This window comes from Pongo pygmaeus, chromosome 13, assembly GCF_028885625.2.
Source record: "Pongo pygmaeus isolate AG05252 chromosome 13, NHGRI_mPonPyg2-v2.0_pri, whole genome shotgun sequence".
In the NCBI taxonomy this organism is placed as follows: Eukaryota; Metazoa; Chordata; class Mammalia; order Primates; family Hominidae; genus Pongo; species Pongo pygmaeus.
In genome coordinates, this window is record NC_072386.2 from 86,878,616 (window position 1) to 87,166,973 (window position 288,358).

The window sequence follows — 288,358 nt, forward strand, 5'->3', positions numbered from 1 at the left end:
TTTACATGCACGCTTGTTGGTGGGTAATCTGGGCATGCACAGAAAAGATATACCACAGCTGAAAGGGACCGGGAGGGTCTTTTTTTTCTGTTGGGGATGCTGAATAAACCATGTTGTGCAACTGCATTTTGACTGCAACCTATCACATGAGGTCAGGTGTGGAATGTTCCATTTCTGGCATCATGTGAGCACTCAAAACGTTTCAGATTTTGGAGCATTTTCAAGTTTGGATTTTCAGGTTAGGGATGCTCAACCTGTCATTGATTTCTGTCATCTAATCATAGTAGTTAATACCTCCAATACAATGTTGAAAAGTAGTGGATAGTGAACATCCTTGCCTTATTTTCAATGCTAGAATTCCCTATAGTGTATCCCCATTAAATAAGAAACTAATTTTCAGAATAAGGCATATACATTCAATTATGTTAAGAACATATTTTTTAATTCCTATCTTCCTGAGTGCTTTATGACAAATGTATGTGGATTTTTTTCCAAAGGCTTTCTCTCCTTTTAAGGAGGTAATAATATGATCTTTTTTCTTTTTTCTTTTTTCAAGATGGAGTCTCGCTCTGTCGCCCAGGCTGGAGTGCAGTGGCTCAATCTCGGCTCACTGCCCACTCTGCCTCCCGGGTTCATGCCATTCTCCTGCCTCAGCCTCCCAAGTAGCTGGGACTATAGGCGCCCACAACCAGGCCTGGCTAATTTTTTGTATTTTTAGTAGAGACGGGGTTTCACTGTGTTAGCAGGATGGTCTTGATCATGATCCTCCTGTCTTGGCCTCCAAAAGTGCTGGGATTACAGTTGTGAGGCACCGCGCCCGGCTTTTTTTTTTTTTTTTTTTTTTGAGAGGAGTCTTGCTGTGTCTCCCAGGCTGGACTGCACAGGCGCAATCTCCGCTTACTGCAAGCTCTGCCTCCTGGATTCACACCATTCTCTTGCCTCAGCCTCCCGGGTAGCTGGGACTACAGGTGCCCACCACCACACCTGGCTAAATTTTTGTATTTTTAGTAGAAACGGGGTTTTTGTAGTTTTAGTAGAGACGGGGTTTCACTGTGTTAGCCAGGATGTTCTCGATCTCCTGACCTCGTGATCTGCCCGCCTCGGCCTCCCAAAGTTCTGGGATTACAGGCTTGAGCCACAGCACCTGGCCTATATAATTTTTGAAAAGCAAGATGGACAAAAGAATAAGACCCAGAGGGGATACACACACATACACACAAAAAAGGGTAGTCTCTAATTGGTAGGTGTCTAGTACATAGGGTCTATGGTTCAATCTGTCCCTTTTGGTATAAATTAGCATGCCAAGATACAGTTTGAGTCAGCCAGTTCTCAAGAATTACATTTTTATCTGAGGTACATTTTAGAATCTAATGTAGCGTCATTAGATACATGTGCAAATTTTTTTTTTTTTTTGAGATGGAGTCTTGCTCTGTCACCCAAGCTGAAGTGCAAGGCATGAACTTGGCTCACTGCAACCTCTGCCTCCTGGATTCAAGCCATTCTCCTGCCTCAGCCTCCTGAGTAGCTGGGATTACAGGTGTGCGCCACCACATCCAGCTAATATTTTGTATTTTTAGTAGAGACGGGGCTTCACAATGTTAGCCAGGCTGGTCTCGAACTCCTGACCTCAAGAGATCTGTCTACCTTGGCCTCCAAAAGTGCTGGGATTACAGGCGTGAGCCACTGTGCCGGGCCAAGATGTGCATGTATTTTATGTGCATACTGTTCACCATTCCCCCCAACTACATGGAAAGCTTGTCTGGGAGTTTAGATAAAGATGGCTCCAGAGCTCTTGCCGAATTCCCTGGCTATATCAGGTGCTCAAAAGTTGATGACTTACTATTATTTTGATATAATCATAACCCTTCATGATGCTTTTCAGGTGTTGAAAGCACTTCTGTGTATTTTCTTATTCGACCCTCACAACATCTCTTATCAGGCTGACTTAGCAGAGTATCTGCATTTTATAGCTAAAGAGAAAAATATCAAAGAGATTTAAGTGGCTTTGCTAAGGCCATATGGCTCACATGGGGTAGGGCTAGGACTGGCACAAGTCCACTCTTCTTTGCTTTATGCCATAGTGCTCATCAGAGCCTGAATTTCTCTTAAGACGTGTTTTAATGATATGTCCCATCACAGTGTTTGATAAATGATAACATCAATAGCAGAGATATCATGTAGGCAAAAACAATTTAGGAATTGCATTTTTAAGTGCTCACTCAGCCTTAAGAGGGTAATTATATAATGAATTTAGAAAACCCAGCCACTTTTAAAGACTTACTGTAATGACAGAAATGATCTTGGATGCTAAGCAAAAGAATCAAGTACACTGTATTGCTCAGCATTTCTATTTAGTTGGAAGCAAGAGTTTTCAGATATTTCACCCCCTATTCATTCAACAAATATTTATTAAGTGTCAGTTGCATGTCAGCTCTGTTCTCCTCACTGGAAATACAGCAGTGAGCAAAACAGTCCTGCTCTCAGGAAGCTCAAACTCTTGTGGCAGGGACCAGGAAACAAACAAATGCATATACACAGTGGACAATGCGATGGAGGAAGAAAAGGTGGAAAATGGGGCAGAGAGGCTGGTCAGAAGCTGGGTGTGGTGGGGCGTGCCTGTGGTCCCAGCTACTAGGGAGGCTGAGGCAGGAAGATTCCTTGAGCCCTGGAGTTTGGGGCTGCAGATTGTGCCGCTCCACTCCAGGCTGGGCAACAGAGCAAGAACCCATCTTTTTTTTTTTTTTTTTGAGATGGAGTCTCGCTCTGTTGCCCAGGCTGGAGCGCAGTGGTGAGATCTTGGCTCACTGCAACCTCCGTCTCCCAGGTTTAAGCAGTTCTCTGCCTCAACCTCCCAAGTAGCTGGGATTACAGGCGAGTGCCACCACACCCAGCTAATTTTTGTATTTTTAGTAGAGACGGAGTTTCAAACATCTTGACCAGGCTGGTCTTGAACTCCTGACCTCATGATCCACCCGCCTCGGCCTCCCAAAGTGCTGGGATTACAGGCGTGAGCCACTGCGCCCAACCGAACCCATCTCTTAAAAAAAGAAAGAAAGAAAGAAAAGAAAAGCTAGTCAGGGAAGTTCTCTTTGATTAGGTGACATCTGAGCAGGGACTTAAAAGAATTTAGAGAGTGAGCCATCTTAGGGAAACTTGGCTCTGAGCAGAGCAAACAGCAGGTAGAAACATCCTTTAACAGTAGAAAGGCCCTGGGGTAGGAGAAAAAATGCTCTCATTCTCTCTCTCTCCCTTTCTCTCTTTTTTTAAAGAGGCAGAGTTTCGCTCAGAGTGTCGCCCAGGTTGGAGAGGAGTGGCATGATCACAGCTCACTGTAACCTTGAACTAGGCTCAGGCAATCCTCCCACCTCAGCCTCCCGAGTAGCTAGAACTACAGGCATGCCCCACCACACCTGGCTAATTTTTACTTTTTTGTAGAGATAGGGTCTCACTGTGTTGCCCAGGCTGGTCTCGAACTCCTGGCCTCAAGCAATCCACGTACCTCAGCCTCCCAAAGTGCTGGAATTACGGGTGTGAGTTTCATTCTTAAAAGTGTAGAAAACAGCTGGGCATGGTGGTGGGCACCTGTAATCCCAACTTGGGAGGCTGAGACAGGAGAATCGCCTGAACCCGGGAGGCGGAGGTTGTAGTGAGCGGAGATTGTGTCATTGCACTGCAGCTTGGACATCAACAGCGAAACTCCGCCTCAAAACAAAAGTGTAGAAGACAAATTCTCTCATTCCCAAGTGATCCAGAGGAGGGCCAATAACTTTCAACTTTTCCCCCAATATTAAAGGTAGTGAGAAGAATGTCTTATATTTACGTGATTACTTTTATTTAAAATAATATTTCTAATAAATAGTAAAAGCTACTATGCCTCTGTTACCTAAAGAATGTCAAATATTTTTAAGAATAAAATATTGATCATTTTATTTATTCATTCTACTTACTATTATGTCTTCACCATGCAGACAACTTTGTCTTTCTTCTTTAATAAATTGAAGTTTTACCTAAAGGGCTTACTTAAGCTACACATCATGAAGCGCTTGAAAAATTTAGTTGGCCAGGGAAGAACAACCAGAAGAGATGGCTTTCTAGCTGGACATTTGTTGAACTGAACTGCCTTCTGTGTCACAGCAAGCACACTTCTCGCTCAGGATGTTCATCTCCTGTCCTCTTGGATTTTTGCCTATGCTGTGGAAATATCCAGGATATTGGGTATCTTCGTGTTACTGACTTCCCAGCTTAATGATCTGTAAGGCCAAAACTTAGTGACTTAAAACAACCACCATTTCATTTTCTTATAATTCCATGGGTTGACTGAGCTCAACTAGGCAGTTCTGCTGGTCTTGTTTTGTATGTCTCTGGCAGTTGCAGTCAGATGGCAAATGGGGCTAAAGTGATCTGGAAGTTTGCCAGTAATAAAGGAATGGCTGAGTCTTTCTCCTTCCCCATATAGTTTTAGGGCTTCTCCTCTCCAAGTGGCCTTTCCACGTGGCTGCTTGGGCTTCCTTACAGAATGGCAGCTGGGTCCAAGGGGAATCCCAAGAAAAAGAAAGCAGAAGCTGCCATTTCTTTTAAATGCTAGGTCCGGAATTGGCACAGCATCATTCCCACTACATTCTATTAGGTAACACAAGTCACAGCCAGTCCAGATTCAATGAGGGAGGTGACTGCACAAACACACGAGAACTGCGAGGTGTACCTCATTGTGAGCCATCTCTGCAGAACAGTCCTAACACCTTCTCATTTGCATTATCTTTATGTATATTTACTTTTGTTGGATAATCAAACAGAAAGCCCACAGGACATGCTGGTAAAAAGTATGAGGCAGAGTAAAAGGAAGGACTAACACTTTCTGGTGGGGGAACGAACAACCTTGAAGTAAAGGTGGCTTCCAAGCTTCCTCTGGAATGGTGAATAGTCTCCCTGAGGAGCTCAGGGAGGGTAAGTCAAGCAGAGGAAACAGCATATGTGAGGTCACTGAGGCATGAAGGAGCCAGGGATGTTTGCAGAACATAGTCCTGTAAGGATCATACGAGAGAGTGGAGAAGGTGGTGGAAAAAACTGGAGAGGAAAGCTGGCATATGATTAAGAAAGTATAGCTAGGCATGGTGATACATGCCCGTGGTCCCAGGTACTTGAGAAGCTGAGATTACTTGAGCCTAGGAGTTTAAGACCAGTCTGGTCAACATAGCAAGACTCTGTGTGAAAAAATAAAATAAAATAAAGAGAGAGAGAGAGAGAGAAAATGAATGAATGAAAACAAGGAAAAAAACAAAAGAGAAAAAAATAAAGAAAAGGTTCTATCTGAAAATGAGTTAGCCAAGCTCGAGGTGAAGGGCACAGTCCTTCAGACTGCCAAGTCTGCCTAAGACTGCAGACAACAGCCACGATGAGTCAGAGCAGATAGGTGCCACAAGAGTGTCCTCAAGTCAGACACCAGCCTCAAGTTTGGGGGCTCCCTGGGCCACCCTCATTCAGACCAGCTAGCTGCAAATTAGGGTTCCCATGACCACCCTCAGGTCTGATAATTCACTAGAATGACTCACAGAACTCTGGAAAGTGTTATATTTATGGTTATAGCTTTGTTATAGTGGAAGGCTACAACTCAGAACCAGCCAAAGGAAGAGACATCTCAAGCGAAAACCATAGTGGATCCCCATGTGCAGCGCTCCTGTCTTCAGGAATGGTTACTGGCCTGGTGTCCACGTGTGGCAATGCACTGGAGGACTGCCAGCCCAGGAAGCTCAGCTGAGCCTCTGGTGTCCTCGTTCTTACTGGGGCTTGATCACACACTGTTTTCATGGCTGACCTTTTTAGTCTCCGCCCCTCCGGAAGTCGCAACTGATAGGGCATGTCCCAAAGCCCCCACCAGAAATCACATGATTACGGTTGTCTGATCACAAAAGCACTCCAGACAAATAAATAAATATAAGGCAGGATATTCCAGGGACCCCCAAGTCACCTCCCAGTAGCCACACGCACAAAGGCCAGGCCTCTCTTCAGAGGAAGTGAATTCTGCATCGCACAGCACCCTGCTGTATTGTGAATACAGGTTAGGAGTGCAGGCTTTGGAGTGTGTCTGGGTTTGCCTGCCGTGTGTGGTCGCCAGTCGCTGTGAGGCCTGGTTCTCCTCTCCTTCAGCACACTTGTGGGACTGTGCTTCCGTGCACCCTTTGAAGACAGGTGTGGTCTCGTGACATGCCTCAGCTGAGCAGCAGAGCTTCAGGAGTCAATGCCAGATTCACCACAGGCCCTTTCCTCTACCTCAGGGAGCGGAGAGGGTGTTGAGATGAAAGCTCCATCAGCCTGGACCCCTGAGTAACCAGGGGGAACATGTGTCCACCCCAACCCTTGCCAGACTTGCTGCGTGCGTGAGAAATAAACCTTTGTTGTGTGAAACTGCTGAGATGTCAGATGTTCTTTGCCACAGAATATCTTTTTTTTTTTCAGATGGAGTCTCACTCTGTCACCAGGCTGCAGTGCAGTGGCGCGATCTTGGCTCACTGCAACCTCCATCTCCTAGGTTCAAGCCGTTCTCCTGCCTCAGCCTCCCGAGTAGCTGGGATTACAGGTGTGCGCCACCACGCCCAGCTAATTTTTGTATTTTTAGTAGAGATGGGGTTTCACCACGGTGGCCAGGATGGTCTCGATGTCTTGACTTCGTGATCCGCCTGCCTCGGCCTCCCAGAGTGCTGGGATAACAGGCGTGAGCCACTCCGCCTGCCCGGCCCACAGAATATCTTACTCTAGCCTGATGTTACATCGCCGGTGACCTTGGGCAAGTTCTTCAGCTCCCCTGCTCCTCAGTTTTCTCACCTGTAAAATGGGGACAATAATGCCAACCTCTCAAGACTCTGGTGAGAAGAACTGAGTTACACACTGTGTCAGTTTGCTCCGGCTGCCATAACAAAGGCCCATAGGCTGGGGGGCTTAACCATGGGAAATTTACTTCCTCACAGTTCTGGAGGCTGGAAGTCCCAGATCAAGGTGTTGGCAGGGCTGGATTCTTCTGAGGCCTCTTTCCTGGGCTTGCTGCTGGCTGTCTTCTCCCTCTGTCTTCACAGAACCTTTGCTTTATGCATGTCTGTGCCCTACTCTCTTCTTATAAGGACAACAGCCATATAGGATTAGGGTTCACCCTGATGACCTCATTTTAACTTAATTTCCTCGAAAGACCCCATCTCCACATATAGTCACATCTCAAGGTACTGGGGGTCAGGATTTCAACATATGAATTTTAGGGGGTCAAATTCAGCCCATAACACACATGGAAAACATTTACAGTGGAACAGCATGTGGTACATAGTGAATGTTCAATCATATTAGCTATTATTATTACTATCATTATATTTTATATACACTGACAAGAAAATATAGCCGATAGTTTTACCTGAAGAAGGTTGCTGAACAATATATTTGCCATTATCTCTATTTAATTAATAATAAGCAAACAAAGAATCATGTATACTTAAGGACAAAAAATTATTTAAAATATGCCAATCTGGGTTAGGCGTGGTGGCTCACACCTGTAATCCCAGCACTTTGGAAGGCCAAGGCTGGTGGATCACCTGAGGTCAGGAGTTCAAGACCAGCCTGGCCAACATGGTGAAACCCCGTCTCTACTAAAAATATAAAAATTGGCTGGCTCCTGTGTAGCTGGGATTACAGGTGCATGCCACCACGCCCAGCTAATTTTTGTATTTTTAGTACAGCCTGATGTTTAGTGTAGCCTGATGTTACATCATGGGTGACCTTGGGCAAGTTCTTCAGCTCCCCAATCTGAAAAGGCTACATACTGTACTAGCCAACTCTATGACATTCTGGAAGGATATGTCCAGAGGTAAAACTATGGAGACAGTAAAAAGATCAGTGTTTGCCAGGGGTTGATGGGGGAGGGTGGGATGAAGAAGCAGAGCCCAGAGGTTACTTAGGGCAGCAGCCCTGCTCTGTGTGATACTATAATGGTAGATACATGTCATTATACATTTGTCCAAACACACAGAATGTGCATCCCCACGACTGAGCCCTAGTGCCAACTACGCACTCTGGGTGATAACAATGCATGGATGTGGGCTCAGTGATTGTAACACGTGTGCATTATGGCGGAGAATGTTGGCAGTGGGGAGGCTGTGAGTGGAAGCAGGGGGCTTATGGGGCTCTGTACTTTCTGGTCAATGTTGCTGTGCATATGAAACCACTCTAAAAGTAGTCTATTACAGTTTTTTAAAATGCAAAACAAATAATATGCTAAACTGTTAATAATGATGGGGGAGGGGTATATTACAAGGATATTTGGTCATATATTTTGATAATATTTGAATTTCTTTTTTACCTGTGTGTGTGTCTATGTAAATTTGTAATCAGAAAAAAAAATGTGTAAGAAAACAAAAGGGTGGCCAGCTCCTGGGGATCAATAATCAAAAACAAGGGCGGTTGGTCCACATCCTGTACTTCTGCCCATGCAAGGCCTAACTCTCAGCTGATGCTCCATAAAGGTTGGCAACATCCTCACTGCTTGCTAATCTCTCAGCTGGGTCATAGCTCCAAAGATGCTGGGAAGGAAGGGCTCATCCCCTCAGAAGTAACTTCTGTCCCCTCTCTAGTAAGACCTGGCTAGGATTGAGAACTCCAAAGGACAGAGGGGCAAAGGCTTAGGAGGGGGCTCTGTATGTGTGAAGAGGTGTTCAGATGTCTGTGGGAAGGGACCCTGAAGGAAGGACCACCAGGACCAGAACAGACAGGGAGGGGCTTTCATAGGCGACTTCAGTGACCATAGCGCAGCCTTTTAAGCCAATGTAGAAGACAGCAAGTCTACTGGGTCTTTGCCCCATAGACTATTTATATATGGTGGGGTTTTTTGTTTGTTTGTTTTTTCGAGACAGAGTCTCACTCTGTCGCCCAGGCTGGAGTGCAGTGGTGCAATTTCAGCTCACTGCAACCTCCACTTTCTGGGTTCAAGCGATTCTTGTGTCTCAGCCTCTAGAGTAGCTGGGATTACAGGCGCACGCCACCACGCCCGGCTAATTTTTTGTATTTTTAGTAGAGACGGGGTTTCACCATGTTGGCCAAGATGGTCTTGAACTCCTGACCTCAGGCAATCCATCCACCTCGGCCTCCCAAAGGGCTGGGATTATAGGCTTTAGCCACCGTTCCCAGCCTATATATGTTTTAAAACATGGCAGTGGCTTTGGCTTAGACTTAGAAAATCTGAGGTCAAATTCCAGCTTTACTAATTGCTACTGCTGTGACCTCAGACAAATCATTTAGGTGTCTGACCATACGTTTCCTTGTGTATAAAATGATGATCATGATGCCAGTTTTCCAGGATCTTTGTAAAGATTTCCTGGCATAATGTGGGTGCTCACTTGATTAATGGATTTTGAGATATGTCTTCAAGAAGTGAACACCAATAGGCTGAACTGAGGAATTTCTAGGTAGGAACTGGGTGGGGGTGAGCAGGAAAAAGAAGCCTTTCATGCAGAAAATGGGGCCTTCTACACTTTTGTGTGTGTGTGTGTGAAATGTAGTTGTTGCCCAGGTTGGAGTGTAATGGCATAATCTCGGCTCACTGCAACCTCCATCTCCTGGGTTCAAGCAACTCTCCTGCCTCAGCCTCCTGAGTAGCTGGTATTACAGGTGCCTGGACCATGCCTGGGTTATTTTTGTATTTTTAGTAGAGATGGGCTTTCACCATATTGCCCAGTCTCGTCTTGAACTCCTATCTCAGGTGATCCGCCTGCCTCGGCCTCCCAAAGTGCTGAGATTATAGGCATGAGCCACCATGCCTGGCCAACAGCTTTTAATTCTGTTTACAAACATCTATAAATGTTATGTGTAATATGATAATACAATTTTAAAAATATTCCCAAGAGGAATAAATTAATCTCCTAAGAGTAAAAATTTGGCTCCTCAGGTATTAAATAAACCTGAAGGAGTTGAAAGAGTTCTGATGGTCCTGGGTGTGGCTGGGTAGGGGTGTGTTACACTGGGAGAGGCTCAACTGGTTAAGAGCTTGGACTTAGATGACCATTCAGAGATGGGAAGTGAATCCTTGAGCCTATAATGACTTCTTTTTATTTTGTTTTGAGACAAAGTCTCACTCTGTCCCTGGGCCGGAGTGCAGTGGTGCAATCATGACTCACTGCGGCCTCAATCTCCTGGGCTCAAGTGATCCTCCCACCTCAGCCTCCTGAGTAGCTGAGACTATAGGTATGACCCACAATGCCCTGCTAATTTTTTTTTTTTTTTTTGAGACAGTTTCACTCTTGTTGCCCAGGCTGCAGTGCAATGGCACAATCGGCTCACTGCAACCTCCGCCTCCCGGGTTCAAGCGATTCTCCTGCCTCAGCCTCCCAAGTAGCTGGGATTACAGGCATGCGCCACCACATCCAGCTAATTTTGTATTTTTAGTAGAGACGGGGTTTCTCCATGTTGATCAGGCTGGTCTCGAACTCCCGACCTCAGGTGATCTGCCCACCTCAGCCTCCCAAAGTGTTGGGATTACAGACATGAGCCACCGTGGCCAGCCTCCCTGCTAATTTTTTAATTTTTTATTTTATTTGTAGACACAAAGTCTCCCAATGTTGCCCAAGCGGGTCTCAAACTCCTAGGCTCAAGTGATCCTCTTGCCTTAGCTTCCCAAAGTGTTGGGATTACAGGCATGAGCCACTGTGCCTGGCCTAAAGACTTCTTAAACAGACATTTTTTTCCTAGCAGCCACGGTGATTGTTAAGAAAGCAACTGTGGCCAACTCTAAACAAAGCCCTTGGATATCTCTAAGTAATACAGGCCGCTGCTGATTTCCACATTTTCTCTGGCCAAATTTATCCCAGGACCTACTTTGATTGATTAACCCAAGAATGGGATGCAAATCTCTTCATGTCCCTCTCCTCAATTTAAAATTTTTGTGTAATAATCATTCAAGTGTGAGAATATGTATGTCTACAGTCAGTCAACATTGTTGAGAATGGTGAAAAATGGGACACACTAAAATGTCCACTATTAGGGAACTGGTTAAGTACATTATAGTATGCAAGTTATTAAGGTATTGCCTGGCAGCACCAAACTCACCCTTTATTGCCTGCACTGTGAAAAATGCATCTGGCTGGACCTTTTAAATTGTTTTCCTTTGCCAGAAGTTGGATGTTAAGCCCTGTCAGTAGAGGGAGCTAGAGGGACACTGGAGGAGAAAGAATACTTCTTTTCTTAGATCTGGGGTAGCTTGCTTGCCAGGCTCCTGCAGAGCACACTTTTTTCCTCACCACTTGGCCCCAAGTGGTTTTTTTCTCTACGGCCTGCTAGTCTTCTACTTTTTCCAGCTTTCAATTTAAGCAGTAGTGGCAGGATAGCCAGGAGCCCCAGAACACATGGGGCCTGTGCTCCAGCCAAGGGACCTCTGTCCCTATGCGGTAGTCAGGCTATCTTTTTCAATGATGTGCCTAGGTCCCAGGCTGAACACATTAAATGTACCAGCTGCTGGATAAGGCTAAACTGCCTCAGCCACAAAGGACGATTGGGTATCTATCCAGATGATACTGACAGATCTAATTTCTGACTGTGTATCTTTACTTTAGCTCCATGCTTCTAAAATTTTACTGTATACAGGAATCTCCTACAGATGTTGTAAAGTGTAAATTCTAATTCAGTAGCTCTGGGATAGGCCTAAAATTCTGCATTTCTAAAAAGTTCTCAGATGTGGAAGCTACTGGTCCACAGACCATCCTTAAAGAAGTGAGGTGTTAGCTTATTTTTGAACACACTTCTGAAGTGTAGTCTAAATAGGAGAACAGCCCTATTTCAACATCTTAGCCCAATGTTAGCACAGACACAGTATAACTTTCACTCTGCAAAATGATATTTTGTGGGAGGTCTGTGTATACCAGTTGCCCCCACTAGGGCCTCAGTAAGCATGTCCTCACATCATTTCTTTTTTTTTTTTTTTTTTTGAGACAGAGTCTTGCTCTGTCACCCAGGTGGGAGTGCAGTGGCGCCATCTCAGCTCACTGCAAGCTCTGCCTCCTGGGTTCATGCCATTCTCCTGCCTCAGCTTCCCGAGTAGCTGGGACTACAGGCGCCCGCCACCACACCCGGCTAATTTTTTGTATTTTTAGTAGAGATGGGGTCTCACCGTGTTAGCCAGGATGGTCTCGATCTCCTGACCTCATGATCCGCCCACCTCGGCCTCCCAAAGTGCTGGGATTATACGTGTGAGCCACTGCGTCCAGCCCATCATTTCTTTTTCTTTCTTTCTTTTCTTTTCTTTTCTTTTTTTTTTAATTGAGACAGGGTCTCACTCTGTCACCCAGGCTGGAGTGCAGTGGTGTGAACATGGTTCACTGCTGCCTCTACCTCCTGGGTCCAGGTGATCCTCTCATCTCTCAGTCTCCCAAGTAGCTGGGACCACAGGAGCATGCCACCATGCCTGGCTAATTTTTAAATTTTTTGTAGGGACAGGGTCCCCCTGTGTTGCTCAGGCTGGTCTTGAAATCATTTCTATTAGTGATCTAGCTGTGGGTTTACACACAATTCCCCTTTACAGCAATTTTTTTTTTTAGATGGAGTTTCACTCTTGTCACCCAGGCTGGAGTGCAATGACGAAATCTTGGCTCACTGCAACCTCTGCCTCCCGGGTTCAAGCAATCCTCTTGTCTCAGCATCTCGAGTAGCTGGGATTACAGGAGTGTACCACCACGACTGGCTAATTTTTGTATTTTTAGTAGAGACGGGGTTTCACCATGTTGGCCAGGCTGGTCTTGAACTTCTGACCTCAAATGATCCACCTGCCTCAGCCTCCCAAAGTGCTGAGATTACAGGTGTGAGCCACTGAGCCTGGTTCCCTTTAGAGTGATTCTAAGAACTAGTGCTTTATATACACAGTGATGTCTGCCTCCTGCTTGCATAGGTCTTTAAGGAGAGAGACTATGTCCTACTAACACCCGATGTTTTAGCTCAATGCTTTAGCAGTAGAGCATGACACTTAGACGTGTTCATGAGCCTGACTCTTCCACTTGCTGAGGCATTCATCTCAGCATACCATGGGACTGCAAAAGCATCTACCTCATCAGGTTCATCAGAATTAAATGAACAGGCCAGGCGTGGTGGCTCATGCCTGTAATCCCAGCACTTTTGGAGGCCGAGGCAGGCGGATCACCTGAGGTCGGGAGTTTGAGACCAGCCTGACCAACATGGAGAAACCCCATCTCTACTAAAAATACAAAATTAGCCGGGCATGGTGGCACATGCCTGTAATCTCAGCTACTAGGGAGGCTGAGGCAGGAGAATCGCTTGAACCTGGGAGGCGGAGGTTGCGATGAGCCGAGATCGCGCCATTGCACTCCAGCCTGGCAACAAAAGCGAAACTCCATCTAAAAAAAAAAAAGAATTAAATGAACAGATACAAAATGCTTAGAAATGATTAGAAATTATTACTGGTACCCAGTAAGCACTATATAAGATTCAGCTTACGATTATCTGCAAATGTGTAAAATAATAAATCTTTCAGAAAAAGAAACAGTATCACATCTGTTTGTCTTATAATATGCATTTATCAGCTTCTCATCTATTAATTAATTTGCTGCATTTTTACTTTTTTTTTTTTGAGACAGGGTCTCACTGTGTTGCCCAGGCTAGAGTATAGTGGCATGATAATGGCTCACTGCAGTCACAACCTCCCTGGCTCAAGTGATCCTCCGACCTCAACCTCCCAAGTAACTGGGACCGCAGGTGTACACCACCACAGCTGGCTAATTTTTAAATTTTTTTGTAGAGATGGGGTCTCATGGTGTTACCCAGGCTGGTCTTAAACTCCTGGGCTCATGTGATCCTCATGCCTTGGCCTCCAAGAGTGCTGAGATTAAAGTAAAAATGTGGCCACCACACTCAGCCACATTTTTACTTTGTTTTTAACACATGTAAAATTACTTGTCATAAGTACATGTATATAAACAAGAAATTCATTCACCAAACAACAAATATTTCCTGAATAAAAGGCACTGAAGATGAAACCAGAGAGAAGGGAAGGAAGGGATTCAGAAATGAATTAGACACTATTTCTAATTTTAGGGAGGAGAAATAAGGACAAAGAACTATAATGCAGGCCAATAATCCAGTGTGACAAGAGGCACAGCAATACCACATTCATGCTCATCATCACATGTGAGGAATTCTGTTTGCTACCTGCCCAGCATCTATTCCTACCTGCTGGTTTAGAAACCTTATTTTCCTCAGGGAACCACCCCATCAACTCTCAGTTCCAGTGGTTCAGGGGGTGATGACTTCAATCAGACTCCAGCTTGGGCTGGTAATCAAGCCTGGATGATCAGAGAATTAAATGATCTTCAGTACAGCAACTGGGTTCAATGTGTATGTGTGACCCAAGACATAGGCCTGTGATTCAATTCTGGGACTTCTGTGCATGCACTAAAGTCAAGTCGGCCAGGCATGGTGGCTCACGCCTGTAATCTCAGCACTTTGGGAGGCTGAGGCAGGTGGATCACCTGAGGTCAGGAGTTCGAGACCAGCCTGACCAACATGGTGAAACCCTGTCTCTACTAAAAATACAAAAATTAGCTGGGTGTGGTGGTGCACACCTGTAATCCCAGCTACTGGGGAGGCTGAGGCAGGAGAATCACTTGAACCTGGAAGGTGGAGGTTAAAGTGAGCCAAGATTGCGCCACTGCACTCCAGCTGTGGCAATAGAGTGAGACTCCATCTCAATAAATGAATAAATAAAGTCAAGTTGGCCAGGCATGGTGGATCATGGCTGTAATCCCAACTCCTGAGCAAATTGCCTGAGCTCAGGAGTTCCAGGCTGGTCTGGAATTTCTGGAGCGAATCACTGTTCCTGGTGGATTTTTTTTTTTTTATTGAGCCAACAAAGTCCTTGGTTTTACTTATTCCAGATGGGTTTTCTGTTGCTCACAACTTAAAGAGGGTTTTCTGTTGCTCACAACTTGAAGGATCTAGAATAAATGAGGAAATAAAAAGTTCTAAATCCCCAATTATTTATTTGGCCTTGATTAAAGTTACAACTAGAGATCAAACTTTTAATAGTAGAAACGAGAGAGAATAAAAATTTCTATTGGCACAATTGCTTTGAGTATACAAAGCACTAAGCTATCCAGTAACATTTTATCATAAGAAAGCAAGTTGGAAAGACCCTCGATGACACCAAGAACACAAATATTATTAGCAGGTTGGGGAAATTATTTCCTGCTTTAAACATTGTGTATCTGATCATCATGAATGGATTTCCGCTTGCTAGAAGTTCTTCTGGTGCATCCTGATTGTTAACTAATTGTTTATGGTTCTACAACTCCTGACTTTGAGCCTACATACTTGCTACTTGCTTTATTCATTTGTTGTGGGAAACTGAATTTGAACTCACTTATCACCCTTGGAATAGTGAAACCAGGAACTATCATGTAACTTCATTGATCCTGTCATAATTGACTCAACTGGCATAAAAGATCAGATCCTCTTAGAGTTAGGAAAAATACTTTTGTTCTTGCATATATTATGCAAGTAGAAACAATTATAAAATAGTGAGATTTATTTTTACCTTTTTCAATTGACTTCTTTGGTCTTGTCTTCCATTCAACTATATGAGGAATGCAAGACAGGTTATAATCATCCTAACTTTAGGGACAAGAAAAAGGTAAGGAGAGAGAGAGCAGGAATTCAGTGGCAAAACAGAGCAGATTGAATGCAGTGCTTTGGTAATTAACAAGAACTCACATCCTCGCCAGCCTGACCTGGCCTCTCCTCCTTGGCTCTCACCCAGGTGTTGCTCCCTGCATGTAATTGAAAGTAATGAAGCTACATGTGTCTAAACTTCTAAACTCTCAATTAATGGTTCTGTGAATTCCAAGTCAATCTGGAAGATGTTAGTGTATTTTATTATTCCTAATGGGACTCCTCTATTAAGTAATTCAAGGTAATTTACATCTTGTATACAGTTAAGTTACACTGCATTTCCATTGGTGGTAATAAATAACCACTGGAATATACATAATAACCATGGAAGGGCTGGTTATTCAGCATCCACACTTCACTTCATTTTTGATGTGCTTTGTTTTTCCATGCTATACGATGTGTGTTATTGTTTGGTATTATGATTACTAAAAGCTGTTTTCATATATCAGATTATGAGAAAGATCAGTCTATTAAACTGACCACATTAAACACAATGTGTGAATAACTTATGCTAATGTGGTAGAGTTGTATTTTAGGAATGCATTTAAGGATGCAATCTCCCAGCAGAAAAAACAATCAGTAAAAAATATGAGGCTGCTTAATGTTACTCTCAGTAAATTGTGCAGTAGTCAATAGCCCCGTAAGAAACTCATGGCCATGGACGGGCATGGTGGCTCACACCTGTAATCCCAGCACTGTGGGAGGCCGAGGTGGACAGATCACTTGAGTTTGAGAGCAGCCTGACCAACATAGTGAAACCCTGTCTCTGCTAAACACACAAACACACACACACACACACACACACACAGAAAAAAAAAAAAAGAAAAAAAAAAAGAAAGAAACTTGTGGCCATCTAATACCAGGTAAGGATTACTCATCTCTATTTCAGTGGTTCTAAAGATGTTCTGAATCCTGAAGCAACGAGAGTTGATTCTCTTACAACCATTTGGGGCATTTGTGACTTGGAAATGAGGCGGCAGTGCTCACAAGGCATGCTTTAAGAACTTACAGTGGCTGGTTATGCTGTAAGGAAGATAAGAAGAAAACATGGGAGCAGGCTAACTCCAGATGCCCAGTGGGAAGACGACAGGCCCTTCTCTCACATGGTCATGATTCCTTGGTGGTGTGGTTTGGTGATGAGCAGTTTAAAGATACCAAAGATAACTTTAGCTTGAAGCAGTGCTTCTCAAAGTGTGGTCTCTGATGCATGTAGTGATTCTGGTTCACTGAGATAAATTTACTATTTTTACTCTGGCTCATTAAGATAAATTTACTATTTTTACAAAAAAATTACTATTTTTACTAAATTTTACACAAAATTTACTATTTTTACAATTTTAAAGTGTACAACTCAGTGACATTTACTAAATTTACAATTTTGTGCAACCATCTCCCCTATCTCGTTCCAGAATATTTCATCACCCCACAAGAAACTCCCATGCCCATTAAGCAGTTACTTTCCAACACTCCCAACCCCCACGCCTGGCAACCACCAATCTGCTTTCTGTCTCTATAGATTCTGGACATTTCATATAAATGGAATCATACAACGTGTGGCCCTTTTTGTCCGTCTTTCACTTAGGACAATGTTTTCAAGGTTCATCCATGTTGTAACAAGTATCAATACTTCCTTTTTGACCAAACAATATTTTTTTGTACCACATTTTATTTATCCATTCATCGGGTGACATGTATATTTGTTGTTTCTGTCTTTTGGCTATTGTGAATAGTGCTGCTATGAATATTCATATACAAGTTTTGGTTTGAACACTTGCTTTTAATTCTTTTGGGTAGAAAGTATAGGCATTAATCTTTGCTCACTCAAAAGGAGATGACCAAGTATCTTAAATTCTTCAATCATTCAACAAATATTTACTGAAAACCTACTCTATAGCTGCTTAGAACGCCAAGCACTGGGAATACATACTGCAATGAATAAGACAGGCATCATCCCTGTCCTCCTTGGGAACAACACAAAATTCAATAAGTGAGTAAAACACAGACTTTGCAGCATTTAGGATTAGGAATTCCTTTTCTATTTGCTATTAAAGGAAAGTAAAAGCTGGTCACAGAGCACCTGGCAAGATGCTCTAACTGGATGCTTTCGGATGAAACAAGCAAATACAACTAAGCGCAATCACATCTGTCACCTTACATCATAAGCCTCAAGTAGGGAGGTTCCCAAGTGGATCCAGTCGGCAGCTCAACATCATCAAGGATCTAGGCTTTCTCCATCGTGCTCTGCCATCCTCATGGCCACACTAAGGAACAGCCACCCCAGGCATCATGTCTTCTCATGGAACAAGGACCAGGGAACAGAAGAGGGGGAGATCCCTTCTCAATCCCTTGTTAGGTGCAAGAAAAACTTTCCCAGAATACTTCTCCTCAGATCTGTTCTGCCCGATTTGCCCCACAGCCTATTCCTAAGCCAATTACTGGCAAGGAATTGGAATCAGGTGCAATGAATAATGTACGATTAATCAAGTTTGAGGCTGGAAGGGGCCCGCTTCCCTCGGGGAATATGATGCCTGAACAAAATACAGTCTCTGGAAAAATGTAAGAGGGAAAGAACGGCTGTAGTATAGGCAGCCAAGCGTGTCTCCACCGCTGCCTATGCAAAGATTTCCTGAAGGAAGTCCAGTCCAGCGTTCTCTAAGCTCCAGGCCTCAACTGAATATCTCAAAAGAAAACAAATATCCAAACCTCAACGTGTCCAAGACTGAATTCATGATTCTCGTTAAAGTAGTGTCTTCCAGTGGTGACTAATACTATCATTCAGATGCTGGAGCCAGGAAAATAAGAGTCACCATATCTTCTTCTTCCTCATCACCACCTCTAGCGCATCACCAAGTATTTGAATCCATCTACTCTCTTCACCTCCACCGCCACCATCCTAATCCCAGTCACTATCAACTCTTCCCTGGAGCTTTGCAACAATCATATTTGGCTTCCCAGCATCCATTTGTATTTCCCTCCAAACTAGTAGTTCACAGTGCAGGTAGGGTGGCCTTTTCAAACCCAAATCTGCTCATGCTCAAAACTTGCTTCCCACTGCTCTTAGAATAGAGACCACTTTCAGCTTGAAGAGGCTGTGCACATCCCATCTCAAGACTGCTGCACTTGCTGTTCCTCCTCCAACCCCTTGTCACCCCTCTCCCTCGGCTTAACTGTCACTTCCCAATTAGGTCAGATCCCTTTGCTGCAACCCGTAGAGAGCTCTGCGCCTGTCCTTCAGGGCACTTTTTCTCCATCTATAGACTCAGATCTGTGACAACACGGAGCTAGTATTTCCTACAACATAATGCCTGGCACACGGTAAGTGCGCAATATGTAGCTGTTGCACGGCTAAATGTATACATAAGCTTCAAAGCAGAGTGGCCGATAGCAAATACGGTCGCAGTCCCGGGAGAAAGCACACACGGCCGAGACCCCACCGCCCCGTCCGCGCCGCCTGGACCAGCTAGTAGCTCCGCCCCTGGGCCCCGCCCCTCCCTGCTGAGGGGACGGGGCAGGGCCCAGAGGTCGCGTGACGTGGCAGCAGCCGGTCGGTGATTGGGTCTCCAGGCGCGCCGTCTCGGAAAGGGGGCGTACCCGCACGCGCTGATTGGCTGTCTGGCGCGGCTGGGCGGACGGCGGCGGCGCCGCGGGGGCGGGCGCCGGTAGGGGCCGGACAGGGTAGGGCCCGGAGGGCGGTGGCGGCGGAGAGGGCGGCATGGGTCCTGGCCGCCGGCTTCGCTGAGACGCGCTCGCGTGGGCTGCCCTCCCGGGCCCGCAGTGGTGGCGGCGGCATGAAGGGCGCTCTGGGGAGCCCCGTGGCTGCCGCCGGTGCCGCGATGCAGGAGAGTTTCGGCTGCGTGGTGGCCAACCGCTTCCATCAGCTGCTGGACGACGAGTCGGACCCGTTCGACATCCTGCGCGAGGCCGAGCGCCGGCGCCAGCAGCAGCTGCAGCGCAAGAGGCGCGACGAGGCGGCGGCGGCGGCGGCCGGGGCCGGTCCCCGCGGCGGCAGGAGCCCAGCCGGGGCCTCAGGCCACAGAGCCGGCGCGGGCGGCAGGAGGGAGTCGCAGAAGGAGCGCAAGAGCCTCCCGGCGCCCGTCGCTCAGCGGCCGGATAGCCCCGGGGGCGGCCTGCAGGCGCCGGGTACGCGGGGACGGCGCGGGTAGCGGACCACGGCTCGGCCCGCTGTGAGACTGGGGTCCCGGGGGCCGGTTTCAGGAGGAGGGGCCCGGAAAGAGCAGGGAGAGTTGAGGGTCCTGGTGGCCGCCGAAGGTAGGAGGAGAGGGGCAGGGGTCACACCCCTTCCAGCCCTCGCCAGCCCCTTGCGGGGCTCCGGGGGAAACGCTGGCTTGGGGTGGGGTGGGGCCCTCAAACCCTGGCGCTGAGGCTCTACGGCAAGTTGGACGAAGTTGAGGGAGGTTGCTGGGGTGGCGTGTGGGGGCGAACGCCGAGGTCGCTACCCCGGGGCTCCCACATCCAGACCTGGCGGGGACCTTCATCCTCCAGCCCAGCCTCTGCAAGATTGAGGTCGGAGCCACCCGAGAGCGCGGTGGGGAGGAGGAGGGCGCCCAGTCCCGGGGCTGGGGGCCTCTGTGATGCCGGAGGCCTGGGCGACCGCGGGACGGCCTGTGACGTCGGGGCCCGGGCGGGGGTACCCGGCGCGGTCCGGCCTGGCGCCTTCGCCCCTTCCCCGTCCGGTAGCTTCCAGGAGGCAGCGGGCATCGTATTTCAGTACTTTGTGTGGTGTTGATGGGATGTGCAACTTATAAATAGCTCAAGGCTAATTTAAGAAAAGCGTTTTTAACCTTTCCAGCAAGAATATTCGGAGTTCCCGACTCCCTATTTAGCAAGAAAAACCGGTGCGCAGCGTGGTGTCTTGCTGGCTGCGGACGGGGAGGGTGCTTCAGAGTTCATTCTCTCACCTGAACTGCGTCAGTGGCAGAGCCAGCAACACTCCACCTGTGTTTCCTGTTTTCTTGAAATAAGGCAGCGGTCCCAAGGTTTGCAGAGTGTTACGATTAAGATGTGTAGGTTGACCATTCCTGCCAACGTTTGCCAGTGTGTTCAACTTGGCTTTATTGGTTTGTTCCTTGCTTGATAAAAATTGTGCATCACAGCCCTGAGGAAACGTCTCAGGTTTAAGTATTAGGGCTTTGATGTGCAGCTGGGTAATGTTTACCTTTATTTGTGTAAAGTTAAATCCAGAGTCATCACTTGAAAATCAAGTCACTACAATAAAGATGTTGAAAATGATTTAAAAAAAATGTTATTGACTATCTCACGACACTTTGGTAGGTCAGTAAATTTCTGAGCCTATCTAAACAGTGAGACTGGAGATACATTGTGCATTTTATATCCTGTTTTTTATGTTTTTCTCTTAAACTTATTTACATCAATATAATAAAGGAATTGAGGAAGGCTAAGCTTTTCTTCACCCTTTATTTTTTAACAAATGCCGGGTGTGGTGGCTCACGCCTGTAATCCCAGCACTTTGGGAGTCCGAGGCGGGCGGATCACGAGGTCAGGAGATCGAGACCATCCTGGCTAACACGGTGAAATCCCGTCTCTACTAGAAATACAAAAAATTAGTCGGGCGTGGTGGCGGGCACCTGTAGTCCCAGCTACTCGGGAGGCTGAGGCAGGAGAATGTCGTGAACCCCGGAGGTGGAGCTTGCAGTGAGCCGAGATCGAGCCACTGCACTCCAATCTGGGCGAAAGAGCGAGACTCCGTCTCAAAAAAAAAAAAAAACAACAACAACAATTCTGTTCTTCAGAAAAACGTGAGACGAGTTAGTGCTGTTAATACATTGATTTTTAGCCTTTTTAAAATTGTCATGCATTTTTCTGTTAAAAATTTTAAGCAATTCCAAAATGTATGAGGTTAAGTGAAAATCCTCTTATTTTTCCTACTGTTGACACTTTGCATTTATATACGTAAATGCACAGAGCTATTTCTTTTCTTTCTAAACTTAAATGATATAAACTGGGTTGCAACCCGTTTCCTGCACTTGATGTTGTCATGTAGTACACTCATAACTTTTTTTTTCTGTCAGTAGTTAGGTCTAAGTGATCTGGCTTTTGAAATCAACTAAAGGTATTTAGTTGATTTTGTAGTTAGAACGGAAATTTTATCATTCAAGTTCTTTTTCAAGTATGTGTTATTTCAGGAGCAAACAGCTCATTAATTTCCATTTATGTAGTTACTGTACTAAATTTATCTGTAATGGGTGTCAGAGCTATTCTCTCAAGGTTTTGTAACCCTAGTTGATATGAAGCACTGTACTTTTCTAACATTCAAAATTTTTAATTTAGTTAGAATGTTGTAAGTGAATGCTTAGCGTAGACAAAAATAAAACATGTTTGACATATCATAGAAATGTTAATCCTGAAAGAATGTGGAAGTCACAAGCTTTTCCTGTGGAAAACGGTTTTTTGGGTTTTTTTTTGAGACAGAGTCTTGCTCTGTCACCCAGGCTGGAGTGCAGTGGTATGATCTCGGCTCACTGCAACCTCCACCTCCTGGGTTAAAGCGATTCTCCTGCCTCAGCCTCCTGAGTAGCTGGCATTACAGGCATCTGCCACCATGCCCGGCTAATTTTTTTTCTTTTTTGAGACGGAGTGCAGTGGCGGGATCTCGACTCACTGCAGCCTCTGCCTCCCCGGTTCAAGTGATTCTCCTGCCTCAGCCTCCTGAGTAGCTGGGACTACAGGCGCACGCCACCATGCCCAGCTAATTTTTGTATATTTTTTAGTAGAGGCATGGGTTCACTATGTTTATGTTGGCCAGGATGGTGTCGATCTCTTGACCTCATGATCTGCCTGCCTTGGCCTCCCAAAGTGCTGGGATTACAGGTGTGAGCCACCGTGCCTAGCCTAATTTTTTATATTTTTAGTAGAGATGGGGTTTCACCATGTTGTCCAGGCTGGTCTTGAACTCCTGACCTCAGGTGATCCGCCTGTCTCAGCCTCCCAAAGTGCTGGGATTACAGGCGTGAGCCATGATGCCTGGCCAAAAATGTAGGTTTTTAATGTCTGACTATCTGTCTAGAAATATATATATAAACCCTTGGGTGAGCCTTGCTCAATAAGTTCATTCTTAAAGTCATGAGAGGCCGTTTCAGTTTTGGTTTTCCTAGCCTTTCAGAATTATGTTCTTTGAAACAAAGCTCAATTTTATTTTGTGGAAAATCTTACTGTAAATTTTATTGTATTCTGTTTCTTTACCTGGGCTTGGTTTAGATGATGATGAATGCATGTGCCAGCCTTTTCTTGGGGAGGTTAGTGAAATGCAGTGCTTGCATTCTCCACTTGGAGCTGCTGATCCAGCACAGAAAAACAAGCCCAATTCATGGCAGTGTTGATCTCTTAGTACTAAATAGTGGGGAAAAAATTGGATGCTGATTATCTTTGTTTTGGGAGGGTTGTGAAGGAGAACGAGATGTTTGCCCAAAACTGATAATTATTCTAATTATCTTTGTTTTGGGGGGTTTGGGAGGGAAAATCAAATGTTTGCTTGATATTGATAATTATTCTAATAAGTAGCCAATTGTATTTAACAGTTTTCAGTTTTATACTGTTGGAAAAGGCTTTAATATGGTGTACAGTAAATGTCCTATTTTAAGTTTGATGAATTCCAAATTTGACGCAATTAAAAAATAACTTGGAGGAAGCAGAGAGGTGGGATAAGCACCTATAAGTAATTCTGTAGTTGAGTGGAGATAATAAAAGATGTTTTTAAAACTATGGGTTGGAAATAGGAAATCTGAAACTGTGTTAAAATAACTCTTTTTGCGCTGAGGTAAAAGTATGGAAAAGTATTGTTACTGTTGACAAATTTTCTGATGACTGTTATGTCATGATCTGTTATAATTTTCAACTTGTTGGGTAATTAACTTTCTTAGTGGCTTTTTCTACCTTACATTTTGAATGCCTTTTCCAGTTCTGAACTCTTTTTTTTTTTTTTTTTTTTTTTTGTGACAGAGTCTCGCTCTGTCGCCCAGGCTGGAGTGCAGTGGCACGATCTTGGCTCACTGCAAGCTCCACCTCCCGAGTTCAGCCATTCTCCTGCCTCAGCCTCCCCAGTAGCTGGGACTACAGATGCCCACCACCACGCCCGGCTAATTTTTTGTATTTTTAGTAGAGACAGGGTTTCACCACGTCAGCCAGGATGGTCTCAATCTCCTGACCTTGTGATCTGCCCGCCTCGAACTCCCAAAGTGTTGGGATTACAGGCGTGAGCCACTGCACCCGGCCCCAGTTCTGAACTCTTAATAAAGCACGTGCCCCCAGATCTGATGTTGCACACTCCTAGGCAACTGGGCACAAGTGTCAGTCACAGTGGGGGCTGCATGGTGGCTCACGCCTGTGATCCCAGCACTGGGAGGCTAGGCGGGAGGATCACTCGAGCTCTGGGGTTCAAGACCAGCCTGGGCAACAAAATGAGACCTGTCTCTACCAAAAAAAAAATTTTTTTTTAATTAGCTGGGTGTGATGGTGCAGCCTGTAGTCCTGGCTATTTGAGAGGCTGAGGTGGGAGGATCACTTGAGCCCCCGAAGTCAAGGCTGCAGTAAACTATGATCACACCACTGCAGTCCAGCCTGGGTGACAGAGACCCTGTCGAAAAAAAAGAAAAGTGTCATTATCTTGATATGTCTGCAGTCAAAGCATAATACTCTGCCAGGTGCAGTGGCTTATGTGTGTAATCCCAGCACTTTGGCAGGTCGAGGCAGGTGGGTCACCTGAGGTCAGGAGTTCAAGACCATCCTGGCCAACATGGTGAAACCCTGTCTGTAGTAAAAATACAGAAAATTACCTGAGCGTGGTGGCACAGGCCTGTAATCCCGGCTACCTGGGAGGCTGAGATGAGAATCGCTTGAACCCGGGTAACAGAGGTTGCAGTGAGCTGAGATTGTGCCACTGTACTCCAGCCTGGCAGTCTGGGTGACGGAGTGAGACTGTCTCAAAAAAGAAAAAAAAAAAAGGTGGCCGGGCACAGTGACTCACACCTGTAATCCCAGTACTTTGGGAGGCTGAGGCGGGTGGATCACCTGAGGTCTGGAGTTCGAGACCAGCCTGGCCAACATGGTGAATCCCCATCTCTACTAAAAATACAAAAAAATTAGCTGGATGTGGTGGCAGTCACCTGTAATCCTAGCTACTCAGGAGGCCGAGGCAGTAGAATCACTTGAACCAGGGAGGTGGAGGTAGCAGTGAGCCGAGATGGTGCCATGGCACTCCAGCCTGGGTGATAGAGTGAGACTCGGTCTAAAAAAAAAAAAAAAGCCAGGCGCAGTGGCTCATGCCTGTAATCCCAGCATTTTGGGAGGCCGAGGCAGGTGGATCACTTGAGGTCAGGAGTTCGAGACCAGCCTGGCCAACATGGTGAAACCCTAGCTCTACTAAAAACACAAAACTTAGCCTGGTATGGTGGCACATGCCTGTTATCCCAGCTGCTCAGGAGGCTGAGGCAGGAGAATTGCTTTAACCTGGGAGGCGGAGGTTGCAGTGAGCCGAGATCACACCATTGTACTCCAGCCTGGGTGACAGAGCAAGACTCTGCCTCAAAAAATAAATAAGTAAATAAAACATTATGCTCCACTTATGATAACATCTTTCCCATATCCTAAACATATCACAAGCCTCAGATTATGACCTCACTACAGGATATGAATTGAATTTAAATATTTCTAGGTTATGGGACATTAAAATTATAGTAGGTTGAATTTAGATCTGTTGTGCAACTTTCACACTTGAAAAAAATACTTTAACAAGGAATAAATTATATAATTTTATGTTAGTGATGTCATAAACATCATTTTTGCTTTAAAATGAGACCGGTTAAGATTTACCTGTACCCAGATGATAAAATTTTGGTAGAAAATATTAAATGGGAAAATAGAAAAGTATGTATATACATATATTCCTTAAGGTCTTATGTGTATCTAAGTGGGAGGGAAGTCTAATAGTTAAAAAATATATCCGTGGCCGGGCGCAATGGCTCACGCCTGTAATCCCAGCACTTTGGGAGGCCGAGGAGAGTGGATCACGAGGTCAGGAGATCGAGACCATCCTGGCTAACATGGTGAAACCCCGTCTCTACTAAAAATACAAAAAATTAGCCGGGCGTGGTGGCGGGCGCCTATAGTCCCAGCTACTGGGGAAGCTGAGGTAGGAGAATGGCATGAACCTGGGAGGCGGAGTTTGCAGTGAGCCAAGATGGCGCCACTGCACTCCAGCCTGGGTAACAGAGCAAGACTCCATCTCAAAAAAAGAAAAAAAAAATATATATATATCCATTAACTTGAATAAATGTCATATTTTATAGCTATACAACTAATGTGGAGAGTAATTTGTACCAAGAAAAATTGAAGCCACTATAGTAAAAATTGCACATAGTGAGAGATCTTTTAAATGTATATAAAAAAAGATAGACTTTTTTTGAAGATTAAAGATGTGACAAAGTTCTCCACAATGTATTTACCAAGTATTAGATGGCTTCAAACATAGACTTTGCTTAAGATGTTTAAAGCGTTAAAACTAAAGGGGAGTAAAGCAAGGTGACAGGACAGAGGAAAAGACCAGAGTCTTGGCCAGGCGCGGTGGCTCATGCCTGTAATCCTGGCACTTTGGGAGGCCGAGGAGACCAGCCTGACCAGCATAGAGAAACCTCGTCTCTACTGAAAATACAACATTAGCCAGGCGTGGTGGCGCAGGACTGTGATCCCAGCTAATCTCTACCTGGGAGGCGGAAGTTGCGGTGAGCCGAGATCGGGCCATTGCACTCCAGCCTGGGCAACAAGAGCGAAACTCAGTCTCAAGAAAGAACACAAGAACAAAACCAGAGTCTGTGGTCCCAGCACAGTGTCCAAGTGCTGGACTGTGTGGACAAAAAGAGATGCCCTCAAGTACTGGCTGACTCTTGGGCACGTTGCCAAATAGCAGTGTTTGGTTCATATTCAGGAAGTTATAATTCCAAGTCTATATATCTCATAGAATAGCAGGAAAATCTGTTTTCAAAGTAAAAATGTAAGTACTACAAACTTTAAAAACAAAAACCTTGGCCAGGCGCTGAGGCTCATGCCTGTAATCCCAGCCCTTCAGGAGGCTGAGGTGGGTGAACTGCTTGAAGCTGGGAGTTCGAGACCAGCCTGGCCAACATGGTGAAACCTGTCTCTACTAAAAATACAAAAATTAGCTGGGCATGGTGGCACATGCTTGTAATCCCAGCATCTTGGGAGGCTGAGGCATGAGAATTGCTTGAGCCCAGGAGGCAGAGATTGCAGTGAGCCAAGATTGCACAGTGCACTGCACTTCGGGCTGGGTAACAGAGCAAGACTCTGTCTCAAGTAATTAAGTAAGTAAATAAACAAAATACAAAATAAAAACAAAAACCTTAGTAGCCAGTGATAAGCCATAGTTGCTGTGTAATGGGCAGTTGGGATTCTAAAAGTATAGTCTGAAATATAGGATATTCTTTCATTTTCTAGGTACGGCTTACACACTGTGTTTTTGTAAGACTGCTTTTGTGAACTGTAGCTTATTTAGTAAAATGTACCCATGGCTGTCACAGTTATTGGGAGGTGCCTGTAATTATAGGTGAGCTTAGTTTGTCATATACTTTCTAGGATATAGGGAAAGCATGATTTAATAGTAGCATTCTATTAAAAAGTAGTAGACTGTGGGCAGTTGTAATATCAGCAACTTTTTTCTTTGAAGTTTTCTAAACTTCCTGAATTCTCCTATGATGTTGATTTCTAGAAAAATGAAATTTACAAGTACCTGTAAAGTTTAATACTGTGCTGTTGCAGACGTTGTGTTCCAGCTCTCTGCTTTGATTTTCTGTTGGTAGGCCAGAAGCGGACTCCTAGAAGAGGGGAGCAGCAAGGATGGAATGACAGCCGTGGGCCGGAGGGGATGCTTGGAAGAGCTGAGCGGAGATCCTACAGGGAATACCGACCCTATGAGACAGAGAGGCAGGCGGACTTCACAGCTGAGAAGTTTCCAGATGAAAAGTATGTGCTGCAGTCCTCGGCAGGCCGGATGGGGAACCAGAAAGGTTTTGAGAAAATGCTACTTTCTTTTTCTTTTCTTTCTTTTTTTTTTTTTTTGAGACAGTTTCGCTCTTGTCGCCCAGGCTGGAGTGCAATGGTGCGATCTGGGCTCACTGCAACCTCCGCTCCCGGGTTCAAGCAATTCTCCTGCCTCAGCCTCCCAAGTAGCTGGGATTACAGGCATGTGCCACCACGCCCGGCTAATTTTGTGTTTTTAGTAGAGACGGGGTTTCTCCATGTTGGTCAGGCTAGTCTTGAACTCCCAACCTCAGGTGATCCTCCTGCCTTGGCCTGCCAAAGTGCTGGGATTACAGGAGTGAGCCACCATGCCCGGCCCAGAAAATACAACTTTCTGCTGGCTACTGGTTTTTGTGGTACCAGTCCTAGGAATGTTTTACTAATTTATGTGCAATTCATGTTACCTTAGATGATGGGAAGGATCTTCCTTTTTCCTCATAGATGCCTTTACGTCTTGGTTCAGGAAATGATTGTATAATTAAAAATGAATTGCTTGTTGGTAACTGAAGAACACTCTTAAAAAGAAATTACACAGGATTGTGTTGAACTGGTTAAGTTTTCTTTTGAAGTTCTAAATTAGAGATATAATTTTGGACTAGGGATATAATTATGGTTTTTGATTTCACATTACCAATTTAGACTGCTCAATGGATTGAAATAAATTCCTAGCTCTACGGTCAGGTCAGTAGGCTGCCATGATGAAATTTGAAGAAGAGTCTGTTATGATGTGTAATACCAATTTCTGGAGGGCATGGCTGCTCTCGGAAGTACTCTAACATGGACAGAAGTCGTGGGCTGGTGGAGTGTTGCGTCGCTGCTTAGTGATGTGGCAGCATGGTGGCCACCGCACTCCACCTCAACATGGGGAAGGGTTGTGTCTTATGCTTGGTACTTGCTGCTTAAAGCCTTTGTTTAATTATTAAACCTGTTTATGTTAAACAGAAACAACTAGTGAATCACATTTCAAGGAAAATAAAGTTAAACAAGCTAAGGAAGACTAGAATAGTGAACAGTTATATGTCAAGGGAGCCATTTTTCCAAACTCTTTCTGCTTCTTGACTGCTAATTCCATTCCATTTAGGATTCTGGCAACAAGTTTTAACCAAAAAATGTGGCTTTGTAAAACTATACTATAGAGCCTATTAAAAACGAAACAAAACAAAAGTCCAGCAGAGAGTAACTTAGCCTGGGTGGGCTGAGCAGGTGATGACTCGTGCAGAACTATTCACCTAGAAGTTACACATTCAAGACATTGAGATAGTCTATCTGCAACCATGTTGGAGGGAGAAACTTATAGAAAGGCTTAATTTTGCACCTTTTTTGGTGATTACTTCAAATCTGCTGTGTAGTAAGCACAGTCTACTTGTTTCTGCAAAGCTTCTTGGAGCAGAGCTGCTTATTTTTGGAAGCATTTGGGTATTTATTTTCCCCTCACTTTAGGGATTCTGTGGAAACGAGGAAATTATAGTTCACTTGCACAAACCCATGTTTCCCCCCTTTTTTAGTAGCAAGACTGTGTAGTCTTTAAAAAGGATAAAATAGATGTTTATATGTGACATGAAAAAATAGCTGTTAAGTGAAATAATACATATATGGAAGAGTAAGGTGGGATATGGAATTATGGAGGGTTTTTTTTATTTAAATAAGTTCAGAATTACAGAAAAGTTTTAAGAATTATACAAAGAATTTCCATCTGCCCTTCGAGACTCCCACACACTAACTTTTTACCACATTTGCTTTATCATCCATCCCCCACCACACCACACAACCTTTTTTTGTTATTCAAGAATAAGGTGTAGGAATGTCCCCTTACTCCTAAATACTTCAAATGCATTTCCTAAAAACATGATACAATTTTCAAAGTCATTAAAACGAATACAATACTGTTGTTATCTAATTCTCTAAATTACGTAGTCTACAGACTTTACTCAGATTTCACCAATTGTCCCAGTGATGTCTTTTCACGAAAGAGAAAACATTTCTGGTTCAGGATCCACTCCAGGCAAATGCATTGTATTTAGTCATCTTTAATTAGGAACAGCTCCTTAGCCTTCCTTTGTCTATGAATTTGACATGTTGAAGAGTATGAGCCAGTTATTTTATAACATGTCCCAGATTTTGAGTTTTTCTGATGTTTCCTCGTGGAACAAGGTCACGCACTTTTGGCAGGAATGCCACAGAAGTAATGTGTTCTCAGCGCATCATAGTAAAGATATGTAGGGGATTTTCACTTTCAAGGAAATCTGAATCTTGATATCAGAAAACATTTTCTTAGTTTCTTAAAAAATACTCTCAAATAATACTCTTAACTAATAATAAAAACACTCTTAATAAATAAAATGTAGAAAGTTTTATTTATGACAAACTCACAAGCAAAAGGAAGGAAAATAACATTTGAGCCAAGCATCCTGCTTTATAGACCTGTGATTCACTGTCTTACAACAGTCGTAGCAAGTAGACATGACGCCTGTTTCACAAGTGGGAAGCCTGGAGCCCATGGAGGTATGAATGAGGAGTTCAGTGTGGATACCAAGTTTCAGTTTGAAAACATAAAAAGTTCTGGAGAAGGATGGTGATGATAGTTACACAACAGTGTGAATGTACTTAATGCCACAGAACTGAACACTTAAAAATGATTAAAATGGTAAATGTTATGGTATGTATATTTTACCACAATTTGCTTAAAGCTCGTTAATAATGGGGGGAGGGTAAACATCTGAGGGATTTTTTTTCAGAACAGGAATTGATTTTAAATGACCGGTAAACTACAGAAAGGAAGAGCCAAAATTCATCTAGACAGAGGCAGACTAATCTCCTAATAGTCTATGTTCTAAGAGTTCAGTTAAGTTTGTTTGGAGCCTAAGGAAAAATTCCTACTGCATTAAAAACAGTAGTTTATTCCCAGAATATGTGCACCAAATGATATAGCAGATCTCGGGGACGGAGACATGCCCATTAATCCCAGCGCCGTTTATGACATTGCTTCCATGGGAAAACACGTGCTCTGCCTGGGTAGAATAGAAATCCATGGCAGCTGGCTGTGACAAGACTACTACACATATTGCTGAAACTCTGGGTCTGTTTCCTCATTGAAAAATGGAGAGGGCTGAATTTAGATAATCTTTCCAGATTATGAAGATTCTATAATTCTGTCCAATAAACATGTATAGGTATCAAAGAAACTCAAGGTGACACCCTTTTTCACTATCAGATGAGCAAAGATCAAATTTTATCATATTCAAGCTTGGGGAAAGTGCTATAAGAAATGCTCTTGGCGGCACAATGGCTCACGCCTGTAATCCCAGCACTTTGGGGAGGCTGAGGCAGACAGATCACCTGAGGTCAGGAGTTCAAGACCAGCCTGGCCAACATAGTGAATCCCCGCCTTATTAAAAATGCAAAAATTAGTGGGGTGTGCCTGTAATCCCAGCTACTTGGGAGGCTGAGGCAGGAGAATCGCTTGAACCCAGGAGGCAGAGGTTGCAGTGAGCCGAGATCATGCCACTGCAGTCTATCCTGTGTGACAAAGCGAGATTCTGTCTCAAAAAAAAAAAAAAAAAAAAAAAGAATTTGTAGGTTGGGCACAGTGGCTCACACCTGAAATCCCAGCACTTTGGGAGGCAGAGGCAGGCAGATCACCTGAGCTCAGGAATTCGATTCCAGCCTGGCCAACATGGTGAAACCACATCTGTACTGAAGATACAAAATTAGCTGGGTGTGGTGGCACACGCCTGTAATCCCAGCTAGTCTGGAGGCTGAGGCAGGATAATCGCTTGAACCTGGGAAGTGGAGGTTGCAGTGAGCCAAGATTGCGCCACGTCACTCCAGCCTGTGTGACAGGCGAGACTCTGTCTCTAAAAAAAAAAAAAAAATTTGCCAGGCATGGTGGCACACGGCTGTGATCTCAATCACTGAGGAGGCTGAAGCATGAGAATCACTTGATCTGGGAGGCAGAGGCTGCAGTGAGCTGAGATTGCACCACTTCACTCCAGCCTGGGAGACAGAACAAGACTCTGTCTCAAAAAAAAAAAAAAAAGAGAGAGAGTTTACTGTTGGCTGGGCACAGTGGCTTATACCCGTAGTCCTAGCACTTTGGGAGGCCTAGGTAGGCGGATCTCTTGAGCCCAGTAATTTGAGACCAACCTGGGCGACATGGTGAAACCTGCATCTCTACAAAAGGTAATTAGCCGAGTGTGGTGGCACATGCCTGTAGTCTCAGCTGCTTGGGGGACTGACATGGGAAGATTGTTTGAGCTTGGGAGATCCAGGCTGCAGTGAGCAGTGATTGGGCCATTGCACTCCAGCTTGGGCAACAGAGTGAGATACTGTCTGAAAAAAAAAATTACTGTTACTTTTCTTTTGTTTTAGAACTGTACTTTAGATTTCTTTTTTTGAGGCAGGGTCTTGCTCTGTCTCCCAGGCTGGAGTGCAGTGGCAGGATCTCGGCTCACTGCACTCCTGGGCTCAAGTAATCCTCCCACCTCAGCCTCCTGAGTAGCTGAGATTACCAGGCATGCACCACTATGCCTGGCTAATTTTTATATTTTTTAGTAGAGGTGGAGTTTTGCCATGTTGCCCAAACTAGTCTCGAACTCCTGGGCCCAAGCGATCCAACTGTGTTGGCCTCCCAAAGTGCTGGAATTACAGGCGTGAGCCACCACTCCTAGCCTGCTTTAGTTTTTGTTTTTGTTTTTGTTTTTAAGACAAGGTCTCACTTTGTTGCCCGGGCTGGAGTGCAGTGGTGCCATCTCGGCTCACTGCAACCTCTGCCTCCTGGGTTCAAGCGATTCTCCTGCTGCAGTCCCCCAGGTAGCTGAGATTACAGGCATCCGCCACAACGGCCGGCTAATTTTTGTATTTTTAGTAGAGATGGGGTCTCACCATATTGGCCAGGCTGGTCTCAAACTCCTGACCTCGAGTGGTCTGCCCGTCTCGGCTTCCCAAAGTGCTGGGATTACAGGCGTGAGCCACCGAGCCCAGCCTGCTTTAGATATTTGCTGTAGTTTAGAATCAGGTTTTGCTTTAGATATTTGCTATAGTTTAGAATCAGGTTTTGGTTACAGGAGGTGGGAGACAGAAAAGCCAACTTGGAGAATTTATTTAGGTTGGTGTTTCTTATAAGAGACTGGCATAACGTTAATGATCAGTACTTCTGTATTTATTTTTTGAGTAAGGAAGATTGCGAGTTTTGTATACTTTTACCCACTGTTGTATAGCGGCTTCTTAATGTAACACTTTTAGCCATAAAAGTAGATTGTAACATACCTCTAGTGCTGGTGTTTGAGCTACTAATGCCACTAGGTTTCTTGATGCCAGGACCTCTATTAAATAAGTAATTTCTTGTGATTTTAAATGTTTTTAAAAGCCTTGCCAAATTAGAAAACATTTCTCTTATTAAACTATTGTTACAATGGTGAAAAAGAGCTTAGAGCTTAGTGAAGGAGAGACAAGTCCTCAGAAAGAGTGATGGTGCCCAGCAACGGTGCAGGGAGGAGTGGGTGGGCAATCAGGTCCTGGGTCCAGGCTCTGATGTGGCAGAGGAAGAAGAGGGAGGAGTGGCTTGGGCTCTCGCTCGTATTGTGAGTTGGGGATCACAGGAGGAATAAGGGCTCCGCATTGGGCATGTATGTGCCTGACTTGGGGATGTCCGGGTGGAGATGTCTAGGAAGTAACTGGCTTCATGTCCTGCAATCAGATGAGAGACACAGGGCCAGTTAGCATTAGCATGGGTGCCAGGTGGATGTGGCATGAGCCGAGATCCTGCCACTGAACTCCAGCCTGGGCAACAGAGCAAGGCTCTGCCTCAAAAAAAGAAATCTAAAGTAAGCTTCTAATAAAACAAACAAAAGAAAAGTGAGAGTGCCCACAAGGATAAGGACAGATGGGTATCCGTGTAGAGCACCAAGACAAATGTTTAGGCATGAGAGGCAGGCGGAGAACTTTCCCCTTCTCTGAATCTTGAATTGGCTGCCTCTGAGAAGTGGAATTGCGTGGCTGAGGAACAATGTGAGTTTTGTACCATGTTTGGGTATTATCTATTCCAAAAATAATTTTCTAAGGGCAGGCAGAAAAAGAGAAGCCAGAAAGTCAGGAAGATTAGTGGGCAGCAGTGTCATATGACACTGGGGTCAAATGACATGAAGACAAAAGTTGCTATTGGGCTTAACAAAGAGGTCTTCAGCTGCCCTTGGCCGTTTATGTGGAGTAATGGGGTAGAAGGCAGGTTAAGGTGTTCACAGTTCCAAATGTTACCGGCTGGTTGTGTGTTTAGGAGGGAGATTTGGGAAGGGGCATAATTTGAAGTTTAACCATTTTTCTTATACAAAACATTCCAAATTTAAAGATTTGGTATTAGAACAGGAATGAACCTTAGAATTTATTTATCTAACATTCTCATTTTTTGAGTAAGGAAACTAGCTCCAGAGAGAGGAAGGCCCCATTCAGATTAGTACTATGCCTGTCTAGCATCTGCTTCTCCTGGACTGGCCCCACCACTTAGCCTCTGCTTCCGTTTCTTCATCTATAGGCAATAATTGTATATTAAAGATCTGTTTGTGAGAATCCAATTACTATATGTAAAGTGCTCAGAACAATGCCAGGTATGTAGTCTATAGTATGCGCTCACTAAAGGTTAACTATTAATTTATGATTCAAGCCACCATTCTTTCCAGTATACTATAACCATGATTTTCTTTTAGAATTTTTTTCTGGAGAGACCTTAGACCTTTAATTTACCAGTTTTTATTATATCCACTCCTTCCTAGACCAGGTGATAGGTTTGATCGAGACAGACCGTTGAGAGGACGTGGAGGCCCGAGAGGGGGTATGCGCGGCAGAGGCAGAGGTGGCCCCGGGAACAGAGTTTTTGACGCTTTTGACCAGAGAGGAAAGCGAGAATTTGAAAGATATGGTGGGAATGACAAAATGTAAGTTTCTTTGTAAATGCTATTTTCACTTTAAGATGGTGGCAGCACATGGTATGAATCTATTATGTGTTAATATTTAGTTAACTTTATAGTACTGTGCTGTTAGTCTTGTGAGAAGCTGATCCTGGGACTTTTATGAACCACTCTTTCTGATTTGGAGATTGACTGGAGACTAGCTTCTGGTTTAAGGGACTGTTTTTTCTTTCCGTAGAGCAGTCAGAACTGAAGACAACATGGGTGGATGTGGAGTTCGGACCTGGGGATCGGGTAAAGATACCAGGTACGGTGTAAGTGTGTGCCCTCTGAGAACCTGCAATTAAGTGGAAATCTCTGGATCTTTGCTCTTCTTGAAAATGATGTCTTCTGTGTTGTGCTTTATACTTGTGTGCCCCTAAGTAGAGATTGATTTTAGTCTTTTGTTTCGTGAGATAAGTTTTTAAAACAGGTTTGCTATGTTGCAGTTAGATTTAAACTGCTTTTAAAATTCTATTACTTTAGCCAAACAAATTTGTGACAGATGACCATGTATTTGCTGATGCCTCAAACATATGGCACTGTACATTTGCACATACCTCAAAATGCTTTTTGTTGGCTGCACACGGTGACTCACGCCTGTAATCCCAGTACTTTGGAAGCCAAGGTGGACGTATCACTTGAGGTTAGGAGTTTGAGACCAGCCTGGCCAACATGGTGAAACCCCGTTTCTACTAAAAATAAAAAACCTAGCAGAGCATGGTGGCAGGCACCTGTAGTCCCAGCTACCCAGGAGGCTGAGGCAGAAGAATTGTGTGAACCTGGGAGGCAGAGGTTGCAGTGAGCCGAGATGGTGCCACTGCTGTCCAGTCCAAGTGACAGAGCAAGACACAGCATCTCAAAAAAAACAAAAAAAGCTTTTTGTTTTGTTTGTTATTTTTTAAAATGGAGACAAGATCTCACTATGTTGCCCACACTGGTCTCGAACTCCTCTTGCCTCAGCCTCCCAAAGTGCTAGGATTACAGGCATGAGCTACCACATCTGGCCTAAAATGCTTTTTAAATTCCTGGATATTCTATATGTTTATACCTTTCAAAGTTCGTGTGGATCCTTGACACATCTTTATTTCATAAAATCATTTGTAGATTGAAGCTTAGTGACAGGTTTCACCTGAGGCTCAAGTTGGACATTTCTCTGAGGCTGCATGGTGCCTTAGATCTGTGCCAATTCTTCTGCTAGTTAGAGTGGATACATGGTTCTGCTCTGTTTTATTTCACAGCTGGAGGGATGATGCCTTCCTGGTGTCTGCAGAAGAAGAGGTAGGGCGTGCTGCAGGCAGTGCAACGTGAGCAGTGCTACAGGGCAGGCTTCCCGCTAGTGCAGAGGCTTGACGGGATCCAGGCTTCCACTTTTCTTCTTTTGAAGAATATAAGCTTTTTTTTTTTTTTTGAGACGGAGTCTTGCTCTGTCACCCAGGCTGGAGTGCAATGGCACGATCTCGGCTCACTGCAACCTCCACCGCCCAGGTTCAAGCGATTCTCCTGCCTCAGCCTCTCAGGTAGGTGGGACTACAGGTGCACGCCACCATGCCTGGCTAATTTTTGTAATTTTAGTAAAGACGGGGTTTCACCACATTGGTCAGGCTGGTCTCGAACTCCTGACCTCAGGTAATCCACCTGCCTTGGCCTCCCAAAGTGCTGCGATTATAGGCATGAGCCACTGTGCCTGGCCAGAATATAAGCTTTTTATATGGACTTATTTTTCTTAAATTGTTGTCCTTAAAGACAAATGTACAAACTAATATCAAATGTAACAATGTTAGATTTACTACCATTGCTCGTTTGTGTTCTCCTTGAAAAGAAGAGAAACTTGTTGAGTGTTTCTCTATCTGAGGTTGCATAGGATCTTGATGACAGATCTTTTAATTTTGTTTTATTTTACTTTGATAATATATTTTAAAAAGTAATATAGGCACTTTCTTTCCTTTTTTTTTCTTTCTCTTTCTCTTTTTCTTTTTCTTTCTTTCTTTCTTTCTTTTTTTTTTTTTTTTTTTTTTGAGACAGAGTCTCACTCTGTCACCCAGGCTGGAGTGCAGTGGTGCGATCTCGGCTCACTGCAACTTCCACCTCCCAGGTTCAAGCAATTCTCTTGCCTTAGCTTTCTGAATAGCTGGGATTACAGGTGCCCGCCACCACGCCTGGTTAATTTTTGTATTTTTAGTAGAGATGGGGTTTCAGCATGTTGGCCAGGCTGGTCTCAAACTCCTGACCTCAGGTGATCCACCTGCCTTGGCCTCCCAAAGTGCTGGAATTACAGGCGTGAGCTACCGTGCCCAGCTTGGGCACCTTCTTTCTTAATCATCTGATTTACCACCTTATCTAATACTACCACTTCATTTCAGTTTGCCTTTGAACTTAAAATCATTTTGGCTCTAAGTGGTTACTTTTCCTGGAGGGCCAGCCTTGGCCTTGTAATGTTAAGAGGTGACCACTTGTGGCCCTGGTAGGCTGGCATGTCTCAGTGTTAAAATGACATGTGCCCCATGGCACTCATTTTGGATTGGTTTGTGAGTTACAAAGTCAAAGCTCTTTTTTTTTTCTTCTCTCTCTGTCTAAGACAGGGTCTGACTCTGTTGCCCACGCTGGAGTATGGTGGCTCAATCTTGGCTTACCATAACCTTGAAACCCTGGGCTCAGTTGATCCTTCCACCTCAGCTTCCCGAGTAGCTAGGACTACAGGCGCATGCCACCACACCCACCACACCCAGCATTTTTTTTTTTTTTTGAGACAGAGTCTCACTCTGTTGCCCAGGCTGGAGTGCAGTGGCATGATCTCTGCTCACTGCAACCTCTCCCTCCCGGGTTCAAGCGATCCTCCTGCCTCAGCTTCCCCTGTAGCTGGGACTACAGGCGCATGCAACCACGCCCAGCTAATTTTTTTTGTATATTTAGTAGAGATGGGTTTTCACCCTGTTAGCCAGGATGATGTCAATCTCCTGACCTCATGATCCGCTCGCCTCGGCCTCCCAAAGTGCTGGGATAACAGACGTGAGCCACTGTGCCTGGCCTTTTTTGTATTTTTAGTAGAGATGCAGGTCTGCCATGTTTCGCAGGCTGGTGTCAAACTTCTGGGCTCAAGCAGTTCACCTGCCTTGGCTCCCAAAGAGCTAAGACTGCAGGCGTGAGCCACCACACCCAGCTAGTCAAAGCTCTTAGGTGGTTATAATTTGTAGTGGAAAGCTTTTCTTAGAGTAAGACTAATTTCTTAATTAATAAATAGAGATAAATTTTATTTATGCATACATATACTTCATACATTTCTTAATAAAGTAAGAAATTTATTTCTTAGTAAATCGGTTTGAGGTCATGAAAATGATGTATGCGAAGGAGTTATGTGCTACTTTTGATTAGTGGGAAGAAAGTGGAGGTGAGCCTAACACAGTAAGTAATGTGTTTGTGGCTGGCAAAGCCCAAGTGCTTCCCAGTGTGTTAAAGGTGTAAGGGCTTTGCTGTAGTTGAGTATTCCTATTTGAAGACGCTGACAGCAATAACTGGATTTAAGGACAAAGTGCCTTCAAACTGGTATGACTGAGCCATTTAAGTAATACTGCTTTTCTTCAACAGTTTGACAGCAGTAAAATAGAATTTTTTCTATTCATCTGTGCTGAAATAGAATTTTTCCATTTGCAATAATTTAAAAAATGTATCAGATATTATTTTCTTATTAAAATTGGAGTAGACACCCATGAACGCAGTTTTCAATAATGCTGCCTTTCAACTTTTATTGTGAAGAGCAAGACAGTTTTATTTGTTCTCAAAGCAAAATGTGATGAAAATCTGTTGTTGTCAGAGATTTGATTAAGTGTGAGGTCTGATTAAATTTGAACTAGGTAACAAAGCCTTGAAGTGTGTAACATCATTTTATGGAACATATGTGCACAAATAGGCATTTTCTGCACTAGTACTACTGAAGTCAAAATATAGACATGGACCCTGGGGTTATATCTTTCTTCTGATAAAGCCAACATTGATTATTTACCTTTTTTTCTTTTTTTTTTAGACAGAGTCTCCAGGCTGGAGTGCAGTGGCATGATCTTCGCTCACTGCAACCTCCGCCTCCCGGGTTCAAGTGATTGTCCCGCCTCAGCCTCCCAAGTAGCTGGGACTACAGGCACCCGCCACCACGCTCACCTAATTTTTGTATTTTTGGTAGAGACGGTGTTTCACCATATTGGCCAGGGTGGTCTCAATCTGACCTCGTGATCCACCTGCCTCGGCCTCCCAAAGTGCTGAGATTACAGGCGTGAGCCACCGTGCCCGGATGATTTACTTTCAACAAAATAGCAGAACCTGCCAAATTAATTGCTGCTAATTTTGAAACTTAATTGTCTTTCAGTTTTGATCATACAGTTCTATGATAGCTGTAGGCACAATATTTTATATTCATTTATAAAATAATTTAGGTCAACATAGGAGGACAACTATGATTTTTCTTTTCTGTAAAATCAGCTAATTGCTGAAGTTTAAGAAATACTCAGTTTTTTGTGATTCATGCCTATTATCCTAGCACTTAGGGAGGCTGAGGCAGGTGGATCATTTGAGCCCAGGAGTTCAAGACCAGCCTGAGGAACAAAGTGAAATCCCATCTCTACAAAAAATACAAAATATTAGCCGGGCATGGTGGTGTGCGCCTGTAGTCCCAGCTACTCCAGAGGCTGAGGTGGGAAGTTCTCTTGAGCCCGGGAGGTCGAGACTACAGTGAGCTGTGATAGTGCCACCACACTCCAGCCACCACGCCCAGCTAATTTTTGTATTTTTAGTAGAGACAGGGTTTCACCATGTTGGCCAGTCTGGTCTCAAACTCCTGGCCTCAAGTGATCCACTCTCCTTGGCCTCCCAGAGTGCTAGGATCACAGGCGTGAGCCACCCCACCGGCCTGGAACCTTCATTTTAAAAAACAAAAGTTAATTATTCAAGTTTTGTTTTAGAAAGAGTGAGTTTTTAAAGAATTGATTACAGTAGGTTGGAGTTGAGAATTTAATAATTATTTAAATTGAAAAAGTCTTTTCTGTTATTGTAGTTCAATTTGTGGTTACTTTTTTAAAAAAATGCACTTTAAAACCCTCAATAGGCCAGGCACGGCGGCTCATAACTGTAACCCCAGCACTTTGGGAAGTCAGGGTGGGAGGTCAGGAGTTCAAAACCAGCCTGACCAACATGGTGAAACCCTGTCTCTACCAAAAATACAAAAAAAATTAGCTGGGCGTGGTGGTGGATGCCAGTTACTCAGGAGGCTGAGGGAGGAGAATCACTTAAACCTGGGAGGGAGGTTGCAGTGATCCGAGATTGCACCACTGCGACAGAGTGAGACTCAGTCTCAAAAAAAAAAAAAAACACCAGAAAACCAAAAAAACAATGTTTTCTCCATCTTAAACATACGAAGGCATTGGTGTGAACGTATTTGTATGACTAGAGAGGGTCTTGCTGTTTTTCAGTGATGTGGAGCCGACTGCACCGATGGAGGAACCCACAGTGGTGGAGGAGTCCCAGGGCGCCCCGGAAGAGGAGTCTCCAGCCAAGTAGGGCATTTCGTTCATTCCCCATTGTGGTGGTGGTTCTCTTCTTAATTATTTCTTTTTTCTTTTTTTTTTTTTTTTTTTTTTTTTTTGAGATGGAACTTGCTTTGTCACCCAGGCTGGAGTGCAATGGCATGATCTTGGCTCACTGCAACCTCTACTTCTGGGTTCAAGCGATTCTCCTGTCTCAGTCTCCTGAGTAGTTGGGACAATAGGCATGTGCCACCACACCCAGCTAATTTTTGCATTTTTAGTAGAGATGGCATTTCACTATGTCGGCCAGGCTGGTCTCGAACTCCTGACCTCAAGTGATCCATCCGCTTCAGCCTCCCAAAGTGCTGGGATTACAGGTAAGCCACCGCACCTGGCCTTTCTTGATGATTTCTAAGAGCTCTTCACAGACTGGGAATCTCAACCCCTTATCCTATCACAGAGGGCTGACCTTAATGTATGAATGACTGGTGATCAAATTAATTAATAATTAGTTCAAACAACCTAATGAATATCAATGATAATTAATGGGTGAAAGTTGGGCATTCTGTCCTCTGCTCACAAGGGACTGCTTTCCCAGTCCTCCCTCCCTCTCTTTTCATTATGTAGCTTAGATCCTGGCTCCGTCTCCAGCACCCTTCCAAGTTCTGTTTTTCTGGGGTTTTTTTTTGAGACAGAGTTTCGCTCTTATTGCCCAGGCTGGAGTGCAATGGCGCGATCTTGGCTCACTGCAACCTCCACCTCCCAGATTCAAGCAATTCTCCTCCTCAGCCTCCTGAGTAGCTGGGATTACAGGCATGTGCTACCATGCCTGGCTAATTTTGTATTTTTAGCAGAGACGGGGTTTCTCCATGTTGATCAGGCTGGTCTCGAACTCCCAACCTCAGGTGATCCGCCCGTCTCAGCCTCCCAAAGTGCTGGGATTACAGGTGTGAGCTACTGTGCCCGGCCTCCAAGTTCTTAAATACCCATGCGCCTTCAACTCTCTGGCCCTTTGGACCTGCTGCTGTAACTTGCTAGCAAAACCCCTCCTGGGTGACTCCACTATCTGCCTTCTCTCTGCCTGTTCCCACAAGCTGAGCACTACAAGTCACATCGTGGGCCTGGTTGGAACCCCAGTAAATTCCCGGTCACCGATATTCTGAAACCAGGCCTTGGCGATCCCCGGTTCTTGGGTTCACTCTTTCTCCCACCTTCTCTAATGACTGTTTTAATTTCTCCTCAAAACCCTGGCACTGCCTCCCACTGTACCCTTCCCCCATCGTCCTCTTTCATTTTCTGGATGCAACATTTCCTTCTATATCACAGAGTAATTATGATCCATTAGGTGGCAACTTCATCATCCTCCCACTGCCAAAGATACAAGACTGCTACACCTGCACGCCTCCTGGGCTCCTTCCCTCGTGCTAACCATCGGGGTGCCATCCCCCCTCTGACCTCTTCACGCTTCGGATCTTTCCTACTGACTTCATGAAAACTTCATACTGTTAGTTAGCTCCTTCCTTTTTTGGTATATTCATCTCCTTCCTCCCAACCCTAGTCTTCCAGTCAGCATTTAAACATGCTCAGTCTCTCCTGCGTAAGTGTCCTCTGGACCCCACATTCTCCGTCAGCCGCCTCTTTCAGAGTTGTGTGTGGCCTTCTTCTTCACTTCCTCCCCTCCACTTATTCCTCCCTTTAGCCCAGGCCTGGCTTCTGTCCTCACTGTCCTTCTGAAACAGTCACCATGTCTCCAGATCTAATGGATGCTGCAGTCTGCGTCTTTCTTGACCTCTCAGAAGCATTTGACTTTATTGATTTCTTCGTAAACGTGCTCTCCTGTTGGTTTCTGTGATCACTCTACTCTTCTTTTCCTTCTGCCTCTCAGCATCTCCTTTGCAGGCTCATCCTTGTCTTTCGGGTCTTTTAAAATGTTAAGTTCTTCAGGGCCTGCCTTAGGCCTTCTGTTTCTATAGAGTTTCTTTATAGGATCTTATGCACTTCTGTGGCTTACACACTAACTCTGGAATATGTATGTCTGGCTCTAACCTTCAATGTGGGCTCCAGGCCTGTGGTTCCATCTGCCTACTGGACACTTTCCCTGGGACATCCCAGATGCTCCTGTGCCCAGCCTGACCGAGACTGAGCTGACTCCTCCCCACACCTCTGGTCCTCACTCGGTGTTTCCATCCAACTGTACAAACCAGAAACCTACGAGTCATCCTTGGAACTTCTGTCTTCTTGACCCTCTTCTTTCCAAAACCCAGTCCTTCCCTCTGCTCTGGTGATTGTACCCCTAAATACCGAGCATCACCACTCACCAGCATCGTCTAAGCCATTGTTACCTGGACCACCGCTGGAGCCCCTCACAGGGCTCCCTGCATCCTCACCTTGTATGCCAAGGTGGTGTTCACACCGCATTCTGATTGTCATGCCCCCACCCCTTGCTTAAGACTGTCCAATGTCTTCCTGTCCTTTTCCTGTCCCCTGTTCTGACCTGCAGAGTCCTGTGTGGTCTGGCCCCTGCAAAACCCTCAAGTTCAGACATTCCTGTGCCTTCTCTGGGTTCACTATGAGGCCTTTATTTCATGTTCTCAAACGTACTTTTATCCCGCCCCTGCCCTCACACTTGCCATACAGCTTTCACAGGTGTTTCTTTGTTTTCCCAAACCCCCTTTACTCTTCGCCTATCTGTCTCTTACTCATCCTTCAGCTGCCAAAAGGCAGGTGTCTAGTGGTTAAGAGCACAGACATTGAACCAGTGTGATGAGTTGAAATCCCAGCTCTGCCACTTACTAGTTGGGCAAGTTATTTAATTTCTTTTTCAGTGGCTCAGTTTTGTTCACCTGTAAAATGGGAATAATAACATACCTACATTATAGGGTTCTTGTAAAGATTTTGTGTGTGTGTGTGCGTTCGTGTCGGTGTCCTAGAGTGGTGCCTGGCATGTAGCTAGTGCTTTATCGGTATCTGCTCTTATTATTGTTACTTACTTCAAGAGTGAAAGGCCACAGTGATTGATGATTGTGAAAGCTGTATTCAAAACAATTTCAATGTATTATTCAAAACAAGAAATGTGTTTCATTAAATAAATAGGATTAACAGTTAATATGAATATTTAGACAGTGAGCTAACTAAGGAACTAGATTAACAGTTTATATGAATGTTGAGAAAGTTAACTGGATACCTCCAGGAGAACATTATATCCTTTTTGAGCCAATAAACATTTATACAAATTCAGGTAATATAAGGCAGAATAATAGAGAGTAAATTATAGTATTGTTCTAATCTATAGAATTGATTGAGATACTCTAGCATTCATAATATTAGACAAAAATATTTAGTCACTGTGAAAGAAAAGAAAGCTTGTTGAATGTCTGTCTGCAATATCCCAGGAGAGCTAGCTGGAAAATCTCTCTCTCTTTTCTGCTGACCTGGGGGGAAAGTGAGCATCTATTTGGAATTGCAAGTGCAATGCAGGTATTGAGTGACCGTGCTGAGAGATTCTTTTTTCTGCACTGCCTTGTCAAATTTTAACATTATTACTAAAATTTCTAATAATACAATTATAATTTTTTGATACTCTAAAAGTTGGGCTGGTATCCGAGAAATATGTTGAGTGATAGCCATGCTCTCTGGTCTCAGCCGTGTTTGAATGTTGATTTTGCACTCTGGCTTCTGGCATTTAGCCTGAATGTACATTCAGTGTACCTCTCAGTTCTACAATGTCTTGATAGATGAATCTAATGTACTCTCACTTATGTTCAAACACACAACCCAAAGTGCACTTCCATTTTCCTCAAATAGGACAAATTTTACTGATAATTATATGTGCAATGCCCTTCCATCCTTCCATCTTCTTCCTTTCATTACAGAAGTATAAACTGTTCCTTGTTGCATGGTGTTCTAGTGTCCAACGATACCTGTGACGACTCCTTGTATTTTGTTTTAAGAATAACTCTAACATTGGCCAGGCGCGGTGGCTCACACCTGTAATCCCAGCACTTTGGGAGGCCAAGGCGGGCGGATCACAAGGTCAGGAGATCAAGACCATCCTGGCTAACACGGTGAAACCCAGTCTTTACTGAAAATACAAAAAATTAGCTGGGCATGGTAGCGGGCACCTGTAGTCCCAGCTATTCAGGAGGCTGAAGCAGGAGAATGGTGTGAACCCAGGAGGTGGAGCTTGCAGTGAGCCGAGATTGTGCCACTGCACTCCAGCCTGGGCAACAGAGCGAGACTCTGTCTCAACAAAAAAAAAAAAAAGAAGAAGAAGAAAAAGAATAACTCTAACATTTTTAGAGCATTTGCTGTGTGCCAAGAACTGCTGTAAATGCTACCATGTCTTAATGCATTCAGTTCTTTGCCACTCCATGAAGGAGGAGCTACTGCTATTCTCACACTGGGACAGAGGTTCAATACCTGCCTAAGGTCACCTGGCTCATGTGCAGAGCCAGAATTTGAACCAGGCAGATGCATAGGCATTCATGCTCCTCTAGTGAGTGGTAGGAATAGCAAAAGTGCTGTTCAGAACACCTGCTGGTAACTCAGGAGAGGGGAAAAGATGTTGGCCCTGGAAGGTAAGAGCTACTGGGATCTCTTGAGCGTTTCCCTACTCAGGAATATGGAGCATCAACTTGCATTCTTCCTGAAAAATACTTTATTAAAAGAAACTGTGAGGAAGCAGTAATACAAACTATCTGCAATAAATTATTTTTATTGTAATTGGTTTCCTAGTGTATTTGCTTAAACAATGAAGATTTTCTTATGTTTTAGGTTAAATTCACTTGTCCCGGTTAAATATCGGATTAGTAAAGCTTTATTTCTGGAACCTACTTTCTTTGATTCACTGCACTCTTTCATATATTCAGGTGAAAAGGTATTGCATGAATGGAAATGTGGACATTTGAATTGATGTTTTGTATCTTTCCTCTGCGCATATCATGACGGTTTTCCATCTAGGTATATTTCTCTGCCCCCTTATTCCCTGAATCTCAGTGGAGCACAGAGCTTGAGTGTGGGCTTTGGAAACGCAATGACAGGATTGGAACTTGCCTCTTCTATTTATTTGCTCGCTATGTGACCTCTCTCTGCCTCGATATTCTTATCTGTAAAATGGGATATTAATTATATCTAACTGTCGATATCACAAAATAATATAAAGCATTTTGAATAGCATCTGGCACATGGTAAGCATACAGTGTTAGCTAGTCTCATTCATTTCTAAATAAAGGGAACTGTGGTTAAAGTAGTATGATTTCTATAATTTCACATGTTTAGAAACAAATATATAACTATCAAATTTGTATATAGCATTATTCACATTACCATAGATTTGACCACCTTATATCCATAAGTCATTTTGATGGAAAATTCCCTCCCAAAAGTTTTTTATAATAAACCAAGGATTGTGAAGGTCTTTGAATTACTCAAAAATGGGGGTGTTAAAGCAATAGCAGTTATGAGGCTCTCAGTTGTTAGAAATATACTTGCATGAGTCCTTCCTAGAATCGAAGGATACATCTCTTCATGTTGAATATTTAGTCATTGCTAAAACTGCCGGTTAAACTGTACTCAGAACCAATCAAATGGGAAATGGGGTATGTGTCACAGGATTGTCATGGTGTGTGTTGGCTAATAACTTTTAGTGGGTAGGGAATAAGGTTAAGGAGCCTGTCCTTGGTGATACTATGCTGCTTTCAGCGTGGCTTGTTGAAACTGCAGCTGATAAGCAGGGAGGGATATGGGGCATCCGTGCCTCTATTCTTGAATGAGGTGCATTCCAGTCAACAGCTTCAGGCTGATACTGCTGAAGGAGGCTGTAACTTGTAACTAATCTGAATTACACTATATGCTTTACTTTATGTATCTATACACAGTTTCAAGCTTGCATTTCATATATACCTCGTCCTTTTTTGATCTAGTTCTTTGTATAGATATGATGTCCTTTAAGCAAACAAACAAACTCTGTTAATAACAAGTACTTCTGTGGCCTTAATGTAAAATCTATTCTTTCTAGAATTGAATTTTCTGGAATTTATAAACTTGTATTAGGTCGTCTTAAGTATGAAAGAATTACCAAATTTATAGCATTCAGTTCTGTTGATTTTTAAAATTCTGTCACAAATAGGCTAAAGAAAATTTATGATTCCTTAATATTTCTTTATTTTTAGCTTGTATTAAAATTTTATATTATGGAAAATTATACAAATTAAGTAGTATAAAGAACTTGTAAGTAAGTTGTTCAGCTTAAAACTGTTACCAAATCACGGCCATTCCTGTTTCTTGCATATTTCTACCAACTTCTGCCTCCCCCAGGGTATCATATGCCACTCATAAATGTTTCACAGTTTTACACCTGCTACTCTTTTTTAATAACATAACTGGCATACCATTACTCCATTAAAAATTTTTTAATATCCTTGATATCATTAATACCAAGACACTTCTTCAGTTTCCCTGATTGTCTCAAAACTTTTTAAAAAGATAATTATTTGTTTGAAATAATATTGAAATATACATGTCAATTGGTTAGACTCATGTCTGTTTTTAAAACAGCTTTGAGATATAATTCATACCCAATAAATGGCACATATTTAGCATGTACAGTTTTACAAGCTTTGATATATTTGTACACTTGTGAAACTATCACCATGAGCAAAATCATGAATGAGCATAGCCATCGCCCCACAAAGTTTCCTAGCGTTCCTTTGTAGGCCCTCTCTCTTGCCCCATTTCCCCCCGGCAGCCAGTGATCTACTTTCTGTCACTACAGATTAGTTTGCAGTTGCTATAATTTTATGTGAATGGAATCGTGCAGCTTGTATTCTTCTTTAGTCTGTGTTCTTTCTCCGAGCATACTTACTGTGTGATTTGTATCCATTCATTCCTTTTCATTGCAGAGTAGTAGTCTGTTATACAGGTGGACCACCATTTATCTGTTTACCTGGTGGTGATCACTGGGTGGTTTCCAGTTTTTGCTATAAAGCTGCTGTGAACATTTTTTTTTTCTTTGAGACAGAGTCTCACTCTGTCACCCAGGCTAGCGTGCAGTGGTACAATCTCGGCTCACTGCAACCTCCGCCTCCCAGGTTCAAGCGATTCTCTTGCCTCAGCCTCCCTAGTAGCTGGGATTACAGGCGCCCACCACTACACCCAGCTAATTTTTGTATTTTTAGTAGAGACGGGGTTTCACCATGTTGGCCAGGCTGGTCTCGAACTCCTGACCTTGTGATTTGCCCTCCTCGGCCTCCCAAAGTGCTGGGATTACAGGCGTGAGCCACTGTGCCCGGCCTGAACATTTTAATATACAAGTGTTTATATGGATATACACTTTCATTTCTCCTGGGTAAATACCTAGGAGTGGAATGGTTGGACCAAATGGTATGCATATATTTCACTTTGTAAGAAGCAGCTGAACTCTTTTCCAACAGGGTTGTGCCGTTGTTATTTTCTCACCAACAGTAAGTGAGAGTTTACTTCTCCTACATCCTTGCCAGAACTTGCTATGGTCAGTTTTTACAACTTTCAGTCATTTTAATAGGTACATATCTCATTATGGGTTTCTGTTGTCATCGTTTTTTTCTTTTTTTAGAGACAAGATCTTGCTCTGTCACCCAGGCTAGAGTACAGTGGTGTGATCATAGCTCACTATAACTTCGAACTCCTGGTCTCAAATGATCCTCCCACCTCAGCCTCCTGATGCCCAGCTTGTTTTTTACTTTTTTGTAGAGATGGGGTCTCGCTTTGGTACCCAGGCTGGTCTCCAACTCTTGGCCTCAAGTGCCGCCTCGGCCTCCTGGAGTGCTGAAATTACAGATGTGGGCCACCGTGTCTAGCTTCATTGTGGTTTTAATTTGCATTTCCCTAATGACTAATAACGTTGAGCCTTTTTTGCGTGGTATTTCCCATCTGTATTCTTTAGTAAAGCTGCTTTGATAAAGAACCACTGCCACCAGGGACTTGATTGTTTCCAGGGCATTTGGGTGGACAGAGATGGGAAATAGACACACACACACATTATAAGATAAAATATGAGTTCATTCAATATTTCCAATTCAAAATTACGATAACGGGATTTTTACCTAGACTGCTTATTTCTCCTTTTCTTACATACTGAAAATTCTAGTTCTGAGTAACATTGTGCTTTTAATCATTTGTTGCACATAGAACAGTCACAGCATTACCAACATTACCTTCAGTAACACAGTTACTGAAAAGTTATGTCGAGGAGGGAGATGAGTAATCAAATTTGTATTTCAAAATCATTTGAAATAGTTTCTCTTGATGGTTATATCACCAGTTTCATAAACATTTAGGTTACTTTGATTCATTTTACTTTCAAATTTTAGAGATTGAATTTTAATTTAAATCTGTTTTATAATTATGTAAAATATTTACATGTTTCCAAAGTTCAGTCTGAAAAACATGATTTTTTTTTTTTCTTTTTGAGATGGAGTTTCACTCTTGCCCAGGCTGGAGTGCAGTGATGCGATCTCAGTTCACTGCAACCTCCGCCTCCCGGTTTCAAAGCGATTCTCCTGCCTCAGCCTCCCGAGTAGCTGGGATTACAGGTGGCTGCCACCATGCCCAGCTAATTTTTGTATTTTTAGGAGAGACGGGATTTCACCATGTTGGCCAGGCCTGTGTCGAACTCCTGACCTCAGGTGATCAGCTGGCCTCAGCCTCCCAAAGTGCTGGGTTTACAGATATGAGCCACCGTGCCCAGCCAAAACATGGTCTTTTCAAATAGCTTTTATCCTTGTTCTTTTCCTGGCTTATATTCCAATTTTAAAAAAATGCTGGCCGGGTGCGGTGGCTCATGCCTGTAATCCCAGCACTGTGGGAGGCCAAGGTGGGTGGATTGCTTGAGCCTAGGAGTTTGAGACCAGCCTAGGCAACAAGTGAGACCCTCCCCCACCCAGTCTCTACAAAAAATACAAAAATTAGCCGGGTATGGTGGTGCATGCCTGTAGTCCCAGCTACTCTGGAGGCTGAAGTGAGAGGATCCCTTGAGCCCAGGAGGTGGAGGTTGCAGTGAGCAGAGATCATACCACCACACTCCAGCCTGGGTAACAGAGTGAGACCCTGTCTCAAAACAAAACAAAAAAACTATCTATCTCTGTCTGTGCTATGCATATGTATTTGTGTGGCTCTCCAAGGTACTGTACACCCCTCCTTGCTTTTTTCTCATTCACTCTGGAAGGTGCTTCATAGCAGTATATACAGATAGTCCTCATTCCTTTTTTAGCTGCTATACTATAGTTTTTTCACCAAGTTCTTTTCTAGATAGGTTTGGGTTATTTCCATTAATTTGCTGTTCCAATGTCTTACTATCTTTTAATATTTTTGCCAATATATATTTGAGATCTATATTTTGATATTGGTATTTTTCCAGCATTTTATTGTGAAAATTTCAAAACACAGCAAAGTTTAAAGAATTTTATAGCGAACATCTATACTTACCACTACCTAAATGCTACCATTTATATCTTATATATTCATTTTACGTAAGTATTCATCATTAAATCCATGTTTTTTGACACATTTCATAATAAATTGTAGACATCTATACACTTCCCCCTAAATAGTTCAACATGCATATCACTAAATAGAATTAATATTTTACAGTTTTTTCTTCTGATATAAAATGTATATACTGTGAAACGTATAAATCTTAAGTGTACATTCACTGTTTTGACAAATGCATGTACTTGTGGAATCCAAACTCCTGTCGATATACAGAACATTACCAATCACGCCAGAAAGTTCCTTCATATTCCTTCATGTTACCTTTGCTTTGATGTTTTTTCTACCATCAGCTTGGTATTGTACAGTCACTGCAAATTTGTCTATTTTGGATGCTCTGTGTTTAGGTTTCTCTACTGATTTTGCTTGTATTTTTCATAACATTGATCTGTGTATTTCTATAATAGAACCTTAAATTACATCAGCTCTTGTGAAGATACAGATTTGATTCCCCACTCCCCACCTACTTTTTTGTTTTGTTTTGTTTTGTTTTGTTTTGGAGACAGAGTCTCATTCTGTCGCCCAGGCTGGAGTGCAGTGGTGCCATCTTGGCTCACTGCAACCTCCGCCTCCCGGGTTCAATCAATTCTCCTGCCTCAGCCTCCTGAGTAGCTGGGATTACAGGGATTACAGGCGTGTGCCACCACACCCAGCTAATTTTTGTATTTTTAGTAGAGACGGAGTTTCACCATGTTGGTCAGGCTGGTCTTGAACACCTGACCTCATGATCCACCTGCCTCGGCCTCCCAAAGTGCTGGGATTATAGGCGGGAGCCACCGTGCCCGGCCTGTTTTTTCCCTTTAAACACTTTTGAGATATAATTCTCGTACTATAGCACTCAAATCTCTTAAGTATATAGGCCAGGTGCGGTGGTTCAGACCTGTAATCCCAACACTTTGGGATGCAGAGGCAGGAGGATAGCTTGAGGCCAGGAGTTCAAGACCAGCATGGGCTACATGGAGAGACCCCGTCTCTACAAAATTGTTGTAAAAATTAGCTGGGCCTAATGGCTCATGCCTGTAGTGCCAGCTACTCTCAGGAAGCTGAGGTGGGAGGATCCTTGGGCTCAGGAGGTTGAAGGTATGGTGAGCCATCATCATGCCTGGCCAACAGAGTGAAACCCAGCCTGTATCAAACAAATAAATGAGTAAACGACTGAATGCATGGATGGATGGTTTGGGGTATGTTACATTATTAATTTTTTTAAATTGCAGTAAACATAACATAAAAATTGCCATTTTTACCATTTTAATATATACAATTTAGTGGCATCAGTAACATTCGCATTGTGTGTAACCATCACCACCATCCATCTCTAGAACTTTTTTTTTTTTTTTTTTGAGACGGAATCTCTGTTGTCCAGGCTGGAGTGCAGTGGTGTGATCTCGGCTCACTGCAACCTCCGCCTCCCGGGTTCAAGCGATTCTCCTGCCTCAGCCTCCTGAGTAGCTGGGACTACAGGCACGTGCCACCACGCCCGGCTAATTTTTTTGGTATTTTTTAGTAGAGACGGGGGTTTCAGCATATTGGCCAGGCTGGTCTCGAACTCCTGACCTCATGATCCGCCTGCCTTAGCCTCCCAAAGTGCTAGGATTACAGGCTTGAGCCACTGTGCCCGGCCTTGTAGAACTTTTTCATCACAAACAGAAACTCTATATCTATTTAACACTAACTCCCCATTTCCCCTCAGTATGTAGTTAATCTCTGTTTTACTCGTGCTTATGAATTTGCCTATTCTAGGTGCCTCATCTAAGTGGAATCGTTCAATGTTCCTTTTGCACCTGGCTTATTTTAACTATTAGCATCAAGTTTTCAGCTTCATTCATGTTGTAGCATGTGCCAGTCTTCATTTCTTTTTTTCTTTTTTTGTGTGTATTTTTGTGATGATTTTCAAATCTACAATTTTAATCCTTTTAAAGTGTACAATTCAGTGGCATTTAGTACATCCAGAGTGTTATGCAACCATCACCATGATCTGGCTCCAGAAGGTTGTTATCATCCCAAAAGGAAACCTCATGCCCATTCAGCAGTCACTCCCTATCCTCCCTCCCTGCAGCCCTGGCCACCACTGATCTGCTTCCTGTCTGTGTGAATCTGGCTCCTCTGAATATTTCATGTAAATGGAATCATACACAGAAGTCTTTTCTGCCTGGTTTATTTCACTTGCATCATTTTTTCAAGGTTTGTTCATGTCGTAATGTGTATTAAATACTTTGTTTCTTTTTATTGCCAGATAATATTCCAAAAAATGTGCCATATTTGGTTTATCCACTCATTAGTTAATAGACATTTAGGTTGTGTCCACTTTTTGGCTATTATGAATAGCGCTGCAGTGAACACTTGGGTTTAAGTTTTCATGTGGATGTATGTTTTCATTTCTCTTGGGTATAAACCCAGGAGTGAAATTTCTGGGTCAGAGGCTAACTCAGCTTAGATTTTTGAGGAACCGCCAGACTGCTTTCCAAAGTGGCTACACCATTTCACATTCCCACTGGCAGTGTATGTGGGTTCCAGTTTCTCCACATCCTCCCCAGCGCTTGTCAAATGTCTTTTTGATTCTAACCATCCCACTGGGTGTGGACTGGTGCAGCTCTGTGGTTTTGACTTGTCTTTCTCTAATAGCTAATGATGTGCAACATCTTACTGCCTATTTGTATATCTTCTCTGGAAAAATGTTTACTCAGATCCTTGCCTTTTTTGTGGGGAGGGTGGTCATTTGTCTCAACTAAAGAGGACTTGCATCTAGAATTCATAAAGCATTCTTTTTTTTTTTTAAAGAGACAGTGTCTCACTCTGTTGCCCAAGGTGGAACACAGTGGCCATTCACACGTGTGATCATAGCTCACTGCAGCCTCAGATGCCTGGCCTCAAGCGATCCTCCCACCTCAGCCCCCTGAGTAGCTAGGACCATCGGCATGAGCCACCACGCTTGACTGTTCATAAAGAATTCTTTTTTTTTTTTTTTTTTTTTTTTTTTTTGAGACGGAGTCTTGCCCTGTCGCCCAGGCTGGAGTGCAGTGGCGCGATTTCGGCTCACTGCAAGCTCCGCCTCCCGGGTTCACGCCATTCTCCTGTCTCAGCCTCCCGAGTAGCTGGGACTACAGGCGCCCGCCACGACGCCCAGCTAATTTTGTTTTGTATTTTTAGTAGAGACGGGGTTTCACCGTGTTAGCCAGGATGGTCTCGATCTCCTGATATCGTGATCCACCCGCCTCGGCCTCCCAAAGTGCTGGGATTACAGGCGTGAGCCACCGCGCCCGGCCTTTTTTTTTTTTTTAAGAATTCTTTAGGTATTCTAGATACAAGTCCCTTATGAGATATATTATTTGTAAATATTTTATCCCATTTTGTGGACTGTCTTTTTACTTTCTTGATGGTGTCCTTTGTAGTATAAAAGTGTCTAATGATGTTCAATGTATGTACTTTTGTTGCTTGTTTTTTTTGGTGTCATGTGGAAGAAACCATTGCCCAATCCAGGGTTAAGAAGGTTTCTGCCTAGGTTTTCTGCTAAGAGTTTTATATTTTAGCTCTTGTATTTATGGTGTGAGGTAGGTCTAACTTCATTCTTTCTTTTGGTGTGTGTGGATATCCAGTTGTCCAAGCACCATTTGTTGAAAATACTTTTCATTCTCCATTGAATTATCTTTGGCACCATAGTTGGAAAAAAAAAAATTAATTGACCGTAAATGTGAGGGTTTATTTCTGGACTCTGAATTCTTTGCACTCGATCTATATTTCTGTCTTTTGTTTTCTTTTTAAAACTCATTAAAGAGGATATTTACAAAAGTATGCATTCATGAGCCACTGCTTTAAAACTTGTTTATGGTTTCCTGTATTTTATTTCAACCCATTTTCCATAATTACCTCATTTTGTCTGTCATGCTGTCTGGAAGGGAGTGCCAGTGGTGAAGTGTGATGTTAATGTCCTCAGGATGGTGATGTTCCCATTTTTCAAAGATTGCTTTGAACACAGATAGGAAGTATCTTCTGTTGGCAGTGATGACATAAAATGTTGAAAATGAAATATGGAAGCTTGTGAGTCAAAGATTTCCTTACCTTATTTGCATTTGAAATGCAGTACCACAAAAATATGTTGAATTAATGGTTATAACTTTTTATTTAATAAAGTAGACATTTTAGTACCATCAAAAAGTATTCTTTATGATTACATATCTCTTTATAGAGTTCCTGAGTTGGAGGTAGAAGAAGAAACCCAAGTTCAAGAGATGACTTTAGATGAGTGGAAAAATCTTCAAGAACAGACCAGACCAAAGCCTGAGTTTAACATCCGGAAACCAGAATCCACTGTTCCTTCCAAAGCTGTGGTGATTCACAAGTCAAAATACAGAGATGATGTAAGCATTGCATTTCGTATGTAGAGGTAATCTTTACTTTTACCTTACTGGAAGTGAAATGTACCTTTCCACTTCTGTCTTGAAAATGGAACATTAGTAGTTGGCACTCTTGTTTGTAATCAGAGATGATGCATGCCTAATTTTACTGTATCTTTATTATTCATTAAGAAAAGGAATTGAAACTTGAGGTATTGACAGATGCACAGAGCAGTTAGAGTGACAGTGCATCTTCTGCTCACCCTGGGACTATGCGGGGACTGTACACATACTGTGTATTAACTGTATTTCATTTTTCTCAAGGGAGAGTTACAGATTGTGTCTTGTACAATTCAGAGTTATTCAAAGGAGAACTACACTCTGTATTCCCTGAGTAGGTTACTTTCAACTCTGATTCTTGATAAGAGCATTTCACTGAGTAGTTGATGACTTTTTTTTTTTTTGAGATGGAGTTTCGCTCTTGTTGCCCAGGCTGGAGTGCAGTGGCGCAATCTTGGCTCACCGCAACCTCTGCCTCCCGGGTTCAAGCGATTCTCGTGCCTCAGCCTCCCGAGTAGCTGGGATTACAGGCATGCGCCACCACCCCGGCTAATTTTGTATTTTTAGTAGAGACAGGGCTTTTCCATGTTGGTCAGGCTGGTCTTGAACTCCCGACCTCAGGTGATTCACCAGCCTCGGCCTTCCAAAGTGCTGGGATTACAGGCGTGAGCCACTGCGCCCGGCCGAGTAGTTGATGACTTTTTAAACTGTGGTTGAGGTTCCATGCGCTTCTGATGCTGTTCCTATGTTGGTTCAGCAGCTTTGCGCCTCCTGCCTAACTGCAGACGTGGCGGGACATGAGTCCCCGAACGCTTGGCTGCTTGGTCAGGCACTGCCACAGTGGCCAGCGTGCTGCAGGGGTTGCTCAGGGAGCTCCTCCGTGTTGTGAGGCCTTATTGCTGACGGCTTACATCCAGCTCTTCTCAGAAGCTTCAGTTTTGCAGGGAGAGGTTTCGGGGAAACATCTAGCAGCATATGTTGATAGGGATGCCATGGGGTCATCGAGTCCCCGACTTAAGTTACTGAACTTAAGGCTAGGTCCACTGAAGCATTCTCGTTATGGGAGTTAGAATCTGTCTCATTTCGTTTACAGCTTGATACCAGTTGCTATGTCGAGGTGGGAGTGAGTAGGTAGCAGGTTCTTCCTCTCTGTGGGGTATTAGTCATTGATTTTCATTTGGAATCTCAGGAATGTTATACTGTTGTTGCTCAGGGAGCTCCTCCGTGTTGTGAGGCCTTATTGCTGACGGCTTACATCCAGCTCTTCTCAGAAGCTTCAGTTTTGCAGGGAGAGGTTTCGGGGAAACATCTAGCAGCATATGTTGATAGGGATGCCATGGGGTCATCGAGTCCCCGACTTAAGTTACTGAACTTAAGGCTAGGTCCACTGAAGCATTCTCGTTATGGGAGTTAGAATCTGTCTCATTTCGTTTACAGCTTGATACCAGTTGCTATGTCGAGGTGGGAGTGAGTAGGTAGCAGGTTCTTCCTCTCTGTGGGGTATTAGTCATTGATTTTCATTTGGAATCTCAGGAATGTTATACTGTTGTAGAGTTGTCATTTACACTTTGGTTAGTTTCATTTTATGAGTGAGTACTTTGATTAGGCGTCATTTAAGATACAGGGTTCTTGGGAGGCCAAGACAGGTGGATCACCTGAGGTCAGGAGTTCGAGACCAGCCTAGCCAACATAGTGAAACCCTGTCTCTACTAAAAATACAAAAACTAGACAGGCAGGTGGCGGGCGCCTATAATCCCAGCTACTCAGGAGGCTGAGGCAGGAGAATCGCTTGAACCTGGGAGGCAGAGGTTGCAGCGAGCCAAGATCATGCCATTGCACTCCAGCCTGGGCAACAAGAGTGAGATTTTGTCTCAAAACTAAACAAAAAAAAAAGATACAGGATTCTCTCCCACCCTCTTGTTTTGGTCAGTCCAAGCTGTAGGAGGCCTTACTGAGTTTTGAGCTGTTCCACAAGAAATGGCTTTTTGTAGACATAGGCGGCCAGAGCTTTATTTCCCTGGCAATCTCTGGGAGGTGTTTTCTAACTCCATTAGCTACCTGGGTTGGTTCTTAACCTGTCCACTTCCTTTGTTCTTTTTTGTTCTAGGCATTGTAAATAAAAATTTCTCTAAAACAAATGTGCTGTCAGGATTGAAATATGCAGCTGACATGTTAGGTAAAAATAGAAGCTGCTCTTTCTTAATCCACACCAGATTTGTCCTCCCGGGCTCCAGAGGTCTCCCAGAATATTTGAAGCAAGTGGGTTAGCTGAGTCATCGAGCCTGGTCTCAGTGAAGCATACATCTTGGTCCTTGTTAATCTTGGAGGATTGAAGATTTTAGCTAGGAATTGTTCTTAAAGCAACACAAACCAGATCTTGGGTTCATCAGTTTACTTTGTTCTGGACACCTGAGGAGGCAGAAGCACTAGAATACCTAGCAAAGTTCAGACCTAGTAACAACCCCCCGTAAGGCACTGGGTGGTGAAAGCACTTGGGCCAGGGCCAGCTGGAGCTGCAAGTGGAGCCCAAGCCTTAGACTGTGTCCACTCCCTGCTCCACTGCCCCGAGGCCCTTCCTGCCCCTTCCTGCAGTGGGAGGCCACTCAGAGCAGGGCCCCCAGGGAGACTTTACCAGCGCTTCCCTGCTGAGTGCCAAACAAGGCAAGGGTTGAGTATTTTGCCTGTTACTATTTTTTGTGTGTGTATCTTTTTACAGAGTGCCAGTGCTCCTGGACTGTTTTTCTTCACCTTTTTAGCATTAAGCATCCAACTACCTAAAGCCTCTGCTTTATTTTAACCTGAGACCTCAAAGGGGACACAAATGTTAAACATGAAGGCTGTCATGAGCATATGACCTAAAGGTGTTGATGTACTCATGGAAACTTTGTTCCATTTCCTGGTTGTAGGAATGTTTAATGTTGTAGCACTTTGGAGATTCTCATCTGAGATCACTGACATATTTTCCTTTCTGTAGGTTTTTACTTTACTTAAAGTGGGGGTGTGTGTGTGTGTGTGTGTTATCCATTATTATGAGTTGAAGCCAAATCAAATTTGGATCAGATTTAATTAATTTATTTAATATAGCTGTCACAAGAGATAGAATTTTAACGAAAGCAGTTCTTAAAAAGCAGATTGACTTCTTTGTGCAGTGTTGGTAGAACACTCAGGTAACCATACTCTGTTGTTTTTATAAAATTTCTCTATATTTTGAGTCAGAATTGTTTATTATAAATCATGTGATTTTTAGCACATGGTATTATAGTCAGCACCCATGCTGAAAGGAATTTCTCTGTTAAGTTCTGTTCTGGGAAGGGGATATTTCCTTATTTATCAAAGCATTTGTGAACACATAAGACAGAAAATAAGCAGAAATGAAAACTTTTTTATCTCAGCAAAATACACTTAGATATAAAACATGTATATTGTTTGCTATTATTAGTCATGCCAAATCTTATATCTTAACCTGCTCAGCTGATAGAAATTTGGTCCCACTTGAAATCATAAGTTCAAAGATGTTTGGATTAAGATTGTAATTGCAAGAATGCGGGACTGTAAAACATACAGAACTCACTGTCTTAGAATCGGAACAGCGGTGCTGACTTCCTTTGTCCAGCTCTGCAGCCCAGGGCCAGAGAGACATCCAGAGAGTGGCTCTGACTAGCCCCTGATGGTGTTTTAGCTGCTGTGTAGCACATTGCAGCCACTAAGCCAGATGAGTGTGGGGATGGCTGTGGACTTGTGCGTGTTTGATGCTGTAATTGTGTTTCAGATGGTAAAAGATGACTATGAGGATGATTCCCATGTTTTCCGGAAACCCGCCAATGACATCACATCCCAGCTGGAGATTAATTTTGGAAACCTCCCTCGTCCTGGGCGTGGAGCCAGAGGAGGCACCCGGGGAGGCCGGGGAAGGATCAGGAGGGCAGAGAACTATGGACCCAGAGCAGAAGTGGTGGTAGGTGTCTGTATTATAAATCCCGGATGGTTTGGTGAAAGAAGTAAATAAGGACAGTGCCCTGGGCCCAGGATGGTCTAATTTCAGAGGGTCATCAGTTTCTGCAGTCACTTCTTTCTGTAGCTAGTGTGGGACTGATGTTGGGGCATTTGGACGGTGTTGTAGCATCATGGACATCTTGCCTAGAGACCATTCTGTAGCCCTGGCTTCCAGGGTCTGCTGTGAAGGCACTCCCAGGATTGGAGAGAAACTCACTGTCATCCGCATTAGACAAGATCCCCAGGCCTGGGATTGAACTGGAGCACCTGATGTTTTGCTTACTGTGGCCTGATTGTGTGCCTTGGGCTCAGGTGATGGTGTCAGAGTGGACAGAATCCTCCCTAAGATCTCAAGCCCTTTGTGAGGGGACCTTCCTCAACCCCTCCCCAGCTCACCTGCCTCACACCATCCTCAGCCAAGGCTGCCTGCTTCTAGCTCTCACACAGCACGCTCCTTACCCTTGGCCTCTGCCTGCTGGCCTCCGTTCATCCTTCCAACCTCACTTCCTCACAGGTTTCTTTGATCACATCTCCTAGACCGGTCAAGGTCTCGGAGCAAAGGAGTTTCTTTTCATTGAAGCCTGATCTCCGTGTGCGACTGTATTCCCACTGGTGTGGCTATCGGTCAGCGGCTGCTTTTGCTCATTATCGGTTTACGCAGTGCCACACAGTGCCTGCCATGTAGTAGGTGCTTCCTAATGTGGTATGGACAGTTATTCATTGGAAATCAGCCCTGAGGCCCCGTGGCACAGACCCCTTCTCTGTGGTTGGTCTTGGCAGTGCTCTTCCTGCTGCCCGGTTCCCTCGCTCTAGGGAGCAGCCCCTGGAAGCAGTGTCTATGGTTTGTTTTTGCTTAAGCAGGAGCAAAAATACAATTTTTTGGGCGGGGGGGCAGGGAGGGGTATATTTGGGGCCAGGTTGGAAATAGGGTCTATTCTGAGATAGGAAACACATCCTCATTCCTTTCCTATAGGGGAGCTCTGGCCCCTGCAGCACTCCAGGGAGTGTGTTGGGAAACCGCTCTGAGATCCAGTGCCACCCACCTCTTCACTGGCATCTGTCCCCACCTCCACAGCCTGTGCACCCCCCCACCTCAGAACCGCCCTTAGGGCCCGCCCCTGCCCCCATCAGGTCACACTGTTTCCCAGTCCAAGTCCTTGTTCCCTTTGCTCATCCGTTGAGGTTCATCCCAGGGAGAACCTTCTCTTCCCACATAACCTTGCCTGACCTTGGTGTCCACTTTGCCACCAAATTGCACTGGATGGCCCTCCTGTGGCCCTTCCTTCCCAGGATGTGTTAGTGAAGCTCCTGACTTGATGGTCAGTTTCTCCAGCACCGTGAGCTCCCCGAGGATAGGCACTGTCTGTGCTCCTCCAGTGCCTGGCACGCAGTAACCATTCTATTTACTCGATAAAGGACGTGCCCATGCAGAACCCCCCAGTAAGAGCTTGCAGGATGTAGGAAGGGAGGCAGCTCCTTTTTCGAGGAGGCTGGAGGCCTGCGTGGGAGGGGAGCTGTACTTTCCTGGGTTAGCAGTGACCTGTGACTCTCCCCTTCCCACTGTGGGTCCTGCCTGTAATGCAGGCCTCTCAGCGTTGGTGCCAGGCCCTTGTTATCCCATTGGGATATTGGGAATGGATGAAGGGGCAGTGGATTTCAAAGTATTTCTTTTCTTCTTTAGATGCAAGATGTTGCCCCCAACCCGGATGACCCGGAAGACTTCCCTGCTCTATCTTGAAAGAGCCCTGTTTCCTAGCACCGCGGAGCTGCACTGCACACCTGTGGGGAGACTTTTCCGGCTGGGCCAAGAGTCAGACTCTAAGAACAATAGATATTGCTTTTCCCGTGTCGTGTAAATTTGTTGCAGTTTTTCGGGCTGGGCTGTTAGAGGGGCTTCTCCAGAGGCTCGAGAGCAGGCCGTTTCCCAAGAAGGTGAAGAATGGTGACTGTGTTTTTATTGAAGGAATTTCAAATGAAGAACAGGAATAATGTTTAAAATGTGTACATAGAGATAGTATAGACTCCTCCACGGAAGCATGGAGGGAAAGGAGGTTGTAAAATAGACTCCATGGAGACTCTTAGGAAGCAGTAGATTCCCGGAGGCTGTGCCTTTAGCATTAGAGGAAACACATAGAGCTGGAACTGTTAATGGAAAGCAGTCACAGCTGAGTTTTCAGAGACCAAGAAATTAAAATACAATTGCACTTACTGTTTACTTGTAAATGTTATCTACTCTCCTGGAATATTTTGAGTTCTGGTTTTCACTTAATCAGTCATTTAAAAATCGCTATTGTGTAGCCACTGGCCACCACTCTGTGACACAGAATCAGAGAAAGCGTTGATTTTTAATGGTGATTTAAACTACCTCGTGGTTTCTGTGTGTGTGCACACACACATCTAGTGTTTGGGTGGTTTTTAGGAAAAATATTAAGTATATGACTTCAAAACCCATGTTATTTAACCTGCCAATCAAATGGAAAGGGATCATGGCAAAAGCGAATACCGCATCCTTTTCTTCCACAGAACTAGAGTCAAGAGTTTGGCAGCTGTGTACAAAGGCCTCTGCCCTCGGCTCGGGCAAAAGTTGTAAATAACTAGTATTTATTAAGCACTTATAAGCAGTTTTTCTCACTTAGTCCTGGCTCCAGTTCTGGAGTTCCTCTTTATTGCTTTTGGTGAAAGTTTGGGTTGGGGGTACACCTCAGAGGTTCAGTAATTCACCTGGAGTCCCACCCTGAACAGAGCTGGACCCAGAGCCACACACGCCTGGGAACACACACTGTGCTGGGGAGGAAGTGGGCCTAGGAGGGCCTGCAGGTCCAGGCAGCTGTAGAGCTGCTAGAAGCTGGGGTGTTGCTCTCCCCGCTTTCTCATAGACACAGAGGTACTGTCTGCCTGTTGTCACACAGTTCATATGCTCACTTGAGATGGAATCTGAACCTTGGTCCCAGGATCTGTGCTTTTCCCACTTTGCCACACTGTCTAAGGTGGCTTTGAACTGGAACCCAAGTGCAAATAAAGGTTGGTATTCGCTCCTGACTTTGTAGAGAAAACAGTCCGTTGGTTACTCCCAGGCCACAGCAGTCGGTCATGATTTTGTTGAATAATCAAAGTTGAACACGTACACGTTAGGGTCAGTTAAGGATGTTTGCTTTGGGTGATAGCCTACTTTTGGTCTCTTATTAAATTATTATCTGAGTACTAAGGTTTATCAACTGAGTGTTTTCTTCCCTTTCCTGGAAAAGGCAATGGATGCAAGTGCCCTGATTTCTGAAATCTGAACCTAGCTGGTACAACATCAGGGCTGTGTCATGACTCAGTGGCTTTGAAGCTGTCACACTGTCATTTTGCCTAACCGCGGCTTTGAAGATTAGCCAGAGAGCCCTTTGAAGAAACTTTCCTTTAGTGTTGTGAATAATACTTGAAAAGCCCACAGCACTTGGTTTAATGTTGCAGTTGCAAAAACACTGACAGTTCCTATCCTATAGAGCTGATGAGTCATGTGGTTGAAGACAGTTTTGGGGAACCCGGTGCACGTTCTGAACCTGTAATGGGCTATGTTTGCTTACCAGGGCTAGCTCTCGCTGACTTGGTCGTGTGCCTGGATGTAGGCGTTTTGTTTGCACCCTTTCTGGATCGTGCCAGGTTGTACATAGCCCCAAGTGCCCCAGAGAAGCCAGGGAGGACAGAAGCAAAGGGCAGGGGGGGTGTCACCAGCATGCCGTAGGGACAGTCAGATGCGGAGGCGGCAGGACCTTTTGGACCACACTGCCCCGGCCAGACTTCTCAGAGGTGCTTGTGACGTGGGTGTGGACATGTCCTGAGGCAGGGCAACCTGGGCACCACGTTTCTGGCTGGCGACTTAGACTCAAGCAGATTAACCAGAGGGCTGTCGTCCCCAAGTCTCCTGAAAAGTGGAGGTCAAGCAAGATTGAGTTGGTTATAGCCAAGCCCAGGTTGGACTGGATCATGTCTGAACCAGGAGTTGACTGCTAGGCCTCAGGGGTGTCTGAGTTGTGCCGCCAGGGCAGCTCCTGAAGACTCAGCTCAGGGTGAGGTCCTGGGGCTGCTGCGCACAGCCTGTCACCAGGCGGGGAAAGCTGCCCTGCAGTAACTGGGCTGGGGCGCCAGATCCTCTAGAGATAGGGGTGCTTGGCCGGGCGCGGTGGCTCATGCCTGTAATCCCAGCACTTTGGGAGGCCAAGGCAGACAGATCACTTGAGGTCAAGAGTTCGAGACCATCCTGGCCAACATGGTGAAACCCTGTCTCTACTAAAAATATAGAAATGAGCCAGGTGTGGTGGCAGACGCCTATAATCCCAGCTACTCAGGAGGCTGAGGCAGGAGAGTCGCTTGAACCTGGGAGATGGAGGTTGCAGTGAGCCGAGATCGCACCACTACCCTCCAGCCTGGGCAACAAGAGCAAGACTCTCTTTGGAAGAAAAAAAAAATTTAAAAGGGAGGTGCTGCCCGAGAGGGAGGGATCAGTACCCGACTTGGGATGAAAGCTTAAGCTGCATGTCAGACCAGCCTTGGAAGAGGCGGGCTGGACACACTGCTGCCGGCTGGGAATGCCTCCGAAGTCAGAGTTGGATGCTTTGAACAAGACCCCTCTAGCCTAATGTTGCTCATGAGCCTTTGGCGTTTTCATTCCACGCAAGGTGGGCCCCTCTGAGCCAGCCAGCCTCCTTCCTTGTGCTGGTCAGACTTCAAACCATTTCCTTCTGTTGATCAACAAGTCCATGCCATTCTGGCACACTGGAGCTTCACGGGAAGGAGATTGCTGTCCTCTGAAACTGTACTGTGCAGTGCTGGCAGGTGCTTCGGAGCAGCTGAGCCTGCGTCTCCGAAGCTGGGAAAGGCAGAAGCGGAGCTGCCCATGCCTGCCCTGTTCTCAGCAGCAGTGGGCCTGCCTGCCCTCTCCACATGGCAGCCTCCGCTGTAGACACAGAAGACAGATTTGCTCATTTTCTTTGGCTGCTGCTGTCTCCTCTCAGCCTTCTGCAAGGACCATGGCCCATGTGAACAGCCTTCCCCGAACCCTCCTGACACTCATGCCTGCTTCAGACAACCTGGGGTGGGCTGCGGGCGTGAGAGGCTTTGGCCTGGCTGTGTCCCACAGGGGCCTGTGTTGTGGATGGAGAATGAGGTGTGGAAAAGGGAATGAGGAAGGAAAAATGCAGGGATATTTTAAAACCTTTTTATTATCAAATAAGATACAGATAAAAGTTCAAAACTAGACTGGGCATGGTGGCCCACGCCTGTAATACTTTGGGAGGCTGAGGTGGGAGGATTGCTTGAGGCCAGGAGCTCAAGACCAGCCTGAGCAACACAGTAAGACCATGTCTCTACAATAAATTTTAAAATTAGGTGGGTGGCACACACCTGTAGTCATAGCTACTTGGGAGGCTGAGGCAGGAGGCTGAGGCAGGAGGATGGCTTGAGCCCAGGAGTTTGAGGTTACAGTGAGCTATGATCATGCCACTGCACTCCAGCCTGGGTGACAGAGAAAAACTTCATCTCTTAAAAAAAGTGTAGAACTGCCTTGTAACCACGTTTTCCTCCAAAGCCTGGCCACATGGACCATGCTGATCACCACCTCATTCCCACTCCCAGGACTCGCTGCCCCCAGGTGCTCCCCTCCACGCCAGCGCTGCCTTTTCAAAGAAGTCTTTCGGACTTTAAGTCCGAAGGATGCCCCTCCACCTACCCGCTTTCCCCCTGCACGTATGGCAGAGCCTGGTTACTGAAGGAGCAGAGCGTTTGCTTGAGAGCCTGGGAGCCCTGTCTTGTCATGCCTTGTCATTTTACAGTCAGGCAAGGACGCTGTCTTTCTTGCTGCCTGGCTACTATTAGGGCAGGTAGAAGCTGAAACCAGATTCAGTCCCTGAGCCCCACATCCTTTCTACACACTCCTGAAATTTCCAGTGAAAGGACTAGTCCCTTGGGCAAAGCTGTTAGGAGAGGGGACAGGAAAAGGGACGCCTGTACCTCAGCAGGGGATGAAAGGAGACACGGAGTGTTTGCCTCTGTGCTCAGCCACTCTGAGCCATGTGGAGATGGCCATGGTGCCTAGCAGGGTACTGCACACTGCAGCAGTGCAGAGGGCCCACGCTCAGGTATTCTCTGTGCAAACCGGATGGGACTAAAACTTGGCTCCCTAGGCCTAAGGGCCTAGTGGCTCCTGCCTGCTTTGCCCAGCCCAGCTTTTCTACACATCTCCTGTTGCTCCTGGAAAGCCTCAGCCTGGCCACAAAGTTTCCTTGGACCCTAGATGACAGGAATTTCCCAAACCAGATTGCGAAGGCTGTCACACCCCTCACAGCTACGCCTTGGGCCAATCAGGCCTCTGTGGAGAAAATCACGGAACCACCACCATCTGAGCACTCTCTTTCTTTCTTCCTTTCCTTTCCTTTCTTTCCCTTCCTTTTCTTTCTCTCCTTCTTCCCTTCCCTTCTTCCCTTCCCTCCCCTCCCCTCTCCTTCCTTTCCTTTCCTTCCCTTCCTTCTCCCCTCTCCCCCCTTTCTTTTTTGTCAGAGTCTCGCTCTGTTGCCCAGGCTGGAGTGCAGTGGTGCGATCTCGGCTCACTGCAAGCTCTGTCTCCCGGGTTCATGCCATTCTCCTGCCTCAGCCTCCCAAGTAGCTGGGACTACAGGCGCCTGCCACCATGCCCAGCTAATTTTTTCTATTTTTAGTAGAGACGGGGTTTCACCGTGTTAGCCAGGATGGGCTCCATCTCCTGACCTCATGATCCACCTGCCTCAGCCTCCCAAAGTGCTGGGATTACAGGCGTGAGCCACCGCGCCCGGCCTGAGCACTGTTTCTTTACAAAACTGTGCCCAATCCCAGAGGGCTGCATTACATAACTTTGGGAGCTCAAAGCCATTTGTAAGGTAAGGAGTGCCTGTCATGTGGCATCAACTTGTACATAAACCCCACAGGAGGCTTCTGAGAGTCTCAAATGTTCTCAGACACTGAGGCAGGGTAAGACATTTCTCCTCAAGAACCACCACCCTGCAAAGGGACTGAGGGTGCCTCCAGCAAGGCTGCCCTATCTGGGCACCCATGTATGCTGGCCCCCACCCCCACCCCTCGCCCAGGAACTTGGCTCACATTGACTTCAGTGTGCCTGGCACTCCCCGGAGTTGTGCGATGAACAACCTGCACAACTGTACTGGCGGCCCACATGGATACTGGCCACTGGTCTTGCGTCAGAGCAACAGTGAGGAAAACGTTTCAAGTATCCGAGACAAGTTCTAAGCGAACTGACCACAACTTGCATATTTTGCTGGTGAGAGAATAGAGCTGGAGCCAGCGGTGATGCTGGGGAAGTTTTCAGGAAGAGGGAAGGTGGATAGAAAGAAAGCAGGAGAAATGCAAACGCCATGTGGCCTATGAGGGACATGCTTGGGGAAGCGGGTTGCTGTGATTAAGGTAGAAAGATGCCCTGGGAATTTTTACTGAGGCTCCCCGGCAGGCCCAGGCAGGGTGAGGCTGCATGGGTGTTGTTGATTGATGAATAGACCCTGCCATCACTGCACACCTCCGGAGGTGCCCTCCACACAGCATCTGTACAAACAGAACGCCTGGGGTGTGTGGCCACAGCCAGCAAGTCACTAAGTTGACCCGTCGATGCAGCCTTCAAAAATTTGGTGCGAACTTTTCTGGGGAGATGGAGGGGCCTCAGCTTCCATTAGATCATCTCACAGGGGCTCCTAGCCTAAGAAAGCGTCAGCAGCACTGCCCTGCTGCGCCTGGAATGGGCCTGCTACCATCCCAGGGCGGGTGTCAGCCCCGCCATTCCCAACCCAGTCAGGCCCAGGCCCACCTAAAGGAAGGCCCTGGGCTGATGGCTCAATACCCAGTGGAAGAATGAGGCAGACACACCTGCTGAGAGGCTTCAATTGCACCTGGAGAGAACTTGCCATGGGCAACCGGCGTGTCCAGGAGAGACCTTCCCCGCAGGTCTAGTCTTTGTGGATCCCGAGCCAGATCAGAAGCCGGTCTAGAAAGGTGACAGCCTGGGACAGCCAACCATCGCTGGAAAAGGGAGGAGATGGACAACGCTGTACTTACCACCACCACAGGGCCTGTCTCAGGGCGTGAGTTTGTGTGGACGGCAAGGACTAGTTTCCTGGGCCGCTAACTCTCAACGCAAGGCAAACTTGGGTTGGGGCCCAGAACGGCCATCAGCCGTCACCCTCCAGCCTGGCCAGTGAGCGCTGAGTGGACACTGCGCGGCTACTTGAGGACACGCCAACCGCGGTCCTGCCAGGGCGCTCCGTGCGTCTCCCTCCGGCTGGGTCCCGGCTGACCCCGCAATCCAGGCGCAGGCACGGGGGACCCCGCTGGCTCCACCGCCCAGGCCACCCTGAAGTCCCCGCTGGAGGAGGCGCAGCGGACCCGCTCCCGGGGAGCCCGTCCCGCACCCTCCCTCCGAGAAGCCCCTTCCTCCAGCTCCTTCCTCTGCCCGCCGGCCCGAGAGCACCGTGGCGGCTTCTCTGTCTCGTGTACTGCCCAGGACAAGCGGCATTGGAAGCGAGTGAGCCGTTCCCAGCTGGGGGCAGCAACAGCCCGGGGCCAGGGAAACGCGTGGGGGCCTGGACCGTCCGGTGGCACCGAGTAGGCGAGTGCCGGGACGCCAGACACGCTGAATTCCCCGGAGTCCCACGCCAGGGAGAACGGCCCCGCCTGAAAAGACGTCTTGTTTAACACAGAGAAACACACCCAGGGCCGGGAGAAACCATTGTCCTCCCCGAGTCCCACAACGCACAAAGCACACGGTGGCCCTCCCACGCCGAGTCGTCTCCCCCTTTAGAAACAGACTTGGCCCGGTAGAGCCTCCGCGGCCGGGCCGGGGCCTCCTTACCTGGGGATTTCGGTGTGAACCGAGCACGCGTCGTCCAGAAGCGTGTCAAAACCATGCAGACTTGCTGCCAAAGAGTCAGGCGGGGTTAGACGCGGGGAGGCGGAGGCGGGAGGCCCCCCACTCCCACACAGGCCAGGGACCCCCGAGGCGCTGGGGAGGAATCCGGAAGGCTTTGCTCAGGGGGATCCACTTCTCCCCCAGTAAATGGATAGACACAGGGAGGCTAGGACGTAAGGGCAGGCTGCGCCAACCGCTTCGAAGACAAAATGCCCAAAATCAATGCGGAAAAGCTAAAGCTAGGACGACATACAGCAGGATAGTGAGCGTGACCCACTACCCACGGCGCTGAGGCCAGCGTCCTGCTATTAACTGAGCAGCTCACCAGTGTCACAACAGCTGCTAACGGGAGAGGAGCGGGCAGCGGCGACTGTGCATTTTTACACTTCTCCTGGACAGCATTAATTTTATTTTTTTTACTAGGCACAATATATATGGCTCTTAGCGTGTGCCAGAGGCTTGTTCTCAGCTATGAAAAATATTAACTACTCATTTCATCCTCACACAGCCCTATAAGATGGATACTGCCATCCCCATTTCAGAGAAGAAATGGGTTTAGGGAGCCTAAGTCACTCAGCCCAAATCTAAGCTAAGTGACAGCACTTAGGTTTGCAAACAGCCTGGGCCCAGAATGCAGTTCTCAACAATTCTACCAAGCTGCTTTTTCACACAGCGTACAGCAAAAGCTTTAACATCTTACAAATTTTTGACCCAGAAATCCCTTTTGTAAGAATTTATCCTAAGGAAATAGCCAGCACCTCCCAGGAAGAATTTCTGCAGAACACGGATGCGGTGCTCTGACAGTAAGAGGTCAACCGGGAGAGCGTGGCAGCTAGTCAGGGTGTGCTACAGAGGAGCTAAAGCTCGTGTTCTTGGAGAATTCCTGCCTAGACGCTCCTTTCCAGTGCACCCATGGCTGCACTTAGACACACAGGAGGGGGAGACAGCAAAGTGGATGTCACACTCCCCCCAGCTAAGGCACGGCCATGTCCTTCTGTTAAACCAAACGCTAGGCACTCACTAGTCCAATTGTACCACTGAACAAAGTGAGGCTCGGCCAGCAGATCAAGGGTCCCCAAGGCCACAGAAGTGGCGGAGCTGGGGCAGGATACGCCCAGTGGGACTTGCACTTTCCACGGCAACTTGCATTTCAGTCCACTGAGGGGCCGCGGGAAGGGTCCCTTGCAGCTCCTCTCCCATGGCCCAAGCTTGCCTCTGAACAGCCACTCTCGAGACTTACCTTCAGCGTGTGGGTCCCCACTTCAAGGCAAAATAGTTTACGTGACCTCTTTTTAAATGTTTACACCATTACTTGTGCATAAAATTATGCTGCAGGTACCAAAAATATCAGAAACTAAGGGACTGTAATCTGCTATCAGTCATTCTTTCCCCAATTATCTAGAGAAAATGACCTAAAATATATGACAAAGTAGTGAATTGAAAGATATGCCCCGATACTGTTTTAGGCACTTTCCATGTGTTATTTTAACTCTCATACTAACTGCTAAGGTAGGGATTCTTTTCATTTCCATTTCACTTAAGAAATGGAAGCAGAGGGGATGAGCAAATCCCGCACATAGTGGATGGGCCCTGGGCAGAGTGGCTCTAGATGACAGGGAAGGAGACAAGTCTCTAAGGACCAGGGGTCCCCACAGCCTGCTGCCTCCCCGCCACAGGCCTAGAAGGCCCAGCCTCCCGGGAGGAACAGACATGCCTCATGGTTTCATCTCAAGCAATGCCTCCAAGCCGGCCCCTTCGCAGCACTCAGGGACTTCACGGAGCTGCGTGGTGGCGCCAGCTGCCTGAGCTCTAGTGGGTCAGGAGAGAGAGAGCCCTCGTGGGTCAGGAGAGAGAGAGCCCTCGTGGGTCAGGAGAGAGAGAGCCCTCGTGGGTGAGGAGAGAGAGAGCCCTCATGGGTGAGGAGAGAGAGAGCTCTGGTGGGTGAGGAGAGAGAGAGCTCTGGTGGGTGAGGAGAGAGAGAGCTCTGGTGGGTGAGGAGAGAGAGAGCTCTGGTGGGTGAGGAGAGAGAGAACTCTGGTGGGTGAGGAGAGAGAGAGCTCTGGTGGGTGAGGAGAGAGCTCTCGTGGGTGAGGAGAGAGAGCGCTCTGGTGGGTGAGGAGACAGACAGCTCTGGTGGGTGAGGAGAGAGAGAGCTCTCGTGGGTGAGGAGAGAGAGCGCTCTGGTGGGTGAGGAGACAGACAGCTCTGGTGGGTGAGGAGAGAGAGAGCTCTGGTGGGTGAGGAGAGAGAGAGCTCTGGTGGGTGAGGAGAGAGAGAGCTCTGGTGGGTGAGGAGAGAGAGAGCTCTCGTGGGTGAGGAGAGAGAGAGCTCTCGTGGGTGAGGAGAGAGAGAGCTCTCGTGGGTCAGGAGCGAGAGCTCTCGTGGGTCAGGAGAGAGCTCTGGTGGGTGAGGAGAGAGAGAGCTCTCGTGGGTGAGGAGAGAGAGAGCTCTGGTGGGTGAGGAGAGAGAGAGCTCTGGTGGGTGAGGAGAGAGAGAGCTCTGGTGGGTGAGGAGAGAGAGAGCTCTGGTGGGTGAGGAGAGAGAGAGCTCTCGTGGGTGAGGAGAGAGAGAGCTCTCGTGGGTGAGGAGAGAGCTCTCGTGGGTCAGGAGAGAGAGCTCTCGTGGGTCAGGAGAGAGCTCTCGTGGGTGAGGAGAGAGAGAGCTCTGGTGGGTGAGGAGAGAGAGAGCTCTGGTGGGTGAGGAGAGAGAGAGCTCTGGTGGGTGAGGAGAGAGCGAGCTCTGGTGAGTGAGGAGAGAGAGAGCTCTGGTGGGTGAGGAGACAGCTCTGGTGGGTGAGGAGAGACAGAGCTCTGGTGGGTGAGGAGAGAGACAGCTCTGGTGGGTCAGGAGAGAGACAGCTCTCGTGGGTGAGGAGAGAGAGAGCTCTCGTGGGTGAGGAGAGAGAGAGCTCTGGTGGGTGAGGAGAGAGACAGCTCTGGTGGGTCAGGAGAGAGACAGCTCTCGTGGGTGAGGAGAGAGAGAGAGCTCTCGTGGGTGAGGAGAGAGAGAGCTCTGGTGGGTCAGGAGAGAGACAGCTCTCGTGGGTGAGGAGAGAGAGAGCTCTCGTGGGTGAGGAGAGAGAGAGCTCTCGTGGGTGAGGAGAGAGAGAGCTCTCGTGGGTGAGGAGAGAGAGAGCTCTTGTGGGTGAGGAGAGAGAGAGCTCTGGTAGGTGAGGAGAGAGAGAGCTCTCGTGGGTCAGGAGAGAGCTCTCGTGGCCTCAGGGGAAGCCATGGAAGGGCAGGGAGAGGCCGCAGCTCCCACAGAGCCAGGGTCTGCAAATACACACTCTGGGGGGTCATGTGTGGTGGGGAGTCGGGAGAGGGGCGAGAAGGCAGGTCTCTTGTTTTTACACTTGTATCCCAGTGTGAATCCAAGCACAGCTCCTTGGGGGAATTGGGTAGAACTCGACAGAACACAGGGTCTTGAGTCTCAGCAGTAAGCTGTGTGTGAGGTGTGGACACTGGGCCCTTGGGGTCCTGCCTGGCACCAGAGGCAGGGCAGGTGGAAAGCATGGGGCTGGCGTCCAGGGTTGGACCACAAGCTGGGGAGGGTGCTGGGGCGAGTGCCGCCCGACATTGGCAGGCAAAATGCCCTGCAGGATCCCAAGGGCCTGACTGACTTAAGTCCTATCTTTAGAGGTCTCCAGAAAGTCAAAACTTTGTGTTGTGTGAGCTGGTGCTGGGGTGTGAGGAATGGCCTGGCAGCAGGGGCCCCCTGTCACTCACCACCTTACCCTACAGAAGGGGGCTGGACTAACTTCCAGATTCAAACACTAAAGCCCTAACCCCCAGCCCCTTGAGATGTGGCTCTATGTGGACATGGGGCCTTTAACGAGGTGGTGAAGTTAAAATGAGGCCATCGGGGTAGGCCCCAATCCAATCTGACCGGTGTCCTCTTGAGAGGGGAGTAGAGGGGAAGAGAGGCACCAGGGCCACGCAGGCACCAAAGAGAGGCCCCGCGAGGAGGCAGCGCCTCCAAGCCCAGGAGAGAGGCCTTGGGAGAAACCAAGCCCGCCCACTGCTTGGTCGTGGACTTGCAGCCTCCAGAACTGTGAGGAAATGAACTTCTGTGTCAGCCACCCAGTCTGGGGTATTCCATTATGGCTGTCCTAGAAGACTTATACAGATTCCGGGTTACCTCTGCTTTATGTTCTAACCCACTGCCTACCAGAATTCAAAATGCTTGGTAAGTAACGCAATAAACAAAAAGGCTGTTGGATTAATACTTTTAATTACGTGATTGTAATTGTACAATTTCCACTATTCGATATTTTGTATAAAACCAGTTACAACCCACAAGATTTTCAAATGTGACAATATGTATCAAACTACATACATATGCAAAGTTTACAGGCCATTAGGAAGCTTTATCTTAAAAATACCTTCAGGAAAATAAACATTCATTCAACCAGTTCCCTTGGCTTTAAAAAATATGATTAGAAATATACGCTGTAAAAAAAAATCAAGACAATGATTGATCAATACTGATCAGTTACATTTTAAAACTTTTAATAATCTGTACATGAGTGCAGGTTAGATAAAGTCTGCAAATTATTAATAGAAAACTGCAGTACTATCATCGGATGAACATGTCTGCTGACAATTCTACCAGGTAATTAAGGAGGTAATTTCCTACACAGTATAGGTGAATTGTCCAGTCTTTAAACACATCTGGAGTCATCTCCACTGAGTGACATGGAGAATACCCTGATGTGGGGAAATGGAAGAACAGCAGCTAGCCTCTCCAGGGCAGTTTCAGCAGGAGAGAACATTTAAAGGAACAATAAAATAGGTTTTAAAAGTTGCTTTTGATGAGCACTGCTTTCCAAAATGCAATAATGATTTTTTTTTAATGTAGAAAGAGAAGCTATGTTAAGAACAGACATCCAATGAGTGCACTGCTCCTGTGGCTCCAAGGGTGACTGGGAAAAGAGAAGGCCCCAGGAGAGCCCTCGGGCCATACACAAGCCCAGGCCATCCTGCCCAGCGAGCACACTGGCCTCGAGCACACTGGCCTCATAACAATGCTTGGGAACTCCTCTAAAACTTGCCTAGGCCCGAGAAAAGAGAGAGGTAGCAATCACCCCTGTGAGAGGGCTAGAGAGGAGGGGAGGAAGTAGGTAGGGGACAGGCTAGGGGCATCAAGCTCAGAACAGGGGAATTCTGGAGGCCGGCAGAGCCGCGTGCTGCCGGGAAGCACTGGCCATGCCAGGCCATTCTGCTCTCACGAGGTGTTGCTCCCCACCAAGTTTTACAAAAAGCTACGTTCGTCTGTACTTCTAGGAATCCAGTTTTGCAGATGCTCTTCCTCTGGACTGTCCCTAACTCTTGATAATTTTGAGTCCCCAGAAAGCTTCAAGGGCACCTAAAAATATTCACTTCCAATTTTAATTCCATTGCAAACTGTCCCGGTGTACTTTCAGGGCTATTTAAGGCTCTTAGGTTAAGGGGATCTCTCCATCTGACACACAGTTTCATGTTCCATAGCAACAAGGTCTTCTATAACAACGACTCTAAGTCAGAATTCCAGAAGATTCTGGTTGTTTGTGGTTTCAGTTGGGGGTGAGGGGAAGAGTCCACTCTCATTCATAGCAGGAAGAACTTTCCATCCCTCAGACCCAGAGACTTCCTGGATTCTAGAGACAGTCCTCATAAGTGTAACACTGTTGCTATGCACACCATCCCAAGTCATTTGGTTATTACAAGGAGTGCCTCTTCACCAAATCACAAGTTTTCTATGACTAACTTCAGTGAACCAGTTAAATAGAAAGATTTTTAGAAAGAGCCATAGTGACAGCAATTCTAGGTGGAAACTTGAGCAGGCAACATGAAGAGGCAGTTTATAAAATGAAAAAGGACTGTGGTTCCACTGACATCCTTTCTTTTCTTGGATGAAACACCAGGAGGCTCGTTCACCATGAGGGAGACGGTACTCACAAGAGCTGTGGCGCCTACATTTACTTGTTCTGATGGGATGAAAAGCCAAACTAAGAAGGGATCAGATGGAAGCACGATTTTCACAACTACCTGGATTATTATTGATGGAGGGGATGGCCTTAAAAGGGGTAAGGGGAAGAAGAGGTGCCCTGAGAATTCAATGCTTTATGCATGGCACAGTTTGAATATTTATATTGTCTCAGCTCAAAATAGCAAAAGGAATGTTCCTCCTCCCACCCAAATCTTATTGAAGAGTGGTCTGCCCACAGCCAAGTGGGTCTTTGTGCCTATTTATTTCCAGGGACAGAAAACCACTGTTTTTCTGTGATCCAGTCCCCAGTGTTTAAAAGCTGGCCTGACCCCACCCGACAGTGCCTGGTGGGGAAAGAGTTGCTTGTTTGGCTGAGAACACGGCATCTTCCGTCTCTCATGATGCCGGTCAATTTCATACTTTCTTCCAAGAAAGTACACCAAAATGGAGGCACTGCCTTTCAATTACTTTTTGCATTAAAGACTTTTAACTTGTTTATTCCAACCGCTTTTATTTCTTGCAGTTTTGTGAAAAAGGCAGCTTCTTAAAATGGAGTTGCCTACTGATCTGGCGCACGCCTTGTGGCTTAGGAGGGCATTTGTTTCCCACTGCCTGTCGACATCTCAGCCCTCCATGCTCCCGGCACAGGCAAAAATGGCTTAACAATCATTAAACCACCCACTTCTTACGGAAGGAACTGAGGTGAGTACTATATATTCTTTTATTTCGGGCCCCATTTTTTTTTTTTTTTTTTTTTTTTAGCAGCAAATCAATTCTGTTTCTGTAATTGCTTCATGGCACAGACTCTGCTGTGTTCCAGTAGGGCTGCGGGAGAAGGCACTCTGCAGAGTTACTAGTTGTGTTCCCTAACCAAAGGCAACAGTGAGATCCAGAAGCAGATCATTGTCACTGAGATCGCAGGCCACGTCAATGGCCTTAGGCGGATCTCATAAGGGAAAAAAAAAATCCAATGTTACAGAGAAGGACTCTAAAAAAGCGGTAACTTTTTTTTTTGTAAGCCGACATTATTTGGGATTGCTGTTTCCAGGGGAAAACCCAATAGTGTGTTTCTTCCATGCATGGAAGGAAATATGATTTTAATTTGTATGACTGGCAACCAAACAATGGGCAGCCTCCCAGTTCTTCAGTCCCTGAAGGACAGAAAAATGAACGACTTGCAACATCTTCCAACTCTGAAGTCAGTTTCTCCTCCTGAGTCTTCTAAAGCTACCACTAATATTCTCTTGCAAGTTTTAGGTTACTAAGGTACCACCTGGTCTTACAACATGCAACAGTGTTTAAATGTGATTTTCACAGATTCTTGTTAATAAAGCACTCTTTGGTGGAAGACAAGCAGCTTGGGTACTTAACAGAGTTAACATTACAACAGTATTACAAATAGTCAAGTGAAGATGATTAAGCCAAATAGTATCAAATTACAGAAAGTACCATTTCAGTAATGCCTTTTGTATCTTTATAAATTTTGACACAGGGTCACAAGGTGAACAGAAAATAAATACATAAAAAACCTCCATCAGATCCTCAATTCTTCTGAAGGCCAGCAACTACAATGATTGCCATCACAGGGACACACATGCACCACAGACCAGCCAGCTCCCTGGGTACCAGAGGGCTTGGGTATTTACACCTGAGACTAAATTTACAACAGCATGTTTGTCGTTCAGCTTGAGAGCTGGGCCCTTCTCTGAGTCATTTGCTTGCACCCAAACTCAAAGTTCATTATTCAAACTCCAGTGGACATTTTCTCCATTGATCAACTTCTTAGGTGGAAAAAGCAACTAAGGCTTTTGCAATTTTGTTTTGTTTTCAAATTGTGCTAATTTCTGTTGCAGTTTTCAGTTCCTAGAGTCTTCCTTGAGCTCTGGTCACAGGTTTTTACTTAACGCAAGACTGTTTTAGTCCTTGAAATGGAGAGACTACAGGGGGAAAAAAAAAGGATTTTTACCAGAAAGTTTACACAGCGTCCACAGGCAGTTATCAAAGACAAGGAGGGCAACATAATAAAAATACTGACATGCTAAAAAGTATACGCTTGCTGTAAGTTTCTAATGACAAATACTTTGGAGAAGACAACACAATATCAACCACAAAGGAAAGACAAACAGGAGAAAGGCAGGGCAGAAAAAGGCTCAGTTCTGCAAAAAATAGAAATTTAAAAAAACCAATACAAGTAAATAAAAATCATAAAAGATGGACGGGCAGGGGCAGCAGGGCCAGGAAAGTACCATGACGCCGCCAGGGGCACGTGCTGCAAAGCACTCCTTGTCCTTCCTTTCCTCTGAGGGACCAGGCTGTGGGAGGAGCGGGCAGAATGAAAAGATAGAGAACTGTTACTGGGTTATTTCAAAAGCCAGAATTTGGTCACAGAAAAAGCTCTGGCACCTAAGTGGCTTCCAGCTCCACCGAGCACAGGAGGCACCCCACGGGCTACCTGCCTCCGCACTCCACGATTCTCATCCTGCCTCTCTTCTCTCCTTCCCCAGTTCACGATGCTACACTTTCAGGTCAGTAACAACTTTCAGAAAGCAAACAAAATCAAAATAAGAGTCAGAAAAACCACTTCCAATCTGGAGGGCTCCTCGTCCGATGCTGCTGCTGCGCTCTTCAAGGAGGAGCATTTGACTCGATCATTTCGTTTTCAGAGATCCCAACAGAGCACTGAGTCAAAGATCCAGGTCAGCTAGTGAGACAAGTGGGAAAATATCTGGAATTTCAAAGGATCATTAATATTTTAAAACACTGGAGAGAAACAGCATTTTACAAAGAAACATTTGGAGACAACCTTCTGGGACTCCTCTCCTGATGGACTTTGGAGATAATGGCAGTAGCCAAAAATTAACACCCAGAGGCAACGGAACAGGCGCCCAGATCTGAGGCTCTGAGGGTCAAGAGGCAGTGGCAGGTGTGACACCGGCAAAGCCACCCGAGAACACTGAAGAAGTCAGAGGTCCTAGATGCAGCTGCTCCCAACTGAAGGGCTCCTGAAAACACTCGTGGTTTTAGAAGCTAAGGAAAGAGGCCGGGCGCGGTGGCTCACACCTGTAATCCCGGCACTTTGAGAGGCCGAGGCAGGCAGATCACCTGAGGTTAGGAGTCAAGACCAGCCTGGCCAACATGGTGAAACCTCATCTCTACTAAAAATACAGAAGAAAATTTTTAGCCAGGTGTGGTGATGCACGCCTGTATTCCCAGCTATGCAGGAGGCTGAGGCAGAAGAATTGCTTCAACCCGGGATGTGGAGGTTGTAGTGAGCCAAGATCGCACCACAGCACTCCAGCCTGGGCAACAGAGTGAGACTCTGTCTCATTTAAAAAAAAAAAAAAGAGGCTAAGGAAAGAACCTGAGCATTTCTCTCCTCAACCCCCGCAATATGAAGAATTAGGTACAAAGCACCCCAGAGCCCCGGACCTTAGGTTTGGTTTGGCAGCTGCAGCAGAAAGTGATGGTTCCTAGTGATACAACTCAGAATTAAAGTAACTTGTACATGACAGTTTCTTAGAAAATGAATGAAGTTATCATTTTAAAAAAAGAAGAGCCTGCCCAAAAGACACAGCATAAGCTAACAAACACGCACCAGTGGAAGGGCTGCGTGAAGACGTGAGTGAATGCGAGCAAATGAGGTGGCTGCAGGCTCTCACTCGGAGCATGATGAAATTTCCAAGACTTCTAAGAGAGCTCTTCAGAGAGGTCATGTGAGAACACTGAAAACAGGCCAATTCAACGGAGCCAATTATTCACTGGATTTATTAATTCTTAAAAGAGAAAGGTTAGCATGGATTTATAGCTCTAACAGGAAGTGGGAGGTGGAGAAGCCCACTCACCTCCCTCTCCAGACTCGGGGAAGGGAATGAGAAGGTGCCACACAGAGCCCTGGCAGGACTGAGGGCCACATAGGCTGCCTGGCCGCTGTCCCAGACCTGTGGCCACATGAGATTTAGGTTTCGATGTGCCACAGCTTCAAATGGATACACGAGGGGATAGTCATCTTCTGTGAGAAACAGTGGCACCTTTTCCCAAAGACAAATAGTTAAGACATCACTCCTATTTTTTCAGCTGCCCCAAGTAATTGCTCTTTTGACGTTTTTGAAAAAGTTCTCCAAAGTTGAAGAGCCTCTCAGTAAACCCAAAAATCAAAAGCACCAATTAAGCACAAAGTGAGTTTGGGTGGAGTCTTCATCCTGGATGCCAAGGAACATGAAAATGGAAGGTCAAGTTCCTATGTGCCGCAGAGATGAAGACAAACCAGTAGGAACTGGCAACTCTAGTGCCTTGCAGGTGGGGATGAAAGGACCCCAAAAGGGTGCTCTATTTTTTTTTTCTACTTCTGTATAAAGATTTCAACTCAATACTTTAAATTTACTCAGCAATCTTAGCTCATACTATTTTGCCCAGAATCAGACCATGCAACAATATACTAATTCCCTCATTACCCTCCAAACAGAAATGAATACTATTTAGTAGAATATTATGAATAATATTCAGTAGGATAAAAGCTCCAGGCTACAGCTTGGCTAACTCCAATTCTTAAAAACTATACATAATTTGCCTTTCTTTTGTAAGCTGTAGGTGGATAACAGGTAGGGTGATGTGAGCACAGGACAAAGCCCCAAAAGAGGCACAAAGAAAGAACCCACTTAGAGGAAGGTGGGGAAATAAACTGTGAGCCCCAGTTAATCCTCACTGTTAGACTCTTTTTGCTCTCCACATCATCTCTGAAAGTCCATTTTGGAATTTAAAAGAAGTCTTTTTGGTTTTCAGAACTATCCCAAATTCCTGGAAGCTGCTTTGGGTCATTTCAACATTCAGTCCAGATTACTGACTCTGAAATCTACCTTAGCACCCTCAAAGCATCCCCGCCAGGAACCTGAGGCAGATGCTTGCTGCAACCAGGAACCACTTCTCCAGAGAGGCAGGAGTTCAGGTCACTAGAGTGACATGAAAACGCAATGAGACCTAGATAGAAAAACAGAGGCAAGGCCAGCCCTTCCTTCCTCAAAGGAAGAAAGTATGACCTGGCAAGTGCCAGCCAGGCTCCCGGACTCTACTCTTCTGTAACCTAAAAAGCATAATCTAAAAAAGCAAACAGCAGAATTAAATGTGCAAGACACACTACGCTGTAATAAAAGCCTGAGCAGCTGGGCGCCATGGCTCACGTCTGTAATCCCAGCACTTTGGGAGGCTGAGGCAGGTGGATCACTTGAGGTCAGGAGTTCGAGATCAGCCTGGCCAAAATGGTGAAACCCCGTCTCTACTAAAAATACAAAAATTAGCCAGGTGTGGTGGCACATGCCACCCACAAGTAGTAATCCCAGCTACTTGGGAGGATGAGGCAGGAGAATGGTTTGAACCTGGAAGACAAAGTTTGCAGTGAGCCGAGAAAACACTACTGCTCTCCAGCCTGGGCAACTCCATGTCAAAGGAAAAAAAAAAAAAAAAAAAAAAAAAGCCTGAGCACTCATACCTAAAAAGAATATGCCCCTTCAAGACATGTCAAAATTAACAATTAACTGTCATCAACAACAGGCTTTTTATTTGATTTTTTTTTCTTTGAGACAGAGTCTTGCTCTGTTGCCCAGGCTAGAGTGCAATGGCGCAATCTCAGCTCACTGCAACCTCCGCCTCCAAAGTTCAAGTGATTCTCCAGCCTCAGCCTCCCAAATAGCTGGGATTACAGGCACCCGCCACTGCGCCCAGCTAATTTTTGTATTTTTTAGTAGAGACACAGTTTCACCATCTTGGCCAGGCTGGTCTTGAACTCCTGACCTCATAATCTACCTGCCTCGGCCTCCCAAAGTCCTGGGATTACATGCATGAGCCACCGCGCCCGGCCTGAATTTTTAATAGTTTGGCTCACCAAAAAGTGTCAGTTAAAACACTCCCATTTCCCTTCATTTATTGTAGAAAAATTGGAAAATAAGATGATAAAAAAGAAAAAAAAACCCCAACTGTCCCACCAACCAGAACTTTTATTAGTATCATAGCATATTTTTCCTTTGTCTTATTTCTATGCATATATAGAAACTTACTCATCTATAAATACAGATGTATTGTAGGTATATAAATATTTACACATCTCTATATTTCTATACATATATAGTATACTTACACTTACAAAATTAGAGTCATACTTCAGAATTTTTTTTTTTCTTTTTTGAGACAGAGTCTCGCTCTGTCACCCAGGCTGGAGTACAGTGGTGCGATCGTGACTCACTGCAACCTCCGCCTCCCATGTTTAAGCGATTCTCCTGCCTCAGCCTCCCGTGTAGCTGGGACCACAGGTGCCTGCCACCACACCTGGCTAATTTTTGTCTTTTTAGTAGAGACGGGGTTTCACTATGTTGGCCAGGCTGGTCTCAAACTCCTGACCTCAAGTGGTCCACCCGCCTTGGCCTCCCAAAGTGCTGGGATTATAGGCGCGAGCCACCGCGCCCAGCCCATACTTCAGAATTGTTATGTGTGGCTCTTTTCACTTACTGCTTCGTGTACTAAACTGTATGACTCCCAATTCATTTGGCATAATGTAACAATCTTGAGCCCATTTCCTGTTTCTCACTGTTATAAATAACACTCTGCTATTGTTCCAATGTACCTAAATCTTTGACCTTTGGTCAGTATTTCTCTAATATTCTTCTCAAGAAGAATCAAACAGTAAAGAAATAGGAATATTTGGTACATTTCTAATGAAAAATTTTAAATCCTGGAATCATGAGTCAGTGCCTGACAGTCCTCCAATCCTCATGCCGGGGCACTGCTGTGTCCCCATGCGAGTGTTAGGTGTGCAGTAAGGTTGTACAAAACAAACAGTGAAGAGGAGACACGGCAGAGCTGAACGAGTCTTCAAAAGGCAAAGCACACAGAGCTCCCAGCTCTGCCAAGGTCTCTCGGGAGACTGGCTGCTTTGCACTGGGGACTAATTTCACACTGATAAGGCCCATAGGCCCAAAGCCTCAGATATACACAGCAGAGAAGCTGAAAAGAAGCAGGGCACACGTGCAGGACATTTTAAAGTCTGGTTCTGATTATCTTCAGGTCGCTCATGTCTATTAGAAGAGATCGTTTTTACCAGAAGGACAAAAACAGGACTGCATGGGCTGCCAACACCAGGCAACGATGAAAAGGTGCCCCCTTCTACTCCTGAGCCATCTATCCCCACTTCCACTCCTGGGCTATTTATTCTCTCTTCAAATGGGATCTGTTTTTAGAATACTTTAAAAATGACATGTCCACTTCATGAGAAATATCCAAAGACAACAGAGTCACCGACGTGGCCACAAAACACATTGGTTTCCTTGTGAAATTCTGCCTACACTTACTGAAGACAGTGATGACAGTGAAACAACTAGTGCCTCGGGTGTGGGCTGTGGCCAAGAGGACAAAGAGTCACTAGGTAGAGAAGGATCCTCAAACTCTCTAGTTATCTCATTTCTACCATCACATTCATTTGCAGCTAATTGTCCAGCAATGATGCTGTATCTGATATACACCTAGAAAAATGTCCTCCAAGTCCTGACAGCCAGCTTTGGAAATTCTTAATTTAAAACTTTCCCATATCATGACCCAGAGACCATACTTCCAGTGTTGAGAATTACTTCTAAAAAACAAAACAAAAGCCTACATTAAAATGGTCCAGATTTTCTTAGATAATGAACAAGGAATACACATTTGATGAATTTCCCATCACAGAGACTCTACTTTCTCCTAATTTCATGTCAATCTCCAGAGGTAGGGTCCAAATATTAAACTGGAAAACAAACGCTTGCAACCCCTTTTCAGAAGAGTAGGATTCTTTTCTCACCTTTTAACACTGCTTTTCCTTGAAGCAGATCTGGTGGTTCTTTTAGTAATGCCTGCACTGCCAGAAATGTTAGGTTCAGATGTTTTACAGCTCTGAACACTGGATTGAAGAATTACTCTGAAAATAGTTGGAAAAAAATAAGATTATGTTCACTGAAACCATTTGCAAATACTTGACAGAGGAAAGTATTTTTGCACTTTAGTGCAAATTATCTTGAGAATTGACAGGATTTTCCATCAACACATTTACCAAAAAAATCTGAAACACATTTTCACATCAAGGCCTTTTAAAATGAAGCATCTCGTTTCTCTTTGAAGGTTACACAAAGACAACCAGAGGGCTTTGCTCCTGGAAGGCGAATGACTTGGCATTTTAAGCAATTCCCACACCAAAGAAATCCACCAGCCAAAGAAATCTTTGTGCCCAACAAAAGTAAAAGTAGCTTCTCAGACTTTCAGTCATGAAACAAGACACCATTAAGAAGCTCAAATTCTAAAGAATAGGAACATAAATTTAGGAAATAACTATACAATATTCACTCTTCAAAGCTGTAAGTATGGGTAATAATCCACTAAATCAATACTAATTTTATATAACATTTCAAAATTTTAGAAAGTGTTTAAGCAAAATATGAGTTTTGCCTGGATTATAACACTTAATCTCCAAGTGCCACTAAAATGAAAGTGAAAACACTTAAATTTTGTAAAGCTTGCCTTAATTAAACTCTAAAAAGCTTGAGAAACTGGTGCGTATGAGAGTAGGCTGCCCAGGAGGAAGTACACGATGAATCAGAAAAGAACATCCTGAGATAAAGGCCACACGGAATGTCCTTTAAGAGGCAGATGGTCCTTTGTTTTTTTTTTTTTTTTATTTCCTCTTTAAATTGTCATAGGGAAAACAGCAGAAGACATCAAAAGATTTTATATGCAATTCTTTTTTTTTTTTTTGAGATGGAGTCTTGCTTTGTCGCCCAGGCTGGAGTGCAGTGGCGTGATCTCGACTCACTGCAACCTCTGCCTCCCAAGTTCAAGCAATCCTCCTGCCTCAGCCTCCTGAGTAGCTGGGACCACAGGCGCCCACCACCTCACCTGGCTAATTTTTGTATTTTTAGTAGAAATGAGGCTTTGCCATGTTGGCCAAGCTGGTCTCGAACTCCTGATCTCAGGTGATCCGCCCACCTCAGCCTCCCAAAGTGCTGGGATTATAGGTGTGAGCCACCACACCCGGCCCATATGCAATTCTTTTCTTCAAGAGATAATCAATGACAAACTAAACACATATACACACATTTATAGATATCAACTTTTAATTCTCTGAAAAACACTGACTTAACAAGCTTTCTTCTCTCCTATTCAAACATAAAGGTGAGAAAGCCAATAATAACTTATGAGAACCCAGCTCAAAAGAGTAAAAAGTTGAACCATTACAATTAGTGAGCATCCCACCTCACGGGCCTCAGCTACCACCATGCTGGCTAATATACCAAAGACAGGGCCTTAAAATAGGCTACAATTAATAAATTTCTACAACTTTAGCATGACCCAAACCAAAGCATATCCAACATTTAGTAAAATGCTAAACGTCTCATCACTAAAAAAGCAACAAGAGGCTGGGCGCGGTGGCTCACACCTGTAATCCCAGCACTTTGAGAGGCCGAGGCAGTTGGATCACGAGGTCAGGAGTTCAAGAGCAGCCTGGCCAAGATGGTGAAACCCCGTCTCTACTAAAAATACAAAAATTAGCTGGGTGTGGTGGCAGGTGCCTATAATCCCAGCTACTCAGGTGGCTGAGGCAGGAGAACTGCTTGAACCCGGGCGGCAGAGGTTGTAGTGAGCCGAGATCGTGCCACTGCACTCCAGCCTGGGCCAAAGAGCGAGACTCCATCTCAAAAAAAAAAAAAGCAACCACAGCATAACCTGGAGCTTGTCTGGGCCAGTGGTCCCAAGCCTTCTGGGGAGAAGGGGAGGGGCAGCTTTCCCCACTATTTCACTTTACTCATGCAGGATTTCAGAGGGCCCCATGAAACTAGCTTTCTGTCTCACAGAGGGACATGAATCCTGGATAAATCAGCCAATGTTTGGTTCAGAAATTCTCCTAGAGTGTGATCATCTGATATGTTGAATGTTCTAACAAAATAGAAAAAGGAGGTGGGTGCGGTGGCTTACACCTGTAATTCCAGCACTTTGGGAGACCAAGGCAGGAGGATCACTTGAGGCCAAAAGTTTGAGACCAGCCTGGGCATTTTAAGCAATTCCCACACCAAAGAAATCCACCAGCCAAACAAATCTTTGTGCCCAAAAGTAAAAGTAGCTTCTCAGATTTTCAGTCATGAAACAAGACACCATTAAGAAGCCCAAATTCTAAAATATAGTGAGATGTCCTCTCTATAAAATAATAATAATAATTAGCTGGGCGTTGTGGGGCGTGCCTTGGTTCCAGCTACTTGGGAGGTTGAGGTAGGAGGATCACTTGAGCCTGGGAGGTCAAGACTGCAGTGAGCCATGTTTGTGTCACCGATCTCCAGCCGGGTGATAGAGACTCTGTATTTAAAAAAAAAAAAAAGAAGAGTGTATATGCAACTTAATTGTATGATTAAAGGCAACTATTACCCTGGCTTGTGAATTCTACTTCTAAAAACAAAGAATTCTTTTTAAATTCTTTTTTTTCTTTTTTTTTTTTTAAGAGACAGGGTCTCACTCTGTTGCCCAGGCTGGAGTGCAGTGGCGCAATCATAGCAGCCTCAAATCCTAGGCTCAATTGATCCTCCTACCTCAGCCTCCAGAGTAGTTGGGACCACAGGTACATGCCACCACACCCAGCTAATTTTTTCATTTTTTATTTTGTAGAGATGGGGTCTCGCTATGTTGCCCAGGCTATTCTCAAAATTCTGGCCTCAGTGATTCTCTTGCCTCGACCTTCCAAAGTGTTGGGATTTATAGGCATGAGCCAGTCTGCCCATCCCTAAAAATTATTTGTTTATATAAAGTGAAAGGGAAATATTTATTCATCTCTGCTAAGAATTTGAATATAGAATTTTGCATAAAACCAAACCAAACAAAACAAACTGCTGCTGCTTCACTGCTACTTCTGAAGCCCAGGCCAGGGCACTCGTGCTGCCACTGTTCTCATCCGCTCCCCTCGGCCACTCCCTTACACACGGAGAAAACAAGACTCCTGTTGGCTTTTTTTTTGAAATACAACACCTAATTCTCAAATAATTTGAGGCCACGGTTGGCCAAAAGCACAGACAACAATCACACTGCAAAATAATTAATCTGAGAAAAAAATAAGAGCTGATACACTGCCTGCTTAGGAAATCTGAATCCTGATTTCTCAAATTAAAACTATGACTGAAGTGTTTAAATGCCATTCAAAACAAGACACTATTGCTAAATCCTGCAGTCATTCTCAGGCTGCTGGAAAACATCTTTTTAAAAGTATTTATTTCTCTATAAAATTAGTGTAAATTAAAGTGAACTAATATAATAATAATATTAAATAGCTAGTAATTTCTGTGGAACTTTAAAACCAAGAGAATGATAGAACTTGAGTGTATTTATCATACCAGGGAAGATTCCAGTTATTTGCACTGATAACACGGTATTTATCCTAACTGCAGGTTATGCACTGATGAAGTCCGGGTTGGGGGAGAACTCCACTGAGCTATCATGAGTGACAGTGCACACCACCTGACAGGCACCAGAGGGTGATGTGTTGCCTCTGTCACAGGGAACCCGGGCACTCGCGGCCTTCTGCCTTCCAACCCAGGCCAAGCATGGCTTTGCAGAGCAGTGCGCAGCAGATGTATTTTCTTCCTTCCCATCTCCCCTGACAAAATCCTCCGTCCTACCTACCTCTTGCCTATACTCTAGTTCACCTACTTCTCTGCAGCATCCTTGGAGCCTCGGTACTCTGGGTACTATATTCAGATATAGTAAAATCTGCAACCCAAGGAACAAGGCAAAGCCAAACACTAAAAAGCCAGGTCTCGAACATAAACGTCCAATTCTAAGAAAAAAATCCATCAGGGCAACTATGCACTATGTATACTGGCTGTCCACTCTGGACACCACAAGAGCGTGCACAAAGGTGACCCTGAGGCCCTGCAGGCTCCAGAGAAGACTTTCCCACTATCTCAGAGTCTGACTCAGAAGCCTGAAGTGTTGTTATGGCCTAATTCTCCAAGCATGCCGCATAACAAGAGCTTTTCACTGGAAACAATTTATCAGACGATGCCATGCCACCTGCGTCCACTGCCAGCAGAGGTGGGTGGTGATGACAGAGGATGGTGGAGCTCAGGAGTCACCGCCTTACAAATAAAACCCTTTTGAGAGAAAGACATGGGGGTGCTATAAAGATGATACTGATTAACACCACTGTAACTGTCACAAGCTTTTTGCTTCTGAAAATTCCAAATAATTAGTCAGGCTGAACTGAATACTCTGCTTGGGTCTAGATATACGATGGCAAACGTCATTACCAATAACAACAAAAGGTATAGTTTACATGGAATACTGAAAAGAAAAGAGCCTGATAGAGACCATGTTTAAACTTACCCTGGGAATGATCATTCAACCACAAAGTGCCTAAGTATTTTTTGCAACTGCTCCACCCATTCAGAACATCTTTGCCACTTGGAACAGTTTGAGAAGAATAACTCTATGTAGTGCATGATGCTCTTGAGTCAGAATATGTGGCAATCGTAGTTGACTAAGAGAAGTAAAGAAGAAAACACCCAAAAGGTTAATCTATCTCAGAAATACAGCAGGTCTGAATGCGCGACAATAAGCTTTTATTTGTAAGATATTCAAGAAAATGCCATAAATAGGAGCAAGTTAAGCAGGTTTTGCCTAATTCTGAAGAATGAAATCAGCTTGATTTTTAAATCTTTCTCAGCTATGTGAAAATACTCAATGAAACCACAAAGTACCAGAGTTGGTTGCAATGGAATTTTTCTTTGGAAGAGATCTTGCAAGGAACTTTTGCATTCTTTCATAACTTCCAAGTCCAAGAGGAGACAAGAGAAGAAATTCTTAAAATATGAGTTAAGGAAAAAGCTTCAGAGAAGGAAGAACGCAGCTCAGACACAGGAGGGTGGTGGTGGACCCCGTGACACGGACACACCCGCCTTCTGGGGGTCTTCAACATGCTGTTCCACAAGTGGGCCTCTTGCACATTCTTCTGCAGAAATAAAGCCTCTTCGCTGTTAAGGTCTTCATTTCAAAGATGAAAGATCTCAAGAGAATACAAATTTGCTGCTATTAGCCTATTAAAGGCATTCTGGCTATGTCCGGGCAAGGAGAAAAGCGGGAACAATGACCATCATATGGAAATGCACTAACTTAAACAGGCGACCTCCTACTTTCATTTAGCATCAAGTGCTACACACTGTACTTACTGTATTCCCTAAAGGGGAGGAGGAAAATGAGACAGAGCAGGAAATTCTGCACACTAAAGAGAGAAGACTTATGAGAGAGCTGCTGTATAATGGCAGATTTCGAGGCTACAAAATCACATATTTAATGAAAGTAGATCAGTGGGAAAAATGCTTCTTTGCTAGATTGGGAAGGACATACTCAAGATACAGAAAACTAGAGGGAAATTGTATAGCCAACTGACGAAAATAAAACCACCCCAATTATCCTAAGCTAACTACTTTTGATAGGGAAGAAAAACTGTTTCAGTAAAGAAAAACTGTTTCAGTGTCTTTATTTATCAACTGCTATTTTGAAATATCTGTTAAGGATAAGCATAACTTTAAAACAACATATGTTACTTTCAATATCCTTTCTATGAGAGGAACAGTGAAGCCCACCTTCCCTCCCCACCACCATCCCATTAATTGAAAAGATTCAGAAAAAGAACCTTTGAAAACAGGCAAACCAACAAAGCTAGGAGCTGACAAGGAGAAAAACATGCATTGTGGGAACCACACTAGGCACCAGAAGTAAGCAACGGCAGAGAAACAGAACGGGACACTTACAGCAGCTATCTGTCAGGGGGTCCTGATGGCTACTGTGTTCTGAAACCATCGAGACAGAATAGCAGGATGGGAAGAATGTAGTCACAAACAATCCACCAGATGACAACACTACACAGTGCAGAGGTCAGCACAGCTAGGGGACATCTGGAAAGGGGTGAAGGGGAAAGAACAGATGTTCAAATTGGGAAGCCAAAATAAATTACGCAATCATCAATCAATCAAGCCATATGTGAATTTTAGACACCCTAAAAGCCCAGCCAACAGCAACAGGGATACAAAGGGGCGGTCAACAAGGATGGAGTTTTGCCATTTTATGTTGAAGAAAAAAATGCTGTGTTTAAACAGGTTTCATACTTTGGGACTCAGTCACTAGTTAGATAACTACCCCATATTAATTTAACTTTATGATACTGAAATCAGTCACAGATAAATGATTGAGGTTCTTCAAAAAGCAGAAGATGTGCACACACAGAAAACTAAACCAAACCACAAGGGGCAAAGGAGGCAAAACCAGATAACCAAAAACAAACAAACAAACAAACAAACAAACAAAAACACAAAACCCCAGACTAGTTAACAAAATCACAGGAGGCACAATTAAAAATGAACGTAACACAGCAGAACTGATCTCACTTCAAGGGAGTTACTAACTCCTGAGCCATCCCAGGAAGCTAAGGGAATGGCACATTTTTATAATATGGTTCACATTTAACCCAGGGCAACACAAAATTAGCAAAATTTCACTTAGGTATGCATACTATAGACTTTTCTTAGTTGTTTTCCACACTCATTTTCCTCATACTAGTTGGCTTTCAGCTTGGTGTTTCTTTCTTATTTTTTATTTTTTAATTATTATAATTTTTTGAGATGGAGTCTTGCTCTGTCACACAGCCCAGAGTGCAATGGCGTGATTTTGGCTCACTGCAACCTCTGCCTCCCAGGTTCAAGCAATTCTCCCACTGCAGCCTCCTGAGTAGTTGGGATTAGAGGCGCACATCACCACACCCGGCTAAGTACTGTATTTTTAATACAGGGTTTCACCACGTTGGCCAGGCTGGTCTCAAACTCCTGATCTCAGGTGATCCGCCTGCCTCAGCATCCCAAAATGCTGGGATTACAGGCGTGAGCCACCGCACCTGAGCTCTATTTTATTATTTATTTATTTAATTTTTTTTGAGATGGAGTTTTACTCTTGTCGCCCAGGCTGGAGTGCAGTGGTGTGATCTTGGCTCACTGCAACCTCCGCCTCCCGGGTTCAAGCAATTCTCCTGCCTCAGCCTCCCAAGCAACTGGGATTACAGGCATGTGCCACCATGCCCAGTTGATTTTGCATTTTTAGTACAGACGGGGTTTCTCCATGTTGGTTAGGCTGGTCTCAGACTCCCGACCTCACCCTGCCTTTTTTTCATTTTTAAGAAACGGGTTGGCCGGGTGCAGTGGCTCATGCCTGTAATCCCAGCACTTTGGGAGGCTGAGGCAGGTGGATCACCTGAGGTCAGGAGTTCGAGACCAGCCTGGCCAACATGGTGAAACTCTGTCTCTACTAAAAAAACACAAAAATTAGCTGGACGTGGTGGCATATGCCTGTAATCCCAGCTACTCGGGAAGCTGGGGCAGGGAGAATTGCTTGAGCTCGGGAGGCGGAGGTTGCAGTGAGCCGAGATCATGCCACTGCACTCCAGCCTGGCCGACAGAGCGAGACTCTGTCTCGAAAAATAAAAAATAAAAAAAAAAAAAAAAAGGCCGGGCGCGGTGGCTCACACCTGTAATCCCAGCACTTTGGGAGGCCGAGGCGGGCGGATCACGAGGTCAGGAGATCAAGACCATCCTGGCTAACATGGTGAAACCCCGTCTCTACTAAAAATACAAAAAATTAGCCGGGTATGGTGGCAGGCGCCTGTAGTCCCAGCTACTCGGGAGGCTGAGGCAGGAGAATGGCGTGAACCCGGGAGGCGGAGCTTGCAGTGAGCTGAGATTGCACCACTGCACTCTAGCCTGGGCGACAGAGCAAGACTCCATCTCAAAAAAAAAAGAAGAAAGAAAAACAGGGGTCTTGCTCTGTCGCCCAGGCTGGAGTGCAGTGGTGTTATCATAGTTCACTGTAACCTCCAACTCCTAGGCACAAGCAATCCTCCCACATCAGCCTCCTGAGTAGCAGCTGAGACTACCTGTCCATGCCACCATGCCCAGTTTTTTTTTTTTTTTTTAATTTTTTTTGTAGAGACAGAATCTCACTATGTTGGCCAGGCTGGTCTCGAACTCTTGGGCTCAAGTGATCCTGCTGCCTTGAACTCCCAAAGCACTGGGATTACAGGCATGAGCCACTGTGTCCAGCCTCAGCTTGGTGTTTCTTAATCCATTGGTCTGGGTTCTAGCAGCAAGGAAGGAAACCTCCTCCCATTTGGAAGGGCAGAAGCTCCTTCCAATGACTACACTTCCAAATGGTCACTTGGATAAATCTGTGACCAAATATTAAAGCCTCTACTGAGCATCTGCTGTGTGCAGAGTACTGCTGATCAATTTGGAAATGACTGATTTGGCTTATCATGTCATTTTTATTGTTGATCTCATCACTGTCATCATTAAAAATTACATGTCAGGCCGGGCGCAGTGGCTCACATCTGTAATCCCAGCACTTTAGGAGGCTGAGGCGGGCAGAACACGAGGTCAACGTTCGAGACCAGCCTGGCCAACATGGTGAAACCCCATCTCTACTAAAAATACAAAAATTAGCGAGGCGTGGTGGCGTGTGCCTGTATTCCCAGCTACTCAGGAGGCTGAGGCAGGAGAATCACTTGAACCCAGAAGGTGGAGGTTGCAGTGAGCCAAGATTACGCCACCATACTCCAGCCTGGGTGACAAAGCAAGACTGTCTCGGGGAAAAAAAAAATTACATGCCAGGCATCCTATATTGTGGAAAGGGATTAGACTAAAGGGTGAACTTGAAATACAGCCTAACCTTACCCCACAAGTTATACCCACACCATCTTATTTAATCTTCCCACAAAAAAACAAGCTACTAATATATATAAAGATCACAGGGGTGAATATTTACATGGAATGAATAAATGGCCTGGGAGCCCTAGAGAACTCTCTACCGATCCCAGCCTTCACTTTCAGTTCCTTAAAGGCAGAATGGCCTGAATGTCCAAGTGTCAGCGTTATAGACGGTTACTTTTTCCTCTAGTAAACCTCATGGCTTAAGAATTATTTTCCGGCCGGGCGCAGTGGTTCACACCTGTAATCCCAGCACTTTGGGAGGCCAAGGTGGACAGATCATGAGGTCAGGAGATCGAGACCATCCTGGCTAACACAGTGAAACCCTGTCTCTACTAAAAATAGAAAAATTTAGCTGGGAGTGGTTGTGGGCGCCTGTATTCCCAGCTACTCGGGAGGCTGAGGCAGGAGAATGGCATGATCCCAGGAGGCAGAGCTTGCAGTGAGCCGAGATCGCGCCACTTTACTCCAGCCTGGGCGACAGAGCAAGACTCTGTCTCAAAATAAAAAATAAAAAATAAAAAAAGAATTATTTTCCATTGCTAACAGATACACCCATCTCCAAACCTACCAAAACCATCAGTATGCAGAACGACAGGCCTCATGGCTCAAGTTATGAAATCTACCAAATCCATTTTAGCACAGACAATATACTTGTCATCACGTCCTGAAGATCAGCTCAATGTCATGGTGCCACATGGTTTACTGTCATCATTGTAGTCAGGATCAGACAGGCTGAGCAAATGGCCATTTTATAATCAATAAAAACTTAAACTCTCCCCCAAAACTGACCATTTATAAGAGAAACCGGCCAGGCGCCGGTGGCTCATGCCTGTAATCCTAGCACTTTGGGAGGCTGAGACGGGTGTACCACTTGAGGTCAGGATTTCGAGACCAGCCTGGTCAACATGGTGAAACCTTGTCTCTACTAAAAATACAAAAAATTAGCTCGGTGTGGTGCTGCGTAATCTCAGATACTCTGGAGGCTCAGGCAGCAGAATCACTTGAACCCGGGAGGCGGAGGTTGCAGTGAGCCGAGGGCACACCACTGCACTCCAGCCTGGCCAACAGAGCAAGACTCTTGTCTTAAAAAAAAAAAAAAGAGAAACCAATCATTGGAATAATATTTTATGTACTATAACTTTCTCCTAAGAATCACTAGTACTTGTGTATTTCTCACTAACTTTCCTTCTTGCATGTACTGTATTTTCATAACGCTAAGTGCCAATGCTAAAGCAAAATAACTTGCTCACAGAAATTAATGAGTCAAACTGGGATGAAGAAATTGATTTTGTAGTTTTCAACCCAAGCCATTGCTGAGAACAGTCCCTCAGGGACTTCTATTCCTAAAATAACAACAAAGACACAAGAGGGAAAGAAAGAAAACCTTCAATTGATCTTTTCTAGGGCCAAAAAACTGCAAATAATAGCAGAGAGGGTTTGAAAAAGCAGAGACGGGGATAAGCAAAATGTTGTAAGGGAGGAGGAAGATTTGCTGAGACTCATCAAAAATCCCCTGGGGTCTATACACATAACTCAGAGCTTAGAAAAACTAGCATTTCACTTTCTTCTTTAAAAGTGTGGCCTAAAACTTTGTTATTTGTGTTATGTGGGGCTACTTATATATATTGTTTTTGGGATATTACCCAAAGGAATCCTGAGCTACCTCTTTGTTTTTTAACTTTTACCATTGTACTTGATTTTACTTATTTATTTAGACAGGGTCTCACTCTGTCACCCAGGCTGGATGCAGTGATCGTGGCTCAACGCAGCCTCAGACTCGGGCTCAAGTGGTTCTCTCGCCTCAGCCTCCCGCATAGCCTGGTCTACAGGTGTGCACAACCACACCCAGCTAGATTTGAACTCATGTTAATGAGAGTAGCAGATTCAGAGGGTGACTAAAGGAAATTTCCTATTTAACAAAAACTTTTGACTAAGCAGGATTTGTATCCCCCGACTCTCAACTTGACTTTTGAATAACAGGCAACAAAATATTAAAACATAAACTGATGATGCTGATTTTGAAAAACAAAACAAAAAAATCCCAGACACAGCTAAAATCAACCCACAAAAGCATCAGTTTCCTAGGGCTTGCAATTCAATGTGTGGTCCCTGGACCAGCAGCCTCGGCTAGAAATGTGAAATCTTGGGCCCTACCCCCACCCCACCAATCATAACCCATATTTCAACAAGCGCCCGGGTGCCTCCTGCACACTGAAGTCTGAGAAGCACTGCTCGAGGGTGCTGCCTGCCTCCTCCACCACATCCAGAATTAGTATCTGGATGATTACCTGGAGCCACCATAATACTTCCAAAGAAAAACCATTAAGGCCTTAGGTGAAGATTTTTAATAAGGAAATTAAAAACAAAATGGCATTTGGAGTTAAGTAAATTATACAAAGGCACTATTTTTGTTTGTTTGTTTGTTTGTTTTGAGATAGAGTCTCATTCTGTCACCCAGGCTGGAGTGCAATGGTGCGATCTCGGCTCAATGCAATCTCCACTTCCTGGGTTCAAGCGATCCTCCTGCCTCAGCCTCCCGAGTAGCTGGGATCCTATAATGCCTACAGCACCCACCATCATGCCCGGCTAATTTTTGTATTTTTGTAGAGACGGAGTTTCACCATGTTGGCCAGGCTGGTCTTGAACTCCTGACCTCAGGTGATCTGCCCACCTTGGCCTCCCAAAGTGCTGGGATTACAGGCATGAGCCACCACGCCTGGCCAAAAGGCACCATTTTTAAAGCAGTATAGTTGACTGAAGTACCACTAAGCTGCAAAAGAAATGCTTAATAAACGCCTATAATCAAAATGGATGCCCTACATTCATTCACATAACACTGCATATTGTAAAACTCAATTCTTTGCCCTGAGTCTTTTAAGAAGAACCTCCCAGGGGAGCAACCCATAATGACACATGCCTCAGGTGTAATTCTACTTCAGAATTTTTATGACGAGGTACTAGTGAGGAATTACTTTTAATTAAAAAGAAAACCTGTTCTCTACCAATATAAATGGTTTATTATATCATACTTCCTTACCATATTACAAGATGCTTACTGAATAAATGATCTATGTCCATCACACTCCCTCCCCGCAAAAAAGAAGGTTGGAAATCTGGTGCCCCACAATGAAAAAGGAAGTAACTAGAAGGAAGAAATCCAATGGCAACAAGTGGGAGCATTTACTAAAGAACAGCCTACAAAAAATACCATGGTCATGTACTTTGCTTCTGCATATTTTTCTAACAATCTTGGATGCTCCATCAGGTTGAATCCCAACTAACACACATTCACAAGAATGTACACATGGACATACATACACTCAGTAACTACAACATTTCCTATTCTCAGGCTAAATCTTCCTCTGTAATTAGAAAATCATTCCCCAAAGAAACAAACTTCCTCTATAATTAGAAAATCATTCTCCAAAGAAACAAACAAAAAACCCAAAATATAGTTTAGACCAGTTCATTGTTGCACCAAAACAACATAATGTCATTAAGCCATCATGTCATGCTTATCAAAACAAATGACCTGCAACATGGAGAATGTAAAGAAATACACCACTTTAGTAACTATGGACAAGTCTGGCATCCTGGGCTTTACATCTGGTGTCGCACTCCTGAGGATGCCCCATGCTGACTATTCATGGAGAAAAAGTATCCCTGATGTCGCCTTCCCACCCATAAAGGCTCATGAGGACCAAGGTAAACAAGGAGCGGCTGAGAGCTTCCAAGGCCAGCACCCCTAGGTTTTAAATAACATAGGCAAGCATTTCAAAGTGGCATCATGGGCTTGCAACTATAGAGAAAAATGTACAGGAAAAACCCTCAACAAGGACCCCACACCCATATGAAGAAACATCAACCACAACAAAGGAACCCAGACTCACGTGAGAGGAATAGCGTTTGTTTTGGATTGTCTTCTGCTTTTCAAGGCCCGAAGTCTATCACCTTGTGTCACTCCATTGATTTCGTCATCATCACTGTACTGTGTAAGTAAAAAAACTGAGCTAATGATTTAAGTTGCACTTATTAATGCAGTACAGCAGAGCAGCAATTTATCCACATGAACATAGACAGTCCAAGTTTCTGCGAGCTCTAAAATATTTTTCCCTTTCACAATCAAGCTTCAGGTGACATTTTAAGACAGCCAAAGTTGACTTTCAGAGACAACCCAGCAGCACTCTTGTTAGAAAACACATCAACAGTGAAAAGGGTTAATGGGCTTTCAAGTTTGAAAACGCTCTTTTTAAAATCTCTCAGTGTACTTACTACCACTTAATGTAGTACTGCTACCCCCTAAGCCTTTGATTTGTTAAAAGCTCTCCATTTGAGAATGATTGCTTTCCTAAATCAGCTGTTGTGAAATGGCAAAAAGGGGTGAGGGGCAGGGGTAGATCTGGCTGAAGAGCTCACTTCACAGCCTTTTATGCACCTGCTGAGTGAGTAAAACATAGTTTTATGGACACACAACCTTGTTTCCACTATTTTGGGTAAAAAGTGCCTAGAGAGGGTTATAAATATAAAAAACTGACAATCATCCAAGAGCTGCTTTATTATTTTACCTACGGTTTTCTCCATACCCTGACAGGGTCTCAATAGCAGTTAAAGCAGTAACAACATCGCAACAAAAATGGCTTGATTACCGGTTCGGGTTCTTGCTGATCTTGATTCTCGACCCCATTTATGGAAATGTCATCAACGCCAGAGAGAAGTTTGGAGAAGGCTGCTCTGTGTTGTCCATTCTCCTGACCCTTTAACTTCTGACGAAAATAGTCTCCTTCCAGCCAGAGGTTTGTTTGCTTCCTAGAGCATTTAAATAAAATCAAAAGAGCTTTCCAGAAAGATACATGAACAACTTCTTCCTACCAGACTATCTGTTGTTATTGGAAACTAAAGGAAATTCCACTCCCAATCAGATTCCAACCGCACGTGTTCCCTGGGAACTACAGACGTAGGCTACTACTTACATCACCAAAAACTGCTGCTGAGGCCCAATCACCGAGCCAGGTCTGCAGATCCTGACCCACGCAATGGTCTCGGCTGCTGTCATCCTGTAATGCTTCATGATGTAGCAGGCTATCAGAGTGCCCGTGCGACCAAGGCCAGCTAGGAAAAGAAAGAAGCACAGAAATGAAACTTGGGCTGATGTACTCCAGGATTTTGTTGGGCAGGCAGAATTTTTTTAAAAGGCTTCTCATGACTCTGCTTCTTTCAATAGTGGTTCTCAAGGCTGGTTACACTCTGGAATCACCTAGAGAGGTTTTTAAATACTGATGCCCGGTCTCACATCCAGAATGTATTTATTATTTGTTTCATTTATTTATTTATTTTTGAGACGGAGTCTCGCTCTGTCGCCCAGCAGGGTGGAGTGCAATGATGCGATCTCAGCTCACTGCAACCTTCACCTCCCAGGCTCAAGCAATTCTCCTACCTCAGCCTCCCGAGTAGCTGGGATTTACAGCCATGTGCCACCACTCCCGGCTAATGTCTGTATTTTCAGTAGAGACGGGGCTTCACCATGTTGGCGAAGCTGGTCTCAAACTCACCTCACCTCAGGTGATCCGCCTGCCTTGGCCTCCTAAAATGCTGGTATTATATACTTGGGCCACCATGCCTGGCCTTATGCCAAGAATTTAGATTTAACTGGTATGCAGCATAGCTTGGACACAGAGATTCCTAAAATCTTCCAGATGATTCTATGTGTAGCCGAGGTGGAGAATCACTTTCTGAGCAATGATTCTCAGTAAGTGCAGTATCTTCTGCCCTGGGCATTTTAGAAAAATGGTACCACCATCTTTGCAAAAACAAAGGCTTGTAATTTTGCACTTACTCCCACATCCAGTTATATTTTCTGGTCTGTTATACCCGTTTTCACTCAGATTTTTTTAAACCTCTATTGGTGCTGGCCTGTCTTATCTAGACTATTATCATTACCTCCAGTGATGGTTAATTTTATGTGTCAATCTGGAATGAATCTTTGGAGATTAACATTTAAGTTGGTGAGCTTTCAGTAAGCACAGTTCCCTCCATAATGTGGATGGGCCCCATCCAATTAGCTGAAAACCTGGGCAGAACAAAAACCCTGACTTTCCTGAGCAAGAGACTGCCTTTGGCTTTCATCTGCACCATCAGCTCTCCCATGTTTCCAGGCTGCTGGCCCACACTGCATATTTTGGACTCACCAGAATCCATACTTGCCTGAGCCAATTCCTTTTAATAAATCTCCTACATATAAAAAAAATCCTACTGGTTGTTTTTCTGGAGAACCCTCAATACAGATTTGGATCATGAGATGGGGGTCACTGTAACAACTACATAGAAATGGAGAAGTGGCTTTGTGAGAGACAACCTTGGATATTTAGCAGAGGAAATTTGTAAGGAAAGTGTTGAAGATACAACCTGGTTTCTCCTTACTGGTTACTGTAAAATGCAAAAGGAAAAAGACGAATTAAAGAAGAAATTGTTAAGCAACAGGGAATCAGGAACTAGAGTCAGAAAATTCTCAGGCTATCCATATTGCAAAAATAAGAGTGTTACAGAGAGAAAAATCAAGGGTGTGGCTGGGCACTCCCCCTCTAAAGAGATTACCTAGACTTAATCAGCCATCTCAGCAGAAGCAAGGACAAGAGATGGGATTATACCAGCAGAGACATTGCAGCTTGCACTAAAGGGGATGGACATGGAATAAAATAAAGTAAGGCTTTTGGACTTCTGACAGCAGAGCTACCTGGATGCAAACATTCTTTGTCCTTCAAGAAAAGGAAGGATGATCCCAAGGGCAATTTAGAGACCCCCAGTGCTGCCACTGCCACCAAGACACAGAGTATATAAGCTCAGGGCAGGCCTGCCTACTCCTTGATTTCACAGGGTAGGGCCACCTCTATTAGTTACAGCAAACCCAACTGCCTCTGACCACAGCCCTCAGGGGCAAAGCCACCACCCTAGAGGGCCTGGAGGGCAGAGCATGGAGCCAAAGAGGATGATTCTCTAGCCTTAAGATGTAATGGGATTTGCCTGGCTAGGTTTTGGACTTGCTTAGAAGCTCTTTCTTCTGGTTTCTCCCTTTTGGAATGGGAATGTCTATCTCGTGCCTGTACCATCCCATCACAGCTGGGAGGAATTATGCCTCAGGATGGATCATACCTCAAGTCTCCCCTATACTTGAGTTGGATGCCATTTAGATGAGACTCTGAACTTGGAGTTGATGCCGGAATGAATTGAGATGTTCAGAGCTGTTGAGATGGGGTGAATGTATTTTTGAAGTGAAGGGACATAAATTTGAGGGGGCCCAGAGGGCAGAATATAATGAACTGAATTGTGTCCCCTCTAACCCAAATCCATATATTGTTCTAACTCCCAATACAACTGTATTTGCAGATAAGGCCTTTACGGAAATAAATAAGGTCACAGAGTGTGGCCCTAATCCAATAGGACTGATGTACTTCTAAGAAAAGAAAGAGATAGGCTGAGTGCAGCGGCTCATGCCTGTAATCCCAGCACTTTGGGAGGCCGAGGCAGGCAGATCATGACGTCAGGAAATTGAGACCATCCTGTCTAACACAGTGAAACCCTGTCTCTACTAAAAAATACAAAAAATTAGCCGGGTGTGGTGGCAGGCACCTGTAGTCCCAGCTACTCGGGAGGCTGAGGCAGGAGAATGGCGTGAACCCAGGAGGCTGAGCTTGCAGTGAGCTGAGATCGCACCAGTTTACTCCAGCCTGGGAGACAGAGCGAGACTCCGTCTCAAAAAAATAAAAGAAAGACGGCAGGAGTTAAGTGCAAACCATGAGAAGACTCAGAGATGACAGCCATCTGCACTGCAAGCCGAGGAGAGAGGCCTCCCCAGAAAACAGCCCTGCCAGTGCCTTGACCTTGGACTTCTAGCCTCCAGAACTGTGAGAGAATTAACTTCTGTTGTTTAAGCCACCCAGTTGGTGATATGCCCCAGCAGATTAACATACCTCTTAATGAATCTCAATTTTCACTGTACAGCCCAATTTTCATACTGTCATCATTTTTCTTCCCTAAACAAAGATGCAATCAAATAAGATCCTCTCTAGGCTTTTAATTGGTCATCATTCTATTTCAGGGTATCTCAACCTCAGCAGTACTAACATTTGAGGCTGGATGATTATTTATAGTGAGGAGCTGTCCTGTGCGCTGTAGGATGTTTAGCAGCATCCCTGATCTCTACCCACCAGATGCCTGTAGTACCCAACCCCCAAAAAAGGTCTCTGCAGGTTGCCAAATGTCGGGTGTGTGATGGGGTTGGGGTGCAAAAGGACCTTGCTGAAGAATTACTTCAACTGCTTTTTATAATTAAAAAATGAAATAAGCGATGCTGGCTTTTGTTTTAATTATGTTTAAAAATTGGAGTAAAATATACATAAAATTTACCATTTTTCTTCATGCATCATTTTCCTGATTTCATTTAGTTGTCTGAATTCTCTTTTAGCTCACTGAACATGTTTAAGACAGTTATTTTAAATTCTGTATTGGGGCCGGGTGCGGTGGCTCACGCCTGTAATCCCAGCACTTTGGGAGGCCGAGGCGGGTGGATCACGAGAGATCGAGACCATCCTGGCTAACACAGTGAAACCCCATCTCTACTAAAAATACAAAAAATTAGCCGGGCATGGTGGCGGGCGCCTGTAGTCCCAGCTACTGGGGAGGCTGAGGCAGGAGAATGGCGTGAACCTGGGAGGCAGAGGTTGCAGTGAGCCGAGATCGCGCCACTGCACTCCAGCCTGGGCGACAGAGCAAGACTCCGTCTCAAAAACAAAAATAAAAACAAAAAAATTCGGTATTGGTTAATTCAGAAACTTATATTTCCTTAGTGTCAGTTTCTGAATATCATTTTAACCACTTTTCATGTGTACAGCTCAGTAGCATTAAGTACATTAACATTGTTGTACAAACATTACCACCATCCATCTTCAGAACATATTTCATCTTGCAAAACAGAAACTCTGGACCCATTTTTTTCTTTTTTTTTTTTGAGACGGAGTCTTGCTCTGTCGCCCAGGCTGGAGTGCAATGCGCAATCTCGGCTCACTGCAAGCTCCACCTCCCAGGTTCACGCCATTCTCCTGCCTCAGACTCCCGAGTAACTGGGACTACAGGCGCCCACCACCACGCCCGGCTAATTTTTTGTATTTTTAGTAGAGATGGGGTTTCACCGTGTTAGCCAGGATGGTCTTGATCTCCTGACCTCGTAATCCACCCACCTCGGCCTCCCAAAGCGCTGGGATTACAGGCGTGAGCCACCGTGCCCGGCCAACTCTGGACCCATTAAACAATAATTACCAATCCCTGCCTCCCCTCAAGCCCTGGCAACCACCAATCTACTTTCTCTTACCCCAAGTATCTCATACAACTGGATTCATACACTATCTGTCCTTTTCTGACTGGCAAACCTAAATTTGTCTAATATCTTTAAGGTTCATCCATGCGGCAGTACATGTGTCAGAATTTTCTTCATTTCTAAAGATGCATAATATTCTGTTGTATGATATAGTACATTTTCTTTAGCTATTTCTTTAGCCTTCCTCTGATGGAAACGTGGATTGCTTCCACCTTTTGGCTATTCAGAGTAATGCTGCTGGCCGGGCGTGGTGGCTCACATCTGTAATCTCAGAACTTTGGGAGGCCAAGGCGGGCGGACTACTTGAAGCCAACAGTTCAAGACCAGCCTGGCCAACATGGCGAAACCCTGTTTCTACTAAAAATACAAAAATTAGCTGGATGTCATGGAGCGTGCCTGTCATCCCAGCTACTCTGGAGGCTGAGGCAGGAGAATCACTTGAACCCAGGCGGCAGAGGTTGCAGTGAGCTGAGATTGCACCACTGCACTCTAGTCTGGGAAGCAGAGTGAAAGCCATCTCAAAAAAAAAAAAAAGAAGAAGAAGAAAAAGAAGAATGCTGCTGCTATAACATGGGTGTAAAAATATCTGTTCATATCCCTGCTGTCAATTGTTTCTCAGCACATAACCAGAGATGGAACTGCTGAATGACATTAATTTTTTCAGGAACTGCCACACCATTTTCCATAGCAGCTGCATTGTTTTATATTCCCACTAGCAGTACACAAGGCTTCTAATTTCTCCACAACTCCACACTTGTAATTTTCTGGTGGTGATGTTTTTGTTCTTTTAGATAACAGCCATCCCAATGGGTATAAAGTGGTATTTCGCTGTGGTTGTGATTTGACTTTCCCTATAAGTCAAAAATGCTGAGAACTTTGCATGTGCTTACTGGCCATTTTTTATCTTTGGAGAAAGGTGTATTCAAGTCCTTTTCCCATTTATGAACTGGGTTTTGTTGTTGTTTTTAGGAGTTTTCTCTATATCTTCTGGATGTTAATCCCTTAGGTCCTTGATCCATTTTAATTTTTGTATATGGTGTTATGTAAGGGCCCGATTTCATTCTTTTACATGTGGATATCAGGTTTTCCCAGCACCATTTGTTGAAAAGACTGTCCTTTCCCCATTGAGTGGTTTCTGTATCCTTCTTGAACGTCATTTGACCATATACACAAGGATTTATTTCTGAGCTCTCTATTCTATCACTGGTATATATATCTGTCTTTATGCCAGTACCACACAATCTTGATTGATGTAGCTTTGTAGTAAGCCTTTTTTTTTTTTTTGAGACAGGGTCTCACTATGTCACCCAGGCTGAAATGCAATGGCACAATCATGGCTCACTGCCGCCTCAACCTCGCAGGTTCAAGGGATCCTCCTATCTAAGCTTCCCGAGTAGCTGGGACTACGGGTAAACACCACCACACCCAGTTAATTTTTGTATTTTTTAGTAGAGATGGGGTTTTGCCATGTTGTCCAGGGTGGTCTTAAACTCCTGGGCTCAAGCAATCCTTCTGTCTCAGCCTCCCAAAGTACTGGGATTACAGGTGTTAAGCTACCATGCCCAGCCTGTATGAAGTTTTGAAACCAGGAAGTGAGTCCTCCAACCTTTTTATTCTTTTTCAAGATTGTTTTGGCTATTTGGCATCCCTTGAGATTCCAAATGAATTTCAGAATCATTTTTCTATTTTTGCAAGAAATGTTGGAATTTTGACAGGCTTGCATTGAATCTGTATATCCCTTTGGGCAATACTGACATGTTAACAATATTAAGTCACCCAGTGCACAAATGTGATGTCATTACATTTAATTACATCTTCTTTAATTTTTCTCAAAAATGTTTTATACAAATCTTTCATCTCCTTGGTTAATTCCCCAATATTTGATTCTTCTTGATGCTATTATAAATGAAACTGTATTCTTAGTTTCTTTTTTATATTTTTATTGTCAGGGCTTAGAAACAAGGGATTTTTGCCTGTTGATTGTATATGCTGCTACTTCTTTGCTGAACTCATTTATTAATTCTAGCAGGGGCTCTGTGTGTGTGTGTGTGTGTGTGTGTGTGTGTGTAATCTTGAGGGCTCTCTTTTTTTTTTTTGGAGACAGAGTCTTGCTCTGTCCCCCAGGCTGGAGTGCGGTGGCACGATCTCAGCTCACTGCAACCTCCACCTCCCAGATTCAAGCAATTCTCCTGCCTTAGCATGCGCCATGCCCGGCTAATTTTTTTTTTTTTTTTTTTTTTTTTTGGTATTTTAGTAGAGGCGAGGTTTCATCGTGTTGCCCAGGCTGGTCTTGAACTTCTGAGCTCAGGCAATCCACCCACCTTGGCCTCCCAAAGTGCTAGGATTACAGCCATGAGCCATTGCACCTGGCCCAGGGTTTTCTATAATACATATGTCATATCATCTGAAGAAGATAATTTTACTTCCTCCTGTCCAATTTCGATTTTTTTTTTTTTTTTTTTGCTTACTTCCTTTGGCTAGAACTTCCATTACCATGTTAAATAGAAGCCACAAAACCAAGCATCCTTGTCTTCTTCATGAGCTTAGAGGAAAAGCTTTCAGTCTTTCACCACTGAGTATGATGTTAGCTGTGGGCTTTTCACATACGGTTCTTATGTTGAGGTAATCTCCTTCTATACCTAGTTTGTACAGCGTTTTTATCACAAAACTTTTGTCAGACACTTTTTGTGCATTGAGATGATCGTATGGTTTTTGTCCTTAATGTGGTATATCACACTGATTGATTTTCATATGTTGAACCACTCTTGTAATCATGGGATAAATCCTACTTGGTCATGGCACACAATCCTTTTAAATATGCTGCTGAATTCCATTGGCTAGTATTTGGTTCAAAGTTTTCACATCGATGTTTGTAAGGGATACTGGCCTATAGTTATCTTATAGTGTCTTTTTGTTTTTGATATCAGGGTAATGCTGACCTTATTGAGTTAGAAAGTGTTCCTTTTTCCTCAAATTTTTGGAAGAGTTTGAGAAGGACTGGTTTTAGTCTTTTAAGTGTTTGGTAGAATTTACTGGTGATGCTATCATGGCCAGGGTTTTGCTTTCTCAGGAGGTTTTGGATTACTTAATCTCCTTATTAGTTAGGGGTCTGTTCAGATTTTCTATTTCTTTATGATTTAGTTCTGGTGTTTTGTTTTTCTAGGAATTTGTCCATTTCATGTAGACTATCCAATTTGTTGTCCTACAATACTGATCATTTTTACAATACTGATCATTTTTACAGTACTGATCAGTTTTATTTCTGTAGTATCAGTGGTAATGCCATTTTCATTTCTAATTTTAGTAATTTGAGTCTTCTTCCTTTTATACTTCATCATTCTAGCTAAAGGTTTATCATTTTTGTTATTCTTCTTAAAGAACCAACCCTTGGTTTTGTTCCTTTTCTCTATTGGTTTTCTACTCTCTATTTTATAAATTACAATAATATACTACTTGCAATTTTTGTATATAATAATATACAAAAATTATACTACTTGCAAACTACAAATTATTTTACAAATTACAATAATAATTTACATATTATAATATTTGCAAGTTACAATAACAAGTTACAGTAATAATATTATACAAATCATCTTAACTTACAATAAAACTAGCTTTTATAGTGGTCCCTGTATTTGCCTTTATCAGAAATCTTTATTTCTTCTTCTCAAATGGCTGTGTGTTACTGTCTAGTGTGCTTTCATTTCAACCTAAAAGACTCCCCCTTTAGAGTTTCTTGCAGGTCAGATCCAGTGATTAAAAACTCCCTTTTAAGTGTTTGGTAGAATTTACTGGCGATGTTATTATGTCCAAGGTTTTGCTTTGTCAGGAGGCTCTGGATTACTTAATCTCCTTACTAGTTAGGGATCTATTCAGATTTTCTATTTGTTTTTTGCAAGTTACAATATTTACAAGTTACAGTAATAATATTTTACAAATTATCTCATTACGATAATACTAGCTTTTATAATGGTCCATGTATTTGCCTTTATCAGAAAGGCAAATTGATTGCCTGGGCAAAGTCTTAATTTTTCCATTATTTTTGAAGGAGTTTTGCCAGATGTATAATTAACAGGTTTTCCCTCACTTATGCATTTTGAATATATCAACCCACTGCCTTCTGGCCTGCAATTTTTCTGATGAGAGATCTGCTGACAATCTCAGTGGTATCCCCTGTATGTGGTAGGTCACTTCTCTCTTGCTGCTTTCAAGACTGTCTGTGGCATTATAGCTTGATTATAATGCATGTCCATGTGGGCCTCTGAGTTTATCCTGCTTGGAGTTTGTTGAGCTTCTTGGATATTCTTGCATACATCAAATTTGGGGAGTTTTCAGCCAAATCATCTGTCTGCTCCTTTATTTCTCTTCTCCTTCTGAAACTCCCACAATCTGTATCTTGGTCTACTTGGGTGTGTCTCAGGGATCCCAAAATTCTGTTCATTTATGTTATGCTCTTTATTCTTTCTGTTCCTCAGACTTGCTAATTCTTTAATGATTCTAGCTTCACACGCACTGATTCTTCTGCCTGCTCAAATATGCTTTTGAATCCCTCCAGTGAATTTTTCATCTCAGTTATAGTACATTTCATTTCCAGAATTTCCTTTTGGTTCCCTTTTATGTGTTCTTTTTATAACTGATATTAGCATTTTGTTCATAAATCGTTTCCTTGACTTTTCCCACATTTTCTTTTAACTCTTGGGTATCTTTAAGATGGTTATTTAAAATTTTTTGCCTACTAAGTCCACAATTTGATCTTTCTCAGGGACAGCTTCTGTGGATTTATTTCTTCTTCTTTTTTCTGTTCTATCAGCCAGGCTGGAGTGCAGTGGCATGATCTCAGCTCATTGCAACCTCTGCCTTCCGGGTTCAAGTGATTTTTGTGCCTCAGCCTCCAAAGTAGCTGGGATTACAGGTATCCGTCACCACACCCAGCTAATTTTGTTGTATTTTTAGTAGAGACAGGGTTTCACTATTTTGGCTAGGCTGGTCTCAAACTCCTGAGCTCAGACAATCTGCCCGCCGTGGCCTCCCAAAGTGCTGGGATTATAGGTGTGAGCCACCATGCCCGGCCTGGATTTATTTCTTCCCTTTGAATAGGCTATACTTTCCTGTTTCTTTGTATGCCTTGTAATTTTTCAATAAAAACTTAAATGTGATGTTTTGCCATTATATTTAAAACTACAAATACAGCAGTAATTCTAGAGATCAGTCTCCCCCTTTCCCCAAGGCTTGCTGAGCTTTTTTTCCAATATTCGATTTTTGTAACAAAACTATATTCCTTGTTTCTTAATTAACTAACAAAATAAGAGAGTTAAATAAATCCTACTACCTTCATACCATGTATTATTGTATAGTCATTCATTTATTCAAAAAATATCTATTAAGTGCCAGGCACTGTTATAATTGCTGAAAACAGAGCAACTTGTTAAGAATATAGTTTCCATAAAGACAGGCTCTTACAGTCTACGCTACTCATTGATGTATCCTAGAACTATATAGTATGCACCCAATAAATATTTGATGAATAAATAAATGCATTTCAATGTGATGTATTTGTAGAATTACTTATGAAAATAAGTTACTATACTTTTCATCTGAAATCAAAGGTTTAACTGCACTCTAAAAATAAAGGCAGTTTCGTGTTCTGACACATAAACTAAATGAATATGATCTGTTTCTACATATTCATATACTCATACTGTATACTATTCTTTAACCACCCCTAGAAACATACCTTTACAATGTACTGCAATGGCACCCTCAGCATTTTCACAGATATCCAGGAATTCTTTGACAATGGCATCAGTAGGGGTGCTGCCATCCGCAAAGAAAAGATCATGGTGATCGAAGCCAGCATCCGTAAAGCGTTTGGCATCATACATCCTTTTATTCAGACGAATAATGGTAGTAACATTGTGATTCTTAAAATATTGAATATAAGTCTCAGGAGAATGTTGGTGGTAGCCTACATAAAGAAATGCACCAGATCTTGTAAAACACATAAAGAAAACAATAGCTAATAGTTTCACCTGTAACTGAACGGAAACAGTATCTGGACTGGGAATTAAATACCAATTTGATTATAACTGTAAAAAACAAAATGAAAAGAAAGTTAAAATCCAGTCAGAATGATGTACTGAAGTGACCAAGTATGCTTAAATAATTAACACTTGGTCAAGCTTGGTGTAACTCTTTCAAGAGAAAATATAGGATAGATATTTTCAATAACAAAATGAGATTGATGCCATAATTTCACATACCACTTTCAAGTCTGGCTCTTGAATGAGGTCCACAGAAGGCAATAAATCGGTCTGGTATTATCCAATTTAAATCTCCATTTTCTGCTTTCTGCAAGGGGAAGACCAGCACAATTCGTTTTTAAATGTATTCTCCCCACAACCTCTCTACTCAAGACTGAGTCTCTGAAGGACTTCAAACTCATTTGCTTTAGCGGAAAAGCTGTTTACAAATTGCCATGAGACAGGAATCTCAATTTGCCCTGCTATCAGTATATCCAGGGAATGGACGTATATCCTGTTCCTAATCATCTTCTTTTAACAGTGTTTCATTGCTAGGGTATCAGCCCTTGGAATACAGAGCTGACTGCTGCCATACAAATATACTATTTGGTTATTTTATCTGAATCAATTCTCATTATAGTTGTGCTAATTAATAAGAAAGCAAGCAAGCTTTTCCAGTATAAGGAATCTGGGAACTTCCCTGTTTTCCTGAATGACTAACTGGCTTCCAACATGAGCAATCTTGACTCCACGAATAAACGGGGAAAAACTACCTACTTAGGTTTCTGGCTTCCCAACATTTACTTACTTACCTACTTACAGAGATATATCTTTCCACTATCTTCCTAACTATTTAATAAGGCAACCAATTTAAAAAGTTCATTTGTTCGTGATCAGTCTGACCAACATGGAGAAATCCTGCCTCTACTAAAAACTACAAAATTAGCCAGGCATGGTGGCGCATGCCTGTAATCCCAGCTACTCGGGAGGCTGAGGCAGGATAATTGCTTGAACCCAGGAGGTGGAAGTTGTGGTGAGCCGAGATTGTGCCATTGCACTCCAGCCTGGGCAACAAGAGTGAAACTCTGTCTCAAAAAACAAAAATTAAAAAATAATAATAATAAATTCACTGAACCCACCAGGAAACTCAAAATTACAAGTATACCAAGATCACAGTATGTCCCTACAAAAAAACAAATATAAACTGATATGTAAGACATGTTACTTCCTATTATTAAGTCCTTTGGATTGAGTTACCATTACTATTATAACATAGATACAGTCCAAATTTAACAATAATAGAAACTTCTGCCTTAATGAAATGGACAACAGAGACTTAAGTAGGAAGTAGAAGATACTTGATAGTGGAGAAGGAGAGAACTCGTGATTAAAAACAACAGATAAATTAGCTTTGAAATTGGGGTGTTTCTATGTGTACCTAAAAATGAGTAAGAAATAACAGAGTTTCTTGAATATCTACAGGGACCAGGCAGGTAACCCCAAACCAGTTTACTGGACTTAATGATCAACATGGGGAATCAGTCAGCCCATGTTCCATAATACAAAGGTCTAAACAGCCGGGTGCAATGGCATGCACCTGTAGTCCTAGCTACTTGGGAGGCTGAGGCAGAAGGATCATTTAAGCCCAGGAATTTGAGTCCAGCCCGGGCAACATAGTGAGACCCTCTCTCTTTAAAAAAAAAAGAAAAGGAAAGGTCAAAGCAGGAACGAGGGCAGCTGTTGCCAGATATTCTGATTTTAAAGTGAAATCAGAAATCTGGACTTTTAAATAACAAACCTGTGATCAGTTGTTGGCAACAACTAGATTTCACTGAATTGCTGATGCCACTAATTAAGATACACCCTGAATTCGGAGAAGGTGAAATAGGAAAAAATGGGCATTGTAGAATCAATGAATGACACTATCCCCAAATTTCTAAATACACTATAATAACTGAACTGGTGTGTGGGAACCTAAACAGTTCCCTGTGTCACCACACAGCTTTATGGAGGTGAAGACGTTTGTGGTGTGCCCCTGCTACCCCCCAGCCCAGACCCTCCAATCTCTATAGTAGTAACAGGGGAGTTACTTAGCGCCTATATTATTCATTAATAGCACACAAAGGCATCACTACAAAAGGAACAAATACCAACTAGTGTTTTTAGCAGTTTTGCTTACATAGACAAAGTAACTTGTTTCAAATGTTTAATGTTTTAAGGACAAGCACAAAAAAGGTCTTAATAACTTAGCTATATTCTGTAAGTTTAAGGTGCTAGTTAAAGGTATGCTGTACTTTAGAAATGGACTGCTATCAGAGAAGTAAAGACAGGGTTGGCCCTAATGAATCCTACAATGTATTCTTACATCTTTGGTATATCACAGAAACAACTGAGTGTCATTATTAACTGAAATTGAAAAAACAGTTCAGTTAAACGTAAGAGTTTGAAATATTTACTTTGGACATTGTGAAAAAGAATTCTCTGAGGATTCAAGATGCTGCCACATGAAGTGCTGCTGTTTGAGGAATCACCTCCCCAGTGCTGGGGAGCAAGTCTGCTCAAGGTAACTACAGCAGGGTAAGAAGACAGGAGGCTACAACTACTCTGGGCTGAAAAGGGCTTTAGCACAGTATCTTACTCATTCCCTATTTGGAGGATGAAGTGGTAGAATCAAATTATTTATTCTTTTTAAAAAATATATACTATGTTAAAATACATAGAACATACCTGTGGTTTTGCCTGGTTTATCTCTCCCTGGCCCTGTCCTATCTTTTTAAGAAATTTTGTGTGGTTGGGCGCTGTGGCTTACATCTGTAATCCCAGCACTTTGGGAGACCGAGGCAGGTAGATCCCTTGAGTGCACGAGTTTGTGACCAGCCTGGGAAACATGGCGAAATCCCATCTCTCCAAAAAATTTAAAAATTAGCTGGGCGTGGTGGCGCATGCCTGTAGTCCCCGTTACTGGGAGGCTGAGGTGGGAGGATCACTTGAACCCGGGAGGTCGAGAATGCAGTGAGCCAAGATTGCACCACTGCATTCCAGCCTGGGCAGCAGAGTGAGACCCTGTCTCTAAAAAAGAAAGAAAGAAAAATAAAATAAAATAAAATTGTTAGAAAATAAATTTTTTTTGGTCCGGCTGGTTTGATGGGGCTGACCCTGTGCCCCAGGCTCCTGGGATGGCCAGAGAACTAAGGCTGGCCAGAGTATTCCTTAGCCCTGCCCTGCCAAAGAACACAGGCTGGTGCAGAGATGGGCACATGATGTAAGTCACACCAGTGAGAGGCATTCCTGGGCCTTCTGATAGAGCTAAGATTACACTTTTCTGATCATTTTGCCAAACTGGCAGATCAAAGTTGCTGGTGGCCATCTGTATCACCACTGGAGAAGGCTGGCCTGAGAATAAAACTAACTTTAAGTCCAATTTCTGATTAAGTGTCTGAGCACCTGAAGGGGCATGCTAGAAGCCAATCCTATTCCTGGACTTTTAATTTATGTAATCCAGTAAATTTTTCCCTTTTTTTTTTAGACAGAATCTTGCTCTGTCGCCCAGGCTGGAGTGCAGTGGTGTGATCTTGGCTCACGGCAACCTCTGCCTCCCAGGTTCAAGTGATTCTCCTGCCTCAGCCTCCTGAGTAGCTGGGACTACAGGCGCCCACCACCAGGCCTGGCTAACTTTTTGTATTTTAGAGATGGGGTTTCACCATGTTGCCCAGGCTGGTCTCAAACTCCTGAGCTCAGGCAATCCGACCACCTAGGCCTCCCTAAGTGCTAGGATTACAGGCATGAGCCACTGCGCCTGGCAAATTTTTCCTTTTTTATTTAAGCTATTTGTGTTTACTTTCTGTAACTTGCAACAAGAAGTGTCCTGACAAACAGAAGGGTATGGCAAGAACAAAGATATTTTCCAGAGATAATTAGGTGTATAATGACTATTCATCTCATCTTATTCTATGCTAAGGGTTTTAAAAGCATCTCAATCACTGTGCGACAGCCATCAATACTAAAATACATTTAAACTAAACAGTATAAAGAACACACGGGGCACACTCATTCACTCTGGAATTGTGCATCAAAGGCAGAAATTCCCACTGAGAACTGGGACTGGAGAAATAGGGATAAGAAGATGAAGACTTGACTTTTTTTCACTCTATACACGTCTAAAACAAAACAAGAATATTGCTTCTATAAGTGAAATGGGTGATTAAGAAAGCTAAAAACAGGGCCGTGCACAGTGGCACACGTCTGTAATCCTAGCACTTTGGGAGGCCAAGGTGGGAGAAGTGCTTGAGGCCAGGAGTTCAACTCTAGCCTGGGCAACAAAGTGAAACCCCATCTCTACAAAAATAAAAATAAAAAAATTAGCCTGGCATGGTGGTACGTACCTGTGATTCCAGCTACTTGGGAGGCTGAAGAGAGAGGATAATTTAAGCCCAGACGTTCAAGGCTGCAGTGAGCCATGTATACCACTGCACTTCAGACTAGGTAACAGAGCGAGACTTGGTCTCTCTCTCTCTTTTTTTTTCAATTTAAAAAAAGAAAAATTAAAAACAGGCAGAGAAATTTTGGTCAGAGTACAAACCATCAGAGGATAAGTAAATTCTGGAGATCTAATGTGTGTACTGTATGCTTGAAATCTGCTAGAGTACATCTCAGGTATTCTCATCACACACACCAAAAGACTAAATTATGTGAGGTGATGAATATGTTAATTAGCTTGATTAGGTAATCATTTCATGGTGTATACATATATCAAAACATTACTTTGTACGTCTTAAGTATATATAAGTTTTATTTGTCAGTTATTCCCCTCAATAAAGCTGGGCGGGGGGAGGAAGAGCTGAAAACATGATCCTTGAAGACTTACTTCATAGTGTTCATATTCATCAAGGTTAAATGAGTTGAAATTAAGGAAGCCATACTGCATTGCCTAAAATCCAAAAGAAAGCTTTTAAGAACAAGGATGCAAATAAGAAGACAGTTTCCTACCCAATTTCAGAATACTAAATATCAGGGCCCCCCCCAAGAAAGTATTGTCATAATCAGATTACTTTCCATTGAACAGCTTTCAAAGGAAGTGGGCGGTGTCTTCTAAGTGCTTCTTTTATATGGAAATTAGTTATAACTATATGTAATAAGTTTGTTGTATTTTGTTTGGGTTTTGTTTGTGAGATGTGCTTTTTTATTTTCATTCACCAATCATCCTATCCATGTATTGTTAAATAATCATGCCTTGAAAGTAATCCTCTTCTCTTACCAGATCACCACCACCCCTGGTTGAAAATTCAGAAGTTTAGGATTCCAATATAATGCACAACCCAATGGTCTCTACATCGATAAGAAAGAGGAGAGAATCCATGGGCTAATTTATCCCAAACAAAACCCTCATACTTCATCCATATCTTCATTTTCAAATTCTTCCGAACAGTCTTTAATCAATGTTCCCTAAAGTAAACACAGCTCTGACATCAACACTAAATCAAAACTTTTGAGGAAAAAAAAGTTATTCTTTCCATAGGAATAAAACAAAAAATTTTCTGTCCTATCCTATAGCCTCACTCTGTGTGACAGCAGGCAGAGTATGATAACCAAAATAAGCAGAGTGTCTATTTTCTGAGACAAGGACAAACAGAGCTAGCAGCCTCTGAGAAATATCCTCCTGGCTGCTGATCCCTGAGCCAAACAGGAGGGAAGCAAGAATTCTTGATCCACAAGGTATTCTTGGTTCAAAGAGGGGGCTTTTGTACACCCAGTTTTCAAAAGTAAACTACCAAAATACAAATGTAAAATAAGAAGGCTAGAATACCAACTAAAAAGGTCTTCATTTTATATAGTTATTTAAACACTAATCCCAAGACTAAGTCAATCACAAAATTTATTTCCTTGACTGTAATATATTTCATGATTTTGGACTACAGCTATTCCTAATAGAATGAAACAATAAAAAAAAGTAGTTTATAAGGAATTCCTATTTTCCTTTGAATTTCATGAGGTGATCTTATTGGAAGTGGATCACACTGAAAACATAATTACATTGATGCATGTTTCTTCATATATGCAATATTCAAAATCAGTCACAAATAAAAAATGCTTACACTGAAAATCAGAAGCTAGTGACCCTTAAATAAAACTAAATATAGTGGCTGGGTGCGGTGGTGCACGCCTGTAATCCCAGCACTTTGGGAGGCCAAGGTGAGTGGATCGCTTGAGCTCAGGAGTTTGACACCAGCCTACGCAACATAGTGAGACCTCATCTCCACAAAAAATATAAAAATTAGCTGAGCATCGCAGAACAAATGAAAATTTAATTTAAAAAAACCCAAAATACGAAAAGGGAAATCTTTGACCTATCATACCAGCTAATTGACTTCGGGTACAATACCCAATTAAAAAAAAAAGCCAAAAAATAACAATAGAAGCTGGCATATGGTGTTATAATAGATCATTTCCAAACCCCTCAAAGCTTTACTTTTCTCTTTTTAAAGGTGAGTGTGCCTGCCTGCATGAGCCCACCTGGCAGGGGCTGCAACTGCAACCAGAAGGTACCATTTACACCTGTTGCCCTTTGGTCTCCTGATTTCCACCAGTGCCCTATACCTGCTCACACTGAGGGCCCATGGAGCCGCCTCAGAGCCCATGGCAACTACCCCAATCAGCTCCATATCCCACAGTCACTGGGCTCAAATCCAAACAAACTATGTGCCCATACCTCATTGATTGATACAGGGAAAAATGTATATCAATTAGTCTCTGAATTTGTATGCTGATTAGTTCTCTCGTTTTAAGACATGTCTGTCACAATTCCCAGCAAGCCATCATGTTTCATTATACAAGAAAGTAAACCTGGGTTCCTTTTGGCTCTAAAAGCACAAGTTACAGAAAGATGCTGTCAAAGGCTTATTTGATCCATGGGCTACTGATTTACCATTCTAGTTTCTCGTGCTGTCCTGACATTAATACCAGGACTTGCTGCACTGTGTAACCCCAGGGGACCCTGTTCACGTAGAACGTGATAGGGAGGGTGTCCCCTGTAATCAACACAGCAGCCCTGGTTATGACCCAAGGAATCACTTGGAAATAGTTTGACAAAGCAGCAGTGACCCACTTAGTTTCACATAAAACTGTATAACAAACTAATTGAGGCATTCAAATTCTGTTGAACTAGAAATTGAACGCCTGACAAAACAAAAATGAAGTGTTTGACAGTGACTGTTTTACGTCTGTTGTAATGGTATTGGCAGGAATCAGGTATATAGAATATACAAATCAAAGAGAACTTACCAGTAAACCAGTCATCTTTACTTTTGTTCTTTTAGATCATAATATACTCAAAACCAATTCTGGATCTAGAACCTAATTGTATAACTCTTATTTTCCCTGTTTCTTAAGTGACTTTTCCCCCAACTCATACATAGAAGCACTCAGAAATTCAGAATAAACTGTTTCCTGGTTTGGTCTCATTCTGACATTAGTTGGGAAATGGAGCACCTCTGTCACCATATACATCTTGGAAGAAACACTAACAAAAAGATCTTGGGAAGAAGGCCTAGTCTTCTTGGACCACATGTTAGTTCCTCAACACAACACTGGGTGCATCCTACATGTCACTTACCTTCTTTACTGCATGAAAACAGTCAAGAAGTGTAATGTAGAAATTGCAACTTCCATAGGCAGCATCTCTGAAACCCAAGAGTAATAAAATATAGATCAGTTAATTTTCTGCAATTACACTCACCTAAGACAAAGCTGACTAGAATTTAAAATCAAATGTATACTCTGAACCATTATCAAGAAGAAAAAAATCTTGCCTTTTGACTTTTAAATAAAAGATAAATCAATTACAAATTTCACTGCAGTTTCTACCTATTCCAATAGGTACTGTTTTATGGGCCTGGATCAATAATGACCACTTCCTAAATTTCAAATGTTCTCTCTGGATTATTTTTGGCTTTAATAGCTGAGCTACCTTCTTGAATTCAACAAATCAATACCTATCTCTCCTTCTAAAGGGGCAAAGCATTCGAATTTTTTCTTTAAACTGGAAAATACCATATGAAAGTCTTACTGGGAAAGACTGCTTTTTGATCCTGTAATAAATATATGTGTGTATGTGTGTCTAATTATACGTGTGTGTCTGTGTGTGTGTGTCTCCAACCAAGTATGACAGAAATATTGAGAAATCAAGGTCATATTTAAAATACTAGGTAGAAGGTCATAAGCATTTTGTTCCTATCATTATGCTAAAGACTTTTACCCATTTAACTGGGTAACTTCTGGGTTTTTTAAAAACTTTTTTATAGAGATAATGTCTTGCCCTGTTGCCCATGTTGGGGTGCAGTGGTGTAATCATAGCTCACTGCAGCCTCAAACTCCTGGGTTTAAGTGATCCTCCCACCTCAGCGTCCCCAGTAGCAAGGACCACAGGCATGTATCACCGCATCTAGTTAACTTTTTTTTTCTTTTTTTTTTTTTTTAAGCTAGAGATGGAGTCTCATTATGATACCAAGGCCGGTCTTAAACTCCTGGCCTCTGCCGGGTGCGGTGGCTCACGCCTGTAATCCCAGCACTTAGGGAGGCCGAGGCAGGTGGATCACGAGGTCAGGAGTTCAAGACCAGCCTGGCCAAGATGATGAAACCCTGTCTCTACTAAAAATACAAAAACTAGCCAGGCACGGTGGCGGGTGCCTGTAATCCCAGCTACTCGGGAGGCTAAGGCAGAGAACTGCTTGAACTCGAGAGATGGAGGTTGCAGTGAGCCGAGATCATGCCACTGCACTCCAGCCTGGGTGACAGAGTGAGACTCTATCTCAAAAAAAAAAAACAAAAAAACAACTTCCAAAAAACCCAAAAAACCCACACAACTGGCTGGGCGCAGTGGCTAATGCCTGTAATCCCACCACTTTGCAAGGCCGAGGCAGGTGGATCACAATGTGAGGAGATCGAGATCATCCTGGCTAACATGGTGAAACCCCGTCTCTACTAAAAATACAAAAAATGAGCCGGGCGTGGTGGTGGGCACCTGTAGTCCCAGCTACTCGGAGGCTGAGGCAGGAGAATGGCGTGAACCCGGAGACAGAGCTTGCAGTGAGCGGAGCTTGCATCATTGCACTCCAGCCTGGGTGACAGAGTGAGACTCATCTCAAAAAAAAAAAAAAACAAAAACATCTAGCCTCAAGCAGTCTTCTCACCTTTTTGGCCTCCCGAGTGTTGAGATTACAGGTGTAAACAGCCGTGCCCTACCTTCTTTCTGATTTTTAAAGGACAATAATACCAATAAAACCACAGGAACTAACAAGTCAACTACCTTCCACAGGATCACTCTAGTTTTGGGAAAGTGCTTATATTACTTTACAGACAACTCCAGCCAAACACTGCATCAATACATACCAGTAATCTTCCTATACAAATCTCTTAATATCAAGTAAGGTTTTACCCAGAGAAATAAGGCACCCCTGACCCCTACCCTGCTTCTCCTTTTTGGCTACCTTGAGCCATTACAAGATGAAATTTTCTGGAATTAGGCAACATAAAAATTAATTTAATTATGATTAAGCTAGGCATGCAGAAAAACTGTGCCTATCTGAATGGTACTCATTTGCTCCTGGGGAAACAGGGTTGCTGGTGGAGCTATCAGTAATTCCCCACCTTATTTGGGTCTTCACACTGTAATATTTCTTACTGTGTGATAGTTACATAAATACATGTAAAACCTTACTACTGTACACTTAAGATTAGTGTTTTGAGGCCGGGCATGGTGGCTCACACCTGTAATCCCAGCACTTTAGGAGGCCGAGGCAGGTGGAATCATGAGGGTCAAGAGATTGAGACCATCCTGGCCAACACGGTGAAACCCTGTCTCTACTAAAAACATAAAAATTAGCCAGGCATGGTGGCACGCACCTGTAGTCCCAGCTACTTGGGAGGCTGAGGCAGGAGAATCACTTGAACCTGGGAGGCAGAGGTTGCAGTGAGCCAAGATCGCGCGCCACTGCACTCCAGCCTGGTGACAGAGCAAGACTCCCATCTCAAAAAAATTAAATAAAATAAAAAAAGATTAGTGTTTTTGTTAAAAACTGTAAGTTATACATTAACTTAAAAGGGGAAAATGAATATTCAACAAATATTAGAATAAAAACTAAACCACATTTTAAACTTTTAATTCTTGCTCAAACCTTAAGGGCCAAAACTACAGCAATAAGGGCAAGAAAAGGCATCCTTTTTAGCTAAAATCGTCTTCAATGTTACTGACTGAGCTGCTTAGAATTACTGAGCTCTGCGAACCTTCATGAGGACAGAATGCAGGGTCTTGTTTTCTTTTTTTGAGACAGGGTCTCACTATGTTGCCCAGGCTGGAGTGCAGTGGTGCAATCATGGCTCACTGCAGCCTTGACCTCCTGGGCTAAAGCGATCCTCCCACCTCAGCCTCTGGAGTAGCTGGGACCACAGGTGCACACCACCAGGCCTGGCTAAGTTTTCGTATTTTTTGGTAGAGTTGGGGTTTCACCATGTTGCCCAGGCTGGTCTCGAACTCCTGAGCTCAAGCACTCTGCCTGCCTCAGCCTCCCAAAGTGCTGGGATTACAGGTGTGAGCCACTGCGTTCAGCCAACACAAGGTCTTGGAACACACCATTTTTGTTCTGTAAGTTTCTGTAGTGAAAAACTTCTCTTCCACATCCTAGAAAAAGTCTTTAACCTAAAAGACCACGATTTTACCAACACTTTATTGGCAATATTCAGAAAGAAAAAAACAAAAGGACTTGCAGCGGTGGTCCCCAGGCCAGCAGCACCAGGACCACCCCACCTGTTAGAAATGCAAATTATCAGGGCCACCCCACATCTACTGAATCAAAGTTCTCAGGATAGGGCCAGGTAATTTGTGTCTTAACAAATTACCTCTAGATGTCTGTGATTGTGTTCAAGTTCATGAACCACCGACCTACAAATCAACACAAATCCTGGTTTTGTAGAAATAGGGTGTTCACGGAATAAAGAACCCATTTAGGTAGAGAAACTAAGGCAGGAAAATGAAGTACTTTAGCCTAAATCAAATAAAAATTATCAATGGAAATGGGGTAAACCCTCAAGTTGGATCCCAATGATTTTAAACATGTCTCCTCTGTGAAGGAGTATGATTATTTTCTTTTTTTTTTTTTTTAGACAGAGTCTCCCCCTGGAGTGAGTGCAGTGGCACGATCTTGGCTCACTGCAAGCTGCACCTCCCGGGTTCACAACATTCTCCTGCCTCAGCCTCCCAAATAACTGGGACTACAGGCGCCCACCACCACGCCCAGCTAATTTTTTTGTATTTTCAGTAGAGATGGGGTTTCACTGTGTTAGCCAGGATGGTCTCAATCTCCTGACCTCGTGATCCACCTACCTTGGCCTTCCAAAGTGCTGGGATTACAGGCGTGAGCCACCGCGCCTGGCTTATCTTCTTAACCTACTGATAATTCTTTTCTAATCAAGTTATAGACATGTTGATTCAGTCTCTGTGACATTTTGACAAATTTCTTCAATGCTTTTTTTTTTTTGAGAACCTACTGTGGGGCACAGCCCCGCTCCAATCTGTGAAGATTTCACACGCTTTCATCTGGGCCCTGCTGAAGTCCTGCCTCATACATCATAGAATCTGAATATATGACAAGAATCTTTGCTCACTCAAGTGTATTTCATTAGCACCTCCAATTTTAGACACACCCACATCACATCTTCCTCCCACCTTGCATTCAGCCTTCTTCCAATAGGCAGAACAGCAACTCTGAGGCTCAATTTATAAGCCTTGGGCAGTGGGGAGGGATCCTTGTCACCACGATCATTTAACAAATTTGGAAAACACATAAGAATCAATAAAGGGGCACTCTTAGAAACTGCACAACAATGTCAAATACTAGTTTTAAAGAATGGCAGCTTTTGTAACAGCTCGTATTCACCACGGCCAAAAACTACTAATGACCCAAATATCCATCAAAAGGACCACAGGCAAATAAATTGTGGTATACTCATAGACTATAATGCTACAAAAGCAATAAAAAAGGATGAACTACTGATACCTGCCACAACACAGGTAAATCTCATAGACATTACATATGTGAAATCCAGTTGACAGCTCCCCAAAATGCATACCAGTAATATCAAGTTCAAAGGCAAGCAAAACTGATAGTGGTAGAAGTCAGAGCAATGATTAGCTGGGGGTGATGACTGACTGGAAAGGGGTGGGAGGGAAATCTTCTAGGAGACAGAGAATTTTTTTTTTTTTTTTTTGCGGGGAGTGGGGTGGGGACGGAGTTTCGCTCTTGTTGCCCAGGCTGGAGTGCAATGACACGATCTCAGCTCACTGCAATCTCCACCTCCCAGGTTGAAGTGATTCTCGTGCCTCAGCCTCCCGAGTAGCTGGGATTACAGGTGTGCACCACCATGCCCTGCTAATTTTTGTATTTTTAGTAGAGACAAGGTTTCACCACATTGGCCAGGCTCGTCTTGAACCCCTGACCTCAGGTGATCCATTTGCCTCAGCCTCCCAAAGTGCCAGGATTACAGGTGTGAGCCACCATGCCCGGACAAGACAGTGATTTTTAAAAATGTAGGTAAATGGCTGGGCTCGGTGGCTCATGCCTGTAATCCCAACACTTTGGGAAGCTGAGGCGGGAGGATCATGAGGTCAGGAGATCGAGACCATCCTGGCTAACACGCTGAAACCCTGTCTCTACTAAAAATACAAAAAAATAGCTGGGCCTGGTGGCAGGCGCCTGTAGTCCCAGCTACTTGGGAGGCTGAGGCAGGAGAATGGTGTGAACCCAGGAGGTGGAGCTTGCAGTGAGCCAAGATCGTGCCACTGCACTCCAGCCTGGGTGACAGAGCAAGACTCCGACTCAAAAAAAAGTAGGTAAATGACAGTCAACTTAAAAGGGGGAGGGTTGGAATATTTAACAAATATTAGTTAAAGGCCAGGTACTATATCAAGTGTTTGGTTTTTTTTTAAGAGACACGGTCTTGGCCAGGCACAGTGGCTCATGCCTGTAATTCCAGCACTCTGGGAAGCCGAGGCTGGTGGATCACCTGAGGTCGGGAGTTCAAGACCAGCCTGGCCAACATGGCAAAACCCCATCTCTACTAAAAATACAAAAAATTAGCCAGGCGTAGTGGCGGGCACCTGTAATCCCAGCTACTCAGGAGGCTGAGGCAGGAGAATTGCTTGAACCCAGTAGGCGGAGGCTGCAGTGAGCCGAGATCACACCAATGCACTCCAGCCTGGGTGACAGAGCGAGAGTCTGTCTTAAAAAAAAAAAAAAAAAAAAGATACGGTCTTGTTCTGTTGTGCAGGCTGACTGCAGTGGCATAATCAAAGCTCACTGAAGCCTCCTAGGCTTGAGGGATCCTCCTGCCTTAGTCTCCCAAGTAGCTAGGACTACAGACACATGCCACCTTGCCCAGCTAATTTTTTTTCCCCCCAAAGAGAAACAGTCTTGCTATGCTGCCAGGCTGATCTTCCAACTCTTGGCCTCAAGCTATCCTCCCACCTCAGCCTTCCGAAGTGCTGGAATTATAGGCATGAGCCACCATGCCCAACCTATACCAAGTGTTTTATATGCAGGATGTCACTTCATCCTCACAACCCCTTGAGGGAGATTTTATTACTGTTTCTGTTTTTTTTTTTTTTTTTTGAGATGGAGTCTCGCTCTGTCGCCCAGGCTGGAGTGCAGTGGCGCCATCTCAGCTCAATGCAAGCTCCACCTCCCGGGTTCACAGCATCCTCCTGACTCAGCCTCCTGAGTAGCTGGGACTACAGGTGCCCGCCACCACGCCTGGCTAATTTTTTGTATTTTTAGTAGAGATGGGGTTTCACCGTGTTAGCCAGGATGGTCTCGATCTCCTGACCTCGTGATCCGCCCACCTCAGCCTCCCAAAGTGCTAGGATTACAGGCGTGAGCCACAGCGCCCGGCCTATTGTTCTGTTTAAAGACTAGGAGACCAAGGCTCAAATCTGTAAAGGACCACAGAGATATCAGTAGCAGAGCTGACAGCAAAACTCCCATCTGTCTGATGTCAAGTCAAGCTATTAACAAATATACAATACTACCTCTCAAGAAAATAGGAAGCAGAGGCAAGCCCCACACACACAAAAACAACTAAGAAGCAAAGAGTACTATAACAGATAATACCAGAGAACAGAAATACACACTGTTCATAACAATGATCCTATATTTAAAAAATATTATATTTTATACTATTTAATTATGCAGACCAGACACAGAGAAATATTTAATATAACTCAATAAGAAATCATATACACACATACACACACACATACATACACACACACTTTAAAACTCAGTGGTTAAAGAAGGCTGGGCACAGTGGCTCACCCCTGTAATCCCAGCACTTTGGGAGGCCAAGGTAGGCGGATCACTTCAGGCCAGGGGGTTGAGACCAGCCTGGCCAACTTAGTGAAACCCCGTCTCTACTAAAAACACAAAAATTAGCCGGGCGTGGTGGCGCCTGCTCTAGAGGCTGAGATATGAGAATTCCCTGAACCTGGGAGGCAGACGTTGCAGTGAGCCAAGATTGCGCCACTGAACTCCAGCCTGGGCGACAGAGCAAGAATCTGTCTAAAAAAAAAAAAGAAGAGAGAGAATTCTATCTAAGTTGAATTAAATCTAATTAAATAAAACATTGCTACGGAACATAAAAGAACTTATTTACTATAAATGAATGCCATTCTTGCACAACGTCTTGTTAGCAATACTTTCTTGGTCATATTCATTCTATGTACCTAAAGTGGCAAGATACAAAGAATATAATGTCATTTCTATCAAAATATCAGGCTTTATTAATTCTGATTGGACTACTTTCTAATTGATAAGTTCTATAGAACACTATGTGAAGAAGCACTAAATTTAAAAACTTTAAGTCTATCACAGGTTGACACTTTTGTAAAATATGAAATGCAATAGTACTGTACTATTACATATCCAGTAATGTAATAATCTTATTTTTGTGAATAAAATAAATTACTAGAAAAATGAAAGGGGAAAAAAAACAAAATACAAGCCCAAATTTCTTCTACTATTTGATTCTACAGACATAAAATTGCTCTATTCGATAACTATAAATGTTTCTAAAATCTTACTCTCAACTTCTGTATTTATCTCATCACAGGCTGGTAACAAAATGTCAAAGATCGGCACCAGTTCACAGGCCACACTTTATGAAATCCCAGCACTTTGGGAGGCTGGGACTTGATCATGAGGTCAAGAGATCAAGACCATCCTGGTCAACATGGTGAAACCCCATTCTCTACTAAAAAACAAAAATTAGCCGGGCATGGTGGCATACGCCTGTAGTCCCAGCTACTCAGGAGGCTGAGGCAGAAGAATCGCTTGAACCTGGGAGGCAGAAGTTGCAGTGAGCCCAGATTGCACCACTGCACTCCAGCCTAGCGACAGAGCAAGACTCCATCTCAAAAAAAAAAGAAAGAAAGAAACACTGTTTAGATAAATCAAATACCTAGTAGCTACGATAGAAGAGATTCAAATTCCACAAAGCTGAATGGTTTCTAGCTAAGTCTTGTCTTTTGGAGAATTACTGACTGATGCTCCTGGGACCAAAAGGAACTAATATAATTTCTCAGTGCCAAACTTCAATAATTTGAAACATAGCAAGGCAGTAAGCAATGCTTATTCTGTTTTTGGCACCTGTATTTAAATTAACTCAAAACGTCTTTTTTCACATCAACAGTGTTCCATGGATCCTTCATTGCACGGTGCGAAATGTGTGAGCATGTTCCTATTTCAGGACCTTGTGCTGTAAATGTAAGAGTGGCATCACAAAAGATTACCATTATAAAGAAGAGTTATATAGAACAAATGTCACTACATCAAGAGATGACCAAGGTGCCTGTGACTCAAGACCAAAAATACAAGCATTTCTTTTAAAGGAAGAATGTGGTTGCTATTATGTTATAGGTTGAGAAGAATTTTCCAGCTTAGAAAATGATCTTTATCTCCCCCTCTTCCCTTCCTACCCAGCTCAAATAAAAGAATACTTAAGATGAGCCATGAGCTAGTAGAAAGGGATGATACTGGGTTCAAGCCAATTCTAATTTGCTCAATCATCGATTTTCACAATTTTTCATGCAGCGTATTACTGAAGTCTTCAGACTGCCCTGACAAATTGTTATTTCATGGAGTAAGTCCACAGGCAGGCCTATAAAGTTATTTGAAAGGGAGATTCTGCCAATAATCAGAAATACCCATCCCAAGGCTCATCTACAATAAAGTCAGATTCACAAACTCCCTTTTTTAAAGTCAGGGCCATACATTCAAAATCAGGCATTTGTGGTTTATGTAACAATCCTAACACGATAAACTAATGAACTGATTAGTTTGAACAATGAACTAATAAGCAATAGTTATTAGTTCACTGTATAAGCAGTGAACTACTTTGTGAATGTAAGAACAAGCAGTTTTTAAAAATATCAAAGTCTTCAATGAGTAAAATTATTTCATACATTTATTACCCATTAAGTACCATACAAGTATTTAAATTATAGAGCTAAGTCAAGTATTTGGATAAACAAGCAGAAAAATTTTTAGAACTTAATTTGATTTAAGCACCAGTCTTCTTGAAATATCTTCAACGCAATTGCATGCTAAGTTTGAGATGAAGATGTCATCCATTCCTGTAGACATCACTAACTACCACCTCTGGAACACAGTGACTTGACTGGTTTTTCTGGAAGTGGTACTGCATTAGCAACCTTATCAACTGTCTCTACTGACTGTGTCCCCAGAAAAAAGGGGTTCATTTTGGTCTCAGAAAGTAACTACTGATTATTGGGAACATTTCTTAACTTCTCAGGAACCACACTCCTCAGTGGCAGTTTTGAGTACCATAACCCAGGATTCTCACCTGATTACAAAGCCTAGGTTTTGGGGTTTGCTTTTTTTTTTTTTTTTTTTGAGACACATTATCTCTCTATTGCCCAGGCTTGAGTGCTGCGGTGTGACCATAGCTCACTCACTGCACCCTCGAACTCCTAGGCTCAAACAATCCTCCAGCCTCAGTCTCCCAAGTAGCTGGGACTACAGGCATGCGCAACCATGCCAGGCTAATTTTTTTTTTTAATTTTTTTGTAGAGATGGGGTCTGTCTTTGTTGCCGAGGCTGGTCTGGAACTCCTGGGCTCACGCAGTCATTCCACCTTGGCATTCCAATATGCTGGGATTACAGGCATGAGCCACTGCGCCCAGCCAAAGCTTAGTTTTCATCAATGGCAGTGGTTCTCAACATAGGGAGATTTTGCTCTCCATCCCCCAAGGCCACTTACAGGGATATATGGCAATGTCTGAAGACATTCTGAGTTTTGACAATTAGAGTGAGTGTGGGGATTTTACCAGCATCTAGTGGGCAGAAGCCATGGAGGCCACTAAACATGCTACAATGCACAAGATAGCCTCCATGACAAAAGGTCAACAGTGTCACTGTGGAAAAACCCAGATCTGTGGTGTTATTTGCGCTCACCCTAAAACGACTATTTACCAGATCTTCTTTTTTCAGAAACAACTATCAAGATATTTCTGGCAAGGATCTGATTACCTGAATCTACCACATCATTCTTATATTTACCTGAAAGGAATATAGGATGTCTCTCCAAAGATTAATATTCTATATGCTTCTTCTGGGGTTCTCCCCAAATATATAACCTATGTTTGAAAAAAGAAGAAAAAGGCAATTTATTTCTAAGTGAAGATACAGTGCTGTCACTGCGAAGTAAATTTTGTCCAATTTCCAACCAACTGAGCAGGGTTCTCCAGCCTTCCCCAGGAGCCTAGGAATCACCCAGAATCCTGTCCATAGATTTCTTTTCTGTTTAAATCCTCCATTGCTGGTTTCTGTTGTTTGCAGTATAAGCCCTGACCAACAACTCTTCACAGCAACCTTTTGTGGTAAGAAGCACAGTATTTTAAAAACAGATTTTCCAAATCAAGACGTTAGACTGATCCCATGCTTTTACCTCCCCTCCTTCCTGCAAGTCCACTGAAATGACAGCTAAGCAGCTGTAGGAGATGGGGATGGGGTTAGACTGGGGTGAGGTGGAAAGAGACACAAAGGCAGAACACAGACTGTGATTAACTCTGTCCATGTAGGTGTGAGGGCTTGCAATACTGAACAAGTTGATTATCAAACTGCACTTGTTTTCGACGCTCATTGACTTCTTTTGTCCTTAGAACTATGCTATGCTTTGACTTTAATCTGGGAGAATACCTTAAGTATATTCTTCAGCATTTGAGGTCTATAGTTGGTATTCCTTGCCTTTCCAAACATTTTTTTTCCCCTTGACATTTTTTATTTGACTACTGTGCGTAGGATTTTTGGTCTGCAGTCATTTCCTCTTGATAGTTTCTAGATAACGTTCTCATGTCTTCTCACTTCTAGTGTTATAGAAGTATTTTACTGGTCTAAGTATCTCTGTCCGCTTCTTACAAGTAACCTGTTTGTTCTAGAAATCTGGAGTTTGAGACTTTCACCACCATCTCTCTAAGTAAGTCCTCTGCCTTACCCCCTATTACATTTGCCTGGGACTTCAGAACCTTCCTGCAGGGCCCTTTCAACTAATGTACGGAAGGTTGGGGTTGGGGATGCGGGAGCGGTGGGGAGGAGACACAGCATTAAATCTGGCACATATACTATCACTAAAATTAGGTTGAACTCCAAAGATTACTTTGGGGAAATAGATTTTAAATTTCACTAATAAAAAAAAGAAATCACTAAAAAAAGTTAATTGCAAACTTTTTATCTCCATTACTTAATATGATACATATAACCTGTTTCCACAACCAAATGTGAAGCATTCTGAAGTTGGGACCCATGTCTTATGGTTTCATTACACACCAATTCGATTCACTGATGTACTTAGCTGAACCCAAATCTACTTACAATAGTTAGGAAAATTTTAAGTGTTTAATAAAAGTTGATATCAATGTGAAAATATCACTGGACTAAGAGAAATTTTTCAAAGCTCAAAGATCCAGCAAGGATCTTAGAAATTCAGAAACAGACATATCCTAAAACTAGTCATAAGCACTGACTCAGCTTCCAAAGGGCATTTCACCAATTTTCTGACTCAAGACTCATAAACGGAAAATTTTCCCAATGACTGGCCTGTTTCTGTTTCTTTCTTTTTTTTTTTTTTGAGATGGAGTTTCACTCTTGTCGCCTAGGCTGGAGTGCAATGGTGTGATCTCAGTTCACTGTAACCTCTGCCTCCCAGGTTAAAGCAATTCTCCTGCCTCAACCTCCCGAGTAGCTGGAACTATAGGCGTGTACCACCACGCCTGGCTAGTTTTTTGTATTTTTAATAGAGATGGGGTTTCACCATGTTTGCCAGGCTGGTCTCAAACTCCTGACTTCAGGTGATCCGCCCGCCATGGCCTCCCAAAGTGCTGGGATTACAGAGATGAGCCACCATGTCCGGCCTACACACAGATCTTCTAAGCATCAACCTATAAGTCATGAAAATTAAAACATTTAAAAAATCAGCCTGTTTTTTCCAAATTCCCTTATTCCCTTCCAGTCTCCAATGCATGTATGCCTCTTCTAACACTTACCAGATAACATCAGTAAAGTCTTTCATTTTCTCCATTCTATTTTAAGACTTCCTAGCAGATTAAAAAAAAAAAAAAACAAAACAAAACCTAAAACCGGGAGGGTGCGGTGGCTCACGCCTGTAATCCCAGGACTTTGGGAGGCCATCGCGGGCAGATCACGAGGTCAGGAGATGGAGACCGTCCTGGCTAACACAGTGAAACCCCGTCTCTACTAAAAATACAAAAAATTACCCGGGCACGGTGGCAGGCTCCTGTAACCCCAGCTACTCAGGAGGCTGAGGCAGGAGAATCGCTTGAACCCAGGAGGCGGAGGTTGCAGTGAGCTGAGATCACGCCACTGCACTCCAGCATGAGCGACAGACCAAGAGTCAGTCTCAAAAAACAAAAACAAAAAAACAAAACAAAATCCTAAAACCAAAAAGCAAAACCAAATAAAAAAACACCTTGAAGCCAATAAAAATAAGAATAGGGTCTGATTCATTTGTGTACTAAAATGAAATCTAGAGACCCGTTTAGGAATTTCTCTAAATTTCTAAGGCCTTCTCTCAAATTATACAAATTTTTCCTTAAGCACTAATTTAAGATAATTTTTCCTGCTTGTGATTACAATTCTTTGGGTTCTTTAATTAGTAAAATTGCAATGGTACTACTTTCTCCTAACTTTCAAAGCAAAAATAGTCTCTAATACATTAAGGACTGTGGTTTAGCCTTGGAACACTAGTTTGATTCAAAGAACCACAAGAACAATGTAACATTTTTTCCTATGGGGGAAAAAAACTCTAAATTCCTGATGATGAATTTTAAAAGACTGTAATTTAAAAATCCAGTTGGGGAATGCCGGCACATAAATAAATAATGTAAAGCATAATTAGATAAACTGAAGGAAGTTTACAGATGCAGAATAAATCCACTTACATAACTATCAAAGATATATTTGCCAATCTATAACTTTCACCTTTTTTTCTTTTTTGGCCAGGCATGAAGGAAGTAACTTTTACTTTTACACCTACTCATCTTGCTGATTCAAAAGGCCTTCCCAAATGAAATCATTCTAAATTTGTTACTAAAGAAGAATCCTATAAATAACTCCTACATTAACACAAATTCTCAGATTAGTAAACTCTAAATTGATGCAACTTATGATCTATCGCCGTGCTTCTGGCAGTCTGGACACTTGGCGTTTCTCAAATTCTTTTGATATATTTTCATGAGAAGCTATATATATAGAATGCCCACTCTAATTCCACAGTGCTAGTTAAGAACAGGAAACAACAAATGATGACCAAGAGAGCTGCTGACCAGCTGTGATCGCCAGCTTCCCAGACAACCCCAAAGAGTCTCATCTGCTGGCATTTCCACCCTTGTGTGGTCCCCTCCCCCAGTGAACGGGATGCCCCTGTGTAACGAACAGAATACTGGAGTAATAGGGTGTGATTTCAGAGGCTAGGTCATAAAAGAGGTAGCTCCTGTCTTGCTTTCTCTTAGAACCCTCGCTCTGGGTACAGCAAGCTGTTATTTTGGGAGGATACTCAAGCAGCCCACGTGGTATGGAAGAGAGGCCTCCTGCCAGCAATCGGCACTAACCTGCCAGCTATGTGACTGAGCCCCCTTAGACATGGACCCTCCAGGTGAATGCAGCCCAGACACGTCCAGAACCAGACCAGACCCATCCAAGTTAAGCAACTCCCAGATGCCTAACTCATAGACATGGTCTAAGACAACATGTACTGTTGTTTTAAGTCACAAAGTTTTGCGGTAATTTGCTAGACAGCAATAGTGTGCAGTAGCACACTCAATTTAAGGAAATGGCCGTTTCCATTTGTTAAAAGTGAATAAACAAATTCATGAGGCATAAGCACAGAGATGCGGCTTAGGAGGCATCAGTAAGACTTCGTTTCTCTAGGATAAAGACTCTCTCTGAATGAGCAAATATCACACACACACACACGCACGCAAATACTGTGGTTGAAAATGCTTGAGACTGGTGTGGTTTTCAAAGTCATGGCACAAAGTTCTTCTTTTGCTGAACAATACCTCAACCATTCCCAGGACTTCCCACCACCCCCATTTTCTAAAATCACCATCTGCATGCCAGGGTCCCTGTGAGAACGCTGGACCCTCGATTACTGACATACGTTTCAAAACCTGGGAGGTATTGAACTAGCAGTGATGGAAGAACAAGCAACAGAAGCAACAGGATCCCAGCTGCATTACTTCTCCTTTCAATGTTTCAATGCTGACAAGCCGGGCCTCAAATCACAGAAACCCAATTAGACATGTGCTTCCTATTTCTACTCTTATGCACAGGATTCTGAAGCTTTATTTATATACTTAGAGAGCCTCTGTACAATTTAGAACCCAAACGTTACACAAGTCATTGCACCCTAGAGCTGAGAGCGACAAAGGATATTGAAATTCCAGCAACAAATGTGGCAGCCTGAGTAACCAGGAAATCCTGGAGAGATGTCACAATGTTTCCAGCACTTAAAGACTCTTGTGACTATTTTCATGTCAGCCAGATGATACAGTCTTTCCTACACCAAGAACTTGATTATTAAAAAAAAATCACTCTCTCCAGATTAACAAAGAATGCTCACAAATCAATGCAAGTTGAAGATAGGCTTACACATTCAACTGCTTAATAAAAAAGGTGAGCAGAGGAAAGAACACAGAGGATAAAAAAGTAAATAAAATAAAATCACTTTCATAGCTCCTGCACAAAACTGGTAAGGAAAAAAAACTCGTTAAAAAAAACCTCAGATGAACTTACATTTCAATAGTTTTAACTTTTAAAATTACTTTTACATATATATATAATACCATATATGTATATAGTATATACATATATATGGTGTATATATATAATGATATATATAATGATCCTCAATTTCGACAAAATGAAGCTGGAAGTTCAGAGTAGCAAACACATATCTACCAAGTCTACTAATAAAAACAGTGAATTGGCCCTGGGAATTAGTACACGTTTGAGTGGTAGGGACATTTTTTAAAGACAAAGTAAAAAATCTTGATTTTTTAAAAAATGAAATCTCCTAAATTTTAACCACAGAGGAAAAAAACCCCACAACTATTTATAATGCTCTGTGAGTTTCATAAAACTGGCAGGCTACAACTTTCCAGACCTTGGCATCAACTGCTCATCCAAGATCACACCGCCTAGCCTATTATTGATGGAAGAGGGCCTGCTCCTCAGGCCTTATTTATAGACAGGAACCCATCCTATCTAAACAAGGACCGGAACAAGGATGGGACCCAAAATTCCAGAAAGCTTAACGGGTCTGCAGTCAAGGATCTTAAGCCATCAGAGAGCCATTTCTCTTCACTTTTTCCCCAAGTTAACAGCACCCAGCAAGCACCACGGGCAGTGGAAACGCCTGTCAAAAGCCCTTGGGTGGCAAGGGAAGTCAAACTGTGATGCAGTGTGAGCATGGCAGCCAGCTGCCTCCCACAGGGCCGGCTCCCAAGGCAGCACCGGCTTCCCACTGAGGGCCTGTGCCGTCCCTTTGCTCAGCCCAGTTCGCCTCACACTAGCTGGGGCCTGGCTACTACTGACAATTGCCTTGTGCTGTTTGCCCTGCCTTTCACAGACACCCAGGAAGGGTGTTATGACCTCATTCTGTCCTCCAGCCTCTGCTGTCCCATCTGGGCAGCTGTTTGCTGAACTGGATTCTTACCCACTGCGTCTAGATCCTCGTTCTCTGTTCCCTTGTCTTAACTTCCCAACTGATCCTTTCCTCCTGCAGGCACCTTAACCTAGCACTGGCCATTCTGAGTCCAAGATAATTAAATCATTTAAAAAGTGGGACCACAGATTCAAAAGATCATCATTAAATAACAAAGTCGCTGAGCTCTTATCATAACTGTAGAGGCAATCTCAAATTTAATGCAATTTAGAATTCTACTCACAGATTGCTGAGTTAATATATTCTTAAATTTAATTAGTATCATCATTTTCAACATAAATGCTTACAAGGTAAGCCATTCTTACAGCTATAAAAACTGCTTAAACATAAAAAATAATAATATACAGTGATAAATTTTGAACAGGGAACCTACATGTTACAATTAGCTCTACCAAAGTAATCTATTAAACATTAGAGGAAAGCAAATTGCAAGCTACGTGCCAAAAGTTTGCTTGTGTCATTTATTTTATACACAAAATGCTTTGCATTTATTTTATACACAGAAAGATGTTAGAAATGGTGGTTAATTTCCCAGGCTAGCCCTCAAAAGTACATTTAACCCATAGAAGAGATGAATACCATGTATCTTCAGAAAATCTAACTGCTGTGGCAGGAAGATGTAACCAAAGTTGAAAGACAAATACCATTATGTTCTCACTCATATGTAGGAGCTAAGTAAGTTGATCTTATGGAGGCCAAGAGTAGAATAAGGGTTATCAGAAGCTGGGAAGGGCGTGTGTGGTCAGGGGGAGTGAAGAGAGGTTGGTTCTTTGGTACAAATGTACAGTTAGAAGAAACAAGTTCTAGTGTTAGATAGCACAGTAGTGTGCCTATAGTTTATAATAACTTACTGTGTATTTCAAAATAGAAAGGAAGATTTAAAATGCTCTCAACACAAAGAAATGACAAATGTTTGAGGTGATGGATACTGCAACTGCCCTAATTTGGCTGTCACACATTATATGCATTTATAAAACTATCACATGTATCCCATAAATATGTACAATTATGTATCAATAAAAAATTTTAAAATTGTATGTAAACATAAAACATATGTACACAACACACATCTGTGCATATACAAACACATGCACATGTCCTGTTTCTATAAATATAAAAGCTACTTTTTAAAAGATTTTTTAAATTTCTCAAGAGTGCAAATATGGATTTTGTGTATGACATTTTTACAACAAAATTAACAAAACAAAATTTCCAACTTTTCTTTCCAAAAGGATCTTTTTTATTATGAATTTGTTTTGAAAAGCACTTAAAATTTTCCACTTAAAATTTCACCTTTACTTTGAAATGACAGGTTAAGCATCATTACCCCACAATATGGCCAGGTCATAGCCACTGGCTTAAATAGGGCAGCAAACTTATTTTGTAAAACAATATAGTATGTTTACCTTTTTGTGAATAAGCAAACAAACAAAAGCTCAAGTCATCTTTTATATTTTTCAACTCTTACAGTGGTGCAAAAGATTTTTAGCTTCACTCTAATTTGTTACCAAAGAGTCTACCATTCAGATAGCTGAATGGGAAAGCCATTTACCAGGCCACATGAAGAGCAATACTTTGAAATACAATAAAGACAAATGAGTACTCAACTCACTCTTCTCACTTCTTGTAACACACATGACGCCTGACCATCTGTCAAAAGGACCGATCGTGGGCATGTCAATTCATATTTTACACATTTGTGAAGCCTCACCTCTTCTGTTTTTAAGATACAAAATAAATATAACACTTTATTTCCATGCCATAAAGGATTACCTCACACTCTCTGCCCAACCCACATTAGGTCTTTCTGTGTATACAAGGATGAAGGAAACATGTTACTTTCAGAAGCCCTGAATTCAAAAAGGATTGATAAAAATAAAAAGAGTCAGTCTATTTGGAATATTTCCTTCCTAAAGATTCTTCCTCCAGATTTTTTTGGTTTTGTTTTAACATTACCATGCCAAGTCAAACACTAAAGAACCTTACTCTCTCCAAAATTCCTGACGACTCCAGAAAACGTTATCAAGGATGCGGATCAGTTTATAGGGAACTAGCACTCATCTCCACAAATCTTTAACCAGAGGATTTAATGTATTTTAACCAGATCAAAGCTTCACTTGCTTTGATGTGTTATCTTTTCAGGTGTCCATATTATATCCTGACACTGCTTTTCTACTATGAATACATTTCCTTTTCTTAGAAGCTTTTCTCCTGCTTCCCTGCCTATCAACATTACAGCTCCCAATTCCTATTTTAGCAGCCAGCTATGGCTGCAAAGGCTTCTGTCACAGCCAAGAGCTATAATCCTCCTGCCAAGCTAGCTCCTCACTGGTTAGAGTAATAAATGCGAGTGAAGATCCAAATTTGCTTACCTGGCACTTCCCTAACCAATCAAATCAGTACTAACCTGAAGGTGTGAAATTCTGGAAGGATTTCTAAATCTAAGATATATTAACTATAGAAAAATAAGCTTCTGTAGGCCAAAATACAACCATAAACAAAGTCAAAAGGCCAACACAAAACTGGAAACAAATATGCCAAAAAAATTCCAATAAATACGTCAAGGGGTTGTTGTTTGTTCACTAGTAGTTTAAAAACAACAGCAACAAGACTTAAAAAGAGCGATTTCTTATTTATAAACTTATCACACATTCTGTTTGTTTTTAAGACAACCTTGACTGAGTTCCCACTATGCCCATAGCCACCTTCAGAGGGGTTCTTCACACTGTAGTCCTCGTGCCTGGCTCCTCAAGACCCTACCATCTCAGGGACATTTCATCTGACAAGAGACAGCAATTGACCCAGAAGTGGCCCGGCCTGGCCCATCTGCTTTGGAGTTCTGCTCAGGAGCACTCTCTCCTAGATGGAACTTCAGCCATCCAGACTTTGTCCAGGGCAGTGTGAAGGCAAGATCCACTAAGAATGGTTGGAACTTTTTTCTGTCACACCAAGGACCATTTCTCCAGGGTTCCCTTTAATATTTTATGAATCTCAAGAATTCTGGCTGAATCCATTTTTCTATAAAGCTGTCATGATTTATGTTAATCTATGAGGTTCCTCTCCCTAGTGACTGGCCAAGTAACAGGACCAAATGTCCCAGTTAAAACACCCACTTCTCCATACTCTTTTTCTTTGTTGGGGTCATACATAGACTTTTCTCTTTCTTTTTTCTTTTTTTTTTTTTTGAGACGGGGTCTCATTCTGTTGCCCAGGCTGGAGTGCAGTGGTGCGATCTCAGCTCATTGCAACCTCTGCCACCCAGGTTCAAGTAATTCTCCTGCCTCATTCTCCCAAGTCACTGGGATTACAGGCGCCTGCCACCACGCCTGCCAAACTACTCAAACTTTTTTTTTTTTTTTTTTTTTTAAGGCTTTTGCTTCAAGTACAAGAAACACCAAGAGAGGCTGGGAGAAAGGAAAACACCAATACGTCTGGGAAAGCTTATGAAACCAAGTTTTAATAGACAGAATCTATAACCTATGTTTCATACTTTCAGGGATGATAATAAATTTTGAAGTTTTCTCAGAAACTTTTTTTTTCTTTTGGAGACAAAGTCTCACTCACTGTCACCTAGGATGGAGTGCAGTGGCACAATCTCAGCTCAGGGCAACTTCCAACTCCTGGATTCAAGGGATTCTCCTGCCTCAGCCTCCTGAGTAGCCGGGACTACAGGTGTGTGCCACCACACCCAACTAATTTTTGTATTTTTAGTAGAAACAAGGTTTCACCATGTTGGCCAGGCTGGTCTCGTACACCTGACCCTCAAGTGATCTGCCTGCCTCGGCCTCCCAATCAGAAGCATTTAATTCAACTTTTGTGAGCACAAATAGGAAAACAAAACAAAGGCCTTAACCACTGCTGTTATGATATACCTTATACACAAAAAAGAAAATTATTAAATCTTGAGGTGTGATTTCAACTAGTATCACCAACTTTTGGACTAGTCTTTGTAAATTCCAGATTATCAAACTATACTCCAGAAAATAATTTTAAAAGGGTCCGGTAAGGCATGCCAGAGATAAGGAGCAAGCTAGAAGTGGGGAAGAACTTAAAGAGCTCCAAAAACAACGCTTTTTTTCTTTTTTGAGACAGAGTCTCGCTCTGTTGCCCAGGCTGGAGTGCAGTGGCGCGATCTCCACTCACTGCAAGCTCCACCTCCTGGGTTCACGACATTCTCCTGCCTCAGCCTCCCGAGTAGCTGGGACTACAGGCGCCCGCCACCACGCCCGGCTCATTTTTTGTATTTTTTTTTTTAGTAGAGACGGGGTTTCACCATGTTAGCCAGGATGGTCTTGATCTCCTGACCTCATGATCCGCCCGCCTCGGCCTCCCAAAGTGCTGGGATTACAGAGTGAGCCATTGCGCCCAGCCAAAACAACCCTTTTTTTCAAGTCTCGGAGAGAATAACTATTACACCGATGGTGGGGTGGGGGTGGAAGAAACATCCCGTGGCTACTCCCCACTGAACAGAGTGGCCAGCTTTCTCACCACCAAACACATGGGGGTAGTACTCTGGAGGAGCTCTAAGCTGGCTCTGGAAAAATTGCAGCTTTCAGGGCCGCTACAGATGAATCCACTGGGTGCCAAACAAAATGTGACTCTTCAAAAAATAAATCTTTTCCATCATATTTACAAATAAATGAAATTCACAACTCTTATGTAAATACTGCTATTCCAAAGCACGTTTCCAGTGATCCAAACAGAGCACTTGATGGCATATGTATGTAATCCGTGTGGTATGTAACCCATCTTCCAACAACACTGACATTCCGTGGCCTCCTGCTAGATGTTTTGATGAGAAAGGAGATGACCTTAATTAGGGGAAAAATGCCTAGATTCAAATTTTAGAAAGCACTTTTTAAAAAAATTTTTAGAAAATTAATAGTGGGGTCCTGACCCCAGTAAGATGATTTTACAACTCACTAAATGGATCACGAGTGAATAGAAATAGCTTTGGAGCACTATTTTCCAACCTTTAGTGCCATAAAACATAAACCTTTGCCAAAGTAGTTGGGCACTTTTTAAAAATATATAGGCTTTTTTCCTGAGCAGTTTTAGGTTCACAGCAAAATTAAGCGGAAGGTACAGGAGATCTCTCATCTACCTGCTCCTTCCACATAAGCACAGCTTCCTTGAGTTGGTCAATTTTTTAAAAGCAAAACATGTTCTTTCTGAAGAGAAATCAAGACATTATCTTGATTTCAAAATTCCAACTGCAAATGTAAAGAACTACTGTTGTGTGCATTTTTATGAATACATTAGGAAAACAAATACTTACCATGTAGCATCCAACAAGGAAGGCAGCATTTGCTTGTTTTCTCTGATCAGAGCCAGTAAAATGAACAATTTTCTTCCTTAACATTGTAATGGACTGCATAAAAATAAATAACTGTTAGCATTTTCTTTTTAATTTCAAGTCTTCCACAATTTCATTTTGTGATGAAGATAAATTCCAAATCCCACAACCATTCATATTATTAGCAAGACCTTTGAAAAGATTAACATTGATACCCACAAATACCATATACCTTCCCATAAAAAGGCACATTCTGGGATGAGAATGGACATACAATTAGATAAGAGGGGAGGGGACGTGAATGGACACATTTTTAAAGCATGGGCTGCCTCTGAAAGAGCAAACCAAGAGTGGTAGAAAAGACCACCTTTCCTTCTGTTTGGTCTTTAAAGAAATCTGTCCCCAAAGCCTTTGAGTTAAAATAAAAAGGTATACAGAATCGTCTACAGTGTTATAAGCCAGGGCAGTGAATAACCAGGGGAGGGGTGTGCAGAGACAGGAACTGGAAGACAGCATGGCGGGCTGCTATGGGGTGCCGCCAGTGCACTGCTCCTGACCTGGTGATGAAGATAATCATCTATGTATATTCCATTAGTAAAAGTTTACTGAGCTCTACATCCATGATGTGTACATATTTCTATTTATATGTTAAAAAGTTTTCTGGCAGGTGCAGTGGCTCACGCCTGTAATCTCAGTACTTTGGGAGGCTGAGGTGGACGGATCACAAGGTCAGGAGTTCGAGACCAGCCTGACCAACATGGAGAAACTCCGTCTCTACTAAAAATACAAAACTAGCCGGGCGTGGTGGCGCATGCCTATAATCCCAGCTACTTGGGAGGCTGAGGCAGGAGAATCACTTGAACCAGGGGGGTGGAGGTTATAGTGAGCCCAGATCGCTCCATTGCACTCCAGCCTGGGCAACAAGAGCGAAACTCTGTCTCAGGGGAAAAAAAAAAAAAAAAAAGGAAGAATTAAAAAAGGACTGATACATTTTTGGTTGACCCAAAGACTAAAAGTCCACAGATGGTTGAGTACAGGAAAAAAATTTTTTTCCAAAATTAAAGCAAAGGAACAAATGTTGGAGGAAGAGAGAATTATTTTTAGCTTCCTAGCCCTGCATGAAACAAAAGATCTGCCACTGGCAACTGGAAAAAGGAGGGGGAACTCAAATGCACAAGGCCATAAATAGTTATATTCCTATTTAAGAAAGGCAAAAAAGAAGAGTCTCCAGCTCTGTAGCAATATGTAGTGAGTATAGCTTTCATGGTCAAGGAAAAACATCTGCCTTACCCATGAATTTTTAATTAAAGCATGTTAAAATTCTAATTAAAAATAAATTTTATTTCCTCTCTGTATTCAATTAAAGTTTTTTTTTAAGTGCCTGTCCCAAAAAGCAGTATTTTCCAGTTGAGAATTTACAGTGACTGATTTGGAACTGCTAGTAAGCAGTACATACATAACTTCCTACCATGCATGGCCAACAATTCAGTGTTTTACATACATGAATGTGGTCTAAGTTCAAATCAATATAAATATACTTGTGTAACTCTCAGTGATACAGCCTTAATGACGTGCTTATTTGCCCTAGACTCTCACGCCCCTTAATCGTATGTATAAAGGATCATGTAGTACCGTATCATGGGAGTTTCAAAATAGGAGAGAAAGTAAGATGAGTCCATCTTTCTTGTTAGTTTGCTATCACTCCCCATCAAAATGAAGGCAGAAAGAACAATGGCCACAGCAAGGGAAGAGTTTCTCTTGTTAAGTTTCAGTTCTATTAGGTCAGACAATATGAGGTTCACTTAATTAACTGATTCCCACTTTGGCTTTTCAAGTATTTGGGCATCACTAACTCAAACTAGAACCAAATGACCCAAACTTAAACTAACTGTTCATTCAAAACTCTAGAAAACAAATATATACACTATGATCTTATAAAACAAGAAAACCATGTGCATCCCAAACACCACTGCAGTGAAAAACATGGCATTTCCTTTTTAAAAAGAGATGTTTTCCTTACTTTCGTCCCCCAGATCAAGCTAACAATGATTACTTAAGTCAAATCTTAAAGACTTTACCTTTAATTTCTTATTTATCTTGCAACAATATCTGTAAACCATTGCCAGATTGAGTGGTCCAAAATCTGCGTAGAAGCTTTAAAAATGAAAAATAAAAATGTGATGTACATTCTAGATGCTCTGAATATAAATGCCTTTTTTGGGTCTACAAGATCAAATTAAGGTGAGCAAGCATAGACCAAATTTTTACGGGCCAATACAACTTAAAGGTACTGTTTTACTAGTGGAAGACTATTCTGGTAAATAATGCCTACTTAAAAATGCCACAAGTGCTACAATGCCTACATGTAACCTCAATGAACATGAATATACATTCTAAATTTAAAAAGCTGTTTTTCCACACATATTTCCAAGGGCAAAACCACAATATCTTACTTAGTACACATTTATATCTCATTGTAGTGTAAATATTAGACTAGCAAATCTAAATGTTTAAATTTAGGGAGGTTTTTTTTTTGCTCTAAAGGTTTATTTTATTACTACAGGTGAAAACAAGCATCCTGTAATTAGCAATCAATAGATTTATAATTTTCCCAGGCTGTCCCATTTATAACCATACCTTTAGGTTCTTCAAAGAAAAAAAAAAGTTAAAATCTTTTAAAGAGCAGTACTTACTTCTCATATTCAAGTTCATTATCTATGCTGAAATAATGTACATTTGATGCACTCTTTGGTCTGCTGTAGAGAATGGCAAAACAAAGGCGATCTGAAATGGAAAAATTGCAATGTTCCTTCCTGCAGGTTACAAAAAACGTTTCATATATCATGACACAACTCTTTTCAGATGAAGTCAATTTTTCATTTTTTTCATGCACGTTTCAGATGGTAGGAGTGGTAATGGGTAATTACAAAATATTCTGGCTATTTGGGTGGGAATAATCAATGAGCACATTTTTAAAAGAGAAACTGCCTTTAACCGTAAGTTTCGAAAGTGGTGATTTTTCATGTAGTGATATGATTTCTAAACAAACCTATTTTTGTAAAAGTTTAGCTGCCCTGGATCAAGACATTTCAGCAAATTGCAGCATGCATGTGATGGCTAGCATCAACCTTGTAAGTTTCTAGATGAATTTCACTACGTTTTCCAAGACATCCTAAAAAGTCATTTCAGTAAGAAACTATTTTTTTCTTAAAGGGAAAGAATGCTTTCAAAATTGCTTCAAAATTACCGCTTACAGCTATAGAACAAACCATATGTTTCTCCAACTGTTCTTAGGGATCACTACTTTCTAACTTGGAATCACTACTTCGGTATTTTTACAATTAGACAAATTACCATTAAAACAGAAGCAATGAGAGGTTTCTGCATGATGGGTCTGAGATGAACTTGTGTTGCATAAATGCAGTTAGGCTGCTGTGAAGCTAGCAAGAATGGTAATGAGTAGTAAGGCTCAGGAGGCTCCACCCTCATTCCTTGCCTAAAAATCCTCGGGTGAAATAAAGTCATCCACAATATCTAATAGTAATACTAGTGGTGCTAGGAAAATACTTACACTCACAACGTGGCAAAATCAAGTACAGCCTTTAAAATATATATACTTTCAGCAGAGCCAGCTGGCACCCTTTCCCCAAATAGTAAACTTTTTTTTTTTTTGATCTGCAATTCAACTCATGCAACTAACTACTAAGTTTATTTCCTTGTAAACTCCTCAGCTAAAATTTCTTGCAACCACAAACACTCAAATGGGTGACAGGGCCTAATCCTTTCCAACCACAAGGACCTTTGATCCCTGTGACAGAGCCCAAGGATCTCGCTGCCGCGGGCGGGGAGGTGCAGCTCACCTACTAGGCTCAGGTGCAGGCACGCAAGGGTCACAGCCGCCCATGAGCGCTGAAGCCCAGAGCCTGGGGACAAGTGTCGAGGCCACCCACACGCTGGAGACAAGGGCGGCCGGGGCCCAGACTAGGGGCACCTCCCAGCCAGCACCGCCCGCCCTGTCCCAGCACGGGTGCCGGAGCCCCCAGGGGAAGCCCCCGCCCTCCCGGCTCACCTTTGATCACCTCGGCCACCAGAGCTGCCCCCGCGCCCTCCCGGCTCATGACTCCAAAGCATCTGGAAGGCGGGGCAGAGGCAAGGACGCCAGCCACCGAGAGGGGAGGCGCCGCGACCACACCCCCGAAGTTTAAAAAACAAAGTTTAAAGGGCCGCGCGGGGCAGCGGGCGCAGCGACACCCCTCGGCGGCCCAACGGCCTGACACGACAGCGCAGCCCCGGAAGTCCCCAAGTCCTGGAAACAGCCCCGCGGGCGACGAGGCCGTGGGGATGGACAGCACCCCGCCCCACCTCCCGCTTTCTTTCCCCCCGCCTGGCCGCCCGCCTTCCTTCCCCAGCTGGGAACGCGGGGCGGCCTGTGCCAACCAGGGCTCCTCCAGTGCCCAAACACTCCGCAGAGGGGACATGCGTCAGAGGCCAGCGGGCCTGCAGAGGGAAGCGTCTGGGAAAGCTCCTTAGCGATTAAACGACTTTGAGCAAAAGGGCTCGGCCCCAGGCCAGGGACAGACCCGAGGGTGATGGCAGCCGGGGCAGGGGCCTCCTGGCGCCTCCCCCGCCGCACTCCTGCCGCCAGGAGGTGCTGCAGCTGCGCCAGGCCCGGGCCCCTGCAGTGCGCCCTCCGGTAGCAGAGCCCAGGCACCCTCGCTCCGCCAAGACCGGCCAAGTGCCCCCGCAGGGCCGGGTCTTATGGAAAACGGGCATCTTCAAAATCGTGCAAGATTTCCTGAGATCAGCTGCCTCAGAGAAAACGCTTTTCTTTTAATTGTGCAAGACTTAAAGGCAACCCTCTGGTCATGCATTCCTTTAAAGGGACTGTTTGGGATGGTTTAAAAACAAAAATGTTGACACCCTTTTTAAACAATCATTTAAAATTATTGTAGAGATAGAGAGTAGAAGGATGGTTATCAGGCTGGGAAAGGTAGTGTGGGGGTAATGGGCACAAAAAAAAGTACAAATGAATAAGACTTATTATTTCACAGCACAACAGGGTGTGGGTGACTATAGTCCACAATAGCTTAATTGTACATTTAAAAATAACTAAAAGAGTACAACCGGAGTGTCTGTAACACAAAGGATAAATGCTTGAGGGGATGGATACCCCATTCTCCATGATGTGATTATTGTGCATTGCCTGCCTGTATCAAAACATCTCATACACCCCATAAATATATACACCTACTTGTACCCATAAAAACATTAAATAAATTAAAATATATTCTAAACCTATGTTTGTATTTTAATCTCAAGTGAAAAAAAATTGAAATCCCAGCATAAGCATGATCTCAATTGTTACAGATAACAAGGTGCTGGGATTGGGGTTCATTTTCATTCCCTCCTGTATTTTCCCAAGTTTTCTATAGAAAAGTGTTACTTTATACATACTTTTGCCTCAAAAGTAAACCTGCATACCTCCTAATCTTATTCTACAATTCCAGATGGATCAAAGACTTTTTAAAATACATTTTTTAAACCATGAATTCTTTTTTATACTCTCCAACTGGGGAAGACCTTGCTAAATGATACAAAATCTAAAAGCCATAAACACATTTTTAAGCAGTTTTCATGGCAAAAGATACATAAACAAATCAAGAGATAAACTGGAAAAATATGTTAAATTCATCGAGAAGATACCTAACTTCAATTTTGTTATCACAAAAGTAACAGAAATGTAAAGTTCCACTATGAGGTACTATTTTTTCCTCAGACTGGCAAAACTTAAGAGTTGGATAAGGTGCTGCAGTGTGTCGGGAGGTTGAGGGCACTCACATACATCTCCTGTGGGTGGGAATATAAACTGGGCCACCTCCATGGAGCCAACAAATGGGAAGTTTGGGAGAAATGTTTAAGACTGAAAACTGAAAACTAGCCAGACATGGCGGCTCACGCCTGTAATCCCAGCATTTTGGGAGGCCGAGGAGGATGGATCATCTGAGGTCAGGAGTTCGAGACTAGCCTGGCTAACATGGTGAAACCCTGACTCTACTAAAAATACAAAAAATTAGCCAGTCGTGGTGGCGCATGCCTGTAATCCCAGCTACTTGGGAGGCTGAGACAGGAGAATCGTTTGAACCCAGGAGGTGGAGGTTGCAGTGAGCCAGGATCACGCCTTTGCACTCCAGCCTGGGCAACAAGAACGAAATTCCATCTCAAAAGAAAAAAAAAAAAAGAAAACCGAAAACTAAAGATAGCCAAGATGGACTGTTAAGCGCTACCACTTCTATGTGTGAGTTTAAATCCTATATACACATGTATACGATTGTGGATGAAATCGTGGGTAGCAAGTCTCTGGAAGCAGCCACAAGAAACGTATCAATGCCTTCATAGTCGGTGTCTAGAAATAGGGAATAAGAGAGATTTATGCTTTTTTACAGCTTTTGCATTGTACCATGTATTACCTATTCAAAATTACACTGCTTCTAAAAAGTCAACTTGCAGGCTAACAGTGTTTTTCCAAAGCTGACTCTTGATCAAGATAGGAAGCATATAATGAGCACAGTATGAGGCAACCTGGAAAATATCCTTCGTATGCATTTAAACAAGGGAACTGGTTAGTAACATGTTTTGGTTTCTACCTATCTCCTGAAATTCCAGTTTCTTTCAAAAAACCCAATTTAAACTAGAAAAGTAGCTAGATGGAAATGGGAAGAAATTTTCCCTCCCAGCCCAAACCTTAAGTTCAATTCCCTAAGGAGTATTGTATATATTACAGGTGGGGGGAAATCACTGATTTCTGATGTGCAATTATCTCTACATAATGCCAATATTTTATTGTTAGAGTAACACACCAATACAGTACTACAGAGACTATGGTGCTGGGTTGAGGGCCATTTATTAGGAACCTGGAACCAGAAACAGGGCTCTTTTTTTTTTCTTTTTGATGGAGTCTCGCTCTGTTGCCCAGGCTGGAGTGCAGTGGTGCAGTCTTGGCTCAATGCAACCTCCACCTCCCGGGCTCAAGCGATTCTCCTGCCTCAGCCTCCCAAGTAGCTGGGATTACAGTCACATGCCGCCACTCCCAGCTAATTTTTAGTAAAGATGTCAAACTCCTGACCTCAAGTGATCCACCGCCTCGGCCTCCCAATGTGCTGGGATTATAGGCATGAGCCACCGCGCCTGGCTGAAACAGGGCTCTTTACAAAGTTTGCTTAAAGCTTGACGATTAACTTTATAATCCTGTTAAAAATCCATGTATCCCCCCATTGATGTTTCTGTTGTCAGAAACAGAAAGCAGCAGTCATCTTTTTGCCTATACATCCCTGTCGCACCACATCATCACTTCTGCTTCTTTGAGTAACATGATACGGGAGAAAGAAATAAAATCTCATGATTTAAAAATGTTAATAAAAATATTTAAAATCCATCCTTGGGCCTAATTTTTCTGTAGGTCTGATTTGACTTTTGGGCCTCCAGGTTGACTACCTCTTCCTTTAGCAAATATCTGTTAAATCTGAAATGAAAAACATTTTCCTGGATAACAGCTATAGGTATTTGGGGATAATTAACCATAAAACATAGAAATATGTAGGAGTCGGTGGGAATTATAATACAGTATGTGCTTGTTAATAGGAAAGATTTGAAGAGCCCTATTTGGACCTAGAGACACAGTGGGCTTTCTCCACTCTGTATTTCCCCCTTGAACTGGGTGGACGGCCTTCACAGGTCCTGGCAGAGCCAATGGAGAAATGGACAGCTTCCCTACAGCTGGGGGAAGTCAACCTCTGCTGAGTTCACCACAGACAGGCAGAAAGGAGATTTTACGTGCTAGGGAGCAGGAGAGAACAGGCTCCACCTGAACACAGATTGTCCCTCAGACAGGACCATAGACATCAGGCTGTCATCTGTATTAGCCACTTGTTTTTTGAGGGAAGGAAAGAACACAGGGAGCAGAGGAAGAAATGTTCATGAAAGTACTGATTAACAAAGAAGCGGCAGCAGCATTACCCACTCAAATGACAATGATAACCAACGATGATGGAGAGTTTAGTGCCGTGTATTGTATTCAGCTCATTTTACCCTGTGAGGTTAGCACTACCAGGGTCAACTAGCCGTAAGGAGGTGGAGTGACTAACCTGCACAAGGTCACAAAGCTTGCCGAGAAGTGGCAGAATTGGGATTTGAACACAGGCTATTGGATCTGAAGCGTAAGATTAAGTCCCAGCCTCAAAGACTTGCCCAAATATAAATCAACAGTAATTAAAACAATAGGATTTTAGCACAGCAATGTACAATCTGGACCCAGACATATATGAACACTTAAAGAAAACTGATTATTTCAATTCAGTAACAAAGATGGCCTTATCCAATATAGGGCAGGTGTTTACATATATGAAAAGAAAATGAGATGCTAATATCACATATTTATAAAACACATCACAGATGACATAATTTTGAAAAAGCTGTCAGATAACTATAAAATTATACTGAAAAAATTTTTTTCTTTTTTTGAGACGGAGTCTCGCTCTGTTGCCAGGCTGGAGTGCAGTGGTACGATCTTGGCTCACTGCAACCTCTGCTTCCTGGGTTCAAGCGATTCTCCTGCCTCAGCCTCCCGAGTAGCTGGGACTACAGGTGCGTGCCACCACACCTGGCTAATTTTTGTATTTTTAGTACAGATGGGGTTTCATCATGTTGGCCAGGATGGTCTCAATCTCCTGACCTCGTGATCCGCCCACCTCGGCCTCCCAGAGTTTTGGGATTACAGGGGTGAGCCACCTCGCCTGGGCTATAATGAATAATTTTATAATTTAACACACAGAATTTTAAAGTGTGACAAAAAACAAGTCACAAAGGGAAAAACTAGGAGAGACTTGGGGAAAACACCTATAATAAAAGTTAATTATCACAACAGATAAAATGTCTCTCCAAAGCAATATCACAATCTATGATATTATAATTACATACTTATTGGTTTTCATCCACAGTTCCTAGCTCCCAACTCCCATAAGTTTTGTTACAACATCTTGTTATATGCTGGGCGCTGTGGACCTCAGAAAGCCGGCCTTGGGAAACAGAATCTCTCTGATCTTTTCCTGCTCTGCTTTCCCCGGCCCAAGGCAGGGCTCTAATATGACTGTGAACTGTAAGACCCTCATTCCACAAAGCATCCCACCCCATACCCTGGAGGAAGGAATGCTGCCCAGAGAGGCTGGAAGAATCTGAACAGACAGGCCTTGCTGGGTGTAGATTATACCCTTTTTGTCCAATCATATTTCAACACACTTGTCCATCCTTCAATCATGGACAAGCAATGAAATCTCCACTAGAGGCCAGGGTTCACAGGGCTTCTGGAGAGCTGAACCACGGAGGCTGACAGGATGGTGAGTGAGAACTCATCCACATGCCCGGAGGGTGGTGCAGCCCAACTCCACGGGGTCAGAAGCTCCTGCATTTGGGACCCTTCCAGACCTCACCCTGTGCATCTCTTCCTGTGGCTGTTTATCTGTATCCTTTAAAATAGCCTTCATAATAAACTAGTGAGTTTCCCCGATTCCTCCAGCAAATTAATTGTACCCTAACAGGGGATCCCGGGAACCCCAACTTGAAGCCAGTCAGTCAGAAGTTGCTGAAGCCCGGACTTGTGACTTGTGGGAAGGAGGGGGTGGTCTTGGGGACTGAGCCCTCAACCTGCTATCTCCAGGTAGATGGTGTCGGAATTGAAGGGGAGGACAACCAACTGGGGTCTGCCACAGAAATCCACACATATTACAGAGGTCTTTTGTGTTGATAATTGCTGTGTTGATGTGACAGCAGAGGAAAAACAGTTTGAGTTTTTCCCTAACACAACCTAAGAGATAAAAAATCTAGAAAGGCTATGAACACTCAATTCAGAAAAGAAATACAAATGGTCAATAGCATATGAAAAGAAAATTAATCTTATTCAACATAAAAAAAAGCCTATCAACATGAACAGATTACAGGAAAAAGTCACATGATTATCTCATTAAAAACAGAGAAGGAAGTCATTAAAATCAACACCCATTTCCAATTAAGTCTTTGCACAAGGGAGCTAAAAGAGAACTTCCTTAAGCTGATAAAGATTGTTCCAACAGCCAGTATCACACTTTATGCCTTAACTTTGGAAGCATCCCTATAAAATAAAAAGCAAGAAAAAATTCCCACTATCATTACCTCTTTTTAACAATGTAGTAAGTGGAAGTGCTAGCTGATATCAAGATACAGAAAGGAAATCAGAGAAAACTGGAAAGGAAGAATCAAAACTGTCCTTATTTGCAGATGACTGTCTACCTAAAAAATACAGACAAGAAGCCGGGCGTGGTGGCTTATGCCTGTAATCCCAGCACTTTGGGAGGCCGAGGCGGGTGGATCACCTGAGGTCAGGAGTTCAAGACCAGCCCTACAAAAATGGTGAAACCGCATCTCTACTAAAAATACAAAAAATTAGCTAGGTATGGGTGGCCCGCGCCTGTAATCCCAGCTACTTGGGAGGCTGAGGCAGGAGAATCACTTGAACCTGGCAAGCGGAGGTTGCCGTGAACCCAGAGCATGCCACTGAACTCCAGCCTGGGTGACAAAGTAAGACTGTCTCAAAACAAAACAAAAAAAATACAGATGAGAATTGGCAGATAAACTACTCAAATAAATAATAAAGTTTTGCAATGTTTCTAGATACAGAAGATTAATACACAAAAACCAATAGCTTTTCTATCTACGTGTAATAAGCAATTATGAAATATAACAGAAAAAAAAGATGTGCATATCCCTTATGGATAAATGGAGAAATAAAGCAGGTTTATCAACAGGAAGACTCAATATCACAAAGACAGTAATTTCCCTCAAAAGAAATGCAATTCTAATCAAAATCTCAACAGGTCTTTTCATGAAACCTGATATGTTAATACATGTAAATTACATGCTAATAAAGGAATTAAATGTAATAAATTTACATGTTACATGTAATAAACTGCATGAAACCTGACATGCTAATACATGTAAATTGCATGCTAATGTATGAATTAAATGTAATAAATTTACATGTTACATGTAATAAATTACATGAAATGTGACATGTTAATACATGTAAATCAATCCAGAAGATCACAGGGCCAAGAAGAACAAAAAACATTTTGAAAAAAAACAAGAAATCCGGGTGCAGTGGCTCACACCTGTAATCCCAACACTTTGGGAGGCCGAGGTGGGTGGATCACGAGGTCAGGAGATGGAGACCATCCTGGCTAACATGGTGAAACCCTGTCTCTACTAAAAATACAAAAACTTAGCCGGGTGTGGTGGCGGGCACCTGTAGCCCCAGCTATTCGGGAGGCTGAGGCAGGAGAATGGCGTGAACCTGGGAGGCGGAGCTGGCTACGGTAAGCCGAGATCGCGCCACTGCACTCCAGCTTGGGCGACAGAGAGAGACTCCATCTCAAAAAAAAAAGACCAAGAAGGGGGCTCTTGTTCTACCATATATTAAAACTTACAAGAATTTAGGCAGTATTGGCACAGTGTACTATTGGCACAGATATAATAGGCAAAGATGAGAGCCACATATAAATGGAAACATCTCATATGACATTAGGGACATTACAAATCAATAGGAGAAGAATATTCAATACACGTGGGACAACTGGTTGTCTATGTTTTTGGGTGTGGGGGAGGGAAGAAATTTGATCCCTATCTCATACCATACACCACTACACACCAAAGGCAAAAAAATACCTCAAGTGGATTAAAAACCTAGATATAAGAAGAAAAGCTTTAAAAGTTTTATAAGAATATATGGGAAAATAACTCATATTAGTGAAACAGGGATGGATTTCTTTTTCACTCAAAACAAGACCCAAACTGTAAAGCAAAAGATTGAGAAACTTGATTACATAAAGATTTAGTGTTTCAATACAAAAATTAGCTGGGAGCCGAGATTGCTCCATTGCACTCCAGCCTGGGCAACAAGAGCGAAATTCCATCCCACAAAAAAAAAAAAAAAAAAAAAGATTTAATGTTTCTGTTTAACACAGGAGCCCAGAAACAAAATTTAAAAAGATAACTCACAGACTAGGAGAAGACAGATACAATGTATAAAACCAATAAAGTGTCAGTATTTAGAATTTACAAAGCACCATACATCAGAGAGAAAAAAGCTAACACCCCAATAAATACGTGAGCAGAGAGTGAGATAAGAAATGCACAAGATGAAGAAGCCTAACTATCCTTCCTGCTCCTCTTTTTCAGACTGACCAAACCTACAATTAGGATGGTTCTGGTTCACTCTATACCCTATGATGAATTGAGTTTATTCGTCAGAATAAGCTGTGACAACAAATATCCCTGAAATCTTAGTGATGTGATTTACAACGGATGTTTATTTCTTGCCGGTGCTACATGTCCTCCGCAGATAAGAGGGTGGAGGAGGCACTATTCTACACAATCACCCATGGATCCGGGGTGTCAAAGGCTCTACCCATTTGCAGACACACTGTCTGGAACCTGTCCTTGTGGTTGTCCGATGTGCCAGTGACTGCTTGCGCAAGTAATTCCAGTTGCCTTTGGATCTAAATGCCCACACAGATAAACCAAGCCTGGCAATTTTAATCTTTGTCTGTTTGACTCCTGTGTTTCTCAATCAGCTGGTCTGGAACTAAGGTAGAAAAAAGTAATCTTATCTACAGAAGCCCTGGACATCTCACCCAACATTGTTAGTCTCCATACTCATTTGTATCTCTGAAATACTTTGTAAGTTTTTTTTTTAAGGGAGGCACTAGAAGAACTATATAAGTTTTCATACTTTCCAAATCACTACAGCAAGAGAGAAAATGACACTAAGAAAATTGAGCAAGCCACCCAATAGCAAGAGGAAATATTATGGCAAACAAAACAGAATAAGATGGTGGGAATAAGTCCAAACATATGAGTTATAATTTTAAAATGCAAAAAAATTCACCTGTTAAAAGACAAGATTTTCAAAATGAGTTTAAAAAATTCAAGCTAGGCTGGGCTCACATAATCCCAGCATTTTGGGAGGCTAAGGCAAGAGGATCCCCTGAATGCAGGAGTTCAAGACCAACGTGGACAAGAAAGTAAGATACCATCTCTACCAAAAACAAACCAAAAAACCCCAAAAAGTCCTCAAGCTATATGTTTAATAAAGACAATAAAAACAAAGCCTTACAGAAAAAACTGAAATGAAAGGATAGACAAAGGTATGCTATGCAGTTGCTAGGAAAAAAGAAAGCAGCAATATTAATATCAGATAAAACAGAATTCACAGGCCGGGCTCGGCGGCTCACGCCTGTAATCCCAGCACTTTGGGAGGCTGAGGCGGGTGGATCACCTGAGGTCAAGAGTTTGAGACCAGCCTGGCCAACATGGTGAAACCTCATCTAAATACTAAAAACAAAAAAATTAAGCTGGGCATGGTGGCAGGCACCTGTAATCCCAGCTACTTGGGAGGTTGAGGCAGAAGAATTGCTTGAACCCAGGAGACGGAGGTTGCAGTGAGCCGAGATCATGCCACTGCACTCCAGCCTGTGCAACAGAGCAAAAACTCCATCTCAAAAAAAAAAAAAAAAAAAAAAAAAGAATTCACAATAAAAAGCAATTAAAAGACAAAGGTGTTTAATGTTTAAAGATATATAATCACCGGGCATGGTGGCTCATGCCTGTAATCCCAGCACTTTGGGAGGCTGAGGCAGGTGGACCACTTGAGGTCAGGAGTTTGAGACCAGCCTGGCCAACATCGCAAAACCCCTTCTCTACTAAAAATACAAAAATTAGTTGGGCATGGTGGCCATGGGTACCTGTAATCCCAGATACTCAGGAGGCTGAGGCAGGAGAATTGCTTGAACCCAGGATGCAGAGACTGCAGTGAGCTAAGATCAAGCCACTGCACTCCAGCCAGGGCGACAGAGCGAGACTCCATCTCAAAAAAAAAAAAAAAGATATAATTTACCAAAAAAATTATAACCATCACACATAACAAATTTTAAATCTATCAAGCAAAAACAAGTGAAAATAGGAGTAATTAGTACATCCATAATCATAGAAGACTAAACACACTTCAAAAAAATGAAATAAGGAATTAGTGGCATGACCCAGTAGATAGAACTGTTTTCAATATAGAACACAAAAACTTTTCAAATAGGGTATTCAGTTATCATGTGTTAGGTCACAGGGAGATCTCAACAAATTCTGGAAAGCAGAAACCATACACATAGACCATGTTCAATGACTACAATACAATAAAAGAAATGTTTGGTGGGGCACGGTGGCTCAAGCTTGTAATCCCAACACTTTGGGAGGCTGAGGTGGGTGCATCACTAGAGGTCAGGAGTTCGAGACCAGCCTGGCCAACATGGTAAAACCCTGTCTCTATTAAAAATACAAAATTAGCCGGTGTGGTGGCATGTGCCTGTAATCCTAGTTTCTCGGGAGGCTGAGGCAGGAGAATTGCTTGATCCTGGGAGGTGTAAGTTGCGGTGAGCAGAGATCGCACCACTGCACTCCAGCCTGGGTGACAGAGCGAGATTCCAGCTCAAAAAAAAAAAAAAAGTTTTGATGAAAAGATCATCAAAAATCTATCAATCTATCAATACGGAAACACTTAAAACCCATTTCTAAATAACTTGCAATAATGGGACATTAAAATAAAATTCAACACAAATTACTTTAATGTCAGTAAGAATTCTTATTTAAATCTATGGAATGTAGTCAAACAAAAATCTGAAGAAAATGATTTGCCTAAAAATGTCTCCCTCTATCACACCATTTACCAAAAAAAATTAATTATTTCTGGACTAAAAAGTCGAACATAATAGTTCTGGCTCTCCACATCCCAGGCCATGGTGGGACTGCTTGTGCTGACTGCTTTGTGGTTAAGTGAACAGAGATGAGAATGCCACTCCCAGGCCAGACCACTAATCCATGGTGCAAGACCCCACAGAACTCTCCCTCTATCCTGCAGCATTTAAGATTACAGCAGCAGTACAACCATTTTAGAAAGCTGACAGTATTTACATACAAAAAATAAACATAGCACATCTTCTGACTTAGTAATTCCAGTTCTAGATTTACATACAACAGAAATTCATACACATGTTCACCAAGAAAGGTATTTTTTAAAAGCTCATAGAATCATTATTTATCATAGGCAAACACTGAAAACAGCCCAAATGGGAACTTCCTTACAATGAAATATTATATGGCAATGAGAGGGCCTGAGCTACAGCCACACACATCACAAACAATGCTCACAAACATTTAGTGAAAGAAGCTGGAAGAAAAAAAGAGTAAATACAGCATGATTCCATTTATGTAGATTTCAAAACCAGACAAATCTATGGCAATACAAATCAGGGTAGTGTTTATCCTTGAAGGGGGTGGTCACCAGGAAATGACACAGAGGGTGGTTCCTGAGGTGTGATGATACTTTTGTTTTTGAGACAGAGCCTACCTCTGTCACCTAGACTGGAGGGCAGTGATGCAATCACAGTTCACTGCAACCTCCCAGGCTCAAGCAATCCTCTCACCTCAACCTCCCAAGTAGCTGGAACCACAGGCACATACCACCACACCTGGCTAATTTTTGTATTTTTTGTAGAGGTGGGGTTTCACCACGTTGCCCAGGCTGGTCTTGAACTCCTGGGATCAAGGGATCCTCCCACCTCAGCCTCCTGAGTAGCTGGGACTACAGGCATGCATGCCACTACACCTGGTTAATTTTTGTATTTTGGGGAGATATAAGTCTCCCTGTGTTGCCCAGGCTGGTCTTGAACTCCTGGGCTCAAGAATCCTCCTGCCTCGGCCCCCCAAAGTGCTGAGATGACAGGTGTGAGCCATCGCACCAGGCCTATGGTGATGTTCTGTTTCTCCATCCATCTGCTAGTTACTTACCCAGGATGTTCACAAGCTGTTTATAGAGCTGTGCACATTTCTGTGTGTGTATGTATCACACATTACAGATATCTATGTATATGTATTATAAAATAAATATGACTTCATTTACATTATGCTCAATAAAAAGTTACATATGAAGTAACCGTGCTCCACCAGCCTGGTTTACAAGAGTAATAGTTCTTACCTAACCAGTGATGGACATGTGTCATGAGCAAAAAATATATTTGCTTGTTACATGCCACTAAGACTTTGGGGTTGTCATCACAACATAGCCTAGCCTATCCTAACTGATACACAGTTTAAGACTTAGACACAAAATGCAAAAGCTATTAAGAAAAAAGACTGATAAATTTACAGAACACACTATAAAAATATCTTTTAAGAAAAGGGGGTGGGAGAAGAGTGTGATACCAGAGCCAACCTGAAAAACTCCAACAGTCAAATAAAGAACAATTTGAGCAACAACATAAGTATATAATATTGGATTTTAATCCAAAGTGTAAAGTAATATGCATGAATCCATACTGACATAAATAAGTGATTGAGTAAGTAAATGGAGAGGAGACAAATCTTCCTCATAGAACAATTCCAAATTATATACATGTAGCTACTTCTCTCCAAGAAGTGATGCTTAACCCCTCCTTAGTCCCCTTTGAGTGTGGACTGGACTTAGGTGACTTGTTTCGAAGAATACAGTGTGGAAAGGGAAAAAGAGTAACTTTACAGAAGAGAAACTTAGCAAACACTATTTTAACCAAATGCTTGTGACTAACCCGTGATGTCTTGTGGATTTCATGTACCTCTGACAAGATGTGATAGAAGGGCACTTCGCCTTCTGTGGTATTCATGCCAAAAATCCAGTCTAGTCATGAGGAAAACAAGCACAAGCAGACATACCCAATTTGAGGCACATTCTACAAAATAGCTGACCCATTCTCCTCAAAACTGTCAAGATCATGAAAAACAAGGAAAGACTGAGAAACTTTCACAGACCTTAGGTGACTAGGCAGATGACAACTAAATGCAATGTGGATTGAATTTCAGAATAGAGAAAGGTTAATGGGAAAGCTGGTGAAATCCCAATAAAGTCTGCAGTATACTTAATAATAACACATCAGTATTGGTTTCTTTTTTTTTTCTTTGAGACGGAGTCTCACTCTGTTGCCCAGGCTGGAGTGCAATGGTGCGATCTCGGCTCACTGCAACCGCTGCCTCCTGGTTCCAGTGATTCTCCTGCCTCAGCCGCCCAAGTAGCTGGGATTACAGGCATGTGCCATCAAGCCCGGCTAATTTTTCTATTTTTAGTAGAGACAGGGTTTCATCATGTTGGCCAGGCTGGTCTCGAACTCTTGACTTCAGGTGATCCTCCCGCCTTGGCCTCCCAAAGTGCTGGGATTACAGGCATGAGCCACCGCGTCCAGCCCAGTGTTGGTTTCTTAAAGTGCCACAGTAATGTAAGATGATCTTACGGACTGAATTGTGTCCCTGAAATTCTTATGTTGAAGCCTTGACCCCCAATGTGACTACTGGGAATAGGGCCTTTAAGGAAGAAATCAAGGTTAAACGAGGTCATACAGGTGGGACTGATATCCTTATAAGACGAGAGATACAGGCCGGGGGCAGTGGCTCACGCCTGTAATCCCAGCACCTTGGGAAGCCGAGGCAGGTAGATCACAAGGTCAGGAGTTTAAGACCATCCTGGCTAATACGGTGAAACCCCGTCTCTACTAAAAATACAAAAAATTAGCCCGCGTGGTGGCGGGCGCCTGTAGTCCCAGCTACTCGGGAGGCTGAGGCAGGAGAATGGCCTGAACCCGGGAGGCGGAGCTTGCAGTGAGCCGAAATCACGCAATGCACTCCAGCCTGGGCGACAGAGCAAGACTCCGTCTCAAAAAAAAAAAAAAAAAAAAAAAGGGAGATACCAGAACACTCTCTCCCACTGAATGCACACAGGAAAGGTCACGTGGAGGTACAGGGAGAAGGCGGCAGTCTGCAAGCCAAGGACAGAGGCCTTAGCAGAAGCCAACCCCGCTGGCTCCTTGTTCTTGGACTTCCTAAGCTCCAGAATTGTAACAAAATACATTTCTGTTGTCTACGCCACGCAGACTATGCATGGCGTATTCTGTCACAGCAGCCCTAGATGACGAAGACAGATGACAACACTAGAGAAAAGTGAAACTGCGTGAGGCGGACACAGGAACGCTCTACTATTTTTATAACTTTTCTGTAACTCTAAAATTTTTTTTTTTAAAGCAATTGACTAGGAGAAACTATTTGTAGCTTATATAACAAGGACTATATATAAATAAAAAACTACTTCTATAAAAATCTTAAAATTACACACAGTCCAATGAAAATAATCATATATTAAAAAGGCAAACCAGAAAAAGAAATACAGATGACCAAAAACCATGTGACATATTTGGCCTAATTAGTAATTAGAAAAATGAAAATTACAAAATAATGAAATTTCATTTCATGCCATCCAGTTGGGAAAAAATTAAAATACTGACAGCAATCCTAGTGAAAGGTTGTGGGGAGACTACAACTTTTTTTTTTTTTTTTTGAGACGGAGTTTCACTCTTTTTTTTGCCCAGGTCGGAGTGCAATGGCCCAATCTCAGCTCACCGCAACCTCCACCTCCCAGCTTCAAGCAATTCTCCTGCCTCAGCCTCCCGAGTAGCTGGGATTACAGGCATGCACCAACACGCCCGGCTAATTTTGTATTTTTAGAGATGGGGTTTCTCCATGTTAATCAGGCTTGTCTCCAATTCCCCACCTCAGGTGATCCGCCCACCTCGGCCTCCGAAAGTGCTGGGATTACAGGCGTGAGCCACTGCACCTGGCTAGATTGCTACTTTTATACAAAGAAGGTGAGACTGTAAGTTGATGGGGGCGTTCTGGAGGGCAATCTGGCAGTATCTGTTATGCCTGTAACTGGTAACCCTCTCTTGAAATCGACCTGAGAGAAATACTGGCATAGGAGTACTAAGAAGCAATTGACAGGTGTTCACTATAGCAGTGTCTGCAGTAAGACTAAATGGAAATAATTGTCACTAATAGGGGAATAATTAAACCATGGCAATCATACTATCACTTAAAGTTAATAAAGTAGATCAATATGTAATCTTTCCACAGTCATACAAAGATCAACTAAGTATTTAAAAAACCTAATTGCATGATATATGTAAACAGAATAAATCAAAACTAAGCCTTATTTCTAAGGTAAATTTATATGTATAAAAATAAACAGATTTAAGCTCGGCACGGTGGCTCATGCCTGTCATCCCAGCACTTTGGGAGGCAGAGGCGGGTGGATCACAAGGTCGGGAGTTCAAGACCAGCCTGACCAACATAGTGAAACCCTGTCTCTACTAAAAATACAAAAATTAGCCAGGCATGGTGGCGTGCGCCGGTAATCTCAGCTACTCAGGAGGCTGAGGCAGGAGAATCGCTTGAACCCAGGAGGTGGAGGTTGAGGTGAGCCGAGATTGCACCACTGCACTCCAGCCTGGGCAACAAGAGGGAGACTCTGTCTCAAAAAAGAAAAAAAAAAATTAACAGATTTGTATCCACTGAAGTACAAAGAAGAAAATAAATAAATAATCTTCTAAAATAAAGATAAACAGAGGGCCAGACACAGTGGCTCATGCCTATAGTCCCAGCTACTTGGGAGGCTGAGGCAGGAGGATCACTTGAGCCCAGGAGGTTGAGGCCACAGCGTGTTATGATTGCAGCACTGCACTCCAGCCTGGACGACAGAGACCTCGTCTCTAAAAAAATTAAATTAATTAAAAAATAAACAAAAAGACAACAGAAAAATGCCCCCACCAAAGAATTACAGTGGTTACCAAGGAGATGGCCACTGTAAAGAGTTACAGTGGTTATCAAGGATTTGGGGGCAGGGAAGGAAGTATTTACTTTTTGAGTATTACGTGGGTTTGAACGTGTTGGTGTTAGTTCATAAGTGAAAATATATTCCTCTGGGGAGTGAGGGAAGGATGAGGAGGAAGCCTTTCATCTTTCACAGTTATGTCCCCCTCAACCTTGGTGTCCTCTGCATCCCTGTTCAGTGTGGTCAAACAGCTATTTCCTGCCAGGACAAGATCCACCGTCACAGCACAGACATAAGGTTAAATACAGCATCGGTAGCTAGCGCTCTGAAATGGAAAGATGCGATAACAACTCCAGCCAGTTGCCTTTCATCGTCATCCTTCCTTATCCTAGTTTATCCCCTGCAGCCCTGGGCTGGAGACACAAAGCTGACTCCCAGTGCGCTTCATGGTGAGAACCGAGGGACAGCTCCATCAGCTAGCTCTCTGCTTCTCCTCCTGTTTTACGACAAAGGGCCCTGAAACTTAAGTCACTGGAAAAAACCTCTCCAGCCCCCGTCCCACATGCTATCTGTCAATGTGACACTGTAAAAAGTAAAGTAGAGGTTCCTCTTCAAAGACTTTCCTCCCCATCCAATTAGGAATAAATAGTAACTTTTCTTAGAAGCAAAATTTATCCAAAGACCTATGCTAACATTCTTAAATATCTGCTAACCATAATAAAAAAAAATCAATGTACTTTATGTTCTTAGCTCCCACAATTTAGCCTAAATATTTGCCCTGGCATGCTTATACTGGTCCAAGCAAGCATTAGGTCATAGCCTGTTCCTCTTCCTTATTTAAAAGTGTTTTTACCTTTCTCAGCATTTCACAAGTTACTTTCTCCTTCCTTTGTTCCACTCTACCTCTGCCTCTTTTAAAAAGTTCTAAGTTGCTAGCCAATTGGGACAAATACAGAATGTAAGGTACGGTTCCAGTCAGTGGAAACTGGACACAGCAGTAGGGCGGACCCGTCAAGTCATAAATGACCCTGTCTCCTTTGTTTGGTGTACTTTTGTGGCAAAACTGCTGGTGAGTGTACCCTTTCTGCAGGAAGTAAAAATGGCCTTACTAAACAAATTAAATTTATGTTCAAGTGCTATTTCTTTACGGCACTGAGGAACAAACATTTCAAACAACACAAAAGCAAAATTAGAGTTCAAGACCTTAGTTTCCTGTGTCACTGGATGCTGTATAATTAAACTCTCATCTGAGACTTTTACCAGATTTACTAATTAAATTGATCAGGAGAGAGAATGGACTATCCAGATGAATTCCTCTTACTAATTTTATATAATGGGCCTGGGTTGTTAATCTACTTTAACTGCAGAGACAAGGATAGAACATATATGATTGGTTTAAGCTACACCAGGGAGCCGATCGGGCAGATCTGGCGGCAGTTGCTCTAATCAGAAACTTACACTCCAGAGATGGATGGTCATTATTAAAGCAGGGAGTCACATTCTAGAAATAATACAGTAGCTCTTCTGTTACGCATACCTCTGGAAAATTTATAATTCAAATACTGGGCATCAAAAGTATTTTTATTGGTAAAATTAGTGGCATGTTCATCAGAATAATCCCTGTTAGAAATGGGCTCTCATTGGTAAAATTAGTGACTATCCACATATGCAGATTTGTCTAAAATATTTTACGGATACACCCCACATTTGCATGAACAGATAAGAGGAATCTAACGAGACTGTTCTTCAGGGATAGTGTTTGAGACTTCAGTCTGGATGCGTAAACCGGCGCCACCCTCCGGCTACTGGTTGTATTTATTTATTATTATTATTTTTTTTTTTTTGAGACAAAGTCTCACTCTGTAGCCCAGGCTGGAGTGCAGTGGTGTGATCTCGGCTTACTGCAACCTCCATCTTCCGGGTTCAACCAATTCTCCTGCCTCAGTCTCAAAAGTAGCTGGGACTACAGGTGCGCACCACCACGCCTGGCTAGTTTTTGTGTTTTTAGTAGATACCGGGTTTCACATATTGGCTAGGCTGGTCTGGAAATCCCGACCTCAAGTGATCTGCCCGCCTCGGCCTCCCAAAGTGCTGGGACTACAACCTTGAGCCACGGGGCCTGGCCTGGTTGTGAGGATTTCTTATTTTTTATTTGTATTTTTTTTGAGACAGAGTCTCGCTCTGCCGCCCAGGCTGGAGTGCAGCAGCGCAATCTCGGCTCACTGCAAGCTCCGCCTCCCGGGTTCACACCATTCTCCTGCCTCAGCCTCCCGAGTAGCTGGGACTACAGGCGCCCACCACCACGCCCAACTAATTTTTTGTATTTTTAGTAAAGACGGGGTTTCAGCGTGTTAGCCAGGATGGCCTCAATCTCCTGACCTCGTGATCCGCCCGCCTCGGCCTCCCAAAGTGCTGGGATTACAGGCGTGAGCCACCGCGCCCGGCGGTTGTGAGGATTTCTGATTGACTGGAACCAACTATAAGCATGACAAACCCTATACCTGTGCTTCAAGTAAGCTTTTCATAAAAGGGGTCAGAGTACCTACAAAATGCAAGAGCTAAGCTTTCAGGACAGGACGAATCATCTGTTTTGTGCCTGCTTGCTAATAAATATGCATTGAATGAACGACTGTTGAGTGGCGGACTTTTTCATCTGAGGCTAGCTTTTATTATAACTTGGTAGCAGTGTTGCGGGGGAGCAGCTAAACTCCATCTACCTCAAGTCTTTTTGGTTGTGACTGTAACCTATCAAAAAATCCTAAGGGGTGTGCATGACCAGATTGGCTCAGGTCAGTTTCCAGCAGTATGGTACAAAGAATTAGATTACATATGGTATCACTAACATGCCCTAAAACATTTGGATCATAGTCAAGAAAGTCAGACTCCTGACCCAGAGAAGAGAAGGCACAGAGGAAGAAAGCATTCACTTTCAGCAGATAGATATTCTTCTAGGATAAGCCAAGAACTCTGATAGGTTACATTCTAATTTTTCCGTCTAAATAAGCATTTCAAAGGGGAAAAAAAGTAAGTGTCTATATCATTTCAAATTTCTTGGCAGTTAATAAAACAGACCTTATTTTATTTATTTATTTTTTGCTACGGACTCCCGCTTTGTCGCCCAGGCTGTAGTGTAGTGGCACGATCTTGGCTCACTGCAACCTCTGCCTCCCAGGTTCAAGCAATTCTCCTGCCTCAGCCTCCCAAGTAGCTGGGATTACAGGTGCATTCCACAATGCCTGGCTAATTTTTTTGTCTTTTTAGTAGAGGCAGGGTTTCACCATGTTGGTCAGGCTGGTCTCAAACTCCTGACCTCAGGCGATCCATCTGCCTCGGCCTCCCAAAGTGCTGGGATTACAAGCATGAGCCACCATGCCTGGCCAAGACTTACTTCAATGAGTATTTTGAATATATAATTGCCTTATCACAAGCAAAATTATTGATAATATTTTATGTCCAATGATATTTCAAATCCTTCCTAACATTATTTAGGACATTCGCAATTCTAGGCCACTCAACATATTAATAAGTAATTCTTTAGAAAACAACTTCTCAGAGAGATTTAAAAAGCATTGTCATGCCAATTGCACTGCTGTTGTTTATTTAAAGAAAATGGTGTAGAAGAGATTAAGGCACTTTTTTTTTTTTTTAAGTTCTGGGATATATGTGCAGAACGTGTATACATGTGGCATGGTGGTTTGCTGCACCCATCAACCCGTCATCTAGGTTTTAAGCCCCACATGCATTAGGTATTTGTCCTAATGCTTTCCCTCCCCTTGCCCCCCAACCCCCAGACAGGCCCCAGTGGGTGATGTTTCCCTCCCTGTGTCCCCGTGTTCTCATTGTAAGGTACATATTAAAGTTTTAAAAATGGGAACCAGGGCAAAACTTTTGAATACATTTCACAAAAGCAGATACAGGAATGGCCTATAAGCCCATGAAAAAAGCATTCAGTATCAGGGAAATGCAAATTAAAACCACAATGAAATACCACTTCACACTCATTAAAATGGCTAAAATTAGAAATGACAACACCAATTGTTGGAGAAGATGTAGCGCAATTAGAATTCATACATTGCTAATGAGAATGTAAAATGGTATGTAGACACTGGCAAAATTGAACAGTTTCTTACAAAGTTACTCACGCTTTCCCTATGACCCAGAAATTCTACTCCTAAGTACATACCTAAGGCAAATTAGTATGTGTGTCTACAAAAAGATTTGCAGATGAATATTTGTGCAGCTTTATAAAAGCTAAAAACTGAAAGCAACCCAAATGTACATCAATAAGACAATGGATACACCGCATATATTCATACAAGGGAACACCGCTCAGCAGTAACAGAGGAATGAAGTACTGATACACAGAACACGATGCGTCCCTGAAATGCTATGCTCAGCAAAAGGAGACAGACACAAGAGTTTATGTTTTATGATTCCATATGCATCAAGTTCAAGAGCAGGTAAAACTAATCTATAGTGACAGAAATCAGACAGCAGATGCTTGGGGTAGGGGGATGACAGGAAAGACCCAGGGAACTTTAGCGTAGTTGTTCACTTGCTAAAATTCAAACTACACATAAATCTATGCATTTTACTGTATGCAAATTACACTTGATTTTTTTAAAACCTGGGGTGGGAGGAGGGAAGGCCACCCAAAAACTCTTAACTGATACAGATCCATGAAAAGGCTACAGAATTAATGAAGTATTCTGTAAAGAATATAATTGAGAATTATCTTGACCTTAGTATCTGTTACAGACTGTTGATAGTAAATGACATTGCAACTTTAAAAGACCTACCAGAAAAGATAAATGTGGTTAAATAGAAAAATTCTTTTAAAGATTCTTGAAATAGTATTTGTATCCTTCTTCAGTCTGCAAAAGACGTTTACTTAAATAATTTTATTTTATAGACAGGGTCTCACTCTGTCACCCAGGCTGTAGTGCAGTAGTGTAATCACAACTCACTGCAGCCTTGACCTACTGGGCTCAGGCAATCCTCCCACCTCAGCTTTCTGAGTAGCTGGGACCACAGGTATGCACCACCATACTCAGCTAATTTTTAAATTTTTTTGTAGAGATGGGGTCTTGCCATGTTGCCCAGGATGGGCTCAAGCAATCTTCTGGCCTCAGCCTCCCAATATGCTGGGATTACAGGTGTGAGCCACCATGCCCAGTCCATATTTAAAAAATTTTAAAAGGTAGCTCTTCAAGTCCTAAAATTGTCACAAAGGAAAATTCATGGAAATAGGGCCTAAATTAGCTTTAATAGATTATCTGCCATTCCCTATATTCTATCAACCCCATTACTTTAAAAAAACATGAACTGGATTTAAAATGAGAAAACAGGCCAGGCCGGTGGCTCACGCCTGTAATCCCAGCACTTTGGGAGGCTGAGGTGGGCAGATCACTTGAGGTCAGGATTTCGAGACTAGCCTGGCCAACACGGCGAAACCCTGTCTCTACTAAAAATACAAAAATTAACCGGGCGTGTTGGCGCGTGCCTGTAATCCCAGCTACTCAGGAGGCTGAGGCAGGACAATCGCTTGAACCCAGGAAGCGGTGGCTGCAGTAAGATGAGATTGCACCACTGCACTCTAGCCTAGGCAAGAGAGTGAGACTCTGTCTCAAAAACAAACAAAAACAAAAACAAAAACAAAAAAAAAAAAAAAAAAGAGAAAACAGTGACTAGGCCAAGCTCTCTCACCACCTAAAACATCACCATCCAAAAGAACTTTCTGCAAGAAGAGGAAAGTCTCTATCTGCTCTGTCTAGTACAGGAGCCACTGCCACATGTGGGTAGCGGCCACTACAATGGACAGCACAGACGGAGGAAATAAACCTACCAGTTTCTAATCTGTAGCCTCTGACAAGGGGGATCCTGACAGACAAAAGGCCTCCACGGAAGCAAGGAGCAAATAGTGTTCCTTCTGCCTTGAGGGCCTTTGCTGCCAAGAGCCTTGATCCCAGCACCAGGCATCACAGCACCCCTGGGCAGATATACTTGGCCCTGCACTGCTGAGTTCACACCAGGCACTCAGCTAATGCCTGTTTCATAAACAAGTGAATATGTACACAGAGGTAGGGCTCCATGGAGTACATCTTAGTCTAGGCACTTTACACATGTGATCTCCTTCACCTTTCACCAGTCTGATGACATAGGTCTTAGCACCCTCATTTTACGAATGGGAGAGGCGGCACCAAGGAAGAGTAAGTAGCCTGCACAGGGCTTGCGACGACAGGGTGATAAATGAACATATGTAGCCAACGTATTCCAAATCAACAAATACGAAGGAGCACATATATCAACAACTGCCCCAGAGCAATTTTTTTAAAGGGAGCCAGCTCCCCGCCCCACCCCCACAATTTCTCATTATTATATCATAGTGTTATTTCAAGGAAAGCCTATGGAAAAATAATTAAGTGGCTCAGGTAAGTGACTTCCAGACTGCCTGCTTTATACGATATGGCTTTCAAGATTTAATTTTTTTTTTTCTATTCCAGAAAGGAAAACCAAAAAAACCCTGAAACCCACATCATAGAAAGGTTCAATTCCCTTCAAAGCTTTGCTTCTTGTGGGGGCTGCAATACTACAGAAGAAACACTCTGGGGGTCCAGGGGAGGGGGCAGGAAGCAGCAGAACTGTGTGGAAACGCAGGAGAGGGAGTGGGCTGTTCACCGGAAGCCGCCTACTAACCCACGCAGGGCTTTCAGCAAAGGAGTGTGCTGCTTTTACTTATAAGCCGGCTTTTACAACAACACATTTCCACAGCAGTAACATTCAGCTATCCGCAGCAGCCCACTGCAGCGCATAGCCTGTCAGCAGCTACACTGGAAGCCTAAGGATTTTAAGAGAAATTTGCTTATACTTTGATGTTGAGGGCAAAAAGCTCACTAAGTTTCCCAAATTGACATTAAAATTTTGAGTTAGTTTTATCCAGAATAGGAAATGTACTTAAATTTATAGGGCTGTTCTTGTTTTTGCGATAGGGCTCATCTGTTGCCCAGGCTACAGCGCAGTGGCATAATGAAGGCTCACCGCAGCCTCCACCTCCTGGGCTCAAGCGATTCTCCCACCTGAGCCTCCCAAGTTGCTGGGACCACAGGGACACACCACCACACCCGGCTAAGTTGTGTATTTTTGGCTAAGACAAGGTCTTGCTATGTTAACCAGACTGGTCTTGGACTCCTGGGCTCAAGTGATCGTCCCAAAATGTTGGGATTACAGACGTGAGCCACTGCACCCAGCCAAATTTGCAGTTTTTAAAACACTGCCTTTTCTTACATGAAAAGGGCGGTTTTAGAAGAAGTCAGTAAAAATCTGGGAATTTTAATGTCAATACTGAATTATATTTATTATCTATTTTATAACAAAGTGATGTTTAGCTTGTAACTATGAAGTAGATTTAAATTTTGTAGTATCATTTGGATAATCATCATAGACAAAACACCACTAGAGAGCAGGAGTTAAATCTTTCTGTAGAACGAAATTCATAAAGTATTAAACATTTTGATTAAAAGTACCCTGGTGGCGGCCGGGCGCAGTGGCTCATGCCTGTAATCCTAGCACTTTGGGAGGCCAAGGCGGGTAGACTGCCTGAGCTCAGGAGTTCAAGACCAGCCTGGGCAACACAGTGAAACCCTATCTCTACTAAAATACAAAAAAAAATTAGTTGGGCGTGGTGGCATGCACCTGTAATCCCAGATACTTGGAAGGCTGAGGCAGGAGAACTGTTTGAACCTTGGAGGTGGAGGCTGCAGTGAGCTGAGATTGCGCCACTGCACTCCAGCCTGGGCAACAAAGTGAGACTCCGTCTCAAAAAAAAAAAAAAAAATACACCTAGTAAGTATATTTGGTTTTTTGTTTAACTTGAATGAATATGCAAGAATTCTGTTTATGCTTAATCACACAGCCTAAATTTTCCTAAACAATTCTAATTTCATATTTCCATTCCATTCCTAAAAGTAACCTTTTCATTTGTCAGGTGTATGCACTTATTTGCTTAAGGTACAAGTGAAATATTCTTTGAAATCTGGACTCTTGATCTTCAGGAGCCTAATGTAATTCAGGAAAGAATAGCTACACAAATAGAATATTAAGATTAGTCTGCAAATAGAAATAGATGTAACACTGAGCTTTTAAAAACCATAAGTTTTTAGGCCGGTCACGGTGGCTCACACCTGTAATCCCAGCACTTTGGGAGACTCAGGCGGGTGGATCACGAGGTCAGGAGATCGAGACCATCCTGGTTAACATGGTGAAACCCTGTCTCTACTAAAAAAATACAAAAAAATTAGGCAGGCGTGGTGGCGGGTGCCTGTAGTCCCAGCTACTCAGGAGGCTGAGGCAGGAGAATGGCGTGAACCCAGGAGGCAGAGCTTGCAGTGAGCTGAGATTGCACCACTGCACCCCAGCCTGGGCAACAGAGCAAGACTCCATCTCAAAAAAAAAAAAAAAAGTTTTTAAATTGTGGTCAAAAACAAACAACATAAAATTTACCATATTAGCCATTTTAAGAGCACAGTATAATAATGTTAACTTGTATGTACACTGCTGCGCAATACATCTCTAAAAGTTTTTCACCTTGCTAAACTGAAACTCTATATCCACTGAACAGGAACTCCTCTTTTCCCTATCCCCCAAAGGTCCCGGAAACCACCATTCTACTTTCTGTCTCTAGGAGTCTGACTACTTTAGATACTCTATATACGTGGAATCACGCAGTATTTGTCTTTTCGTGATAAGCTTATTGAACGTAGCATAATGTCCTGAAGCTTCATCGATGTTGTAGTATATGACAGGATTTCTTTCTTTTTTAAAGCTGGATAGTATTCCACTGTTAGATACATACCACATTTTCTTTTTCCATTCAACTGTTTTTTTTTGTTTTGTTTTGTTTTTTAAGTATTTATTGATCATTCTTGGGTGTTTCTCGGAGAGGGGGATATGGCAGGGTCATAGGATAATAGTGGAGAGAAAGTCAGGAGATAAACACATGAACAAAGGTCTCTGGTTTTCCTAGGCAGAGGTCCCTGCGGCCTTCTGCAGTGTTTGTGCCCCTTGGTACTTGAGATTAGGGAGTGGTGATGACTCTTAAAGAGCATGCTGCCTTCAAGTATCTGTTTAACAAAGCACATCTTGCACCGCCCTTAATCCATTTAACCCTGAGTTGACACAGCACATGTTTCAGAGAGCAGGGGGCTGGGGGAAAGGCCATAGATCAACAGCATCCCAAGGCAGAAGAATTTCTCCTAGTCAGAACAAAATGGAGTCTCCTATGCCCACCTCTTTCTACACAGACACAGAAACAATCTGATCTCTCCTTCCTTTCCCCACACTTCCCCCCCTTCTTTTCAACAAAACCGCCATCGTCCTCATGGCCCACTCCCGATGGTCACTGTCTCTTTGGAGCTGTTGGGTACACCTCCCAGACAGGGCGGCCGGGCAGAGGCGCTCCTCACTTCCCAGACGGGGAGGCCCAGCAGAGGCGCTCCTCACTTCCTCCCAGACGGGGTGGCAGCCAGACAGAGGGGCTCCTCACCTCCCAGACGATGGGCGGCCGGGCAGAGGCGCTCCTCACTTCCCAGACGGGGCGGCCGGGCAGAGGCGCTCCTCACTTCCCAGACGGGGCGGCCGGGCAGAGGCGCTCCTCACTTCCCAGACGGGGCGGCCGGGCAGAGGCGCTCCTCACCTCCCAGACGATGGGCGGCCGGGCAGAGGCGCTCCTCACCTTCCCGACGGGGCGGCCAGGCAGAGGCGCTCCTCACTTCCCAGACATGGGCGGCCAGGCAGAGGCGCTCCTCACTTCCCAGACAATGGGCGGCCGGGCAGAGGCGCTCCTCACCTTCCAGACGGGGCGGCCAGGTAGAGGCGCTCCTCACTTCCTCCCAAACGAGGTGGCGGCCAGGCAGAGGCGCTCCTCACCTCCCAGACAGGGCGGCCGGGCAGAGGCGCTCCTCACTTCTCAGACGTTGGGCGGCCAGGCAGAGGCGCTCCTCTTCTCCCTGACGGGGCGGCCGGGCAGAGGTGCTCCTCACTTCCCAGACGGAGCGGCCGGGCAGAAGCGCTCCTCACTTTCCAGACGGGGCGGCCAGGTAGAGGCGCTTCTCACTTCCCAGACGGGGCGGCCGGGCAGAGGCGCTCCTCACTTCCTCCCAGACGGGGTGGCGGCCGGGTAGAGGCGCTCCTCACTTCCCAGGCGGGGCGGCCGGGCAGAGGCGCTCCTCACTTCCCAGACGGGGCGACTGGGCAGAGGCGCTCCTCACTTCCCAGACGGGGCGGCCGGGCAGAGGCGCTCCTCACATCCCAGACGATGGGCAGCCAGGCAGAGACGCTCCTCACTTCCTAGACGGGGTGGCGGCGGGGCAGAGGCTGTAATCTTAGCAGTTTAGGAGGCCAAGGCAGGCGGAGGTTGTAGCCAGCCGAGATCACGCCACTGCACTCCAGCCTGAGCAACATTGAGCATTGAGTGAGCGAGACTCCGTCTGCAATCCCAGCACCTCGGGAGGCCGAGGTGGGCAGATCACTCGAGGCCAGGAGCTGGAGACCAGCCCGGTCAACAGGCGAAACCCCAGTCTCCACCAAAAACACAAAAACCAGTCGGGCGTGGCGGCGGGCGCCTGCAATCCCAGGCACTCGGCAGGCCGAGGCAGGAGAATCACAGGAGCCCGAGGCAGGGAGGTTGCAGTGAGCCGAGATCACGGCGGTACAGTCCAGCTTCGGCAACAGAGGGAGACAGAAAAAAGAAGGAGAGGGAGAGGGAGAGGGAGACCGAAGAAGGGAGAGGGAGAGGGAGAGGGAGACCGAAGAAGAGAGAGGGAGAGAGAGAGGGAGACCAAAGAAGGGAGAGTCATCTTTTTTTTTAAAGACAGGATCTTGCTCTGTTGCCCAGGCTGGAGTGCAGGAGTGTAGTACATCATAGCTCTCTGCAACCTTGAACTCCTAAGCTCAAGCCATCCTCCTGCCCTTGACCCTCCAAGTAGCTGGCACTACAGGCATGACATACATCTAGTAATCTCCATTCAACTATTGATGAACAATTGAGGTGGCTTCCACCTCTTGGCTCTTGGGAAAAACGCTGGACTGGACATAAGTGTAAAACTACCACCGGGCAATCTTGTTTTCAATTCTTTTGGTGATATATAACCAGCAGTGGGATTGCTGGATCAATTTTTAGTTTTCTGAGGAAGCTCTATACTATTTTCCATAGCAACTGCACCATTTTACATTCCCACCAACAATGTACAAGACTTCCAATTTCTCCACATCCTCGCCAACATTTATTTCCTGGTTTTTTTTTTTTTTTCGTTTGACAGCAGCCATCCTAAAAGGTGTAGTTTTGATTTGCATTTCTCTAGATTAGTGTCAGTGAGCATTTTTTTTCTTTTTTAGAGATGGGGTCTCTTTTGCCCAGCCTGGCCTGGAACTCCTGGGCTCATGTGGTCCTTCCACCTCAGCCTCCCAAGTAGCTGGGCCTACATACAGGTGCATGCCACAGCTCTGGCTGTGGAGCAGTTTTCATACACTCATTTGTCATGTGTATATCTTCTTTAGAAAACTGTTGATTCAAGTCCTTTGCCTATTTTTTAATTGGTTTGTTTCGTTTGTTAAGTTGCAGGAGTTGTGTATATATTATATATATTAGCCCCTTGTGCTATCCCCTTATCAGAGATACGGTTTGCTTCCATTCTAGGTTGTCTTTTCACTCTGCTGTTTTCTTTGCCGAGCAGAAGTTTCAAAATTTGATGTAATCCCACTTGTCTATTTCTGCTTATGCTGCCTGTGCTTTTGGTATCATATCCAATAAATTATTCCCAAATCTAATGTCATGAGGCATTTTCCTATGCTTTTGTCTAAGACTTTTATAGTTTCTGGTCTTATGTTTAGGTCTTTAAGATACTTTGCATTAATTTTTGTATCTAGGGTAAGGTAAGAGTCCAACCTCATTCTCTTGCAAGTGGACATCCAGTTTTCCCAACTATTTGTTGAAGACACAAATTCTTGGTATCTTTGTCAAAGATCATTTAACCATATATATAAGGGTTTATTTCTGGGCTGTTTACTCTATTCCATTGGTCTGTCTTCATGCCAGTATCATACTGCTTTGATTTCTGTGGCTTTGTAATATATTCTGAAATCAGGAATCAAAGCCTCTAGGCTTTTTTTTTTTCTTTCCCCTTTTCAAGCTTGTTTTGGATATTCAATGTCCTTTGAGGTTCCATATAAATTTTAGGATTATTTTTCTATGCACAAAATGCCATTAGGATTTTGATAGGGACTGCATTCAATCTGCAGATAGCTTTAGGTAGTTATTAATATTTTAACAATATTAAGTCTTCCGATTCACAAGCAACAAGATGTCTTTCCATTTATTTGTGTCTTTAATTTCTTTTTTTTTGAGACGGAGTCTTGCTCTGTGGCCCACGCTGGAGTGCAGTGGCGCGATCTAGGCTCACTGCAAGCTCCGCCTCCCTGGTTCATGCCATTCTCCTGCCTCAGCCTCCCGAGTAGCTGGGACTACAGGTGCCCACCAACTCGCCCGGCTAATTTTTTGTATTTTTAGTAGAGATGGGGTTTCACCGTGTTAGCCAGGATGGTCTCCATCTCCTGACCTCGTGATCCGCCCGCCTCAGCCTCCCAAAGTGCTGGGATTACAGGCGTGAGCCACCGCGCCTGGCCGGTGTCTTTAATTTCTTTCAGCAATGTAAAACCTTAAGGGTTTTTTTGTTTTCTAAGACAGGTTCTCACTCTTTTGCCCAGGCTGGAGTACAGTGGAACAATCACAGCTCACTGCAGCCTTGACTCCCAGGCTCAAGCGATCCCACCTCATCAGTCTCCCACCTTGCTGGGACTACTGGCACATGCCACCACACCCAGCTAATTGTTGTATTTTTTTGTAGAGACACGGTCTTACTATGTTGCCCAGGCTGGTCTTAAACTCCCGGACTCAAGTGATCCACCCGCCTCTGCCTGGCAGAGTGCTGGGATTACAGGTGTGAACCACCGCACCCAGCCAAACCTTAAGTTTTTAAAAAGCTGTTTTTGCTTCTCAAGCAAATTCCTATGCATTTATCGAGCAAAGAAATCTATTCACTGAAATATGTTCACCATCAGTTTTGTAACTTATTCTTCAAAAACAGGTTGCTGGCCAGGCACAGTGGCTCACGCCTGTAATCCCAGCAATTTGGGAGGCTGAGGTGGGTAGATCACAAGGTCAGGAGTTCAAGACCAGCCTGGCCAACATAGTGAAACCCTGTCTCTACTAAAAATACAAAAATTAGTCAGTATGGTGGTGGGTGCCTGTAGTCCCAGCTACTCAGGAGGCTGAGGCAGGAGAATCACTTGAACCTGGGAGGTGGAGGTTGCATTGAGCCGAAATCACGCCACTGCACTCCAGCTTGAGCAATAGAGTGAGACTTTGTCTCAAAAAACAAAAACAAAAAAACAGGTTGCTAAACAAGGACATTAATAAAGTCTTATTTATAAGGGCTATAATAAGATAAAATATCTACAAGATCAGAAATGTTAATTCCTATAATTTTATAAAATTAAAAAAGCTATTTGGTATTCATCTACAATGTAAATGTAGTATTATGGAGGTTACAATAACTCCTCAGTCTTTAATTTCTAAACATTGAGGAGTCAAAGTTAAATAAAATTAAAATGTTTGCTGTAAGAGTTGTTAACTGCTCAGAAAATGGTTCGTATGTGAAATAAAATAGAATTAAAAAATCCCATTTGTAGTTCCTAAATATCTAAGAAAAAGTTTAACATATAATGTGCAAGACAGGTATGAAATTTTAATATATTACTGAGGGACCCAAAAGAAGACTTCAGCAGTCAAAAAGCCATACTATAGCCAGGTGTGGTGGCTCACACCTGTAATCCCAGCACTTTGGGAGGCCAAGGCAGGCAGATCATGAGGTCAGGAGATAGAGACCATCCTGGCCAAGATGGTGAAACCCCGTCTCTACTAAAAATACAAAAATTAGCTGGGCATAGTAGTGCACACCTGTAGTACCAGCTGGTCGGGAGACTGAGGCAGGAGAATTTCTTGAACCCAGGAAGAAGAGGTTGCAGTGAGCTGAGATGGCACCACTGCACTCCAGAACGGGCGACAGAGCAAGACTTGGTCTCAAAAAAAGAAAAAAGCAAGCCATACCATGTTTGTGAACAGACAAGTCATGATAAATATTTTTTTTCTGCCTAAGTTAATTCATATAAATAATTAACAGGATTTTTTGTTTCTTCATGGAAGGCAAGTGGATCCTAAAGTTCATATGGAAAAATAAGCAAGAACAAACAAGAAGAGTTTGGGAGAAAGCTGGGAGGGGGGGGGGGGGGAAAGCTCTAAAAAGGGATAGCACACCTGGATTATGTAAAGATATTAAAAGGCCTCTGTTACTAAAACAGAGAGTTGCTGGCATCCGACAGACATACACAAAGAAGAGAAGTCAAGAGAAGTCCTAAGATAGACCCGAACACATTCAGGAATATAATACATGATAAAGATGATAAACCAGATGTCATGTAAATAAACAGTATTAGGTAGCCATCTGAAAAGATAAATAAAGTAACTCTATGATCTCACAGCTGAGTAAACTTAAAATGAAGAAAATATTTAGATGTAAGAAAATAAAAACAAAAAATCTGTAACAAAACATAAGATTTCCACTACTAGACAAGATGGAGCGACAGGAACCAGATTTACTATTTCTCTGGAAAAAGCAACTAACTTAAATTATAAAAACCAAAATACATTATATGTTTTTCAAGACTGGATATCAAGCAATGAAGGACATAGGCAATCCCTGAGACACAGGAAGCAAAAAGGTGAGCCCTGCAACTGCCTCGGCTTACCGCTGCTGCACAAAGAGTAAACTGAGGCAGAACCTGGCAGATGCCCTGAATTAAGGACATGTAGCTGAGTCCAGGGAAAATCAAGGCAGCAAGAGCTCCCAGGACAGAGTAACCAAAGAGAAGAAAGCTGCACAGAATAGAGAACCCTAGAGATTTGCAAAGGGTCCAAAGTATCCAACAGAATTCAACAGAACATAGAACATGCAAGTGAGAAAACTACTAAAAATCCAGGAGAGGGTGGCCGCAGTTGGTGCACACCTGTAATCTCAGCACTTTGGGAGGCCAAGGCAGGTGGATCACTTGAGGCCAGGAGTTTAAGATCAGCCTAGGCAACATGTCAAAATCCCCTCTTTACTGAAAACATAAAAATTGGCAGGGTGTGGTGATGCATGCCTGTAATCCCAGCTACACAGGAGGCTGAGGAATGAGAATCACTTGAACCTGGGAGGCAGAGGTTGCAGTGAGCCGAGATTGCGCCACTGCACTCCAGCCTGGGCAACAGAGCAAGGCTGTCTCAAAAAAAAAAGCCCAGAGAGAACCATCTGAAAGAATTACAGCAGAATCATACAGGCTAGCATGAGTGCTTGTTCTCAGCACTCCTAAGTCATCATGGGGCACTGGATGGAGTACTCGGGAGATAAATAATAATTAGCTCTTGGCCGGGCGCGGTGGCTCACACCTGTAATCCCAGCACTTTGGCTGTCTGAGGCGGACGGATCACGAGGTCAAGAGACAGAGACCATCCTGGCCAAGATGGTGAAACCCCGTCTCTACTAAAATACAAAAATTAGCTGGGTGTGGTGGCACAGGCCTGTAGTCCCAGCTTACTCAGGAAGCTGAGGCAGAAGAATTGCTTGAACCCAGGAAGTGGAGGTTGCAGTGAGCTGAGATTACACCACTGCACTTCAGCCTGGAGGGAGAGCGAGATTCCATCTCAAAAAGAAAAAGAAAAATTAGCCCTCAACCAAGCATTGGTCCAGGTCTGCCTAACAAATCATAAAAGCAAGACCTGAAAGTATCAGACTGTTTAAGTAACTTAACTACATCTCTGAAAGTTTAAGGTTTATAACAATACGAAAATATTTAACACCCATGAAGTAAAATTCAGCATCCAGTCAAATAATCAACCAAAACAGACTCAGAACTGATACACAGTTGGAGTTAGCAGAGAAAGACACTACAAGTTACTATAACTACATTCCATATATATCAGTAAGATAGGCATCTACCTATATACACCCACATAAAAACCTGTATATGAATGTTCTTAACAGCATTATTCATAATAGCCTAAAAGAAGAAACAACTTGAATGTGCATCAACTGGTAAACAAAATATGATACCATCATACAATGCAATATTCAGCCATAAAATGGAATAAGTACTGATACATACTATAAAATAGGTGGACCTCACAAATATGCTGTGTGAAAAGAAACCAGGCATAAAAGAACACAAATAGTACGATCTCGTTTATATGAAATATTCAAAATAGGAAACAAGTAGTGAAAGAAAGTAGATTTGTAGTTGTGCCTGGCTGGGAGAGGTGAGGGGAAGGGAATAGCTGCTATTGGGTATGAGCATTTTTGAGGGGATAATGAAAATATATTAAAATCAGATCATGGTAACAGGTACACAACTCTACAAATATTCCATCTATTTAAAAAAGCTTTAAAAATATTTAAAGTTAAATAATTAACATTTGAATACTATATAAAATATAACTTTCAACAAACACACCATTGAAATATGCATTTTAAGTTGGTGAACTGCATGGTATGTGAATTAGAGCTGTTATTTAAAAAAAAAAAAAAAAAGAAAAGAAAAAAGGCTGGGCATGGTGGCTCACGCCTGTAATCCCAGCACTTTGGGAGGCTGAGGGGGGCCTGGCCAACATGGTGAAACCCTGTCTCTACTAAAAATACAAAAATTTGCCAGGCATGGTGGCACGGACCTGTAGTTCCAGCTACTCAGGAGGCTGAGACAAGAGTATTGCTTGAACCTGGGAGGCGGAGGTCATAGTGAGCTGAGATTGCGCTATGATACGCCAGCCTACTGGGAGACAGAGCAAGACTCCATCTCAAAAAAAAAAAAAATCCACACACAAAAAGACATGAAAGATATAAAAATGGCCCAAACTGAACTTTTCTGAAGATAAAAACTACAATTATGAGATGAAAAATACACAGGATAGGACTAATGGCAGATAAGACATAAGAAAAGATTAGTGAACCTGAAGGCACAGCATTAGAAACTCTACAAATGAAAAGAGAAGGGAAAACAACACAAAAAAATGAAGGCCAGGCATAGTGGCTCACTCCTACAATCCCAGCATTTTAGGAGGCCAAGGAGGGAGGATTGCTTGGGCCCAGAAGTTGGAGACCAGCCTGGATAAGATTGTAAAATCCTGTCTCTACAAAAAATACAAAAATTAGCCAGGAGTGGTGGCATGTGCCTGTAGTCCCAGCTACAGAAAGCTGAGGTGGGCGGATCACTTGAATCCAGGAGGTCAAGGCTGCAGTGGGCTATGATCACGCCACTACACTCCAGCCTGGACGGCAGACGGAGACCTTCTCTATCTTTAAAAAAAACAAAAAAATGTGTAAGAGTGAGCTATACAATAACGTAAAATGGTCTAATAAGCAGATAATTGTATGTTAAGGAGAAGGAAGCGGAAAAAATATTTACATAAATAATGGCTGAGAGCTTTCTAAACTGATGAATTCTGTAAGCACACAGATCCAAGAAGTTCAACCAAACTCAAGCACACGAAACATAAAGAAAACCACACCAATGCACATCATAAACTGTTCAAAGCCAACAAGAGAAAATCTTAAAAGCAGCCAGAGAAAAAAGAAATATTACACACAGGGAAACAAGGAAGGCTATCAGATTTATTGTTGCTACCAATTCAAGTGATAAGACAGGAGAGGGCTGGGCGCAGTGGCTCACGCCTGTAATCCCAGTACTTTGGGAGGCTGAGGCAGGTTCAGGAGTTGGAGATGAGCCTGGCCAACATGGTGAAACCCCGCCTCTACTAAAAATACAAAAATTAGCCGAGCGTGGTGGCATGCGCCTGTGATCCCAGCTACTCAGGAGGCTGAGGCAGGAGAAATGCTTGAACCAGGAGCGGAGGTTGCAGTGAGCCGAGATTGTGTCATTGCGCTCCAGCCTGGGTAACAAAGAAAGACCTTGTTTCCAAAAAAAAAAAAAAAAAAAAAAAAAAACAGGAGAGAAACATCTTTAAAGTATTCAAAGAAAAAAAATGAAAAATGTCAACCTAGAGTTCAACACTAAGCAAAAATCTTCAAAAACAAAGGCACAATGAAGACATTTTTAGACATTCAGAAGATGAAAGAGTTTATCACTAGCGGATCTACACTATAAAAAATGTTAAAAGATATCTTCCAGGTAGAAGGAAAATGCCAGTTGGAAATCTGTATTTATACAATGGAATCAATGGCCCTAGAAATGCTAACTACTACATGGACAAATGTTTAAGAGTTTACTGTCCTCATTTAAGTTGCTTTAAAAGATGATTATTTCGACAAAATTAACAAAAGTAACAGGATTCATAATATATGTAAAAGTAAAATTCATAAGGACAATAGCGTAAAGGCTAGGATGGGAGAAATGGAAGAAAACATAGAGGAACTCCTTAATAAATTTGTTGAGTACAATTATGACTTAAAATCCCAAAGCCATAATAGAAAAGATTAACAGAGTCAGCTATAAACTTTGTGTGGCAAACACAAAGCACTAACCAAGTATAAGCAAATCAAAAGGTAAACGACAAAAAGAAAATACATTTGTAATTCATCACAGATAATAATGCCCCTAATATTGAAAGAGCCTAATGCATAAAAATTGAAACAGCCCAATAGAAAAATGCGCAAAGAATATTTATGGCCAGTTCTCAGAAACTCAACCTATACTCATAAGAGAAATACAAATGAAAACTACATTGAGACTATAATTTTCCACCTATTAGATTGGCAAAAATCTAAAAGTTTGGTAACCCACTTTATTTGTGAAGTGTTTTTTTTTTGTTTTTTGTTTTTTTGAGATGGAGTCTCGCTCTGTCGCCTAGGCTGGAGTGCAGTGGCACGATCTTGGCTCATTGCAAGCTCCGCCTCCCGGGTTTATGTCATTCACCTGCCTCAGCCTCCCCAGTAGCTGGGATTACAGGCGCCTGCCACTGCACCCAGCTAATTTTTGTATTTTTAGTAGAGACGGGGTTTCACCATCTTGGCCAGGCTGGTTTTGAACTCCTGACCTTGTGATCCACCTGCCTCGGCCTCCCAAAGTGCTGGAATTACAGGTGTGAGCCACTGTGCCCGGCCTATTTGTGAAGTCATTAAAAAAAACTACTCTCATACATTGCTAGTGGGACTGTAAATTGGTAGAGCTTCCATCAAAATTGCAAATATATATACCTCTAACTCAGCAGTGCACTTTTGGAATGTCACCCTGATACACATCTGCATATATGTGAAATGACATACATGTCCCAAATTATTGAATACAGCATTTTAATACCCAAAGACAGAAAACAATCCACATGAGTATCAACAAGGGCTTGCTTAAAGATCTTTTGTATATTATAAAGTGAAATTCTATGTAGGTACGAAAAGAATGAGAAAATTCTGTGAAATAAAGTTGAAACCTTTCCAAGATGTATCATATTCCATTAAATCTAAAATGTACTTTTCTCACATTTGAACATCTCTGAAATTATGCCATATCTTATAATTAGTAACTTACAATTATAATTGGCAGCATTTTTCCTTTCTTAGAAGTACTTAAAGCTGGGTGTGGTGGCTCACGCCTGTAATCCCAGCACTTTGGTAGGCCAAGGTGGGCAGATCACCTGAGGTCAGGAGTTCAAGACCAGCTTGGCCAACATGGCAAAACCCCATCTCTACTAAAAATACAAAAAATTAGCCAGGCATCGTGATGGGTGCCTGTAATCCCAGCTACTTGGGAAGCTGAGGCAGGAGAATCACTTGAAGGCAGGAGAATCACTTGAACCCAGGAGGCAGAGGTTGCGGTGAGCCGAGATCTCGCCATTGCACTCCAGCCTGGGCAACAAGAGTGAAACTCCGTTTAAAAAAAAAAAAAGAGAAGTACTCAAAAATAATAGTTACATTCCATTGGATTTTGAAATCAATGAATTGTGACATCATCAGTTGAGAACAGTAAATGCAGAACCACATGGAGCACATGCTATCTCTCAATTCAAAGAGAATTTGTTTAATGCAATGTAGTGTTCTGGACTGTATCCTGAACAGAACAAAGATATTAATGAAAAACCTGGGGAAATCCAAATAAAATCTGGAGTTTAGTTAATAATTCACAGTGATGTTAGCTTCTTAGTTGTGACAAATATACTATGGCAACATAAGGTGCTTTCATTTCAGGAAACCAGATGAGCTCTCTGTATTATTTCTGTAATTTTCTTTTTTTTTTTTTTTTTTTTTTTTGAGATGGAGTCTCACTTTGTCACCAGGCTGGAGTACAGTGGTGCGGCTCACTGCAACTTCCACCTCCCAGGTTCAAGCGATTCTCCTGCCTCACCCTCCCGAGTAGCTGGGACTACAGGCGCGCGCCACCACACCCAGCTAATTTTTGTATTTTCAGTAGAGATGGGGTTTCACCATGTTGGCCAGGATGCTCTCAATCTCTTGACCTCGTGATCCATCCACCTTGGCATCCCAAAGTGCTGGGATTACAGGCATGAGCCACCGTACCTGGCCATTATTTCTAAATGTAACTTTTCTATAAATCCAATTTTATTCCAAAACAAAAAGGGTAAAATAATAATTTTTTAAAGAATCTTGGCTGAGCATGATGACTCACGCCTGTAATCCCAGCACTTTGGTAGGCCGAGGTGGGAGAATCACTTGAGGCCAGAAGTTTGAGACCAGCCTGCACAACATAACAAGAGCCCATCTCTACCAAAAAAAAAAAATATATATATATATATATTTTTTTTTTTAATGCAAATACATTTTTTTAAAAAATTCTGGAGGGAAATGAGAAATTAAAATCTGTGAGGGATAGCAGGGGTAAGAAGAACTGGACAGATGAGGGCAAGGAGGGGCTGATGAGAGGCTCTTCACTTTATACTTATTCTCAGAACCATGTGAATTTATTTACCTACCAAAATATCAAGTGTAAAAATCATTTAAAGGTAACTTATGAGGGAGATTAATGGGATAAGGAGAGAGTATTCTAAATAGAGCTTGTGGTTTTTTTTTTTTTTGAGATGGGGTCTAACTCTGTTGCCCAGGCTGGAGTGCAATGGTGCGATCTTGGCTCACTGCAACCTCCACCTCTCGAGTTGGAGCGATTCTCCGGCCTCAACCTCCCGAGCAGTCGGGATTACAGGTGTGCGCCACCAAGCCCGGCTAATTTTTGTATTTTTAGTAGAGACAGAGTTTTACCATATTGGCCAGGCTGGTCTCAAACTCCTGACCTCAAGTGATCCGCCTGCCTCAGCTTCCCAAAGTGCTGGGATTGCAGGTGTGAGCCACCGCATCCGGCCTAGCGCTTGTGTTTATAACCTATAAACTATAACAGCAATCCATGGCTTGGCTAGGGATGGTGTCCACAACTCCTAAAATTCTCTACCCAATGTTATACAAATGAATTTATGTACATTTTTCTCAGTAGAGGATACATAACGAAATAGATTATTATGCAACCATATAATGGAACAGTATGCATCCACTAAAAAAAGATATCCATGTTTAGAAGTGTTTATGACAATAAAATATTCCACTACATTATATGAAATAGGAAAAAAGTAATGATATGATAGTACTTGAAATATTTATCTTGTTGATGTGAAAGTGTATGCAACATAGCAAGACTCCCTCTCAAAAAAAAAAAGTGTATTTCTCTATAGACATATCTGTGTATCTAAACATGCTCTGAACAATCTAAAAACCTAACTGTGGGGCCAGGTGTGGTGGCTCATACCTGTAATCCCAGCACTTTGTGAGGCCAAGGCAGGCGGATCACGAGGTCAAGAGATTGAGACCGTCCTGGCCAACATGGTTAAACTCCGTCTCTACTAAAAATACAAAAATTAGCTGGGCATGGTGGCGCGCGCCTGTAGTCCCAGCTACTCGGGAGGCTGAGGCAGGAGAATTGCTTGAACCCGGGAGGCAGAGGCTGCAGTGAGCTGAGATTGCACCACTGCACTCCAGCCTGGTGACAGAAAGAGACTCCGTCTCAAAAAAAAAACTTACAAAAGGGCCAGGTGTGGCACACCTGTAAACCCACACTTTGGGAGGCCGAGGCGGCAGATCACTTGAGGTCAGGAGTTTGAGACCAGCCTGGGCAACATGGTGAAACCCCATCTACTAAAACCACAAAAATTAGCCGGGCGTGGTGGCAGGCGCCTGTAGTCCCAGCTACTCGGGAGGCTGAGGTAGGAGAATCACTTGAAACCAGGAGGTGGGGGTTTGCAGTGAGCTGAGAGCGCACCACGGCACTCCAGCCTGGGCGACAGAGCAAGACGCTGTCTCAAAAAAAAAAAAAAAAAAAAAAAAAAATTGGGAGGCCGAGGTGGGCTGATCACAAGGTCAGGAGATCGAGACCATCCTGGCTAACACAGTGAAATCCCGTCTCCACTAAAAATACAAAAAATTAGCCGGGCATGGTGGTGGGTGCCTGTAGTCCCAGCTACTCAGGAGGCTGAGGCCGGAGAATGGCGTGAACTCGGGAGGCAGCTCTTTCAGTGAGCCGGGATCGCGCCACTGCACTCCAGCCTGGATGACAGAGCGAGACTCAGTCTCAAAAACAAAAACAAAAACAAAACAAAACAAAACAAAACTAACTGTGGTAGTCGTTAGTGCTGTTCACCAAATATTTCTGGCCTGTTGGGTGGAATCATTTGATTACTTCCGGCCTGTGAGCTATGAGTGGAAAAAGGCATCTAAATGTTAATTCCAGACCTTCCACAGCTCTTTTCCCTCTGCACAGGGACCAGCAATACTGAGAAGATGCTGCTCATCAGCCCATGTCCCCAAGCAGTCACAACAAGCACAGTTTCCTGCTGAAGCACAGCACCTCTGCAAAAAAGAATTACATCTGTATTTTCAACTGCTGAGATTTGGGGGTCTTATTTTTTATTACCACGTTAGTCCGTTTTCACACTGCTGATAAGGACATACCCGAAACTGGGCAATTTACAAAAGAAAGAGGTTTAACAGACTCAGAGTTCCACGTGGCTGGGAAGGCCTCATGATCATGGCAGAACATCTCACACAGCAGCAGACAAAAGAAGAGAACTTGTGCAGGGAAACTCCCCTTTATAAAACCATCAGATCTCAGGAGACTTATTCACTATCATGAGAACAGCACAGGAAAGACCTGCCCCCATGGTTCAATTACCTCTCACTGGGGTCCCTCCCACTACACGTGGGAATTGTGGGAGCTACAATTCATGAGATTTGGGTGGGGACACAGCCAAACTATATCACCACACAACCAAGTCTAATCTAACTAATGGAATTAGCTATTCTTTGCTATTAGGATCACTGATGATTTTTTTTTCTCTCTCTGCGTTCTTTCTTTAAAAGTAATGAGCACCTATATCATAGAAACTTTATTTGCCGGCTGGGGAGAGACACAGGTTTAGCAGGAGCCTTAGCACTGAAGAGACAGTAACTACACCAAGGCTATTATCACCACATCTCGACTTAGAGCAGCTTGAAACCATCAGCTTCCAGCCAGCTACTGGATGGAAACCAGAAGCTTAACCATCCGTTAAGATCTTCCATCTCCCTTTGTTCCAATTCTGTGCTCATTGAGTAACCTAAGAGCAGTGAAAAAAAACAAGATGCAAAACAATGAGAATAATGTGGTGTCATTTGAGGAGATAGAAACGGACACACACACACACACACGTAAATACACAGAACATCTCTGGTAAGACACACAAGAGGTTAGTAATATTGACAGATTATGGGGAGGGAAAACAGGAAAGTGCCTTAGTCTATGTTGTTTACTCTTTTGTTATCTTTTGAATTTTGAACTACATGCATATATTACATATTAAAAAAATAAACAAAATAAAATGAAAAACAAAAAAAAGAAAGCAACTCTAGGTGAAGAGGTATAATGCTGTCTAGTTGGCCACGTTTGAAAAATACGGGAAGCCTAACCAAGGGCCAGGCATAGGCCAATGATAAATGCGTCATGAAACTAGAAACCTGGCTGCACCACAAATGCAGGCTTAAAGGGGAGGAAGACCAGCACTACTTAGTCAAACACGTTCTAAATGCTGCCCACTGACATTCGAGAAACTGCAGAAAGATTATTTCTAAAACTATTAAGCTTCCAACGTCAAGGCTTTTATTATGGAATCTTGGTCCCAAGTGAAAGCTTGAGCATGTTAAATTCCACTTCTTACAAGATTAGCACTATGACTTATTTTTCCCCTCCACTAAGAACAGACTGAATTATCTCCGAAGAAAAAACTAAAAGGCACTGCGCAAGATTTTAATAAAGAGATGAAAACATCCAAAAAGGTACCGATAGTAAACAGCACTGAGTGACGTCACATGCGGTAACCTGTGATCTCCCTATTGCCTAGCTTCGTGTCAGCATGTGACACACAGATTAGAAACCCTGGAACAATTAAACCAGTAGATCCACCTTGAAACATTCCCAAGAGTGCCAAAGTATTTGTTATCTTCCCTTGTTCGAAATAAAAGACTTAAAGTGGTTGACTTTACAGGCACATACTCTGTCTAGCTAAGGACGAGGAGTTCCTGGAAATGGAACTTGAACGGAATCCGCAGTCTCTGTGGAGATCCATTCCTGGCATGCTACACTGGCAATGGCTCAGCTCTTCCAGTCACTCCGCATTCACCGAAGTTAGGACCTGTCACTGGCCATAATTCTAGTTACACAACTGTTAGTCAAACTTCCAAGCTACAGTGATGTTTATAAAGCCTTTCATAAAAATCATACAACTTCCAACAGTCCTTAATTGCATACTTACCTTTACCTGGTTTCCTTAAACATTTCCTTGAAAAGGCCTCGTGAAGCTTGCATTTATTATTATTATATTATTAGTATTATTAGTATTATTATTATTATTTTGAGACAGTTTCCCTCTTGTTGCCCAGGCTGGAGTGCAATGGTGCAATCTCGGCTCACCGCAACCTCCGCCTCCCGGGTTCAAGCGATTCTCCTGCCTCAGCCTCCCAAGTAGCTGGGATTACAGGCATGCGCCACCACGCCCGGCTAATTTTGTATTTTTAGTAGAGACAGGGTTTCTCCATGTTGGTCAGGCTGGTCTCAAACTCCCGACCTCAGGTAATCCACCTGCCTTACAGGCATGAGCCACCACACCCGGCCTTTTTTTTCGTGGGGGGCGGGTCAGCAAGACTCTGTCCCCCAGGCTGGAGTGTAGTGGCACGATCTTGGCTCACTGCAACTTCAGCCTCCTAGGTTCAAGCGATTCTCCTGCCTCAGCCTCTCAGGTAGCTGGGATTATAGACGTGCACCACCATGCCTGGCTACTTTTTTTGTATTTTAGTAGAGAGGGGGTTTCACCATGTTGGCCAGGCTGGTCTTGAACTCCTGACCTCAGGTGATCTACCCGCCTCTGCCTCCGGCCTCTGCCTCCCAAAGTGCTGGGATTAAAGGTGTGAGCCACTGTGCCCAGCTGAAGCTTGCATTTTAAACACCCAGTTTAGTACTCACCTTTCCATTGCTTCTAACAAATCCGCCCTGTCACATGCATATGCTTTCTCAACATTCACTGTCAAAAATGCCCTACCAGGACACAACAAAGTGACAATAACACATTCAGTTTAAGGATAATGATTGAGAGGGAACCAGCTAAGAACTTAAAATAATAGCACCAAGAGCACAGAGAAAAAAAAAAACAAAACAATAACGTAATGGAATGCAGCAGGTGCTGTTAAGAACCAGTCATATCCCCTCCCCATTTTCAGCACAATTTCCAATGTCCAGTTGCACCAGTATTTCTTTCAGGGCTTTCTCTGGCCTAAAGAGTCCATTTTGCCTACTGTCACAGGACTTGAAAATGATCACTCCCCACTCCCCAGCAAGCCACAAGCAGGGGTAAGTGACTGGCATATAAATATCCCACGCCCTCAACCCTCAGTGAGTGAGGATAACTCTGCAGCGTGTGTCCTATACTGGCTCCCAGGGTTCCCCTGAGGCCGCTAACTCCATTCCCACAGTAGTAACCTGCCTGATAATGAGCCATTTGTGGCTTGCCTTTCCTTACCATCTCACTTCCCCACTCCCCTGTGAGTGCTTCCTGGGATCATTTCCCAAAGGAAGTACTTTCACTGGATCCTTGACTCAGCATCTGTTCTGGGGAATGCAAAGCAAGACACTGACTGCAGACGTATATATGCCTACTTAGTTTTAGTAAAATATTTTAAGGGCCAGGGGCAGGGGCTCATGCCTGTAATCTCAGCACTTAGGGAGGCTGAGGCAGAAGAATCGTTTGAACCCGGGAGGTGGAGGTCGCAGCGAGCCGAGATTGAGCCACTGCACTCCAGCCTGCGCAACAAGAGCGAAACTTTGCCTCAAAAAAAAAAAATTTTTTTTCAAAGACAAATAGTTACAACAAAGCAGCACTGCATGATGTTATGTTCAACGGGATGTGTAACAGGTACACAAAAAATCGGCTTTTTCTAAAAAATAGCTTTTATAGCATTAAACAACAAAACAATATTTATATTCATTAAGTCTCTATATTAAAATAATATTTGCTGCCCGGGAATGGTGGCTCATGCCTGTAATCCCAGCACTTTGGGAGGCTGAGGTAGGCAGATCACCTGAGGTCAGAAGTTCGAGACCAGCCTGGTCTACATGGCAAAACCCCATTTCAACTAAAAATGCAAAAATAAGCCGGTGTGGTGATCTGTGCCTATAGTCCCAGCTACTTGGGAGGCTGAGGCAGGAGAATAGCTTGAACTCAGGAGGTGGAGGCTGCAGTGAGCCAAGATCACATAACTGCACTCTAGCCTGGGGAACAGGGCAAGACTCCATCTCAAAAAAAAAAAAAAAAAGAATATTATTTGTTCTCTGAAATCATTTTAAACTAAGAGTTCCAGCCAAGTGCAGTGCTCACGCTTGTAATCCAAGTACTTTGGGAAGCCTGGACAGCTTGAGCCCAGGAGTTCTAGATCAGCCTGGGCAACAGAGTGAGACCTCATTTCTACTAAAAGTTTTTGTGTGTGTGTGTGTGTGTTTTTTCGGAGATGGTGTTTCGCACTTGTTGCCCAGGCTGGAGTGCAATGGTGTGATCTCAGCTCAACGCAACCTCTACCTCCCGGGTTCAAGCGATTCTCCTGCCTCAGCCTCCCAAGGAGCGTTACAGGCACACCCTACCACACCCGGCTAATTTTGTATTTTTAGTAGGGATGGGGTTTCTCTATGTTGGTCAGACTGGTCTCAAACTCTCGATCTCAGATGATTTGCCTGCCTCAGCCTCCCAAAGTTTTGGGATTACAGGCGTGAGCCACCATGCCTGGCCTACTAAAAATTTTTTTAAAAATTAGCTGGGCATGGTGGCGTGCACCTGTAGTCTCAGCTACTCAGGAGGCTGAGGTGGGAGGATCACAAGCACAGGAAATGGAGGCTGCTATGATTGTGTCACTGCATTCCAGCTTGGCCAAGAGAGCAAGACTGTGTCTCAAAAAAATTAAAAAAAAAAAAAAATTAAATAAGAATTCCTAATCCAGAGCTTTGATTAAAAAAAAAAAAAAAAATCTGAGTTTATTGGGAATTTAATGGTTAGCTTTCAGAATATCCCACATATCTTTATTTTGGAAATTCCCAAAACTCTCACATTAAGAAAAAATTCTATTAGCACTGTGGCAGGAAATGGTTGTCCTCTGAATCCATAAATTTAAGCTCTAAAAATCTGATCAATGCTACCTGAAAAGGCCAACATGGATAAAGGATGCTTTGAGGTATTTCTTCCTTTTCCTGCCTTCCTCAGTAAGGCAGATTTCATTAATTTTTTTTTTTTTCATTTTGGAGCAAAGCTGTTATTTACTTCAGATTAAATGTGATGTCTTTTTTTTGTTTGTTTTTTGTTTTTGAGCTGGAGTCTCGCTCTGTCGCCCAGGCTGGAGTGCAGTGGTGCGATCTCGGCTCACTGCAAGCTCCGCCTCCTGGGTTCACGCCATTCTCCTGCCTCAGCCTCCTGAGTAGCTGGGACTACAGGTGCCTGCCACCACGCTTGGCTAATTTTTTTTTGCATTTTTAGTAGAGACGGGGTTTCACTGTGTTAGCCAGGATAGTCTTGATCTCCTGACCTCATGATCCGCCCACCTTGGCCTCCCAAAGTGCTGGGATTACAGGCGTGAGACACCGCGCCCGGCCAATGTGATGTCTTCATGCTTGTTAGTGGCAGAATACAAGAGCAATGTGGGACGGGTCTGGGGAAGTTGGAAAAGAATCTTTCCCTCATGCTGGAGTAGAGTCGATTCCCACTCTCAGCTATCACCCACCACACAACTGCCACCACAGGGGCAACGGCGCTGTCAAGAAGCAGAAAGCAGACTGGTGTTGCTGTGATCCAGAACAGTTCCTGCTGGTTCTGGAGGGGAAAATAGAAAACCTTTAAAACCTATTTTAAAACTCCTTTCCAAGGATCCCATTCATTCAGAGGCACCCATCTTGTTTGACACTCTGTGAGTTTTACAGATAAGGTCTTCCATGCAAAACAGCTGGCGGCACCAGGTTATACCTTGCCTGACCCAGTCTGTGTGCTAGTGTCAATTCCCAGATGTCAGTGGTCCAGTCTGAAATCTCTACCACATCTTTTTCAGCAGCTATTACAAGGATGAGACTATCAAACGCACTCAAACATATCTGGATTGAATTAGTGCTGTATGCCCTTTCAGTCACAGTAGTTTAAAATTAGAATATGTTAATAGTGGAGTTAAAATCCCAGCCTCAGTTGTGTTTGTTAGCTAAACTCAAAGCTTTTTTGACAGTTCATTGTCAGAAAGAAAAGAGATGCATGTTAAGATGCTTCACTTTCACGTATTAGCTGCTTCCAACAAGCTATCTAATGACAGTATTACAATAATAAATTCCAAGAGCAAACTGAGAACAACTCCCCAAAATTTAAGACCGACATTTTAATTCTATTATACATTCATGTCAAAGCAGTTCTTCCCCAGCACCCATAAAAGAATGGAAAATTAGAATGCTTTTCAGTTCAAGTCACACAATTAAATCTAGTTCCCGAAATATTTAGCAATCTTTATCTTTAGTGCCTTCAGTTTAAGAAGCAGTACTCAGCTTAAAGGTGCTCTGTAATTACTTCTTACCAAGAATAAACAAGAAATCTTATTTTAAATTATACCCTCTGGAATAGCTAGAGATCCAAATTAGAGATATAGAATTAACTGAAATGTAGACCTTCTCCCTTAGATGTATTTTAGTAGAGATAGGGTTTTTGGTGAATTATTAAAATATACTTATATATGATCAGTTACATACCAAAATGACACTATTCCCTGTTGTTTCTTTTAAAGGTTAAAACACACACACACACACACACACACACACACACACACACACACGAAAAGACACCATAAGACAGATTATTTTCACCAGATATTGGAAAAATTACTCATATATATATTTTTTTGAGATGGAGTCTCACTCTTTCACCCAGGCTGGAGTGCAGTGGCACAATCTCTGCTCACTGCAACCTCTGGTTCAAGCGATTCTCCTGCCTCAGCCTCCCGAGTAGCTGAGATTACAGGTGCATGCCAACACGCCTGGCTAATCTGGTATTTTTAGTAGAGACGGGGTATCACCATGTTGTCCAGGCTGGCTTAAACTCCTGACCTCCAGTAATCCACCTGCCATGGCATCCCCAAAGTGCTGGGATTACAGACATGAGCCCCTGCGCCCAGCCCAAATTATTCATTTTGTATAGGAATGATCGAGTGACATTTCCAACACACAATTCTTTCAAACTGATGCTATTTTAATGAAGAAAAGAGCAAAACTACATAATGACTAATTCTTTCATTACCTGTCTTCATTCAGATGATGATTTAAGAGTGTATTCTTTCTCAGTCTTCAGGGAAAAGGGGCATGTTATAAATCTTCACATCCCTTGCCCCTCCGTTCTTTAATAACACTTGGCCCAATTCAAGCAGTTACTCAATAAATACTTGTTGAATGGATACATTAATTAATTCCATAGCACCATTCATATAAATATAGATAATAAATGAGCAAAACGCAAAGAATGATTCAGCTGAGATGGTCCTAAAATTGAGAGAAGGCTTTGCAGAATTCAGAATTTGTAATGATAGTATTGCATTATGGATTGGATATAAAAAGATCAATGTCATAAATTGCAAAGCAGTGCCAAGAAAGTAATTTTACTTTCAAATGAGAACTTGAAAGAACAATAAATATCACAGACATCAGGAACAAGATGTTTTTATTTTGTAAAAAGTACACTGCCAACCAAATTTTAATGGTATAAAACTGAACTACCTGAGAAATGAAGTTGATATGTGATCTTATGCAATTAGAATTAATTTACCCAGCCTAGCTTCTTCAGCTTTTCAGACTCAAAGACAATGAATAGGACCAAATTTTTGAACAAACTGGTGAATGAAGCATTCTCTAAGAGAATTGCTCCTCTAGAATATAAATAATGCTGAGATTAAAGAAGCTGTATAAAAGACCAAGAGATTAAAGTTAGAATTGTTTTAAATTGGAAAGATATATAGATACACACACATATACACACATACTCACTCATTCAGATTTGTTTTTTGCTTACTGCCTGTATCTGGGGCATTTGAAAGTCAAAGTGAATAAGAATACTTTATTTATTTATGTATTTATTTTTTGAGATGGAGTCTCGCTCTGTCGCCCAGGGTGGATTGAAGTGGCGCAATCTCAGCTCACTGCCAGCTCCACCTCCTGGGTTCATGCCATTCTCCTGCCTCAGCCTCCCGAGTAGCTGGGACTACAGGTGCCCGCCACCACGCCCGGCTAATTTTTTGTATTTTTAGTAGTGATGGGGTTTCACCATGTTAGCCAGGATGGTCTCGATCTCCTGACCTTGTGATCCATCCGCCTCAGCCTCCTAAAGTGCTGGGATTACAGGCGTGAGCCACCGCGCCCGGCAAGAATACTTTTTAAATTAAAAAAAGTATATAGAAGCACTTCCCTGTTTCCCAAGTTAGCATTTCATGACATTTCCCTCTTGCCAAATTCAGTAAATAGCATATAAATCTGTCTATTAGTCAAATAAATGTCTAGAAATAACTAAATGATCACAAAAAAAAAATCAGGACTAACTGTTATAGTTATAACAACTCATTGTGAGTACCCTTTCCACAAGAGCCTACGAAAGTGAGATTCAATTTAAAAAAGAAAAACTGAATATTACCAAAAAATATCTACCACCCAAAACCTGGCATTCATATTAATCCAATGAAATATCGCAGAAACTACTTTCAGTATTAACTATCACAGAAACCAACAAAACCTTTCATATAAAGACAAATTTCAACTTAAGTCATAAACATACCAACGCTGCTCTACAGTTACAGAAAACTGAATCTGCTACCTAAGATTAAGACCAGCAAACAGGAAAGGACGGAACCAAGAATGACAACTAACAGATTAAATTCTACAGTTTAAAGTCATATAAAAGAACTGCAAAGTAGTCAATGATCTGAATACCTTTGTTGGAGCAGTATCCATGAAAAGCTATAGAAAAAAAAAAAAAAGAGAGAGAGAAAAGGGCGTAAAACTTTCATATAAACTAGAGAGTCCAGATGAGATGTACACATTCCAGTTCAATATCCTTGAGTTTAGGAAGGTTACAATCAATTTTGGAAAATGTTTTCAAAAGTAATCCCTGCCTAATATGGACGTCAATTCTTATAACACTAGAAATCAAATGACTCACTTTGGAAGCTAAAAACGAAATAGTGGAAAGAAACAATATTTGATGGTTAGTCCCTGCGAACCAGTCTGTCTCTAATACAATCTCTTCCACATTGGTCCTCAACAACCCCGCACCTACTTACCTCATTCATAAAGGTGCCTGATCTAGATGAGGCGTGGCTTTGAGATGTTCAGATGGTCTGTCCATGTTTTCATGTCAACTTACAGATCCTTATAACAATGTTAATGTGAAGGATTTACTTAGGTTATAAAAATATTCAGTAGCTAAGATGGGAAGGAAAACAAAAAATACTGGCTACTAAAATTCATTTTTCCCAGGGTAATAAAAAATAGATTTAAAGATCTCATTTCTTCTTTATATCCTATTCCCAACCTTTCCAAATAACTTGTCTCTCTGCTACACATTAAGCATGGAAAGGTCCTTTGAAAGCAATTTGTTTTACAAACAAAAAAACAAAAAAAGGCCCTGTCTGCCAATAATATGCACCATCAGTTTCAAATCTTTTGGATAATTGTCTGTGAAACACTATTTTAAAACATATACAAGAGCATTTTTTAAATTAACCACTCTGAAAATTTATATTCTATCAGTAAATAATTTCATATATTGTTTTATTTTCTACCTCAGGCTCTCCCATGGTAGAGGGGTCTCCCATCTTTAAGAAGACCTCCCCAACAATAAGCTTAGCTGCAATTTAATATTAGGCAATATAAGTCTTCAGTATAATAAAAGTACATAACAATAGCCTCAAGAATGAAGTAACAGCTTTGGTTTATTCCTCCTCTTATAGGGAATCTTTCTAAAGAGAAACTCTAACATTTATCCCAAGGCAGAAAAGATGATCACCACGGTACCAAACCTCCTCCACTGCTCTGACAAATACGGATCCAGCCTCATCTGGAGCATTTCTGCCCTGAGCTTGCTCTCAGAAGCAGAGAGAGGAACACACTGCGTTTCCACTGTGCTGATTCACTGAACCTTTTGTGCAAGTACACGGGAATGTTTGCTTCTTAGCTTGAAACCCTTCCAGCCGTGATGACTGTGCCTCAGCCTGCCCTTTGTCCTCGTGGCTGCTGTCACGCGTGTGACACAAGAGAACAGTGATGCAGCCCTGGCCATCAATGGGCATCAAGCCAGGCACTTCATATGCATCCCCTTCATTTCATTCTCACAACAAATCTGTGGCAGATGAGAGCATCGAGGCTCCAAAAGGTTACTAATAATCCGTCTGTGCTCAACCCTGGGATGGGGCAGAGACTAGGTTTCCCCGGTGTCCTCATGCCTAGCGGCTAGCTTAGCTGGCCTCATTGAATTGGCTCTTCAAAAACTCTTTGATTAAAGTTTTTCTTCCCTAAAGATTTCAACTGCAATATGCGATATCGTTACTCTATATGCTAGTTCTCCCTCAGACCCTCCCAGTGTTATTTTCTCAATTAACACTGAAAACATAAACTCCATGAGAGCAGGGACTATCTCTAGCAGTGCTCTATTTTTAGCACTTGAGGGGAAGAAAGCTTGGCAGAGTAGGTATTCATTTGCACAAATTCATTATGCATTTGTTGAATGAATAAAATATCCGGAAAACTGGGGCTGTTAATGACAGTCAATTTGGAAAACAGCATGACCTGCAGAAGACCTGAATGATGTACTTGTTTTGCTCATTTTCCTCAAATTCAGTAGGTAATTATTCATCTCCTAGCCTAAGTAGCACAGGACTAACTAGGAGATATCCAATAAATCATTTATGTACAACTCTGTGAAGCAGCTTTATCTGCTGGCAACAGTAAAAGTCAGGCAGTCATGGCTTTGCCAAAAAGAAACTACATCAATGTGGCCCAATTTTATCTCTGGCCCTTTGGCTTCTTCACAGGGGAATGTGGAGGGTTTTGATCTCTTGAAATTCTTTCCCCTGTCCTATCAATTCAGTGATTCCCACAGACTATCTCAGAAATTTCCAAGAAATGTCACTTGTGTGCATCAATGCCCCTCTTCCATCCTAAAAATCCACAGTGTGGTTTCAGTCCAGCTCTTCCTAACCCCAACAGAAACTGGGAACATTCCTTCCCATTCAAAAGCACAGAGCAATTACAATTTGCACTGACTGGCAACTCTCTGGCATCAGTACCATTTCTGCAACACAATTATTCCACCTTCCCTTCATGTCTGTGCCCAACTACTCTGTATGTCCACTTAAGGAGTGACATTTGAAACTGTCAAACTGTTGCCTCCATGTGGTGTTGGAGTGCCTGAGGAATTAGATTTAAAGCAGATAACTAACATGAATATCAGAAGTGAAGATGTTGAAGAATTAAGCAAGCATAGAAATCAAGAAAACAAATTAACATTACAGACAAATTTAAGTGTAAGTAAAGGAGAACCAAGATATAGGCAAGAAGAAAAATGCACACTACACACTATGATGGGCTTCAATTCCTGAAAGTGAATAATCTACTATAACATAAAACTCTTGAAGAAAAAGCAATTTTTCTCCTTGACTCAGTGTTCTACATAACAGCATTCCTTTTCTATCAAGAAAAATATACTTCCATCACTGCAATGAATATGCATGACTATTTTACATAGTAAGCATGCAATAAATACTTCTTGAATTAATGAATAAATTTTCCCTGTCTAATGTCTGCTGTGAATTTTAAAGATCTTAAAAAGGAAGGAGGGAGGAGACAATGCTGTATTTGTTTATTTGATGAGTATCCAATATATCACCATTAATCAGTGCTTTAAAATGGCAATCCTGACCTCAATTAGTGTTTTTCCAATAAAATTATTTACTATTATAATACAGACAGTCTTTAAAAGTTAGATCATGGCAGACACTGGAAAACTTATTTTTAAAAAGGTAAAGAAATTTAACACAAACTACCAAGAATCTTCTAGCCAGTAGCTATTACCAATATTCTTCACTAATCAGAATTTTTCTTTTCTTTCTTTCTTTCTTTTTTTTTTTGAGACAGAGTTTCACTATGTCTCTTTTGCCCAGGCTAGAGTGCTGTGGAACGAACACAGCTCATTGCAGCCTTGAACTCCCAGGCTCAAGTGATTCTCCCACCTCAGCCTCCGGAGTAGGGGTTTTGCCATGTTGGCCAGGCTGGTCTTGAACTCCTGGGCTCAAGCGATCTGCCTGCCTTGGCCTCCCAAAGTGCTGAGATTATAGGCATGAGTCACTGCTCCCAGCCTAATCAGAAATTTTAAAAATAAAAATAGTAAAATAAATCGAAGCTCTGCACCAACTATTACATCTGATAAATTATCAAACATAGATATATGCAGTAATGTTAGAGTCTTTAAATTTTTTTTTCCTGAGGAAAGGAGAAAGTACACTGCCATGAATGGAGGTCCCTATTTAAGGGATGGGAAAATAGAGATAAAGATTCAGACCTCTGACATTAAGGAGGTTCACAGAAAAATCCAGGATTTTTTCCTTGAAAACCCTCCTCAACCTCCCCACTTCCTCCAGTTTCCTAGACTGGTAACAGCTCATTCTGATCTGTACCCAGCATCTTTTTAGCTTTACCGCTTACAGTTTACACCGTCTGTTTTGTTTTGTTTTGTTTTTTGAGGTGGAGTCTCACTCTGTCACCCAGGCTGGAACATAGTGGCGCGATCTCAGCTCACTGCAACCTCCACCTCCCTGGTTCAAGAGATTCTCCTGCCTCAGCCTCCCAAGTAGCTGGGACTATAGGCACGTGCCACCATGCCAAGTTAATTTTTGAATTTTTAGTAGAGAAGGGGTTTCACCATGTTGGCCAGGCTGGTCTCGAACTCCTGACCTCAGGTTATCCAAACGCCTCAGCCTCCCCAAGTGCTGGGATTACAGACGTGAGCCACTGTGCCCGGCCTACACTGTCTTTATGACCTTTTGTTTTCATGGTGGACTGAAACTGAACTAGCAGTACAGCTCAAGTAAAAAAATCCATGTCATTGCACATGGCAAGAGGTCAATGAATGGCTCGGTGAGAGGTAGATGGGGTTGGAATGAGAATTAAACCCCTTAGACTGCTCCTAGTAAGAGTAAATGCCCAGTATAGTGGTGTGGGTGGCTAGATACTAAACAGTAGTGATTATATAACAAATGACGACAGGAACAAAAATAGGGATTAAGCATCCTATATTAAATACACACACATGAAGTATCCTGGGATCTATGGGAATTCAATTTACAGATTAAATAGGTTGCAATAAAAATGTCAAGGGACTAAGTTAAAAAATGATGTATTTAAGGGCAGGGTGGACAGAAGTGACAACATGCATTAATTTTTACAAACCTACTCCACTGTGAAAGAATCTTGTCAATCCAATAATAAGTGTTGGCAAGGATGTGGAATAATTGGTACATTGCTTGTGGGAACGCTGGTGGCGTAGCCACTCTGGAAAAAGACTCTGACAGTTCCTTAAAACATTAAACATGGAGATACCATGTGATCCTGCCATTCTACTCCTGGGTGTTATACTGAAAACGTGTCCATGCAACAACCTGTATATGAATGTTCACAGCAGCATTATTCCTAATAGCCAAAAAGTCCACTGAGTAATGGATAAAGTCCATATGTACTCTGGCCTGGCATTTTCACCTCTAGAAATACACCCTATAGATCTAGTCACACATATAAACAGACACATACATTGATGCTACTGCAGCCATTTGCAATAGGGACTGGAAAACCCCCAAATAACCATCTATTTATTACTACTAAATAAATCATGATTTGGCCATACAATGCAGCCATCAAAAGATAACTAATCAGCTGGGCGTGGTAGCTCACGCCTGTAACCCCAGCACTTTGGGAGATCTAGGCTGTGGGGATCACGAAGTCAGGAGTTTGAGACCAGTCTGGCCAACATAGTGAAACCCCATCTCTACTAAAATTACAAAAATTAGCCAGGCATGGTGGCGCACGCCTGTAGTTCCAACTACTCGGGAAGCTGAGGCAGGAGAATTGCTTGAACCCGGGAGGGAGAGGTTGTGGTGAGCCGAGATAGTGCCACTGCACTCAACCTGGGCAACAGAGCAAGACTCCGTCTCAAAAAAAAGAGAACTAATCTTGCTGGTATGGCACAATTTCCAGAAACTTGAATATGCACAGAAAATTGAAGGAGGAAAAACATTACCAAGGGAGGAAGACTCCATAAAACTCATTTGATAGGCCGGGCGAAGGCTCATGCCTGTAATCCCAGCACCTTGGGAGACCAAGGCGGGCGGATCACAAGGTCAGGAGTTCGAGACTAGCCTGGCCAATATGGTGAAACCCTGTCTCTACTAAAAATACAAAAATTAGCCAGGCATGGTGGCGGGCGCCTGTATTCCCAGCTACTTGGGAGGCTGAGGCAGGAGAATCCCTTGAACCCGGGAGGCAGAGGTTGCAGTGAGCCGAGATTGAGCCACTGCACACCAGCTTGGGCAACAGAGCGAGACTCTATCTCAAAAAAAAAAAAAAAAAAAAAAAACTCATTTGATAATGTTTAACTTTTTAGAAGTGTGCATGCACTTCTTTTTAAATTAAGAAAACAATAATGGAGGGAAAAACATGTTGGGAAGGAAGGGACCAGTTTGTCACTTGCTGAGGACAGGCCTCAAGCCTTCCCCCAAAAGCCCAATAAAAAGTAATCTGAACTCTGTATCTGAAGATACTTTAATTGGCCTTGTATATCACACTGCAACAGACTGATTAAGTATCATTTTTCCAGGAAGCCAAGACTATCACTGAGGGACACCTAGAGAAGTCACAGGGAAAGGTGACTATAACCTTTACTCCCCTGGAGCTCCCTTACATTAAAGCTGGACCCTTCCATTATTAGGGCTTGCAATCTGATAGGATTTTTTTTTTTTTTTTTTTTTTTTTTTAGCAGCAGCAAGATTTATTGTGAAGAGCGAAAGAACAAAGCTTCCACAGCATGGAAGGGGACCAGAGTGGGTTGCCCTCTGATAGCATTTTAATTTCATATAACGCACCCCCCCTCAGTATTCTGCTTGGTTATATTTTTCTGAAGTTAATTAATTGGTGACTGCCTCACAAAGGCTAGCCACATCATATTTCATCTCCATCAAGGAGAAAGATTTACTCCAATGACTTTGCTGTCACAAACCTTCTGATTGAAAACCCAAATGTTCATCAACAGGGACTAAATAGGTTAAAAAACATTCAAATCTACATAACATTTAAATCCATACGTACTTGTTAATGGTTTTATTCATAAAACCGTATGTACATTGGCCTAAGCAGTAATTAAAATCAAGTAAGCCAGTCTTGTATGCACCAACTCAGAACAATCATTCTAATAAGAAACACTAAGAAAATGGAAAAATGTGCAAAACAACATGTTGTGTGCTACTCGCACGTGTAAGGTAGAGAATATATAGTATATATAGTATGCATGCACAGTCTATTTCTAGAAAGCTTCACAAGAAACTGGGAAGAGTAGTTGCCTCTAGAGAAGGACACTTGGAGACTGTGAGACCAACTTTTCTGCATGTACTCCTGTGCACCTTTAGAACTGGAGTTCTGTACCATGTAAATGCATTACTTGTCCTATAATTAAATCCCATTCAACACAGATCCTTTCAAGAGGTATAAACAATAACGGGCAGAAACTATGTATAGGCCCACCGTCTCCCAGCCCCACTCGTCCTCGGCGAGGCCCTCTCCTGGGAAGTGCACAACGTTAGAGGGACTTGGCTTCTCAGCCTCAGCAGGCTTCACCTCCCGCACACGCCCCGCAGCTACCGGCCGGGGACTGGTACTCAGGGCAACCCCTTCCTATGCCCGCTCTGGTTCCCAAGGGCCATCCACCAAAGCCAAGAAACCCTCTCTGCTCTCAGCGTCATTTCAAAACGAACTGTTTCCAGATTGTCCATGAACCTAGAATATTATTTCTCCTAAACTTCTGTGTTTGTGTAAACACTTCCACTTAATGTTCTCGCCACTCCAGCTTACCTGGTTTATCAAAGGCTAGGGGCGGGAAACAGTTTTTAATAACGCCACGCACCGAGGTTGACACATTCCCCGCCACTGAAAACAGACTGCCAATTCCCTCAAAACCGGGGACAGCTCTTCTGTTTACACAGCGTTGCCACATACATCATCACATTTAATGCCTTCACACGCGTCACTGTCAATCCCAGCAAACCTAACAGCTGCCAAATTGGATTTATGAGTCTCCAAGAACAGTCGAATCGGCACTAACAGAACAGCTATCGAAGGGCTGCTTGGCTACCTGCTCTGGCTGGCTGGGATTTCTCAAAAGTGACAACCCGGGCATTCGTCTTGCCGGCTGGCTCGAATGCCATCAACGTGACACCTTCCTTCTCGAGGCCCCTGCGGGGAGCGGACCCCAGGAGGCGGAGGCGTGCGGGGGGCGCGCTAGGGGGCAGGGCGCGGGAGGCCCAGGAGAGGGGCTCGGGCTTCCGCGCCGGACGGGCAACGCGGCGCCCGGGGTCCCAAGGCTACGGAGCAGTGGAGGTTTGGCCAACGCCAAAAAGGGGCAGCTCCCGTGCCAGGCGCGTTCAGCGCGCTCGGGGAATCCTCTGGGGCTGATTCAGAGGTAGTGACTCGCGCCAGGGCCAACCGGGCTCGCAATCCCTGAAGGCGGAATCCACGGGAACTCATAAGCAGCCCGCGGGGAGGAGCTGCAGGTTCGAGGCGCCGGGCTGACGCCCGCAACTTAGAAAGGTGACCCTCGGTCCATCTTGCTGGTGGAGGAGGGTGCACAAGCTAAAGTTACAGCTCGCAGCCCACGCAGCTAGAAACTCGGGGCGGGGGGCGCTCCCCAGGAGCCAGGCTCCTAAAGGGGGTGTGGCGGTCGGGGCGTTTAAGGGGGTGGGGGCGAAGGCATTTCGGCCCGACCCCGGAGGCCCCGGGCAGCCCGGGGGGGTGGGCCAGGGCCCCGCGCTGGGTGCGACCGTCCGGGGCCCTCCGCGCGCCCACTGGCCGGCTCACCGGTGATGTCCAGGTACACGTCGTCCTGGGGGTCCCGGCGGCGCGGGTCTTGCTGCGTGGAGCTGCGGATCTTCTTCACACCCGGCGAGGTAGACGAGCAGCGCCGCGAGCAGGGGGGCGCGGCGGCCCAGCTCGACCGCCGCTCGCTTTTCCGCTTCATGGAGGCGGCCGCGGCCCGTCAGGGGGCCACGACCATGGCCCCGCGCGCCCGCGCGCCCGCCGAGGCTCCCGCCAGCCCCGCGCGGGTGCTTGGGGCGGCGGGCGCAGAGCGGCGCTGCGGGGACGGCGGGCGCCGGCGGAGCCCGGCGGGAGGCGGTCGCGCAGGAGCCGGAGGAGGAGCCCGGCCCACAGCGCCTGCCCCGCTGCCTCCCGCGGCCGCCGCAGGACCGGCGCCACAGCCCTCGCTACAGCGCCTCCTGCCGCGGCCGGCGCCCCCAGCCCGCCCCCAGGTGCCCGCAGCCGGCTGGCGCGGCCGAGGCGACGGGGCTGCCGCTGGCGGCCGGGGCTGCCTGGGGTAACCGTGCGTGCCCACAGCGGCCGCGGCCGCTGCTGCGTAGGCGCCGGGGCACAGCAGGACGCGGCTCGTGGGTACCCCAGGAAGGCTGTTCCGTGGCGCTTCATTCACAAAAAAGGGCCCACAACCCTCCTCGGGGCCCGCAGACTGAGACCTTTCATTGGCCAGTGAGGCGTGACGTCACGGAGACGGGGCCTTTCTACAGGCAGGTACTCGGTGACGCCATAAAGAAAACTCTGGGCGCTTCCGCCAATCAGAGATAAAGTGTGCTAGCGACCTTCGCCAGCCCCCCAACTTTTGTTTCTTCTGTGTCCTCCAGGTGCCAGCACCCCAGATCCCAACTTTCTTTAGAGTCACCAAACATTTACACAGCCCCACCCTAGTAACTTAACTCCAGGTCTTTGGCATATATATATCTTAAAGTATTTATTGAATTTCCTTGTAATTCGCGCCAAGAGAAAGGGACTTTTGCCATGGCTGCCAGCTTGGAAGAGTATGGCCTGATTACATTACCTGCAGCTATATAGATTTAAAGTAGAGTTGATTTCAGAACTTAAGTAGAACTATTTAAACAACTACGCTCTATTTATCGACCTATGCCCAGCATTCAAAAAGGCCAAGCAAGGGCTTCTTAAGGACCCGATAAAACTTCCGTGGAACCACAATACACCGTGGTTGTTTGCACCTCAGAGTTTCTCATCTCGGAATCCAGCACCCACATTAATTCAGTAAGTTTATACACTCATTGCTGTGTATACTGAGGTGTCGACAGGTCCGATTATATCATGAAGTATTGAAGCAAGGGGCAAATTTAGTCCTTAAACTTTTTTATCTGGCACACTGTAGGGTCATATCCTCTTCTTTTTCTACTGGATTAAAATAATGCCCTATCTTCCTGGAACTTAACCAAAAACTGTCATTTTGGAGGGCCTTTAAACAAACGTCCATGGTAGCATCTAAAAGGGTGAGAAGATTGGAGGGCAGTGTTAAGATTTCATGGCCCCAAATTTTACATCTGCAACCTGTCCCTATTTTTCACCAGCACTTGAACGTTTTATCCTGCAGTTCCGCAGTTAACTGCCAGCCTGGGGAAAAGAAAGATGAATTTGAGTCAGTCCCCTTGGAAGCCTCTCAGAAATGCAAATTTTCATAGAGCACTTCAGGAAGGGGCTCTTTGACTTCTATTGTTGTGGGCTTTTACCTTAAGCACGGCTAAATAAGGAAGTAAGGGGGCTGTGTCTGAAGCTAGAGATCAGCAACTCTGTAAGCACTTTTTCTTAAGTTTGGTTCTCCTGTTCATTCTTCCTCTGTTTCCCCTAAGGAAATCAGTGAAGGCCTTAAATTTAAAATGGTCTACATGTTTGTCTGTAGGGGCAGCAAAGAAGCTAGAGACGTGGGAGGCTGTGCAGCGCTGCGCAAATAAGTTTTAGAGAGCAGAAACGGTAGGGTCACAGTCCTTTGTTTTGACCTGGAGGAGGAGGAGGAGACCTTTCAGACTGGCCTAGGGGCTCAGCATTGGAAAGCCACCCAGTTTCCCAGACTACCAGGGATTTTAAAGGAGTGGGTCTTGTTTTGAATAGATATTACAGGAGAGTGGTCCGTGTGGCTCCCTAGAAGTGCAGAGAAACTACCTCCATGACATTATGATGTTTTGAGAGTAACTTGTTTAAATGTCAGGAGGCAAAGGTTGCAGTGAGCCGAGATCGTGCCATTGCACTCCAGCCTGGGTGACAGAGCTAGACTCCGTCTCAAAAAAAAAAAGTGTCATAAATACAGATAATTATACCATTTAAATATTTTCATACTTTGCAAGTATATAATTTTATGCTTTGTATAGTATGAACAGACAAAGTATAGGACTACACTTTGTAATTATGCGGAAGTATCTTCCCTTCTTGTGAATAGGAAGTCTGTGTGCTGAGTATACACATTAAAGTTTTAAACCCTATTTATATTTTGTTTTTAGGTCATGTTTAGATAGAGGCAGAAAAGTGCTGTTTCCTAGCTGATACTTGTTTTCTGTGTGTGGCACTGCTCTTGAACTGTTTGACTCCTCCCCCTCTTTGATAAGTTGACCCCTGGGCTCTGAGAATTTGGCCACAGGAAATGTATTTTAGTTTGCTTCCCTGGTTAGTTTGTTGTTCATTGCTTGACGACTCATCATAGAATTTTAGAGCTTGAAAGCTCTTTAGACAATATTTGGTCCAAGGCTATTCTTTCACAGTGAGGACACGGGGACCCAGATGAGTGGCAGTGGCCAAGCTGGGGTGGGAACCAAAACTCTCTAGGATCTGGGTTGTCTTTTCCTGAACTGTGGCGCTTAGGGAACAGATGCATCTGATTGATTCTCGACATTATGGCAGCACAATGAAAAGAAAAAAAAAAAAAAAAAAGGAGGGATTCTCTAAAATATTCCTATCTTTCCTAGGTAAATTCACCCTGAAATGAAAACAACTGTGGAACATTTTCTTTCTTTCTTTCTTTCTTTTTTTTTTTTTTTTTTTTTTTTGAGACGGAGTCTCGCTCTGTCGCCCAGACTGGAGTGCAGTGCGGCGATCTCGGCTCACTGCAAGCTCCGCCTCCCGGGTTCACGCCATTCTGCCTCAGCCTCCCAAGTAGCTGGGACTACAGGCGCCTGCCACCACGCCCGGCTAATTTTTTGTATTTTTAGTAGAGACGAGGTTTCACCGTGTTAGCCAGGATGGTTTCGATCTCCTTACCTTGTGATCCGCCCGCCTTGGCCTCCCAAAGTGCTGGGATTACAGGCATGAGCCACCGCGCCCGGCGGAACATTTTCTTATATGTATATTCCAGATAGAGCATATTCTGAAAATGTGAAATCTTACGCTAAAATCGTAGCAACTGGTTGATAGATACATGATGTGAATTTCAAATAATGTAAGTTTCAGAATCCGTGAATTACAGTTTTAATTATGTGAAGGTAAATAATTTGTACAAAGTCAATTTCCATAAATTGGTTAATTTCATAAAAGGTTGAATTTGATAAATATGGTACGTTCCATAAAAGGTTAAATTTCCATAAAACTGGAGGGCTTAGGTGGCAGTCATATGGGAAAACGGGCACACACTGAAGTCTTCACTCTCATATATAAAAAGAGTTGGTTTTGGCCGGGCATGGTGGCTCACATCTGTAATCCCAGCACTTTGGGAGGCTGAGGCGGGCAGATCACCTGAGGTCAGGAGTTCAAGACCAGCCTGGTCAACATGGGGAAACCCCATCTCTATTAAAAATACAAAAATAAGCCGGGCATGGTGACATGTGCCTGTAATCCCAGCTACTTGGGAGGCTGAGGCAGGAGAATTGTTCCAACCTGAGAAGCGGAGGTTGCAGTGAGCCAAGATCACGCCACTGTCCTCCAGCCTGGGCGACGGAGCAAGACTCCGTCTCAAAAAAACAAACAAACAAAAAAAGAGGTTGATTTTGTTTCATTGGCTATCCTGGCAATCCCAACATTAATCTGAAGTCTGCCATGTTCCTGCCCCTTAAGATGAAAACCTTTTAGAACCATAAAAATGGAAGCAATCAATGTTTGTTGAGCTACCACCAAATACTAGACATGCTAGGGGCTTCATACTCATGCCCTGTTGCGTGGTATTCTCATTTGAGAGGTCATGGCAGTTACCCTAGGTCACTAAATGAGTTTGGTTTGGAGACCCAGGATACAGAACCACATGTGGCTCAAATACTGAGGGGCTGGCATCATTCTTCATTGACAAGAGCAGGGTCTAAAGGGATCCTGCCTTGCAGGTGGGCTTCTGAAATTAAATAACCTGTATAGTTGTGTAAAATGTCAGAAACTTGGATGAACGCCGTTGGACCTCAGACCACACTGTAATATTGTAGATTTTTAGAACAATATTTCTGCTGTTTATTTGTTTTTTGGTTATATACACTCCTGCTTTTAAAAATAACTACAATCATGCATTGCTTAACAATGAGGATGCTTCTAAGAAATGTGTCATTAGGTTATTTCATCATTGTGCAAATATTGTAGAGTGTACTTACACAAACCTAGATGGTGTGGTCTACTACATACCTAGGCTGTATGGTAGAGCCTATTTCTCCTAGGCTACAAACAGGTACAGCATGTTACTATACTGAATACTGTAGGTGACTGTAACAGTGGTAAGTATTCATGTATCTAAACATCATCTAAACATAGAAAAGTTACAGCAAAAATATGGTATTAAAACGTTATGGGACCACTGTCCTGTATGTGATCTGTTGAATAAAACATCGTTATGTGGTACATGACTGTAAATAAAATAAATAATAATAATGAAATGCCAGGGGGCAGGGGTAGGGGACGATGAGAATTCTGGTTATTTTAAGTCTTGTGTTCAGAGTATGACCGAAGATGCCTTTACCTGAAAGCCAAAGAGGTCTGATCCTCAAGGGACTGAATGATACCCAAATCTTCCTCTAGCATTACCTTTTTTTTTTTTTTTGAGATGGAGTCTTGCTCTGTCCCTCAGGCTGGAGTGCAGTGGCACGATCTCATGAGCCACCACGCCCAGCTTGCATTACCTTTTGAAAGACGCTGATAAATTAGCGGGGCGTGGTGGCACGTGACTGTAGTCCCAGCTACTCGGGAGGCCGAGACAGGAGAATCGCTTGAACCCGGGAGGCAGAGGTTGGAGTGAGCAGAGATCGCGCCATTGCACTCCAGCAAGATTCTGTGTCAAAAAAAAAAAAAAAAAGAAAAAAGATAAAAAAGAAAAAGAAAGATGCTGACTTGCATTCTACATACTGTCAGGTAGTCAGTATGTCTCTAGAGTTGAATTTAATAATATGGGAGAAATGGGAAACAATACTCCACAAGTTCATGCTGTGTTGGCTAAATGCTTCCACCGGTGCTACTGAATGCTGCCTCCTCTCTATTCACCCTCCTCACTATTCGCTTCTCTTTTTCTTTTTTTTTTTTTCTTGTGGGGACGACGGGGTCTCGCTCTGTCACCCAGGCTGGAGTGCTGTGGTGCGATCTCGGCTCACTGTAACTTCCGCCTCCCGGGTTCAAGCCATTCTCCGGCCTCAGCTTCCCGAGTAGCTGGGACTACAGGCACACACCACCATGCCTGGCTGATTTTTTGTATTTTTAGTAGAGACAGGGTTTCACCATGTTGACCAGGCTTGTCTCAGACTCCCGACCTCAGGTGATCCGCCCGCCTCGGCCTCTCAAACTGCTGGGATTACAGGCTGAGCCACCACGCCCGGATTTCACTTCTTAAATCTAGGTCTTATTTTGTAATTTTACTTCAAAGATTTGTGCATAAGGAATTTTTTTCTCTTTGGTTTTGTCCCACAATAATACATGAACATGTGATTATATTTTTAAAAAATTTAAGTAAAAAACAAATATATATATTTATTTTAAAAGTTCTCCTTTACCTTCCCACCCCAATCCTCCTATGCTCATAGATAACTGCTGCTAATGATCTGTGTTTAGATAAAAACGAATTTTTGGGCCGGGCATGGTGGCTCATTCCTGTAATCCCAGCACTTTGGGAGGCCGAGGCGGGCGGATCACTTGAGGTTGGGAATTTGAGACCAGCCTGACCAACATGGCGAAACCCCGTCTCTATTAAAAATACAAAAGTTATCCAGGCGTGGTGGTGGGTGCCTGTAATCCCAACTACTCGGAAGGCCGAGGCAGGAGAATCTATTGAACCCAGGAGGCAGAGGTTGCAATGAGCCAAGATCGCCCCAGTGCACTACAGCCTGGGTGGCAGAGCAAGACTCTATCTCAAAAAACAAAACAAAACAAAAAAAAAACAGATTTTTAAAAATAAAATGGTTCATACTGGGCATATTGTTCTATGAGCTGCTTTTTTTTCACATAATACTGCATTTTTTTTCCAGATTTGTTAATACTGGATCTTGAAAATTTTCCTTTTCAGTCCTTTTGACCAGCCTCATTCACGCTAATGGCTGCAAAGTTTCCCTTGTTTCTTTTCCATCATTTCTTTTCCTATGGATGGATGGTTAGGTTCCATGGGGGCTGGGAGGAAAAGTGCTGTTGTGTACCTGCGATGAATATCCTAACATATGGCAATCCACAGGAGGTGGAATTGCAGAATCAAAGATACTCACTTTTTAATTTTTCATTGATACCAACAATATTTAAGGATAGCTGAGCTGGCTGGGTGCAGTGGCTCACACCTGTAATCCCAGCACTTTGGGAAGCCAAAGTGGGAGGATGGGTTGAGCCCAGGAGTCCCAGACCAGCATGGGCAAAATAGGAAGACCTTGTCTCAACAAAAAAGAAAAAAATTAGCTGGGTGTGGCCGTGTGCACCTGCAGTCCCAGCTACCCGGGTGGCTGAGGTAGGAAAATAGCTTGGGCCCTGGAGGTCGAGACTGCAGTGAGCTATAATTACCCCACTGCACTCCAGAGCAAGACCCTATCTGAACAAAACAAAATAAAAAGGAATCCCATTTTCCCACATCCTTGAAATCACTGGATACAACGTGTTTTTTAAGTTTAAGAATTAAAAAGTCTCACTATTAGTTTCATTGTATTTTCCTGATCACTGGTGAAGTTGAGCATATTATAAGTTCTCGTTAGATGTTTGCAGTATTTTTTCTAAGAATTTTTTATTTATGTCCTTTGCCTGTTTTGTATTTGCTTTCTTTTTTTCGAGTTTTTTCTCCAACTCCTGACCTCAGGTGATCTGCCCACCTCGGCCTCCCAAAGTGCTGGGATTACAGGCGTGAGCCACTACACCCGGCTGCATTTGATTTTATTTTTGTAGATGTGTGGTAGCTTTTTATATATTATGGATATCGCCCCTTCACCCTTTGCAGATGATGCCTGCACATCTACTCTTTGTCTTGCTGCTCTATTCACGTTGGTTTACAGAAGTTTTATGGTTTTGTTTTGCTTTGCTTTGCTTTTTTGAGGCAGGATCTTGCTCCATCACCCAGGCTGGAGTGCAGTGGTACAATCATGGCTCACTGTAGCCTGGACCTCCCGGGCTCAAGTGGCCCTCCTGCCTCAGCCTCCTGAAGTAGCTGGGACTATAGGCCCATGCCACCACACCCAGCTATTTTTTTTTTATTTTAATTTTTTGTAGAGATGAGGTTTCACTATGTTGCCCAAGCTGGTCTTGAACTCCTGAGCTCAGGCAGTCTTCCTCCCTTGGCCTCCCAAAGTGCTGGGATTACAGGCATGAGCAACCGAGCCTAGCCAGTTTTATCTATTGTAATGTCAAATACATTTTACCAATTTTTAAGGCTTCTAGGAATGATATATATTGTATTTTAATATTTTTCTTTTCCAACAATACTCAAAATATGGCTACCACCACCTTACACTAGACGTCAAACTTTGCCTCATTAGAGTGAGTCAGCATGATATTATGCTTCCTGGATGGTGCAGTGGAGGTTCACACCTGTAGTCCCAACACTTGCGGAGGCCGAGGAGGGTGGATCGCTTGAGGTCAGGAGTTGGGACCAGCCTGGGCAACATGGTGAAACCCCTTCTCTACAAAAAATACAAAAATTATCCAGGCGTGGTGTTGTGTGCCTATAGTACCAGTGACTCCAGAGGCTGAGGCAGGAGAATCGCTTGAACCTGGGTGGCGGAGGTTGTAGTGAGCTGAGATTGCACTATTTCACTCCAGCCTGGGGAACAGAGCGAGACTCAGTCTAAAAGAAAAAAAAAGAGAGAGAGAGGTATGATGCTTCCTGATGCAAGGCAACATGATGTACCCTGGATTACCTATAAAGTAGTATTCTATCCAAAATGTTTATCCTGAATTGAATCAAGCCTTGAGATCTAACTTCGGTTTACAGGAAATATAGGGGGTGGAAGAACACGTTAAATGACTCATAAGGAAACAATCTGACAAATCTTGAATGTGGGATTTTCTATAAACTGTCTCTTTAACAAGTAAATGTCATGGAAAAAAATTTGTCCGAGTGGGTGAGGGGACTTGTGATAGATAAAAAGAAGCTGGGCGCGGTGGCTCACGCGTGTAATCCCAGCAAGCCGGACGCGGTGGCTCACGCGTGTAATCCCAGCAAGGCGGGCGCGGTGGCTCACACCTGTAATCCCAGCAAGCCGGGCGCTGTGGCTCACGCCTGTAATCCCAGCACTTTGGGAGGCTGAGGCAGGCGGATCACCTGAGGTCGGGCGTTTGAGACCAGCCTGACCAACATGGTGAAACCCCGTCTCTACTAAAAATACAAAAATTAGCCATGTGTGGTGGCCGGCACCCATAGTCCCAGCTACACGGGAGGGTGAGGCAGGAGAATTGCTTGAACCTGAATAGCGGAGGTTGCAGTGAGCCGAGATCGGGCCACTGCACTCCAGCCTGGGCGACAGAGCGAGACTCCGTCTCAAAAAAAAAAAAAAAAAAAAAAACCATAAAGAGGTATAACAGGCTGGGTGCGGGGGCTCATGCCTGTAATCCCAGCACTTTGGGAGGCAGAGGCTGTGGATCACGTGAGGCCAGGAGTTCCTGGCCAACATGGTGAAAACCCGTCTCCACTAAAATTACAAAAATTTGGCTAGGCACGGTGGCTCACACCTGTAATCCCAACACTTTGGGAGGTCGAGGCGGGCGGATCACGAGGTCAGGAGATCAAGACCAGCCTGGCCAATACGATGAAACCCCGTCTCTACTAAAGATACAAAAAATTAACCGGGCGTGGTGGTCTGCGCCTGTAATTCCATCTACTTGGGAGGCTGAGGCAGGAGAATCTCTTGAACCCGGGAGGTGGAGATTGCAGTGAGCTGAGATCACACCACTGCATTCCAGCCTAGGCAACAGAGTGAGACTCCGTCTCAAAACAAAAAAAGGAGGTATAGTTGACTTACAAAAGCAAAGATCTTCAGTGTTAGTTCAATGAGTTTTAAAATTATATACACCTGTATAACCACTGTCCAAAAAGAAGATATAGGAGCAACAGGACTTAAAAAAAAAAAGCCATCCTTGCAAAGCTAAGGATGGTTTTCTGATCAGCCCTCTCTCCTATCTCTTGCTGCATCCTCTCCTCTTGTTGCTCTCACTGCTCTCCATCTCTCTCACTGCTCTCCAACTCTCTCACATCTCTCCATCTCTCTCGTGTCTCTCTGACTTTCTCGCATCTCTCCTTCTCTCTCACCGCTCTCCATCTCTCTTGCCGCTCTCCATCTCTCTGGCATCTCTCCCTCTCTCTTACATCTCTCCATCTCTTTCACCGCTGTCCATCTCTGACACTTGTTTGGCACCAGACCTCCGCTCTGGACACACCTCTGGCTTGCTTACTCTGACCGAGTTGGACAGGCTCTGCTGGCTGGAGTCTCGGTCCTCTTCTTCAGACAGAACTTGGCTGTTCTCTCTTGGGCTCTGCAACATTTGCTACAGATCCAAGTTGTCCCTGCCTTTGGCCCCCACTGCCAGGCTCACCCCCCAGGTCTCCTCCCTCAGGGGAATGGGAAAGACAGCAGAGAGCCTGCTTCACAGTCATAATCAATGGAGATCATCAGGTAATCCGAGGTAGCTAACAGCCTCCTTTATCCTCTACACGGTTTTCCTTCCAATCATTGCAGGACAAGAAAGACATCTTTGTCTGACTCTCCCCTTATCCACACAATTAGAAGTAAATTAAAGGCATCAATTTCAAGTCACTTCTGTAGTTGTGGAAGGGTAAAAGCAATTTATTTTTTATCTCCTGTTGTGGCTGGAAAGAAAACTTCTTGCAATGACTTTTCTGGTTTTGGAAGAGAACCAGCAACCAATTCTAAAATATCGGGTGATTTTTGTTTTTGTTACAAATTCTTCCCAATGTGATGAAATCCTAGCGCACTGGGTTCCCACTCAACCAAAGTTCTCCTTAGGAAAAAGGAGATCAGGAATGACCAAAATGCACAGATCTATAGTTTTGCATTCTTATATGGTGGGAAGTTTTTCTCTATTCATGTTTTTTTTTTTTTCTCTTCAGTGATACCAGAGCATACATTTGGGCAGATTAGGTTGGATTCTCTATTAAGTTCCTCTTTCCATTTTTAAATGCAGATTCAAGTGAGCAGTGAATTATTTTATCCAAAGTTAGGGGCTATATAAAATAAAAAAAATGAAGAAGGCTGAAATGGCCCATTATATAGGCAGTCAGCTTCTAGAAATAGAAGCAAATGAATATTTAACAATACTTAAAGAAAGGCAATTTGTTTTCACATTTAATATATTAATTATTTTAGTTTGTGCGTTATTAAATATTACATATCTTTTGGGAGGTTGAGGTTGGAAGATCGTTTGAGCCCAGGAATTTGAGACCAACCTGGGCAACACAGCAAAACCTCTACAAAAAAATTTTAAAAATTAGCCCAGCATGGTGGTGTCCACCTGTAGTCTCAGCTCCTTGGGAGGCTGACGTGGGAGGAACGCTTGAGCCCTGGAGGTTGAGGCTGCAGTGAGCCATGATTACCTCACTGCACCCCAGCCTGGGCCACAGAGTGAGACTCTATTGGGATGCCGAGGTGGGCAGACCACCTGAGATCAGGAGTTCAAGACCAGCCTGGCCAACATGGGGAAAACCCAACTCTATTAAAAATACATAATTAGCTGAACCCAGGAGGCGGAGGTTCCGTTGAGTCAAGATCACACCACTGCACTCCAGCCTGGGTGACAGAGCAAGACTCTGTCTCAAAAAAAAAAAAGAAAAGAAAAATCTGGGTGTGGTAGTGCACACCTATAGTCCCAGCAGCTTGGTAGGCTGATGTGGGAAGATTGCTTGAGCCCAGAAGTTCAAGGCTGCAGTTCAGAAGGCTTGAGCCTTCAGATTGCTTGAGTCCAGAAGTTCAAGGCTATGATTGTGTCACTTCACTCTGTCCTGGGCAACAGAGGGAGACCTCTGTCTTTAAAATAAATAAGTAAATGAATAAATAAACATTATATGAAAAAGTCATGCATCTGACTTAAATCTAGCTGCCAAAATAACTTTTTTTTTTCCCCCCTGAGACGGAGTCTCGCTCTGTTGCCCAGGCTGGAGTGCAGTGATGCGTTCTCCGCTCACTGCAAGCTCCACCTCCCGGGTTCATGCCATTCTCCTGCCTCAGCCTCCTGAGTAGCTGAGACTACAGGCACCCCCCATCACACCTGGCTAATTTTTTGTATTTTTAGTAGAGAAGGGGTTTCACCGTGTTAGCCAGGTTGGTCTCAATCTCCTGACCTTGTGATCCGCCTGCCCAGGCCTCCCAAAGTGCTGGGATTACAGGTGTGAGCCACCACGCCTGGCCAGTCACAGGTCTGTCTACCAGAATGTCTCTGGTGCTATATTTTACTTTCCAAATTATACAGCATTCATCATTTTTTCCAATACATTTTTAAAGCATATGCTTTTGTTTCATTTTCTTATTGTGTGGCAAATTATTAATTCACAGGAGGTCTTTGTACTTGCCGATATAGACAAGAGCAACAAATGTCAAAATCTGAGCTTTCAATTTAGGAAAATAAAGTGGAAAGCCCACTGGATTCAGCAAAAAGTAGGATGAATGTTATGCTTATGAGACATGGATACGTATTGCTTGGAAATATGAAGCTATTCCTTATTTACATAAAGTCAGTAAATATGTTCACATTTGACTTACTTTTTTTAGAGGGGGATCATATATGGAGTGGTCTCACTCTGTCACCCAGGCTGGAGTGCAGTGGTGCCATTCCAGTTCACTGCGGCCTTGACTTCCAGAGCTCAAGTGATCCTCCCACCTCTACCTCCCGAGTAGCTGGGACCACAGGTATGCATGCCACCATGCCTGGCTAATTTTTTTTTTTTTTTTTTTTTGAGATGGAATCTCACTCTGTCACCCAGGCTGGAGTGCAGTGGCACAATCTTGGCTCATTGTAACCTCCGCCTCCTGGGTTCAAGTGATTCTCCTGCCTTAGCTTCCCAAGTAGCTGGGATTACAGGTGCCCACCACCACGCCTGGCTAATTTTTGTAGTTTTGTAGAGACAAGGGTTCGCCATGTTGGCCAGGCTAGTCTTGAACTCCTGACATCAAGTGATCCGCATGCCTTGGCCTCCCAAAGTGCTGGGATGGGGTTTTTCCATGTTGCCCAAGCTAGTTTTGAACTCCTGGGCTCAAGAGATCCTCCTCCCTGGACCTCCCAAATTGTTAGGACTACAGGCACGAGTCACCCTACTCAGCCACATTTGGCATTTTAAATCCTTAGGCATCAAAATCTGGAAAATGTTAGTTATTACAGGCTGCTCTTAGAGTAAAGTTAAATAACAGTGTTCTGTAATGATTTCTAAAGAAACCTTAAAAATATTTTACTTACCTATTTTTAAAAATGGCATTGTAAGAAGATTGACATAATATTTAAAATCATTTTCTAGAAACAAGTTTTACTTCCATAAGAGCTTTGATCAAATACCTCCTCATGATGAATAAGGCTAATTACACTTGTGGTCTTTGTGAGCTGCTTTAAAAAATTATATTCAAGGCTTCTTTGAACACTTCCATCCATGATCCCTCCAAGACCTTCAAATTTGCTGTGAGATTTACTGCACTGTGCAAAGGACAGTTTATCATCCCTGCCCTCTTTTGTTACTTACCCTGACGTTCTTCCTGCCCTCCCCAAATAGCTCCTGAATGATTAAAGGCAGAAATTCTGCCTTATCTGTCCTTTAAATCTCCCAGGGTACCAACACATATAGGCACTTGAAACCATCTTTTCCTTATCAGACCACATCACCTGTAGGGCAGTACTACAGCACAAATCTCAAACAAGAAACAATACTGTCCAGGTGCGGTGGCTCACGCCTGTAATCCCAGCACTTTAGGAGGCCGAGGCAGGCAGATCACGAGGTCAGGAGATCGAGACCAGCCTGGCTAACACGGTAAAACCCGTCTCTACTAAAAATACAAAAAATTAGCCGAGCGTGGTGGCGGGCGCCTGTAGTCCCAGCTACTTGGGAGGCTGAGGCAGGAGAATGGCGTGAACCCGGCAGGTGGAGCTTGCAGTGAGGCGAGAATGCACCACTGCACTCCAGCCTGGGCAACAGAGCGAGACTCCGTCTCAAAAATAAATAAATAAATAAATAATAAATAAATAAATAAATAAAGACGCTACTGCAGCACTCTGGGTGGGAACTGAAAGGAGAGCTTAGTAAAGCTGCATGTTCTTTTTTTGCTTGTTTGCTTTTAAAAGACAGGGTCTCACTCTGTCACCCAGGCTGGAGTGGAGTCCTCCTGCCTCAGCCTCCCAAGTAGCTGGGACTACAGGTGCACCACAACACCTGGCCAATTTTTTTTTTTTTTTTAATAAACAGGATCTTGCTACGTAGTCCAGGCTGGTCTTGAACTCCTGGACTCAAGCAATTCTGCCTTTGCCTCCCAAAGTGCTGGGACTGCAGGTGTGAGCCTTCGCACCCAGCCTTATTTTAACCTTTCAAAGATTTTAAAAGCCTGTCGATTTGAATCCTTTCCCTATAGTAAACTGTAACTGTGAGTATAACAGCTCTTAGCATGTTCTGTGCGTCCTTCTAGCAAATTATCAAACCTGAGTATAGTTTTGGAAACCATCTGTAGCTGGTGTCAGAAATGAGGGTGGGTTGTGCATTGTACCCTCTAACTTTGCAATGATTTGTCTCTATTGCCCATTTATCCTATTATGTTGTTTTGTTTTAAAAAATTGACTTGTAGACGTTCCGATATATTTTTGGTATTAATCTTTTTTGTAGTTATGTGCATTATATATATATATACACAATGCATATATATATGCATATATATAATGCATATATATATATACAATGCATATATATATGTGTGTGTGTATATATATATATATATATGCTGGGCATGGTGGTTCACACCTGTAATCTCAGCACTTTGGGAGCTCAAGGCAGGCAGATCACCTGAGGTCAGGAGTTCAAGACCAGCCTGACCAACATGGCGAAACCCCATCTCTACTAAAAATTACAAAAATTAGCAGGATGTGGTGGCGGGTGCCTGTAATCCCACCTACTCAGGAGGCTGAGGCAGGAGAGTTGCTTGAACCTGGGAGGTGGAGGTTGCAGTGAGCCAAGATCATGCCACTGTACTCCAGCCTGGGCAACAGAGCAAGACTCCATCTCAAAAAATCAAACCCCAAACATACACACACACACACACACACACACACACACACACACACACACACGTGTCTCCCTCTGTTGCCCCAGGCTGGAGTGCAGTGATACGATCACAGCTCACTGTAGCCTCACTTCCAGGCTTCAGGCTTCAGGCAATCTTCCTGCCTCAGCTTCCCGAGTAGCTGGGATTATGGGTATGTACCACCATGCCCAATCATGTGAATTTTTAAGCTGAATTTAGAATAGCATTCACAATAATGTCAGATGTTTCACCTTTGAGAGAATATGCTTCCAAACATTTTGCTTTGACTTTGTAAACTGGATGAGAAAAGGTAACTATTAGCTCCTTTTTTTTAAAGAAATGAATGTAATCAAATTCTCTATTTAAAGCATTTGATAATACTGATATAAAACTGGCAGCCTGTAACTTTTTTCAGAAGTTTCTAACAGAACCAGTATAGGAACAGCTACTACACTTCATTTTTAGTATGTCCATAAGAAAACTTGGACTTGAAAAAGATTGGAATTAATTAGAAAAACCTCTTTGGCTTGGCGCAGTGGCTCATACCTGTGATCCCAGCACTTTGGGAGGCCGAGGTGAGCAGATCCCTTTAAGGTCAGGAGTTTGAGACCAGCCTGGCCAACATGGTAGAATCCCATCTCTACTAAAAATACAAAAATTAGCCGGGTGTGGTGGCACGCACCTGTAATCCCAGCTACTTGGGCGGCTGAAGCATGAGAATCGCTTGAACCCGGGAGGTGAGGTTGCAGTGAGCCGAGATTGCACCACTGCACTCCAGCCTGGGTGACAGAGTGAGAAAAGCAAACAAAAACCAAAACAAAAAAAACCCTCTTTGATCTAAATGAAAAATCATTCTCCACAGAATGATGGGTCTATGTACGTTCTTCAACTGCATATCTTAAATTATCTTCTGGAACACTCTTTTTAAAATAGCCATTAACTTTGAAGTAAATGATGTTACTTCTTCGGAAAGTGTGTCTTCCAGTTTTCATGTAGTCAGTGATACCTCTTTGCCCCCCATTGTAAATAGTAATGTGAACAAACATTTTATGCAGGTTGCTAGTGTATCATCAGTTTTCTTGAAAAACAACAAAATATTTGATTTTAAAAATGAAACCATGCATTTTCATTTTATTGAAATTCTTGTTTCCATAGCAGTTCATCACACAAGCCATACAATGAATTTCCTCACTAGATTCCTTGGATGTGGACGGATTTGATCTTATTCTTACAAGGTTTTAGCCCTTTAAAAGTTTCCAGTCTCAGGCACAGGTCTTAGGTCCTGCTTTCCTCTAGAGCCTTAGTTTTAATTCTCTACTGTACCAGACCTTTGAATTGGCCAAGGAACAACCTTTTCTAATTCCTGGGATGAATTCCTGCTCTGCAGTACAGTCCATGGCTTCCAAGCATGGTCTTCAGCCTAGCTTCTGCTCGCTTTCGGCCCTAGTGGCATTTCTTCACTTTGTTGTGAGCTCAGCTTGAAAAAAGTTGTTGCTTCTTCTCTGCAAAATGGGGATGGTGATGATAACAATATCAGTTCCATAGAGCTAATGTATGTAAAGCACTTGGAATAGTGCCTAACAAATCATTACCACCATAAAATGTTTGACGATATTATTTATTTTTATCCAATGTCTCAAGCTGTATTTGTGAGAGAGGTTCTTCAGAATTTCAAGTCCAGTATATGACTGGATATGGAAGTATGTTTATAAAGTTAACAGTACATGTTATAGGTAATTTTATATTTAAAAAATGTGTTTGGGTAGGCAATTTGCCATTGCACTACACTTATGTACCTGTACCTCCCTGAAGCCACATAAAGAACTTGTATTTATCTTAGAAAAATGTGGTGCACATTTATAAATACAATTGACCCTTAAACAATGTAGGGGTAGGGGTGCCAATCCCTTACACAGTCAAAAATCTGCATATAGCTTTGGGCCTCCCAAAAACTTAACCAGTAATAGTCTATTTTTGACCAGAAGCCTTACCAATAACATAAACTGTCAATAGCATATTTTGTATGTAATATTTATTACATACTTATATTCTTACAATAAAGTAAGCTAGAGAAAAGAAAATGCTATTATGAAAATCACAAGGAAGAGAAAATATATTTTCTATTCACTAAGTGGAAGTGGAGCATCATAAAGGTCTTCATTTTCTTTTTTTTTCCCTGTGACAGAGTTTTGCTCTGTCACCCAGGCTGGAGTGCAATGGCGTGATCTCAGCTTACTGCAACCTCTGCCTCCCTGGTTCAAGCTATTCTCTTGCCTCAGCCTCCCAAGCAGCTGGGATTACAGCTGTGTGCCAGCAAACCCAGCTAATTTTTGTATTCTTAGTAGAGACAGGGTTTTGTCATGTTGGCCAGGCTGATCTCAAACTCCTGGCCTCAAGTGATCTGCCTGCCTCAGGCTTCCAAAGTGCTGGGATTACAGGCGTGAGCTGCCATGCCCTGCCGAGATTTTTTTTTCTTTGATTCATGTGTTATTTAGAAGTATGTTTTTAATCTCCAAGTATTTGGGGATTTTTCCAGTTATTGCTTTTGAGTATAATTCCGTTGTGGTCTGGGAGCAGGCATGCTATGAGTTCTATTATTTTACATTTGTTAAGGTGTGTTTTAGAGTACAGAATGCAGTCTATCTTGGTGCATGTTGCATGTGAGCTTGAGAAGAATGTGTGCTATTCTGCTATTGGATGAAGTAATCTGGAAATGTCAATTATATCCAGTTCAGTGATGGTGCTGTTGAGTTCAACTATGTGCTTACTGATTTTCTGCCTGCTGGACCTATCCATTTCTGATAGAGGGGTGTTGAAATCTCCACCTATAACAGTGGATTCATCTATTTTTCTTTGCAGTTCTATCAGGTTTTACTCTGTTGTCAGGAGCATACACATCGAGAATTACTATGTCTTCAGGAGGAACTGACTCCTGACCCCTTCATCCTTATGTAATAGCTCCCTTCATCCCTGATAACTTTCCTTGCTCTGAACTTAGCTTTGTTTGAGATCACTATAACTATTCCCACTTTCTTTTTATTGGTGTTAGCACATTAAATCTTTCTCCATTCATTTACTTTTTTTTGTTGTTGAGACAGAGTTTTGCTCTTATTGGCTAGGCTGGAGTGCAATGGCACGATCTCGGCTCACTGCAACCTCCGCCTCCCGGGTTCAAGCGATTCTCCTGCCTCAGCCTCCTGAGTAGCTGGGGTTACAGGCACCCGCCACCATGCCCAGCTAATTTTTTGTATTTGTAGTAGAAACAGGGTTTCACCATGAGCCACCGCGCCCGGCAATAACAAAAGATTTCTAATTCCCTCATCTTGTCTCTTGTATCTTTGCTGTTATTCACTTATATGTAAGTGTCATTCACTTATATATAAGCATATGTAAGCATATCTATCTATATATATATACACACATAAGCACACATAAACACACATACATTGTTGGTATTATTATTTTGAACTATTATCTGTAAGATCAACTAAGAATAAGAAAAATAAGGCCAGGCATGGTAGCTTATCCCTGTAATCCCAGCATTTTGGGAGGCAGAGGTGGGCAGCACCTGAGGTCAGGAGTTCGAGACCAGCCTGGCAAACATGGTGAAACCCTGTCTCTACTAAAAATACAAAAATTAGCTAGGCTTGGTGGCAGGCACCTGTAATACCAGTTACTCGGGAGGTTGAAGCAGGAGAATCGCCTGAATCTGGGAGAAGGAGGTTGCAGTGAGCCGAGATCGCGCCATTGCACTCCAGCCTGGGTGACAAGAGGAAAACTCTGTCTCAAAAAAAAAAAAGGAAAAGTATTTTACCTTCACTTACTTATTCTCCAATGCCCTTCCTTTCTTTAATGTAGATCTGAGTTTCTAATCTGTATCACTTTCCTTCTTTCTGAGAAACTTCTTTTAATATTTCTTGCGTGACAGTTCTACTGGCAACAATGTCCCTCATTTTTTGTCTGAAGAATGTCTTTAGTTATCCTTCACTTTAGAAGGATAATTTTTTTCCTTCTGTTAGAAAGTTATTGAAGGATAATTTTGCAGAGTACTGAATTCTAGGTTGGTGACTTTCCTCTTAACACTTTAAATATTTCACTCCATTCTCTTCTTGCTTGCATGGTTTCTGAGGGGAAGTTGGATGTAATTCTTATTTTTGCTCTTCTATAGATAAGGTGGTTTATTTCCCTCTGCCTTCTTTCGAATTTTTTCTTTTTCTTTTTTTTCTTTTCTTTTCTTTTTTTTTTTTTTAATAGAGTCTCACTCTGTCACTCAGGCTGGAGTGCAGTGGGGCAGTCTTGGCTCCTTGCAAACTCTGCCTCTCTGTCACTCAGGCTGGAGTGCAGTGGTGCAGTCTTGGCTCCTTGCAAACTCTGCCTCCGGGCTCAAGTGATTCTCGTGTCTCACCCTCAAGTAGTGGGGATTACAGGCACACACCACTGTGCTCAACTAATTTTTGTATTTTTGATAGAGATGGGGTTTCACCATGTTGGCCAAGCTGGTCTTGAACTCCTGACCTCAGGTGATCTGTTCGCCTCAGCCTCCCAAAGTGCTGGAATTACAGGCATGTGCTACCACACCCAGCTAATTTTTGTATTTTTAGTAGAAATGTGGTTTCACCATGTTGGCCAGGCTGGGCTTGAACTCCTGACCTCAAGTGGTCTGCCTGCCTTGGCCGCCCAAAGTGCTGGGATTACAGGTGTGAGCCACTGCGCCTAGCCAAGATTTTTTATCTTTGATTTTCTGAAGTTTGACTACGATATGCCCAGGTGTCTTTTTTTTGGCATTTACTATGCTTGCTGTTTTCTGAATTTCTTGAATCTACAGTCTGATGTTTGACATTAACTTGGGGAAATTTTCAGTCATTATTGCTTCTAATATTTCTTCTGTTAGTTTCTTTCTTATGATTTCCCATGATTCATGTTATGTCTTTTGTAGTTGTCTCTCAGTTCTTGGATTTTGTATTTTTTGCCTTTGCTTTTCAGTTTCTAGTGTCGTATCCTCAAGCTCAGAGATTATTTCCTCAGCCACATCCAGTCTACTAATAATCCCATCAAAGGCATTCTTCATTTCTATTCCAATGTTGTTAACTTCTAGCATTTCTTTTGATTCTTAGAATGTCCGTCTCTTTGCTTACATTACTCATTTGTTCTTGGATGTTGTCTTTCTCCTTTAAAGCCTTTAGCACATTAATCATAGTTTTAAAAAAAATTGGTCTGATTAATTCCAACATTCTTGCAATATCTGAATCTGGTTCTAGTGCTCGTTCTGTCTTTTCAAATTGTTTTTTGTCCTTTCATATGCCTTGTAATTCCTTCTCGGTAGTGGACACGATGTGCTGAGAAAGGAAAAAAAAAGGTCTTCAGTGTCATCTTCACCTGGAGTAGGCTAAGGAGCAGGAGCAGCAGGAGGAGCAGGAGGAGGAAGAGGAGGAGGGGTTGGTTTTGCTGTCTCAGGTGAGGCAGAGGCGGAAGAAGTGGCAGGGAAGCCAGGCACACTTGGTATAACTGTCGCCCAGGCTGGAGTGCAGTGGCACGATCTCGGCTCACTGCAAGCTCCGCCTCCCGGCTTCACGGGTTCACGCCATTCTCCTGCCTCAGCCTCCGGAGCAGCTGGGATTACAGGTGCCCGCCACCACGTCCCGCTAATTTTTTGCATTTTTAGTAGAGACGGGGGTTTCACCGCCTTAGCCAGGATGGTCTCCATCTCCTGACCTCGTGATCCGCCAGCCTCGGCCTCCCAAAGTGCTGGGATTACAGGCGTGAGCCACCACAACCGGCCCACACTTGGTATAACTTTAATTGAAAAAAAAATCTACATATAACTGGGCCCGTGTAGTTTGAACCTATGTTGTTCAAGGGTCAACTGTATATAATTTTTGTATAAGCTTGTGATTCAGCAGTATTGTCTAAAATCAGCAAAGGTCACCTTTAGTATGTAAAAAAATCACAAAATAGTTTAAATGAGAAATTTCATTTTTATTGAATAAAAACATTATACAAACATGAAGATATATTCAAATATTTGAATACATTAGTTTTTTTGTAACTTTATATGCTTCATATAAAAGTACTGAGTTCAAAGCAGTATTGTACTTGCTAATCATTACCAAAATTCTGATTTTGCTATACTTTTCATCAGGATTTCTGGGACACTTCCCAACTAAACATATTAAGATTCTAGAAAAATAGGCGGGGCGCGGTGGCTCACGCCTATAATTCCAGCACTTTGGGAGGCTGAGGCAGGCGGATCACCTGAGGTTGGGAGTTCAAGACCAGCCTGACCAACATGAAGAAACTCCATCTCTACTAAAAAACAGAAAATTAGCCAGGCATGGTGGCGCATGCCTGTAATCCCAGCTACTTGGGAGGCTGAGGTGGAAGTTGCAGTGAGCTGAGATTGAGCCACTGCACTCCAGCCTGGGCAACAGAGCAAGACTGCAACTCAAAAAAAAAAAAAAAAAAAAAAGCCAGGCACGGTGGCTCATGCCTGTAATCCTAGCACACTGGGAGGCCGAGGTGGGCGGATCATGAGGTCAGGAGGTCAAGACCATCCTGGCTGTTATAACACGGTGAAACCCCATCTCTACTAAAAATACAAAAAATTAGCCGGGCGTGGTGGTGGGTGCCTGTAGCCCCAGCTACTTGGGAGGCTGAGGCAGGAGAATGGCGTGAACCCACGAGGCGGAACTTTCAGTGAGCCGAGATCATGCCACTGCACTCCAGCCTGGGCAAGAGAGTGAGACTCCGTCTCAAAAAAAAAAAAAAATTATTATAGTTCCCTTTCAAAAAGCACACCAACCATATCTTAAATATCTAAAACAATTTTTTTTTCTCTATAGCTCCCCCAACCCCCCAAAATCCTAGTGAAACGGATAGCAAGTATGTAGTTTCAGAAGGTGCTGTGGACACTGGCTATATGTGAAATGTTCGGATTGCCACACTTCCTCTGAGTAAAGCAATTACGATGGAAAAGTAGACTATAGCTTATATAATTTTGCTCTTTTGTGAAGGTTGTTATGTGGCATAAAATTGTCCTATAATGTTTAAAGACCTTTTCCTGGCCCTATAATATTAATCATGCTTATTATATAACAGTTGGGAAATACAGAAAAGTACAGAAAAGAAAATAATAACACTGTAATCTTAACACAGAGATACCTACTGGCAACATTTTGGTGTTTTATTTCCTGTCTTTTTCCTAAGCATACAAATATATACATATAAAAATGCAGTTACATTGTTGACAGGTTTGATATTTTGCCTTCTTCACTGAATACAATGGTCTTGTGTTGCTCTCCCGTCCCTTTATATATTCTTCGTCAGAATTTATATTGCCAAAAAAATCTTTCATTGACTGAATATACCATAATGTATAATAATTTAGAGTATTTATGATTTTATAGCTTTTAAAGTTATATTTTATATATTCATTTTTGTTATTTTGTATAAAATGTTAAAAGCTATAAAATGGAAGTATATAACACATTTTGACAACTGATGCTTCCCAGCATGCAATTCAACTGGTTCAAGCCCCCTTTATGCTTTCCTAACTCCTCAAAGGCTGGGAAGGGACAGCAGGTTAGACACCGCACGAGGATATTACACCTAGGCATTGAAGGTCACATTCCAGAAGGTCCAGTTGAAAGTGACTGAGTGCATTTTAAGTCACACATTGATAACTGAAGGTCCGTTTGTAAAGTTCACATGCTGAACTCCTACAAGCTGTAAAACAGAGTTGATAGGTTTGTGATCCAACCTATTCCTATCGCGGTGTATAAAATGGATGTTGTTACCTAGAAGAGAATAAGAATAAAAGGCTGAGGCATAGTATTATTCATCAGATTTACTGCTTGCTAAAATCAAGGAAGCTTTTCAACCTTTAATTAGTCCAAAGGGAAAAATTAATTACCTGGAGTGCATTATATTCTCTATATAATGCCATAATAATTTTTAATCATCGTAATAAAGTATGACAAGGATTATGGTTAAATAAGAGCGATACTTGATGTTTTATGAGATCCAAGGGGAAAGATTTTTAAATTATAACCTTCTGTTAGGTTTTATTAAATATAATTAAATAAAATGTCCTGTCAGACGGGCAGAATACGGAACTCACATAGATATCAAGCTGGAAAATCACATCTGTTTCTTAAATCTAATAACAAAATAAATATAATAAGGAAATAAATCACTCACTTCAAAAAATCCACTCCCAAATACTGATTTAACAGGCTATCTGTATTATAACCATAGCCCAAAAGAGGCTCTAAAATAAGGCCTTAAAAGACAATCAGTTACAATACACTTAGATGTTCACAATCCTTACATCTGTTCAAATACAGATTTTATAATTTATAATCATAAATTTACAATCTAGTTTCTGTTTGATTCTTGAACTCAAGACCAGAATTTTAACTTAAACCATTAGATTAAGTATATGAGGCATGTTTTCTTTTTTTTTTTTGAGACGGAGTCTCGCTTTGTCGCCAGGCTGGAGTGCAGTGGCACGATCTCGGCTCACTGCAACCTCCACCTCCTGGGTTCAAGCGATTCTCTTGCCTCAGCCTCCCGAGTAGCTGGGACTACAGGCTTGCACCACCATGCCCAGCTAATTTTTGTATTTTGAGTACAGATGGGGTTTCACCAGGTTGGCCAGGATGGTCTTGATCTCCTGATGTTGTGATCCGCCCACCTCGGCCTCCCAAAGTGCTGGGATTACAGGTGTGAGCCACTGCGCCCGGCCATGAGGCATGTTTTCTAAGCACAGCTGGCCTTCTGCATCCATGGGTTCCGCATCCTCATTCAACAAACCACGGATTGAAAATATTCAGGGAAAAAAAGATAGCTGCATATCTGCTGAATATGTACAGACATTTTTTTTCCTGGTCATTATTCCCTAAATAGTATAGTACAACAACTATTTACATTGCATTTGGTATTATAAGTAAACCAGAGATGATTTAAAGTGCAGGGGAGGATGTGCATAGGTTAGATCCAAATACTACAGCATTTTATGTGAGACACTTGAGCATCTCAGATTCTGGGATCCACTGCAGGTCCAGGAACCAATCCGCCATGGATGCTGAGGGATGACTGTATGGTCCCAAGTTGGCACACAAATGATGCTCTCCATGTGCTCTTTCTTCTTTACTTATTTATTTTTTGGGACAGCGTCTCGGTCTTTCGCCCAGGCTGTAGTGCAGTGGTTTGATTTTGGCTCACTGCAACCTCCACTTCCCAGGTTCAAGCGATTCTCCTGCCTCAGCCTCCCTAGTAGCTGGGACTACAGGTGCATGCCACCATACCCGGCTAATTTTTTGTATTTTTAGTAGAGATGGGGCTTCACCGTATTAGTCAGGATTGTCTCGATCTCCCAATCTTGTGATCTGCCCGCCTTGGGCTCCCAAAGTGTTGGGATTACAGGTGTGAGCCACCGTGCCCAACCCATGTACTCTTTATTCTTACACAACAGAAGATGTGGACAAATGACTCAGAGACATGGAGATAAGGGACTCAAAAACATCTCCTTTTGGGTCTGAGGATGGAAATAAGTTGTTCAGAAATATGGCTAATGTCATTCTGGGCTAATGCAAAGGATTCATTCTCATTAATCAGGGCTTCTTTTTATAATGAATCTGTTATAAATTCATGAGAGGGAGGGAAAGGGAGATTTTGGCTACAATGTTCCAGCTGCAAAAAGCCCAAAAGTCATATTACTCAGTCAAAACCCTCCTTCTAAAAAATATGGTATTGGCTGGGTGTGGTGGCTCACACCTGTAATCCCAGCACTTTGGGAGGCAGAGGTGGGCAGATCACGAGGTCAAGTAATTGAGACCATTCTGGCCAACCTGGTGAAACCTCACCTCTACTAAAAATACAAAAATTAGCTGGGTGTGGTGGCAGGCGCCTGCAGTCCCAGCTACTAGGGAGACTGAGGCAGGAAAATCACTTGATCCCGGGAGGCGGAGGTTGTAGTGAGCCAAGATCACACCACTGCACTCCAGTCTGGTGACAGAGCAAGGCTCCGTCTCAAAAAAAAAAAAAAAAAAAGTTATTTATTAAAGTAAATATTACTTGTATAACTTTTATAAGCTATGCTCATTAAGCAGACAGTTTTAAAGACGAAGAAAAAACAAAAAGATGATCTTACAACATAGTGATTTAGGCTTTTGGACCCTGTCTGATATGGGTGTTTGTCCTTTGCTGCAATGCTGGAACACAGTAGAGATCTAATCAGTTACAATACACTTAGATGTCCACAATCCTTACATCTATTCAAATACATCTGTTCAAACACTTAGCAGAGACGAGCCAAAGCAATCTCAGGTGGTCCACACCCATCAATAAAGTTGTTAACAGTGTGTGGCTTATAGTTGGACCTCAATCCCATTCTTTTTTATTTTTTGAGAGGGAGTTTCCTTCTTGTCACCCAGGCTGGAGTGCAGTGGCACGATCTCGGCTCACTGCAACCTCCGCCTCCCAGGTTCAAGTGATTCTCCTGCCTTAGCCTCCCAAGCAGGTGGGATTACAAGCATGCACCACCATGCCCGGCTAATTTTTTGTACTTTTAGTAGAGATGGGGTTTCACCAAGTTGGCCAGGCTGGTCTCAAACTCCTGGCCTCAAGTGATCCACCAGTCTCAGCCTCCCAAAATGCTGGTATTATAGGTGTGAGCCACCGTGCCCGTCCTCAATCCCAATCTTATGGGATGAGCTGTCCCTAGCACTGATTTACTTGCTGACACTGAGTAAGTCTCCTAGTTTTGTTAGGTATAAATAATTACATGGATTCTTTTTGTTAGGTATAAATAACTACATGGATTCTTTTTTTTTTTCTTTTTGTGAGACAGAGTCTCACTCTCTCACCCAGGCTGGAGTGCAGTGGTGTGACCTCGGCGCACTGCAAGCTCCGCCTCCCGGGTTCACGCCAGTCTCCTGCCTCAGCCTCCCGAGTAGCTGGGACTACAGGCACCCGCCACCACGTCCGGCTAATTTTTTTTGTATTTTTAGTAGAGACGGGGTTTCACCGTGTTAGCCAGGATGGTCTCGATCTCCTGAACTTGTGATCTGCCCGCCTCGGCCTCCGAAAGTGCTGGGATTACAGGCGTAAGCCACCGCACCTGGCCAGATTCTTTTCTTGAAAATAAAAAAAAAGCATGTGACGATTTTCCCCTATTTGGAAATGTTCATCTCCACTGAACATTCCTAAATAGCAGAGTGTGACAGCCATATACAGATCGCCAGCCCACAGGTGACTGTGGGAAATCATCCAGGCATGGGATGATGGGCACGCTCATCAAATACATAAACATCAAAATACACAGAAGCCTTTGAAAACAAAAGATGCCCCCCTACAAAAGCACAGCATCCTGACTGTAATGCCAAGATGTCCATTTGTACAGGGTGTCTGCTTTATGAAGAAAATGGTGGCCTCTGGGCCGGGTGCGGTGGCTCACGCCTGTAATCCCAGCACTTTGGGAGGCCAAGGTGGGTGGATCACGAGGTCAGGAGATCGAGACCATCCTGGCTAACACAGTGAAACCGCGTCTCTACTAAAAATACAAAAAATTAGCCGGGCCTGGTGGTGGGCACCTGTAGTCCTACCTACTCGGGAGGCCGAGGCAGGAGAATGGCGTGAACCCGGGAGGCGGAGCTTGCAGTGAGCGGAGATTGCGCCACTGCACTCCAGCCTGGGCGACAGAGTGAGACTCCGTCTCGGAAAAGAAAAAAAAAAGAAAAGAAAAGAAAATGGCGTCCTCTGAACTTGTAAAAAGCACAAGACGTCTACCGCTGAACCTGGGCTTTGATGCTTACCTGGACCTAAAATGAGGGTTCCACCTTGCTGAGCTGGGTCTCCTTGAAAATCAAAGAGAGGGCCAGTCACTGCCCGCCACAGGCTCCGAAGGCTTCCTGAGAGTAGATTTGATTTTATGTGGGGGCTCTGTCCTGAAATGTCGAAAATTGTCTTTAGATGTCATTTTATATTCAATTTGATAGTAAGAAGATAATGTATTTCTAGAAAACATTCTGTTTCTTCCTTCAAAGAATGGTTTCTCAATCTTTTACCATCAACATTTTGGCTCAGATCATTCTTTGTCCTGTGTAATATACGGTGTTTTGCAACATCCTTGCCTTCTATACCCACTAAATACCAGTGGCACCGTTTACCAAGTTGTAAAAACCAAAAATGTCTTCAGACAATGCCAAATGTCTCCCAAGGGAGAGAGGAGTAAATGTCCCAGTTAAGAACTACCGCTTTAAAGGAAAACGTGATGATGGACCCACATCGTTTTCCGCCACAGAAAAATGTCAACTATAGACTTCTCAAATTAGCAGTGCTTTCCATTTTAATTCCCCATTTATACTCTGTTTACAACAGTCTCACTTATTAATAGGCAGCTACAGTCCTTTTCAAGAGACATTGTGACACAGACTACTACGTGTTGGTCAAAACCTGTTTCCTCTTTCTGGGCCCACAGCTGAAGTATATTTTCCAGTCTTAGTTGCAGTTAGGCAAGGCATGTGACTATGTTATAAACAATGAATGAAATGATCTGTGCTGCTTCCAGGCCAAGCTCCTCCCACAAGTGATTCTCATGTTCCTTCTACATTCTTGGAAGGCTTGGGTTGAAGGTGGCATTTGGCACAAGATGGAAGGTGCCTGGATCCTGGAACTGCTGCTCAAGAGGAAAGGCATCCAAATAGAAAAACCATTCTTGAAATTTTTTTTTTTTTTTTGAGACGGAGTTTCACTTTCGTTGCCCAGGCTGGAGTGCAATGGTGCGATCTTGGCTCACTGCAACCTCCGCCATCTGGATTCAAGCGATTCTCCTGCCTCAGCCTCCCAAGTGGCTGGGATTACACGCATGTGCCACCATGCCCGGCTAGTTTTCTATTTTTAGTACAGACGGGGTTTCTCCATGTTGGTCAGGCTGGTCTCAAACTCCTGACCTCAGGTGATCCGCCCGCCTCGGCCTCCCAAAGTGCTGGGATTACAGGCATGAGCCACCGCAGCCGGTCCCGTTCTTGAAATTTAAGATAAAAAGAAATAACCTCCTACCATGTCATGCTACTGAGACATGGGGGCTTAGCTGTGACAACAGCCACTGCAGCTACCTCTTCACTTCTCCTTGGCTGTCAGTTTTCTATTTCTGTTATCACAGTGGCTAATACTTAATTTCCACTTCATTGGAGCAAAGAAACTCAGTCTCTTTATTCTCCTTGTAATTAATTTTTCTCCTATCCTTGCCATTTATGTCTTACTTTTAACTTTTTATTTTAATGACTATGCAAGCCTTTGGCCTGCCTAATTTCCTAATATTTCCAAATACCTATTATTTCTCTTAATCTCTTCAACTCTTTGATTTCTTTCATGTTTACATTATAATGAGCATTTATCTTACCAAGAAACAAATACAAGCTCACTAGCATAGAGACTTGAGTAAAAGATTAAGTTTTACTTTGTTTTTTAAGAGACAGGATCATGCTCTGTTGCTCAGGCTGGAGTGCAGTGGCACAATCATAGCTCACTGCAGCCTCAGACTCCTGGGCTTGAGCGATCCTCCCCTGTCAGCTTCCTAAGTAGCTGCGACCACTGGTTCACGCCACCAATGCTGGCTAATTTAAAACTTTTTGTTGTTGTTGAGATGGGGTCTCACTTTGTTGCCCAGGCTGGTCTCAAATTCCTAGCCTCAAGTGATCCTCCCACCTCCGCCTCCCAAAGTGCTGGGATTACAAGTGTGAGCCACCGTGCCTGGCCTTGAATTTTACTATCCTATAGGATTCTATATGTGAAATAAATGCTCAGAAATCCAAACTCTCTCCTTATTTTTTAAAATTCAAAAAAAAATTTTGAGACAGGGTGTCAATCCGTCACCCAGGCTGGAGTGCAGTGGCACGATCATGGCTCACTGCAGCCTCAACCTCCCAGGCTCCAATCGATTCTCCCGCCTCAGCCTCCCGCATAGCAGGGAGTACAGGCACGCACCATACCCAGCTAATTTTTGTATTTTTTTGTAGAGACAGGGTCTGGCCATGTTGCTCAGGCTGGTCTCGAACTCCTACACTCAAGAAGTCCTCCCACCTTGGCCTCCCAAAGTGCTAGGAATGCAGGTGTGAGCCACCACACCCAGCCCAAACTCTCTTCTTATGTCCAAAGAAGGGGTCAATTAATATTTCAGAAATTTTAGAAATTCAACTTGAGATTCCATAACCTAGAAGTAATCTTTGTTGTCAAGCACAATCTAGTTTTGCCAGTTTGAATTTAATTCTTTTGTGTCAAACTCCTGTTTTTCAGTCTTCTACAAACCCAGTACTCCCTTGTATGTAATGGCTTCATTTTCTTATTCTTCATCTTTATAAAATAGGCACCATTAATTTTAAATTATAATTGTATAATATATTTTTAGTGCCTTAGTTTTCAAGTAAGACTATTCTGAGACTGATTTTGAGATTTATGCTTTATGTTTTTTTTAAGGAGAAACCTTAAAAAAATTATTTTATGAGAACCTAATATTTTGTTTGGCAATGCAGTCCTTCAACACAGGCTGAAGTAGTGAAGATTTGAATACACCCTCTCTTAAAATTACAAGCATATATTCAACTTAGTATTCATCTATTTACTTTGCAATTCCATATCTTTATTGTGACAATGAATAGTGAGGTGTTACTGAAGTGCAACTCACAGTTTATATCTAAAGTGCTAAATTTTTTTTTTTTGAGACGGAGTTTCGCTCTTGTTGCCCAGGCTAGAGTGCAATGGCACAATCTTGGCTCACCACAACCTCTGCCTTCCAGGGTCAAGCAATTCTTCTGCCTCAGTCTCCCAAGTAGCTGGGATTACAGATGTGCACCACCACACCAGGCTAATTTAATATTTTTAGTAGAGACGGGGTTTCTCCATGTTGGTCAGGCTGGTCATGAACTCCTGACTTCAGGTGATCCGCCCGCCTTGGCCTCCCAAAGTGTTGGGATTATAAGCGTGAGCCACCGCGCCCAGCCCTAAAGTGCTAAATAATTAAACAGACCTTACACATGTTGAAACTCTGTTACAGCACATGAAAACTGTGTACCAAAAAGTAAGGTTCATAATCTGTACTGCTATGATTTCCTATACTAAAGAGAGAGAAACAAGCAGACTCTATGTTTACGCCAGCTCATCATTAGTTCTGATCAAGTTTAGGTCTTTTTCTTTAAAAACATCTATAAAGGAGCTGGACGCGGTGGCTCATGCCTGTAACCCCAGCACTTTGGGAGGCCGAGGCAGGTGGATCACCTGAGGTCAGGAGTTCGAGACCAGCCTGACCAACATGGAGAAACCCCGTCTCTACTAAAAATACAAAATTAGCAGGGCATGGCGGTGCATGCCTGTAATCCCAGCTACCCAGGAGGCTGAGGCAGGAGAATCGCTTGAACCCCGGAGGCAGAGGTTGCAGTGAGCCCAGATCGTACCATTGCACTCTAGCCTGGACAACAAGAGTGAAACTCTGTCTCAAAAAAAGAAAAAAAAAAAACAAAAAACCCATCAATAAAGGGATCATACAACTCTGCCTCACAAACAACTCCCAGACCCATCCCCTCCTCTCTATCCCCTCTTGAGGCCTTGCCATTTCTTTCTAGCTTATGTCTGCCCTACAACCCTGTCACAAATATCACTGGCTCTGGTTTGGCCAGCTCCAATCCCTGCTCCACATGGGTTATATGACTGTCTCACTTCTCTGCTTCAAACACTTGTATAATTCCCCAGCCACTTCATAATAAATCCAAACTCCTTGGCACATTACCCCAGGCTCAACATGAACTGGCCGTAACTTATCCCTTGGCTCACACCAATTCCCCTAACTGGGTCTTACACTCTGGCCAGAGGCAGGGACCTGTATTTTTCTGAAGGAGTCATGTTTTCTCATGCCTTTGTGCTTTTGCACACGCTACTTTCTGTCTAGAGCACCCTTTCCCACCCTCACTTCACCCAGCTAACTCCTTTCAGAGTGAGCTGAGACCTCATCTCTGAGAAGCCCTCCCAGATCCTACTCCACTTAAATTGCTGACAAAGGTATTTCTAGTCAGGAATGCCTCCCTCCATCACTGGCCCTTAGATGGTATTGTAATTAGCTGTTTGTGCCTGTCTCCCAGAGTAGATGATGAGTCTGCATGGTGGGGACTATGTATTTTATCACTGTCCTCCTGGGAGCATCCAACACAGTGTGGGTATCAAATAAGAGGTTGATAATATTTATTCAAAATTATTGATTTTTGTTTGAATTGAGTTCTCTTATCTGGCATTTCAGAAACACACATAAGCAGTACAACTCAAGTTTTCTAAGCTCTATTAATTACAAGGAACTGTGGCAAGGGCAGAGAACACAGATAATGTAAAGATGAATAAACATGAAACTCTTCAACTAACTATACTCTCTGGTCCCCTTAAGTGCCATAATAGAGTATATAATGAAGTGCAGTGTGCTGTGAAAGCAACAGAGAAGCAATGACCTCTGCTTGAAGAGTGATTCAGAGCCCCTTTCAGTTGGGTGATTTCAAATGATAAGTGGGATTTCCTCAATTAAAGGAGATGGGGTATTAAAGCCACGGTACTGAGGTATAAAATTATGTGAACTTAGTACTACTTTTTGTTTAATTACAAAAGTAAAATATACTTGTGAAAAATACAAAAGCCAATTTTCTCACTCCCCTTCTTGAGGTAAACACTACCATATCTTTTAAAACCTATTTCATCATGTGCGCGCGCGTGCATACACGATCTTTATGAAAATCCTTTTTGTTTTCACAAAAATGGAACCACATTGAAAACACTTCTGCAACTTATTTCCACTGAATAGTGCTTTGCTAACAGCCTTCCATCTCATTACACCCAGAAAATGAATCTTCTGGAGCCTGGTGTATCTGGACCACTTATTAGAATAAAAAGCAGCCTGAGGCCGGGTGCAGTGGCTCATGCCTATAATCCCAGCACTTTGGGAGGCTGAGACAGGTCAGGAGTTCGAGACCAGCCTGGCAAACATGGTGAAACCCTGTCTCTACTAAAAATACGAAAAATTAGCTGGGCGTAGTGGCAGGCGCCTGTAATCCTAGCTACTTAGGAGGCTGAAGCAGGAGAATCATTTGAACCCAGGAGGTAGAGGCTGCAGTGAGCCGAGATCACACCACTGCACTCCTGCCCCAGCAACAGAGTGAGACTCCATCTCAAAAAAAAAAAAAAAAAAGCCTGATTTATGAATTGACCATGTTTCCCTATGCATATATACACAAATATGAAAATACACCACCAGTGTTTTGTATTTGAGACATGTTATGTCTTACCTGAGGAGGCAATTTCTTCACCTCTTTTCATTCCCAATCTTTTATAAATTTCTCTCTCAGGATCGACATAGATTTCATGAGAATATCCAGTCAGTTTGCAAAAAGGCTGAAAAGAGAGAATGGTTGGAATTTTTACAAGAACAAATGAGAGAAAAGTAATGATACTCTAACTTCAGTCAATTTAGCCTACATTTAGTGGTTTAAATAATGTCATTTTTATGTCTGAAACAGATTTTATTCATTAGTCTCCCAATGTACTAGATATTTACCTCAATATGATGGTAGGATGACTGTCCAATCACTATAAGGGTGACATTTGCTTCCTTAGGAGAAAAAAAAGGACATGTATATGTCATTAGAAATTATGCATGTTTTATACAACATCCCTTAACCCAACTCTTCTGTTTCATTCTAATGCCACCTATAGGCTTCTAGAGGAATGGAATAAACAGCAAAATTGTGTGAGTTAATGCAAAGATATGTATGGTAAAATATTAATTCAGATGCTTCTTTTGCTAAGTAGGAATTTCCAGACTTATACATAAGACCTAAAACTATAAAACTACTAGAGGAAAACTACAAAACTGCTACATGACATGGGTGTAAACAATGATTTCTAGAATATGACCTCAAAAATACAGGCAACAAAAGCAAAAATAGACAAATGGGACTATATCAAACTAAAAAGCTTCTGCACAGCCAAGGAAACAATCAACAGAGAAGAGACAACTCACAGATTGAGAGAAGATATCTGCAAACTATACATCTGATAAGGGGCAAATATCCAAAGTGTAAAAGAAATTCAAACAACTTTGCAAGAAAACAACATAGCCTGATTAAAAAATGGACAAAGGGCTGAGCATGGTGGCTTACGCCTGTAATCCCAGCACTTTGAGAGGCCAAGTCAGGTGGATCACCTGAGGTCAGGAAATCGAGACCAGCCTGACTAACATGGCGAAACCCCATCTCTACTAAAAATACAAAAATTAGCTGGGTGTGGTGGCATGTGCCTGTAATCCCAGCTACTCTGGAGGCTGAGGAAGGAGAATCACTTGAACCTAGGAGGCGAAAGTTGTAGTCAGCGGAGATTGTGCCACTGCTCTGCAGCCTGGGGGGCAGAATGAGACTCCGCCGCAAAAAAAAACAAAAACAAAAACAAAAACAAAACCAAAACCAAAAAAAAGGCCAAAGATACGAATAGTTCTCAAAAGACATACAAATGGCCAAGAGATACATGAAAAGATGCTCAAAATCACTACTCATCAGGGAAATACAAATTAAAACTACAATGATATAACCTCACACTTGTTAAACGGCTATCAGTAAGATGCAATGTTAAGTGTTGGTGAGGATGTGGAGAAAAAGGAACTTTTGTACACTGTTGTTAGGAATGTAAATTAGTACAGCCATTATGGAAAATAGTCTGGAAGTTACTAAAAAAAATTAAAAATAGAACTATAATATGATCCAGCAATCCCACTACTGGGCATTTATCCAAAGGAAATGAAATCAGTATGTTGAAGAGATATCTGCACTCCCATGTTTTATTACAGCATAATTCACAATACCAAGATATAGAAGCAACCTCAGTGTTCAACAATGGATAAATATGAAGAAAATGCGGTATCGGCTGGGCGCGGTGGCTCACGCCTGTAATCCCAGCACTTTGGGAGGCCAAGGCGGGTGGATCACGAGGTCAGGAGATCGAGACCATCCTGGCTAACACGGTGAAACCCCGTCTCCACTAAAAATACAAAAAATTAGCCAGGCGTGGTGGCGGGCGCCTGTAGTCCCAGCTACTCAGGAGGCTGAGGCAGGAGAACGGCGTGAACCCGGGAGGCGGAGCTTGCAGTGAGCTGAGATCGCGCCACTGCACTCCAGCCTGGGCGACAGAGCGAGACTCCATCTCAAAAAGAAAAAAAAAAATGCGGTATCACATTTGGTCATAAAAAAGACATTTTTCTGTTATTTGCGACAACACTGGATGCACCTGGAGGACATCATGTAAGTGAAATAAGCCAGGCACAGGAAGAAAAACACCGCATGATCTCACTTACCTATGGAAACGAAAAAAGTAGACTGTAATGATGGTTACCAGAGACTGGTTACTCAGGGATAAGGAAAAGGGAGATGATCAAAGGGTACAAAGTTTCAGTTAAACAAGAGGAATAACTTTTAGAGATCTGTTGCACAGCATGGTGACTACAGTTAACAATGTACACTTCAAAATTGCTAAAAGACTAGTTTTTACACCTTGTCATCCCAAAAAAATAACTAAAATCACTATCTGACATGATGGATATATTATCTCGATTTAATCATTCCACAACGTAAATGCCTATGAAAATATTACACTGTATCCCATAAACACATACAATTATATATGTCAATTTTTAAAAAGAGAATAAAAGGATACGCAGAGGAACAGTCAAAACATTGTTTTCAAAATGATATAGTCAATAATTCTCTATATTCTCCCCAAAGACATTCTTTTTTAAAAACTCTGTAGCACAGTTTTTTTTTTTTTTTTCTTTTTGAGACGGAATCTCACTCTGTCGCCCAGGCTGGAGTACAGTGGTGCGATTTCGGCTTACTGCAACCTCCGCCTCCCGGGTTCACGCCATTCTCCTGCCTCAGCCTCCCGAGTAGCTGGGACTACAGGCGCCCGCCACCACGCCTGGCTAATTTTTGGTATTTTTAGTAGAGTCAGGGTTTCACCGTGTTAGCCAGGATGGTCTCGATCTCCTGACCTCGTGATCCGCCCGCCTTGGCCTCCCGAAGTCCTGGGATTACAGGCGTGAGCCACCGCGCCCGGCCGCACAGTTATTTAATCAATGTTATTTTTTCACATCCTGATTGATAAGGTCTGCTGAAAAAACATGTTTTATAAAGGCTGCTCAATGCCTTCCCTCAAAAAGCTCACTTGGGCACAAACCTATCTGTGCCTCAAGAAAAACAAGTATGTGGCAGTCCTAGGGACATGGAACTTGCAGCCTATTAACATAAACATTTGCACCTTTACGATATATTAGTATTTTCCCATAATGAGCAGCTATTTGAAGCGTAACAAAAAATAAAGGGAAGAAAATAATCATTTCCAGCATTTGTTTTAGGGCATTATCAGTCAACATTTGAGAACAGGCACTAGGTTACCAGGCAACACCACAATTGTTAGTACGTTTACCACCAGGCAGCACCCAGCGAGTTAGGGCAGAAATAGATCTCTGACGTCTCACTCCTTTTGGAGGGGCGAGGGTGGAGAGAGCTGCGGGGAGGGGCAATCTGGGCAGCAAGTGTCGCGCTGGAGCCGCGTCCTCCCCCGCCCCGCTCGCAAGGTCGGCAGAAGCGGGCACTGGGCCGCCCACGCTCGGAAACTCACTTGTAAGAAACTCTTGGGGATTTTGGCCAGATCCTCTACGTATTCCTTGCAGATGTAACACAGGAAATGCTGAAAGCCAAAACGGCAGAAAGGGCAAGTTAGTAAAGCAGCACCCTCGGGCCCCGAAGGATCCCTGTACTTCGCCGTGCGTGACGCGAGCAAAGGCGACGCCTGCAGGGCCAGGACCGGCGGCTCGGGCGCCCGGCGCGTGGGAAGCGGGCCTCGCCCTCGCCCTGCCCCGCCCTAGTTGGGAAGCGGCCGCGGCTGGGCAGGCTGCCTTCCCGTTTCCGTCCTAAGAAGCAGGAGGCGCGGCTCGCATCCCGGCAGCCTGCCCGGGACCCTGGGCCGCGCTTCCCTTCCAGCCCCGCCGCCCGCTCACCCGCACGAACACCACCACGGCGCGGCGCTCCCGGAACAACGCGCCGAACGGTACCCGCTGCCCGCGGGCGTCCAGCACCGGCAGCTCGGCCACGGCGGCCGCCAGGGGCTGCCCGCTGTCGGGGCCGCTTGGGGCCGGGACCAGGGCGGCGCCGCCGCTAACCTGCCGCGTGACCGGGGCGGGCGCGGCCATGACGCGGGGCAGCGGAGGGCCTGGGTCCGCTCTGCCAGCGCGGAGCGGGGCGGGGCGCGCAGAGGCTGGGCGCGGTGGGCGGGGCGGGGCGTGCAGAGGTGGGGCCTGGCAAGTCACGGTCTCCGCGGCGCGGGCCTGGGAGTGAACCCCGCGGGCGGTTCTGACTCAGCTCTCAGGGTAGGGGACAGAGAGAGAAAGTAAGGTCCGTCCAGAGCGAGCAAGCGTTATTGAGGAAGAAAGCCGCCCGCGCCCTCCATAGCCACCTTAGCGGATGTTCTCACCTATTCGAGAACTGGCCGGGCCCACGTTTTGTAAACACACAGGCCGGGCCTGTAATCCTAGCGACTTGGGAGGCCGAGGCGGGAAAATCACTTGAGGCCAGGAGTTCGAGACCAGCCTGGGTAGGTAACAGAGGGCAACGCCATCTCCGTTTAAAAAAAAAATAATAATAAAAATAAATAAAAGGTGAGCTGGGTGGGATGAGGATGATGAAGTTAGATGGCTTAGCAGCTGTTTTGTAGAAATCCCACACTTCCAATTCAGTTTCTCCTGGGGTGGGTAGGCAGGCATAGGGAAATCTAGGAATCTCAGCCTTTGTGAGACCAAACTGGCCCTGGATTTAGAGGTTCGTCTTTCTCTGGGGTTTCTCATGGGTGCTAACCGTGTGTCCAAGATTTCCAGAGCAGGACCAGATAACATTCAGGCTCTTTGTCTTCATAAGTTTACTCACTCTTGTGTATGGATTTGGGGTTCAGAAAGTACATCCTTTATCTATGGCCTTTGTTGAGTTGAAGAATATTTCCGGGGTGGAGTGCTAGGCAGGTCTATGTGACTGATGTGACTCTGCCACAAAGTGCAGGAAAGGCTGATGCTGCATCCTCTGGCTTTCACCTGTGTTAATATTTTATACTTTATTGAGCACACATTAAGTGCTCTGTTTGAGAAGCTCTGCAGTGTGTTTAGAAAATTTTAAGCATAGATCTGTTTCTAAGTCAAGATAGTTTCTTTCTGAGACACGGTGTCACTCTGTCGCCCAGGCTGGAGTGCATTGGCACAATCATGGCTCACTGCAGCCTCCACCTCCTGGGCTCAAGCAGTCCTCCTGCCTCAGCCTCCCAAATAGCTGTGATCACAGGCATGCACCACCATGCCTGGCAAATTTTTTTTAGATTTGTTTTTGTAGAGACAAGGGTCTCCCTATGTTGCCCAGGCTGGTTTTGAACTCCTGGGCTCAAGCAATCCTCTTGCCTTGGCCTCCCAAAGTCCTGGGCTTACAGGCATGAGCCACTGGGCCTGGCCAGGAGCTTTATGAGTTTTTGGAAATAAATGCATGACCAAAGTGCAGGCTGATGAATAGCAGTCGCAACAGGCAGTTTGCCAGATGTCACCAAATTTATTGTAAGCAGTGTTTTGGTAAGCAGAAATTGATATACAGATAAGAATGGTGGTATTTTGGCAGCTCTAATTAATTGCTGATATCAACGAATGAAAAATTTTCTTTGACATTACTGCTTTCAGTGTCATATTTCATGTGAAATAAATTACAGGTTAGACAATTTCATTTTCAAATACAAAGAGCCACATGACTGAGTTTTTGCAGAGTGATGAACTCAGACATCATCAAAAAATAGTTTTGTAGGAGGAATAGTAGCCATGCAGAAATGCAGAAATTAGAAGGTATTGTCTAGGGAACATCAGTACATGACTGAATGAGACACTGAGAGATGAAGTGCCTGTGACAGTTATCAACTTATTGCTTCTCAGCTCCAAATTAACCCTTCACTATATACTCTGTGACAATGGACAGATTTCCTCTAAGCATCTAACCTTTGCAATGGACAATATATTAAGCATTTTCAATAGACAGTGTTGGCAGGACATTGCAGGAGGAAGGGGATTTCAAATAGCCCCCTGAGGGTAGTGGGTGGAGCTCTGCCTCTGGCACTTTACCAGGATACACACTTCCTTGGCAACACTGCAACTATTGGCTGTTCTAGCAACAACCTAGCACCTCACTTGATGTGAAAACTGGAACTTGAAAGCACTCCTAACTCTACTAGCAGCCCAATTCCTCACCTCTACCCCCAGTTCCTCACCTGTTCCCATCAAGCCACCGCTCTCTGTAGAGCCGTTGGCTCACCTGTACCCATCAGCATTCCCTCTGCTCTCATGCCACTGCTTGCTGATGACCTATGCCCTGCCTGCATTCTAGTGGGTTCCTTTCTGCCTTCCCCTTGACTGTATACCAGATCCAGCCTGGGCAAGCCATCAAACTTCTACACAGTAGCTATCCAGTAGGCTGAACTATACCTGCTCCAGTCAGATCTGAAACCCAGATTTGGGGAAGGGGTCCCTTTCAAGTTTGTCTTCTTTGAGTATTTGTCCTTAGCCATAGGTTCCTTATATTTTCTAGACACACTTTAATCAGAGTTGTTGTTTTTTCAGATATGAGGTCTTACTATGTTTTCCAGGCTGGAGTCCAGTGGCTATTCACAGGTGCTATGATTATAGCACACTACAGTCTCATACTCTTGGCCTCAAGCATTCCTCCTGCCTCAGCCTCCTGAGTAGCTGAGACTACAGGTGCATGTCACCTGATCAGAGTTTACTCATTCATTATATTAAACTTTCCCTGTTTAACCTACAGTGTGGTTTAAATTTCATTATTGGACCCAGACTAATACAGCACCTTTAGATACTATGATTAAGGAAAAGTAAATGTAAACTATTACTGTTTCCATTCTGTTATTATTTAGGAATGACCTGCTAATATTTGGTGGTGTAACTTCATATGTCCATGGTTTAAAATAAATCAAAGAACACACACTGAAAAATACAGAGACAGCACTACATGTGTGTAGAGTTGCCAGTGTAACTACTGTGTTGCCCAAGAAAGCCTCCTCCAAAATATCTTCTGACAAGTCCAACTAGAGATTCAACTGCCAAGAATACAGCTCTGAGGGGATAATACAAACAGTGTGTACAGTTTTTCTTAATTTGTTAATTTTAAAAAATATTTCCCCCTTTTGTGGTAAAATATACATGACATAAAATTTCCCACTTTAACCATTTTTAAATGTGTAATTCATTAGCATTAAGTACATTCACACTGTTGTGCAGCCTGCTCCATCATCCATCTCCAGAACTTTTTCATCATCTCAAACCGTAACTCCATAACCATTAAACACTAACTGCCCATTCCCTGCTCTACCTAACACCTGGCAACCACCATTCTACTTTTTATCTCTATGAGTTTGATAACTCTAGTTATCTTGTGTAACTGGAATCATACAGTATTTGTCCATTTGTGATTAACTTACTTCACTTGGCACAATCTCTTCAAGGTTCATCCTTGTTGCAGCACGTGTCAGGATTTCCTTCCTTTTTAAGCCTGAATAATATTCCATTGAATGTATCTACCGCATTTTCTTTATCCATTCATCTGTTGATGGACATGTGGGTTGTGTCTATCCTTTGGCTATTATGAATAAAGCTACTGTGTATGTGGGTGTACAATTCATTAATTTTTTGAGTGTTGTATTAGGGATCTCCAGAAGAGAACCAGACCATATATATCTATATATCTCTCTCTATAGAGAGATATATACATCTATATATCGATATATAGATCTATATATCTGTCTATAGATATATAGATCTATATATGTGTATGTATATATCTGTCTATATATAGAGACATTTTATACATATATATAAAATGGAGAGAGTATGTGAATTTATTTATTTATTTTTTTTTTGAGACGGTGTTTTGCTCTTGTTGCCCAGGCTGGAGTGCAATAGCGCAATCTCAGCTCACTGCAACCTCCACCTCCCAGGTTCAAGTGATTCTTCTACCTCAGCCTCCCAAGTAGCTGGGATTACAGGCATGTGCCACCACACCCAGCTGATTTTGTATTTTTAGTAGAGACAGAGTTTCTCCATTGTTGGCCAGGCTGATCTTGAACTCCCGACCCCAGGTGATCCACCCCCCTCGGCCTCCCAAAGTGCTGGGATTACAGGTGTGAACCACCGTGCCCAGCCGAGAGCAAATTTATTTTAAGAAACTTACTAGTGATTGTGGGGGCTGGCACATCTGAAATGTGTAGGGCAGGTGAGCAGGCTGGAAATGAAGGTAAGTATTGATGTTGCAGTCTTGAGTCCTAATTTTGCATAGCAAGAGGGTGGAATCATCTTGCAGTTTTGAGAAGTGCTTCTTTTTCAGGAAACCTGTCTTTGCTTAAGCCTTCTCTGATTGGATGAAACTCACCCACATTATGGAGGGTAATCTGCTTTACTCAAAGTCTACTGATTTCAATGTTAATGACATCTAAAAAATACCTTTATAACAACACTTAGACTAGTATTTAACAAAATGACTGGATATCATGTCCTAGTCAAGTTAACACATAAAATTAATCACCAGTCTATCTCTTGTCAACTTGGCACCCATACACATCCCATAAAACTACACTTGATCTCCTTATAAAGATAATAACAAAGTCATACTTCTGCCTAACAGGATACAACTATCTGGCATAGAACTGAAAATGCAATGGCCGGGCGCAGTGGCTCATGCCTGTAATCACAGCACTCTGGGAGGCCGAGGTGGGTGGATCACCAGAGGGCAGGAGATTGAGACCAATCTGGCCAACATGGCGAAACCCCGTCTTTATTAAAAATACAAAAACTAGCCGAGTGTGGTGGCAGGCGCCTGTAATCTCAGCTACTTGGGAGGCTGAGGAAGGAGAATTGCTTAAACCTGGCAGGTGGAGGTTGCAGTGAGAGTGAGCCGAGATATGCCACTGCACTCCAGCCTGGGTGACAGAGCAAGACTCTGTCTCAAAAAAAAAAAAAAAAAAAAAAGAACTGAAAAACGCATTAACTTTTCCCCCAGAAAAGGATGCAGAATCTTTGGATGATCTTCGCTCTTCTTAATATCCTATAACTTAAATACCGTGATAAAAAAGTTAAGAGTATTTAAATACTCTGGTGTAAAGTTTAATACATCCTACAGTATATAAGGGGCTAAAGAAGAAAGAAAAGATTTTACGCACACATGCACACACACATAAACATATTCACAAGAAAATAAAGAAGAAATATTCACAGCAACTACCATTCTCATTTAAACAATTGGTCATGTGTTTATTATACCTGATATTTATAAATACCTTCCTCTATTATCCATTCCATATTCCCTTGTCCACAGCAAGCACTTCAGCTGGTTGTGTGGTTTTTTTGCCTGGTGGGATGACCCAAACCTTCATTCCTGAAGGGGCTGAGCCATTCATAGTCCTGCCTGGATTGGGTTGTTGTAGTTTTCCATTGACTTTAATCAGAGGGAGTGTTAGTTCTAAGAGACACCCCAAGGGATGTCCTGCATCCCAGACATATTTTTCCTTACCTCTATTGTGAAATCCAATGACCCTTTGTAATCAGGAAAAAATCATCCCAGGCAGTAGAGTAGCTCCCTTCTTTACCTGTTGACTCAGAGGCATGCAGAGCCTGCAGTGGTTGGGTGGTTGTCTTGTTGTCCAGTTCAATGAAGTCATTGTTGTGTGACCTGGTGGAAGCATTCCTCCCTTCAGAACTAAGACTTGTAGACCAGCAGAGCATGAGGTCATGGGAACAGGAAGCGAAAGCTTTGCAAATATTGTGTAGTGCAACTCTCATTTCTACCCCTGGATTCCTGCACCTGTAAATCCTGTCTGTCAGAGAAACAGTATCATGTATCGGACACTGATTTAGAGAATACACGGCTTCTTGGGGAGCCTTGCCTCAGCCCTGCAAGGTATGGTCACCTAGCTGGTGCTGTAACTGAACTCCCTTCCCTTCCCTCCCCTCCCCTCCCTTTCCCTCCCCTCCCCTCCCCTTCACTTTTTTTTTTGAGATGGAGTTTCACTCTTGTTGCCCAGGCTGGAGTGCAATGGTGCGATCTCGACTCACTGCAACCTCCACCTCCCAGGTTCAAGAGATTCTCCTGCCTCAGCCTCCTGAGTAGCTGGGATTACAGGCACACGCCACCAGGCCCAGCTAATTTTTTTTTTTGGAGATGGAGTCTCACTCTGTCGCCCAGGCTGGAGTACAGTGGTGCGATCTTGGCTCACTGCAAGCTCTGCCTCCCGGGTTCACGCCATTCTCAGCCTCCCGAGTAGCTGGGACTACAGGTGCCTGCCACCATGCCTGGCTAATTTTTTGTAATTTTTAGTAGAGACGGAGTTTCACCGTGTTAGCGAGAATGGTCTCGATCTCCTGACCTCGTGATCCACCTGCCTTGGCCTCCCAGAGCGCTGGGATTACAGGCGTGAGCCACCGCCCCCGGCCCTAATTTTGTATTTTTAGTAGAGACGAGGTTTCTCCATGTTGGTCAGGCTGGTCTCAAACTCCTGACCTCAGGTGATCTGCCTGCCTTCGTCTCCCAAAGTGCTGGGATTACAGGCATGAGCCACCATGCCCGGCTGTAACTGAATTTTCAAAAGGCCATTCCACTGTTCTGTCAAGCTAGCTGCTTCAAGATGGTGGGGAATATGGTAACACCAGTGAATTCCATGAGCACGGGCTCACTGCTGTACTTCACTTGTCTTGAAGTGAGTTCCTTGAATAGAAGGAATGCTGTGTGGAATACCATGACAGTAGATAAGGCATACTAAGTTCACAGGTGATAGTTTTGGCAGAAGCATGGTGTACTGGGAAGGCAAATCCTTATGTAGGGTGTGTCTATTCCAGTAAGAACAAAATGCTGCTGCTTCCATGGTGTAAGTGGTCCAATATAATCAACCTGCCACCAGGTAGCTGGAATCACCCTGGAGAAGGGTGCCACAGTGGGAGCACAGTGTCGATTTCTGTTTCTGGCAGATTAGGCACTCAGCAGCAGCTGTGGCCAGCTTGGCCCTGGCTAGTGGACGTCCACGTTGCTGAACTCCTGCATACCTTCACCACTGCCACGCACAACTTTGGGTTGTGGAAGAAGGCTGACTAGTATCCACACAAAAATCAACCTGTCCACTTGATTATTAAAATCCTCCTCTCCTGAGGTCACCCTTTGATGAGTATTCCTCATGGAATACAAATGTTTTCGTTTTTCACTCATTCGGAGAGGTGGGTCCATTCATTTGTTCCCCAGACCTCCTTATCACCAGTTTTCTAATCATGTTCCCTCCAGGTCCTAACTTGTGTTGTCCCATTTGTGTTGTAATTCAGCTACTCTGAGGATGAAGCTCTAGGTTTGTTTTTCAGAGAAGCATTCATTAAATGTTAATCACAGCAAAAAAATACCTTCACGGCAACGTGTAGACTGGTGTTTGACCAAACCCCTGGGGACCAGAGTTGAGCCAAGTTGACACATAAATTAACCATCATAAAGTGGAATCAACCTAATTACTCATCAACACAAACTGGTTACATAATTGAGGACATATTCATTATGATTTATAGAGAGAATGAAGTAGATTTGTATGTACTGACATGGAAAGATCTTCAATTCATATTTAGTAAAAAAGGCAAGTATCAACGCATATAATACAAGCCACTTTAAGTGAAATAAAGAAAACTGATATATACATGTACTTATATTGATATGGATGCACAGAAAAGGAACTGGAAGCGTATATACTTGTTAACAGTGGCTACCCCTGTGAAGAGGGAAGTGAGGTTATGAGAGGCCTCTCGTGTTTTCCTCCATATACTTATGGATTACATGAATATTTGACTGTAAGAGTATGTCTAACATTAAACTGAGAAACAGAGTGAAAGAAAGTTAGAGAATGACAGAGAGAGAGAGAAACTAGTAGACTAGATGATCTCAAAAATGCCAACTGTAGTTGGGTGTGGTGGCTCACGCCTGTAATCCCAGCACTTTGGGAGGCTGAGGTGGGCAGATCACCTGAGGTCAGTAGGTCAAGACCAGCCTGACCTACATGGAGAAACCCCGTCTCTACTAAAAATACAAAATTAGCCACGCGTGGTGGTGCATGCCTGTAATCCCAGCTACTGGGGAGGCTGAGGCATGAGAATCGCTTGAACCCAGGAGGCAGAGGTTGTGGTGAGCTGAGATCACGCCATTGCACTCCAGCCTGGGCAAAAAGAGCAAGACTCCATCTCAAAAAGAAAAAAAAAGAAAGAGAAAAAAAGAAAAATGCCAAATGTAGGGAACCTGACCTACTGGGCTGGTTCTCGGTCTCCCACTCTCTCTTTCCAGCCTCACTCTGGCTGACTCGTAAACAGGACAGATGTAAACCCATGATTTGGTAGTAGACACATTTTGCTACATTGCCTGGGGATCACAGAAATCCAGCCTGCTAACAAAGGAAGGAGAGCAAAGCACACATGAAGAATCCCTGAAGGAGAAAGATTCCCAATGCAGCAGAGTCTTTGCTTCCAGTCCATTACTGAGCCCTGGCTGCATCTCTGCCTCTGGTTCTGTGAGTCACCTTTAAATGCTGATAACAAATTTCCCTCTTTGACTTTAAGTTGATTTTATGCTGTTCTCCTACTTGTAACCAAGTGTTTTAACTAACTGCAATTTTTTTTTTTTTTTGAGAGAGTCTCGCTCTTTCACCCAGACCGGACTGCAGTGGCGCTATCTCCACACTGCAGGCTCCGCCTCCCGGGATCCCGCCATTCTTTTGCCTCAGCCTCCCGAGTAGCTGGGACCACAGGCGCCCGCCACCGCGCCCGGCCAATTTTTTTTTTTTTTTTGTATTTTTTAGTAGAGACGGGTTTCACCGTGTTAGCCAGGATGGTCTCGATCTCCTGACCTCGTGATCCGCCCACCTCGGCCTCCCAAAGTGCTGGGATTACAGGCGTGAGCCACCGCGCCCGGCCCTAACTGCAGAAATTATACTGATTCTATGGATGATGGTGACTTTGGTCCCCTAGAGCTCAAGGAGATCCTGTCGTATACATTGTTCTCTGTAACCCCAGCACCTATGACTGAGTTCTTCCTGAAGATACCTGATACGTTAGGACAAAGTGAAGTCACCACTTGCCATCTCTTCTGTTTGTTGTTGAAAATAAACATCTAGAAATGGCTTAAAAGTGAAATCAAACCTAATAGTGCATGAATTTTTGTGAACTATCCTGGCAGGTCAGAAAAAAATGAGTTAGAATTCTCATTATACTTCATACATCAGATTGGCTCTTTAAATAAGACAAAAAGCAAATTATAAAGAATCATTTTTTATCTAGAAGAACTGGCAAATATTGTACAAATAAAGGATTTTATTGGAGAAGTCACAAGAGGCATATACTGGGTGGTACTGCTTGTATACATTATAAATAGGAGGACCTAAACTTTTTTTAATTTTTTATTTTATTTTATTTTTTGAGATGGACTGCTCTGTCACCCAGGCTGGAGTGCAGTGGCACAATCTTGGCTCATTGCAACCTCTGCCTCCTGGGCTCAAGCGATTCTCCTGCCTCAGCCTCTGGAGTAGCTGGGACTACAGGTGCCTGCCACCACTCCCGGCTAATTTTTGTATTTTTAGTAGAGATGGGGTTTCACTGTGTTGGCCAGGTTGGCCTCGAACTCCTGACCTCAGGTGATCCACCCACCTCAGCCTCCCAAAGTGCAGGGATTACAGTCATGAGCCACTATGCCTGGACTTTTTAAAAATTTTATTTTATTTTCGATTGAGGGTATCATGTGCATGTTTGTTGCACAGGTACATTGTGTACTGGTGGAGACTGGTCTTCTAGTAAACCCATTACCCAAATAGTGAACAGTGGACCTGATAAGTGATTTTTCAGCCCTTGCTCCCCACCCACTCTCCCTGCTTTTGGAGTCCCAGTGTCTATTATTCCCATCTTTATGTCCATGTGTACCCGTTGTATAGCTCACTTGTCAGTTTCTACTTACACTTTAGCTCCCTTGTAAGTTTAAGCTCGCTAAGTATGTGAGAACACATGCAGTATTTGATTTTGTTTGAGTTGATTTACTTAGGATAATGGCCTCTAGCTCCACCAATATTGTTGCAAAGGACATGGTTTTATTCTTTTTTTGTGGCTGCTTTATTTTTATTTTATTTACTTTTAGAGATAGGGTCTCGCCCTGTCACCTAGGCTGGAGTGCAGTGATGTGATCATTGCTCACTGCAGCCTCAGACTCCTGGGCTCAAGTGATCCTCCCACCTCAGCCTCCCAAGTAGCTGAGACTATAGGTGTGCACCACCATGCCTGGCTATTTTTTAATTTTATTTGTAGAAATGGAGTCTCACTCTATTGCCCAGGTTGGTCTTGAACTTCAGGCTTCAAGCAGTCCTCTCACCCTGGCATCCCGAAGCACTGCAATTACAAATATGAGCCACTTCACCTGCCTAATAGGAGGACTTTGGGAGCTCATTTGCACTTTGTTTTCAGTAGGAGAAGGAAATCCAAAAGAGGATTCTTGAGGATTTCTTAGTTCTGGTGGTCATTCCCATTTTGGCAAACATATAATATTATCAAACATCTTCACTCAGATCTGATAGCAAAATGGTAGAGAGCCTGATAGACTCGTTATCCCCGGACAATATGATTCTATCATGTGTGCCTCTGTCACCCCAGGCCAGATTCTAGTAATAAACCTTTCTCACTGGCACACCTGCTTACCTCTTGAAAACCCTGTTTGCTCAGAGTGGTGTGGCTCGCCAGGCTGAACGATCTGCGGTCCTCCTCACCCACTATGGGAAATGCTGAGGCAGGGAAATGTGTTCAGGGCTGACCCCGGGAAGGTTGTGATCCTCAGACAGGAAACCTTTTTGAGAAGGGAGATGGGAAGATGAGAACTGAAGTACTGGGCTTCAAAGGGAGTTTGTGAGAGTTGGTGCCTGCCCAGTTACATATGCTCTGACAGAAATATTCCAGAATATCCCAGGAATATTCTGGGACTTTGGAGACCACACTAGAGGAGTGAGGCCTTGCCAGGTGAGGCAGAATCTTTAGGGAGCATGGCTGCTGCTGTCAGTTACTGAGAGTGAGCTGGGTCTTTTAGTCTTGGGAGGATGTTCTTCCTAATAGTAAGCTGGAGAAGGGATGCGTCAACCTCTCTTTTCCCCCCTTTCTTGGGGCTGGACATTAGGGGTAGAGGTGTCCCCCAAGAAGTTCCTTGGTGGTGAGGGTAAAGATGGTCCCTTCTGGGCCGGGCGTGGTGGCTCACTCCTATAATCCAGCACTTTGGGAGGCCGAGGCGGGCAGATCACGAGGTCAGGAGGTCGAGACCATCCTGGCTAACACGGTGAAACCCCATCTCTACTAAAAATACAAAAAATTAGCCCTGCGTGGTGGCGGGCGCCTGTAGTTCCAGCTACTCCGGAGGCTGAGGCAGGAGAATGGTGTGAACCCAGGAGGAGGAGCTTGCATTGAGCCAAGATCGCGCCACTGCACTCCAGCCTGCACTCCAGGTGAGAGCGAGACTCCATCTCAAAAAAAAAAAAAAAGATGGTCCCTTCTGAGAGCACAGCCCTGGAACTAGGACCAGAGGCCTCCTTGTGGTCAAGTGTGAGCTGATGGTGAGAAAACTGACCTATACACCAGATTAACTGGATTGTGACAGTTTCAACATTTATTTTCCTTTCCTTTTCTCACAAATTTTAGTAAATCCCCATTTGTAGGTCTCAGCTCAGTTTCAGCTGTGTCACTGGGTTTTCTAAGAAACCAGAGACCTTTCTGTGCATGAGTGGAGGAACAGCACCCTCTTGTGGTCAGTTTGAAGGTGGCAGTATTAAACATTTATTTTTATTTATTTATTTATTTTTTTGAGATGGAGTCTCACTCTTGTTGCCCAGGCTGGAGTGCAGTGGTGCGATCTCAGCTCACTGCAACCTCCGCCTCCCGGGTTCAAGCGATTCTCCTGCCCCAGCCTCCTGAGTAGCTGGGATTACAGGTGCCTGCCAACACGACTAGCTAATTTTTGTATTTTTAGTAGAGACGGGGTTTCGCCATGTTGATCAGGCTGGTCTCGAACTCCTGACCTCGTGATCTGCCTGCCTCAGCCTCCCAAAGTGCTGGGATTATGGGCATGAGCCACCACGCCCGGCCCAACATTTATTAAAGAAGGTATCATTGCCTTGTGGAGCTGTATAAGGCTAGAAGTTTATACCAGGGCTATGGTGTCCATCTTGGCCTGCTGGAAGTAGTAACTGCAGACTCTAAGTGGTTTGAACTCTGATTCTCCACAGCCAAGGCAGCTGGAGCTGGGGTCATCCCATCCAGCACATCCAGGTGGCCACTGGGATTCCCTGCAGGAGTCAAAATTCCCTGCAACGTGGGACACTGAAGGCCAAAGGGCTTCCTCTGGCCTCTGAGGAGAATAACTGGAGGCCAAACTGAAAGCTTTGCGGGGACCCAGACAGGCCAGTGTAAAATTAGCTCTAATTTATGGGGGTGCCCCAGCACACTGGGCTCACCAGAAAATCCCTGCTACTTTTGCTTTATTTGTTGCTGTGATGACTAAGGTTTGAAGGAGGAAGAAGAACCATCAGGTAAACAAAGCACAGTTGAGGAACTGTGAGAGGGAACTGAGGGCCTGAACTTCACATGGAGAAAATATCCCAAGCAAAGCAAAAGCAGCTTGAGATGGGATATCGTGAGTGGAGCAATAAAAGAGACAATGGAAACATTTCCCTCCCTTGGAATGGTCAGCAAGCAGGGCTCACAGATGCTGGGCTGCCAGTCGTGGGCAACCCTGCTGTGGTGCACCCCGGAGAAGCACATGAAGCTGAGGGGCCAAGTCATTCATTCAGCTTTTTAAAGATCTTGCCTTCAGGCAGAGCACAGGAACAGTGGGTAGTATATGAGTGACACCAGACACTGCATTTAACGAATAAAGGGAGGGTAAACACTTCTGCCATCTGTCTCTTCCTATGTTCCAATTCCTTTCTTACTCCTTGTTCTGGAGTGGTGTCGTGAGGCTCTCAAGGCACACTCCGACCATGTGCTCTTCCAAGGAATGTCTGCCCAAATGGCTCACTCCTGCCCTGGACATTTGACAAAACCAGTCCTGCTGCCCTGGCTGGGGACTGAGCTGGATTCAAAGGCAGCCCTGTGTCAAGTGATTCTGAGGGGTTGCTTGGGGATAAACCTCTGCCCCATAAGAGTGCTTTGTCTGGGAGGCCAGAAAATGGACCCAATCCCATCTCCTAGAACTCTTGGAAAATATAGGTTCTGTTTATGGCAAGTACAGGTTCTCCCATAAAGGGCAGGTCATGGGTCAAACCATGATGGTTCATGTTTCCTGCGATGTCTCCTGAATATCTTCAGAAAGTACTAATCTGAGTGGCTGCTGAGTTATTTGATTGAATGAATTTTTTTTTTTGAGACTGAGTCTCACTTTATTGCCCAGGCTGGAGTGCAGTGGCATGATCTCAGCTCACTGCAAACTCTACCTCCCAGGTTCAAGTGATTCTCCTGCCTCAGCCTCCCGAGTAGCTGGGATTACAGGCATGCGCCACCATGTCCAGCTAATTTTTGTATTTTTAGTAGAGATGGAGTTTCACCTTGTTGGCCAGGCTGGCCTCAAACTCCTGACCTCAACTGATCCACTGGCCTAAGCCTCCCAAAGTGCTGGGATTACAGGCGTGAGCCACTGTGCCCGGCCTTGAATGAACTTCTGATGCTTCCTCCCATCCACATGTACTCTGACGTACCATCACCTGAGTGTGACTGTTCCTTACGCATCTAACAAGCCCAGTTAATTCCTGCGGAAGCGGGGAGATTCCCTCCCTGCCAACCCCCACCACTGTGTGCCCTGTGGTGCCATCTACGCTGAGGGACCATGTTTGAGGGAGGAGGCGTGGAGTCTCCAAGTGCTCTCACTCAAATCTCCTCTAGAGGGCCCTGAGCTTCCTTGCAGTTTGGTGAAGCTTTGTTCAGTTCTGTTCCTCCTCAAAGATAGAGTATTAACGTCCGATTGCTGTTGCAACAAACTACACGAACTCAGTGGTTTAAAACAACACAAATTTGTTCTTAGAGTTCTGGAGGTCAGAAGTCTGAAATAAGTTTCATTTGGGCTAAAGTCCAGGTGTTGGTGAGGCCGGTGCCCCAGGGACTATGAGGGGAGAATCGATTTTCTTGCTTTTTCAGTTTCTAGTGGCTACCTGCATTCCTCGGCTTGTGACTTCTTCCCTATGTCACTACAATGTTTGCTTCCATCATTGTCACATCTCCTACTATTCACTGTGATCTCCTGCCTTCTTTTATAAAGATCTTTGTGATTACAGGCTAGGCGTGGTGGCTCATGCCTGTAATCCCAGCACTTTGGGCGGCCTAGACAGGTGGATCACGAGGTCAGGAGATCGAGACCATCCTGGCTAACATGGTGAAACCCCATCTCTAGTAAAAATACAAAAAATTAGCCAGCCTAGTGGCGGGCACCTGTAGTCCCAGCTACTCGGAAGGCTGAGGCAGGAGAATGGCATGAACCCAGGAGGCGGAGCTTGCAGTAAGCCAAGATCATGCCACCGCACTCCAGCCTGGGTGACAGAGCGAGACTCCATCTCAAAAAAAAAAAAACAAAAAAAAACCCCTTGTGATTACCTTGGGCCCACCTGGATAATCCAGGCTAACCTCCCCATCTCAAAATCCTTAACTTAATCACAACTGCAATGTTGGGAACAGGCCCCCAAAATGTGGCCATAAACTGGCCCCAAAACTGGCCATAAACAAAATCTCTGCAGCACTGTGATATGTTGTTCATCATGGCCATGATGCCCACGCTGGAAGGTTGTGGGTTTACTGGAATGAGGGCAAGGAACACCTGGGCCACCCAGGGCGGAAAACCGCTTAAAGGTGTTCTTAAACCACAAACAATAGCATGAGTGATCTGTACCTTAAGGACATGCTGCTGCTGCAGATAACTAGCCAGAACCCATCCCTTTATTTCAGCCCATCCCTTTATTTCCCATAAGGAATACTTTTAGTTAATCTATAATCTATAGAAACAATGCTTATCACTGGCTTGCTGTTAATAAACGCATGGGTAACTCAGCTCTGAAGGCTGTGAGATCCCCGATTTCCCACTCCACACCTCTGTATTTCTGTGTGTGTGTCTTTAATTCCCCTAGCACTGCTGGGTTAGGTCTCTGTGACCGAGCTGGTCTCAGCACTGCAATGTCCCTTTTACCAGATAAGGTAACATTCCAGATTTGAAGGATTAAGATGTGCACGGATGTGATCACATGTTTCTTTCTGCAGGGAGCACCTGAGATGTGGGGATCAGGCCATCCCTAACCTCCACTCAGCTTTTGCTCTTCCCAGTCTTTTTTTTTTTTTTTTTTTTTTTGGAGAAAGGTCTTGCTCTGTTGCCCAGGCTGGAGTGTAGTGGTGTGATCATGGTGCACTGCAATCTCAACCTCCTGGGCTCAGATAATCCTCCCACTTCAGCCTTCCAAGTAGCTGAGACAACAGGCTTGTGCCACCATGCCTGGCTAATTTAAAACAATTTTTTGGTAGAGATGGAGTCTCCCTGTTGCCCAGTTCAAACTGGGTCTTGAACCTAGGCTCAAGTGATCCTCCTGCTTTGGCCTCCCAAAGTACTTTCATTATAGGCATGAGCCACTGAGCCTGGCATCCATGTCTTTTTTTTTTTTTTTCAGCTGGTGTCTTGCTCTGTCACCCAGGCTGGGGTGCAGTGGTGCATTCTTGGCTCACTGCAACCTCCACCTCCCAGGTTCAAGCAATTCTCCTGCCTCAGCTTCCCGAGTAGCTGGGACTACAGGTGCGTACCACCACACCCAGCTAATTTTTGTATTTTTAGTAGAGACGGGGTTTCACCATGTTGGCCAGGATGGTCTAGATCTCCTGACCACGTGATCCACCTGCCTTGGCCTCCCAAAGTGCTGGGATTACAGGCGTGAGCTACCACGCCTGGCCTATTCCTAATAGTCAAAACCTGGAAACAATCCAGATGTGTTTTTTTCTTTTTATTGAGATGGAGTCTTGTTCTGTTGCCCAGACTGGAGAGCAGTGGTGCAATCTCGGCTCACTGCAACCTCCGCCTCCCAGGTTCAAGTGATTCTCCTGCCTCAGCTTCCTGAGTAGCTGGGACTACAGGTGCACACCACCATACCCAGCTAATTTTTGTATTTTTAGTACAGACAGGGTTTCACCATGTTGGCCAGGATAGTCTAGATCTCCTGACCGCGTGATCCACCTGCCTCGACCTCCCAAAGTGCTGGGATTACAGGCGTGAGCTACCGCGTCCGGCCTATTCCTAATAGTCAAAAGCTGGAAACAATCCAAGTGTCTTTTTTTTTTCATTATTGGGACGGAGTCTTGCTCTGTTGCCCAGACTGGAGTGCAGTGGTGCAATCTCGGCTCACTGCAACCTCTGCCTCCCGATTCAAGTGATTCTCCTGCCTCAGCCTCCTAAGTAGCTGGGACTATAGGCACGTGCCACCATGCCCAGATAATTTTTGTATTTTTAGTAGAGACTGGGTTTCACTGTGTTAGCCAGGATGGTCTCGATCTCCTGACCTCGTGATCCATCCGCCTTGGCCTCCCAACGTGCTGGGATTACAGGCGTGAGCCACCATGCCTGGCCCCAGATGTCTTTCAATAGGTGAGGGTTAAGCAAATTGTGGCATCCTCACACCATGGAATACTACTTTGCAATAAAAAAGAACAAAATAAAGTACTGACACACACAACAACCTGGATGAAGCTCCTGAGAATTATGCCAAGTGAAAAAATTAATTCCAAAGGTTACATGTTGTATGATTCCACTTTGTCATTCTTCAACTGACAAAATTATGGAAATGAAGAAAGGATTAGTGGTTGCCAGGGGTAAAGAAGGGGTGGAGATGGGAGGGAAGTGGCTGTGGCTATAAAAGAGCAACAGGAGTGATCCACGTGGTGACTGAATTTTTCAGTATCTTGACTATGCCAATGTCAACATTCTGGTTGTAATGTACTATAGTTTTGGATGATGTTACCATTGCTGAAGACTGGGTAAAGCGTACATGGGATTTCTCTGTAAGAGTTTTTGTACCTGCAGGTGAATCTACAATTATCTCAAACTAAACTTAAAAAAAATTATGGAAGAAAACTGAAAGAGTTGGCAGAAACTACAAATAAATATGTATTCACCTCACCCCATGATGACACTTGGCTCTTATCCACCTTAGAAAAGTATGAAGATTTATTTGGAGGGAGAAGTCTCCTGTGCACTCTAAAGTCTCTAAGGCTGCCTCAAAGTTGAGTCTCATCAGTACCACTAAGATCTCTTGTAGAAGGGAGCACTATTAAAGCTTGTGAGTTACTTTCTTACCTCTCCAAAACAGTTAGATATTTGCTTTATTTTTAAGATATTCTGTGCTAACTAGTAGCCCCTGGGCCAAAGAATTCATAACGCATTTCAAAGAACAGGCAAATTTCACAAATGGTCATAATGGATGAGGCTAGTATTTCCAATGTGGAAGCACACAGGACAGACTGGAGTACCTGAAACACGCCCATGGGCACGTGGGTCTGGGACTGGAAGGGAGCAGCATGGGCTCTGACTCTTATGAGGAAAGTCATTCAAGATCTCATTCACTACAAGGCGGACTGTGGCTTGCCTGTCAAGACAGTTGAACATGCTTCTTCAACAGAGGCACACAAAGGGTTGGACAAAACTGCTTGGAGACTTTCTCACTTGGTTTGTGGTTGCCTCAAAAACTGACAAGGGATAGTTATGTAAAATGTGAACACTGGGGAAGGATGGAGAGGGACATATGGACACTCATTGTACTATTTTTGTAACTTCTATAAGTAGTTCAAATAAAACATTTTTTAAAAGCTAACTTTGTCTTGGTTGGAAATTTGCTCAAGTCACTTTTGTTTAGTCAGTGAACAGGTAAGTATTTTCCCCCTTGAAAGTATCTCAGTTTAAGAAACAGTAAACATCTGGGTGAGGAGAGACCCTTGGACGCCCAGCCATGCCTGGGGTCTGGCCCTTCCACATCCACCTCATTGTCACTGCTGGATGTCTCAGTGTCAGAGGAGGGCATGGGCTGATGCACGGGTGGCTCCTTCTCCTCAGGGTCATTGTGTTCACACTTTGCCAGGGACAAGGGTTCCTAATGTGTCCAGAGTTTGTTCCTTCCGGTGGGTTCGTGGTCTCGCTGGCTTGCCGTGGACCTTCGTGGTCAGTGTTACACAGTGTTACAGCTTTTTTTTTTTTTTTTGAGATGGAGTCTCACTCTGTTGCCCAGGCTGGAGTGCAGTGGCATGATCTCAGCTCACTGCAAGCTCTGCCTCCCGGGTTCACGGCATTCTCCTGTCTCAGCCTCCTGAGTAGCTGGGACTACAGGCGCCTGCCACCATGCTTGGCTAACTTTTTGTGTTTTTTAGTAGAGATGGGGTTTCACCGTGTTAGCTAGGATGTTCTTGATCTCCTGACCTCGTGATCTGCCCGCCTCAGCCTCCCAAAGTGCTGGGATTACAGGCGTGAGCTACCGCGCCTGGCCAGTGTTATAGCTCTTAAAGGTGGCACCCAAAGAGTGAGCAGCACCAAAATTTATTGTGAAGAGTGAAAGAACAAAGTTTCTACAGCCTGGATGAGGACCCAAGCGGGTTGCCACTGCTGGATTTGGGGGAAGGGGGTGGGGAAGTGGCCAGCTTTTATTCCCTTATTTGTCCCCACCCATGTCCTGCTGATTGGCCCATTTTACAGAGTGCTGATTGGTCCATTTTACAGAGCGCTGATTGGTGCATTTTACAAACCTCTAGCTAGCTACAGAGTGTTGATTGGTGCGTTTTTACAGAGCACTGATTGGTGCATTTTACAAACCTCTTGTAAGACAAAAATGTTCTCCAAGTCCACACTCAACCCAGGAAGTCCAGCTGGCTTCACTAAGGGGGCAGAAGGTCACATGAATTTTATTCACCCAAGAAATAACATCTAAGAACAGCAAGATCCATGCTTTATCCTTTATACAGCTTTATGCTTGCAAATGAAGGGCATGACTATGGGAATTTTTCTCAGTTGAAAAGGTAGTTTTCAGTATTTCTAGCTGCTGAAGAATTCTCAAAATTTGCTTTCTCTCTCTTCATAGAAAATGTATGCCTGAAACAAAAAGTGGCTGGCAAGGGGAACTGGAGGCTGCTCTCATCCTGACCCCATTTCTTATCCTACACCACAGAACTACTGATGCTCAGAGAATGATGAGAAGCACATTTATAACAGTAATTTCTCTTATAATTCTTACCCTCAGGATCCCCCTTATTAATTCATGGCACAGTCAGCATGTGTTGGGGCTCTTCTGAATGAAAAGAATGGGCTTTACTGACAAACCCAAAAGTTCCTCAAGACAATTTGTATTTTTAGTAATTAAAACAGAAATCAGGAAGCCAGGCACGGTGGTTCAAGCTGGGAGCGGTGGCTCATGCCTGTAATCCCAGCACTTTGGGAGGCTGAGGTAGGTGGATCGTCTGAGGTCAGGAGTTCAAAACCAGCCTGGCCAACGTAGCGAAACTCCATCTCTACTAAAAATACAAAAAATTAGCTGGGCATGGTAGCGGGTGCCTGTAATCTTAGCTACTAGGGAGGCTGAGGCAAGAAAATCGCTTGAACCTGGGAGGCGGAGGTTGCAGTGAGCTGAGATAGAGCCATTGCACTCCAGTGTGAGCAATAAGAGCAAAACTCCGTCTCAAAAAAAACAAAAGAAAGAAAGAAAAAAGAAAAAGAAAAGAAAACAGGAATTTGATATTTCTGGTGTTTAATGATTGACAACAAGCAATATGTGTTCTGGCCATTACATTGAGACTAATCTGACAACTCCAGACACTCCTGTTCCTTGACCCTGGTGATCTCTACTGATACTAGAAGGAGAGAGGAGTACCATTAAGTAATGAGTCATAGCTACCATCACAATAAGCTCTGACAGGTTTTCTCCAAGTTGGCATAGTCACTAAGAAAGGCAACAAAAAGATACTTGGTCTTATTGCTGCTCAACTAATACCAAGAACAGCTGACATTTACACAGCACTTACTATGTGCCAGATACTAAGAATCATATATAAAATCATTTAATCTTAATAACAACCTTAAAAGTAGGTACTAGTATCATTCTCATTTTAGAGGTAAGAAAATTAAGTACAAAGAAGTTAAGGTTAGCTAATAAATGAAGGAGGTAGGATTTGAACATACGCAGTTCCTGACTCATGGCTGAGTCATGATTTAAAAATACAAAACCTTTATGCCTTAATTCTTCCTTCTGCCAAGAAAAATAAAAATATAACTAATAAATGATTAAACACATTTTATTTAAGGCTCTCCTTATGGAGCTGTACAAATTAAAAGTTCTAAGGCTGAATTTAAAGTAATAGTTACAAAGTATCTGCTTTCTTCTTTCCTAGAGTCTATCTCTCAATCTGAGGACCATTCTTTCCTTCCTTAGATAAACCATCTAAAATTAATAAAACTCTTCTGTTTACAGGTGACATGATCTTATTGGTAGAAAATTCTAAGGAATACACACACACACAGAAAAAAAAATCATTAAAGCCAATACATGAATTCGCAAGGTTGCAGGACATAAAATCAACATATAAAGATCAATTGTATTTCCATACACTAATAAAGAACAATCCAAAAATAAAATTAAGAGAACAATTCCATATACAATAGTGTAAAAAAGAACAAAATAGTCAGGAATAGGCCAGGCACAGTGGCTCAAGCCTATAATCCCCGCACTTTGGGAGGCTGAAGTGAGAGGATGGTTTCAGCCCAGGAGTTTGAGACCAGCCTGAGCAACATAATTAGACCCTATCTCTACAAAAAATAAAAATAAAAAAAGTTTGTCTGGGCACGGTGCCTCATACCTGTAATCTTAGCACTTTGGGAGGCCGAGGTGGGCAGATCACTTGAGATCAGGAGTTCAAAACCTGCCTGGCCAACATGGTGAAGCCCTGTATCTACTAAAAATACAAAATAATTTGCCAGGCATGGTGGTGGGCACCTGTAATCCCAGCACTTTGGGAGGCTGGGGCGAGTGGATCACAAGGTCAGGAGTTTGAGACCAGCCTGGCCAATATGGTGAAAACCCATCTCTACTAAAGATATAAAAAATTAGCTGGGCATGCAAAAGAACAAAGCTGGAGGCATCACGCTACCTGACTTCAAACTATACTACAGGGCTACAGTAACCAAAACAGCATGGTACTGGTACCAAAACAGAGATATAGACCAATGGAACAGAACAGAGCCCTCAGAAATAATGCCACATATCTACAATCATCTGATCTTTGACAAACCTGACAAAAACAAGAAATGGGGAAAGGCTTCCCTATTTAATAAATGGCACTGGGAAAACTGGCTAGCCATATGTAGAAAGCTGAAACTGGATCCCTTCCTTACACCTTACACAAAAATTAATTCAAGATGGATTAAAGACTTAAATGTTAGATCTAAAACCATAAAAACCCTAGAAGAAAGCCTAGGCAATATCATTCAGGACATAGGCACGGGCAAGGACTTCATGACTAAAACACCAAAAGCAATGGCAACAAAAGCCAAAATTGACAAATGGGATCTAATTAAACTAAAGAGCTTCTGCACAGCAAAAGAAGCTACCATCAGAGTGAACAGGCAACCTACAGAATGGGAGAAAATTTTTACAATCTACCCATCTGACAAAGGGCGAATATCCAGAATCTACAAATAACTTAAACAAATTTACAAGAAAAAAATCAAACAACCCCATCAAAAAGTGGGCAAAGGATATGAACAGACACTTCTCAAAAGAAGACACTGCAGCCAACAGACACATGAAAAAATGCTCATCATCACTGGCTATCAGAGAAATGCAAATCAAAACCACAATGAGATACCATCTCACACCAGTTAGATGGTGATCATTAAAAAGTCAGGAAACAACAGGTGCTAGAGAGGATGTGGAGAAATAGGAACACTTTTACACTGTTGGTGGGACTGGAAACTAGTTCAACCATTGTGGAAGACAGTGTGGCGATTCCTCAAGGATCTAGAACTAGAAATACCATTTGACCCAGCCATCCCATTATTGGGTATATACTCAAAGGATTATAAATCATGCTGCTATAAAGACACATGCACACGTATGTTTATTGTGGCACTATTCACAATAGCAAAGACCTGGAACCAACCCAAATGTCCATCAATGATAGACTGGATTAAGAAAATGTGGCACATATACACCATGGAATACCATGCAGCCATAAAAAAGGATGAGTTCATGTCCTTTGTACGGACATGGATGAAGCTGGAAATCATCATTCTGAGCAAACTATTGCAAGGACAGAAAACCAAACACTGCATGTTCTCACTCATAGGTGGGAATTGAACAATGAGAACACTTGGACACAGGGTGGGGAACATCACACACTGGGGCCTGTCGTGGGGTCGGGGGGAGGGGGGAGGGATAGCATTAGGAGATATACCTAATGCTAAATGACGAGTTAATGGGTGCAGCACACCAACATGGCACATGTATACATATGTAACAAACCTGCATGTTGTGCACATGTACCCTACAGCTTAAAGTATAAAAATAAATAAATAAATAAAATAAAATAATAAGGAAAAAAATTAGCTGGGCATGGTGGCGTGTGCCTGTAATCCCAGCTACTTGGGAGGCTGAGACAGGGGAATTGCTTGAACCCGGGAGGCGGAGGTTGCAGTGAGCTGAGATCATGCCATTGCACTCTAGCCTAGGCGACAGGGCAAGACTCCAACTCAAAAAAGAAAAAAAAAGGATAAGTTGATCTTAAAATTCATATGAAAACTCAAGAGGCAAAGAATAGCCAAAACAGTCTTGAAAAAGAACATTTCCCAGTTTCATAGCTAACTATGAGGATACAGTATTCAAGACAGTCAGAGTGGTACTAGTACAAGGGCAGACAGATCTACATCAATGGAGTAAAACTAAGAGTCCAGAAATAAGCCATTACATTCATGGTTAGTTGATTTTTGACCAGTTTGCCAATACAACTTGATAGGGAAAGAATAATCTTCTCAATAAATGTTGATGGGAGAACTAGCTATCTCTAATCAAATACATGAAGTTGGACTCCTACATTACACCATATACAAAATCAACTTAAAACAAATCAGGGACCTAAATAAGAGTGAAAACGATACAACTCTTAAAAGAAAAGAAAGCATAAATCTGTAAAAATCATATATTTTATAAGGGCCTTATATCCAGAATACATAAGAAATTCTTACAACTCAACAATAAAGAGACAATGCAATTAAAAAGTGGGCACGATGGATCTTAATGGACATTTCTCCAAAGAAGATCTACAAATGGCCTACAAGCACTACTTAAAATCATTAATCATTAGGGAAATCCCGATTGAATGCACAAGAGGTATCACTTCATATATACTTGGAAGGCTATAATAAAAAAGATGGACGGCCGGGCGCGGTGGCTCACACCTGTAATCCCAGCACTTTGGGAGGCCGAGGTGGGTGGATCACGAGTTCAGGAGATCGAGACCATCCTGGCTAACACGGTGAAGCCGCGTCTCTACTAAAAATACAAAAATTAGCCGGGTGTGGTGGCGGGCGCCTGTAGTCCCAGCTACCCGGGAGGCTGAGGCAGGAGAATGGCGTGAACCCGGGAGGCGGAGCTTGCAGTGGGCCCAGATCGCGCCACTGCACTCCAGCCTGGGCGACAGAGCGAGACTCCGTCTCAAAAAAACAAAACAAAACAAAACAAAACAAACAAACAAAAGATGGACAGTAAAAAGTGCTAGTAAGAAGGCAGAAAAACTGGCACTCTCATAACACTGGCTGGTAGGAATGCAAAATGGTAAAGCCACATTGACAAACAGCCTGGGAGTTCCTCAAAAATTAAACATAGAATTACCACATGGCCAGCAACGCCACTCCTAAGTATATACACAAGAGAACTGAGAACACGTTGTCAAAAACTTCTAGGCACATCTTCACAGCAGCATTATTCATAATGACCAAAAAGGGGAAACAATCCAAATGTCCATCCACTGATGAATGGATCAACAAAATGTGAATATTTGTACAGTGAAATATTACTTGGCCCTATAAAGGAATGAAATTCTGATACAAGTTGTAACAGGGATGAACCCTAAAAACATTATGCTAAGTCAAAGAAAGCAGAAAAAAATTCACAGGGAAAGAAGGATTAGTGGTTATCTGGGACTGAAGGTGGAGGGCAATGGTGAGTGACTACTAATGGCTATGGGGTTTCTTTTTGGGATGACTGCTATGGTTTCAATGTTTGTCCCCTCCAAAACTCAGGTTGAAACTTAATCCTCAATGTAACAATACTAAGAGGTGGGGCCTTTAAGCAGTAACTGGGTCTTGAGGGCTTTGCTCTCATGAATGAGTTAATCCATTCAGGCGTTAATGGATGGATGGGTTATCATGGGAATGGGTTGGTTATCACGAGACTGGGTCTGTTATAAAAGCTAGGTTGGCTCTCTCTTGGCATGAGATGTCTTCTGCCACGTTAACACACAGCATGTGGCCCTCACCAGAAGTTGACCAGTTGTGGCTCCTTGACCTGGGATTTCCCAGAATCTCAAACTGTAACAAATACATTTATTTTTCAAACAAATTATCCAGTCTCAGATATTCAGTTATAGCAACAGAAAACATACTAACGCACCTTGGATTCAGTTACACCTGCAGCCACTCAGTTCCTCCTCTTTCATAAGCTAAGACTAAGACAATGATAAAATGTTCTGAAATTATACAGTGGTGATCAATGCACAAGTTGGTGAATATACCGAAAACTTTAAATGTGGAATCATTCACTTTAAAAAGGTGCACATTAGCCTATGTGAATTGTATCACAATGAAGTAGTCATTACATGTAACACTTTCTACTTAGAAAAAGCTAGCACACAAAAGTCCTGAAAAGTTTTAGGTCGCAGAACAATCTAAAGGTACTCAATAACAAAACAGTGATTCTTACAGAACAACATTTGTAAGTTTATGGCTTTCAAATTCTTTACTATTATTCCCCTTTTCATATTACTTTTATATAAACTGGAAAATAAATGTAGAAAGAACACTGGTAAGCAATTTCTCCTGTTCTGAAGACACATAGGTGGATTTGGATACACTATCACTCCATCGGTTTCCTTTAAACGTAAGTATTACAAACAGTAAATGCCTGTTATCAATGTAAAGAGCTGATGATGCTCCCTGTTAAAGATGTTCCTTTTTTTTTTTTTTTTACCAGAAACCAAACAGATGGCTAACCTGCTACAAACTGATAAGCAGCTATATCTGATAAGCATAGACACTTCGGTTACCACATTAAATCCTATGTTAAGACCAGTCTAGGAACAACAGAGGCTTTGTTAGAAGCGATGAAAGAGATACTCTTTTCACAACTTGGTTACTGCACACAAATTTATTGGTGAAATTCTCTGTGGTGCTGTTCATGATAAATAAGTCCTTTATAGTCTACTGAAGGCTTACAACTATCACATATACCTGAACATACCAATACACAAAAGTCCTTCCAAAAGTGCAGACGTGACAAACCCATCAAACACTTGTGGGGCTTGATGATCTATCCAGTAACTGCTGTCAGTAAAGCTAATACTCATCAGTGCCCTGCAGCTTTCCTTCCCACTGCCTCACTGTTCCTTTGGGTCAGTGACATGTCCAGTGGCTCTCCTTTACCTCATCTCTAGGAGTGAAAGGCTTCTCTACAATTCCTGGGAGATTGGCCTGGGTGGGATTGGGGGTGGGGGCACACCACAGTGTATCAAGTTTAAGCTGAACTACATATCTGCTTAAAACAATGCTAATGCCCAATCTTCTCTAGGTTTGTCTGGGTACAGATACCACATCTGCCTTATCTTTCTTCCTGAGCAGTTTCATTCACACTGCTTGAAAGCCCCATTTAACATGAATGTGATCAATCCTGAAATCCTAAAATAAAGCTAGGGCAGGAGCGGTGGCTCACGCCTGTAATCCCAGCACTTTGGGAGGCTGAGGTGGGCGGATCACTTGAGGTCAGGAGTTCGAGATCAGCCTGGCCAACATGGTGAAACCCCATCTCTGCTTAAAAATACAAAAATTAGCCGGGCAGGGTGGCAGGTGTCTGTAATTCCAGCTACTTGAGAGGCTGACATGAGAATCGCTTGAACCAGGGGGGCGGAAGTTGCAGTGAGCCAAGATTGCACCACTGCACTCCAGCCTGAGCAAAAGAGCGAAACTTTGTCTCAAACAAAAACAAAAAAACTATAAAGGCTGTTAATATATATTAAAAAAATACAGCTGACCCTTGAACAACGCAGGGGTTAGGGGTACCAAGCTCCCATATAGTTGAAAATCTATGCGTAACTTTTGATTTCCCAAAAACTTAATAGCCTATTGTTGACCAGAAGCCTCATTGATAACATAAACAGTTGATTAACACAATTTTGTATGTTATGTATATTATATTCTGCATTCTTAAGATAAAGCTAGAGAAAAGAAAATGTTATTAAGAAAATCGTAAGGGCCAGGCATGGTGACTCACACTTGTAATCCCAGAACTTTGGGAACCTGAGGCAGGGGGATCACTTGAGGTTAGGAATTGGAGACCAGCTTGGGCAACAAAGTGAGACCTTATCTCTACAAAAAATTAAAAAACATTAGCCAGGTATGGTGGCATGTGTCAGTAGTCCCAGCTACTTGGGAGGCTGAGGTGGGAGGATCACTGGAGCCCAGGAGTTCGAGGCTGCAGTGAGGTATAACTGTGCCACTGCACTCCAGCCTGGGCGACAAAGACCCCGTCTCTAAAAAATTAAAAAAAAAATCATAAGGAACAGAAAATACATTTACAGTGCTGTACTGTACTTATCAATACCATAAGTTTATATCATCTGTTTACAAGATGAATCATCTGTCTGAAATGGCAGGCAACCGCAGCTGCAGACCTCAATCTACACGGTACATGTCAAACAATTTAACTTTTTCTCATAATATTAAGACTTTTCTCTGCTTCTTGGGAGCACTTACAGCATCATTGGTGGCACTTCATATGGGTTGCATGGAGTTATTAAAGGTTTACAGTACAGCAAGTACAGCATGTTTACTGTAAACCTTTAATAACTCCATGGAACCCATATGAAGTGCCTCTAAGTGTTGTGAGTAGCACATATTTTTGAGAACCAGCAGAGATCACTTTTTACTGTGATACACAATTTACTGGAGACAAAATGCCCATACAGACATGACTAGTGTCACATGACATTTCAAGTGGCTATAGACAACACTTGAGCTCACCACAATAGCAACAGAAGATGGCTACAAAATTATTATAGTACTACAGTATGTACCATAGTGAATTTCATGCAGTTAGGATTTTTTCTTAGTTATTTATGTATTTATTTATTGAGATGAAGTTTTGCTTTTGTTGCCCAGGCTGGAGTGCAAATGGCATGATCTCAGCTCACTGCAACCTCTGCCTCCCGGGTTCAAGCAATTCTCCTGCCTCAGCCTCCTGAGTAGCTGGGACTACAGGCACACGCCAACCACACCAGCTACTTTTTGTATTTTTAGTAGAGACGGGGTTTCACCATGTTGGCCAGGATGGTCTCGATCTCTTGACCTCGTGATCTGCCTGCCTTGGCCTCCCAAAGTGCTGGGATTACAGGCCTGAGCCACCGTGCCCAACCTCAAAGTTGTTTTCTTAAGGAAAGTTCATTGGCACTGGCAGTGTCTTATAGCTGGTGTGTTCTGATTGATGAATGTCAGCAGTTGCTAGATAGGACTTGTAATCTTGGAGTTACAGTTAGGCTCTTCCAGTTTTGGACTGGGTGTGTCAGGCAGGTGCTCTCATATAATGGCTAGCTGTCCTTGTGCTGCTAGCTGTCCTTGTGTGACATATGTAGTAAGCTGTGGTTTGGAAAAAATTTTTGTGATAGTTCCTGTTATCAGCCAAATCATGTGTGAGAGCCCTCCCTTCATTGCCTTCCCTAACTCCGTTATACTAGAGTTTGACACAAGTGACTCCATTTTGAATTTGACAACTTTCACATAGACCAAAGAACAAAGTTATCATTGAGGCTGAAATAGCTGGTGAAGGCTTCAGAAGGCACAAATAGGAGTAGAAGGATGTGAAAAATATGGATAAGCAGAGGGTTCATGAGGGAATTCTGAGCATCAGAAGCATTAAGTTATCTGGCATGAGGCATTAGTAAGAAAACTGCTAGATAGGGAGATCCAAGTTGAAGAAGATAAGATTGAATGGCTAAGTAGAAGGAAAGTCACATGGAATCTCAGAAGTCTTGTAAGCATGCTAGGTGCTCATTCATTCAGTATACATAAGTATTATATGGTAACAATATGAAAAGTACTAGATATATAATAGTAAACAAAACACGTATCACTCTTGCCTTCATGGCCTTAGGCGGCACAATATACAAATAAATAAACATGTAAGTAATCAAAAAAAGTGTTAAGTGCCAAGAAGGAAATTGAGAGAATGCAGGGGGAAGACTTCTTGAGATAGGGTGATTAGGAAAGGCTTTTCTCTTTTTTTGAGACGGCGTCTCGCTCTGTCACCCAGGCTGGAGTGCAGTGGTGGGTGCAACGGGGGTCTCCACATGTTGCCCAGGGTGGTTTCAAACTCCTGACCTTAAGCGATCCGCCCGCCTCGGCCTCCCGAGTAGCTGGGCCTACAGGCGTGAGCCGCTCGAATAGCTAGGCCTACAGGCGTGAGCCGCTGCACAGGCCGCGATGTGGCAATTTCTTCCCAAGTTTGCAGTGTATTTTTACAAATACTAATTTAATAGCCTGGAAGGTGTCTCCTGGCCCAGGCCGAGCTGCAGGGGGCGCCAAGCTGCGGCTATGACGGGAATGCAATGGAACCAAACGCTCTGAGGAGCCCCAGCACCGTGCCTCGACCTCACCGGATTCTGGTCCTCACTGCCGCCCGGGCCTTTCCGCTTCTTCACCACGGCAGACAGGCTGGCGCACTACCACGCCGCACGACAGCCACCGCGCGCAAAACGCCAGGCCCCGCCTACTGCCCGCCCCGCGCTGGCGAAGCGCGTCCCGTCCCGCCCCGCCCCGCCCTCGGCACAGCGTCAGAGGCGGGGTCGCGCGCTGGTCTATTTTTGAGCATCCGGATGGCGACTGCGGGAAATCGAGTTCTCATGCTGGGGCGAAAGGTGTGTCTGCAGGAGCCAAATCCAAATGAGCAGGCCAGGTACTTCAGGGTTTTAACCTGAGCGAAACAGGAATGTCTCGGGTCTTAACAGGACCGTCCGCCCGCTCGGAAGGGGCGAATCGCGCATGGCAGACGTCTGGGTGTGCGAATGCCAGTTGAGCGGGGCCTCGAGGACGCGTCACACACAGCGAGGATTTGAGGAGGGAAGCGCCTTCCAGGTAGAACGGTTTCTGGGTTCAGAGAACGGAAAGTTCAGTAAAGTGCGTAGGGGTGAAGTGGGGATGAGGCAGGAGAGGGATGCAGCAGCTAAAATATAGCTTTGAATACCGTATTGAGGCGTTTGGACTTTATTGTAAACGCATTTTTTTAAATTTTATTTTATTATTATTATACTTTAAGTTTTAGGGTACATGTGCACAACGTGCAGGTTTGTTACATATGTATACATGTGCCATGTTGGTGTGCTGCACCCATTAACTCGTCATTTAGCATTAGGTATATCTCCTAATGCTATCCCTCCCCCCTCCCCCCACCCTACAACAGGCCCCGGTGTGTGATGTTCCCCTTCCTGTGTCCGTGTGTTCTCATTGTTCAGTTCCCACCTATGAGTGCGAACATGCGGTGTTTGGTTTTTTGTCCTTGTGTAAACGCATATTTAATTTAAAGAGTGTTGTGAGGCCGAAGCGGGCGGATCATGAGGTCAGGAGTTCGAGACCAGCCTGGCCAACATGGTGAAATCCCGTCTCTACTAACTATACAAAAAATTAGCCAGGTGTGATGGCGCGCACCTGTAATCCCAACTACTGGGGAGGCTGAGGCAGGAGAATCGCTAGAACCCGGGAGGCAGAGGTTGCAGTGAGCCGAAATCGCGCCATTGTACTCCAGCCTGGGCACCAGGGTGAGACTCCGTCTCAAAAAAAAAAAAAAAAAAAAAAAGTGATGTGTATTTTAGAGAGATAAGTGCAGTGGATTAAAATGGATCAGAAAAGACAGGAAAAAACGATAGGCTGTTAACTTCGTTTTGGCTCTAAACTTCTCATAAAGAAGTGGAGCAAGCAAGATGGGGAATGGAAGGCAAGAAGGATGAAATCTGAGGCGGACCTTTGCAAAGGATCGTTTCAGTATGACTTCACAGGGGAGTTAGGGAGTATAGGTGATATCTCAGAGTTATCTCGGCCAGAGACAAGGGAGCTGGGCTTTCATACACTTACCTTGTTTTTCATGGGTTAAGGGCCGCTGAAGAGGATGTAAGTGTGCAGGCACACCTAGCTCTGCACATTTAGGCAAAGCAGTTTAATAGTCTGAACAAAGGCAGTCCTCTCAAGATGACCCTTCAGCGTGGGCATTTGAAAGTGAAAGCAGGTTGAAGTTGAGTGAAGGGGCAGGTGTGTGTGCACAGAAGTGGTACAAACTGATTGAAGGAGGTGTATCAGTCAGGGTTATCCAAATAAATAGAACCAAAGGTTGTGTGTCTGTGTGTGGATAAGGAGGTTTGTTTTAAGGAATTGTCTCATATAATTAAGGAGGCCAGAAAATCCAAAATCTGCATGGTGGACTGGCAGGCTGGAGACACAGAAAAGAGTCATTGCTGCCGTTCAAGGCTGAAGACCCAGGAAAAAGCTGACGTTGCGGTTCAAGTCTGAAGCTGTCTGCTGCAGTTCCCTCTTGCTAGGGGGAGGTCAATCTTGTTCTAGTCAAGCCTTCAGCTGACTGGACGAGGCCCACCCACGTTATGGAGGGCAATCAGCTTTACTCAAAAGTCCACCTATTAAAATGTTAATGTCATCCAAAAACATCATGGAAACATCTGGAATAATGTTTGACCACATATTTGCATACTGTGGTTCTACCAACTTGACATAAAATTAACCATCACAGGAGGCATCTTGGTGGATGACTGATGTTGTTCTTCTATATATACATTTTGTTGTTGTTTTGTTTCTACGAAAAGAAGATCAGTCTGGGCACAGTGGCTCACGCCTATAATCCCAGCACTTTGGGAGGCCAAAGTGGGTGGCTCACTTGAGCCCAGGAGTTTGAGACCAGCCTGGGCAACATGGTGAAACCCTGTCTCTAGAAAATATACAAAAATCAGTTGGGCGTGAAGGCTGAGGTGGGAGAGGATTGCTTAAGTCTGGGAGGTCAAGGCTGCAGTGAACTGTGATTGCACCACTATGCTCCAGCCTGGGCAACAGAGTGAGACCCTGTCTCCAAAACAAAACAAAAAAATCATTCACAAGGCAGCCTTTCCCAGCCGTGATAGACAGGATTGGCCACAGGGCCAGGGTGGTACAAATGAGCCTGGGAAAACTCTTGGGTATTAATCACGAAGAAACGTTTACCAGCATGGCTTCACACTCTATGACTAGGTTGTACATATCAATTTTGCTTAAGGGAGAATCTTGAGTTTCCTTGTATTTAAATTTTTTTTTTAATAAGTAGAAGCAGGTTTTAAGATGTTATGAAGTCAGACTCTTGCCTTGCCAAATATAGGACAGTATTTCTCTACCATTTTCTCCCTTCAACACATGACAGATTTGAAATATACATCAACTTACAGTTGGAATCATACTTTAAAGATGTGCTTTCTGAAAGGTTAATTTGTGAACTCATATTTAGTAGCACGGATTCCCTGACTTAAGTACTCATTTGATAAACATTATGCCAAGAAATGTGCTGAGGAAACAAAGGCAATCAGACCCTTCCCCTGCTTTTAGACAGTTTACATCTGGTGGAGCAGCGTAAAGACCAGCTAGAGAACAGAGAATGTTAAAATGCAGATTCTTTCCTTCAGAGTCCAACTCAGTAAGTGAGGTCAAGAATCTGCATTTCAGTAAGCCCCCAGGTGATTTTGTTGCAAGCTGCCAGGGTTATACTTTGAAAAACACTGATCTGGTGGGAGAGAGAACTCAAGATTGTGTAATGAGTTCAAGATTAGGTACTCATTCCTCTGATTCTTCCTGAAATACGTGGGGTAAACAGTGCATGGATGCAAAAGCAAGGTAATCTGAAAGCCAGAATCAAGATTATCTTCCAAAGGTGGATTGAGAAGACTGAGAATGCCATGGATTAATGTGGCTTTCTGTAAACTGGGCATATATTGATTTGTGAGAGACGGAGGTATCAGAAGATCCCAACTCTTCAATCCATTTATTCAGCAAACATTTGTTGAGTGTCTGTGTTGTTCCAGTTGCTCTCAGGCATACCGTTCTGTTTAAAGGAAAATAATCCCTTCATCTGTGTCCTAAATCCTACTACCTCCTGTTTTCCCATAGAAATTACTTTATTGGTTGTCAGCTTATTTTCTTGTGTCTTCAATCTTTCCTCTGCTCATTTCAACATATAAACACCTCATTTCAACATATAAACACGTTTCAATGTGTCTCATCTGAAAAATAACATCTTCTTTGACCCCTGTATCTACACTTTCTCTGACCATATCTGCTCTGTCTTCACAACCACGTGAGGATGCTTTTGGTTGCATGTAGCAGTAATACAGCTCCCACTGGCTTAAACAAAAGGAAATGTCCTGTTTTATGTGACTGAAAAATCTTTAGGCAGAGCTTGGTTCAGTATCTCAAACATTTTTGTAGGACCCTGGTTTCCTTCTGTCCCTCTTCTCTCATTTAATCCTTACTTTCTACTTGAGGCCCACTTCCTACCCAATCTAGCAGCTCTAAATTCTCTCCTTATTGTGGCATTGACCATAGGAAGAAGATCTTTCCTAGTAGCCCCCAAGGAAGAGAGAGGAAGCTTGACTTTTTCAGAAGGACTCAAGACTCCTGGCTAATACTGTATATGGTATAATGACTACCATTGTGATCCTGCCTCCCTGTAACCATATCTTTTTGCATGTCATTTGCACACTGAGTCTGGGCTTGAACATGTCACTGACTTTGGCCAATATAATATCTTTTTATGTGATGCAACCAGAGATTTGAAAATTGTTCTTTGGAACCTTGAGATTTCCATGTGAAGAAGCATGAAGATTGAGAGACCACGTGGAGCAGAAATGAGCTGTCCTAGATAAGCATCACCTCATTCCTATGACTAACTGGCCACCCTTAGACCCAGACCATTGGTTCTTAGCTGAGCCATTGGTTCTTAGCTGAGCATTAGGGCCATTATGAACATGTTACAGTGCTGCAGAGATTTTGTTTATGGCCAGTTTTGGGGCCAGTTTATGGCCAGATTTTGAGGGGCTTGCTCCCAACAAACTTCTGTCTGTGCATGTGTGTAACATTATTTAATCATTATTTCAGCAGTGCAAGGGGACTTCAATATGAAATCATGACATTTAATATTCAACTTTAATATTCAGTGTTAAATAATATTAAGATAATATCAGTAGGCCAGGCGTGGTGGGTCAGGCCTGTAATCCCAGCACTTTGAGAGGCCACAGCAGGCGGATCACCTGAGATCAGGAGTTCGAGACCAGCCTGGCCAACATGGTGAAACCCCATCTCTACTAAAAACAGAAAATTAGCCAGGCATGGTGGTGCACGCCTGTAATCCCAGTTACTCAGGAGGCTGAGCCAGGAGGATGGCTTGAATCCAGGAGGTGGAGGTTGCAGTGAGCTAAGATCATGCCACTGTACTCCAGCCTGGGTGACAGAGCAATACTTTGTCTCCAAAAAAAAAAGAGAAAAAAGATATCAGTGGATACCAAGAGAGTATCTGGTATCTATCTATTTCTACTACAAATGGATGTTTCTACTACAAATTTTACGTAACTAGTGTAAAAGTTAAGAATGTGATTTATGTAAAAAATAGAAAATCTAACAGATTGGCTTTAAAAGCAATGGCTAAAAAACAAAGTTAATACTAAAAATTGGGGAATAGTGAGTGGATGGAGTTTTAAATGGCAGAATATTGATAATTGTTGAAGATGAGTGATGGGTCCACAGGAGTTATTATACTACTTTTTTTACTTTTTTTTTTTTTTGAGACAGGGTCTCACTCTCACCCAGGCTGGAGCACAGTGGTACAGTCTCAGCTCACTGCAGCCTCCACCTCCTGTGCTCAGTGATCCTCCCACCTCAGCCTCCTGAGTAGCTGGGACTACAGGTGTGCGCCACTATGCTCAGCTAGTTTTTAATATTTTTTTTGTTGAGAATTGGTCTCACTATATTTCCCAGGCTGGTCATAAACTCCTGGGCTTAAGTGATCCTCCCACTTCAGCCTTGTAAAGTGCTGGGATTACAGGCATGAACCACTAAATGTCTGGGATTTTCCATAATAAAAAAATTCCTTAATTTTTTTTTTTTTTTTTGAGATACAGTTTTACTCTGCCTTTCAGGCTGGAGTGTAGCAGCATGATCTTGGCTGACTGCAACCTCCGCCTCCCAGGTTCAAGCGATTCTCGTACCTCAGCCTCCTGAGTAGCTGGGGTTATAGGTATGCACCACCATGCCCGGCTAATTTTTGTATTTTTAGTAGAGACGGGGTTTTGCCATGTTGGCCAGGCTGGTCTCACCCTCCCAACCTCAAGTGATCTGCCTGCCTCGGCCTCCCAAAGTGCTGGAATTACAGGCATGGGCCACCATGCCCAGCTCCGAACTTTATGGCCAGGCACAGTGGCTCATGTCTGTAATCCCAGCACTGAGGATGTGGTGGCACAGGCCTGTAATCCCAGTTACTCAGGAGGCTGAGGCACAAGAATCGCTTGAACCCAGGAGGTTCAGGTTGTAGTGAGCTGAGATCACACCACGGTACACCAGCCTGGGAAACAGAGCAAGACTCTGTCTCAAAACACAATAAAATAAAAAAACAGGAAAAACATGAGCAGTAGATTCTAAAGGAACTAATCTAAATGGCCAACAACTATATGAAAAGCTTCACACGTTTCTCAGTAGGGAAATGTGGACTGAAATGAGACAACAATGCTTATGACAAAAATAAGTGGAAAAAAACCTTATTGGGTACTGATGCATGGACAATATTGAAAGTACAAGAAGTAATAAGATAAAATTTTGGATAAAGTTGTAAAGAAAAAAATTGCTAGCCTGGAAAGCAAGGACAATATATATTGAAATTTAAAGTACATATGATTTCACATTGAGCAAATTCGTTCTGAATATAGTTTTTACTAGGGGCTGCGGGATACCCAAAGGTTGATTAACAAATACAAAAGTACAGCTAGATAGGAGTAATAAGTTCTAGTGTTCTCTAGCACTATAGGGTGACTATAAATAACAATTTATTGTATATTTTCACATACCTAGAAGAGCACATTTTGAATGTTTCTAACACAAAGAAGTTATAAAAGTTTTGAGATGTTGGATATGTTAATTACCCTGATTTGATCTTTATGCATTGTATACTTGTTTCACAATGTCATGTTGTACCCCATAAATACGTACAACTGTTGTGGGTCAATTATTAATAGAAATAAGAAAAAGTTTACTCTCAATTCCATTTTCAAAAAAATACTCTATCAGGTAAGGATTATATGTACTAGAACAATTATTCTAGTTTTGTTCCTGATAGCAAAACAGTTACAGAAAAACCTGGAACTCTCATCAGTAAAGAAATGGTTATTTGTGGTCTCTTTATTCTGTGAGATAACATGGAGATTAAAATAAAGTGTAGAGCAGCATTAACTATCCATGTGTTAGCACTAGAGGCTACCAGTTATAGGGAACCACATGGCCACCAGAATGTGGATGGTTACAAGTTGAATACAATTTCCACCCGCAGAAAGTTGGTAATATCTTTGAAGAGTTCCTGCTTTTTTCTGGGCTTCCAGCATCAGGGTTTTCCATTCATAAGGTCACCAATATCCTGATATCCTGGATTCGAATGTCTGCTTCTCAGATTTTGCCTCATTTGCCTACAGTTCTCCACTAAATACTGAAAAAACCTCTAGAAGCTTTTACTCTCCTAAAGAGAAGATTCCAGTTCTAGAGATGGTAAAATAAATATATCCCACTTTGTTTCTACTGCTGAATGCAATGATAAGTTCTTAACAGAATCAATGGAGCAACTGTATAAGGACTTTTCAAAGTAAATAGCAGAAATTAACACACTTTTTTTTTTTTTTTTTTTTTTTTTGAGACAGAGTCTCGCTCTGTCGCCCAGGCTGGAGTGCAGTGGTGCGATCTTGGCTCATTGCAACCTCCGCCTCTTGTGTTCAAGTGATTCTCCTGCCTCAGCCTCCTGAGTAGCTGGGATGACAGGCGTGCACCACTACTCCTGGTAATTTTTGTATTTTTAGTAGAGATGGGGTTTCACCATGTTGGTCAGGCTGGTCTCAAACTTTTAAACAACCAGTGAATCAAAGAAGAAATCACATGGAAAATTAGAAAATATTTTGAGATGAAAGAAAACAACATACCAAAACTGATGGATGTAGTGAAAGCAGTGCTCAACTTATAGCTGTGACTGCCTGTATTAAAAAAAATTCCTAAAATCAATAACCTCACTTTACACTTTAAGTCACTGGACAAAGAAGAGCAACTAGAAAAGCAAGCAAGCAAGCAGAAGGAAGGAAATAATATTAGAGTGGAGATAGACAAAACAGAGGATAGAAAAGTAGAATTAACAAAACCAAAAGTTGTTTCTTTGAAAAGGTCAACAAAATTGGCAAACCTTTAGCTGGGCTAAGAAAAAGAGAAGCTGCAAATAAGTAAAGTCAGAATGAAAGTGGTGACATTACCAAATTTATAGAAATAAAAAGGATTATTAATGAAAACTATGAACAATTGTATACCAACACATTAGATGACCTAGATGAAATGGACAATTTCTAGAAACTCACAAATTACCAAACTGGCTAAGAAAGAGAGAATCAGATCTATAACAAGTTAAGAAATTTAATCTGTAATCAAAAATCTCCCAAGAAAGAAAGGTTTTTATGGCTTCACTGGTGAATTTTACAAACATTTGAATGAGAACACAAATCCCTCACAAGCTCTTCAAAAAAAAAAAAAAAAAAAAGAGAAACTCATTCTATGAAGCCAGGATTATCCTGATACCAAATCCAGACAGAGACACCTCAAGAAAAGAAAACTACAGCCTTAATATTTCTTATACACATAGATGCAAAAATTCTCAACAAAATACTAACAAAATTGAACAGCATGTTAAGAGAACTCTATGCCATGTCCAGGTGTGATTTATTCCAGGAATGCAAGGGTGGTTCAACAAAAGATAATCCACGTGATACACTACATTAATGGAATGAAGAGAAACCCTGCAGGATCATTTCAGTTGATGCAGAAAAAGCATGTACAAAATTACGTCTTTCATGATAAAAACATTAAGCAAAGTAGGAATAGAAGGGAACTTCTGCAACATGATTTAGAGCTTTTTGAAAAACCCACAGCTAATATCACACTCAGTAAAGGCTGAAAGCTTTACCCCTAAGATTAGGAACAAGACAAAAATGCCTGCCTTTGCTACTGTTATTCAATATTGCACTGGAAATTCTAGGCAGTGCAATTAGGCAAGAAAAATAAATAGAGGGCATTCGAGTTGGAAAGGAGGAATAAAACTCTATCTTCGGCTGGGTGTGGTGGCTACGCCTGTAATCCCAGCACTTTGGGAGGCTGAGGTGGGTGGATCACCTGAGGTCAGGAGTTTGAGACCAACCTGGCCAACATGGTGAAACCCCAGCACTACTAAAAATACAAAAATGAGCCGGACATGGTGGCAGGCGGCTCTAGTCCCAGCTACTCGGGAGGCTGAGGCAGGAGAATGGCTTGAACACAAGAGGCAGAGGTTGCAATGAGCCAAGATCGTGCCGCTGCACTCCAGCCTGGGTGACCGAGCAAGACTTCGTCTCAAAAAACAAAACAAAATAAACAAACCATACTCACTATCTTCAGTGGTGAAATGATTCTATATATAACAAAACCAAAGAATCACACAAAAACTATTAAAGCTAATAAATTTAGCAAAGTTGCACAGTACAATGTCAATATACAAATATCATTTGCATCTGTATACACAACTACCTTTCTTGAAAAGGAAATTAATAAAAATTTCATTTACAATAGCATCAAGAATAATAAAATACTTAGGAATTAATTTAACCAAGGAAGTAAAAAACTTGTACACTGAAAACTACAAACCATTGCTGAAAGACATTCAAGAAAACATAAATAAATGGAAAGACATTATGTGTTCATGGATTGGAAGATGTAATATTGTTAAGATATCAATATCAACCAAAGCAATATACAGATTCAGTGAAATCCCTATTAAAATCCCAGTGATGGTTTCTTCTGAAATATAAAAATGTACTGTAAAATTCATATAGAATCTTAAGGGACCCTAAATAGCCAAAACAACCATTAAAAACAAGGGCAAAGTAGGAGGACTCATACATCTGATTTCAAAATTTGCTACAAAACTACAGTAATCCAAACAGTATGGTACTGGCATAAAGACAGATATATAGACTAAGGGAATATAATAGAGAGTCCAGAAATAAACTCATATATGCAGGCAAATGATCTTTGACAAAGTGCCAAGACCATTTGATGGGGGGGAAATAACAGTCTCAACAAATAGCTCTAGGAAAATTGGATATTGACATGCCAAAGAATGAAGTTGGACCTTTCCCTAAAACCATATACAAAAATTGACTCAAAATGGATCAAACATCTAAACCAAGCTTGTCCAACCCATGATACGTTGGCCACATGTGGCTCAGGACAGCTTTGAATGCAGCCCAAACAAATTTGTAAACTTTTTTAAAACATGAGTTTTTTTTTCCTCATAGCTATCATTAGTGTTAGTGTATTTTATGTGTGGACCAAGATAATTCTTATTTTTCCAATGTGGCCCAGGGAATCCAAGAGATTGGACAACCCTGATAAACATAAGAGTTAAAATAATAAATCTCTTGATTGATTGATTGATTGAGACAGTCTCACTCTGTTGTCCAGGCTGGAGTGCAACAGCTCACTGCAACCTTCGCCTCCTGGGTTCAAGTGATTCTCCTGCCTCAGCCTCCTGAGTAGCTGGGATTATAGGTGTGCCCCACCGTGCCTGGCTAATTTTTGTATTTTTAGTAGAGATGGGTTTCACCATGTTGGCCAGGCTGGTTTTGAACTCCCAACGTCAGGTGATCTGCCCGCCTCGGCCTCCCAAAGTGCTGGGATTATAGGCATGAGCCACTGTGCCTGGCCCATAATCTCTTTGAAGAAGACATAGGGGAAAATCATGACATTGGATGTGCCCGTGATTTCTTGGATATGACAGGAAAAGAACAACAACAACAACAAATAGACAAAAACTTTTGTGCATCAAAGGATACTATCAACAGGAAAATGGCAACCCAGCCAGGATGTAAGGACCTTAGCATCACTCTGTTCTAAACAGATTAAAAGCTGAACAAATTGATAATCAACTCTTCTTAGATCCATCAGAGAATTGAGGTCACAGGGCAAAACACTGCCCCTAAAGTGAAGAAGACAGGTGGATACAGAGAAACACAATTTACCAGAGTGGAGACAGCTGAGGGGAAACTTCTGCGAGAACTATTACCTGGGATAGAAAATCTAGAAATGTAATTGACAAATTGCTAGAGGCTCAGTTTAGACATGTTTGAGGGTTGAAAACTCTTGGGGTTGGGGTCAGTCTTAAGGGAACATGCCTATACTTTTGTGAGTTTTACTGACAGGAGCCCTACCGGCTTCTCACACAGAAGATCAGAGAAAAAGCCCCTTGTGCTTCTGGCAGGCATACAGGAAAAGTAGCCATTTTGAAGTATGTCGAGCATTCTGTTCATCTTGACAAGGTTTATGCTCAAGAGAAACTACCAGAACCTACCTGAGTGGAATTTTACCAGAGCCTAACTGACTTGGAGGAAGACACATATCCATCGACGGCTCCCTCTAACCACCCTCTCCAGCCACCTTGTCCCACTGAAAGGGGGCAGGAAACAGAAAAACACTTGTGAAATTGATAGTCCATGGTACAGACTCACTAAAAGACTGAGAGCTAATTACCAGATGGTGGAATGATTCCCCTCCCCTACATCTCACTGCCACATTACTAAAGGTCTATTTACTTTAGACCTTTGTACTAGACATTGTACACCTAATATACTGGGTGTTTCACCCAGTACATTATATCCAGCTTTCAAAAAACATTAAAAATTACAAAGCAACAACAACAAAAAGGCAACAGCAACAAAAAATCCCAAAACAAACAAAATACATAAAGACTCTTCAGTTTGGAGGGCAGTGGTTTGTCCTATGACCTTAATTCTCTGATGGGTCTAAGAAGAGTTGTTGATTTTCAGTCAAACATTAGAAGCAGAGTCAGATACAGCAGGAATGTTATAATTATTGGTTCAGCGTTTTAAATTAAGTGTAATTAATATGTTAAAGCCTTTAAGGGAAAAAAGTGGACAATGGGTAAGAATCGATGAATGGTATAAGCAGAGAGATGGAAAGTCTAAGAAAGAATAAAAAAGGGCCAGTTGCAGTGGCACATATCTGTGATCCCAACACTTGGGGGGCCGAGGCAGGTGGATCACTTGGGCTCAGGAGTTCAAGACCAGCCTGGGCAACATGGGGAAACCTCACCTTTACTACAAATACAGAAATTAGCCAGGTGTGGTGGTGTGCACCTGTAGTCTCAGCTACTCAGGAGGCCAGGTGGGCAGATCGCTTGACCCTGGGAGATGATGCAGTGAGCCAAGATCATGCCACTGCACTCCAGCTGCAACAGGATGAGACCCTGTCTCAAAAAATAAAAACAAAAAGCAAGAGATCAAAAGCACTGTAACAAATGAAGAACGCCTTTCAAGGGCTCACTAGGAGGCTAAATGTAGCCAAGGAAAGAATGTCCAAGCTTGAGTATATGTAAATAGAAACCTACAAAACTGAAAAGCAAAGAGAGAAGACTGAAAAACAATATCCAAGAACTGAGGGACAACTATAAAACGTTTAAATGCCATTAATGGGAACAGCAGAAGGTGAAGAGAGAAAGGAACAGAAGAAATACTTGAGACAATAATGACTGATAATTTTCCTCAAATTAATGTCAGACACCAAACCAAACAAAAACAGATCCAGAAAGCTAAGAGAACATCAAGCAGGATAAATGCCAAAAGAAATTAATTGAAAATACACCTAGACATATATTAAAACTACAGAAAATTTAAAGAAAAAAATTCTTAAGGGCAGGCATGGTGGCTCACATCTGTAATCCCATATTTTGGGAGGCCAACGTGGGTGGATCATTTGAGGTCAGGAGCTTGAGGCCAGCCTGGTCAACATGGTGAAACCCCATCTCTACTAAAAATATAAAAATTAGCCAGGCAGGGTGGCACATGCCTGTAATCCCAGCTACTCGGGAGGCTGAGGCACAAGAATCACTTGAACCCAGGAGGTGGAGGTTGCAGTGAGCTGAGATCGTGCCACTGCACTCCAGCCTGGTCGACAGAGTGAGACTCTGTTAAAACAAACAAACAAACAAACAATAAAAAACAAAAGAAAAAGTCTTGAAAGAAGCCAGAAGAGAAAAACACCCATAGAGAAGCACAGATAAGAATTACACCTGACTTTTGAAAAACCATGCCAGCAAGAAGAGAGTGGAGTGAAATATTTAAAGTGCTGTGAGGAAAAAACCTACCAACCAAGAATTCTGTATCCTGTGAAATTATGCTTCAAAATTGAAGGAAAAATGAACAAACAAAAATTGAGGGAATTTGTTGCCAGTAGACAAGAGGAAACCATGTCAGATAGCAATCTGGATTCACTAAAAGAATCCAGAAATCCTAAATATGTAGATAGATGGAAAATACTTTCCTTTTTTTTTTCTGTTCAGATGTTGGAAAGATAACTTAGTTTTTAAAGCAAAAATAATGTATGAAGGGTTTCTTACATATGTTGCTATAAAGTATATGACAATAGCCAAAAAGACAGGGCACAGGTATAATTTTACTGTTGAAAGAATTTTAAATTTTTTGAGAAGGGGTACAATATTAATACAACTCTAAATATATAATATAACTAAATAATCTACTTAATTCTAAATAGATTATGATAAATTAAGAATGAACATTTTGATTTATAAACCAACCACTAAAAAGTAATATGGGGAAGTACAGCTAAATATCCAATAGAGGAATAAAAATGGAATTCTAAAAATATTTAAAAGCTGACAAAAAAAAGTAGAACAGAGGAACAAAACCATCAAACAAGCAAAACAAATGAGGCAACTGGAAAATGAATAACAAAGTAGCAGATTTAAGCCCTACTATATCAGTAATTACACTAAATGGACTTAAACCTCAAATTTTAAAATGGAGGCTTTCAAGCTGGATAAAAAAGCATGATCCAACTGTATCTTGTCTAAAAGAGATGTGTTTTAACTGTAAAGATACAGGTGGATTGACAGTAAAAGGGTGATAAGAAGTATACTCTGCAAAAAATATAAGAAATATAATATGTGTTACTAACATGGATGCAGTACAATGGATATTGTCATAGAGTTTCAAAAAGACAATTCATTATGTTAACAAGGGTCAATTTATCAGGAGGATGTAACAATGGTAAATATGTGTGTACCTAATAAAAGAGCTTCAAAATACACGCTAGGTGCAGCAGCTACTAGGGAGTCTGGGGTGGAGGATGGCTTGAGCCTAGGATTTTGAGGCTTCACTGAACTATGATCATGCCACTGCACTCCAGCCTGGGTGACAGATGAAGAGCCTGTCTCTAAAGATGAAAAATTGAGAGAAAGTGTCAAAATACACAATGCAAAAACTGAGATAACTAAAAAGAGAGACAAATCCACAGTCTTGCTTGGAGATTTGATATCTCTCACAGTAATTGATAGAACAAACTAGACAAAAAATAAATCCAGTAGGATGGTAGAATTTAAAAATGCTGTCAACCAATTTGACAATATATGTAGAACACTACATCCAAGGATTGCAGAATACACATTGTTTTAAAATGTACGTGGAACCTTGACAAGGATAACCTATGTTTTAGGCCTTAAAGAAGTTCCAACAAATTCTGACGATTGAAATGTTAGAGAATAGGCTGGGCGTGGTGGCTCACGCCCTTAATCCCGGCACTTTGGGAGGGCTACGTGGGTGGATCACCTGAGGTCAGGAGTTGGAGACTAGACCAGCCTGGCCGACATGGTGAAACCCTGTGTCTACTAAAAATACAAAAATCAGCTGGGCGTGGTGGTAGGCACCTGTAATCCCAGCTACTCGGGAGGCTGAGGCAGGAGAATCACTTGAACCCGGGAAGCGGAGGTTGCAGTGAGCAGAGATCACGCCATTGCACTCCAGCCTGGGGGACAAGAGCAAGGCTTTGTCTCAGGAAAAAAAAAAAAAAAAAAAAAAGAAATGTTAGAGAATAAGTGTTCTGACTGCAATGGAAATTGATTTAAAAATCTATAAACTTGTATTTTTGGTCCCTAGGTATCAGAGGTTCAAATGTATTCTCATGTGGTATTTTATGGCATCTCCCACAGGTCGTTCTTTGACTGGGAATCAGTGAGATAATGAAATTGTGTTCAAGCAATCCTTATCCTCTTAAGGCCTGGGTACTGTGCAGATCAGTTGCTTCTGAAATGGTCCAACCACATCTGTTACGGTTTGGTGCAAAACTCTTCCCAATATCCTCTTGTTTCTTGGGAAGTAGAAATGCTAAGTGCATGTGTAGAAGCTTCATCCCTGGGGATCAAGCTTGATCTCAAACAATAAAGATCTGTTCTCCACAAGGCCCATGATCATAGTAAGGCAGATGAGAGGACTTCTGGTGCCCCCTCACATCCCTGTGCATCTTGACAATGAGCTCTTACATAGGGCACACGATGTATATTTATCCCTCGTATCCTGGAAGTTGCCTGGGGTGCTGTTTGGGGGACCTTGCTGACAGAGTGCGTAGAGGTATGAGTGGGCTCTCAGTTAAGCACTTGAAAGCCTAGAACTTCCTTTCAATTGTGGTGGGACACTGACCTCTGTTCGAAGATGGTGGCCACAGGTGTCTGTCTACAGGAGTTCTCCATATAAGTGCATTACACAGCTCCCTTTCTGCCACTCATTTCTGAAGTCAGCTTCAGAATAAACAGCTTGGTTCATGATTTCAGGGGATGAAAATGCCAAAGATAACAGAGAATTTGAGAAAACCTCCAGACTTGGTTTTTCTGTTTGTTTTCCTGTCTTGCTGTATCCAATGGCACAGGGATTTGCACTCTGGCAAACTCTATCTTAAGAGGAAAGTGAGACAAAAGGGTTGTTTCTTATTCCCTACAAAGTATTAAAGAAGTTCCAGTGACAGCAGTGGAGGTGTCTCATTCTTTGGTACAGAATATAGTCCTTTATAGTTTTACAGAAACCTACAAAAACACACAGTGGCAGTGTCCTGGGACAGACAACTGTGCTCTCAGTCTCTGGGAAAGTGTATTGAAAGGTGCTCATACATTTCTCCCTGAGATCTCAGTGCGGGTAAGGAATGGAAAGTATGCAACTCCCTCCCTCTGCTCTTTCCAGCACCTCCAGGAAGAAGCCAGAGTTCAGTTTCCCAGCCGAGGGAAGGAGAGAGGGATGGGAGGGTCTGTGAGAGGTGGAGGTCAGCACAAGGGCCTCTCACCTGAGCATTTCTGCATGGGGTGCATACTGGCACCTGGCTGTGTGTGCCCCTCAAACTGGCTCCTATCATCCAGAATCCCACCTGTAATAATTCTATTCCTGCTTCACTGAAGAAGAATATCAGCCCAAGGAGGTGCAGTGACTTCACTGAAGTCACACAGCAAGTTAGTGCTGGGGTCCAGACAAGACTCAAACCTTCTGGTTTCTAATCCAATTTTCTGGATGGAAAAAAAGTTGTAAGTCCTTATTCTTTTCAACTGCTGCTCTTATTTCCCAAAGTGGAGTGCCCAAACATGGAAAAGAAAGACCCCCAAGCTACTCCCCTGGCTCCATGTGGATGCTTACGGAGGGATGGAGGGAGAGGCTCTCCCTGACTTCTCTCACATTAACTCCACTTTGCATGATCTCTCATTTGCTATGCTCTCTGTCTTGGGGTAGTAGTTTATTGTAATCCCCCACTTTCCATCCAGAAAAACCCCAGATCTTCTCATTTCATCTCTCATAGTCCCTTCTACTATCTTGAGACCTTATATATAATGTTTCTTGGCGTAAACATTTCATCCCGAAGTGCTTTGAGAAAGGCACACTCCCTAGCCAGTTAACATTTTTCTACCAACTCCGAATTTTTAAACAAAGCTTCTCTTCCTCAACCATCTGCAAATCAGAAAATCGTTGAGTCTACCTATGACATGTAAGTCCCCACTTCAAGATATTCCATCCTTTTAGGCCTAAAGCAACCTCCATGTATTGATTTACAGTTTTGCCTGCAGCTTCTGCTTTCCTGAAATCCACCCTTGCCTTTGAGATCCTTTGTCTGGAAGCCATTGGTGAGGTCAGGATTTGAGCATTTAGCTGCCTGGTCCTTCTTGCTTGGTGCTCTGCAATAAACACCTTTCTATTGCTGCAAACTTCAGTGTGGATATGTGGTTTTACTGCAGCAGGAGAGTGGACCCCAGTTTGGTTCTATAACACTTAAAAGTTAAAACAACTGTCCCCAAAACTGATTTTCTTGGTTTTCATGATTTGTTAACAGTAGCACCGTTCAATTTTTTTTTTTCATGAATATCCACATTCAAGGAGTTTGCAGGTCTGTCCTCATATGGATCTCACCCCTTTTTCTTGTTACTAATTTATACTCCAAAACCTCATTATTGTTGTCGTTACCTCCTCACTAATCTCTAGTTTGTCCTTTCTCTAAATCTGTTTTTCACTTTGCTATGAAAATAATCTTCCCTAAACACAAGTTTTATCACCAATTCCAGTTCATACATTTGTCTTATACCTCCTCATGCACATGCATTGTCATTACCTTTGGTTGGCTCAACTTACATTTCCAGCTCTTTCTTACACATTGACCCTGGTGCGTCACACAGGCAACACACTAAGCTACTCACAATCTGCCAAGCTTTACCTGAAGTTTGCATCTTCGGTAGATAGCTTGCCGTTGCAGGAGCTTAAAATGGACTTGGGAGGTGGGAAGGTGTGAGTTGAAATTAAAATTATGGCATAAGTTATGCTCACATGAACATTGAAGAGCTTTGGGTTTATCATACTTCACCTGAGGATGATACTCACTTTGGATGGTTGTTGAGAAGATTTGAAGAAGGCAATTTTCAAGTATCCAGAACTATATCTGACACTGAAACTACTTTTGCAAAATTATCACAGTAAGAGAAATCTGATATAGTTGACTCCATCTTGCTTCTAATCTCCAAGCTGCCCTTGGTCCTTCCTGGGCCTAGGAATGCTGACTGTGGGAGAAATTTCGTTTATAGTTTAACCTTAAAGCAAGGATGATAGTAGCCCTTCCTAAAACTAAACTGACTTTATAAAACTAATGAAAGCCTACAAGGCTAGAATTATGAGAAGGGCCTGAATTCTGCTAAAATTTAGGCATAAACAATAACAAGCCATTGTTCCAGAGGTCATAAGATTTGTAACTTCCCCAATTACACTTGCAGATAACATCACTATTGTAGAACCTTAGGTTGGCCTTTGAGATGCCTTTTCAGACTTTTGCATTTCTGATGACCAGCTAACTCCACCTGGACTCATGACTCCACCAGTCCTGTGGCCATCACCCAGAGGTGGACCCAGCACATAAAGATTGTTTTCCACACCTCTATGATCCCCGACCAATCAGCAGTACCCATTCCCTAGTCCCTTGCCCACCAAAGTAACATGGAAAGCCTCTAACCTCTGAGCCTTCGGGGAGGCTGATCTGAGTAAAAATAAAACTCTGATCTCCCATTTTGCTGGCTCTATGTGTATTAAACTCTCTATTGCAATTCCCCTGTCTTGATAAACCAGCTGTATCTGGGCAGTGGGCAAGATGAACCCATTGGGTAGTTATAACACATAATAGATGTTCAATAGGATGCCCCAAGGGATCCTCAGTGGAGCGAGCTCTTCTCTACCAGCTGCCCCCAGACTCCACAGGCTGCTCTCCCTCAAGGCCCACTGTGTGTCTACACTGCAGCACCTGACTCAGAAGAGGTGGAGTGTGTTGCAGGCCTGGGGGCAGCTCTGCCTGTCCCTCTTAGTACCACCAGGCTAGGCTCTAGAGTCAAGCTGGCGCATGGGTTCTGGGGTCCTGCAATCCTGGGTTGTGGGGAGTGGGATGTATGTTTCCTAGGAAAGGTGCTGAGGGTTTGATATTTATATGTTTATATTTATAAAACATGTTTGCTTTTTAATTTTAAAATATTTAATTGACAGAGATTGAATATATTCTTATTCAAAGTGTACAACATGATTATTTGATATATGTATGCACTGTGCAATGATTACCACAATCAAAATGAATGTTTTTTCGAAGAACATAGTACTTTCCTAGGAACATTTTTATTTATTGTTATTATTTTTTGAGGCGGAGTCTTGCTCTGTCATCCAGGCTGGAGTGCAGTGGCGCTATCTCTGCTCACTGCAAGCTCTGCCTTCTGGGTTCACGCCATTCTCCTGCCTCAGCCTCCCGAGTTGCTGGGACTACACGACCGGCTAATTTTTTGTATTTTTAGTAGAGATGGGGTTTCACTGTGTTAGCCAGGATGGTCTAAATCTCCAGACCTCGTGATCCGCCTGCCTCAGCCTCCCAAAGTGCTGGGATTACAGGTGTGAGCCACTGCGCCCAGCCCCTAGGAACATTTAAATCTTGAAAGTTATTTGTCTCACTTAAGCGCTGTGGTATATGGCCTTACTCCACTCCAGTGCGGCCCTGTGGTTCTCACCAGGCTATTGGAAGTTCCCTTTCCCACTGCTCCCATTGCCAGCTGAGACACATGCTACCTTCTCCCTTTCTTTTCTCTCTGGACCTGTGTTGCGCCAGGAAAGTTGTTTAATGGTTTAGCAATCGTGTATTAATGTGTGACAGACATTGCTGTGCTTTTCGAAACTTCTGTGTTGAAGTCAAATAAAATATGGAAATGAATCTGAAATTAAAACATCTTATTTGGGAGGAAAGAATTGCAATTTGGGGCATCCACATAGACCGGGTGGTGTTCAGTATGTCTCAAGAACGAAGAGAAGGTTAGAGGCTTTATGAAAAAGGGAAATGTTACTTACTGTTCTTGGAGAAAGTTCCTTGGTACTAGTAAGGTCTTGGGGAGCTGGCACGTTTGGATTGGCAAGTGAAGGCAGTGGGTACAACACAGCGGGTTGTTTGAGTAGTCATTTGCTTGTTAACTAAAGAAAAATTCATGGCTGTGTCTAGTGGCTCATGCATGTAGTCCCATTACTTTGGGAGGCTGAGGTGAGAGGACTGCTTGAGCCCAGGAGTTCAAAACCAGCCTGGGCAACATGGCGAGACCATCTCTACAAAAAAATTTAAAAATTAGCCAGGCATGTTTGTGTGTGCCTGTGGTCCCAGCTACCCAGGAAGCTGAGGCAGGAGGATCCCTTGAGCCTAGGAGGTCGAAGCTGTGGTGAGCCGTTGTTCATGCCACTGCACTCCAGCCTGGGTGACAGAGTGAGACCCTGTCTCAGAAAAAAACAAACAACAAAACAAAACAAAACAAAACAAAAAACCCAACAAACCCGAAAAACACCAAAGAAAATGTTACCAAAACACCAGGGGACAGCCTGGGTCCTGCTGCTCGCTGCACACAGAAAGCCAGTGACAGATCCGAGTATTGCCAAGGAAGGCGGCTTTAATCAGGTGCTGCAGCCAAGGAGATGGGAGCTCAGTCTGAAACCCATCTCCGTGAGAACTAACACTAGGGGTTTACACAGCAGGGAAGAAATGAAACAATGTGTGAGAAAATAGGAACTAGGCAGGGGAAGGAAGCAATCATGATGAATGAGGGGTCCGGCATTTCACAGTCTGGATGTGGTGATCTGGAGAGTTTTGGTTCTTTGATGCCTTTTTTGAGAGGCCTGCTGGTCATTTCCTGACCATCCCGAGTTTATGAAGGGAACTCAGATTAAAAAAATGGAAGTTTCAAGCCAGAAGGGTCAATTTCTATGCTTATCCAAAAAACTGTCTATGGGACTATTGGGTCGGTTTCAAAAAGAAAAAGAAAAATATCAGGCCTTTAAAGAACTAAAGTTAATACCAGCACTTTGGGAGGCTGAGGCAGGCCCATCATGAGGTCAGTTTAAGACCAGCCTGATGAACATGGTGAAATGCCATCCCTACTAAAAATACAAAAAAAAAAAAAAAAAAAAAAAAAAATTAGCAAGGTGTGGTGGTGTGCACCTGTAATCCCAGCTGTTCAGAAGGCTGAGGCAGGAGAATCGCTTGAACCCAGGAGGCAGAGTTTGCAGTGAGCTGAGGTCGTGCCACTGCACTCCAGCCTGGGTGACAGAGTGAGACTCCGTCTCAAAAGAAAAAAAAAAGAACTAAAGTTAGTTCTATTTAGAAGTCTTACTCAGGATTGTAACCTGGGAGAGCTGGAGCATTTCTGTGAACCTACTCCAAAGTAGTGTTATAGCCCAGTTTATATACAAGTGGTGGCTCTGCATATGCTCAGGAATTACATTAGAGCAAAATCTCATCAAGGTTTGTGTGCAAGAGTATATCTGGTTATAGATTATAGAGGCATAATCACGAATCCTCTCCGACATTATTTTATGCACAGGGAGAGAAAGGGCCAGAATCATTGAATTTATCTTTTTAAAATATGTAATGATTCAGGCAAGAGTGGTGAGAACCTGTGCTCTATTCCGCTTATGGTTTTCAGGGCATTCTTCCAGAGGGCTGTGCTCAGTAAGCATCAGGAGCTTTGTGAAATTCTTCTGGCAAGTAGAATGAGCAAACATGGCTTCTTACATTTGCTACTTTGTCTCACAAGATAAAACTGGTTTTAGGTTACAGCTACTAGGCTTGCAGAGAATTACATTTTTGGAGCAATGCTATGGGTCCAGAATGTCCCCCCTTCCCTCAGACTTCTGGACACTGTTTTAGTTGGGTCTGACAAGAGTGATTCAATTTGAATGATCAGCTTTCACATCTGATTATTATATTAGGTTTATTTTTGTCCTAATGATGTTTGGGATAGTTCTTTTAGGTCAAAAATAAAACAAAATGTCAAAAAGAGGAAACAATCTGACAAAAACATTTTGAGATTCAAATTGGAATTTTGGCAAGGAATTTTTAGTATTCTCATATAGAAAACTGGGATTCAGGCTGGGCACGGTGGCTCACGCCTGTAATCCTAGCACTTTGGGAGGGCAAGGCGGGTGGATCACAAGGTCAGGAGTTTGAGACCTTCCTGGCCAACATGGTGAAACCCTGTCTCTACTAAAAATACAAAAATTAGCTGGGAGTGGTGGTGTGCACCTGTAGTCCCAGCTACTTGGGAGGCTGAGGCAGGAGAATTGCTTGATTCGGGAGACAGAGGTTGCAGTGAGCCGAGATGATGCCACTGCACTCCAGCCCGGGTGACAGAGTGAGACTCCATCTCAAAAAAAAAACAAAAAGCAAAAACAAAAAATACTCGGATTCAAGTTCTCCTAAATGTCAGGAGTAAAGGTTTAGTCTTGTACTGTCAAAGAAAAACCAGAACTAGATGGTAGTTACAGCAGTAAAAGCAGATATTATTCAGGACTATTGCAATAGAGGAAAAGAAATGGATTTAGAACTCAGTTCTGAATACAGCATGGACAACTGAGAATGTAAGGCCAAGGAGCAGGGTGAGAATAAGTGGATGGAAAATTACTAAGAGGAAACATTTGGGGTAAGGGAGAATTCTGTCTAAAATGAACTAACAGGATTCATGCTGAAGGCAGGCTGGGGTGATCAGACATCACCTGGGGCAACCAGATCTAGAGGATGGAGGGCTTCTTGCTAAAATTAGGCTTTACAAGCAAGTGCACAGATGTGCCTAGGAGAAGGTTCAGAAACCTGACTAAATTTTGCTCAAGCCAAGGGTCTTTGTCAGTGTTTGCAATGTAACTTCTGGATGACTTTATTCTGTCCCCACACCTCAGTATTAGTAAGATCTAATTTCAAAAATCAATGTCCTGGAAGAAGTAATTGATGCTATAAAATAGTATCTATCAGGCTGGGCGCAGTGGCTCACGCCTCTAATCCCAGCACTTTGAGAGGCTGAGACAGACGGATCACGAGGTCAGGAGATCGAGACCATCCTGGCTAACACGGTGAAACCCCGTCTCTACTAAAAGTACAAAAAAATGGCACCACTGCACTCCAGCCTGGGCGACAGAGCAAGACTCTATCTCAAAAAAAAAAAGTATCAAAAAATGCTCATATGTAATTTAGTAAAAGAGTGTTGCTGGGCATGGTGGCTCACGCCTGTAATCCTAGCACTTTGGGAAGCTGAGGCAGGCGGATACCAGGTCAGGAGATCGAGACCATCCTGGCTAACACGGTGAAACCCTGTCTCTACTAAAAGTACAATAAATTAGCTGGGTGTGGTGGCACGTGCCTATACTCCCAGCTACTAGGGAGGCTGAGGCAGGAGAATCGCTTGAACCCAGGAGGCGGAGGTTGCAATGAGCCGAGATCGCGCCACTGCACTCCAGCCTGGTGACAGAGCAAGACTTCATCTCAAAAAAAAAAAAAAAAAGAATGTTCATGTTATATGACCACATGTCTCTAATTTGGTTATAAGACAAGAGGATGCCCACATAAGGGCAAAAGCTGAATGATTTGCATAGTAATTTTCTTTTTTAGAGATGAGGTCTTGCTTTGCCACCAAGGCTGGAGTGCAGTGGCAATATCCAGCTCATTGCAGCCTCAACCTCCCAGGTTCAAGTGATCCTCCTGCCTCAACCTCCCAAGTAGCTGGGACCATAGGCACGTGCTACTATGCCTGGCTAATTTTTGTATTTTTTTAGTGATGTGGTCTCACTGTGTTGCCCAGGCTGGTCTCAAGCTTCTGGGCTCAAGCTTCTGGGCTCAAGAGACCCTCCCACCTCAGCCTTCCAAGGTATTGGTTGAGATTACAGGCATGAGCCACCATGCCCCACCTACATAAGCATTTTCTTTTCTTTTTTTTTTTTCTTTTCTGAGACAGAGTCTTGCTATGTCGTTCAGGCTGGAGTGCAGTGGTGCTATCTCAGCTCACTGCAACCTCCACCTCCTGGGTTCAAGTAATTCTCCTGCCTCAGCCTCCTGCATAGCTGGGATTACAGGTGCATGTCACCAAGCCCAGCTAATTTTTGTACTTTTAGTAGAGATGGGGTTTCCCCATGATGGCCAGGCTGGTCTCGAACTCTTGGCCTCAAGATATCCACCTGCCTTGGCCTCCCAAAGTGTTGGGATTACAGGCGTGAGCCACCGTGCTGGGCCCATAACTATTTTCTTATTTTGCATCGTGAGTATTTTCATGTATTAAGTATATTTGAAGTTTTTTTTTTTTCTTTGTTTCTTGAGGCAGACACTGCTGCTTATGGATACTTTTCATTTACAGTACTGCTGTGCTCCATTTCAAGTGTTGTATTCCCATTGCATAGCCTTATTCCCAAGAAACATTTATATGCACCTTGAATTCTCTTGGTAGCTTTGAATTTATAAGATACCCTGATGGAGGTAGAACCCCTATATGTCTTTTTACTTCATATTGCAACATTTTCAAACACTGGGAAAATGGTAAAATATGCATCTATCTATATGCATTTCCTCAATGTACATAAGAAAACTCAACATTTTGCCTTATTTACTTAGTCTAATGCTTTTTCTGAAAATTCATTAAGTCAATTTACAAAGACATAACTTCAATCCTAAATATTTCAGCTCAGAAAACAATACCCCCAAATGAGGGCCTCAGAAGCAGGTTTTCCTCTGACCTTCTCCTGCACTCTCCCATATCTTAGTCTCATTCTCCCCCAAGGCTAGCCATAGAAACTAGGATCCAGAATGCCTTTCCCCCAGAGCCAGCCCTAAAACCGAAAAATGTTATTCTAATTTTCCTTTTGCCTTTCCATGTAAAAACTGGCCATGAATAAATTATCTGACCCATGTTGTTTGACTGTAGGTCATAAGACCCCTATTCCAGAGAGTGTCCTGCCCCATATTCAGAAGGAAGGAAGCATGCTTAGAGAGGCCAAGAAAACTCGAGGCCAAACCTGTCCAACCTGCAGCTGGCTTGCGCCCCAGGACAGCTTTGAATGCTGCTCAACACAAATTCGGAAACTTGGCTCACTGCAAGCTCCGCCTCCCGGTTCACGCCAGTCTCCTGCCTCAGCCTCCCGAGTAGCTGGGACTACAGGCGCCCGCCAGCAGTCCCAGCTAATGTTTTGTATTTTTAGTAGAGACGGGGTTTCACCGTGTTAGCCAGGATGGTCTCGATCTCCTGACCTCGTGATCCGCCCGCCTTGGCCTCCCAAAAAGCTGGAATTACAGGCGTGAGCCACCGCACCCGGTCTGGAAACTTTCTTAAATCATGAGGTTTGTTTTGTGATTTTTTTTTTTTTTTAAGCTGATCAGCTATCGTTAGTGTATTTTATGTGTTAGTGTATTTTATGTGTTGCCCAAGACAATTCTTCCAAAGTGGCCCAGGGGAACCAGAAGATTGGATACCCCTGCCCACGACAAACAGGTCTCGCTGGGTTTTCCCACTCCATCTTTTAGCATTAGGTGCTACTCTTTTTGTCCAATCATATTTCTGCACGGCTTTACTTTGTTGAACCTAAGCATAAAAATGGACAATTTCCCCTGTAGCTTTGGGTCTTCATCCTGAAGGCGCCCATGTATACTTGTTACATAAATTTGTATGCTTTTTCTATTAATCTGCTTAATGTTAGTGATTTTCTTTAAAAAAAATTTTCGTACAAACCCACAGCCAACATAATGGGTGTTGATGTTGCACCAGCCCTAATAAAAACTAGTACATTTTCCTACTTGATTGTAACGTTATTTTCACACTTAAGAGTAACCCAGTGCACGCTCAGTTCTCCTCTCCAATGCCTTCCGCAGGTGGTGGTTATTTAATGAGTATTTGATGGAGGACCACGCATTGCATTTGGCGGTAAACTTTAACCCCTAAGGTCCCAGGGCGCTGAAACAATCTGGGCAGGAGAGAACGTCACGGACATCTTCTGCGGTCTAAAAACGCGGAAAGGCTGCGAAGTCGCTTTCAGGCGCTGAGCGGAGGTCTGCGGGAAATGTGGTTTCGGACGCGTCTCCTGGGCTCCGTCTGTCCTTTCCCCTACCTTCTTCCTGCGCGGTGGGGTGCAGAGGATCTCAGAGGCTCCTGGTTCCCCACAGATGTAGAGGGTCCGCGCCCCAGGGGAGAGCGCGGGGGTGATGGGGCGTCTGCGTGGCGGGGACCAGCGTGGAGTGCTCGGCTTGTGCCTGGGGAGGAGGGAGCGAGAAGTCCCGGGAGCCCCCCAACATCTGGCGGGACTCCCCAGCGCTGGAGCCCAGCCCGGGCCTGTGCAGGTGGCCTTGCGGGCTCCTGGAGCGCGGGTGGGGTGGGGTGGGGCGGGGCGCGTGTCAGGGGCAGGTGCTTGGTGCCGTCCCGGGGGTGCGGGAGCGTGAGCCGGGCCCACCCTGCAGCCCAACCTGAGAAAAAGCCCATGCTGGCGGCGGTAGGGGAAAGCGCGTTTCTGATGCCGACAACGAACGTGCCAGACGCCAGGGCGCTGGGATCTGCGGCGAGCCCCCGAGCTCTGGAGCCCTGGAGCCCTGGAGCCCTGGCTAAGTTCCAGCTCTGGCACCTGTGAGTCAGGGCGAGGGAAGGAAGCTGGTCAGGTTTCTCATTTGAAAAAGATGACTTTGCTCTGAGAGTTAGAAAAGCCATCACCTGTAAGGCAAGTAGCCAAGTACAGCTTCCTAAGGCCTGAGTGGCAGCTAGTATTGTATTTAGAAGACACTTTGTTTTCTATTCACTGGGTGTCTTATGTAAAGCACCCAACCACTCTGTGAGGCGGGCATAACCATCTGCATTAAATATAACAACCGAGGCTCAGGTTGGTGGAGCAGTGCACTCAGGTCATAAGCTAGCAGTGAGGGAGGCTGGGTTCAAGGGCAGCTGTGATTTATTTCCCGTCTCAGGCCTGTCTAATATCACACCTGCCTAAAACCAGCACTGCAGCCTTCACAGCACTTAGCAGAGTGACCTGTCTGCAAATACCCAGGGATAAAATGGGAAGTGAATGTGAAACTTCCTCCTGTCGAGTGTGTTCTGGGATTTCTGGTGTCTGCTCAGAATCCCTGGGGCAGAGGGAGACTCTTAGCTCCTCCTGAACTGGCAGGTGGTTTGTGTTTTCACTCTGATAGAGTGAATTCCAAGAGAGTCAGGTTTGTGGCCCTAAGTGGGTCTGTTTCCTAGATGTTGAGAGACTAATTATCTTAGATCAAAGCCCGTCTTGTGATGTAGGAATCAGGGCGCCAGGGAACAGGAATCTTACCCGGAAGGGAAAAACATCCTGTTCTTAATTCCCTCACCAGAGCTTCAGAGAAGAGGCAGAAGTGTGCAAACAGGAGCACGTCCAAGATTTGCATGGCCAGAAGCAATTCTTGATCCTCTTGGCTAGATTAGAAGATTTGGCCACCTCCAGACGCTACCACACTCTGGGACAGTGGGAGGTTTGGAACAGCTTTGAGAAGAGCAAGGTGAGCTGGGAGGTCCTGGAGCAGGCTGCCCAGGAAAAGCCATTCCATGGCAGAACTTGCGAGGGTGAGGTCGAGGGTTAAGGGATAAGCGGGCAGAGGGTAGAAATCCAATTGGGCTATTCCTAAAGCATCCCCAGTCGCTTGGTTTTCCACTCTTCACCGATGCTGCACTGATGCCACGTAGGTCCATCTCCGCATGTGACACCAGGGATTTTATTCTGACCTCACAGGATCCCAGGATGATGGCTCACAAAGGGCTTCCCTGGTTATTTACTTCTGACTCTTGAAAGCCTAGAGAAATTGTGCCTGAGAGGTTCAGTACCTTGTCCAGGGACACCCAGTTTGTACAGAGCCAGGAGGAAAACACAGTTCAGTTCACTCTCACAGGTGAGTCACCAAAAACATCCTATAAAAAGACCTTTTGAGAAACTGTAACCCCGTTAAAACTAGTTAAAAATTCTTGCCTTAAAGCACTCCATATTCATTTTACTTGGCTTTCTGTGGATTTTCTCCCATGAGAGACAAGCAGTATTAATTGGAAAACAGTTAAGTGGTGCAGCCTGAGTGTTTTGCTGTGTTAATTTTAATAAAAGAACAGTGCCTTATCCTTCAAGTACTTTAATTAATCCTCTGTTGTGTTGTTTCTGTTAGTCATTCAGAAAAACAACTGAAGTATCATTTAACCATGGAAAAGTGCGTATTCCGTTGATGAAAAGCGTAGGTTTTAGTCCACTTGAGCATTTCTGAGTCTTAGGTGGTAGGTGGTGCTGCCTCTGCAGTTCTTCCTGGGCCTCCCTGCTGAGCCATCACAGTTCTGTGCTCTCCCACAAGCTGCAGAAAACCAGCCAATCTCACACAAGCTCTTTATTCATTTCCCAGGCAGCTCTTTATTCATTCTCCACTTGGCATTGTAATGGATTTATGAGGCTTATAAGGGTCTATATGTAAGTGGAATAAAAATAGAAATAGATGAAGCCAGTCTTGAGGGAAAATATATGTGGTTTCAACATTAACTCTGATATTTGCTCTTGGTGTAACCCAGGGTCCCTGGATTTTCCTATACACTCTTTGAACCCACTTTGAACCCACTTGTAACTGTTGCACCTTGAGTTCTTGTTGTTTCAAAAAGTTCCAGGAAGAAGCTCAGCCCTTGCAAAACAAAAAAACTGGTTGGATCTTTGGTGAACTCTCCTCATTACCATACTAAAACCCTGCCCAGGGAGGAGCTTTTTGGCCATTTTCTACACATGTCACAAAGGTAGAAGCATGATCAGCTACTGCACCTGCACTGCCTTTACTCCACCTCTACATATAATGACTTAGCTAACCAGCCCAATAAAAGCCCTGTTTTCACTCTGTTTTGGGAGACACTGCTTTGGGGGAACCATTCCCATGTCCTCTTTACTTGTTCCAAGTAATAAAATCCCCTTATTATGTCCCCCTTGGTTGTGTTCATTGATCTGTCACCTGCCAAGTGATCAAACCCACCCATTGTGTGTGGAACATTGTGTGTTGGTCTATTCTCCCATTGCTGTAAAGAAATACCTGAGATTGGGTAAAGAAAAGAGGTTTAATTGGCTCATGGTTTTGCAGGCTGTTCAGGAAGCATGATGCTGACATCTGCTTGGCTTCTGGGGAGGCCTCAGGAAACTTACAATCATGGCAGAAGGTGAAGGGGGAGCAGGCATGTCACAGGGCCAGAGCAGGAGCAAGAGAGTGAGGGGCGAGGTGCCACATACTTTTAAACCACCAGGTCTTGGGAGAACTCACTATCACAAGGTTAGTACCAAGGGGATGCTACTAAACTATTCATGAGAAATCTGCCTCCATGATCCAGTCACCTTCTCCCGCCAGGCCCCTCCTTCAACATTGAGGATTACAATTGAATAGGAGATTTAGGTGGGGGGACATATCCAAACCACACATCCAAACACTGGCTCTTGCTGGGTAACCTTTGTTGATAAGTAGGTTCCCTCTACTTAACCAGTTTGCTTAGACTTTCATGTAGTCATGCATGAATGTACTTTGAATTATGTTGAGTATCTTTTCTATCTCTGTTGAAATAAAGCCCAGCTTATTTTCTTTAATCTTATGCTAATCACAATATTTATTGTTGGTTTTCTAATATTTATTGTTGATCTCCTGTATAGATCTTACATGCTGATGAGTATGGTGAGTTGCTTTGAGTGTGTGTTGGGTGGGATCCTTCTACCAGTACTATATTTAGGATATTTATGTCTTTGTCATAAGTTAGGTGAACTTATAATTTCCTTTTCCCTTTTGGTGTTATGGCTCTATTAGCCTCATAAAAGGAATGGGTTCACTTTTCTGCTCCTTTTTTCTTTCCTTGATGTTTTTCTCCCTGTAACTTATATGAGAAAAATTGCCTGTTGTTTGTGGGGGGATTTTTGTGTGCAGATTTTGAAAATAACATCAGTTATTAATACTAAATGTTCAAGAGCTCCTGGATTTTCCTCTCACCATGTAGCTTGTAGCTTATCTTTTCATATTCTTTTTTTTTTTTTTTACTTAAAAATTATTTTTATGTATTTAGGGGGTAAAAATGCAGGATTCTTAAGTGCATATATTGAGTAGTGGTGAATTCTGGGATTTTAGTGTACTATTGCCTGAAGAGTGAACATTGTACCCAATAGGTAGTTTTTCAACCCTCACCCCCTCCCACTCTCCCACCTTTTGGAGTCTCCAGTGTCTGATATTACACTTTTTTTTTTTTTTTTGAGACGGAGTTTCACTCCTGTTGTGTAGGCTGGAGCACAGTGGCGCGATCTCGGCTCACCACGACCTCTGACTCCTGGGTTCAAGCGATTCTCCCACCTCAGCCTCCTGAGTAGCTGGGATTACAGGTGCCTGCCACCACACCCAGCTAATTTTTGTATTTTTAGTAGAGATGGGGTTTCACCATGTTGGCCAGGCTGGTCTCGAACCCCTGACCTCAGGTGATCTGCCCACCTCTGCCTCCCAAAGTGCTGGGTTTACAGCCATGAGCCACTGCACTGGGCCTGTTATTCCACTTTGTCTGTCCATGTGTACCCACTGTTTAGCTCCTATGAATAAGTGAGAGCATGTGGTATTTGACTTTCTGAGTTATTTCACTGAAGATAATGGCTTCCAGTTCCGTCTGTGTTGCTGTGAAAGACAATCTTTTCATATTCTCAAGTGTCTTTAAAAAAGAAGTGTTTAATCAATCAAGTTTTCAAAAACTTTAACCTTTTTTTCTTATGCTTTTTTGCTCATGTATAAGAAATCTTTGCCTAAACCAAGGTCACAAAGATTTCTTCCCATGTTTTTTAGTTGCAGGTCTTACATTTATGTCTATGTTTTTTTTTTTTTTGGTAGAGGCAGGGTCTCGCTCTGTGTCATCCAGGCATGATCACAGCTTACTGCAGCCTTGGACTCCTGGGCTAAAGTGACCCTCTTCCCTCCGCCTCCCAAG

At 43.4% G+C, this 288,358-nt stretch overlaps 4 protein-coding genes across 25 annotated transcripts; 1 reads left to right on the forward strand and 3 right to left on the reverse strand.

The window, feature by feature from the left end:
* The first annotated feature begins 19,351 nt into the window (after positions 1-19,351).
* On the forward strand, positions 19,352-61,320 carry HABP4 (hyaluronan binding protein 4). Its single transcript, XM_054502915.2, has 8 exons — positions 19,352-19,836; positions 27,543-27,705; positions 34,527-34,688; positions 34,900-34,968; positions 40,157-40,240; positions 53,919-54,090; positions 57,896-58,081; positions 59,801-61,320. The coding sequence occupies exons 1-8, from the start codon at positions 19,485-19,487 to the stop codon at positions 59,855-59,857; spliced, it is 1,245 nt and encodes a 414-aa protein (XP_054358890.1). The 5' UTR covers positions 19,352-19,484; the 3' UTR covers positions 59,858-61,320.
* Positions 61,321-63,377: 2,057 nt separating this feature from the next.
* CDC14B (cell division cycle 14B) lies at positions 63,378-193,963 on the reverse strand. Of its 21 annotated transcripts, none has more exons than XM_054502910.2 (14): positions 193,338-193,963; positions 136,495-136,585; positions 135,880-135,955; positions 133,784-133,876; positions 122,823-122,899; positions 112,811-112,877; positions 110,066-110,128; positions 105,442-105,529; positions 104,916-105,146; positions 94,782-94,920; positions 94,458-94,617; positions 93,702-93,799; positions 80,829-80,945; positions 71,259-74,949 (listed from the first exon to the last, which is right to left on the reverse strand). In XM_054502910.2, the coding sequence occupies exons 1-14, from the start codon at positions 193,495-193,497 to the stop codon at positions 74,913-74,915; spliced, it is 1,497 nt and encodes a 498-aa protein (XP_054358885.1). In that variant the 5' UTR covers positions 193,498-193,963; the 3' UTR covers positions 71,259-74,912. The 21 variants fall into 21 exon arrangements, with proteins under 21 accessions (XP_054358887.1, XP_054358885.1, XP_063505797.1 ...); XM_063649727.1 differs by lacking the exon at positions 193,338-193,963 and adding an exon at positions 137,871-138,534 and having other exon boundaries at positions 136,495-136,557; XM_054502913.2 differs by lacking the exon at positions 193,338-193,963 and adding an exon at positions 137,871-138,427.
* Positions 193,964-213,910: 19,947 nt separating this feature from the next.
* On the reverse strand, positions 213,911-229,294 carry PRXL2C (peroxiredoxin like 2C). Of its 2 annotated transcripts, XM_054502916.2 has the most exons (6): positions 229,029-229,294; positions 228,650-228,718; positions 225,540-225,593; positions 225,271-225,376; positions 219,769-219,900; positions 213,911-215,748 (listed from the first exon to the last, which is right to left on the reverse strand). In XM_054502916.2, exons 1-6 carry the CDS (start codon positions 229,218-229,220, stop codon positions 215,621-215,623), a joined length of 681 nt encoding a protein of 226 aa, XP_054358891.1. In that variant the 5' UTR covers positions 229,221-229,294; the 3' UTR covers positions 213,911-215,620. The 2 variants fall into 2 exon arrangements, with proteins under 2 accessions (XP_054358891.1, XP_054358892.1); XM_054502917.2 differs by lacking the exon at positions 219,769-219,900 and having other exon boundaries at positions 229,029-229,288.
* A 53,952-nt stretch (positions 229,295-283,246) lies between these two features.
* Positions 283,247-285,059, reverse strand: LOC129044731 (uncharacterized). Its single transcript, XM_054502927.1, has 2 exons — positions 284,737-285,059; positions 283,247-284,006 (listed from the first exon to the last, which is right to left on the reverse strand). The coding sequence occupies exons 1-2, from the start codon at positions 284,791-284,793 to the stop codon at positions 283,323-283,325; spliced, it is 741 nt and encodes a 246-aa protein (XP_054358902.1). The 5' UTR covers positions 284,794-285,059; the 3' UTR covers positions 283,247-283,322.
* Between the last annotated feature and the right edge of the window lie 3,299 nt (positions 285,060-288,358).

Bases quoted from the DNA above. Each gene is read 5' to 3' on its own strand.
- CDC14B (XM_054502913.2), bottom strand. From the start codon at position 138,279: ATGTCCCCTCTGCGGAGTGTTTGGGCACTGGAGGAGCCCTGGTTGGCA. The intron at 112,878-122,822 runs GTAAATATAAGA...CTTGGGTTTCAG, and splicing joins ACATCCTATATTCCTTTCAG to AGATGCTGCCTATGGAAGTT. The intron at 93,800-94,457 runs GTAATCAAGCCA...TTACTTACACAG, and splicing joins ATCAGCAAGAACCCGAACCG to TACAGTGATGATGACGAAAT.
- HABP4 (XM_054502915.2), top strand. From the start codon at position 19,485: ATGAAGGGCGCTCTGGGGAGCCCCGTGGCTGCCGCCGGTGCCGCGATG. The intron at 27,706-34,526 runs GTATGTGCTGCA...ACTCCTTCCTAG, and splicing joins GAGAAGTTTCCAGATGAAAA to ACCAGGTGATAGGTTTGATC. The intron at 54,091-57,895 runs GTAAGCATTGCA...ATTGTGTTTCAG, and splicing joins AGTCAAAATACAGAGATGAT to ATGGTAAAAGATGACTATGA.
- PRXL2C (XM_054502916.2), bottom strand. From the start codon at position 229,220: ATGGCCGCGCCCGCCCCGGTCACGCGGCAGGTTAGCGGCGGCGCCGCC. The intron at 219,901-225,270 runs GTAAGACATAAC...TCGACATTTCAG, and splicing joins TGAAGAAATTGCCTCCTCAG to GACAGAGCCCCCACATAAAA. The intron at 215,749-219,768 runs GTAAGCATCAAA...ATTCTCTTCTAG, and splicing joins AACCCTCATTTTAGGTCCAG to GTAACAACATCCATTTTATA.
- LOC129044731 (XM_054502927.1), bottom strand. From the start codon at position 284,793: ATGCAAATCTTGGACGTGCTCCTGTTTGCACACTTCTGCCTCTTCTCT. The intron at 284,007-284,736 runs GTGAGGGAATTA...CCTGACTCACAG, and splicing joins GCCTCTTCTCTGAAGCTCTG to GTGCCAGAGCTGGAACTTAG.